This window comes from Hyperolius riggenbachi, chromosome 5, assembly GCF_040937935.1.
Source record: "Hyperolius riggenbachi isolate aHypRig1 chromosome 5, aHypRig1.pri, whole genome shotgun sequence".
NCBI classification, from domain to species: Eukaryota; Metazoa; Chordata; class Amphibia; order Anura; family Hyperoliidae; genus Hyperolius; species Hyperolius riggenbachi.
Genome location: NC_090650.1, coordinates 202,893,219 through 203,148,196, shown reverse-complemented (window position 1 = coordinate 203,148,196; position 254,978 = coordinate 202,893,219). Strand labels below are relative to the sequence as shown.

Below are 254,978 nucleotides of genomic sequence, written 5' to 3'. Positions count from 1 at the left end.
ATATAGATTGCCGCCCAGCCTTTTTTGGGGCATTCTGGAGATCCTGCCTTCGCCTTCAAGTGCTCAGCCACACTATAAGCGCTTTTCTGAGCACTTGTGATTGATTAGCGCTTTTTAAAAATCACTCCCATTCAGTTTCATTAAAATTGCGTAAAATTGCAGCGATTTTCCGCATACACAATCGTGCAAGCGCTGCGATTTTAATGAAAGTGAATGGGATCGATTTTTAAAAAGCACTCAGAAAACCGCTTATACTGTGGCTGAGCCCTAAAACCTCAACCCTTCACTTTGAACATGAGATTACATTTTGCAGTTACTTTGTTTTTTTTAAAAGTGTAATACAAATTTTGCACTTCCATTTATTTGTGTGGAATAGCATTAGTAGTGTTTAATGGCATGGGATAATATCAATGTGAAAGAGAGTATAAGGTGGCAAGAGTTTGAAGCCCTTGCAGACGACATGGAGAAAAATTAGTAAATTGGTAGTTTGTAGTGGCCATGTGTCTGAGTGAGAACTTTTTTTTTTCTAACCACTTTTTGTCCTGGATCTATAAATAAACAAATGTCTTGTTGCGGCAGACCTGTATATACCAACTGTTATTTCACAAACCCTTATGGAGGGTCCACACTTTCAGAGTTTGTGTGCGATTTCCCTCCATGTGAATCTGAATTAGATCTGACAGCCCATGTTAATTAATAAGCTGATGCCCATGTGCTTCAAGTGTGAACCCTCAAATGGTGTTTTGTGATATAATACAGCAGGAAAGTGATGTGCACGTTGGCAACACGCTGCAATTGTGAACCCTCTATTGCTGTTTTGTGACTTAATCCAGCAAGGTTTTGGAAATCCCTGCCTCTTAACAGCATACATTTTATACTAACTGCTGGACAGTTTTGCAGGATCACTTATGATCTCTAATGATCTCCAGCCTCAAAATACATTAGTAAATCAAACCCGAAATGTTCCAGACGCATATTACTAGGTGTGCATTTACCATACAAGATAGATTATCTGGCACTGACATAGAATACAACTGCAGTGTAATCAACAGGCTCTAGAGAAATAATTTAATCAGCACTTTTGCCCTTTGTATCATATTGGTGTCATACACCTATCAGTAATTTGTAGTTTACATTGGCCTTTGGTAATATCTATGAAGCACAGCACATGGAAACTTTGAGGAGCACAAGTCATTCCGCATTGTAGGTGGACCTTGTAAATGTTACAGCAAAAATAAGGTTTGTAAATGGTGATCCAGACCTCTGTATAAATGTAGCGACACACGATACAATTTTATATATTTCTTTCCAATTTGAGAAGTACAATCTATTTTTCAGGTTGCCTTTAACATTTTAAAAAATTGGACCAATGTATCATATACCTATGTTAAAATTTTCCCCCAATTATGAAAAAAAAGATTGAAAAATGAAAAATTTGATTGGGTCTATAAATAAAGAAATTGACTATATCTTAAAACATTCAGGGCCCTTTCACACTGTTGCGGTGCAGTGGGTCTTTTTACCGCACCTGCGGCAGACCAGAAGTTGTGTAAGTCTATGGTGACTCAGGGATTTTAAAAAGGCAGCGGCAGTGCGGCACACATGCGCAGAAGGGTATTTTTTACAATACGCTTCTGTGCACTTCTGTATTTCTGAAACAGGAAGTGACTGCAAGCGAGTCTCACTTCCTGTTTGGATCTGAGCCAGAAGGGGATTACTGCATACTAACGCAGTGATCCCCGATGGCCTGATTTTTGTGTTCCCACCTTACATGATTGCTTGCAGTTAGTGCCCTTTCACACTGTGGCCATTGTGTTGCGTCACTACAGTCAATATATTGCTATGGGGCACCTGCGGCAGACCAGAAGTTGTGTAAGTCTATGGTGACTCAGGGATTTTAAAAAGGCAGCGGCAGTGCGGCACACATGCGCAGAAGGGTATTTTTTACAATACGCTTCTGTGCACTTCTGTATTTCTGAAACAGGAAGTGACTGCAAGCGAGTCTCACTTCCTGTTTGGATCTGAGCCAGAAGGGGATTACTGCATACTAACGCAGTGATCCCCGATGGCCTGATTTTTGTGTTCCCACCTTACATGATTGCTTGCAGTTAGTGCCCTTTCACACTGTGGCCATTGTGTTGCGTCACTACAGTCAATATATTGCTATGGGGATTTCACACTGATTGCAGTGCAGTAAGAAGTTGACCAGGTAACTTGTGCCTTTACAGTGAGTCACACTTTCATAGTATGATATGCTTCACTGTATAGTCTCACCGCAACGTTACCACATGGTGTTATTTTTTTGGCTGTGTTGCGTTGCTATCAGATCACAACACATCCTGCTCACTGTGAAAGGGCCCTTTGAGTTTATTACCGCTCAGAAGCATATCTATGATGTGGCACAGCATGGCATTTGCACTTATTATGGGAAGGTGCAGATTAGCTGCTGCTGTGCAGACCATCATTGAGAGTAGAAGGTGTAATGAAATTCTCCTCACACAGCTCTAGATTCCCTGTTCTGTAGGCTCCCAGACACTGTCACTAGCTGGTTTATCTTGGCCATTTGACAAATCTTATCTTCCCCCTACCCACTCTCCAATCACTAAAAAGACATGAGTGGGGGATTGGAGACTGGGAGATAGTGAGTGATGTAGATGAATTCTGGCTGGGCTGAAGAGTATTGGGACACATGAGTGCAGTCACCCTACCCCAGCCAGTGATTTTTTTTTTAAAAGCTGTCTGCTAGTAAGTGTTTGTAGAATATTATAATTAGGAATGCTGAAAGACTAATGCTGGGAATACACGGTTCGTTTTTGCCTTCGTTTAAACCTTCGTTTCGATTGTGCCTTTTGTCCTTTTCGATCCCGAAATAATCGGTCATACGGTTAATATCACCACCCACGGTTTCGTTTTTTTTTTCGATTCTGATGGTTTCGTTTTTCCAATGATCGAAGGCTGCAAAGAAACGAAACGAAAATCCCTTTTTACAGGGACGGACTAGCATAAACGAATATATAATCGATCTGAACAGCCATCAAGCCTACCAATGGCTCGATTAGATGGATAAAGAGAGATAATATCAAACATGTTCGATCACTAGTCGTTCGTTTTTGGGGTCTATTAATCGAAACTATAATGAGATTATGACTATTTTCACATACGTTTTCAACACTCGATTCGTTTACCGAACGAATCGAAGGTTTAAACGAAGGCAAAAACGAACCGTGTATTCCCAGCATTAGGCTCGGTTCACATTTATGCAGTTGCAGATCGGATCCATTTCAAGCGGTTCGTTTTTTTTTAAAAACTGATCCGTTATTCAAAATGTTATACTTTTCAGTACAGAAAACATCTGCCAAAACCGTGTCCTTCCAGGTATCCAGGGCTGGCATGGGGGCCCTGGGGCAAAGGTAAATTGGGGACCCGCTACATCCACCCCAAAAAGTCAGCCCTCTGGGCCCCTGAGCTAGCATCGTTGGTGGAGGTGAGATCAGGGATGCGGCCATGATCTGCCCTGATTTCACCTCCACCAAGGATGCCGCTGGCTGAAATGGGGGTGGGGGGGAGGGCATAAGCTCAGCAGGTAGCTCGGGCCCAGGGGGCTGACTTTTCGGGGTGGGTGTAGCGGACCCCCAATTTACCTTTGCCCCAGGGCAGCATTTTTTGGCCAACAGGATGCAAGCAGGCAATCCGTTTTGGCATCCGTGTCCTGTGCAAAGTTCTGTGTGTGAAAGGAGATCAGTTTTTGTATTGGCTTTCATTGCCTCCGTGGGGATCTGTGCTCCGGTAAAAAGTGCAAAATCCGGACGTTCACTTTTCATGCACGGAGCCCACAGATCCATTTTTCTGTACTAGTAAAGATGGCCAATTCATGTCAGACTCGTTCGCCAGCCTTATTAGCTTAGTTCCTTTGGTTTGATTAAGGTAGAAGAACATAGGTGTGTGTGATCCAGTAAACCTAGACTGGATTTTTTACAAGTGTCTGCAAAATCTCTAAAACACAAACAGCATTAAAAACCTCAGAGGTGTTCACCCTTCTACACCCTCTTGCCAGCTCTTCTTGTTCCCGTGTCCACATACAGAGAACCACCCATTTATTGCCATGGTGAAACACTTCTCAGAAAGGACAGCAATATCAATTTTACAGTAGTTCTAACACCTTTTTCACTCTCTCAAAAACTAGGCAGCTATTTAGCCCAGTACAATTAATATAGGTTTATCCACTAATAACTGGGAAAGTGATTGGTGTACTATCATTCCAGAGTCTGACAAAATCTCTGTGGCCAATGATGACCTGGTATCCAGACACTAGAATGTGAGCTGGGTTTGACCTCACTCTAGCCAGGGGTGGGGTGGCTGAGGATCCACATTACCTTACCATCATTTCATGCAGGTTACCTGTAATGTCAACTGCACTGTTTCCCTACTATCAGAATCAGAATCATTTATTTCGCCAAGCACGACTAGGTCGAACCCAGAATTGGTTTTGGCATGTACAGGGCTATGTGTGGAATAAAACATACAATATAGTACAGTACAAAAAACAATACAGTAAACAATACAAATACAGCGATTAACCATACATGTTAACACAAGTTAGAGCTCAAGTATGTAAGGTGTAAGATGTGCGGCAGTGCAGTCATGTGCTACCGAATGCTACTTGAATGGGTCAGGTAAGAAGTTCATAGAGTTCAAAGAGTTTACAGCTGAGGGAAAGAAGCTATTCCTGTGTCTATCAGTCTTGGTGTAGATGGACCGGAATCTCCGGCCCAGGGGGAGCCGCTGGAAGAAGCGGAAGCCTGGGTGAGACGGGTCATTGACGATCCTCAGAGCTCTGGAGCAAAGTCTGGAGTTGTAGAGTTGGTCTAGTGAGGGGAGTGATTTCCCGATGACTTTTTCAGCTGCTCTTATGACCCTCTGTAGTTTGTGCCTGTCGCTGGCGGAGGCGCCAGCGTACCAGACAAGGATGGAGGAGCAGAGGACAGATATAGCAGTATAATGAGTTAGATTTTCTCCTCCTGTCTGCTGAATGAAAAAAAATATCCCTCTCTAGTTGTTTTGGAGGTCAATGGGCAAATAAACAAAAGGAAGGCAATATTTGCATTTTAGATTATACCTATCAGCCACATTATAACGATTTGTATAAACACTGCAATTCAGTTTTTTTTTCCTGTGTCCATTGTCAACTGGATCAGTTCTTTTTTCCTGTGTCCATTGTCAACTGGATCAGTTCTTTTTTCCTGTGTCCATTGTCAACTGGATCAGTTCTTAACTAAAGACCTTATGAAATTGTATGAATGCTGTAAGAACAGTTTTGATAAATAAAATGTTGATAAACTCATTCCTGTTTTCATTTATTTGTATTTATAAATATTGGTGTTTAAATATACAGTATTTAGTAATGCCATTTTACTGTTAACCACTTCCCGACCGCCTAACGCACAGAGGTGGCCGGAAAGTGGAGGCCGCGAGGACCAGCTCATGCCCAAAGGCGGCGGTCCTTGTAGGGGCATGGGTGGAGCGATCGCGTCATCTGTGACGCGATCCTCCGCCGGGGATCGATGGCCGGGCATTTAGCCTCTGCTCGCCGGCCACTTAGCAGCGGCGGCGAGCGGAGGAATATCTGAAACCGGCCAATCACGGAGTATAAGGCACTTTGTTAGGTAAACAAAGTGCCTTATACATGCTTCCTCCTCGCCTCGTGGTCTCATTGTTGCAGAGACCACCAGAGAGGAGGAAGCATATTGTAAGTTACAATCCACACTGCTTTTTTTTTTGCCCACAGCCCCCCTGATCTCCCACCCCAGCCTTCATACCCCCCCCCCCCCGATCACCCCAGCAGACCCCTGCCAGCACCCTTGCACCCCTACAAACCCCACCACCTGCCACTAACTATTGACGCTATCCTTTAGTTTAGGTCCCTAACTGCCTCCTAGTCACCCCTGATCCCCCCCCCCCCTACCTTTAGATCACCCCCAGACCCCATCCCAGACTACCCCCTGTATACTGTATACAGCTACCTGATCCCCCTCTGATCACCTGTCTATCACCTGTCCATCACCCCTCAGCACCCCCACCCATCATAGCAGACCCTAGCTGCCCCGCGGGGGCAACCGATCACCTGCCCAGACCCTCGATTGCCCTCATACCCCCCTCCTGATTACATCCCCTGCGCATTGTTTACATCTGTCCTCCCCAGCAATCACTAACTGATCTATGATCAGTAACCCCCTGTGTCTGCCTCTCATCAGATCAGGACTCAGTCTGCCCCGTGCGGGCTCCTGATCAACCCCCCACCCCCTCAAATCGCCCTCAGACCCCCCCCCCCCCTAATCACTGTCCGAGTGCATTGTATTTGACTGTGCTGTGATTGTATTTGATTGTGCTGCGATTGTATTTGATTGTGCTGCGATTGGATTTGATTGTCCCGTGATCTGCTTCGATTGTCCCGTGATTGTTTGATTGCCTCTGAGACCCCACTTCCCAACAACCCCCACCCCACCACCACCCCCCATCACCTTCCGAGTGCATCAGATTTGATTGTGCGGTGATTGGATTCGATTGTGCTGTAATTGTATTTGATTGTCCCGTGATCTGCTTCGATTGTCTCGTGATTCTTTGATTGCCTCTGAGACCCCACTTCCCGCCACACCCAGCCACACCCAACCCCACCCTCCCCGCCACCACCTCCAACCACCACCTTCCGAGTGCATCAGATTTGCTTGTACTGTGATTGGATTCGATTGTGCTGTAATTGTATTTGATTGTCCCGTGATTGTTTGATTGCCTCTGAGACCCCACTTCCCACTAACCCCAATACCTCTCAAATACTCCCTTTTGCTAGGTAGGTGCTCTTTTTTTCTGGGTAGTCTCGGAGGAAAACCCCCATAAATTTAGCAATACACAACGGCAAGAAGGGGGATTTCCGATGAGGAGGTATACAGGTACATGGACCAGTCGGATGAGAGCTTTTGGGAAGACTCATCCGACAAATCATCCGGGTCCGAATTTGAACCTGTGGAAAGCAGTGGTTCTCTGACCGAAAGTGATGACGAGGCTTTGGTCCCGGCTAGAGCCAGGCGTACCAGACCCCATGTCGTTAGACCGCAGGTGGCGCAGGATCCGCCTCAAGGGCAGCAGGGTGGTGCTAGCGCTGATGATGGTTTTCTTGGCGAGGCAGGCACCAGCAGTGCAGCATCTCCTGGACTTAGTACCAGTACTTATGTAGACCCTGGTGAAGTGGTGAGCGCCAGCATGGAAGTAGAAACTGGTACGGTGGCAAGTGCAGTAGTACCCCCATCGCAGCCACCAAGAAGAAGACGGGCCCGTAGTACCCATAGACTCCCAGAGGTGCTGGCACATCCATATTGGCAATCTCCTGATTCCGCCGCTCCAGTAGCGCCCCCTTTCACCGCCCAGTCTGGAGTCCAGGTGGCGACAGCTCATCTAGGAACGGCCCTAGACTTTTTGCAGCTGTTCATCACCCAGGTTCTCTTGGACTTAATTGTGGTTGAGACCAACCATAAAGCCACACAATTCATCACCGAGCACCCGGAGAGCAGCTATGCCAAGCCTTTCCGGTGGAAACCAGTCCAAGTTTCCGACATTAAAATCTTTTTGGCCCTTATCCTTCACTTGGGACTAATGAAACAGAATGTATTGCGGTCGTATTGGTCTACGAACCCAGTACATCATGTTCCCTTGTACCCTGCTGCCATGTCCAGGACACGATTTGAGTCCATCCTGCGCTTCCTGCACTTCAACGACGACAAAACCTGTCATGAAAAGGGCCACCCTGCTTATGACCGGCTCCACAAAATTTGGCCCCTCATAGACCACCTGTCATCAACATTTGCAGATGCTTATACCCCTGAACAGAACATCTGCGTAGACGAGTCCCTCTTACGCTTTACCGGGCGCCTTGACATCAAACAGTACATCCCAAGCAAGCGCGCCCGGTATGGGGTGAAACTGTATAAGCTCTGTGAAAGGGCCACAGGCTATACATGTCGTTTTAGGGTCTATGAGGGAAAAGACTCAAAATTGGAGCCGGTCGGATGCCCTGACTACCTGGGGAGCAGTGGAAAGGTTGTGTGGGACTTGGTGTCACCCTTGTTCCAGAAGGGGTACCATCTTTATGTGGACAACTATTACACAAGTGTGGCCCTCTATCAGCACTTAAAGTTAGAAGGAATCCGATGCTGTGGCACTGCGCGGCCTAGTCGCCAGGGCTTCCCCCAATGGCTCGTTACCACCAGACTTGAACGGGGGCAGAGGACCGCCTTGCGTACTGAAGACCTGCTCACGGTGAAATGGAGGGACAAGAGGGACGTTTACTTTCTGTCCACCATTCACACAGACACGACAGTCCAAATTCAACGGGCAACTGCGGTCATTGAAAAGCCCCTTGTCGTCCATGAATATAATGTCAACATGGGAGGGGTGGACTTCAATGACCAGAGGTTAGCGCCCTATTTAGTTTCCCGGAAAACAAGACGCTGGTATAAGAAAGTGTCTTTTTATCTGATTCAATTGGCAGTTTACAACAGCTTTGTTCTCTACAGTAAGGCTGGGAGAACTGGATCTTTCCTTCAATTTCAGGAACATCATTCTGGACATCCTGTATCCAGGAGGTGCCAGGCCTCCCTCCCCCCCCCCCCCCCCCCCAGATGCAACTAGCCGACTGCATGGAAGGCATTACGCCTATCAGATTCCGAGTACCCCAGGTCAACGCATCCGAAGAAAACGTTGTGTCTGCAGCAGTGCTAGAAGAAGGACTGACACCGTTTTTTATTGTCCCAAATGTCCTGACCAGCCTGGCCTATGCGTAGGGGAGTGCTTTGATAGGTACCACGAGCAGGTACACTATTAGAACCTAGGGAACTCCAGACACAGGAGTAGGCACACACTCAGTGGTCTTTTGCACAATGGCCTCAGTTCACTAAGATTATCTCCTGTCTTTAATAACTCTTCTAGAGTTGTTACCATGGTGATAAGGCATGTAGTATTCAGGAAACATTTTACCTCAGGCAAACCTAAAGTTAACTCTTCTGTCTTTAAGTTAACTCTCCAATCCTTAAAATAACTCCAGAGTTAAAGACAGGCTGTTAATTAACTGCATGTGAAAATAACTACAGAGGAGGTAAATTAACTACAGAGGAGGTAACTTAACTACAGAGGAGGTAAATTAACTACAGAGGAGGTAACTTAACTACAGAGGGGGTAAATTAACTACAGAGGAGGTAACTTAAGGAATGAAGAGATAAGATAACTCTCTCACTGTGTGGAGGTAAGTTTTCTCTTGCCTTATTATCTCCAGCATGATCTTAGTGAATTGATGCCATTGTCCCAGGGGGAGGAGAGGTAAGCTTGAAAACCAAAAAAACAGGTAAGCATAAAAGTCGGAAAAAGGATCGGTTTCCATGCTTGATATTGCTGATCTGTCCTGGTTTGGCGATATAAGACGGCATGTTTGAATTTCCCTTGAGTGTGGACACCCCCGGTTTATATGTGATTTACTTTGGGCCTATGATGATGCTTTAATGCCACACAGAGTCATCTCTATCGGCAGGCATATTGCTGTTTCCTACAGGCATAATGCTGTATACTAAAGTTCTGAGGCCCAGTCACATAAGTTGGTGGCTCACCCTGAGTGCAGGGTGGCACGGGGTGTCTCTCTCCTGAGGTTATCACTGCCATTGATGTGGAGGAAGATCTGCCATTGATGTGGAGCAAGATATGTTTGCCGTTCATTTTTCCTTTCAGCCCAGAGTGCATTACCCGTATACCCAATATAAGGAGTATAGCAGAAACTCCTAATACTGGCCATACATGTAATGATTGCAGAGACCCTAAAATGCCAGGACAGACTCCACAAATGACCCCATTTTGGAAAGAGGACACCCTAAAGTATTCTGTGAGGTGCATGGTGAGTTCATAGAAGATTTAAGTTTTTGTCACAAGTTAGCAGAATTTTTTTTTTTTGTTACAAAGTGTCATTTTCCGTTAACTTGTGACAAAAAAATAACATTTTCAATGACCTCACCATTCCCCTCATGGAATACCTTGTTGTGTATTCTTTCCAAAATGGGGTCATTTGTGGGGTTTGTTAACTGTCCTGGCAAGTGGGCGGGGTGCTAAATTTTGAGCACCCCTGTAAAGCCTAAAGGTACTCATTGGACTCTGGGCCCCTTAGCGCAGTTAGGGTGCAAAAAAGTGCCACATGTGTGGTATCGCCGTACTCAGGAGAAGTAGTATAATGTATTTTGATTTGTATTTTTACATATACCCATGCTGGGTGGGAGAAATACCTCTGTAAATGACAATCTTTTGATTTTTTTACACACAATTGTCCATTTATAGAGGTATTTCTCCCACCCAGCATGGGTATGTGTACAAATACACACCAAAACACATTATACTACTTCTCCCGAGTACGGCGATACCACATGTGTGGCACTTTTTTGCACCCTAACTGCGCCAAGGGGCCCAAAGTCCAATGAGTACCTTTAGGATTGCACAGGTAATTTTGAGAAATTTTGTTTCAAGACTACTCCTCACGGTTTAGGGCCCCTAAAATGCCAGGACAGTATAGGAACCCCACAAATGACTCCATTTTAGAAAGAAGACACCCCAAGGTATTCCGTTAGTAGTACAGTGAGTTCATAGAAGATTTTTTTTTGTCACAAGTTATCGGAAATTGATTTTTATTGTTTTTTTTCACAAAGTGTCATTTTCCGCTAACTTGTGACAAAAAATAAAATCTTTATGAACTCCCCATACTACTAACGGAATACTTTGGGGTGTTTCTTTCTAAAATGGGGTCATTTGTGGGGTTCCTATACTGTCCTGGCATTTTAGGGGCCCTAAACCGTGAGGAGTAGTCTTAAAACAATATTTCTCAAAATGACCTGTGAAATCCTAAAGGTACTCATTGGACTTTGGGCCCCTTACCGCAGTTAGGGTGAAAAAAAGTGCCACACATGTGGTATCGCTGTACTCAGGAGAAGTAGTATAATGTGTTTTGGGGTGTATTTTTACACATACCCATGCTGGGTGGGAGAAATACCTCTGTAAATGGACAATTGTGTGTAAAAAAAAAAATGAAAAAATTGTCATTTACAGAGATATTTCTCCCACCCAGCATCGGTATGTGTAAAAATGCACCCTAAAACACATTATACTACTTCTACTGAGTACGGCAATACCACATGTTTTCTGCAGCCTAACTGCGCTAAGGGGTCCAAAGTCCAATGAGCACCTTTAGGCTTTACAGGGGTGCTTACAATTTAGCACCCCCCAAAATGACAGGACAGTAAACGCACCCCACAAATGACCCCATTTTGGAAAGTAGACACTTCAAGGTATTCAGAGAGGGGCATGGTGAGTCCGTGGCAGATTTCATTTTTTTTTTGTCGCAAGTTAGAAGATATGGAAACTTTTTTTTTTTTTGTCACAAAGTGTCATTTTCCGCTTACTTGTGACAAAAATAATATCTTCTATGAACTCACTATGCCTCTCAGTGAATACTTTGGGATGTCTTCTTTCCAAAATGGGGTCATTTGGGGGGTATTTATACTATCCTGGAATTCTAGCCCCTCATGAAACATGACAGGGGGTCAGAAAAGTCAGAGATGCTTGAAAATGGGAAAATTCACTTTTTGTACCATAGTTTGTAAACGCTATAACTTTTACCCAAACAAATAAATATAGGCTGAATGGGTTTTTTTTTAATCAAAAACATGTTTGTCCACATTTTTCGCGCTGCATGTATACAGAAATTTTACTTTATTTGAAAAATGTCAGCACAGAAAGTAAAAAAAAAAATCATTTTTTTGCCAAAATTCATGTCTTTTCAAATAGCACCAAAAAAAAAACTTTATTAGTGACAAGAAAAGGAGCCAAAATTCATTTAGGTGGTAGGTTGTATGAGCGAGCAATAAACCGTGAAAGCTGCAGTGGTCTGAATGGAAAAAAAAGTGCCTGGTCCTTAAGGGGGGTAAAGCCCACGGTCCTCAAGTGGTTAAACTGTGCAGCAGTAAGCAATTGTAAAGGTGCCTATTAACGATACACTCTACCAGATGATCTATCGTCCGATTTGGGCCCACTATTGGAAGGAAAACTTTTAACCAATTTGATCGGATTAATGGAATCAATCCGATTTTCAGATCATTTCCATCAATCTGATCTGAAGTGTACTTTATTAATTTATATATCATTTAGTCAATGTTTGCCTATTGTAAAACCCTTTCTCTCCCTGAGTTGCATTCTTAAGTTTATCACAGGTGGCAAGGAGCATCACTGTGGAATATTTGTGTTTTTTTGTGTGTTCCAAATTGAGCAGAGGCAACATTTGGGCCCCTATGCAATTAACTTGTTCTCCTGACTTTTCTTCTAGGAGATAAATCTTCTCTTTAAAATAACTTCTTAGCACTTTGCAGTTGAAAAGGTTGCAAAAAGTAGGTGAAAAGGTAATGCCAAAAATATTTTGAGTATTTTCTTGCTTGCTGGTGGTTTAAAAGGCATTTTATCGGCAAGTTGTAAAAACTCAGGAGAAAAAGTTAATTGCATATGGGCTACGGGTCCTTATTCAATTCCCTTTTGCTCCCAGGAGATAATTTTTCATCTTCTGCTTAAAATAACTTTTTAGCACTATGCACATGGAAAAGTAAGTGCAAAAGTGCTGTCAGAATTATTCTGAGTATCTTCTTGCTTGTTGGTGGCTTAACCAGTTCACCCCCAAGGGTTTTTACCCTAACGGACCAGAGCAAATTTCACCTGTCAGTGCTCCTCCCTTTTATTCCCTAATAACTTTATTACAACTTCTCACAAGAAAATGATCTATACCTCGTTTTTTTCGCCACCAATTAAACTTTCTGTGGGTAGTACATTTTGCTAAGATTTTTTTTATTCTAAATGCGTTTTAATGGGAAAAATACAAAAATAATGGAAAAAAATCATTATTTCTCAGATTTCAGCCATTATAGTTTTAAAATTAAACATTCTCTAGTGGATAAAAACAACTTATTTTATTTGCCCAGTTGTCCTGATTATTAAACTGTTTAAATTATGTCCCTATCACAATGTATGGCGACAATATTTTATTTTGAAATATAGGTGTTATTTTTCTGTTTGTTTTTTTTGTTGTTCTGGCCATAATTACAAGCCCCTATGTAATAAAGTAAAATAAATTTTCCCACATAAAATATAGATTCAAAAAAAGCTGAGTCCCTAAGGCAAATATTTATTTATTTATTTGAAGCTGATTTTTTTTACAAGTGTTTTTTTTTTTTTTTGGGGGGGGGGGGGGGGGTTGGAAGTGTAATATATTAATTTATTAATACTGTGTATGTTCATATTATGTATGTGCATGTATGTGTAATATACTTTTTGGCCACAAGATGGTGCTAGTGAACACTCTCCCTAATAGGAAGTGACCACTTTTTTTTTTTTTTACACTTTATTAAACCTGTAACAATTTCCTGTTTTTGTGAATGGACGTAGCCGCAGTTCGCGGTTACGTTCATTCACTCCAGGCACTGCGATTGGGTAGAGGACCGCTCGGTCCTCTTCCCCAATCACATAGCACAGAAACCCGACGGTAATGGCGGCGGTAGCAGCGCGGACACGTGCGGAGCGGCGGCGGGAACGCGCGACGTATTAAAACGTCATGTTGCCGTTAATAGGCTAAAGCATGACGTTTTAATACGTATGCTTGCCATTAAATGGTTAAAAGGCGTTTTATTGATAAGTTGTGAAAATATCAACTGGGAGAAAACTCAGGAGAAAAAGTGAATTGCATATAGTCCAAGGTCTTCTGGCATGGTCTGGGGCAGAAAGCCGCAAAACTAAATAGCCTAGGCTAAACATCACTGGGAGGACAGGGTTACACATCGATATATATGGGAGAAAATGTTATTGTATTGTATTATATAACGTACATAGGAAGTGTTTCTGATGCTGAAACCAGGATAACAAGGATCTACTATGTTGTTGCAGTGCCTCTTTAAAAAATAAATCTAACTGAATCCTTGGCAGCAAAACATTTTTAACTATCCTGATGTTTATACTTACTTATGAAAATGTTATTTTCCTGTCTGTGGTGATGATCTTTTGATTTGTGGTGTCTAATGCTGGGCATACACGGCTGAATTTTGCCGCTCGATTCTTCCGCTCGATCATTTTTGCCGTTCGATTCCACAGGCGATTCTCTTATCTTCCGCTGGTTTTTCTTCTCTTTTTCCATTCACTTCTATCCGGAATCGAGTGGCAAAACGATTGGGCGGGAGATTGGACATGTCGGAAATTATCTATCAAGCCATCTTAATGGCTCAAAATCGAGCCGTGTATTCCCAGCATAAGACACACACCAGGAATAGGCATGCAAAAGGGAAATCAGACTTCAGTTAGATCACCGGATTTGCATACTGTTTCTTAATCAGATTGTGCTGGAAACGAAGGGCATTAACTAGAAATGTGACATTTAAAAAAATAAAGATGGCAACATCTGCATCCCTCTAACCACAAACATATTTCATGATAATCAGTCTCTTAGCTACTGAAGGTGCACTCCCTAAATATGTGTAAAGGAGGGGAGCAAGAAGGAGGGGCCTGAATTTCTTTCCCTCTCTCTGAATACAGGGCACTCCAGAAGCATTCTCCTGGGTGCTGCTCTCCTCTCCTACATGCAAAATAGCCTGGAGGTGGGGTCAAAAAATATTTGACCTCCTCCAGCAGTGGGTCTGGGCCATCTCCTTCTCTGCTGCACATCACATCTATTCTGCTCCCAAATTTTCCCACCTGTCCTTTGACAAAGTGAGCAGACAAGACAGAAGCGAATCACAGCAGGCAGCTGAAGCAATGGGGCAGGGTAGTGGGCAAACAGATGGCAACACAATTTGGGGGGAATGGTGGCCATACATATTATGGGGTAAGGTGTATTTGTATATTATGGTGGCCAGTTCTTGATGGACTGGGCAAAGAAATTACTATAAGGTGGGGAAAGGGGATGTAGATAGGCCCATGATTGTAAATCTTTTACCAATTCATGTGCAGGATATCTTCAAAGCTCATAACCCTTATGTCCTTCTAAGCCCTAAAGAAAAATCCCCAAGGCTCCAAAAAAATCCTCTAATGAAGTCTAGCACAGAAATTCAAATTGCCAAAATCACCCAAAGACTGTGCTAAGCTACCTGGCAGTGAGACAGGCCAATAATTACGCAATAACTGCTGTGTAATCTTGGTGCTTGATGTTTTGGAAAGGTGGGAGGGGGGAACATCAGGGCCGGATTACCGACCAGGCAACAAAAGCAGTCGCTTGGGGCCCCATTCAGAGTCAAAGGGGCCCCATCAGCACATAAACCAGCCCTCGCCATCCTGTCAGCGGTGGCTGGATGGTATAATGGTTAAAGGGACTCTGAGCAGTGCAGTAACTATGGAAAGATGCATATCATTTTAAAGCTCTCTTTCTCCTCTTTCCAATGATATATAAACCGCCCCCCCTATGCCTTTTAGTTTTCGCTATTTTCGTGATCGAAATCACGGCCACTGCAATTTTGCGAAAATAGCGAAAACTAAAAGGCGTAGGGTGGCAGTTTATCTATCATTGGAAAGAGGAGAAAGAGAGCTTCAAAATGATATGCATCTTTCCATAGTTACATTGTATTACACAGGACGACTTTTCTCCAAAGTCGGCAGCTCGATTCAGCACAATGCAATGAAATATAAGGAACCCAGGGGGATATAATTACAAACATCATGCTGGTAGGTGTGAGGATGTAATTAATTAGTTGTGGGTATGCTTAAAGGCATACCCACAGGCACTGCTCGGAGTCCCTTTAAGGGCTCTGCCTCTGACACAGGAGACCAGGGTTCGAATCTCAGCTCTGCTTGTTCAGTAAGCCAGCACCTATTCAGTAGGGGACCTTAGGCAAGTCTCCCTAACACTGCTACTGCCTATAGGGCGCGTCCTAGTGGCTGCAGCTCTGGCGCTTTGAGTCCGCCAGGAGAAAAGCGCGATATAAATGTTATTTGTCTTGTCAAATGATGCCGTGCGCTGCTGATTGTCTTCAGAGCCAGGCTCTCCTCCTAGGTCCCCCTCCTGCTACTGTGCGCTCTGCCGCTGCCCACTCCTCCCTCCCTTCCCGCAAAGAACCACAGTTGCAGCAAGAATGATAGCAGCAGATGGCAAACGCTCACTCACCTATCCATGATCCAAGCGATAGAGATCCCCTCATCTGAAACCCATCTGTCTCTTCTACAGTGCAGCCGCTCGCTCTGAACTTCCTGATTCTCAGATCAGACAGGAAGTAGGAAGTAGTAATAGTAGTAGTAACAGAGCGACAGCACTCTAGAGGAGACAGATGGGCTCCGGATGACGGGACCTCTATTGCAATAGGTAAATGTGAGTCATTTGGTGCGGTCATTCTCCCCCGCTGTGGCTGCCTTCTCTGCTGGACTATCGTATTCACTGGGATGGAGGCTGCATGGTGGCTGTCTAGTTTGGGAGGAAATCGGTTGTTCGGTGGTGGGGGTGGTTATGTAATTCTGTCTGGGGAACGGCTTCCGGTTTGGCGGTGTCCAGAGCTTTCTGCTATTGCCAGGCTGGAGATGCAGGGGGAAAGTGCTGCTGCTGTGATATCTGGCGCCCTCTTCACAGGGGTGCCCCAGCCCCTGACTGCAAATGTCCCAGCCATTCATCTCTCACTCTGCATTCTGCTGCTGCTATTCCCTGCATTGTGCACCCACAGAGGAAAGCGGGCTGTTGCCCATAGCAACCAGTAGCTCGGCTGCCCCGGTTTGTGCGGAATTTTGCTGTGCAGCTGCATCTTCTGATTCTATTACGACATGATGGGGGGCCCCAAATCAGTTACTTTGCTTAGGGCCCCATTTAGCCTTAATCCGGCTCTGGGGAACATACAGTAGTTGTCAAGGACTTGACTCTTACAAATGGAGCATTTGTGGTCAAACACTGAGCAGCAATGAATCTAACAAATCTGGGGTAGTGGACCCTGTGACTGAATTGGAGCACCTGTGACTCTTGGCAGAGTGGGGTTGGCTGCTTGGCTGGCAGCCTTTGTGATTACTAGTAAGGCAGTGGTCACCACTGCGTGTGATGGCAGATTGAAAGGCGACAATAGTCCGATTGCAGTTGAGAAGTCCCTTGTGACTCCTGTTAGTATGGAGATGACCAAGCCCTTGTGACATGGTAATGGGGTCCCTGTGAGCATGGACAGAGAAAGGGTGGCTTCTGGACTTACTGACGGGGAGATAGGGAGGTTGTCTGTGACCACTAGCACCGTGGCCACTCTTTGATGATTGAAAGGAGCCACACAAACATTCACATGACTCACTGTTTCAGTACTGGTCCCCTGGTCAGCCACATTATAATCTGCCACAAACCATCTCATGTTCTCCACATCAAACCACCTTTACTCCTTAGAAATGTAACAGCAAAATATGTGGAGATTTAGATGCTGTGCAGGAAAAATTAATGATGGGAATGATGTAGGAGCTGCAGGTTTTGATAGTCAGCGTGGCCTTACCTTAATTTGCCAGCTAGCAGACAGAGGAGTACCCCCTCCCAACCCTCACAGTGCCCCACCCCACCCGTCACAGGCACCTTTTCCACCCTGCCAGAAGTTATAGGTGTCCCCACTTCTGGCAAGAGTCACAGCATACCTCCTTCACCAGAACATCCAGTGGTCACTTATACCAAATTCTTAGGCCTACTACAGGAATACATCATGCAGCACACTGTTGGAAGCCCCAAACTAAACTCAGTTTCAATATTACACTTTCATGGGGAAGGCCTCGTTTCAGCTACGGCCAAACTCAGCCCGGATCTACAGCAGTTCCCAGTAGGGGAGCTGCACGGGGAAACGCTGCCTAGGCGGCCCTTAAAGGAAACCTAAAGTAATAAAGAAAAAAAAAAGTTTAACTTACCTGGGGCTTCTACTAGCCCTCTGCAAACGCCCTGTGTCCGCGCTGTGACAAACCGATCCTCCGGTCCCCCGCAGTGACTCAGTTTCGTTTCGGCAACTGAGACAGTCTATGGCCACTGTGACTTCGTGGCCCAGTCAGCGATGTCACCAAAAACGACGGCGAAACCGTCTGTGTGATGTGGCCCCCAAGGTGAAAAACTAGTTGATTTTAATTGCCGAGTGCCTATCAGAGCTGATCACTCAGAATAGGATGGAGCAGTTCTAAATAGGTATGACCAATACTGGGTATTGAGAAAGTCACAAAAGTGCAGTTTTCATTTTACTAAATGTTATTAAACCTTTTGAAGTTCATTTTTAGCATGATTTTACATTACTCAAGGTCTTGAAAGACTTTATGCAATAATTATTTTCACACAACTCTGCACTTATGCTGGATGATTACGGTATGTGATGAATATGAGCTGTACTTGCAGCTATGTTTACTTTATGTCATGCTGTTTACTTGGTAGCCATATGTTTTTCAGCTGCTATGTTATTTTGAACAGAATGCATGCAATAGAGAGCTTTTAATTACTTCAAAGTGGTGCTGACCTTTCCAGCATGAGTTTCATGTGCCCCTGATGGCAAAGAGAGCTTATGGTCTTGGCACGTGAAGTCATTGGCCATATTAGTGCTTAGTACTGCTATTACCGGTATCTACTATGTTGAGATTAGGTTTGGCAATAGTACCTAATGACTTGAGCATTGATCATCCGTAACAGCAGTAGTGGGACACATCTCATTCATGTTTTTTTTTTTCCAAAACATAGTTTGTTATTGGCTGGTGAAGTTAGCTTTAGCAGGAGAAGTTTGCCCTCTACGTATCTCTCCAGCAGTTGCTGGACAGATACGCAAACAGCGCACTTCTCCTGCATAGTCTGGCCTCGACTGACGTGACGGGACCCGGTTCCCGAAGCTGTGGGCAGCGGAGGACGGCGGCGTGGGAGCGATACAAGCGGATGGGGCTGGAGGAAGCCCCAGGTATATATAAATCTTGTTACTATTTTGAGCTCTGGTACACTTTAAGTAGCTTAACCTCATCTGCAGAGTAATTGAGGGTTTCAAAGGACAGCAAGTTGGCGCGGCTCCAGACACCACCCACAGGACAAGTAGAGAGCAACCACTGTGCACAGGTTGGAGGAAGCCACCTCATGGTGGGCAGTAGAAGTCCAGTCAAGACTCATAGGCTCACTGCCACCACTGTTCAATGAATATTGGTCCCATAATAGCACCATATAAAAAAAGAAAATAAAGTGCTTAACCACATAAGGACCACAGTCTTTACACCCCTTAAGGACCAGAGCCTTTTTTCCATTCAGACCACTGCAGCTTTCACGGTTTATTGCTCGGTCATACAACCTACCACCTAAATGAATTTTACCTCCTTTTCTTGTCACTAATACAGCTTTCTTTTGGTGTTATTTGATTGCTGCTGTGATTTTTAGTTTTTATTATATTCATCAAAAAAGACATAAATTTTGTCAAACAAATGATTTTTTTTTTAACTTTCTGTGCTGACATTTTTCAAATAAAGTAAATTTTCTATATACATTTTTGTCCAAATTTATTGTGCTACATGTCTTTGATAAAAAAAAATCCAATTAGTGTATATTTATTGGTTTGGGTAAAAGTCATAGTGTTTACAAACTATGGTGCAAAAAGTGAATTTTCCCATTTTGAAGCATCTCTGACTTTTCTGAGCAACTGTCATGTTTCATGAGGTGCTAGGATTCCAGGATTGCATAAATACCCCCCAAATGACCCCATTTTGGAAAAAAGACATCCCAAAGTATTCACTAAGAGGCATGGTGAGTTCATAGAAGATTTTATTTTTTGCCACAAGTTAGCGGAAAATGACACTTTGTGACAAAAAATATAAAATAAATCTGCCACGGACTCACCATGCCCCTCTCTGAATACTTTGGAGTGTCTACTTTCCAAAATGGGGTCATTTGTGGGGTGTGTTTACTGTCCTGGCATTTTGGGGGGTGCTAAATTGTAAGCACCCCTGTAAAGCCCAAAGGTGCTCATAGGGACTTTGGGCCCCTTCGCGCACCTAGGCTGCAAAAAAGTGTCACACATGTGGTATCGCCGTACTCAGGAGAAATAGTATAATTGTGTTTTGAGGTGTATTTTTACACATCCCCATGCTGGGTGAGAGAAATATCTCTGTAAATGAGATTTTTTTGATTTTTTTTTTAAACACAATTGTCCATTTATAGAGATATTTCTCCCACCCAGCATGGGTATGTGTAAAAATACACCCCAAAACACATTATACTACTTCTCCTGAGTACGGCGATACCACATGTGTGACACTTTTTTGCAGCCTAGGTGCGCTAAGGGGCCCAACGTCCTATGAGTACCTTTAGGATTTCACAGGTCATTTTGAGGCATTTGGTTTCTAGACTACTCCTCACGGTTTAGGGCCCCTAAAATGCCAGGGCAGTATAGGAACCCCACAAGTGACACCATTTTAGAAAGAAGACACCCCAAGGTATTCCGCTACGAGTATTGTGAGTTCATAGAAGATTTTATATTTTGTCACAAGTTAGCGGAAATTGATTTTTATTGTTTTTTTTTCACAAAGAGTCATTTTCCACTAACTTGTGACAAAAAATAAAATCTTCTATGAACTCATCATACACCTAACGGAATACCTTGGGGTGTCTTCTTTCTAAAATGGGGTCACTTGTGGGGTTCCTATACTGCCCTGGCATTTTAGGGGCCCAACACCATGAGGCGTAGTCTAGAAACCAAATGCCTCAAAATGACTGTTCAGGGGTATAAGCATCTGCAAATTTTGATGACAGGTGGTCTATGAGGGGCCAAATTTTTTGGAACCAGTCATAAGCAGGGTGGCCTCTTAGATGAAGGTTGTATTGGCACTGAAGTGCAGGAAGCGCAGGATGTTCTCAAATCGTGACCTGGACATGGCAGCAGAGAACATGGGCATGTGACGTATTGGGTGCGTAGACCAATAAGACCGCAATACATTATTTTTGACTAGACCCATGTTAAGGAGAGGGCCCCAAAAAATGTTACGTTCGGAAACCTGGAGTGGTTTCCACCAAAAAGGCTGGGCATGGTAGCTTCTTGGATTGGCGGTTGCGTATTGTGTGGCATAATGGTTGGTCTCAGCCACAATTAAGTCATAGAGACCAGCAGTGATCAGAAAAAAAAAATTCTGTCACGGCGGTGGGGCGGGTGAGGGTTTGGCCGGGTGATCAGAAGCCCGTAGGGGGCAGATTAGGGACTGATCTGATGGATAGGAGTGCTAGGGGGTGACAGGAGGTGATTGATGGGTGTCTCAGGGGGTGATTAGAGGGGAGAATAGATGCAATCAATGCACTGGGGAGGTGATCGGAAGGGGGTCTGAGGGGGATCTGAGGGTTTGGCCAAGTGATCAGGAGCCCACACGGGGCAAATTAGGGCCTGATATGATGGGTAGGTGTGCAAGGGCTGACAGGTGGTGACAGGAGGTGATTGATGGGTGTCTCAGGGTGTGATTAGAGAGGGGAATAGATGCAAGCAATGCACTGAGGAGGTGATCCGGGGGGGGGGGGGGGGTGCCTGCGGGGGCGATCTGAGGGTGTGAGCGGGTAATTGGGTGCATGCAAGGGGCAGATTAGGGTCTGATCTGATGGGTAGCAGTGACAGGGGGTGATTGATGGGTGATTGGTGGTTGATCAGTGGGTGATTAGAGGGGAGAACAGATGTAAATAATGCACTGGGGAGGTGATAGGGGGGGGCTGAGGGCGATCTGAGGGTTTGGGCGGGTGTTTGGGTGCCCGCAAGGGGCGGATTATGGTCTGATCTGATGGGTAGCAGTGACAGGTGGTGACAGGGGGCGACGGGTGATTGATAGGTGATCAGGGTGTGATTAGAGGGGAGAATAGATGCAAGCAATGCACTGACAATCTGAGGGAGTGGGCGGGTGATTGGGTGCCCGCAAGGGGCAGATGAGGGTCTGATCTGATGGGTGGCAGTGACAGGTGGTGACGGGGTGATTGATAGGTGATCAGGGTGTGATAAGAGGGGAGAATAGATGCAAGCAATGCACTGGTGAGGTGATCAGGGGGGTGTCTGAGGGCGATCTGAAGGTGTGGGCGGTGATTGGGTGCCCGATGAGGGTCTGATCTGATGGGTAGCAGTGACAGATGGTGACAGGGGGTGTTTGATGGGTGATCAGTGGGTGATTAGAGGGGAGAACAGATGTAAATATTGCACTGGGGAGGTGATAAGGGGTGGTCTGACGGCAATCTGATGGTGTGGGCGGGTGTTTGGGTGCCCGCAAGGGGTAGATTCGGGTCTGATCTGATGGGTAGCAGTGACAGGTGGTGACAGGGGGTGACTGTGTGATTGATAGGTGATCAGGGTGTGATTAGAGGGGAGAATAAATGCAAGCAATGCACTAGCGAGGTGATCAGGGGGGGGTCTGAGGGTGTGGGCGGGTAATTGGGTGCCCACAAGGTGATTGATGGGTGATTAGGGGGGTGATTGGGTGCAAACTGTGGTCTGAGGGGGTGATCAGGGAGGGGGGGTCTGAGGGGTGTTGTGGGCAATCAGGGGGGGGGGGGCAAGATCAGTGTGTTTGGGTGCTTACTAGGGGGGCTGCCTCCTGCCCTGGTGGTCCCTCGATCACTGGGACCACCAGGGCAGGAGGCAGCCTGTATAATACACTTTGTATACATTACAAAGTGTATTATACACTTTGTATGCGGCAGATCGGGGGTTTTGAATGGCCAGCGGGCGGAGCCTATTGCCGGCGGATGCGCGCGCATCCCAGCGCGCGATCCCCGGCCAGCTAGTCCCACAGGAGCCGCCGCCGATGGGCGTATTGCGGTCCTTGCGGGGTCCACCTTCACCTCCTTCTTAAATGTACCATGTTTCCCTGAAAAAAAGAAAATATTTTCCCATGAACATCAATCTACATTTATTCTTGAACAAACAAATCAACATGTATTCAAATATAGTCATGTTATCATATTCTGGAACATCATCATAACTCTCCAAACTCTGAATTCCATTATGAATTTCTTGTGACTCTATTTCCTTTTTCCATGTACAACAATCTACATTTACAGAGAGCCTGGCACTTGCCAACTCTTATTGTTTTAGGTCTTGTAGGGTCTTTTGAGTGATATTTTTTGGTCTGCTTTTTTCGGTGAGGGGTCTATCTATTCTGCTGTATTCTATTGCCAACTGATTTTACTTTTTTACATGTATAACTACCTGGACACTATTTAAATTGACTTTTTTATGAATTGCAACAAGGACTTATTTTTGGAGCAGGACTTATATTTTGCACATCGTCAAAAATTCTGAAAAAAAGATGCTAGGGCTTATTTCCAGATTAGGTCTTGTTTTTGGGGAAACTGTATATTTCATTGCAAGGAACATTTCTATGGTGCCTCCAGGTTCAGATTTTTGGGGGCATGAAGAGGGAACAATTGCTAGCTGGTGGGTCCCACTGAAGCACATGACAGGTAAAAAAAATTACATTGCAAAATTTTGATTGCCCAATTCTCCCCCCCCCCTTTTTTTTTTGTAGAGTACCTATGTGCCACTTAGCCTCCAGTATAGGAAACTAGATACACATCCCAGTATTAGATTGCCCCAAGTGTAGGTAGGGACATTATTAGTAACTACATATGACAAGTGTGGGTGTAGGGAAAGGGAGAGGTCATTTAGGGTGCTGATACAGGTAAGTAAGGGTGCTGGGAGAGGGATAGGTCAGTGTGGGTACTGGGAGAAGGATGGGACAGTGAGGGTACTGGGGGAGAGAGAGGTCCTTGAGGGTGCTGGGGAAGGGAGAGGTCATTTAGGGTGCTGATACAGGTAAGTGAGGGTGCTGGGGGAGGGATAGGTCAGTGTGGGTACTGGGAGAGGGATGGGACAGTGAGGGTACTGGGGGAGAGAGAGGTCCTTGAGGGTGCTGGGGAAGGGAGAGGTCCTTTAGGGTGCTGATACAGGTAAGTGAGGGTGCTGGGGGAGGGATAGGTCAGTGAGGGTGCTGGGAGAGGGATGGGACAGTGAGGGTACTGGGGGAGGGAGAGGTCCTTGAGGGTGCTGGGGAAGGGAGAGGTCAGTGAAGGTGCTAGGACAGGGATAGATCAGTGTGAGGGGGGCGGGGGGAAGTCAGTGAGGGTACTGGGGGATGGAGAGATCAGTGTGGATGCAGGGGGAGGCAAAGGTCAGAGAGGGTGCTGGGGAAGGGAAAGGTCAGTAAGGGTACTGGGGGAGTGAGTGGTCAATTTGAGTGCTAGAGGAGGGAGGTCAGTGAGGGTGCTGGAGGAGGGAGAGGTCCGTAAGGGTGCTGGGGGAGGAAGAGGTCAGTGATAGTGCTGGAGAAGAGAGGGGTCATTGAAGGTGCTGGGAGGGAGAGATCAGTGATGCTGCTGGGGGAGGGAGAGGTCAGTGAGGTTGCAGGGGAAGGGAGAGGTCTGTGTGGGTGCAGGGGAAGGGAGAAGTCAGTGGAGAATTTTGAGACAGTGAGCCGCCTCTTCACTCCAAATTGTCCTGGACACTGAACCTACCAAGAGTAGTGGGCAAAGCTTCACGGGGTAGTGGGCGGAGCTTCCTTTCTGCACAGAATGGGCTCCTTTCTTGAAACCCACCCAGGGGGGGAGGGAACAAAGGTGACAGAGGTTGCACCAGCATAATGACAACACTATATCCTACCTGGTTGTCACTAGTGATGGACAAGTTTTAAGTAGATGCAAATAACTTTGAGTTGATGCAAATTGATGCAATTTTTAATGCAAATTCATGCAGCTTGAAAATGAACCAATCGAATTTTACCTCAGCAGGATTTGATTTGTTCATTTTCAAGCTGCAGACATTTGCATAAAAATTGCATAGATTTGCATCAACTCAAAGTTATTTGCATCTACTTGACCATCACTAGTTGCCACACAGCTTCTCTCTCTGTTCCTTAGTTATGGTGCTTTAGCCGGGTGTGTTGGTGGAGCAGAGGGGGCGGAACCTAGCGCACTACTACTCTGTTCCTGACCGGCCAGAACTATGAAGTAATTGTCAGGAACACAGATCTTCATGTCAATGTAATGTGAGGCGGCAGGTACAAAAATAGTTCCCTTTCACCTGGCTGCCTCCAGCTTCAATGAGCCTCAGTGGGGAGGGGATGAGGGGGGGGGGGGGGGGGGTTGGGGTAGCGACCAGGGGATCAGTTGGATATAAAAAAAAAGCACAGGCAGCCAGGAGCAGTGGGCCCCTTGGTGGCTAAGGGCCCCACATCAGCTGCTATGGTGGTTCCTACGCCACTGCATGAAATTCACCATGCAGCCTTGAACAACTTTATATGGGCAAGAATTAAGTAGCCATGTAATAACGTAAAAATTAAAGAAACCAAGGGGGTTGAGGGGTATGTGCAACAGATGCAAATGCACTCATAAGTGAAAAAATATAAATATAATCTTTATTAATCATAAATAAATTTTACTTAAAAAAACACAGCCTCGTATCAAGTAGAGAAAACACACTCTCAACCAGCCTCAAACATTCATACAACCATACACCTAACGATCACCTAATGTGATCAGGGATCCCAAAGATGATCATGTAGTCCGGCCTAGAAGTTCATAGGTAAAACACCCTCAAAATATAGCATCCCAGCAAAGCGAGCTGAAAAAGTTCATAGCAGGCATCACAGGGTCATGTAATTGGCATGTATGCTTGGACAGCCAGCTCAAAAGTCCAAATTACAAAGTATGCATAGCTAAAGCAGGTGAGCTTAAAGCCAAACACAGCGAATAGTAGCGGGCCATGCAGAGCACAGTGAATGTAGATGCGTAGCTGTAGCAGTTGTAAAGCATACTGTACCGGTTCCAGACATTGCCAGTAAGGTGCCGACAGGGCCGACGCTACAATAAAGGTAGGGAAAGCAGCTGCCCTAGGGCCCCGGCCCCCGCTGGCAGCAAACCTAAAAATTCTGCGCATCCTGGGACACTGTCTGTGCTGCTGCTGGCTGCAGTGCTGCCTGTGTGTCCTGGGCTGCTGACTCTGCCCTGACTGTGTGTGGGTGCCGGCCGGGTGCGGTGCGGAGACTCACCGCGAGTTACAAAATTTGAGCCTGGCCGGAGCGGGGACGGGGAGGAACTGAAGAGATACATACCGCTACCGCCGGTTCCAGCGTCAGGTCTCCATGGAAACCACCCGGCGTCCTCTCTTCCACTCAGCGCTGCCGAGCCTGGCTCCACCTCCTGGACGCACATCAGACTGACATCACGCAGGCATGGACGTCAGTGCGTGGACGTCCATGCCTGCGAGGAAAGGGGAGAGGACGTTGTCACGTGACGTCATCACTGGAGCGCAGTGATGGGGGGGGGGGACTTTGGTGGTGATGCTAAAAGGCCGCTATCCCGCGGCTGAACGGGGGTCCCTTACTTCCCAAATCCCCTCCGTTCTTAGCATGGATCTCTTCCTGGTGAGGCAGGGCTAATGGCCGCAGCCCTGCCTCACACGCGTCTGTCAGCGCATATCTCCCGCCTCTCGCCCACGCCTCTCAGTCTTAGTTCACTGAGAGGGGCGGGGGAGAGGCGGAGATCCGACGCTGATAGACTCGTTGAGAGGCAGGGCCCCCTATTTTTTTTCTGCCCCAGGGCCCCCTTTCACCTAGAACCGGCCCTGGGTGCCGACCTGATTCCTGTATGAATATTTCGGTGGTCCCTCGACCCACTGCCTGAGCTCACGGCTAGGGGAGTGACCAGCTAACAGGGTCTGGGCAGGGCCGGATTTCTGGCAAGGCCACATAGGTCATGGCCTAGGGCACCAGAAATTTAGGGGCGGCTCAGTGAGGTGCAGTAAAGCTGTTTTATGTAGCCATCTCTATCTACAAAGACAGCTTTATCCTTTGAACTCTCTGTCCTGTACTTGTGTCGTCCCTGCAAGACCTGTAAGCTCTATCCTGCAGGTACACATCAGTCTAACTCTCATGGTCACACAATGGGTCCATCATTAATGAGATGGCAAACATAACATAAAAGTTCTTAAAGAGACTCCGTAACAAAAATTGCATCCTGTTTTTTATCAACCTACAAGTTCCAAAAGCTATTCTAATGTGTTCTGGCTTACTGCAGCACGTTCTACTATAACCATCTCTGTAATAAATCAACTTATCTCTCTCTTGTCAGACTTGTCAGCCTGTGTCTGGAAGGCTGCCAAGTTCTTCAGTGTTGTGGTTCTGTGATGCATCTCCCCCCTCCAGGGCCCTCTCTGCACACTGCCTGTGTATTATTTAGATAAGGGCAGCTTCTCTCTTCTCTCTTATCTTTTACAAGCTGGATAAATCCTCCTCTGAGCTGGCTGGGCTTTCACATACTGAGGAATTACATACAGGCACAGCTGTCTGCACTCTGCAGGAAGAAACAGCCTGACACTTCAGTGGAAGATAGCTGCAGGGGGAAAGAAACACACAAATGATCTCTTGAGATTCAAAAGGAAGGCTGTATACAGCCTGCTTGTGTATGGATGTATTTTCTATGTGTGGACATACTGTACATCAACCTACTTCCTGTTTTGGTGGCCATTTTGTTTGTTTATAAACAAACTTTTTAAAACTGTTTTTAACCACTTTTAATGCGGCGAGGAGCGGCGAAATTGTGACAGAGGGTAATAGGAGATGTCCCCTAACACACTGGTATGTTTACTTTTGTACGATTTTAACAATACAGATTCTCTTTAAGGAAAACATAACTAATAATCTATACACGTATTACTAAAATATTTATTGTCTGTGACACCAATGATGGACAGTAAGGAGAATTCTCATTGGGGCACACAGAGATAGCAACCATAAAGACGGTATAGTTGGCCTTGGGCGGTAAAAAGTACAAATCCGGCCGTGGGTCTGGGTAGAAAAGTAGTTCACATGTGCTAGGCAGTCGGAGGACTGCACCATCAAGTCCAAACAGCGGTGGATGGTGGACCCGGACTTGCGCTGTGTAACAAGAAGCTTGCTGCAGTTCAGTAGGTAGGAGAGATCTGTGCAGCTGCCGATAGTCCAATACAGGTGAAGATAAGGAGGGTGCAGCTGAGGGGCCGAGCCTCAAAGGGATTCAGAGGCGAGGTTGGGCAGGGAGAGGTCTCCACGGCGAGGTCAGTGTCCACAACACGCCAGCAGCCCTGACATGTTTCGCCGGGTCTACCGGCTTTTACGAAGGGAGGCGTGGTGCAAGACGCTAGTCACGCTCAGCCCTATATCCATGACGCGGGCCAGACAACGAGCATGTCCGTGCGCGTCACGTGACCCCGCCAATCAGTGCCCCCGGAAGACGGGAGCATAAAGTAGCCATGTAACTCAAGATAAAATAATTACGGTAAGTAGCTTGGTGCCCCTTATATACAAAAATTAAGTAGCCATGTGCCTCCACATTAAAAACAATGTGTCCCTAGATGTTTATCCCCCCGGATCCTTAGGTAAACAGGTGTATACTTAGATATTGTTATCCCCCAAATAATATTAGGTAGTCAGATGTGCCCCCAATAGTATTAGATGTGCCCACTAGCATTAGGTAGTCACAGGTAGCCTCCTCAGTATTAGGAAACCAAAGGTGTCCCCAAGTATATGGTAGCCAGCGGTACCACAAGTATTAGGTAGTTATGGGGTAGCACCTCAGTATTAGATAGTTAAGGTGCCCCTAATAATTATGTAGCCAGAGGTGCACCTCAGTTTTAGGTAGCCAACCCCAATTAGGTATTTAAACTTAGACCTTAAGTATTAGGTAACCAGTGGTGTACCCCAGTATTATATAGTCAATGGTGTACCCAAGTATAAAGTAGCCAGAGGTGACCAACAGTATTAGGTAATCAGAACTTAGTGTCCCATGTATTCAGTTACCAGAGGTAATCCCCAGGTTTATACAGCCAGAGGCTGCCGCTATAGGACATTAATGATAATTTGGTTGCCGCTATAGGACATTATGTAATTAGAGGCTATAGGGGCGCGCATATATGCTTTGAAGTCCCAGGAGTGGTCATTTGGGTGCCTGACAGGGAGGGCAGTCTAGGTTGCTTCCAGCTGGAGGGCAGGGAGCCAGAGCACAGGGCTGCAGTTGCTTGTCTTCCTGGCTGCTTCCACCTTGTGAGAGTTACGGCTGGAGCTGCTTGAATCCCTGAAGGTGCTTGCAGTCAGAGCAGGGGGGAGGGGGGGGGGGGGCGTTGGCAAGGGGATTTAGTTTCCCTGCCCCCTTTTAATGGGCACCTTAATCACATGTACTGGAGTTTCTCCCAGTATTATGTAGCCATAGATGCCCTCTAGTGTTAGGCAGTCAGAGGTACCCCACAGCTTAGGTATATAGAGGTAGCCCCACCCAGTGTAGAAAGTGCCCTCCAGGAATAGATCGCCAGGGGTATGTTACCCCCCCCCCCCCCCCAGTATAGTTGAGAGCAGAGTGTACTGGAGAGGTTAATTCACCTCTCTGCACTCCAGCAATGCAATACCCCTTGGTGCCTGAGCCCACTAACGCAGTTGTGTGCAGTTGTGTCCGCTTTTCAGCATCTGTAACATTGATGTGTTGCTGAAAAGCGGACAGAACTGCGCACAACTGCGTTAGTGGGCTCAGGACCTGAGGCTTAGTCTAGTGTCCCGTTTGAATGGCTTCATCAGAGTCTTTCATCATATGACCTACCAATACCTAGTGGTTCCCGTGATGGGAAAAGCTGCAAGAACCATGGAGAAAGGATGCTGGACAAGGTTGAAGAGCCACTGCATTACTGGAGCGAAGATGGGTGAGTTAACCTCTCCATTACACCCTCTCAAAATTCTGAAGTACATGGTGGCCTGCTGGATTGCTGCAACTGGGCACTCGGTGGCAGGAATGGGGGTCTGATGCACACGGATTGCCAGCTGGAGCCCTTGCCCCATCCAGCCCCCATGTGGCACTGCCACTGAACTCAAGGGTTTTCACACATTAACCAGACAGGCACTGTAGAGCATGCAATAGGATCATGTGATCCGTTCAAACACAGGGATGTTGTTAACCTGCCCATACAATTAGGCATCTTTGAAATTGTCGGCTGAATTGTCTGTCCGTCCGGCTGACTGTTGGGTGCAATTAAAATGCAGCCAAATGACACACGTGGGGTTTGAAACCCCACGTGTGTCATTGTTTGACATGTAGTGGTGTTACCTGTTAGAAAAAAAATGCAACGTCACCTCTGTACCCAGATGTGACTTCATGAAGGAGGGCACACCTCTTTGCCACTGGCAGGATTGCCAAATCCGCCCTTTAACCACTTGAGGACCACAGTCCTCAGCTGAGCTCGTCCATCACCGCCGATGGCTGCCGCTCAGGCCCTGCTGGGCCGATTTTGTTCAAATAAAAAGCAGCACACGCAGCCGGCACTTTGCCAGCCGCGTGTGCTGCCCGATCGCCGCCGCTCTGCGGCGATCCGCCGCGAGCTGCGGCGAAAGAGGGTCCCCCCAGCCGCCTGAGCCCTGCGCAGCCGGAACAAATAGTTCCGGCCAGCGCTAAGGGCTGGATCGGAGGCGGCTGACGTCAGGACGTCGGATGACGTCACTCCGCTCGTCGCCATGGCGACAGGAGAAGCCAAACACGGAAGGCTGCTCATTGCGGCCTTCCGTGTTACTTTTGGCCGCCGGAGGCGATCAGAAGAACGCCTCCGGAGCGCCATCTAGTGGGCTTTCATGCAGCCAACTTTCAGTTGGCTGCATGAAATAGTTTTTTTTTTATTTAAAAAAAACCCTCCCGCAGCCGCCCTGGCGATCTTAATAGAACGCCAGGGTGGTTAAGGACCAGAGCCTTTTTCTCCATTCAGACCACTGCAGCTTTCACGGTTTATTGCTCGGTCATACAACCTACCAAATGAATTTTACCTCCTTTTCTTGTCACTAATACAGCTTTCTTTTGGTGCTATTTGATTGCTGCTGCGAGTTTTACTTTTTATTATATTCATCAAAAAAGACATGAATTTTGTCAAAAAAAATGACTTTTTTAACTTTCTGTGCTGACATTTTTCAAATAAAGTAAAATTTCCTATACATTTGAGCGCGAAAGTTATTCTGCTACATGTCTTTGATAAAAAAAAACATTCTGTGTATATTTATTGGATTTGGTAAAAGTTATAGCGTTTACAAACTATGGTGCCAAAAGTGAATTTTCCCATTTTCAAGCATCTCTGACTTTTCTGCGCACCTGTCAGGTTTCATGAGGGGCTAAAATTCCAGGATAGTACAAATACCCCCCAAATGACCCCATTTTGGAAAGAAGACATCCCAAAGTATTCAGTGAGAGGCATGGTGAGTTCATAGAAGATTTTATTTTTTGTCACAAGTTAGCGGAAAATGACACTTTGTGACAAAAAAAAAAAAAGAAATCTGCCACGGACTCACCATGCCCCTCTCTGAATACTTTGGGGTGTCTACTTTCCAAAATGGGGTCATTTGTGGGGTGTGTATACTGGCATTTTGGGGGGTGCTAAATTGTAAGCACCCCTGTAAAGCCTAAAGGTGCTCATAGGACTTTGGGCCCCTTAGTGCACCTAGGCTGCAAAAAAGTGTCACACGTGGTATCGCCGTACTATAATGTGTTTTGGGGTGTATTTTTACACATACCCATGCTGGGTGGGAGAAATATCTCTGTAAATGACAATTTGTTAATTTTTTTTACACACAATTGTCCATTTACAGAGATCTTTCTCCCACTCAGCATGGGTATGTGTAAAAATACACCCCAAAACACATTATACTACTACTCCTGAGTACGGCGATACCACATGTGTGGCACTTTTTTGCACCCTAACTGCGCTAAAGGGCCCAAAGTCCAATGAGTACCTTTAGGATTTCACAGGTCATTTTGAGAAATTTCGTTTCAAGACTACTCCTCACGGTTTAGGGCCCCTAAAATGCCAGGGCAGTATAGGAACCCCACAAATGACAAAAAAAAAATAAAAAAAAAGTTTCCATTTCTTCTAACTTGCGTCAAAAAAAAAATGAAATCTGCCACGGACTCACTATGCTCCTCTCTGAATACCTTGAAGTGTCTACTTTCCAAAATGGGGTAATTTGTGGGGTGTGTTCACTGTCCTGGCATTTTGGGGGGTGCCTAATTGTAAGCACCCCTGTAAAGCCTTAAAGATGCTCTTTGGACTTTGGGCCCCTTAGCGCAGTTAGGCTGCAAAAAAGTGCCACACATGTGGTATTGCCGTACTCAGGAGAAGTAGTATAATGTGTTTCGGGGTGTATTTTTACACATACCCATGCTGGATGGGAGAAATATCTCCGTAAATGATAATTTTTTTATTTTTTTTACACACAATTGTCTATTTATAGAGATATTTCTCCCACCCAGCATGGGTATGTGGAAAAATACACCCCAAAACACATTATACTACTTCTCCTGAGTACGGCGATACCACATGTGTGGCACTTTTTTGCACCCTAACTGCGCTAAGGGGCCCAAAGTCCAATGAGTACCTTTAGGATTTCACAGGTCATTTTGAGAAATTTGGTTTCAAGACTACTCCTCACGGTTTAGGGCCCCTAAAATGCCAGGGCAGTATAGGAACCCCACAAATTACCCCATTTTAGAAAGAAGACACCCCAAGGTATTCTGTTAGGAGTATGGTGAGTTCATAGAAGATTTTTTTTGTCACAAGTTAGCGGAAAATGACACTTTGTGAAAAAAAAACAATTAAAATCAATTTCCGCTAACTTGTGACAAAAAAAAAATCTTCTATGAACTCACCGTACTCCTAACGGAATACTTTGGGGTGTCTTCTTTCTAAAATGGGGTCATTTGTGGGGTTCCTATACTGCCCTGGCATTTTAGGGGCCCTAAACCGCGAGGAGTATGAGGTATTCTGTTAGGAGTATGGTGAGTTCATAGAAGATTTTTTTTTTGTCACAAGTTGGCGGAAAATGACACTTTGTGAAAAAACAACAACAATACATATCAATTTCCGCTAACTTGTGACAAAAAATAAAATCTTCTATGAACTCATCATACACCTAACAGAATACCTTGGGGTGTCTTCTTTCTAAAATGGGGTCACTTGTGGGGTTCCTATACTGCCCTGGCATTTTAGGGGCCCAACACCATGAGGCGTAGTCTAGAAACCAAATGCCTCAAAATGACTGTTCAGGGGTATAAGCATCTGCAAATTTTGATGACAGGTGGTCTATGAGGGGCCAAATTTTTTGGAACCAGTCATAAGCAGGGTGGCCTCTTAGATGAAGGTTGTATTGGCACTGAAGTGCAGGAAGCGCAGGATGTTCTCAAATCGTGACCTGGACATGGCAGCAGAGAACATGGGCATGTGACGTATTGGGTGCGTAGACCAATAAGACCGCAATACATTATTTTTGACTAGACCCATGTTAAGGAGAGGGCCCCAAAAAATTTTAGGGGCCCTAAACCGTGAGGAGTAGTCTTGAACCCAAATGTCTCAAAATGACCTGTGAAATCCTAAAGGTACTAAGGGGACTTTGGGCCCCTTAGCAGAGTTAGGCTGCAAAAAAGTGTCACACATGTGGTATCGCCGTACTCAGAAGAAGTAGTATAATGTGTTTTGTGGTGTATTTTTACATATAACCATGCTGGGTGGGAGAAATATCTCTGTAAATGACACATTTTTGATTTTTTTTACACACAATTGTCCATTTACAGAGAGATTTCTCCCACCCAGCATGGGTATGTGTAAAAATACACCACAAAACACATTATACTACTTCTCCTGAGTATGGCGATACCACGTGTGACACTTTTTTGCAGCCTAGGTGCGCTAAGGGGCCCAACGTCCTATTCACAGGTCATTTTGAGGCATTTGTTTTCTAGACTACTCCTCACGGTTTAGGGCCCCTAAAATGCCAGGGCAGTATAGGAACCCCACAAGTGACCCCATTTTAGAAAGAAGACACCCCAAGGTATTCCGTTAGGGGTATGGTGTGATTAGAGGGGGGAAATAGATGCAAGCAATGCACTGGCGAGGTGATCAGGGCTGGGGTCTGAGGGCGTTCTGAGGTGTGGGCGGGTGATTGGGTGCCCTAGGGGCAGATTAGGGTCTAATCTGATGGGTAACAGTGACAGGTGGTGATAGGGGGTGATTGATGGGTAATTAGTGGGTGTTTAGAGGAGAGAAGAGATGTAAATACTGCACTTGGGAGGTGATCTGATGTCGAACCTGCGGGCGATCTGTTGGTGTGGGTGGGTGATCAGATTGCCCGCAAGGGGCAGGTTAGGGGCTGATTGATGGGTGGCAGTGACAGGGGGTGATTGATGGGTGGCAGTGACAGGGGGTGATTGATGGGTGATTGACAGGTGATCAGTGGGTTATTACAGGGAATAACAGATGTAAATATTGCACTGGCGAATTGATAAGGGGGGGTCTGAGGGCAATCTGAGCGTGTGGGCGGGTGATTGGGTGCCCGCAAGGGGCAGATTAGGGTCTAATCTGATGGGTAACAGTGACAGGTGGTGATAGGGGGTGATTGATGGGTGATTGATGGGTAATTAGTGGGTGTTTAGAGATGAGAAGAGATGTAAACACTGCACTTGGGAGGTGATCTGATGTCGGACCTGCGGGCGATCTATTGGTGTGGGTGGGTGATCAGATTGCCCGCAAGGGGCAGGTTAGGGGCTGATTGATGGGTGGCAGTGACAGGGGGTGATTGATGGGTGGCAGTGACAGGGGGTGATTGATGGGTGATTGACAGGTGATCAGTGGGTTATTACAGGGAATAACAGATGTAAATATTGCACTGGCGAATTGATAAGGGGGGGTCTGAGGGCAATCTGAGCGTGTGGGCGGGTGATTGGGTGCCCGCAAGGGGCAGATTAGGGTCTAATCTGATGGGTAACAGTGACAGGTGGTGATAGGGGGTGATTGATGGGTGATTGATGGGTAATTAGTGGGTGTTTAGAGGAGAGAAGAGATGAAAACACTGCACTTGGGAGGTGATCTGATGTCGGATCTGCGGGCGATCTATTGGTGTGGGTGGGTGATCAGATTGCCCGCAAGGGGCAGGTTAGGGGCTGATTGATGGGTGGCAGTGACAGGGGGTGATTGACGGGTGATTGACGGGTGATTGACAGGTGATTGACAGGTGATCAGGGGGGATAGATGCATACAGTACACAGGGGGTGGTGGTCTGGGGGAGGGGGGTCTGGGGACAATCTGAGGGGTGGGGGGGGGGTGATCAGGAGGGAGTAGGGGGCAGATTAGGGACTAAAAAAAAAATAGCGTTGACAGATAGTGACAGGGAGTGATTGATGGGTGATTAGGGGGGTGACTAGGTGCAAACAGTGGTCTGGGGGGTGGGGTCTGAGGGGTGCTGTGGGCGATCAGGGGGCAGGGGGGGGGGAAATCAGTGTGCTTGGGTGCAGACTAGGGTGGCTGCAGCCTGCCCTGGTGGTCCCTCGGACACTGGGACCACCAGGGCAGGAGGCAGCCAGTATAATAGGCTTTGTATACATTACAAAGCCTATTATACCTTGTTTCAGCGGCGATCCGGGTGCTAGTAACCCGCCGGCGCTTCCGAACGGCCGGCGGGTTACAGCGAACGGTGGGCGGAGCCAGTCCCCGGCGGCTGATCGCGTCACGAATGACGCGATCGCCGCATAGCCACTCCCGCAGCCGCCCCCGCTGATGGGCGTATTGCGGTCGTTTGGGCCCGGACTTTGCCGCCACCCATCGGCTGGGGGCGGTCCTTAAGTGGTTAAATACTGACACATCTAAATCTCTGCAGCCCATGTTGGGTTTGTAGTGGTTGTACAACTCGTCTTATGAAAAATTGACACTATGGGACATATTCTATTCCAGATGATAAGTAGCTTGCACCTATCACCTTGCCACCGCATGAGGATTACCAGCAAATCCTATTGCCAGTTTCACTCGTGCGATGACCAATCATTAGGGAGCATTACTCAATTGAAAGCCTGGGCAATGCTCCCATATCCTGGGCGATGGGGAGCAAGGTTTTACACTGTGATGCTATCCTTCGGCACCATGACACTGCTGCCTCGCTCCCCCAGGACATGTGCCCGACTCGCCGAACATCAGCCGGCATCTTCTGCTGCTGCATATGGGGGGACTCCTTTAATAAGGAGACCCCCAGAGCTCTGTGATGGTCCTTCCATACAGCTCCAAATTCACCGCAGCTCAGCCTGACACCCCCTGCAGTCTGTCTGAAAATCCTCATTGTTCCAGACAGTGAACCAATGTGCCACTTTGCCACTGTAGAGAGACTATTAAAGCTGGAGTTGCGGTGAGAGGCGGCGGATGTTCGTCGGCACTGAGGGGTTAGTTGCTCAGCTGTTGGGGGTTCACCGCTGCACGGACGGACCAATGAGGAGCTCTGGGGGTCTCCTTAATAAAGGCGACCCTAGATTCCGCGGCAATGACGTGCATTAGCATGTTTAGACCTGTTTTTAGCTAATACTCATGTCTAAAGGGAGCATAGCTTGCCGGCAACATGAAAAGTTTAATAGGATAGGGTGTAAAAAAACTTGCTGGGTGATAATAACCTACCTAGAGCTAAGCCTAAGTGCAATTGGATCATTATTGGACTCACCAGTGGTTTACGCTGGCAAGTCTAACAATAGCATCAGGCAATTTGTGTCTAATAAAACTTATTGAAACTAAATACTGACACATCTAAATGATGCAGATTCTGGGGCTACTTACACATAATCAGAGCATAAACGGCATCTAACTATCCACAAGACCTGTATATGATAAAGTTCCTAGTATCTGGCACTGGTGGGGATTGCCTAATGTTGAACTGAGGTCACTAGGGGCAAACCCAGGATTTTCAAGGGGGAGATTCCTGAAAGGTCTCCCTCAACCACGCACAATACAGTGTAATAATATGGTAGGGCATCATGCTGGGTACACATAATGCAATTTCCCGCCCGACTGATAGGATCTGACAATTATTTCCTAAATGTCCGATCTCCCCCCGATCGACAACAGGATCGATCAGGAGCAGTTTGGATACAGATAATAATGAGGACAGCCGACACTGCTAATGAAGGGTAAAGTGGAGCGTTCACACAGCAGGACACAGGGCTGTGTTCATACCTGGCTCTGTGCTCTGTTAAGTTCCCCAGAGCTGCTCCATGCTCTGTACACACACTGCTGCTCCATGCTCTGTACACACGCTGCTGTTCCATGCTCTGTACACAGACTGTTGCTCTGTGCTCTGTACACTAGCTTCTACTCCATGCTTTGTACACACACCGCTGCTTCATGCTTTGTACACAAGCTGCTGCTCCATCCAAAGTCAACTGTAGCAGGGAAAGAAAGGGGTCAGTGTTGTAAGCTGCAGGATGCCTGCAGATATTCTGGTGTCTCATCTTGTGCCTGTCCCCAGACACTGCACCGGCCCTAGTCTGAGGGGGAATACTGGGCAGCTGTAATCCCCCCCTGCATTTTCCTATGGTCACTACTTACACAACCATCAGCACCGGCTCTCTTAACTTCCTGCAGCTACCAGCAGGTTTTGCTGCACCGGCTCTGTATGGTTTCTGATGCATCACATGACCCAATGCGGGTTAGGTGACACATTGGGAACAATACAAGGATGCAGCAGGCAGCTGCAGGAGTGAAGAGGACCTGAGCTTTAGTAAGTAGTTTTCATTTTGCACTAATATACAAACTTCTCATATTGCGCATACATACATACATACAGTGGTGTGAAAAACTATTTGCCCCCTTCCTGATTTCTTATTCTTTTGCATGTTTGTCACACTTAAATGTTTCTGCTCATGAAAAACCGTTAACTATTAGTCAAAGATAACATAATTGAACACAAAATGCAGTTTTAAAAGATGGTTTTTATTATTTAGTGAGAAAAAAAACTCAAAATCTACATGGCCCTGTGTGAAAAAGTGATTGCCCCCCTTGTTAAAAAATAACTTAACTGTGGTTTATCACACCTGAGTTCAATTTCTGTAGTCACCCCCAGGCCTGATTACTGCCACACCTGTTTCAATCAAGAAATCACTTAAATAGGACCTATTTGACAAAGAGAAGTAGACCAAAAGCACCTCAAAAGCTAGACATCATGCCAAGATCCAAAGAAATCCAGGAACAAATGAGAACAAAAGTACTGTAATTGAGATCTATCAGTCTGGTAAAGGTTATAAAGCCATTTCTAAAGCTTTGGGACTCCAGCGAACCACAGTGAGAGCCATTATCACAAATGGCAAAAACATGGAACAGTGATGAACCTTCCCAGGAGTGGCCGGCCAACCAATATTACCCCAAGAGCGCAGAGAAAACTCATCCGAGAGGCCACAAAAGACCCCAGGACAGCATCTAAAGAACTGCAGGCCTCACTTGCCTCAATTAAGGTCAGTGTTCACGACTCCACCATAAGAAAGAGACTGGGCCAAAACGGCCTGCATGGCAGATATCCAAGGTGCAAAATACTTTTAAGCAAAAAGAACATTAAAGCTCGTCTCAGTTTTGCTAAAAAACATCTCAATGATTGCCAAGACTTTTAGGAAAATACCTTATGGACCGACGAGACAAAAGTTGAACTTTTTGGAAGGTGCGTGTCCCGTTACATCTGGCGTAGAAGTAACATAGCATTTCAGCAAAAGAACATCATACCAACAGTAAAATATGGTGATGGTAGTGTGATGGTCTGGGGTTGTTTTGCTGCTTCAGGACCTGGAAGGCTTGCTGTGATAGATGGAACCATGAATTCTACTATCTACCAAAAAATCCTGAAGGAGACTGTCCGGCCATCTGTTCGTCAACTCAAGCTGAAGCGATCTTGGGTGCTGCAGCAGGACAATGACCCAAAACACACCAGCAAATCCACCTCTGAATGGCTGAAGAAAAACAAAATAAAGACTTTGGAGTGGCCTAGTCAAAGTCCTGACCTGAATCCTATTGAGATGTTGTGGCATGACCTTAAAAAAGGCAGTTCATGCTAGAAAACCCTCAAATAAAGCTGAATTACAACAATTCTGCAAAGATGAGTGGGCCAAAATTCCTCCAGAGCGCTGTAAAAGACTCATTGCAAGTTATCGCAAACGCTTGATTGCAGTTATTGCTGCTAAGGGTGGCCCAACCAGTTATTAGGTTCAGGGGGCAATTTCTTTTTCACACAGCTCCATGCAGGTTTTGAGTTTTTTTTCTCACTAAATAATAAAAACCATCATTTAAAACTGCATTTTGTGTTCAATTATGTTATCTTTGACTAATAGTTAATGGTTTTTGATGAGCAGAAACATTTAGGGCCCGTTTCCACTATCGCGAATCTGCATGCGTTTCCTGCATGCAGATTCGCACAGCCAATACAAGTGGATGGGCCTGTTTCCACTTGTCAGTTTTCCTGAGCGTTTTTCTGTGCAGGATTTTTCTGCACGGCAGAGCCCTCAGAATTCGCCTGCGTGTGGAATGCATGCGAATCGCCGCTAATGTATTTAATAGGGAAATCGCCTGTGGCTTTGGTATGCGAATTTTCATGCGAATTCGCATGCAAATTCGCATGGAAACCAATGGAAAAGCACACCGGCACTGCCATGGTTAAATTCGCATACAGCGTCACCCATGGGAATTTTCATGCGAATTCGCACAAAAATTAGCATACAACCGCATGCGAAATTCGCATCCGCATGCGAATTTTTACCGCGGCGATTCGCACCGCACAAGTGGAAACGGGCCCTCAAGTGTGACAAACATGCAAAAGAATAAGAAATCAGGAAGAGGGAAAATAGTTTTTCACACCACTGTACATACATACATACATACACACATACTCCGGCGGTGGGAGCGTGATTGAGGGCGTGCTCGGGCAGGGGCCACACAGGCGCATTGACCAGCGACAGGCTCAGTCACTGAAAATGAAACTGAGTTGTGGCAGGGTATTGAAAGATCGTTTTGACCTGGGGCAGGCACAGGATGTCTGTAGGGGCTTGGTACAAGCCCCAGTTAAACTTTTTTTTCCATTTCAGTTAAAGTTCACTTTACCACCTTCAGCCTCCTGTGTCAGAGGCATGGGCGTCCACACATAGGAGCAAAATGGGGCGGATGCCCGGGCCCTCAGCCAACCCCCCCCTGGCCGTCCCTGCTGCCTATCATGTAATAAGCAGAGTGCCAGCATCCAGCGTCAGACCTCCGATCAGCCAGCGACCAGTGAGCAGCGGGCGTTAGGACCTCGTGGACCCCGCACTGATATGTGGAAGTGATGTCACTTCCGCATATGCAGCGCGGTGTCCACAGGGGTACCATGCGCCCGCTTCACACTGGTCTCCAGCTGATCAGAGGTCTGACGCTGGCTGCTGGCACTCTGCCTATTACATGATAGGCAGCGGGGACGGCCAGGGGGAGGTGCCTGACAGTTAGTGGGGGTCCCTGTCACTACCTAAAACTGGGGGCACCTGTCACTAGGGGGGTGAGTGGTCCCTGTCACTACCTAAAATGGTGGGACGTGGGACTTGTCACTAGGAGGGTGAAGGGTCCCTGTTACTTCCTAAATCCTGGGGGGCACCTGTCACTAGAGGGTGAGGGGTCCCTGTCACTACCTAAAACTGGGGGCACTTGTCACTAGGGGGGTGAGGAGTCCCTGTCACTACATAAACCTGAGGGGCACCTGTTACTAAACATGGGGGGGGCCCTGTCACTACCTAAACTGGGGGGCACCTGTGTCAGAGGTGCTCACAATACCTACCACAGTCCTAGTCTAATGTCCCACCATTGCTAAGTTCATGTAAATTTGCCTCCAGATGACTCACATGGGCAGACTGCATAGGGCTATATTCACAACCATGGTCAGAGGCCTCTCATGGGCAGACTGCATAGGGGTATATTCACAAAACCTCAATAAAACTTACTTTGGAATGCCATATTTTGCAAAATGCACTCTGTAGATTGCAGAAAGCCTAGTAAAACTATACGTCTGCTATCTGCGCAGGGACATTTGGAAATTGCATTGCGTTTATAATCTTTGTGTGAACGTAATCTAAAGACAGGTGTAGAAAGAAACACTTTGTTATCTATATACCGCACATGGCCACCAGGGGCAACATTTTCTTTACTTGGCTTTAGGAAAGAGCTCACACTAGAGATGGGAAGTTCGGATCTTTTCAATGATCCGGATGATTCGAATCGGATCATTGAAGAGATCCGGATCTTTGATCCGAATCTCGGATCATTTTACTACCGGAAGCATTCGGGGGTGAAATGAACAGCAGGACAGGTCTGTGGACAGGAGAAGGGGAGGGAGTGGACACACAGAGAAGGGGAGAAGATGGACAGAGGGCAGGGAGTGGACAGAGATGGGAGGAGGGACGAGCAGAGAGCAGAAATGTTTGCACGTAATACCCACATGCTGCAATCATATGCTTTACATATATTTCACCTATATGTTCATCTGTACACTTTGAAAGAAAAGGTCGCACAGTGAAAGAAAGCATTCCCAGAAGTGAAGTGCAGCTGTTTAGTGCCGAGTGCAGGAGGATCATATTGCCTTTCAATCACACTGTCTGCAAAGTTACTGAGCTGTGCTGAGCCAAAAGTTTCCAATGTGATCACTGTGCAGCACTACGGAACAGACAGCCTGTAATGAGCAGCACGTTATAGCCAGTATGTGTGCTCTGCACATATCTGGGAGTGGCACCCATGTCCCCTCTCTCTCATCTACCTGTGGCTGCAAGGCTGGTCCCCTCCAACTCAGCGATCCAATCCATCCCTGCTCTGCTTCCAGGACCCCGCTGCCCGCTGAGAGGGGGCGTGTCGCTCATGGCCCCGCCCCTTTTGCGATCCGAATCACTCATTTTGATGATTCGGATGATCGACTCATAAAATAGATTCGGATCAAAGATCCGAATCGTTCACACACTGTGCACAGTTCGTCGCATGAAGAGATGTTTCTTCGCCATATCAAGTTGATAACTGTATTTCCTGGCAGCGTTTCCAGCATCTAGAGAGGGAACTTCTCCATTCAAGCTTATGCGGAGTTCCATGACTTTCCCCGGGATATAACGAGGCGCGCAGCAGACATGTGAGCAGCAGAGCACACAGTATGAACAAGTCCTGTGCAGTGAGAGCCGGGGCCGTGGCCAGTGTCAGTATGTTTGCTGTGGTAACCGCAGTGCTGCTGGCACAATACGTTTTCACCATGAAGAAGAAGAACGGAAGAAAAACAAAAATAATAGAGATGGTAAGAAAGCGCTGTAGCCATAGAGAGTGATTATGCTGGACTGGTCGGCACACAACTCACATGAACTTATTCGCAAAAACAAAGCATCTGCTGTTTAGATTCCCTGGTACTTTCCACGTCATCTTTTATATTATTTGACCTCTGTGACGATGCTTTGAAGTAGTTGTAGGTTGAATCACTACTTGTGAATCTCTACTAGTTGCGCATTACTGGTATTGCGCATGCGTACGTACGCTCAATGAAGATAGAGCGTCCATAGTAACCTAAAAGTTCACTGGTGAAAGCAGTAATGAGCTGTTGTAAAGTAAACATGGGTGGAGCGTTGCGTTGTCAGCACGGATGCTGGAGCCAGTGGCTCCAACATGAAAATGAAGTGCTGCAGCGGCAGTTAAGCGTGGTCCACACATGCAATTTTAATTGGCCTTTTTTACCCCTTTTATGTAGTTTGAGAACTTACCTACATAATCTGTTAAAGGGAACCCAAGGTGAGAGCGATATGGAGGCTGCTATATTTATTTCCTTGTGAACAATGTCAGTTGCTGTCCAGCTGATCTTCTGGCATAAATAGTGTCAGAGTCAAAACCCAGGAACAAGCATATGGCTAATCCAGTAAAAGCTGAGTCAGAGTACCCGATCTGCTGCATGCTTGTTCAGGGTCTATGGCTACAAGTATTAAAGGCAGAGGATCAAGAGGACTGTCAGGCAACTGGTATTGTTTGAAAGGAAATAAATATGGCAGCCTCCATATCCCTCTCACCCCGGGTTCCCTTTAGTAGTATCCTGTATCTGTTGGCCCTCTTACTACTTGAAGATGGTAAGATTGATCAGTGATTGGCCAATCGAAATTGGATGTGTGGATGCACCGTTAACTCAAAGTTGCTCAATCACCATAAATAAATAAAATAGAACAAAGGGAGAAAAGCTAGCGTTGCCAAATGTACTTGAACACTAGGGAAAAGATCATTTAAATTACATTTTCATGTTGCTGTACATTGCTTGCTTTATTATGACCAGCAAAGAAAGCTTTCAATGCAAAGTCTTGTACACACGTCATATATTCCTTGCCTAAGACGATCATTTGGGGCTATCTCAGCCAGGTACCCAGCGCAAGTACAGCTGTCTACCAGGGCAGATTAAGAGACACCATCCTCTGGTCGAAGAGCCCTTAGGGTGAGCCTGTGCCACCCCATTGCAGAGTATTTGTGAGTGGAGCAGGCTGGAACAGTTACTCACCTGTAGACTAGAACTGTTCCAACACGCTCCACTTGTGAATACTTTTGCATGGTGGAGGGGCTCCCTAATGCTGGGAGCACATCTGGTTACCTATATTATGGAGGAGGGGCTACCTAATACCCGGGGCACATCTGGCTATATATACTGAGGAGGATTGGCTACCTAATACTGGAAACACATCTGGTTACTTATATTGTGGAGGGGGCTACCTAATACTGGGTTCTCATCTGGCTATATATGCAGTGGGATGCGAAAGTTTGGGCAACGTTGTTAATGGTCATGATTTTCCTGTATAAATCGCTGGTCGTTACAATAAAAAATGTCAGTTAAATATATCCTATAGGAGACACACACAGTGATATTTGAGAAGTGAAATAAAGTTTATTGGATTTACAGATAATGTGTACAATAATTGTTTAAAAAAAATTAGGCAGGTGCATACATTTGGGCACCACTAAAAAAAATAAATGAAATCAGTATTTAGTAGATCCTCCTTTTGCAGAAATTACAGCCGCTAAATGCTTCCTGTAGAGTCTGGATTCGGGTTGAAGGTATTTTGGACCATTCCTTTTTACAAAACATCTCTAGTTCATTCAGGTTTGATGGCTTCCAAGCATGGACAGCGCTCTTTAACTCACACCACAGATTTTCAATTATATTCAGGTCTGGGGACTGCGATCCGCCCCTAAGCTACATCATTAGGGCCAACTTTGACCCTCTACATCACAGTCACCAGGCACATTGTAGCCAGTCAGGCTACACTCCCCCCCCCCCCCCCCCTTACAAAAGGCAGGCAGCGTCAGGCATTTCACTCACTCGTGTGCCTGCAGTAATTAGAGAAGGGAGAGCTGCTGCAGAGAGAGATATAGGGAAAGCTTAGTTAGGCTCTTGTAGGCTTGTTAGCTTGCTCCTTGCTAATTCTTATTGCTAAAGCACCCCTCAACAGAGGGCTAATCTTGTTCTTGTAATCTATTTTTTTTTTGTGGCCCACTTGCAATATATACAGCCCTGTCAGTCTGTCGCAGCTGGCCTTTGGCCCCTTGGTGGTAATTCCTACTGTGCCACTGACATTCAGTGACTACCTGTGTGTGTGTGACAGACAGCTGCACATTTGTAATCCCAATCACTGTACCTGTTCACTGTGCAGTGCACCTACCTACCTACCTACGTACGTACGTGAGCGCACGCATTGTTACTACCACCAGTCATTGCACCTGTTCACAGTACCTATGTGTGTGTGAAAGCTGCACATTTGAAATACCCATCACTGCAGTGCATACCTGTAACCTGTTCAGTGCACCTACGTGACCGCAAGCAGTGTAATATACCACCAGTCACTGCACCTGTTCACCGTACCTGTGTGACAGCTGCACATTTGTAATACCAATCACTGCAGTGCATACCTGTAACTTGTTCAGTACACCTACGTGACCGCCAGCAGTGTAATATACCACCAGTCACTGCTCCTGTTCACGGTACCTGTGTGCGACAGCTGCACATTTGTAATACCGATCCCTGCATACCTGTTCACTGCACCTGTGTGACCGCACGCTGTTTAGTATACCAGTCCGTGCATACCTGTTAACAGCTGCACATTGTATTGTAATACCAGTCACTGCATACCTTTCACTGCACATGTGTGACTGCACATTGTATTAGTCAAGTCAGTGCATACCTCTTCACTTCATTCCCCCCGATATGGACAAAACGGGCAGAGGCAGACCCAGAGGCAGGCCACCCGGCAGGTCTTTTCGAGGTCGTGCTGACGTGATTTCGTGCGGCCCTAGACCAAAGTACAGTGCTCAGAAGAAGGCACGTCCAATCAACTCCCAAGATTGTCAGAACGATCTCCCTCCTCCCCTTCGCCTCAAAACTCCTTGAGCGTCTGGTTCACAAACGCCTGACCCAGTACCTCAATGCCAACTCACTACTAGACCCACTGCAATCTGGATTTCGGCCTGCCCACTCAACCGAAACGGCTCTCACCAAAGTGGTCAATGACCTTGCCTTAGCTAAAGCTGAAGGTAAATACACCATTCTCCTCCTCCTTGACCTTTCAGCAGCTTTTGATACAGTAGATCATCCCCTACTCCTCCAGTCTCTCCAATCCATGGGCATTCACGATCTCGCCCTGACCTGGCTTTCATCCTACCTCTCCAACCGCTCCTTCACGACCTCCTTCAATGAGTCCTCGTCCACCCCCAACCACCTCTCAGTGGGAGTCCCCCAAGGCTCGGTCCTTGGCCCCCTACTGTTCTCCCTATACACATCCTCCATTGGCAAGGTTATCTCCTCCATGGGTTTTAACTATCATCTGTATGCAGATGACACCCAAATCTATCTCCACACCCCTGACATATCCACCACTACCATGGACAAGGTCTCCTCCTGCCTATCTGCCATCTCCTCCTGGATGTCCGCTAGGTTCCTAAAACTAAATCTAGACAAAACGGAATTTATGATCTTCCCACCCCGGTCATCCCTGGACCTCCCAGATGTGCAGGTCACTGTTAACCACACTACTATTCACCCTACCTCTCAAGCCCGCTGTCTGGGTGTCACCCTGGACTCCGCACTCTCCTTCACTCCCCACATCCAAAACCTCACAAAGTCCTGCAACTTCCACCTTCGTAACATCTGTAAGATTCGCCCTTTCCTGACCCCTGCCACCACCAAACTCCTCATCCATGCCCTCATAATTTCCCGCCTCGACTACTGCAATGCCCTTCTGTCTGGACTCCCTAAGACCCGAATAGCCCCACTGCAGTCCATCATGAATGCGGCTGCCAGAATTATCCACTCCTCCCATCGCTCCACCAGGGCGGCTCCCCTCCGTGAATCCCTCCACTGGCTTCCTATCCAGTCCAGAATCAGATTCAAGATATTGTGTCTGACCTACAAATCCATCCACAAAACCTGTCCAACCTACATTTCTGATCTTACTCAGAGATACACACCAAGCCGCTCACTCCGCTCCTCCAATGAACTTCGCCTGACCGTCCCTCGCATCACCCAGTCCCATGCACGCCTCCAAGACTTCTCAAGAGCCGCTCCGACACTATGGAACTCCCTGCCTCCACCCATTAGGGCAGCCCCCTCCTTCAACACCTTCAAGAAGGCCCTCAAAACTCACCTTTTCACTCTTACCTACCACCCCTCACAATTGCTCTAAACCCACAGCCGAACTCTGGTCCCCTACCTCTCGTGTCCCTACCTCTCCCTCTAGATTGTAAGCCTTTGGGCAGGGTCCTCACTTCTTTTGTGTCCTACCTGATCATGCACCTCTATTACTGTGCACCCATGCTATGCATTTGAGTGAACCTAACTTGCCTAATCTTCATGCTCCCATCCAGTGACTAAGCATTACCTTGCACTCATACTGTGCTGTGTGATCTGGTTTTCTTGTATTCCTGTATTGTCATATTGCTGTTTGTCACCCCTAAATATTGTCTGTAACCTAAATTAATGTCCAGCGCTGCGTAATATGTTGGCGCTTTATAAATACAACAAATAAATAAATAAATAAATAAATAATAAATAACGTGGTTGACTATTTAACACAGAACACCTCATCTTCCACAGCCACCAGCGCTAATCCAAGTACCACATCCGCTACATTTGACACTTCGCAGGAGTTATTTGGTGGGTAAATCACTGATTCACAGCCATTGTTACAACAAGAAGAAGGCGATAAGCAAGTTACACCACCTCATATGTCTGAGTTAGGCAACACTATGGACGTAAGGTGTGAGGAGGAGGATGATGAAGTACCTCTGACATCTGACCACGGATGCCTGGTCTGCCAAGCACGATCAGGGCAGGTACATTACTTACACAGCCCATTGGGTCAACCTGGTGACCGCTGGCAAGCAGGTAGTACGTGGCTGTGCAGCGGACCTAGTTGTGACACCTCCATGGCTTGCAGGCAGGCCTGCTGCCACTCCTCTCCTTCTCCTCCTACTCCTCCTGCTACATCCTCTTCGCTGTCGTCCTCCTCCTCCTTGGCTGAGTGGCAGCGCAACTCTACTGGTGCTGCAATCTCCTCTCCAGCTACACAGCCCCAGCTCCCCAGGGCCTATACTGCATGCCAGGTATAACGGTGTCACGCCATCTTAGACATGTCTTGCCTCAAAGCGGAGAGTCACACTGGAGCAGCTCTCCTGGCTGCTCTGAATAAACAGGTGGATCAGTGGCTGACCCTGCACCAACTGGAGATCGGCAACGTGGTGTGTGTGACAACGGCAGCAATCTCATTTCGGCTTTGAATTTGGGATAGTTGACACATGTACCCTGCTTGGCACATGTGCTCAATCTCGTAATCCAGAGATTTGTGTGCAAGTCCCCAAGGCTTACAAGACGAGGCCAGGAAGCTGTGTGGGTATTTCAGGCGGTCTTACACGGCCATGGCACGCTTGGCCGATATTTAGCGGAGAAACAACTTGCCAGAGAGGCGTTTGATTTGCGATAGCTCGATTCACTGGAATTCGACCCTCCTGATGTTCGACCGCCTGCTACAACAGGAGAAAGCCGTCACCCAGTATCTCTACAACTACAGTAAAAGGACATGCCCTGGGGAGATGGGGATGTTCTGGCCGAAGAACTGGACACTCATGCGAAATGCCTGCAGGCTCATGCAGCCGGTTGAAGAGGTGACAAACATGGTGAATGCTGACAAAACTGAGGTTCTGTTTGTCCAAAGCCAGCACTCGCCATCAAAACAGCTCTATCCTAAAGCAACACCAATCAGGATTGAGACTTCAGACAAAAATAGCTCCAACCTTGTGCGCAGCCTTGGCGTACTAATCGATGGGTAATTAAGTTTCAGAATCCAAATTTCATCTGTAGTTAAATCTTCCTACTTTCATCTGAAGAACATTGCAAAGATTAAACATCTGATTCCCCCAGAGGATCTTCCAATCCTAGTCCACGCCTTCATCACATCACGGCTGGACTACTGCAATGCCCTTTATGCTGGCCTCCGCAAAAAGGACCTGCGTCGCCTGCAATTAGTGCAGAATGCTGCTGCCAGATTGCTAACAAACCAGCCTCGCCACTGTCACATTACACCGATCCTTCGCTCACTGCACTGGCTACCAGTAGAATGGAGAATACTCTTCAAGATTGGACTGCTGACATTCAAATCCCTGCACAATCTGGGCCCTGGATACATGAAGGACTTGTTGAAGCTGCACCACACCTCTCACAACCTCAGATCAGCAAGTTCTATAAACTTGGTCACTCCCAGAGTGCACCTCAAAAAATCTGGAGATAGAGCCTTCTGTCATGCTGGCCCCAACTCTTTGGAACTCCCTGCCACACCCAGTAAAGACAGCACCATCCCTGGAGCTATTCAAATCCAGACTGAAAAGCCACCTGTTTAGCCTGGCATTTCCAGACTTATAAAATTCTTCCTCTGTACTACAATGGTCGGAGCCATGCTTATGCGCTTTGAGTCCCATGGGAGAAAAGCGCTTTACAAATGTTATTTGTTGTTGTTGAGTCGCAGTGAAGGTGCCATCAGCGGCTTGATCCCATATGCCTTCTTCCTGGAGCGTGCCGTGCGTAGAGTGGTGGATCAAGCTGTGGATGAGCGTGAACAGGAACAGTTACAGGATGAAGAGTTGTGGGATCAATTCTCATCAGAACCAAATGTTTCCTCAACACCTGCGGCAGCACAGAGGGAGGAAGAGTCGTGTGGGGAAGAGGAAGGAGGAGGAGAACTTACCTGACATCACTGAGGTAGAGCAAAAGGAGTTGGATAGTACGTCTGGATCCAACTTTGTGCAGATGGCGTCTTTCATGCTGTCCAGCCTGTTGAGGGACCCCCGTATGAAAAAAATTCAAGGGGAATGAGCTGTACTGGGTGGCCACGCTACTAGACCCTCGGTGTAGGCACAAAGTGGCGGACATGTTACCAACTCACCTGAAGGCAGAAAGGATGCTGCACATGCAGAACAAGCTGGCAACTATGCTTTACAGTGCGTTTAAGGGTGATCTCACAGCACAACGCAATAAAGGTACCACTGCCAGTAATCCTTCTCCCATGTCCACACAGGCAAGGACAGGATGCTCCAGCAATCTCATGGTGATGTCGGACATGCGGACATTCTTTAGTCCAACGTCTCGCCTTAGCGCTTCCGGATCCACCCTCCACCAACGCCTGGACCGGCAGGTAGCCGACTACCTGACCTTTAAGTGTGGATGTAGACACTGTGAGCAGCGATGAACCCCTGGACTACTGGGTGCGCAGGCTTGACCTGTGGCCAGAGCTGTCCCGATTTGCCATACAACTTCTGTCTTGCCCTGCCTCAAGCGTCCTGTCAGAAAGGACCTTCAGCGCAGCTGGAGGCATTGTCACTGAGACGAGAAGTTGCCTAGGTCACAAAAGTGTTCAGTACCTCACCTTTATCAAAATGAATGAGGCATGGATTCCGGAGGGTTACTGCTTGCCCGAAGACTAAGTCGGTCCCCACACAGCATCTCTGCTTGCAGGCCGCTTGACTGCCACCACCAACAGGGTCCACCAGGACTCCAGGCGTCCTATAATAATTTTTCTGGTGCGTGTACATGCCTGCCTAATTTTTCTGGCTGCACTGCAGCTGCAACAATAAAACAAATGGCATGTACATGTGTCAATTCCCCTTCATGATCGTTACCTTGCCACGGTGAAGGGGCTTGCATATCACAATGAAGCAATGACCGCCGGTTATATGAGTGTGTTGGGGTTGGGGGGCACACCTGATCCAAGAAGATAGATAATAAGGTTGTTGCTTCATTGTGGAAAGACCAAATTCGATCAGCTGGACACTCTGTCACTGTTGTACTGTCATTCAGCTACCCCAGCCCGACCATATGGGCTTGAAAACCGCCATTGCCTGCACTTTGGCCATGGTGCGCACCAGTCCAGCATGGCCATCACTGCACAAACAGCTGTTTGCAGTGCGTTACTGTAAGGCCACATACAGACATCAGACCATAGTCTTTGGAAAATGAAAGATCACAGACCAATCTTACCACCCTTCATGTAGTATGAGAGCCATACTCTACACAGTCGTTTCTATGGAGCTGAACTTCCCATCAGACAGAAATCTTTGCAAGATGCTGCACACACAGATGCTGTACAGACACAAAAGATCAGTATCTGCAAAAGATCTGTTCCTGCCAAAGATCCGTTCCTGCAAATTGCAATGATAGTCTATGAGATCTGCAGATCATCATACACACATGATTTAACTGACATTCATCTGCAGATCTGCAGATCTGAAAATCCATCCTGGTGGATCTGATCTGCAGATGAATGTCAGTTAAATCATGTGTGTATGATGATCTGCAGATCTCATAGACTATCATTGCAATTTGCAGGAATGGATTTTTGGCAGGAACAGATCTTTTGCAGATACTGATCTTTTGTGTCTGTACAGCATCTGTGTGTGCAGCATCTTGCAAAGATTTCTGTCTGATGGGGAGTTCAGCTCCATAGAAAAGACTGTGTAGAGTATGGCTCTTATACTACAGGAAGGGTGGTAAGATTGGTCTGTGATCTTTCATTTTCCAAAGACTATGGTCTGATGTCTGTATGTGGCCTAAGGATCTCCTCTGCGGGGTCTGTTCTGTCTTCAGATGCTACTGCAGCCAGACTATGCTGACTGCTGTTTGCAGAGTTTTTCTGACATTCACAATGAATGATCTGTCCATTTGCATTTCATTCGCTTTCCATTATGGTATGGCGTGCTATTCTGAATCCAAGTGCTATGCTGTTTGCATGGGTATGCATGAACTTATGAGATGCAGGCTAAGGGCCTGATTCACAAAGCGGTGATAACTCAGTTATCACTCCTAAAAGACTTTAGGCGTGGTAACCTTTGCACCGCTGAGTTAGCACCGCTTTGTGCTCTTTAACGCGCGCAAAGCCCATAGGGTTTAATGGGCGCATCGCGCGCACTGCACCGTGCGCCACGCGATTGCGCACGAGTTTCATTTTATCACGCCTAAACTGAGTTTAGGTGTGATAAAGGGCTTTTCACAGGCGTGCAAACACTTTGCACCGCTTTGTGAATCAGGCCCTTAGTGAATGCAGATTGCTGCCTTGTCCTTTTGCAGGCTTGTCTCTGATTGGTGCGTTCATCCATAAATGTCACTTCCTGAGTCTGCTTCCCCGCCCGACATATTGCTAGTCTATAGGACTGCAGTCCTGGGTCTATGTTCATGCGAACACTTCTCTGTGATAGCTCTCAGACCTTAGTCAGATCCTGGTGTGTTTGAGCTGGCAGGACCCCGGGGATTCACACATAGCTTAGGTTCATTATTGTAATTATTATATTGATTATTTCCTGTGTATGACCTCTTGCCTGTACCTCTGATTACTCTCTGCCTCCTGATTCTGTACTTTACCTATCTGATCAGTTGCCGACCCACAGCCTGAATTACCGACTCTGTTTCTGCCTTACGATTTTGTACTGTATCTCCTGATCTGTTGCCGACTCCTGATTGTTTGACTACTCTGCCACCAGTGGGTTCCTCCCACTGGGGCTCACCGCCTTGGTGGCGTTCGCCACTTTACTGTGCACCAAACACGTGTACTTCTCACAATACTAAAGTATACTGATTTGTTATGTTCTGTACTTTTTGTATTGCTTATTGCTGCTCCGCATTGTGAAATTTCTGTCTGGCATGTATGGATGCTCTGTCAATGAATGCCTGTTTCCTCAAAGTTTACTATCAGTTTGACAGACATTCATCTGATCTGTTGCAGATCTGTTCCTGTTCCTGTCCTGTTTTTGTATTGCTCATTGCTGCTTCCGCATTGTGCATTTTCTGTCTGGCATCTGTGGATGCTCTGTGAATGAATGCCTGGTTTCCTCAAAGTCTGCTATCAGTTTGACAGATATTCATCTGATCTGCTGCAGATCTGTTTCTGTCCTGTTAATATATTGCTCATCGCTGCATTCGCTTTGTGCAATTTCTGTCTGTTGTCTGTGGACTGCTCAGAGGATTTCTCTCTCTGTGCTCCACCTGCTGGCTGGTTTTGTTCCTCCATAGGTGTGTTCCACCATTACTGGGCTCCTCTGTCTGAACGCTTGTGGGAGATCTCCTCAGAGTCAGCGTACACGCTGTGCGCTGACCGTGGAGATCATTCCCCAATTGTTAGGCCGGTTACACACTGAAAGCGTGCAGGAGAACGGCTACTGCACGCGTTGCAGCGTGTCATTGGGAATCTGCGGTGCGACGCTGAGTAGCGGCGGTAGTAGTTAATTAACCTTCCTGGCGGTAACCCCGAACGTAGTTCGGGGTAAGCCGCGCAGGAGATTTTCTCAGGCCCTGCTGGGCCGATTTGAATAATTTTTTTTTTTTGCTGAACGCAGCTAGCACTTTGCTAGCTGCGTCAGCACTTCGATCGCCGCCGCCCTGCGCTCGATCGCCGCTATCCGCGTCGCAACACAGCCCCCCCCCCTGGACCCCTGCGCTGCCTGGCCTATCAGCGCCAGGCAGCGGCAAGGGGTGGATCGGGACTCCCTTAGATGTCGCGACGTCCATGACGTCGGTGACATCATCCCGCCCCGTCGCCATGGCGATGGGGGAAGCCCTCCAGGAAATCCCGTTCTTTGAACGGGATTTCCTGATCGCCTATCGCCGGAGGCGATCGGCGGGGCTGGGGGGATGCCGCTGAGCAGCGGCTATCATGTAGCGAGCCCTAGGCTCGCTACATGATTTAAAAAAAAATAAATAAAAAAAACGGCTGCGCTGCCCCCTGGCGGTTTTTAATATACCGCCAGGAGGGTTAACCCGAAGGGGAAACGCCGATTCCCGACGATAAAATGCGCCGGGATGCATCGTACCGCAACGCATCGAGACGCAGCATTGGGTGTGAAAGGTAAAATGAAAGTCCATGGACTTTCCTTTTACCTTGGTTAACGCAAAGTATAGACTTTGCGTTAAAACTCCCAAAAAGGTCTCTGGTGTGAAAGAGCCCTAAGGGCTGGAACCCACAGGAGCGCTTTTGGCAGCGTTTTGGCAGCACTGCGATACGCTAGCAGTTTGCCAAAACGCTGGGCTAATGTTAATGGAGGGGGCAACTTCCACAGGAGCGTTTGCGTTTCCCAGAAACGCAAACGCAGGACCTGCAGCATTTTGGGAGCGTTAGCGCTTCAATGTAAAGTATTGAAACGCTAGCAGAAACGCTCAGCAAAACCTAAACTGAGCGGTTTTGCTAGCGTTTTGCGGTTAAGCACACTGTAACAAAATGAAAAATAATTCACAGGACCAATCAGGATAAAAACGCAAAACGCAAAACACTAGGCACCCGCTGGGGAAAAAAATACAATGTTGCAAAACACGACCAAAAACCCGCCCTGGGCTCGCTACATGATAAAAGGAAAAAAAAAACGCTGTGCTCCCTCCTGGCGGAATTTTTTATACCGCCAGGGGGGTTAAAGCACTTTAGGCCTCCAATTTAGCAATAAAATGTGATTTCTGCCCTTAAAACACTGCTGTGCGTCAAATCCTGATTTTTTTCCCGGGGAGTTTTGGCGTGTATCCCACTCGCCCATGCACCCCTCCAGGTGTTAGACCCCCTGAATCATCTTTTCCATCACTTTTGTGGCCAGCATAAATGTTTCTAGTTTCTAGTTCGCCTCCCCATTGAAGTCTATTGCGGTTCGCGGAAGTTCGCATGTTCTCAAACTTTTGCGGAAGTCGAAAATTGGAGGTTCGGGCCATCTCTATTTGAGTTGTTTTGAGACCCCCCATGTTGCTACTCTTCAGAGAAATTTAAAAGAGGAGGTAAACTTACAAATGACCCCCTTAAATACTCTTTCTTATAATTGGATTCACCTGTGTATATAGGTCAGGGGTTGTTGAGCTTACCAAGCCAATTTGAGTTCCAATAATTAGTTCTACAGGTTTTGGAATCAATAAAATGACAACAGTGCCCAAATTTATGCAGGCGGAGAAAAAGATGAGAAATGCCGGCACTGCTGTAAACTGCTTGTTTATTCATAACACATGGTGCAACAACGTGGATTCAAATTTCATGCATATTGAGAGCTAACATACCAAATTTATGCACCTGCCTAATTTTATTTAAACAATTATTACACACTTTATGTAAATCCAATAAACTTCATATTACTGTGAGTGTCTCCTATATGATATATTTAACTGACATTTTTTTAGCGTAACAACCAACGATTTATACAGGAAAATAATGATGATTAACAACGTTGCCCATCCCACTGTACTTGGGAGATTTGGCTACCTAATGGGGGGCATTCTGTCATCAATACTGGTGAGGGGGCTACCTAATACTGGAGGCACATCTGGCTATCTATACTAAGAGGTGGGGGAGAGCTAACTAATACTGAGGGCACATTTTGACAATCTATACTGGGGAGGGGGACTACTTAATACTGGGGGCAAGCCTGGCCATCTATACTGGGGAGGGTAGGCAACATAATGCTGTGCACACATATGGCTATCTATACTGGGGAGGAGAGATGCCTAAAGGCTCATACACACATCAGACTATAGTCTTTGTAAAATGAAAGATCACAGACAAATTTTACCACCCTTCATGTAGTATGAGAGCCATACCTTCACAGTCTTTTCTATGGAGCTGAACTCCCCATCAGAAAAAAATCTTTGCAAGATGCTGCACACACAGATGCTGTTCAGACACAAAAGATCAGTATCTGCAAAAGATCTGTTCCTGCCAAAGATCCGTTTCTGCAAATTGCATTCATAGTCTGAGATCTGCAGATCATCATACACACCTTGTTTAACTGACATTCATCTGCAGATCAGACAATCATCTGCAGATCTGAAAATCCATCCTGGTGGATCTGATCTGCAGATGAATGTCTGTTAAACAAGGTGTGTATGATGATCTGCAGATATCATAGACTATGAATGCATTTTGCAGGAACTGATCTTTTGCAGGAACAGATCTTTTGCAGATACTGATCTTTTGAATGTCTACAGCATCTTTGTGTGCAGCATCTTGCAAAGATTTCTGTCTGATGGGGAGTTCAGCTCCATAGAATAGACTGTGTAGGTATGGCTCTCATACTACATAGAAGGGGGTAAAATTGGTCTGTGATCTTTCATTTTCCAAAGACTATGGTCTGATGTGTGTATGAGCCTTTATACTGGCTATGTATATTAGGGAGAGGGGCTACTTAATACTAGAAGGACATCCAGCTATCTATACTGAGGTGGGGGGGGGGGGCTACCTAATACTGAGTGCACATCTGGCTATCTATACTAGGTTGGGGGTGCTACCTAGTACTGGAGGAACATCTGGCTACCCATGATGGAGTGGATATTCTGTTAACCATACTAGGGTGGGCGGGCACTTTGGAATCTCTGCCTCTGTTACTGGAGAACCTTGTCCCGGCCCTGCCACCTTGTTTAACGATCTGTGATGGATTGCTAAAAGACAAGTGACAAATGAAGGGACGTTTCCTTTTGTTTACTGTGCCATGACACTGCTCACTTGTTTGCTGCAACTCCTCCTTCCCCCATACTCCATAGAATACATTCTGCTATGCAGAGCCGGATTAAGGCTAAATGGGGCCCTAAGCAAAGTAACTGATTTGGGGCCCCCCATCATGTCGTAATAGAATCAGAAGATGCAGCTGCACAGCAAAATTCCGCACAAACCGGGGCAGCCGAGCTACTGGTTGCTATGGGCAACAGCCCGCTTTCCTCTGTGGGTGCACAATGCAGGGAATAGCAGCAGCAGAATGCAGAGTGAGAGATGAATGGCTGGGACATTTGCAGTCAGGGGCTGGGGCACCCCTGTGAAGAGGGCGCCAGATATCACAGCAGCAGCACTTTCCCCCTGCATCTCCAGCCTGGCAATAGCAGAAAGCTCTGGACACCGCCAAACCGGAAGCCGTTCCCCAGACAGAATTACATAACCACCCCCACCACCGAACAACCGATTTCCTCCCAAACTAGACAGCCACCATGCAGCCTCCATCCCAGTGAATACGATAGTCCAGCAGAGAAGGCAGCCACAGCGGGGGAGAATGACCGCACCAAATGACTCACATTCACCTATTGCAATAGAGGTCCCGTCATCCGGAGCCCATCTGTCTCCTCTAGAGTGCTGTCGCTCTGTTACTACTACTATTACTACTTCCTACTTCCTGTCTGATCTGAGAATCAGGAAGTTCAGAGCGAGCGGCTGCACTGTAGAAGAGACAGATGGGTTTCAGATGAGGGGATCTCTATCGCTTGGATCATGGATAGGTGAGTGAGCGTTTGCCATCTGCTGCTATCATTCTTGCTGCAACTGTGGTTCTTTGCGGGAAGGGAGGGAGGAGTGGGCAGCGGCAGAGCGCACAGTAGCAGGAGGGGGACCTAGGAGGAGAGCCTGGCTCTGAAGACAATCAGCAGCGCACGGCATCATTTGACAAGACAAATAACATTTATATCGCGCTTTTCTCCTGGCGGACTCAAAGCGCCAGAGCTGCAGCCACTAGGACGCGCCCTATAGGCAGTAGCAGTGTTAGGGAGACTTGCCTAAGGTCCCCTACTGAATAGGTGCTGGCTTACTGAACAAGCAGAGCTGAGATTCGAACCCTGGTCTCCTGTGTCAGAGGCAGAGCCCTTAAAGGGACTCCGAGCAGTGCCTGTGGGTATGCCTTTAAGCATACCCACAACTAATTAATTACATCCTCACACCTACCAGCATGATGTTTGTAATTATATCCCCCTGGGTTCCTTATATTTCATTGCATTGTGCTGAATCGAGCTGCCGACTTTGGAGAAAAGTCGTCCTGTGTAATACAATGTAACTATGGAAAGATGCATATCATTTTGAAGCTCTCTTTCTCCTCTTTCCAATGATAGATAAACTGCCACCCTACGCCTTTTAGTTTTCGCTATTTTCGCAAAATTGCAGTGGCCGTGATTTCGATCACGAAAATAGCGAAAACTAAAAGGCATAGGGGGGGCGGTTTATATATCATTGGAAAGAGGAGAAAGAGAGCTTTAAAATGATATGCATCTTTCCATAGTTACTGCACTGCTCAGAGTCCCTTTAACCATTATACCATCCAGCCACCGCTGACAGGATGGCGAGGGCTGGTTTATGTGCTGATGGGGCCCCTTTGACTCTGAATGGGGCCCCAAGCGACTGCTTTTGTTGCCTGGTCGGTAATCCGGCCCTGCTGCTATGTTGTAGCCAAGCAGCTTGTCTGCATAGTACTTTTTTCCCTAAATTGTCACTCTAGTGATTAGTGAATGTTAGGGTGACAGAAATTAAAGAGGAACTTCAGCCTAAACAAACATACTGTCATTAAGTTACATTAGTTATGTTAATTAAAATAGATCGGTAATATAATTCTCTTACTCACCCTGAATAGGATATAAACCCGACGAAGGCTGCAAGGCCGAAAGCTTGCTTATTTTTATACATTTTTAGTTAGCCAATAAATGGTATCATCCTGATTTATACCTTCTTGCTTTCACCCGGTTTTAAAAGAACAGGCAAATGTTCGATTTCATAAGGGCAGCCATCTTTTTGGTTGAAAGGAGGTGACAGGGAGCATGAGACACCGTTCCAACTGTCCTGTGTGCTGACCACCCCTCCCAGTTGCTAGGCAACATGAATAACAACATAGGAAATCCCATCATGCTTTGCACAGCATCAGGGAAAAAAGGCCTGGGCATTTTTCTTTGATGGGTGGAGCTTAGCTAAAAATGCAGCTAAAAATGATGCTTTGGTAAGAAAAACAAAGTTCTGATGCTGTGAAACTGTTAAAGAGGAACTCCAGTGAAAATAATGTAGTTAAAAAAGTGCTTAATTTTTTACCATAATTATGTATAAATGATTTAGTCAGTGTTTGCTCATTGTAAAATCTTTCCTTTCCCCGATTTACATTCTGACATTTATTACATGGTGACATTTTTACTGTGGGCAGGTTATGTAGCTGCTCCTAGCTGTTTTGGCTGTTAGAGACAGCTGTAAGCAGCTATTTCCTGTCTGTGAACATTGTTACATTGTAACAAACTGCCAAAAGTACCGCGGTACTCAGAGCTTCTTGTGGGAGGGGTTTCAGCACAAAATCAGTCATACAGCACCCCCTGATGGTCTGTTTGTGAAAAGCATTATATTTCTCATGTAAAAGGTGGTATCAGCTACTGATTGGGATAAAGTTCAATTCTAGGTTGGAGTTTCTCTTTAAAGAAACACCAAGTCTTTTCAGTTCTGCTGAGTAGATTTAGTCCGGAGGTTCTTTGAATGAAACTTAAGCTACATACACATTTGCAATTACCAACACCCAGAAAGGATTGGTGCTTTATCCCTTGGGCGACAGATTGTGGCAGAGTTCTATACAAATGTGTCACTAGCCTACAGGTTAGCAAATGGTCTCTTGCTATGGAATGAGGCAAAGGGACAACGATCATTGCCAAATGGATTGGCTTCCCATGGGGGTAGTGGTTAGAACAGTGCAATTGGGGCTGCTCTAAAGGCAGGCATGCCTGATCTTCTGGTGATGTTGGGCGACACAAACTAGATGCACATCGCCGTCTTTATTGGCCGCCTTGGCCATGTGTAATCTAGCATGTGTATGTAGTTTAAAAGTGCAGCCAGAAATGGTAAAATGTAGTTAGATAAAAAATAATATGACTGAGCCAATTAATGAGATTCTGTCAGTAGCCAAACAGTGTTACTAATTACGTTATTTGAGTATGTGCCTCAGTGGACAAGTTATCAGGACACCTAATATTTGTGTCAGGAGTGTTTGTGTTAATGGTTACAGTAACGTTATGATGATTGATTACAGATAATTAACCTCCATGGCGATAGCCCCAAGTCAGGCTCGGGGTGCAAAAAAGAAGTGGTTGATCCCAGGGAGATGAGTAAGTGCAGGGCTGCTGCAGATCTCACTGTAGTATGATTTTTATTTTTTTACTGCTTTTAGGATTTGAAAGGATGTGAAAAAAATTGTACCACTTTTATGCTGGGAATACACGGCTCGATTTTGACGCTCGATTCTCTGGCCCTATCGATTCCCCGCTTGATTCCACAGGTGATTCTCTTATCTTCCGCTCGTTTTTCTTATCTTTTTCCATTTTGTTCAATGCAGAATCAAGCGGCGAAAAGATCGGGTGGGAGATTGGATGTGTCGGAAATTATCTATCGAGCCATCTAAATGGCTCAAAAACGAACCGTGTATTTCCAGCATTAGACCCTAAAATCCTTAAATAATCATATAGCCAGAGAGGTTAAGGGTACCTGAGCTGACATGTGAAACGATGAGATTTTGTACAACATGTGTATGTACTGTCCCGAGCACACGTATAACTAGTCTGTTTTTTTCTTTTTATGCCTGAAGAGTTGAAACATTAAGGTATTTAAGTGACAGTTTCTATCTAGTTGGACCACATTGTAAAGCTGGCCACATACGCATTAATTTTCTCCAGCAGATACGATTACCCCAATCAAATCTGCCAGATTTCTATAGCACAACAGCCTACATTGATCGTAATTGAGCTCCAGGCAGATTTTTATGGCATCGTCGGTGAACCTGTTTGCTCTGAATGCGAACTGGAACGGGTTTAGTTGGGCCACTGTTGAGAGCTTAAAGAGTAACTGTTAGGCATAAAATCTAAAATCAATCCTCTATAAGTAGCTGTTCTACAAGTAAAATGGATGCTAAAGAGGCAATATAAAAGTCTAAAATCAATCTCACCTTTTTGCTAATTGGTATTCATTCCTCATCATGCCCCCTGGCTCTAATGTGGTACACAGAGTAGCAGCCGCAAAAGAGAAGTGACGTCGCATGCAAGCCTTCAGTTTCCTTTGTGAAAGGGGTTGGTTGATTGGGCATACTGGGGGCAATAGATTTATAGTAGACTCATTCAAACTTAAGAATTGGTCATAGAAATATGATGTCCAAGTTAAGGATGCTGGCATATTTACAGTAGAAGCCATACATAGAACTGCCACTCACTGTCATAGTGTGCTGTATAGGAAAATACTGACGACCTCAAGTTTTTAACACAAACTGTGTCATAAGCAGCTGGCAGGTAATTCATCAGCAATTGCTGAATCTGACTAGCCCAGTGCAAAGTTCTGATTCCACAATTTGCATGTCTGGATTATTTTGAGTTTGTCATTTTTCTAACTGCATCACCTTTGTGTGGCTGGGCACACAGATGAAAAGGGGAAGCTCTGCCAGCAGTTGTCCACTACTAATTGCACTTATATTGCACAATGTGACCTATCAATAACGTTGTGATCTCATCCTAACGTGCATAGTCTGGAAGGAGCCTTAAAGTAAAGTTTTGAGCTGCACAATGAAACAAAGCGCTTCTGAACGAGTGCTTGCTTTATGCTTTGTGGTTTGGAACTTGCACAGTTCCAATTCACCTGCTGTCACTAGGTGGAGCTGCATAGTTTTCATTTTCACCTGGAGGATTCCCTCGAATATGAAGACGGGGAACAGGGGGTACACCAAGGACTATGAGCAGCGCTGGGACACTGTTACCAAGGTAATCTAGCGCATCATGGGCTTCAGTCATTATTATTTATTTATTTTTTTGTCCCTAGGTCAGGGGTACTTAACCACTTGCCAACCGCCCACTACCAATAGGCGGCAGCAAAGTGGCACCCCCAGGACCGCGTAACGTCGATCTGCGGCGGCACCTGGGGGGCTAATTAGCCGGGGATCATGCGCAGGAATGCGTGCACATCCGCCTGCATTAGGCTCCACCCACCCACAGGGCTGTGGAGTCGGTCCAAAAATCCACCGACTCCTCAGTTTAGGATTCCACCGACTCCGACTCCTCGACTCCGACTCCTCTAATTTGCATATTACAATTTTGTTGATTAAAAGTAGGTAACATGAAATTCGTCTCTTAACTGCCAACGCTTAGGAATTTTACAAGACAACTGAAGTGAGAAGGATATGTAGACTACTATATTTATTCCCTTTAGGGCCCTTTCACACCAGAGGGATTTTTTGGCGTTTTAACGCCACGGCCGAAGTTGGCGTTTTGCTAGGTAAAAAAAACTCCATAGACTTTCATTTTACCTTTCACATCTAACTCGGCGTTTTGGAGCGTTGCGTTTCAACGCTCCCAGGAGCTTTTTCAGGGCTGTTTACAGCCGAAGTTGGCTGTTGGCGTTTCAATGATAGTCAATGGAAAACGCCAACTTCAGCGTTTTCAAAGCCTTTTCAAAGCGTTTTACAGCTGACTTGTTCACTTATTTTTATAGAAGAAAAAAAAAAGGACGTTTTCATATGGGCTGTAAAACTCTTTCAAAACGCTTTGAAAACGCTATGTATTGGCGTTAAGCAAAAGGCTGACTTTCAGCCTTTTCTACCGCAGCCTCAAGTGTGAAAGAGCCCCTAGACTAAAACTAGTCCTTGGCAAGAGTACTTGTAAAAGGTACAAACCGGAACAAAGAACATCTATCAGGCCCTAGACAATGTAAGTGTGGGTACATGTAAGAATGATGTGCAGGTACTCTGCAGGGGAATGAGGAGATTGTAAACAGACAACACCTCTGTGTTCAATGTGCACAGCATTCTCAGTGGATTCCCTGCAGCTCTGTGGGGAGTGCATATGTAGAGTATAGTACTACTGTGTAACAAAGTAAACCTGAAACAGATGAAATTAAAGTTTTATACATACCTGGGGCTTCCTCCAGCCGCCTTCAGGATAATCAGTCCCTCGTTTGTCCTTCTCCACCACCTTGATCTTCTGCTATGAGTCCAGGTACTTGAGCCAGTCGGGCGTAGTGCGCATGCACACACTCCGCCGCCAGGAGCATACTACACCTGTGCAGCACTATTGCGCAGGTGCAGAATGTTCCTGGCTGTGGGAGCGGCATGCGGCCGGACATCGCTGACTGGCTGAATTACCAGGACTCATAGCAGAAGATCCATGTGGTGGAGGACAGCGAGGGACTGATTAGCCTGAAGGGGGCTGGAGGAAGCTCCAGGTATGTATAAAACTTTACTTTTCATCCGTCTCAGTTACCCTTTAATTTGTAGTCACCAAACCAAATTTTAACAACATATCAAATTATTTGATTTCTTTAGCAAAGGGAGTGCATACATTTGCATAAATCGGCATCAATGCAGAATTATTTCCATCTCGTTGACCATCTCTATTAGTGACACAGCTACACATCAGGCTTTATTCTTGCAGCATAGATGTTATTTCGTATATATAAGAGATTCCTGTGTACACATCATATAAACAGTCACAATCAGATATGTATATCTGACCTTAAAAATACGGGGACTGCTTTATTGAAGCAGCACAAGTAACTAATTTTGATTGGTTTATTTCATTTTTGTGGACTAAGCACAGCTATTACTGTATATATACTGTATATATACATTATTTTTAATGACTATTATCTGAGAAATAGAACATTTTATCATATTTTCTATTTTAATTACAGTTACAAATTCATTAGGAGTCGGAGTCGGTGCATTTTTCTCGACTCCGACTCCAGGCACCCAAAATTGCCCGACTCCACGACTCCGATTCCACGACTCCGACTCCACAGCCCTGCCACGACGTCAACCTGCCAGCCATTTAGCAGCACCGGCGGATTGTAAACAGCCTGATCTCCCCTGCAAAAGTGAATAATACACTTTGTAATGTATTATACAGGCTGCCTTCTCCCCTGGTAGTCCCAGTGATTGAGGGACCACCAGGGGAGGAGGCAGCTGTGTATGTACACACACACACACACACACACACACACACACACACACACACATACACACACACACTGATCCTGCCCTCTGATCGCCCACAGCACTCCTCAGACCCCCCCCCCCCCCCCCGATCACCCCCTCAGACCACTGTTTGCACCCACTCACCCCCCTAATCACCCATCAATCACCCCCTGTCACTATCTGTCAAGGCTATATTTTAGATTAGGTCCTGAACTGCCCCCTGGGGGCTCCTGATCACCCCTCAGATCCTCCCCAGACACCCCCCCCCCGCTGTGTACTGTATACATCTATTCTCCCCTGTAATCACCCACTGATCACCTGTCAATCACCTGTCACTGCCACCCATCAGATCAGACCCTAACCTGCCCCTTGCGGGCACCTGATCAACGCCCACACCCTCAGATCGCCCGCAGGCCCGCCCTCAGATCACCTCTCAAGTGCATTATTTACATCTGTTCTCCCCTCTATTCACCCACTGATCACCCATCAATCACCCCCTGTCACCACCTGTCACTGCTACCCATCATACCCATCAGATCAGACCCTCATCTGCCCCTTGCGGGCACCCAATCACCTGCCCACACACTCAGATCACCCTCAGACCCCCCTAATCACCTCCCCAGTGCATTGATTGAATCTATTCTCCCCTCTAATCACACCCTGAGCACCCATCAATCACCTCCTGTCACCACCTGTCACCCCCTAGCACACTTACCCACCAGATCAGGCCCTAATTTGCCCCGTGTGGGTTCCTGATCACTCGGCCAAATCCTCAGATCCCCTCAGACCCCTTCTGCTCACCTCCCCAGTGCATTGATTGCATCTATTCTCCCCTCTAATCACCCCCTGAGACACCCATCAATCACCTCCTGTCACCAGCTTTCAACCCCTAGCACTCCTACCCATCAGATCAGGTCCTAATCTGCCCCCTGCGGGCTTCTGATCACCCGGCCAAACCCTCATCCGCCCCACCGCAGTGACAGAATTTTTTCTTCCTGATCACTGCAAAAAAAAAAAACACTGTTCAATAACTGTAGCGCTGTAAAGATCAGTTTTTTTTTTTTTAATCAAAACTCAGTTTCTACTTCACAATTACTCCCTTTTGCTAGGTAGGTGCTCTTTTTCCTGGGTAGTCTCAGAGGAATACCCCCCTAAATTTAGCAGGCCACCCTGGCAAAAAAGGGGTATTCCGCTGAAGAGGCCGCCGAGATTCTGGCCCAGTGGGGTGAGTGCGATTGGGAAGCCTCATCCGACGAATCAACCGGGTCAGAATATGAACTGGTGAACAGCAGTGGCTCTCTGACCGATAGCAATGACGAGGTTGAGGTCCCGGCTAGAGCCAGGCGTACCACACCCCATGTCACTGGACCGCAGGATCAGACTTGAGGGCAGCAGAGTGGTGCTACCGCTGATCCGAGTTTTCTTGGTGAGGCATGCACCAGCAGCGTAGCATCTCCTGGACCTAACCCCAGTATTACCGTAGACCCTGGTGAAGTGGCGAGCACCAGCATGGTAGTAGAAACTGGTCCGGTGGCACGTGCATTAAGACCCGAGTCGCAGCCACAAGCAAAACGGGCCCGTACTACCCTTAGTCTCCCAGAGGTGCTGGCAAATCCCAATTTGCAATCCCCTGGTTCCGCCGCACCCGTACTGCCCCCTTTCATCGCCCAGTCTGGAGTCCAGGTGGAGACTGGAGTCCAGGTGGCCCTAGACTTTTTTTCATCTGTTCTGCACCCTGGATCTCACCGACTTAATTGTGGCTGAGACCAACTGTTATGCCACACAATACGCAACCGCCAATCCGAGAAGCTACCATGCCCAGCCTTTTCGGTGGAAACCACTCCAAGTTTCCAAATTTTTTTTGGGCCTTCTCCTTAACATGGGTCTAGTCAAAAAGAATGTACTGCGGTCTTATTGGTCTACGCACCCAATACATCAAATGCCCATGCTCTCTGCTGCCATGTCCAGGTCACGATTTGAGAACATCCTGCGCTTCCGGCACTTCAGTGCCAATGCAACCTGTTATCTAAGAGGCCACCCTGCTTATGACCGGTTCCACAAAATTCGGCCCCTCATAGACTACCCCTGAACAGTCATTTTGAGGTATTTGGTTTCCAGACTACGCCTCACGGTTTAGGACCCCTAAAATGCCAGGGCAGTATAGGAACCCCACAAGTGACCCCATTTAGAAAGAAGACACCCCAAGGTATTCCATTAGGTGTATGATGAGTTCATAGAAGATTTTATTTCCCAGAGCGTCCCTGGGACAGCACCCCTCCTCTGAGACTTGTCTCCCCTCCCAATTCTGGACAGGAAGCTATTAAACAAACAAATTTGCATAATGGACAGCAGTACATGTATAAATACAAGCCACTTACAATGATCCTCAGTTGTTTTTCCTGTCCCGGACAGGAGCGGATGGAGGGGTCTCTGTGCTCCCATGTCAGGTGGCAGGTGCAGCGTGTGGGGCAGGCAATGACGGGCTGAGCAGGGGACTCAGTGTGCTATGCGCCCAGCGTGGTGGAGGCTTCTCCTTGGAGTGCGGAAGTTTTATGGACGGCAGAGCGCTAACCGGAAGTTCCGATTGACGTCATGTGCAGGCGTCCCACATGACTGGTCACATGATCAGGCCTGATTGCAGGCCCGCAGCGGTGATCATTACGGCGATTGGCTGCTGGACACAGAGGCAGCTGCTGGCAATTAAGGAGGAGGAGGGTAAGATTTAAAAAAGATCTGTTGTTTGTCCATGACTCAATGCTGTTTGGTGGATCATGGAGGATGCCGCAGGCCTTTCCTCACTGCAATCTGCAGGGACTGGCTCTGAACCCTCTCTGGTGAGACATTGTTTGTGTTTTTTCTGCGGAATATGCTGTTTAAGTTACACTGAGGGGACTGATAGTTTTTTTCTTATCTATATATTTCAGCCTAAACTTCCAAAAGCTGACAAAGATAAGGAAAAGGATAAATCATCTCAGTCCACTCTGAGTAAACACTCATCATCCTCCAAAGAAAGACGATGTGCTATCTGCAATAATCGCATATCCTCATCTGCTCCTTCATCTAAGAAATTATGTCAGTATTGTACAGATAAAATTGTCAAGGATGAATCCCCAGTAGTTTTCAAAGACTTAATGGGATGGATGCGCTCGGAGATGTCTTCAGCCATAAAAGAAATTAAGGATTCTGCTATAGCATCATCCTCATCAGCTGTAGCAGATCCTATGGAAGACATCCCCCCTTTGGAGGGCACTTCCCCTATGGAGGGCACTTCGGCTATTCCTGATGTCACTGTCCCTATACCTTCCCTATCTGTTCCTAAGAGAAAGAGGGGAGAGGATTCAGAGGAGTCAGAAAATTCTGGGGAGGAGGGTGAAATATCTTCCTTTGAAGAGATTTCCGCTGAGGATACATCTGATAGACCAGACAAAGGGCAGAAATTTGCTTTTTCTCCGGACCTAATGAAGAATCTGTTATCTGATATGCATACGGCTATGGGTATTACAGTTGAACAGAGGACTTTGACACCCTTGGATCAGATGTACGAAGGTTTGTCAGATCCCCAGTCCAGTTTTATCCCAGTTCATTCTTCTCTAAAAAATATGATTAAGAAGGAGTGGGATGAACCTGAAAAGAGAGCCTTTTGGCCTCGGTCATTAAATCGTAGATACCCGTTTTGTGCGGAGGACCAGAAATTCTGGGGTACATCTCCCAAGCTTGACCCATCTTTTTCCAGGGTGTCAAAGAAAACAGATTTGCAGTTCGAAAATTTTGGAAACTTAAAGGATCCAATTGACAAAAAAGCGGATAATCTCCTCAGAAGAGCATGGGAGTCCTCATCACTAACTTTTAAACCTGCAGTAGCTTCAACAGCAGTGGGTAGGTCCCTGAAATACTGGTTGATGGAAACACAGGACAAGATTGCTTCTGGTGTTCCTAGGGAGGAGATATTAAAGGACTTTCCAAAACTATTCAATTCCACCAATTATCTCACTGATGCAGCAGATGATACGGTGAAGTTGACAGCCAGGACCACTGCTTTAGTAAATTCTGCTAGACGTGGTATATGGGTAAAGACGTGGCAGGGAGATAACTCTTCCCGCTCTAAATTATGTAGTCTACCTTGTGAGGGGGAATTTCTTTTTGGCTCTAAGTTAGAGCAGACTTTGGAAAGAACTGCTGATGCTAAAAAGAATTTTCCTGTTAAAAGGAGGACCTTTCCACCCAAACGCTCCTTTCGTTCCTCTAAACCTGAACAAGACCCCAAGACTTCATCGAGAAAGAGATGGGGTCCAAGGAGGCCTCAGAAAGCCAAATCAAATTTTGCCCATACCTCCCAGCAAAATAAACAATGACGTCAGGATCCCGGTGGGGGGAAGACTGGCCCATTTTTACGAGCAGTGGCTCCTTCTTCCTCAAAATCTCTGGTTACAGAGAATTGTGTTAGAAGGGTATGCCATAGAATTTCAGTATCCCCCCCCTCGAAGGTTCTGGGTAAATCAAAGGCCAAAGACAGAGATTCAAACAATGGCATTACAAAACGAAGTGACTATGTTACTACAAAAAAGAGTGATCAGAGAGGTCCCATCATGCCAGAGGGGTCAGGGATATTATTCACCGGTCTTTCTTGTAAAAAAGCCTCAGGGGGAGTTCCGCTTCATCCTCAATCTGAAAGGGTTGAACAAGGCCGTAAAATATCGAAGATTCAGGATGGACAATATCACCTCTGTTATAAGTCTGTTACAGAAGGATTGCTTCCTGGCATCATTGGATCTCAAGGACGCCTATCTACACATCCCGATAGAGCTACAGTCTCAGCAGTTCCTAAGGTTTGCCAACAGCATTCAGGAAGAGGTAAGGCACTTCCAGTTTAACGCTTTACCTTTTGGATTAGCCTCGGCTCCTTGGTTGTTCACGAAGGTTATGTCCGAGGTCTTAGCTGTTTTGAGGAAAAGATCTATTAATGTTTTGGCCTACTTGGATGATCTTTTGTTTTGGGGTGACTCAGTAAATTCCTTGAAAATCCAGATTAATTCAGCTCTGGAATTGCTCCAATCTCTAGGATGGCTTATTAATTGATCTAAATCATCTATTCAACCTAAACAGACTATGGAATATTTAGGTTTTGTTATTTCTACTTGTGATGAGAAAGTGTTTTTGCCTCAGAGAAAGATAACTGCTATTCTTAATACTGTTCTTTCTTTTCAGACCACAGGTGCCATTACGCTAAGAAGGGCTATGTCGGTTCTAGGCCTTCTAACCTCCTCCTTCCCTGCAGTCCAGTGGGGACAACTCCATTCAAGAATACTGCAAAATTGGATCCTAAAGAATTGGAACAGAAAGGTGACGTCCTTAGAAAGAAGATTGCTAATTCCTTTCAGAGTAAAGGCAGCTCTCAGCTGGTGGCAGAATCCAGTTCGTCTGTCCGAAGGTCGACCGTGGTTTTCTCCAGTCGAAAAAATCATAACAACAGACGCCAGCTCCTGGGGTTGGGGGGCTCATATAGACTCACTACCAGCACAGGGTCAGTGGTCCACTTTGATGAAAGGAAGATCGTCAAACAGCAGAGAGTTACAGGCAGTATGGATGGGCCTACTTCACTTTTGCAATTACATCAGCCACTGTCATGTTCTAGTACGTTCAGACAACGCCAGTGTAGTGGCGTACATCAACAGGCAAGGAGGAACGAAAAGTCATCTTTTATGGTTTCAGACCTCAAAAATCCTATTGTGGGCGGAGAAAAATCTAAAATCCATCAGAGCAGTGCATCTGAGGGGTGTAAACAATTATCTTGCGGATTACCTAAGCAGATCGGCTCTAAAGCAGGACGAGTGGACCCTGAACTCGGAGGTTTTCCAGGAGATCTGCATGACATGGGCACATCCAGAAGTGGATCTATTTGCAAGGAGGAGCAACGCAAGGTGTCAACTCTTTTGTTCCCTATGGCCCCAGGACAGGCCATGGGCGATAGATGCCTTTTCGATAGATTGGAGCATCAGACTAATGTATGCTTTTCCCCCTCTATCCCAGATCCCGAAGGTTCTCAGCAAGATTTGTCGAGACAGGGCTCGATTAATTCTGATAGTTCCATTTTGGCCGAAAAGACCGTGGTTCAGTCTATTACAGAGGTTATCGATCAGTCCTCCGTTGCTTTTACCTCAACGTCCGGATCTATTGCAGCAGGGGCCAGTTTTTCATCCAAATCTTCAGCAGATGCGTCTCTCTGCATGGAACCTGAGTGGAACATTTTGAAGTCTAAGGGGTTTTCAGATGGTCTTTCGGAAACCTTGATTCAAAGTCGAAAGAAAGTGACAAGAGTAATTTATCAGAAGGCCTGGCGAGTCTATAATAGCTGGTGTTTGGAGAGATCTATGAATGTTCATTCATCGACATCAGTTTTAGAATTCCTGCAGGCAGGGTTTGAAAAAGGACTGAGTATTAGTACATTAAAAGTTCAGACAGCGGCAATCAGTGTTTTCCTACAAAGAAGACTAGCCCAGGAGGCGTTCATTCTTCGTTTTTTTCAGGCAATTAAGAGGTTACGTCCAGTGTTGGTTCCGAGAACCCCGTCTTGGGATTTAAACATAGTCTTACAGGCTATGTGTGGTCCTCCCTTTGAACCAATTGACCAAGTTTCGGAAAAATTGTTATCCTTGAAGATGGCATTTCTTCTTGCGATTACTTCGGCAAGAAGGGTAGGAGAGTTACAGGCTTTGTCAATTAAGCCTCCCTACTGTATTATTTCAGAAGACAAGGTTACTTTGAGGCCAGATATTGCCTTCCTTCCAAAAGTAGTTTCAACTTTTCACAGAACTCAGGAGATATTTCTTCCTTCATTTTGTGAGAAACAGTCTAATGAAAAAGAGAAACAGCTTCATTGTCTGGATGTCAGAAGGTGTCTACTTCAATACTTGGAGAGGTCTAAATCATGGAGGAAGACAGATGCTTTGTTCATCCTGTTTGCTGGAAAGAATAGGGGGCTCCGTGCATCAAAGCCAACTATTGCTAGATGGATAAGACAGGCTATTCTAATGGCATATCAATCACAGGGTAGGGTCCTTCCAACATCTGTCAAAGCTCATTCTACAAGAAGTGTCGCAACCTCATGGGCAGAGAGGGCTGGAGCTTCCATCGAGCAGATTTGTAGAGCGGCTACCTGGTCCAGCCAGAACACATTTGTAAAACATTACAGACTAAATTTATTATCAAGTGGTGATCTAGCCTTTGGTAGAAAAGTTCTACAGGCAGTAGTCCCACCCTAATGAGAATCTTGTTTATCGTCTCAGAGGAGGGGTGCTGTCCCAGGGACGCTCTGGGAAAGACCACACTTACCTTCGGTAAGGTCTTTTCCAGTAGTCCAGGGGACAGCACCCCTACTTCCCACCCTATGTGGGAAACTATTAAGAAGAAATTTTGCAAGCATCGTATGGTGAGTCCGGGTCATCTTTGTTATTACTGAGGATCATTGTAAGTGGCTTGTATTTATACATGTACTGCTGTCCATTATGCAAATTTGTTTGTTTAATAGCTTCCTGTCCAGAATTGGGAGGGGAGACAAGTCTCAGAGGAGGGGTGCTGTCCCCTGGACTACTGGAAAAGACCTTACCGAAGGTAAGTGTGGTCTTTTTTGTCACAAGTTAGTGGAAAATGACACTTTGTGAAAAAAAAAAAACTATAGAAATCAATTTCCGCTAACTTGTGACAATAAATAAAATCTTCTATGAACTCACCTACTGCTAACAGAATACATTGGGGTGTTGTCTTTCTAAAATGGGGTCACTTGTGGGGTTCCTATACTGTCCTGGCATTTTAGGGGCCCTAAACCGTGAGGAGTAGTCTGGAAACCAAATACCTCAAAATGACCTGTGAAATCCTAAAGGTACTCATAGGACTTTGAGCCCCTAAGCGCACCTAGGCTGCAAAAAAGTGTCACACATTTGGTATCACTGTACTCAGGAGAAGTAGTATAATGTGTTTTGGGGTGTATTTTTACACATACCCATGCTGGGTGGGAGAAATATCTCTGTAAATGGAAAATTGTGTGTAAAAAAAAAAAATCAAAAAAAAAAATCATAAAATTCTCATTTACAGAGCTATTTCTCCCACCCAGCATGGGCATGTGTAAAAATACACCCCAAAACACATTATAGTATTTCTCCCGAGTACGACGATACCACGTGTGACACTTTTTTGCAGCCTAGGTGCACTAAGGGGCCCAAAGTCCAATGAGTACCTTTAGGATTTCACAGGTCATTTTGAGAAATTTCATTTCAAGACTACTCCTCACGGTTTAGGGCCCCTAAAATGCCAGGGCAGTATAGGAACCCCACAAATGACTCCATTTTAGAAAGAAGACACCCCAAGGTATTCCGATAGTAGTATGGCGAGTTCATAGAAGATTTTATTTTTTGTCACAAGTTAGCGGAAATTGATTTTAATAGTTTTTTTTCACAAAGTGTCATTTTCCGCTAACTTGTGACAAAAAATAAAATCTTCTATGAACTCACCATACTTCTAACGGAATACCTTGGGGTGTCTTCTTTCTAAAATGTGGTCATTTGTCGGTTCCTATACTGCCCTGGCATTTTAGGGGCCCTAAACCGTGAGGAGTAGTCTAGAAACCAAATGCCTCAAAATGACCTGTGAAATCCTAAAGGTACTCATAGGACGTTGGGCCCCTTAGCGCACCTAGGCTGCAAAAAAGTGTCACACATGTGGTATCGCCGTACTCAGGAGAAGTAGTATAATGTGTTTTGGGGTGTATTTTTACACATACCCATGCTGAGTGGGAGAAAGATCTCTGTAAATGGACAATTGTGTGTAAAAAAAATTAACAAATTGTCATTTACAGAGATATTTCTCCCACCCAGCATGGGTATGTGTAAAAATACACCCCAAAACACATTATAGTATTTCTCCCGAGTACGGCGATACCACGTGTGACACTTTTTTGCAGCCTAGGTGCACTTAGGGGCCCAAAGTCCTATGAGCACCTTTAGGCTTTACAGGGGTGCTTACAATTTAGCACCCCCCAAAATGCCAGTAAACACACCCCACAAATGACCCCATTTTGGAAAGTAGACACCCCAAAGTATTCAGAGAGGGGCATGGTGAGTCCGTGGCAGATTTCTTTTTTTTTTTGTCACAAAGTGTCATTTTCCGCTAACTTGTGGCAAAACATAAAATCTTCTATGAACTCACCATGCCTCTTAGTGAATACTTTGGGATGTCTTCTTTCCAAAATGGGGTAATTTGGGGGGTATTTATACTATCCTGGATTTCTAGCACCTCATGAAACATGACAGGGGGTCAGAAAAGTCAGAGATGCTTCAAACTGGGGAAATTCACTTTTTGCACCATAGTTTGTAAACGCTATAAACTTTTACCCAAACAAAAAAAAATCCAATAAGTGTCTATTTATTCATCAGACATGCACCACAATAAATGTAGACAAAAATGTATGTAGAAATTTTACTTTATTTGAAAAATGTCAGCACAGAAAGTTAAAAAAAAACTTTTTTTTTAAAATAAAATTCATGTCTTTTTTTTGATGAATATAATAAAAACTAAAAATCACAGAAGCAATCAAATGGCACTAAAAAAAAGCTGTATTAGTGACAAGAAAAGGAGGTAAAATTCATTTAGATAGTAGATTGTATGACCGAGCAATAAACCGTTAAAGCTGCAGTGGTCTGAATGGAAAAAAAAGTGTCTTGTCCTTAAAGCTAATGGGTACCGTTTTAAAAATAAAAAAGTCAGATACTCACCTAAGGAGAGTGAAGGCTTGGTCCTAATGAGCCTTCCCTCTCCTCTCCGGGTGCCCGGTGGATCCTCTGTTCAAATCCGCCACCGCGGGGACTTCGGAAGTCTTCGGAAGGCTCAGGCTCCCGAAGACGGGCCGCTCCATACCACGCACGCGAGCGTCATAGAGGGCGCTCGCGCATGTGTACTATGGAGCGGCCCGTCTTCGAGAGCCCGAGTGCTCCCGAAGACTCGGAAACCTCCCTTCGGCGGCGGAAGTGGCAGTATTTGACCGAACTTGTTGGAATACTGCTACGGGGGATCCTGCGCGGGACCGGGCATCGGGAGAGGAGATGGAAGGCTCATTAGGACCAAGCCTTACCTCTCTTTAGGTGAGTATCTGACTTTTTTATTTTTAAAACGGTACCCATTAGCTGTAAGGGGTTTTAAGACTGCAGTCCTTAAGTGGTTAAAGACTATTATTGGGCAGAGTAGAGTATGAAGATCTGAGCACAAGGTTGAGGTTAGCTTACAATTTATTTATTTTTTAGCTCACATGACAAGGAATGATACAAAACATATTTATTTTGTTATTGCTGTCTGTGTGCCAATTGGGGGACTTACATTATGTTCCACATGTGCAACTGTTGTTACCCCAAGGGAATTAAGACTCGATCTTTTAATTCAGGCCGAGCTCTCTACAGACAACATTGCAGAGTGGTGTGTCTGTTGCTGTGGAGGGGGAACATCACGCAGTGAAAGGTAGAGCAGCTTCTGTCATTTACAGATCTGGTATTCTGGATCTTTATATGTGCAATGGGGATGTCTGTAGCGCGTATGTACATACTTGGCAGAAGTCCTAACCTTTTTCCAGTATAATAATAATAATAATCCGAACATTTATATAGCGCTTTTCTCCTGTCTGACTCAAAGCGCTCAAGAGCTGCAGCCACTGGGACACACTCAACAGGACACCCTGCAGTGTTAGGGAGTCTTGGCTTGAACTCATTACTGAATAGGTGCTGACCCTAGCCAGGATTCGAACCCTGGTCTTCCATGTCAAAGGCAGTGCCCTTAAAGGAATACTATCGATTCACATATTTTTTTCAATTGACACAGGAATTGTTTGGGAAGTGCTGCTAAGTACTGGTGTATACATTTTAGTAGCAACTTCTTTGTTTACTGTTAGCAAAATACATTCAAAGTTTACTGATGCCAAAACTGACGGCTGACTGAGCCATGAGGAGAAGGGAAATTCCCCTCACACTTGATCAGTTAACTCTATGTGTAGTTCTGTGTGTGACAGAGAGAGACAGGACACAGGAGCTGCAGCTGTTGGGAGCTCTGTTTCTGACTGAAGTGTCTGAAGAGAGCAGAGGAAATGTAACTAATTGTCACAGCTTTTCATACTGTTTTTGCTTTCAGAGTTTGATATGTTTGATATTTGCTTTCTGTAGTCTGATATGCAACTCTGGCTGTGCATTGAAGCAGACACTCCTTCTGCAATGGATTTGTCCCAATATAGCTAAATCCTACCCTCAATAAATTACAGCTTTTGCCTCTGATATTTACCATGAAAAGTAGGAAAATGTTTACACAGCTACTTAGACATTATTTGTACATTGTCATTTTAGAACACTTGGGTATCGATAGTATTCCTTTAACCAGTACGCTATTCAGCCACTTATACATTTTTTTGTAATGTGTTTCTGTTATGAAGATTCTCCCATCGTTATTGTTCTTTGTGATATAAATATCCCCAATGTGGATACAGAGCAATGAAAATCCTGGCAGACTTTCCTCCTGGCCAAAACAGAGGGATCCTGGAGGGATGGATTACTCCATCTTCTTGAGCTTGCTGTATGCTGTCTCTGTGGACATAGGCCCGTGCAAGCCGTGCAGCTGCACAGGGGCCCCATGCCCTCTAGGACCCATGCACCTGCACAACAGTTATTCCGTAGGCTCTTCTCTGTGTATTTCTCTCTGAAACCCAGGAGGAACAGTGATATTTGCTTTTGGCCCAGTGATACACAAGTATGAAATGTGTGCTACATTAACACAGTGCCTACTGAATGTAACCTAGATTCATGTACTTTTATGTCATTGATATTATTTGGATCCAACTATAATCTGATATGATTATGGCCACTCACATGGGGCCCCTTTATTTATTCTGCACAGGGGCCCACTGTTGGCTTTGTCCACCACTGCTCTGATATTATGTTATGAGTATGGATATTTATAATGTCATTCAATTATTGGAGTAATCATCCACCCTCATCTGATATTTGTCCTATGTAATAATACCTTTTTTTTTAATAATACCTTTAGATTGTATAGCGCTTTTCTCCTGTCGGACTCAAAGCGCTTGCGAAGCAGCCACTAGAGCGCACTCAGTAGGCAGTAGCAGTGTTAGGGAGTCTCGCCCAAAGAGCTCCTTACTGAATTACTGGCTTACTGAACAGGAAGAGCCGAGATTTGAACCCAGGTCTCCTGTGTCAGAGGCAAAGCCCTTAACCAGTACACCATCCAGCCACTACTGTACTGTATAGCTGTGTTTTTTGCTCGTGGGAAAGGTTGGAAAGTATATGTGTTCTTCGATGCTAAGGCTGTATGCTGTGTATCTTTTCAGTTTACCCTTAGGCTGCTTACACACTAAGACGTTACAGGCGCGCGTTAGTGCGCCTGTAACGCTCCCCCAACGCACAGCAATGTAACACAAGTGGGCTGTTCACACAGCCCACGTTGCGTTACATGTAATGCTGCACGTTCTGCCGAAAGTGCAGCATGCTACGGCGTTAGAGCGGCTATAGCCGCGTTAGACTGTTTGCACATGCACAGTGGGGGGAGAGAGGAGGCGGGGAGATGCTGCTACAGTAGCCGCGCACATGGCTACTTAATATTCACTGCACTGGCGGCCGCTGATTGGCCGGCGGGACCACGTGATGCGGAGTGTCTCGCTCCGCATCACGTGGTCCCGCCGGCCAATCAGCGCCACTCTGGGAGACCTTATACGGATAGAGCCGCCTAACGCAGCTCACTCTACCGTCCTCTCCGCACCACCATGCGTTGCATTAGGTGCACGTTATCCGACCTTAACGTGGCACCTAACGCAACGTCTTCGTGTGCAAGTAGCCTAAAGCTATGCTCTTGCATTTTTTTTTTGTCAATCTATTGAAACAAAAAATCCTGGCAGATTTGAAATTTTCCCTGCTATGCTCAGACCTCAAATGGGGTGGGATTAGTTCAAAACATTTTTATTTCCCATTTTATAGAGGGAAACTTTGAGGACAGGAAGGCACCGAATATAAAAAAAAAAGATCTTTTTGGACCATATGCAATTAACTTTGGCCTCGATTCATCATTGTCTTTGCATTAACTTTTTCCAGTTCGTTAAATTACCGAATTCAAAGTTTATCGATTTTCTAGTTGTATTCATCAAGGTTTTTCCACATTCAGTGTGAAATCGATAACAATGCAGTAACCATTCGGTAGCGTGTCGATATTTCCATTTTACAGCGGTAATTTAACACAAGGCTGTAAGATTCCCGTGTAATTGTGGGTAAAAAGGCAGTCCTTTGAACACCACGTAGCAACATTACGAATAGGGCTTAACACCTGGACCGGGATTCTGGAAGTGGCTTGCGACAATCCCACAATTTGATAGGAGTCATTTCTGAAAAAATGTTGTGCAGCTAGCAATTTAGTTAACCTTGGCACTGCCTGTGTTCTCTTTCAAGATGATTCAAGAGAAATGCAGATGTCCTGTTATAGCAAATAAATCCATTCTCTTGCAAATTGATATGGTTCTAGACCTATTTCTTGACCTTCTGCGCCTTTGAATCACTCTCAGCTGATACATAACCACTTCAAATGGCTCCATCTTCTCTGTCAGCAATGATCTGACAGGAATAATGACAGAGCAGTGAAGGAGATAACTAATTCTATATTTAACGCTAAACCACGCCCACTTTCATTTTCATGATTTGCACTTTCTTCCTTTTTATCGCATCATTACCGAATGATTACCGAATGCTCGCTAACAGCTGTAGATAGCTTTGATGAATCCTGAAATCAACTTATCGAGTTCGGTATTTTACTGAGCTGTCGGTAATTGAGTCGATAAGTCTTGATGAATTAAGGTCTTTTTCTCCTGAGTTTTCTCCTTGGTGATATTTTCACATCTTGCCAATAAAATGCCTTTAAAGAGACTCTGTAACAAAATTTTCATCCTTATTTCTTCTATCCTATAAGTTCCTATAGCTGTTCTAATGTGCTCTAACTGCAGCCTTTCCTATTTGCACAGTGGCTGTATTATCTCTGTTATATGATCTAATCTTCTCTCCTCTGTTGGGCTGAGACAGTCAGGCTGGAATGTGCTGTGCTGCTTGTGATTGACTAGAAGTTATACACACCCTCTCAAGGCCCCCTGCACACTCTGTATGACTCACACTTGTAAGAACTCTCAACGTATCACTTGCTATATCTTTTGTTTGTAAACACTGGATAAAAATGGCAATTACAAGCCAGGATTGCAGCAGGGAGAAGCAGAAACAGCACAGAGGGGCCCAGGAGAACATAATGAATAGAATGGTATGCTTTTTATTGTAAGACTTTTAGGGCTTGATTCACAAAGCAGTGCTAACCTACTTAGCACGTCTAAAGTCTTTAGACGTGCTAACCAGGGTGCTAAGTAGGTTAGCACCGGATTTCTCAATCAGATAACGCGCTAAGTTTACACGCGCAAAGTCCCATAGGCTTTAATGGGCACTTCACGCGGAGTGCCCTGCGCTCTGTGCAGTGCGAGTGTAAAGTTTTACGTGCATAAAGTTCTGCGCGAGTAAAGTTTTGTGCGCGATAAGCTTGTTTAGACGTGCTAAGGGGGTTTTCACGGGCGTGCTAACAGTTAGCACCGCTTTGTGAATCAAGCCCTTAGAGTACAGATTCTCTTTAAGCCACTAGCCAACAAGAGCTGCAATAACAAAATGCTGAAAAGTTTCAATAACAAAATGCTGAAAAATTATTTGGGAGCCTAGTGGTCCAACCCTCCCCTATAGCTTTTCCTTGTAGTCTAGTGTTCGGCCTCTGTAATATGTTGGCATTCTACAAATCCAATTCATAATGATAATAATACAGCTCTCGCTGGTAGTTTAGTGGTCCCTCACTGAACATTGTTAAAGTAAAATGAATAGTCCCTTATTATCCATAAGAAAGCAAAGCTTTTAGGCCTCTTTCTGATGGTAAGCTGACAGGCGTTAGTTGCTCTTCTGGATCCACTGGGCGCTAGCAAGAACAGGGGCGGCTCCAGGATTTTTGTTTTATCGAGGGTGCTATGCCGGCACTAGATCCAGTGGTAGGGTAGCTGCCGATACGCACTGCAGCAAAAAAAAAAAGGGTGTGTCCATGCACTGGAAAGCGGGCATGATAATTGCGGGTCATGGGCAGAGCCAAATGAACTTAGCAGCTGTGTAATTCATAGACAGTGCACATCACCAGCAATATATAGCCAGATGTAGCCGCCCCCTGCTCCCAGTATAGGTAGCCAGATGTCCCATAAGTATAAGCCCCTTCCCTAGGATTAGTGGCCAGATGTGCCACCAGTATAGGTAGCCTGGTATAGGTGCCCCCAGTATAGATAGCCAGGGATAGCCGCTCCCAGTATAGGTAGCCAGCTATAGGTGCCAGGATGGGCAGGGTGCCGGTGCTAATAAGATTTTAGGAGGTGCTACAGCACTGGCAAGACCCTGTTCTGGGGAAACATTTGCCAGATAGACACCGGTTTATATATTCCAGGGCTCGTAATTTAAAGAACTATTTGGCCCCAAGTTGTGTTAATCCTCCCACATCTAGTCCATGGCAAAATCCAGGCTTCTACTAGTGTTGGGCGAACAGTGTTCGCCACTGTTCGGGTTCTGCAGAACATCACCCTGTTCGGGTGATGTTCGCGTTCGGCCGAACACCTGATGGTGTTCGGCCTTTTAAGTTCGGGTTCGCCCCGAACTTCTAATGGCCGCCGAACAGGGCCGAACAGGGCCCCTGTTCGGCCGAACAGGGCCCTGTTCGGCCGAATACGGCCCCCCTATGGGGTCGCAGGCATAAGGGGGGAGCATGCCCCGATCGCGGGGGGGGGTCGGAAATTCCCCCCACCCCCTCCGCTAGCGCTCCCCCCTCTGCCCGCTTCCCCATAACAAAGTTTCAAGAAGTACCTGCTGTGTCCGGTGGTAGTGTGGGTGGCTGGCAGTGGGCGGCACTATGCAGTGACTGAATGAGGAGGAGGAGTCCGGAGAGTGACGCGTTGAGGGAGGCCGGGCAGCGGGCGGTTCACTGCTGAACCGCCCGCTGCCCGGCCTCCCTCAACGCGTCACTCTCCGGACTCCTCCTCCTCATTCAGTCACTGCATAGTGCCGCCCACTGCCAGCCACCCACACTACCACCGGACACAGCAGGTACTTCTTGAAACTTTGTTATGGGGAAGCGGGCAGAGGGGGGAGCGCTAGCGGAGGGGGTGGGGGGAATTTCTGACCCCCCCCCCCGCGATCGGGGCATGCTCCCCCCTTATGCCTGCGACCCCATAGGGCCCCCAAAAGCTGGATGTTCGGAAAGTTCGGGGTTCGGCCCGAACATGCCGAACATCTCGGCCATGTTCGGCGAACTTTCCCGAACCCGAACATCCAGGTGTTCGCCCATCACTAGCTTCTACCCATGTCGATCATGTAGAGCATGCAAAGGACTGACTGTCAAAGTCCAGTCAGTTAGCTCCTTTTCTAACAATAGGACCTTTAAAATTAAGCAGTTTATTACTTGCCGGTCCACCCATGTAGTATATCTACTGTGGTGTAAGTGTGGACTTCAATATATCGGTAGGACCACTAGGGCTCTATATGAACGCCTAGGAGAACATATATATATATATAAAATTAACAAAAGCTTCCAACAGCACAGTGTGCCTAGGCACTTCTCTCTTCAGCATAGCTCTTGTGCAGCTGATGCTAGGATGTGTGGCATAGAGAAACTGGTTCCGGGATGGAGAGGTTGTAATAAAACTCGTGAGGTGTCTAAACTTGAGACTAAATGAATATATAACATGGGTACATTGCAGCCTAATGGGTTAAACATAGATATAGACCTGAATTGTTTTATTAGTACTGATTAAAGCTTATGTGGGTAGCCAATGTGCCCCTTTGGGTGATCTGATGGTAGTTTATTAATGGGTTTAGGGGTTTGTGAATCTTATGAGGGGAGAGGGAGGGTATGGAAACTGATTTTGGGTTTGTTTAATACAAATTTATTGGTGCAGTTTGATTGCTAGCCTCTGGGTGGCGCATTAGCACCCATGTGTAAATTGTTCAAATAAAATTAATGTTTGCGTGAAGATTATGGAGCAAACTGTAGATATGAAAACTATGCCTTATATATTCTAGTAATTTTCTATGGATTATACAATGGCGTCAATTCACCAGAGGTTACCAACCTATTTATCTCTTGGGAGGTAATTTACCTCCTGTGATATCTCCAAATAGCAATTCTCCAGAAGTATAGGGGAAAATATCAACAGAGAGAAATGCAAGAGATAAATGTGAGATAAGTATGAGATAAATAAGTGATAGTTAGTAGTTAGTTTTTCTCCAAATCACAATTCACCAGGGAAGAAAGGGGGTGTGGCCATTCGTTATTTTTTCATCTCTTTATCCCCTGAATGAACCTGGAGATATCGTGGTTTTCACACAGCAGCTGCTGCTGTGGAAGATGGAGCCTTTTGAGCTTACTCTGTTAGGCCTGGTGCACACCAAAAAACGCTAGCAGATCCGCAAAATGCTAGCAGATTTTGAAACGCTTTTTCTTCTTTTTCTGTAGCGTTTCAGCTAGCATTTTGCAGTTTTGTGAAGCGTTTTTGGTGTAGTAGATTTCATGTATTGTTACAGTAAAGCTGTTACTGAACAGCTACTGTAACAAAAACCGCCTGGAAAACCGCTATGAAGTGCCGTTTTTCAGAGCGGTTTGCGTTTTTCCTATACTTAACATTGAGGCAGAAACGCATCCGCAATCCAAAATCTCCAGCAGTCCGGGAGTATGCGTTTCTGCAAAACGCCTCCCGCTCTGGTGTGCACCAGCCCATTGAAATACATTACCCAAGCGTATCCGCAGCCGCAAGCGGATCGCAAAACGCAGCCGAACCGCTCTGGTGTGCACTAGGCCTTAGAGCTTGCTTCTATTATGAGGAGACGAAGGCGCAGGAGGAGGGTCTGTTTAATCGCCCCTCGTATTTTTCGTGAGAGAACAGTTCTTGATAATTTTACTGAGACAGAGGTGGTGAAGAAGTTCAGACTCACTCGTGATATGATTTATGATATGATCCGACAGTAAAAGGCGGGAATACTCTGGTCACGTGGTGGTAAAACTCCGCCTCCTACCCACAATGCTTCACTTTCAAGCTTACAGAGAGGAAAAGTATCCCATGTAAATCATTAATACCGATTACCTAACTCTCTGCTTTCTCACACTTTCCTCATGCATATCTCTCCATTATTCCCTGCTATCCAACACTTTTCTCTCTGTCCTCTCACACTGGTGAATTGACTCCAGAGTGTTAAAATACCTCATGAGATAAACTACCTACCTTTTTTCTCTTAGTAAATCCTCTCTGGTGAATTGACGCCAATGATTGTACTTCTTGGCCGCAGCTGGAACTGACAGGCAGCTATAAGTAACGTCGTGCCGTTAGCTCCGTAGACCCTGATGAGTTGCTTAGCAACGAAACGCGCTGGGCGGAGCTACGGAGCGACGTGCTGAGCATGTGACGTCATCGGACGCGGAACGTCGATACACGCGGATTTTCTGAGCGATCCCGGCGGGGTATACGAGCAGTAAGGCTGACATTTTTGCGGGGAGGCAGTAGATACTGGTGGGCGCTAACGACATCGGCGCAGCCGCCTGTCATACCCAGCATAGGGCCATTTTTGCACACCACTGTTTAAAATCTGACACTTCTAAAAGATTTTCTGTACTTGGAGATGGAATTTTATTGTCATATATGACATTTTTATAAATAAATCTAGATATTTTTACGCTATGTAAGCGTTTTTGTCTCTCCTTTGGTGATATCACTGGCACTGGAGCAAATTGGAACTGGGGAAACTCTACCTCCACACGTGAGAGCCACATCAGATCGATAGACTGTGAGGTGGCCAATACCTCAGATGCTGTGACAGGCCCACATAGGCCGCTGCATCCGGTGAGTGGGGACCTGAAGGGGGGTTTGAACCCTAGCAGCCATTGTTTTATAAGAACTGTATCTGTGTCCAAGATATCTGGATGGACTGTGTCTACTGATGAACTTTTATTCTGATGCTGATTTGTTTTTTATAAAGTTGTATGCAGCGCTTTTGTCCCAATTGTTCTACATGATTTTATAGCTTACACAAAGCCGGACAGCGCTCTACTTTCCAATTTCTATATTTTAGTTGTTCTAAACTGTCTTTTTGACATTTGTTGGCTGAAGCGCTAATCTAATTGTTTAGCTATTGTAGATATTTCACTTAGGAGTGTCCTTGAAGGATTTGTTTTTTTAGTTGACTGCAAAAGTATTTATTGAATGAAACAGAGCTTGTTCTGTTAATGTGTCTGATGAATTGTTTTCCTCATTTCAAGTCCCGAGGTGATGATGAATAGCAATAGAGTTACTAACGTGTTTTGCTTTGCATTCTCCCAGCTAGGTACATTAACAATCAGTTTTTATTGTAGTCTTTTGTGACATCTTAATTAGGATGACAACATCCCTATAGAAAAATCGTGATGACAGCATAATTTAGTGTGACATGTTGGGAATACTGCATTTTGCAACATTACTTTTTAATTTACACCGTTTCAAATTATTATTCAAATGATATGTTTCTAATTTACCTAAATAATTGATGTAAATAAGTCAGCATAATTCTCATGTTATCAACAACTAAGAGTACAATTCAAATTTTATTTAACAAGCCTCCTAATGATAACAGTATTTTTTCTAACTTCTAGAGGACCACCTAATGCCAATTGGCGTAAAGTCCTGGGGGCGTTTTGCGCGCACATCTCCACTTGATTGATAGAGCTCTGCGGGGGGGAGGGAAAAAAATAGGCAAATTTATTTAAAAAAAATAAACAAATACACAAATATTCATTGGAGGAGCGATCAGAGCCCACCAAAAGAAAGCTCTGGTGGTGGGCAGAAAAGGGGAGAGGGGTTCATTTGTGTGCTGCGTGGTATGGCTCTGCAGCAAGCTTTTAAAGCTGCAGAGCCCGAAATTGTAAAAAATAGCCTGGTCACTAGGGGAGTGTAAGCCTATGGTCCTGAAGTGGTTAAAAAATGAAAAAAACGTACAATGCACTGTTCCAAATTATTACGCACAGTAGGTTTTCAAAACACTTTATAGGCTGTAAAGAACTAAAAATGGTCATTTGTTGAATTTGCAGCATTAGTTCTTATGTATTGAAATGAAAAGCTATTTCAATTAATAAAATCTGAACAAGTCAAGTTTCATATGAACATAGGACCCCTTATTTCATAGTAGATTTTTAATTCTTTCTTCCATTAAACATGTGAGTTTTTGGAGAGTTTCTGTTTGACTTTCTTTGCAGGATATCAGAATAGCCTCCCAGAGCTGCTGTTTCTGATGTATACCGCCTTCCACCCTCATTGATATTTTGCTTGTGGTTGCTCCAAAGGTTCTCAATAGGATTGAGATCAGGGGAGGATGGGGTCATACCTTGATTTTTTTTTTTCTCCTTTTATGCCAATAGTAGCCAATGACTGCCAATTTCTGCAATGGTTTTGAGGATGGAATAAACATAGTTTTATGCTTTGCAATCTGTTGCCCAGATTCTTTCTGATCAACTTGGATTTAATGGATGTGCAACTGTCCGGAGGCAGGATAGATCACTGTAAATACCCTCATTAGTCTGCTGCAGTCAGCATATAGTGCCAACCTACAAACTGTCCTTTTTGTAGGTAAATCTTCTTTCAATCAGAAACTCCACATACTTTTCAGAGGTAATTTTCACACTTTGAGTGACCCTAAAGGGTGCTAAACAGCTCTCTTCCCATGATTCCAGCCCAAAACATTACTCCGCCACCTTCTTGCTGACATTGCAGCCTTGTTGGGATGTGGAGGCTGTAAACCAACTATCAACCACTCCATCCATCTGGACCATGAAGAGTTGCACGGCACTTATCAGTAAACAAGACTGAAAATTATTCTTCATAGTTCTGGGCCCACTGCAGCTGTTTCTGCTTGTGAGCTTAGGTTACTGGTGATTGAATGCACTGAAATTCTCTGGAGAATCCTGCACTTGGATGTTTGTGAGACTCCGTAGGCCCCAGTAGCTTCAAATATGTGTTTGCTACTTTGCAGTGGCATTTTGAGAGCTGTTCTTGCTTTTATCTGCACAAACCCGTATGTGCTCTGAGTCAGCCACAAATCTTTTAACAGTACGATAATCCTGCTTAAAGAGACACTGAAACGAAAAAAAATTATGATATAATTAATTGTGTGTAATATGGATAATTACTAGAACATTATTAGCAAAGAAAATATTCTCATATTTTTATTTTCAGTTATATAGTTTTGTTTATAACATTGCATCATTCTCTAATATTTGCAGTTTAACCCTCCTGGCGGTATAAAAAATTCCGCCAGGAGGCAGCGCAGCAGTTTTTTTTATTTTTTATTTTTTATTATATCATGTAGCGAGCCCAGGGCTCGCTACATGATAGCCGCTGCTCAGCGGCATCCCCCCCGCCCTCTTCGATCGCCTTCGGCGATCTCCGATCAGGAAATCTTGTTCAAAGAACGGGATTTCCTGGAGGGCTTCCCCGGTCGCCATGGCGACGGGGCGGGATGACGTCACCGACGTCGGGACGTCATTGGGAGTCCCGGACCACCCCTCAGCGCTGCCTGGCACTGATTGGCCAGGCAGCGCACGGGGTCTGGGGGGGGCGCGGCGCGACGGATAGCGGCGATCAAGCGCGGGGCGGCGGCGATTGGTGTGCTGACGCAGCTAGCAAAGTGCTAGCTGCGTGCAGCAAAAAAAAAAAATTAGACAAATCGGCCCAGCAGGGCCGGAGAAAACCTCCTGCGTGGCTTACGTAGTTCGGGGTTACCGCCAAGGAGGTTAGACACTATTCAGCATTCTAAATGATTTTACAGAGCAGGCTAGTGAACTTTTGAATTGTAGCTCTGCAGCTCTGTACCTCTGCAGAGAAATCGAAAATACTGCGTGAGACAGTTGAAATAACAAGCTTCAGAAGACAGAGCTCTCTGCAACTTTGAAAGTCTTGGAGCTCAATGGCTCTTTTGCATAGATAACTGGAGTTTCTTAAAGGGAACCTGAAGCGAGTAAAATTTTTTAAAATAAACACGTGGCGTAGCTGCAAATGAATATTACATACTAACCTCACCATCAGTTCCTCTCAGACGCTCACCATTTTCTTCTTACAGTGATCCCTTCCAGTTCTGACAAGATTTTGTCAGAACTGAAATATACCAGTTGCTGTCAGTTATATACCAGCAGCTGTCAGTTACAACTGAATGTGCAAAGTAATGGCCATGTTTCCCTATAGCTGAAGTGGGTGATATTACAGTTTAACAGTGTGCTGACCAGGAAGCTGTTATAGGGTAATGGCCATTTTTAAAATGGAGGACGGGGAATTCCATTGATCACAGTGTACAAATGGGACGCAGGAGAGGAGAAAGAGATTGAGGAGTAGACTACACAGAAGGTAAGTATCACCTATGTATGGTTATTTTGACTTTTTATTTTCAGTTCAGGTTCTCTTTAACGCTTCCTGTACTGGAAACCATATTAGACTTATGTCTCTGCTCCTAATGTTTTATTTCTTAGCTCTACTACCAGGGGCGTTTCTAGGTTCCTGGGAGATGCTATGCTTGCATTGCTGGCAGTGATGCTGGGCCGGCCTGGCTGGTGGTGATGTTGAGCCGACCTGGCTTTGCTAGGTGACTTGCTGGGGGCTTTGCTGGGCTGGGTGATTTGCTGGGGGCATTTTGGGGGGTTTTGCTGGGCTGGAGGCTTTACTTGGCTGTACGCTTTGCTGGGCTGAGACCAGGAGGCTTTGCTAGGCTGGGGGGTTTGCTTTGCTGGTGGCTGTGCTTTGTTGGGCTGGGGCCCTGGAGCTTTGCTTGGCTGTAGATGGGTAGGTGCGCCCAGTATAGGTTAGATAGAAAGGTTCCCCCAATATAGGTTAGATAGGTAGGTGCCACGGTATAGGTTAGATAGGTAGGTGCCTCCAGTGTAGGCTAAATTGGTAAGTTACCCTAGTATAGGTTAGATAGGTAGGTGCCTCCAGTTTAGGTTAGATAAGTAGGTTCCCCCCATAGGTATGTGCCTCCAGTGTAGGTTAGATAGGTAGGTTCCCCCAGTATATGTTAGATAGGTAGGTGCCTCCAGTGTAGGTTAGATAGGTAGGTTCCCCCAGTATAAGTAAGATAGGTAGGTGCCCCAAGTAAGGCACTGGGCAGAGCGGCGGGGGAGCGGGCATTGTGTAGTTAAAAACTCACCTTCCGATGACTGACTACTGTCATCACAGCCTCCATCTTCTTCCTACTTCCTGTCCTGGCGTCTTGCGCATTGGTAACAGCGCCCCCTGTGATGACATCGGTCACGTCATCGCAGGAAGCGCTGTATCCAAGGCGACGGACGCTAGGACAGGAAGTAGGAAGAAGATGGACTGTGCCTGCGGGATCAGAGGGTGAGTTTTTAACTACGCTATGGCCGCTCCGCCCAGTGCCCCCTCCTGCCACTCAGTCTGATCCGGGGCACCATGGCAAGAGGCGACATTGGGGATAAAACCGTTTAAAAAAAAAAAAAAGTTTAAAAGGGGGAAGTTTGGTGGACGTGCCTCCCTCTTAGAGAAAACGGACTATGAGACGTTGCTATAATTCACAGTGACATTTATTAGGTACGCCAAACGTGCAACACGTTTTGTAGGTCACAATCCTGCTTCATCAGGCAATAAATTGTAGAATGCAGAGTCGGGTCTGTCGCAAGGCCAAGCGCCTCTTATTTTAAAAGCTCTTGCTAATGTAGTGCTATGTGTATGTTCTCACTTGAGAGATGTAGTTTTATAACCCCCCCACCTCCCATAGCATTGAATCGCTTGAAGAGCTTTTCACATCACAAATGCTTAAAAAGCTCTTGCAGTGTGAACCGCGTTGCACGTATGGAGTACCTAATAAATGTTACTGTGAATTATAGTTACGTCTCATAGTCTGTTTTCTCTACGAGGGAGGTAAGTCCACCAAACTTCCCCCTTTTAAACTTTTTTTTTAAACGGTGTTATCCTTACTGGCACCTCTGTTTACCTACCTACAATTAGTCTAGTCCACCCTTGGTGGAGGGGTGTATCCCCTTATCTTTCCTATCTACAGAGAGCGACTTCTTAAACCTGAGTGGGGTCAGGTTCCAATTCACCCCACCTGCCTTTCCAGTGGTTGCCTTTGTGGCGACCTCTGTTTGTGAGTACAACCATTGCTTTCTTTATATTCACCTACTACTGATCGAAATACTACACTATATTAGGCTCTCGTTGTTTTTTTTTCTCTGTTCTTTATTTCAAACCATGGCAACAGGTTTGGGGGCGGTGCCCCGTATCAAAGCCCCTAGTGACGCCCCTGTGTACTACACATACAAATCATTATATCATAATTTTTTTTTTCACTTTAGTGAAAGCCCAATCTACACGATACGTTTCTTTGTACGATTCAATTACGATTCTATTTACGATCCAATTAAATCCAACATGTCCGATAGGGATTAGATTTGCTTCAATTCGATTTGCCATTGCAAAACAATCGCAAATCAAATTGAATCGAATCCCGATCGGACATGTCAGATTTAATCGAATCGTAAATAGAATTGTAATCGAATCGTACAAAGAATCGTATTGTGTAGATTGGGCTTAAAGGTTTTTATACCTTGTCCAAGGCATTCAACTATTTCACACTTTTCAGCAGCAGAGAGATCATTTTTCTTTCTTATATTATCTTATATCTGCTTAATTAGTAGGTTTTTTTTTTGTAGTTTTTCCTTTAATCTGGCAAACTAATTAAAAGAGCCCTGAGACACAATACATCCATGAGTTTAATTAAAAAACAAAATATTTAATCTTTGACATTTAAGTACAATTTGCATAATAATTTGGAATGCAGTATACATTCTGAAATTGCATGTTGTAAACGCTGCTCTGAGTTTTATCATAAGACATTGTCAGAACTAAAAGCATAAGAATATTTTATCTATGGAATGCCATTCCGATCTATAGCAACATATGATATGCTAAAAACATTGAGTTACTTATGGCAAGCTTCCTGATTACTTGTGTGTGTGTGTGTGATGCTGGGTGCACACAATACATTTTTTCAGCTCGATTTTCCACCTGATCGTTTTTTTCCGCTCGATTCTGTGCTCGATTCTCTTATTGTCCGCTCGTTTTTCTTATCTTTTTCCATTTATTTTTATGAGAAATCGAGCCGAAAAACAATCGGAAGGAATATCGGACATGTCGGAAATTATCTATCAAACCCATCTTTCGGGAGTAAAAACGCATGGTGTATTCCCAGCATGAGAGAGATTGTATCAAAGATGCAGCATTAGTGCTGAACTTCTTTTCTATAGCCATATACTGGTTTAGTGATTTGCGAAATCAATTTATCACCTGCCACCTCTCAATGTCAACCAGATTCATCAGAATTATAGTATATGGCCATTGTTTCCACAATGCTCTTCCTCTCCTCCCATTACGCTTGATCACGCTTTCAATCCTTACGTTGTCTAGATCATTGAACTTGCTATAGTAAGTTTATCTCTGGTCATTGAGTCTGGAAAACTTGTATATGGGCAGCCTAAATCAAACCCAAGACCAAATCGTCCTTGACTCCACCCCGTTATACGGGATTCTTTTAGTTTGTGGCCGCGCTCACTTCCACGTACTGCACTTGTGCGAGTACGGCCACAACAGATGCAGTAGATGGTCATGGACGGTCAGGTGCTGCCATATTCGAGCAGACGCAGTAAGGCTATCCTCGTACATGACGGGGAACGTGGCCACCAGATCATGTCCGACAAACTCTAGTTGGATATGTTTAAAAGGTCTGTGCACGGCAACGGTGGTGTTGAGTCAGACACGCAAAGCCTCTGAACTATCCAGAGGCTTCCTTCTACTTAGGTAAACATTTAACTTTTTTTCACCATCTCGGTTTTACTTTAAGAGGTGTTTAAAATTTTGATGGGACAGATTTCTGAATAATACTGCATGATTAGGTTCCTGGCAGAAGCTGCTTACCCACTGCCAAGTGAAGATGACACTAGATTAAACTCTGTAGAGGCTGCAGTTGGGGTAATCTCTGGCGAGCATTTAGAGTAAAGCTGCCCCATACTTCTCTGAAAGATCCTGAGGGTGTACCAGATAACCCTTGGCAAGACATAGTTCCATTCATTCCCCCGCCCACTGGAAGCCTCTTGATCATGCACCTCTTCCTCCATAATGAATGACATGTTTGTACAGGACTCTACCCCAAATTGCTACCAGAGGGAACAAGCCCCAATCTCTATGGGCAGCAGTCATTTTGTGTGTGTGCACCTTTTATTATGGGTAATATCATAGGGGTCATAAATAGCTGTAAAACTAAGTACACATGCATGATCACAGTCGTCTGAGGCTGCCGATAACGATCGTCTCAGCTGACAATCATATGTATGTAAAGTGCCCCCTGACTGTTGCCCTGCAAGTAATTCGCCTGGCGGTTCAACCTGGCCATGGCTGCCGCATGACGCTATTGTACACCCAACAGCACATTGTCAGCAACACAGCTGACACGCATGCGTCCCAGTGATGGTTGCCCAAGGGGTTCGGGTCTCGATCCCTGACTGGTGACACCCATCACATGTGTGTATGAACCTTAAAGGCCAGCTTTGCACAGCTTCCTGTGTTATTGTTGGCACTGATTCATTTCAATTATCAGGATGCAAGAATGGATTGCATAGATCTGAAGTACAAAAATGCATGTATAGTTACAACTAACAACTTTACTTCCTCTACTTAATTATAGAACCTGGAAAAGATGTTTGTATTCCCTTGCTATTTAAAGTAATTACCGTACATGTGATTCATAATTCTTTGAACGCCTATCATTTTTCTTCCTCATTAGCAGGCAATGAATAAGTGATGATGCTGAGTAATTTATGTGTCGTCTAACAGATTATAATAACCTTCCTCATCAAGACATATATGAGTATAGTAAGCCTAGTCTATGTGGTAAGAAAACAGGAATGAAAATAACTGTGAATGTGAATGTACAAATGTACACGGAAGTGACTTGTACTCAACAATATGGAGATGAATTTATAATATATACACACAGTTGAGTATTTACATGATCAGCATCATCAGTTCACTGAAGAAGACATACACAACATATTTGTACTGACAATCCATCCGAGAGCAGTATGTAAAAACACTTTTGATGCAATAACAAATGTATTAAACAGGAGAATAGAATTTAGATCTGGTTCACACTGTAGGAGCATTTTTTAAGCACGTGTTATTTTAAAAGCTCTTGCTAATGTAATGCTATGTGTATGTTCTCACTTGAGGGATGTGGTTTTATAACACCGCTCCCCCCTCCCCATAGCATTGAATCAGCAAGAGCTTTTCAAATCACAAGTGCTTAAAAAAGCTCTTGCAGTGTGAACCAGGTCTTAGGAATGATTGCAGTGACTAAAACCTGGTACCCATAAACAATCAAATTATAAACCAATTTAGACAAAGTACAGCAGAGAACCTTGTTTTGTATATGACTGTTAAAGAGAAACCGTAACCAAGAATTGAACTTCATCCCAATCAGTAGCTGATGCCCCCTTTTCCACGAGAAATATATTCCTTTTCGCAAACCAAGATCCTGACATCACACTGTGCTAGCTTTGTTGCATTGTGGGAAATAACAGCTGTTTACAGCTGTTTCCAACTGCCAAAAAAGCAAGCCGCTTCTTCCACTGACATCACCTGCCAGCAGTATAAATGTCACCATGTGATAAATGTCAATGTATATCAGGGAGAGGAAAGATTTTTCAATGGGCAAATAATGACTGAATCATTTATACATAATTATTGTAAAAATGAAGCACTTTTTTATTACATTATTTTCACTGGAGTTCCTCTTTAAAGGCAAAGACTTTAACCAATGGTCACTTTTAAAGAGTCTTTCTTTTACATAAATGGTTAAGGGCAGGTAGCACATAGGGTTAGAATCAGGCTGTCCAAAATGTGTACCCAATCAATGCAAATCTTGAAATGGTAGGGTATTTCTCATTGAACATGCATGTTATTTAGCCATAACATTGTATAAAAATACAGAAAAGATGAAAAATAGCATCGTCACACAGTAAAGGCCTTCGTACATGGTGCTTTGAGTTGGGAATGAAGAGCAGGACCCAGAGTGAGGCTGGGGACACAATATCTACAGACATGGTGGAATATAGGGGATACAGACAATGGCAGACAGAGGACGAAAGGGAGGCATCAGCTGCAGAGAGGAGCCAGATGCTTAGAATGCAGTAAAGGTAGCTATACGCTACCTCACCAGCATGCTCTGCTGATCATAGGCTCATCAATAATGGGAACACCAAGGGAGAATCCTTGGTTTAACTGGTGGGGTTGGGGAGGAGAGGAAGAAAAAGTTGCTTTTTGCATTCAGTGATGATGACACAGAAGGCAGGATCATCATAATTCATCATACTGGTGACTTGGACAACACTAGCAATGTGAAGGAAAAAGGCCTCCTCTGGTTATATAGTCAATCACTTTATCTGTTCTTTTGCCACTCAACTCTTCCTATCATGTCAATTTGCTGCGGAGGCGGAGATCCAGCTCCCACTCTCCTGTCAATATGCTGTGGAGTAGAAATCCAGTTTCTCCTATCCTGTCAATCTGCTGTGGAGGTGAAGATCACAATATAGGGTTAGATTGTAGGTAATAAGGACGCAATTGCCTATGGCCTTCTGTTGGCATGTCCAGTGATCAGGGAGCAGCAGAGTGTGCTGGGGAGGTAGCTCACTTGTCCGGTTAGTACATTTCTCCTTTCTCAGTTCAGCGCACCCTGTCTCCATGTCTTTCTATTGCAGCCATGTCTCTGCTCTCATGACGTCAGTTTACACAGTGTTAGCTAATCAGTCCCAAGTGGACTGATTAGCTGGAGGAGTGAGCGCAATGGAAAGACAGGTTATTGAATTCCACTATGCTCTGCTGCTGCTTACTCAATATGGAGATGAAAAATGGTCTTTCTGCCCAGGCTATTATATTACATTAGGGCCTTGCCGATACATTTGTCCAAATCCCTTTTACTCTCCTTTCAGGGGCAGCTCTCAACGTTTGTTTTGAATAAGCACCCTCCTAGGATTCGAATGAAGGTTCTTCAAAGGCCCACCTCTTTTTGTGGGGTGGGACTACCAGATGTGTGGCATTATTTTGGCATTCCTCGGTTTGCTCCTTTAGTGGGATTGTATGCCATGGACGATGTTCCTTTGTGGGTTGAATTTCAGAGGAGTTCGGTCTTGCCCTATAACTTACAGGCTTTATTACCTTCCATAAAGGATGTGGGGCGGGAACTAAGTTCTTGAAATAAGGCGGTTGGTTTAGGATTAACTCTATGGCAGAGGGCATTTGATTCTCAGAGGCCTGTCCTTCCTAAAACCCCAATAGTTAGTAACCCAGACTTCCTTCTAGGCGTTGACAGTCATGATGCTTTTCACTGGTGGACGTTTAATAAGCTGGATACAGTAAATAGATTTTGGATTTAGTTATTGGACTTTGAGGTATTTAAATTTAGTTGGAGTTCCCCTGAAAGTGAAAGATACAGGTATATGCAGATTTACCATTTTTTGAGTTCTGGTGGCCTGGGCAGGGAGTCTGATTCCCCATCAGTGTTTAAGAGGTTATGTGGTGAGATGGCCCAGAGTAAGTGGGTAATTTAAGAATTGTATCAGGATTTGGTGGTCTCGGGTTCTGATTTTAAATTGGATTATATGAAGAAATCAGAGACTTGAGCTGGGAATTGAGCTTTCTGAACAGCAATGGAGTATTATTTTTGACCATGTTAGAAGGTCTTCCCAAGAAACAGCTGGAAAGCTTCTACTTCAATGGTATAATACCCCGGTAAAACTACACAAGTTTTTTTCTAAACCACTCCCCTGGTTGTTTTAGGGGTTATGAAGCTGACGGCTCTTTCTCTAGTATTTTTTTGGGATGTGCTGTTGCTAAAATCTTTTAGTCCTCCATTTGGGACAAATGTAAATAATTTACTTCCATCTCAGTGTCTTGCTTTCCAGCTCAGGACTTATTATATGCTGCTGCCTAACAAGTTCCTACAGCATTTAAACCCATGTATTTTACTTCATCTGACTTCCCATTGAGTGATAGCATCACAACAACCCCCCATCGAACTGCACCACAAGTGTGCTGGCTGGCCCAGCTGTGACTTCTCTCTTACTTCCTTTGCCCATCATAGGTAGCTACAGGTGCCCCTTAAGACTACTGAGGGTACCTCTGGCTACCTGTTGCTAAGTGACGCCCGATAGAAGGGAGATCTTGTCAGTGGAATGCAGAGAGCTGGGTGAGTAACCTCTCATTTACACTCACATCAGGACTCTGCATAGGGAAGGAGGGAGGAAGGCACAGAAGGAGCAGAGTGAGCCGTCTTTCCATCATCAGGCGCCTGTAGGCACGTGCCTACAGTGCCTTATGGTAAATCCGGCCCTGCCTGCTAATTATCTGCTTCTAATATTTTTAGCCATAGACCCTGAACAAACAGGCGCATCAGATTTTTCTGAATTAAAGAGAGTCTGAAGCCAGATAAAAAAAAGGTTTTTTTATTTTATAATCAGCAGGGGCATGTTTGCCCCTGCTAAAACGCAGCTATCCCACGGCGTAACTCTTTACCCCCCAAATCCCCCCTTCAAAATCCACGACCAACTTGGTAGTGGATTTTGCTGCCCCTGTGCGCTTCCGTGTGAGGCAGGGCTATGAGCTGCAGCCCTGCCTCACACGCGTCTGTCAGCGTCGGATCTCCGCCTCTTCTCCGCCCCTCTCAGCGAGGGAAGACTGAGAGGGGCGGGGGAGAGGCGAAGATCCACCGCTGATAGACGCGGGTGAGGCAGGGCTGCAGCTCATAGCCCTGCCTCACACGGAAGCGCTCCCCGGAGGTATCAGGGGGGATGTGGAGACTAAAGACCCCTCGTTATGCCGCGGGATAGCGGCGTTTTAGAATATAAGCTGAATATAAGTGAATATAAGCTAAAAAGCCATTTTTTTATCTGGCTTCAGACTCTCTTTAAGTCATATTAGATTAGCTGCATGCTTGTTTCAGGCGTGTGGTGCAGATACTACTGCAGACAAAAGGATCAGGATAGCCAAGCAACTGGTATTGTTTAAATGGAAATAAATATGGCAGCCTCCATATTGCTCTCTGTTCAGGTGTCCTTTAATTTTGGAACATACCAATATTCAAAGTTGTAACAGGTCAAAAAACAGGTAGGGGTCCTATTTGCCCATAACCAGCTTTTTTTTATCCCCTAAACGCTGTAAGGGCTCATTCACACTATGGGCCCAATCCAATTCACTTTTCCTTCTAAGTTTTTTACTATTCATCAAAAAAATGCCTTTGATGCCACCAGCAAGCAAGAAAATACCTACTTTTTGGAACTTTTTCAAGTGCTGAAAAGTTATTTTAAAAAGATGAAAAATGTATCTTTTAGGAGCAAAACTTTGGCGCAGCATGAAAGCATGAAAATCGATGTTGCAGTGTGAACTGAGCCTCGAAGGATAACTGAAGTGAGAGGGAGGCTACCATATTTATTGCCTTTTAAATTATGCAAATTGTCTGGCTGTTTTCTTGATCCTCTGCCTCTAAAGGTGGCCATAAATTAGAAGATTATGGGCAGATTCGACCAAGAGACAAATTTATCTCTAATCGAATCTGATTAGAGATACATTTGTCTCTTGTCGAATCTGCCCATACACCACTGGCCGATTCCTGTCCAATTTCAGCATGAAATCAGGGAATCGGCTGAGCCCGCAGCGTCCACCCGCCCGCTGCCCCCAAAATGTATAAATGTATGTAGTGTGTTTGCATTTATACATTACTTGTCCTGTAGCAGCTTCCCCTTGGTGTCCGTCCATCTCACTGGGTAACAGCTGCATACACGCTTGCGGCGCATAGCGTCTGACACCGGACAGGTAATGCATTAATGCACACACTACATACATTTATACATTGCGGCGGCAGGGGTTTCGTTGCGGCCACCGTACCGACGCACACCCGGCCAACCAACTTCGGCCCGACATCTTCCAGCATGCATGATCCACTGTGTGGCCAATTTCTGTCCCGAAATTGGTCGCCTTGTCGGTCGGGCATGCACTTGGCAGCACCAATTTTCATCCAATTCGATTATAATAATCTAATTGGATGGTCGATTGGTTGGTTGGTCAGCTAATGTATGGCCACCTTTACTCTTCTAGTCATCGACACTGAACAGACATGCAAATCATATGTTTAACTTAGGCAGTGCTCACACTTAGAAGTGTGAAAAAGCAGTGTGTTTTTTTCTTACCAAAAAGAGGTGGGTTTTTGTTAGTTTGATTTTTATGTGCAAAATAGCATGCATTTTTAATTAATACATAATAGTGGAAATTGCGTGTGATTTTCATCTGTGGTGCGAAAAAGAAAGCAACACAACCTGTTTTTTGATTTTGTTTTTTTTGTCACATGTGGAAAATTGCACACATGGGGCTTGATTCACAAAGCGGTGCTAACTGTTAGCACGCCTGTGAAAACCCCCTTAGCACGTCTAAAGAAGCTTTTCGCGCGCAAAACTTTGTGCGCGTAAAACTTTACGCAAGCATTGCGCAGAGCGCTCCTCGCGAAGTGCCCATTAAAGCCTATGGGACTTAGCGCGCGCATAGGACTTTGCGCGCGATCTGATTGAGCAAACCGGTGCTAACCTACTTGGCACCCTGGTTAGCGCGCCTAAAGACTTTAGACGTGCTAAGTAGGTTAGCACCGCATAGTGAATCAAGCCCCTTGTGTGTTTTCGCTTGCATTTCCCCTATACGGAAAAACTCACGCAATTTTAGCAAGTGTGACCCCTTCCTCAAGTTTAACTGCATATGCAGCCTGCTTGTTTCAGGTGTGATTCAGACATTACTGATACATGGAAGATCAACGGAAAACCAAGCAACTGGTATTGTTTAACAGGCAATAAATATGGCAACCTCCATATCCCTCTCAGTTCTGTTGTCCTTTAACCTTCTGGGGATCGCCTAACGCCAATGGCCGTAATCAAGGCGGCAGCCCCAGGACTGCCTAACGCCCACTAGCGTCAAGTCCTGGGGCGGAGATTTGCAGGAGATTGTGCGCGATTCTCTGCATGGATGACGGAGCTCCGCTTCGACATCAGTCTCCCAGCAGTGATTGCTGTCTTTTAACAGGGTACAGCGATGCAAACTATGGCAGCGCTGTACAGAGGACAGTCATGTGACACGGCTGTCCCCCTGGGTGGCACAAAAGTGATCGGCTGTCATAGGCTGAAGCCTATGACAGCCTGATTGGCTGGCTGAGGGAGGGGGGGAATTACAAAATAAATGAAAAAAATAGTTACTGCAACACGGGGGGGGCAGTTGGGGGCAGAGACACAAGGGGGGCCATAGTGCAGGCTAGCGGTGGGAGCACGAAGGTCTGTAATCATGACGGGGGCATGGCGAAGGTGAGTTGCGGCTATTCACACTACGCGGGGCGGGGGGCAGGAGATGCAAGTTGGAGGAAGGGAGGAAGGCACGCGGAGAAGGGGAACAGAAAGAAGGGGACACTGGAGGACCCATGGGATACACAGGAAGACATATAGGGGATACATGAGGACACATGGAAAGACATGGGAGGCACAGGAGGACACATAGGAGACACAGGAGGACGTCTGGGAGACACAGGGAGACATATAGTGGAGACATGGGGGCACAGGAGGACACATGGAATACACAGGAAGAAATATGGGGGACACATGGGATACACAGGAGGGCACCATCTGGGAGAGGACATGTACAAGACTCTCCTGGATCATGGACGCACCATGTTTAGTATATATATTTTTTTCCCCTGTTTTTTGCCCACTAAACGTGGGTGCGTCTTATATTCCGGAGCATCTTCTACGGCGGCAAATACGGTGCTTACTATAAATTACAGAAATAAGGGGTTACAAATTTTGTTTCTGTTTTGGATAGAGCAGGAAGGAAACAAGTGTCCTGGCTGGGTGCTGATCTATCCTAACTCACTTGAATGTACTGAAAGTAACCAGTTACTGTACTTTAAAATTATTACTTTTTGAAATAACCTTTTGTCTTTGAATAAGGCACAACATTCATAAACCATTTCCCAGAGATCCTCTTTCAGAATTTTCATGTGAATGTTTTAGGAGCATTCCAAGGTCTGAAAAGTTTGTGGTGGTACCTTCTGACAAGTGGATAAGTACGACTATTTATTCCTTGTTAGTTTCTGTTTAATATTTTTTCTATTTCAAGAATTTCATTGAAACATTTAACTTGAGTAACTAGGTGGAGATCGTATGACTTTGTTACAGATACAGTTTGTCACAAGTACTTGTATTTGTGAGATTATCAGTAAAGTACCCATTGTTCTGCACAAAGAGAGGGCTGGAATTGGGAAAGAATGGTGTGTCACAAATGTAAACACTTCTTCCATGCTTGTCATTGCAGGATAAAGGTGACTAATGGTGATGACATACACATTGCTCGTGCCATGTCTATGCTGGATGAGCACACCAAACCTGTCACCTGCAACGTGTAGGAATATTTGCTTATTGGACAAACCATTCACTGTTCTCATAATGATGTTCTGAAGGATTAATAGACAGTAACAAATGAATCATTAAAGTGGCAGTGCAGCCATAACTTGTAGTTTGGACAGTGTGTATATGGGTTAGAAGTTTTGTCGGGTTTTTATTGCTGTCTGCTTCCTGGCTGAGATTCCTTCCATTCCCTGTCTCAGTTACAATGCCACAGAGAGCAAAGTATCACAGCGAATGAAAACACTTATGGCTTTTCTCCACTTTCCAGTGTCTCCACGCATGTGAATTCAGACGGGGAAACACTTCCTATTAAAATCAGTAGGATGCTGTCTGATTCGCATGTGTGGAAAAAATCCACTTCCACATTCCTATAGTCATGTTCAGAGTCAGGGATTCAAATGCGTCTCACAACACAGCTGTGCCAGCTCCATGTCTCGCAAAATGCATGCCATGCACAATGGAAACAGCCCTTTGTTTAAAGCAGGGGTCTCAAACTCAATTTACCTGGGGGGCCGCAGGAGGCAAAGTCAGGTTGAGGCTGGGCCGTATAAGGAATTTCACAATCGCGGCGCATCGCCGCCTCTGCCCGCCCCTCTCACTCTTCCTTCACAGAGAGGGGCGGGGAGAGGCAGCGATCCGTGCGGCGATTGACGTCAGGAGGGGCAGAGCTGAAGCTGAAAGCTCTGCCCCTTTCAGGAAATGCCGGCGGATTGCCCCCCCCCCCCCCCCGGGCGATTTGGGGGCTCTGCAGCCCTCATTTAGCGGCGGGGATGCGGCGGATTACTTGGGAGCACTGAAGCGAACTATAAAGAAGCTTTTGCTGGCGAGGGCCACAAAATATTGTATCGAGGGGCGAAAATGGCCCGCGGGCCGTGAGTTTGAGACCCCTGGTTTAAAGGGACACTTAAGCCAGGAATAAAAAATCAGTTTTACTTTCCTGGGGCTTCTACCAGCCCCCTCCAGCCGTCCCGTGCCCCCGCAGTCACTCACGGATGTCTTCGGTCCCCTGTCACCAGCTAGTTTGATTTTCTCTGACAGGCCTGGCCACAAATATTTTTCTTCATGTTCCCGTCCACAATAGCATCCTGTGCCTGTGCAGGACGCTATTGAGGACGGGAACATGAAGAAGGATACGCATGGCCAGGTCTGTGCAGGTGCAGAAAGTCCACAGACTCCCTGTCAGCGAAAACGAAACTAGCTGGCGGCGGGGAACCGAAGGCTCCGTGAGTGACTGTAAGGCCACGGGATGGCTGCAGGGGGCTGGTAGAAGCCCCTGGAAAGTTAAAGGAATTCTATCAAATTTTCTCCATTTCTGTAAGCATTATAAATCAATTTGCCAACAAAAGTAAGAATAAGCACAGCATATATTTTTGCTGTGCAGCCTGTCTTTGTCTTTATTTAACTTACTGTAGGTGTCCCCTGAGAACTGAGGGCGACAGGGAATTGGGGCAGTTCATTTTTGCAAGAGGGGAATCCTCTTGCTGAGTATAGCTATAGTTTACTCTATTCTGATCGATGCTCCCCACACAGCAGTGAGTTATGAAGCACACAATCGGCTCATAAAGTTACTGAGAGGAGCCATCTCTCACTCCTAGTCTGAAGTTAGACTGTGCTGAGCTGCGTGATTGTTTCTACACAACGTAAACATATGAGCTGGAGGAGGGCGCCGTCATTGTTCTGAAGAGAAGCCGTAGAGGAAGATTTATTATGATAATAAATCTTCCTCTACGGCTTCTCTTCAGAGCAATGACGGCGCCCTCCTCCAGCTCATGTTTACGTTGTGTAGAAACAATCACGCAGCTCAGCACAGTCTCCTTCAGACTAGGAGTGAGAGAGGGCTCCTCTCAGTAACTTTATGAGCCGATCGTGTGCTTCATAACTCACTGCTGTGTGGGGAGCATCAGAATAGAGTAAACTACAGCTATACTCAGCAAGAGGATTCCCCTCTTGCAAAAATGAACTGCTCCAATTCCCCGTCGCCGTCAGTTCTCAGGGGACACCTACAGTAAGTTAAATAAAAACAAAGACACACTGCACAGCAAAAATATATGCTGTGCTTATTCTTACTTTTGTTGGCAAATTGATTTATAATGCTTACAGAAATAGAGAAAGTTTGATAGAATTCCTTTAAACTGATTTTTTATGTGTCCCTTTAAGTGTGGGAAAAATATGTCTCTGAACTTCATATTGCACTGTGTGTTCTATTTGGTCCAATTCACCCTCCTGATCTACTGAAAAAGGAACATCACTCTAATGGAGAAGGAAAGCATAAATGTGAAATCTGGTAGATGTCTCCCATTCACTTTGGCCTCAAAATCGCATATGAATTTGCATATGTATACGTCCGTTTTTTACATGCCAATTTGCATGTGCAATCACTATTTTTTTCCTGTGTTTTGTTTCTATTGAAACGTGCAAAAATGCATGCAAAAATCGCATGCGGCATCTGAAAAGTTATAGCTGTCCGCCGTGTTGTAGCTGGATGGCTGTCCGGAGTTTTTTTCCTTTTTTTTTTTTTTTTTCTGAATGCGATGTCGCCGTCTAATGGAAACAGGCCAATAGGAAAGTGTTACTGTGCAAATTTGTTGTGCTGAAAAACCAGACGAATTTGCACCTAGGGGAAATGAACCCTGAGGGCTCATTCACACTAGAAGTGCTTTTCTGAGCATTTTGCGATTGATTATCGGTTTTTAAAATCGCTCCCACTCACTTTCATTAAAATCGCGGAAAAATGACCGTGATTTTGCGAAATCCCACAATTTTTCTGTGATTTTTACAGCAATTTTAACCACCTAAGGACCGGGCTTGTTTTTAGAAATCTGTGCTGCGTGGGCTCTCCAGCCCACAGCACAGATCAGCAGGCACGCAGGGCGATCAGACTCCCTCCCCCCCCCTCCTCAAAGCCCCCCTCCGCAGCGATTCCCAGCCTCCCTCTCTTTCCCTCCCTCCCCTCCTCTCTCTGGGCGGCACAGGATGGTGATCCGTCCTGCACCGCCTCTGATAGGCTTCAGCCTATCAGATGCCGGCGATCCCCGGGCAATCGGAGGCCGGGGATCGCCGATCTCCTTTACGGCGCTGCTGCGCAGCAGCGCCGTATGATGTAAACACAGGGGATTTCTTCCCCGCGAGGGAAGACACCCTCCGTGAACTGACACGTTTCCATGTAAAACCACTTACGACCTGCTGCCGCCTGTCGGCGCTAGGCGGTCGTTAAGTGGTTAATGAAAATGAATGGGAGCGATTTTAAAAACCGCTAATCAATCGCAAAATGCTCAGGAAAGCGCTTCTAGTGTGAATAGGCCCTAAAAGTTTGTGACCGTTTTCTGACAGCTTGCCATGTTTGTACTCCTGTGTCATGAGATAAAACATATATTTGTTGCAGGATATTTGATCCTGGTTCATAACTCCAGTACAGAGCCGGGACAAGGTCCTCCAGCACCCAATGCTGAGACACCAAAGTGCGCCCTTCCATCCCTCCCACCCCAGCCATCACACACTGATTGCTATTAGACTACCTTCATCTCTAGTTATCTGGCTTGCAGTCACTGCCATGTATCCTCGTTTTCTTATTTCTCTCTGCTTCAAACACAATAGGGGAATGATAGCTGAGAGATCATTCCTATACTGCGTTCTGAGGCTGAAGCCTCTTTTGCCTCTGCCTCGGCCCGGCCCTGCTCCAGTATGACTTGTGTGTTCTAAATACAGTATGTACACACAATAGTAACTTCTTTCCCTGGAGAATTCCAGCCTGTGTCACTTTTATGGATGCCACAGAGGAAAGTTTCCCTGTCTGAGTGCACAACAGTAATATCTTGTCAAACTGGCATTTCAGTATCCCACTGTAAACAACTGTGTAATATTATGTGTTGGAACTGAATACAATTCCTTGGTTATATGAGTAAGTCGCCATATGTTTTCTGTAGGCCTGTAAACACTTTCCATTCTATGTATAACCTCTCTTGCCACATCCTATAGTCATTTGACGTAGTAAATTAACACGTCTCTAGCACCTGCTACCAGTCAGTATATGAGATGGTATCAAGCTCTCTGTTTATGCATACAGAAAAAAAGGGCATGCGGTCATGTGGTTGCTGGGGATAGCAGTTAGTAGAAAAACAGTGTTACCAAAATTCTACTATTGGGCTCTATGTACCGTATATATCCTTGAGTATAAGTCGATTCCAATATTTGACCCTCCTAAGCTGGAATTTTTTATTGACCCAAGTAGACGTCTATCCAGCAAAGTTAATTGCTGCACTTGAAGAACAGGAAGAGCGAACAGCTGCACTTTGGGATCAGAAGAAGTTAATGACTGCACTGCATAAAGTATTGCAGCCATTAACTCCTACTGCCCCTAAAATGCAGCCAGTAACTCCTCCATGCCCCCAAGTGCAGCAATTACTCACTCCCCCTCCTGCAGCCCGGTATTTCCCCCCTGCCCCTTTCCTTGTTAATTGTTGTGGCCAGGAGGACTTTTAGACGTGTTTTCTTGGCATTTCCTTTATAAAGGAAGTGTCACTTACCACTGGGTAAATTGCAGCAAATAGGAATAATACACACACTACTCAGTGTGCTCAGTGTTGCTCATGACTCGTGTATAAGTCGACCCCTATACTTTTATTTAAAGGAGTACTATCGATTCACATATTTTTTTCAATTGACACAGGAATTGTTTGGGAAGTGCTGCTAAGTACTGGTGTATACATTTTAGTAGCAACCTCTTTCTTAACTGTTATCAAAATACTTTCAAACCTTACTGACGCCAACAGACTGAGCCATGAGGAGAGGGGAAATTCCCCTCACACTTGATCAGTTAACTCTATGTGTAACTCTGTGTGTGACAGAGAGAAAGCTCCTGACTGAAATGTCTGAAGAGAGCAGAGGAAATGTAACTACCGGTAATTGTCACAGCTTTTCATACTGTTTTTGCTTTCAGAGTTTGATATGTTTGACATTTGCTTTCTGTAGTCTGATATGCAACTCTGTGCATTGAAGCAGACACCCCTTCTGCAATGGATTTGTCCCAATATAGCTAAATCCTACCCTCAATAAATTACAGCTTTTGCCTCTGATATTTAACATGAAAAGTAGGAAAATGTTTACACAGCTACTTAAACATTATTTGTACATTGTCATTTGGTATTGATCGTGTTCCTTTAATGAGTCAGACCTAAATTTCTAGGCTTAGTAAAATGCGGGTAAAAATTATCAATATTATATACTCAACCAACGTCTAACCTGACCCCATTCTCACAAACATCCCTTTATGCCCTTACTTCCTTACATCCACTGCTGGCAAGAAATGTGGCCTTAAATTTCTGGATATTCCTTTGTAAATTTCCATTGTACCTGAGATAAATGTAAAGCAAAAATGTATACAAACCTGGGGCTTCTTTCAGGTCCCTTCAAACTGATCCCTCCCTTGGCGCTGTCCTCCGCCTCCCGGATCCTCCGCAATCCTCCCGGTAACTTTGGCCAGTCTGGGCCAGTTGGCACTGTGCGGCTGCGAGCGCTCCCCCATCATGTTCCCACTCCCAGGAGCGTCCTGCGCCTGAGCAGTACTACTGCGTAGGCGCAGAACATTCCCAGCACCGGAAGAGTGATGGGACGCGTGTGTGGCCAGGTCACGCATGCGTGGTAAGCCTCGACTCCCATAGTTACCGGGAGGGATTGTGGAGGACGGCGCAGAGGGTGCGATCAGGCTGAAGGGGGCTGGAGGAAGCCCCAGGTATGTATAAATGTTTGCTCTGCAGCCATCTCAGGGTTACTTTAAGGGTACCAAACTAACACCAATCATTATACTTATATAATGATTATAACAAAGCAGTCATTTAGAACTGCACATCTGCATATTTCATTTCTTCATCAATTAATTTGATAAACTTGAGAGACCAGTCCATAAGGATTTCATTGCATCCTACAACACACTGTTCAAAGTATAACTTAATGGAAATGTTAAAAATTTCTGCAGCCACCAGGGATCAAACATCTGCTTCATACCGTCTCAGGCAAGTGAAATCCCACCACACTTTAGTTTCCTGACCCATTACATCCTCTAAATCATGGAATAAATTCTCAGGGTCTCTTTAAGTAATAACATGTTTATCATAAATAACAGGTGGAGAAAATACTGCTACAAACTTGGTCACATAGTCAGACCATTGTGCATTTTTTCTCATACAGTATTTGCATCAGAGTTTGCATTGCTGGCATAAGTATACAGGCCAGGATCAGCAGAAGAATGTAAATGAGGGGAAACAACATGTTGATGTCACAGCCGTCTGCTTGTGGGATAACTACAGCCATTGCCAGTGGTAATATAACACTCCTATTTGTTAATATTCAATGTTGCTGGTTGTCAGTCTGGGGGCTAAGTACTGCATGCAACCCCTGAGTTGTTAAATAGAGCCCGACGTGGGCTCATAAAACGTGGGCTGAGTGGATCAGGTAGCCACCAAAACCGCTGCTCCTGTGGACCGCACCGGCCCACCTCTGGATCATGATGCTGGAAGGAGAGAGATCTCTCCCTCCCCCAGCGTGCAGGGAGGCAGGGGGCAAAGCCAGGGAGAGAGAGCTGCCCAATGGCAGCTCTGGAACCCTGCAAGAATGCCCCTAGCAGGTGTTTTGAACAGGGAATCCCTCTCCTCTATTTACCCTCCAAGATAGCGATAAATGTTGTTGCTAATTTCAGGGGGGCTATAGCGGGGGCAGAGAGTAGAGGTGTTAGACACAGAGGCATGTCATGAGGCAGAGAACGTGCCTCTGTGTCCCATCTGCCCCCTAAGGAGCTGCCTTGGGCTCTCTTTAAAGCGTGAGTTCCAAGATGAATTCTGTATGGCTCATAAGAATATCTGCATTTTTATAGCACATTCTTTTTTTTTAGAAATTATGCATTTACCCCTCAGCACTTTGACATTCAGCTGTCATAGCCCCCTGTTTCCTAACATGCTGCAGGCATAAACATTGATCACTCTTCAATTAGGATAAGCTCAAGGTGTAGAATACAGTCAAATGAATATAATTTCATTAAAGAGAATCTGCACTCTAAAATTCTTACAATAAAAAGCATACCATTCTATTCATTATGTTCTCCTGGGCCCCTCTGTGCTGTTTCTGCCACTCCCTGCTGCAATCGTGGCTTGTAATTGCCAGTTTTAGGCAGTGTTTACAAACGACATGGCATCTAACCAGCTTGTGATAGGCTGAGAGTAGCTCAGTCTGTGACTCACACAGAGCCTGCAGGGGGCATGGAGAGGGTGTGTATAGCTTCTATCCTATCACAAGTAGAGCAGCACATCCCTGCCTGAGTGCCTGAGCCCGACAAAGCTGTCAGAGGAAAAAAGATTAGATCATATAACAGAGATAATACAGTCACTGTGTAACTAGGAAAGGCTGCAGTAAGACAGACCACATTAGAACATGTATAGGAACTTATAGGATAGAGATAAGGCTGAAAATTGTGTTACAGTCTCTTTAAATTGCTTACATAAGTCAGCTGTTCACAAGGCACTTGGATCCAGAGTTGCTACATACGTTCATCGTTTGGCTCAGCCAAACATTCTGTTGAACTCCATAGAAGTGGAGGGGAGCTGTGTGCCTCACAAGGACAGTACCTGTGGTGGTGAATCCTTAATAAGCCAATCCCATTGGTGAGATTGGAGGCTGCAATTGAGGCCTTCTGTATGTAGCAAGTTGTCATCACTTTTCTTTGCAAAGTTCTCAGAAGCAGTGGGTCCAGTTGAGCAGAACACTCAACTACAATCTCCCTTAGTTACATATTCTTTTATGCCTCTCTTGTTATAGGACACTGGCCCTTATTCAATTCACTTTTTCTCCTAGGTGATGTTTTCACTACTTATCGATTAAAATGCCTTTTAATTCACCAGCAAGCAAGAAAATTCTCTTTTTAGCCTACTTTTTTGTACTTCTTCAGTTGCAGAGTGCTGAAAAGTTATTTAAACCACTTGCCACAATACATTGAGAGGTTAAACCTAGCGTGTGCAGAATGGACCCTTATTAAAAGGCATATTTGGAAATAATTACTGCACAAATAGGAAGTTTATAAACATCCATTTTGCATCATAAACAGAATATTAAAAATGATTTCCTAGGAGAAAAAGTGAATTGAATAAGGGCCACTGAGACTAAAGACATTTGACAACTTTCTGTTAACGTGATTACCCTTGTTTACTTCTTTAACAAATATGCTTGGTGAAAGGTTTTAAGTTGTGCCTAAATATAGAAATGATATGTACAGCCAAGGTGATAACCTCTAATGGATGCCGGTCTGCTTACACGTATTATGTTTTTGAAGGGACTGACATTTACACTTGAAAAAGGTTGTCAAAACTGTTTAATGTATCTGTTCTATAAACAATTTCCATTTAACACTGAATATACACTTAAAGTCAAAATATTAAAACCACATGCCCAATTTTGTGTAGGTCCCCCTTATACCTTCAAAAAAGCTTTGATCCATGGAGGTGTGGACTCCACAAGTGAAACAGGAAAAAAGGGCGCCAGAGCTTCGGCAGAACAATAGGAGCCCATTATAAAAGACACAATTAGCTGCAAAGAAGGGAAATTTGAGTGCCAGAAGCCGCTGCTATTTGCAGCAATGAAGTGAAGTTTGGGCACCCAGAGGCACCCGATAAAATCGCAGCTAGGGAGGCTTCCCACAACGAAAATTGCGTCATTACTTCTGTTTTATTACTAGATTGTTTATATGGACATTTTGGACTTTTAAGCACATGTGAAACTTATTTGTCCTTTGTCTTCATTGTTAAAGAAAATTGCGGCTTTGCTTTGGAGGGTTGGGTTAGGCAATGGGGTCCCAGCGGGACATTGTTAAGAGTTAGAGGATACCAGAGAGGGGTTAGAGTTAGCTGATAAAAGCCGCAATTTGCAGCAATGAGAGTAAAGTTGGGCACAGGGAGGTGCCCAATAAAATACTAGGTGCTGAGACTTCCTGCTATGCAAATTGCTGCTTTGAATAGCGGCGCTCCAAGTTTGCACACGCTATTTTATCGGGCATGTCCCTGCGCCCAACTTTACTCTATTTGCTGCAAATCACCACAGGGGAGGTTTGGGCAGTCACCCCAAGGGGGGCTTAGGGTTAGGCGACACCAGGGGTGGTTAAGATTTAGGCATAGGTAAAGGGATGTTTCTGTGTTAGGCATCAGTAGAGGGAGTGTTCTGTGTTAAGGAGGGTTCTTTGTGAGAGTAGGGTTAGGTTAAGTCATAGTAAAATAGTAAATGATCGGAAATTAGTAGTAGAATATCACTAATTTTAACAATATTCTACTAGCGGCAATCCCCTGCGCCCTTTTTTCCACGCGTCTTTTTTCATATATGCCTCCTCAAGACCTCTAAGCATGTCCAGTGTTATCTAACAGCAAAACAATGGCATCAGATTCAGGAATACTCTTGCCGTAGACTGGTGTATGTGAGACAACAAAATCTGCACCAGTGAATAAATACGCACAGGTTTAATATTCCCAATCAAACTGATTTTTCTAGGATGTATCCTTTTTTTTTCTTCCTAAAGTCACTGTTCAAGCAACCTTCACATTATTGTACTAATAATGTAACTTCAAATCACAGGAGGATGGAGCGATGTGAGAAACTAAATGTATACAGTGGTTAAAAACCGTAGACCGTGGATTGGACAGGGATTATCATTTTTGTGGTTGTATGATTTTCACTGAATTTATTTGGTTTATGTATCTTTCAGCCTAAAACAGATATTTTGTCAGTTCTGTTTACCTAGTTCCCAAGAAAAGCAGCACATCTTTTCTCCTCATAACTGACTTTCCTCTCATAAGCTTCACCCTCACCACACTGATAATTAAAAATACTTACCAAATCCTATGACCATACCAAATAATTATATGCATGTGTGTTAAATCCTGACCACGTCTGTTCACACTGGGGTTCTCTCTTCTGCACATGATGAAATATTCACCGGGCAGGCATATAAAAAACTCAGAATATTGTGATACCGTTTTCTAAAATGTATTCCTCCATAAAATGTTCTGTAAATACTCCACTGTAGATGGGTCTCTCAATATGACCTCTGTGATATATGGAGATGGAAGTTCCCGGACTGTAGAGAATAGTTACTCGGACACTTATAAAACCATGTCTCGTATTAACTTGTGCCTTGGCTCGAAAGCATTACTACCCATGGTTGAATCAGTAAAATATCTGGCGCGCGGTATATCTGATCATTCCCCAGTAGTTTGTGTATTACAATTCCCAGACAGTAGATCATCCTCACTTTGGAGGATGGGGCCTTGTTGGTTGGAGGATGATCTTGTACTCAAGGAATAAGGGGGGGGGGGGGGACACACCAAGAGCCCGATATGGTGTAGTATGTACTGGAAGATTAGGGTGAAGGGGAAAGTTGTAAGATTTATACTCACAAATGCGGGTTACCTTTCAGGTAATCACTATGTAGGCAAGTGGGGAGATTAGACCTGTCTCCACTCTGGATTAAGAAGTCACTCTCTGTAGATCGGAAAAAAGGGGCCAAATCCTCTCCACCAGGGGTGGACACAATTTGTAAACAAAGTTACAGAGGCGCCAGTAGTATAAAAGATTGGTAAAAGGTTTAAAACAGGGAGGTAGTGGGTGGACCTACCTCCCTAATGTAGACACAAGATGTCGATTTTTCAACACAAAAATAGTTTATTAATGTATATCAAATATTTACACCAACTTTTTCATAATGGGGACTTTAAAGATTTTCTACAATTTCGTACAGAGTTCGGCCTTCCTAGACACACTCTATTCAGGTATTAGACACACTCTATTCAGGTATTTCCAACTCCGACATGCTGTGCAGGCCCAAATTGGATTACATAACATAGATTTAACACCATCAGAACTGGAACGTTTACTTCTACATAAGGATAGAACCAAACAAATATCTAGATACTATAATTTTTATTGACGTCCCATTTATTACCTAAATTTACACAAATAAGGGAGAGGTGGACAGGTGGGGGAATTGAATATACTGAACATGATTGGGTGGACTTCAAGGACCACTACCATAAAATGGTTATTGCAGTTTACGATAAACTAATAAACCTGAAATGGTTTCACCAGGCCTAACTTTCTCCCCTTCGCCTTCAGAAATAGAGCCCCCTACAGGATGGGTGCTGTTTTAATTGCGGACAGGAACGTGCTGTTTTTTCTCATTGTGTTTGGTTCTGTCCCAGGTTAATAAATATTGGAAATCAGTAACTCATTTTTTGAGAGATATTCTGGGATTACCCCCGTTTTTTTCATTTAAAGGGATACTGTAGGGGGGTCGGGGGAAAATGAGCTGAACTTACCCGGGGCTTCTAATGGTCCCCGGCAGACATCCTGTGTTGGCGCAGCCACTCCCCAATGCTCCGGCCCGCCTCCGGTTCACTTCTGGAATCTCTGACTTTAAAGTCAGAAAACCACTGCGCCTGCGTTGCCGTGTCCTCGCTCCCGCTGATGTCACCAGGAGTGTACTGCGCAGACACAGACCATACTGGGCCTGCGCTGTGTGTTCTTGATGACATCAGCGGGATCGAGGACACGGCAACGCAGGCGCAGTAGTTTTCTGACTTTAAAGTCAGATATTCCAGAAGTGAACCGGAGGCGGGGCCGGAGCATCGGTGAGCGGCTGTGTGGGCACAGGATGCCTGCGGGGGACCATTAGAAGCCCCGGGTAAGTTCAGCTCATTTTCCCCCGACCCCCCTTACAGTATCCCTTTAAGTCATGTATGCTAGGCATGTTAACAGATCATGTATGTGGCCGATGGAAAATAATGCTCATCCGAATTCTACTGATTTAATGTAGCAATAGGTAGAAGGATAGTCGGCACATGCAGGCTAAGCAGCATAAAAAAGCTTTATTCTTTAGGCTTCATGCAAATTGCAAAACAGTTTAAAATAAGATTGATCCTACCCGATACTTCAAATGGCTGTGGGGTGAGGTGGGGGCCGCCTTACGACCGTTTCGCTCTCCTGAGCGTCTTCAGAGGCAATGCGCACGCTGTCTCGCCGTCTCTCGCCGCATTTAAAGGAAGGGAAACTTCCCATAGTGCAAAGCGTGCGTGTCCTCGCCGTACGTCCATTCTTCCGGGGGGTCTGTCGTCATTCGGTTCTTCTTTTTCTATTGTTTATATTGTACTGATTTATGCTAGAAAGTCGCTTATTATCAAATGGAAACTGAACACCATCCCTACAATTGTGGACTTGAAAAGGCTGGTAAATTCAGCCCTTCCACTCTACAAGCTAACCTATCAAACCCGAAATCAACCAAACAAGTTTAATAAAGTCTGGTCAACGTGGATGGACTCTTTGGACACTGTTATACCTAATTTAGATATCACTATTTCAGTTCAGGACACTATGTAATAAGTGACATTGTTTTTCCCCTCATCTCCTCTATATTTAACTATGATATGAACATTTTGATCCTTAATGTGATATAAATGGATATACACTGTATTGAAGATGTTTTAGACCTACTGTAGCCTTATATGGTTTGTTTTTTTTTGTTGTTGTTTCCTTTTTATTAGCTCCAATGTTGGGGCGTGTGCTTTGTTTGCTTAAAAATGTTCAATAAAAAGTCTCTTATAAAAAAAATACTCCACTGTATGTCTATTACAGGCATTGTTACTTTTTAGAAAACAGTATCACACTATTGTGAGTTTTTTATATGCTTGCCTGGAGAGTATTTGATGGCCTGCAGACAAGAGAAGACCCAGTGACACCACATGGGCTCAAGATTTAACATGCACGCGTATGACCATTTGGTATGGTCATTACGGATGGTCTGAAATGCCAATTTCCAAGGAAATGCTGAGCGTCTTCAGAGGCAATGCGCACGCTGTCTCGCCGTCTCTCGCCGCATTTAAAGGAAGGGAAACTTCCCATAGTGCAAAGCGTGCGTGTCCCCGCCGTACGTCCATTCTTCCGGGGGGTCTGTCGTCATTCGGTTCTTTTTTTTCTATTGTGTATATTGTACTGATTTATGCTAGAAAGTCGCTTATTATCAAATGGAAACTGAACACCATCCCTACAATTGTGGACTTGAAAAGGCTGGTAAATTCAGCCCTTCCACTCTACAAGCTAACCTATCAAACCCGAAATCAACCAAACAAGTTTAATAAAGTCTGGTCAACGTGGATGGACTCTTTGGACACTGTTATACCTAATTTAGATATCACTATTTCAGTTCAGGACACTATGTAATAAGTGACATTGTTTTTCCCCTCATCTCCTCAATATTTAACTATGATATGAACATTTTGATCCTTAATGTGATATAAATGGATATACACTGTATTGAAGATGTTTTAGACCTACTGTAGCCTTATATGGTTTGTTTTTTTTGTTGTTGTTTCCTTTTTATTAGCTCCAATGTTGGGGCTTGTGCTTTGTTTGCTTAAAAATTTTCAATAAAAAGTCTCTTATAAAAAAAATACTCCACTGTATGTCTATTACAGGCATTGTTACTTTTTAGAAAACAGTATCACACTATTGTGAGTTTTTTATATGCTTGCCTGGAGAGTATTTGATGGCCTGCAGACAAGAGAAGACCCAGTGACACCACATGGGCTCAAGATTTAACATGCACGCGTATGACCATTTGGTATGGTCATTACGGATGGTCTGAAATGCCAATTTCCAAGGAAATGCTGAGCGTCTTCAGAGGCAATGCGCACGCTGTCTCGCCGTCTCTCGCCGCATTTAAAGGAAGGGAAACTTCCCATAGTGCAAAGCGTGCGTGTCCCCGCCGTACGTCCATTCTTCCGGGGGGTCTGTCGTCATTCGGTTCTTCTTTTTCTATTGTGTATATTCTACTGATTTATGCTAGAAAGTCGCTTTTTATCAAATGGAAACTGAACACCATCCCTACAATTGTGGACTTGAAAAGGCTGGTAAATTCAGCCCTTCCACTCTACAAGCTAACCTATCAAACCCGAAATCAACCAAACAAGTTTAATAAAGTCTGGTCAACGTGGATGGACTCTTTGGACACTGTTATACCTAATTTAGATATCACTATTTCAGTTCAGGACACTATGTAATAAGTGACATTGTTTTTCCCCTCATCTCCTCTATATTTAACTATGATATGAACATTTTGATCCTTAATGTGATATAAATGGATATACACTGTATTGAAGATGTTTTAGACCTACTGTAGCCTTATATGGTTTTGTGTTTTTTTTGTTGTTTCCTTTTTGGTGGCTGGATAGTGTAATGGTTAAGGGCTCTGCCTCTGACACAGGAGACCTGGGTTCAAATCTCAGCTCTGCCTGTTCAGTAAGCCAGCACCTATTTCAGTAGGAGACCTTGGGCAAGTCTCCTTAACGCTGCTACTGCCTATAGAGCGCGTCCTAGTGGCTGCAGCTCTGGCGCTTTGAGTCCGCCAGGAGAAAAGCGCGATATAAATGTTCTGTGTTGTTTGTTTGTTTGTGTTTGTGTTTTATTAGCTCCAATGTTGGGGCTTGTGCTTTGTTTGCTTAAAAATTTTCAATAAAAAGTCTCTTATAAAAAAATACTCCACTGTATGTCTATTACAGGCATTGTTACTTTTTAGAAAACAGTATCACACTATTGTGAGTTTTTTATATGCTTGCCTGGAGAGTATTTGATGGCCTGCAGACAAGAGAAGACCCAGTGACACCACATGGGCTCAAGATTTAACATGCACGCGTATGACCATTTGGTATGGTCATTACGGATGGTCTGAAATGCCAATTTCCAAGGAAATGCCGCGTTTTGAGAAATGTCTTTCCGATTTCCACCTTTTCTTCTGCTATGTTTATCAATAAAGTTAATGTACTTTTTTTTTTGTGGAATCCGATATATTTTGCAGATGTGCGCTATTATGCGTAATCCGCATTTCCAATTGGCCTTGGTAAACATCTGAATTCACTTATTGGCCCAATATTTCCGAGTCTTATGATTGTCTCGGTAATGTGGTATTCCTCAGAATTCCAATCTCCACTGTGGAAAGACAATTTCCGATTGGAAACTCAGGAATCAGAATTCCGCGAAATTCGGAGGCTGATCCCTAATGGTCAAAGGATTTAGTAGGAAAGTCTTTTTAATTATCACAGTGGTGACAGTAAAGCTTATGAGAGGAAAGCCAGTGTTCTGAGGAAAGAAGAAGCACCACTCTTTGTGCATGGACTGTTGTTTGAGCAACACACAAGCTGGCAGCTGAAGAGTGTCTGGAATGGATTGGTTTGTGATTTGCACACTATTTGAGTATTGTACTAGTTCTATTTACGTAACTTATCTGAGTAAATTTAGGATTTGCTATCTTTCCAGGCCAGGTCACACACACGTGTATGCATGTGAGAAATACACAAACTGTCTTATCTATGTGTTACAAATAACGTCACAGCATTTTAGCGATTAGCACACATGCTCTATGCACCCTTTTGATGTCCAGTTGTAATGAGTACAACTTAATGGCATTTATTTATATTAGCAAAAACAATCAGTGTGTTTCCTGTTAGTGCTTCAATTGATTTTATTCAGAAGACAAGGATGTACAGTCTGAAGAAGCCATATTGGTTGAAAGTTTACTCTTTAAGGCTCCCTGCACAATGCAAATCAGTTTTCCGATTCCGATTTTCAATTCCGATTTTCCCTGAATACATTCAGCAGAAAAACGGATCAAAAAACGCAGCATGCAGTAAACATTAAAAATCGGAATCAAATGTAAAAACCGAGTAAAAAGCGGAATCGGAATCGCATGCAGTGTGCAGGGAGCCTTAATCTTTTAAAGTTGGTCAACAAGTGATATCATCTTGATTCAAATATTCCTGCCTTAACTGATGGCTAACCTGGTACAATACTCTACTAACTAGACCTGTAGTAAAAAAAGGGTACTTAGCTAAGTAGAGGGAAGCTTCTGGATAATTCAGAATCTTCCCCAGTCCTGGTTGACCTCACAGTTCCTCTGCTGAGACCCCCACAAGCCAGTCGAGAAGGGCTTGTCAATGGAGTTTGGCCACACAGCGCAGACGGCTTGCACCTGCACACTAGCATGGTGCCGAACTTTGTGCTACTGCACAGGCATGAGCCATCCTGTACCTGTGCAGTGCGCCGCATTCCTTCTCGTACGGGAGCATGGCAAAGAACTTCAGGGGTCCTGCCGCTGGAACAGCAAGGCGAAGGTAGACGATGGATACCTCTACTGAGGTATCTGCCTCTCCTTTTTTCCTCACAGGTTTTCTTTTGATCATGGTGAGTCAGAACCACTAGGATTTTGTAAGGGACTAAAAGGCAAGCCAGGCAAAAACGGCGCAGAAAATTTGGGCGCAGCTGGTGCTGCCATAGGCCGTAATGTGAGTTACAGTTATAGTGGCAATCTGTCAGTAATTTGGATGACATCAAAAGCTGAAACCCAAATTAAAATAAAAACAGTGTAATTTGGCTGCCAGCAATAGTGTCTTACCCCAGTGCCAATGGCTGCCTGCAGGGGGAATAGTAATGAATACCGCTGGGACTTTTACAGGAGCAGGGTGAGCCGTTTTTTGGCTTTAACCTGCACCAAAATTCCCCCGGTGCCTTAATTACATGTATGCCTAAAAGGAACTTAAAACCCTCTACTAAAGAAAAAAAAAGTATAACCATTTTCTTTTAAACATAGACTCTCACATGTGGATAGATAAAGGGGTTAATTATCTCGGGCAACTCTTTCATGGTACTATGGTTAAGCCATTTGCACAAGTGGCCACAGAAATTAATCTACATAATATGGCCTTATATTACAGCCTGTAAGCATTTACAGCTGACACAAACACTATACAGTCAATTTGAGGTCCTCCCTACAGGTTTGACAGACTAGTACATCTTTGAAACTATCACAGGCTCGTCATCTAATCAGTTAATTTCAGTTCTTTATAGTATGATTATTTGATTATTATGCCCCCGGCCAGTGTGCAGGCTACCTTCCTCAGACCTGGGAGGGTAAGGTCAGCTCCGTAGACACTGAGGAATGGGATGAGACCTTTGATAGAATGCTTAAAATTTCAACACACGCACCTCATCGACTCCTGTACATACATGTAATCCATAGAATGTTTCTCACCCCAGTTCGGCTGGCAAAATTTAAAACCTGTAGGTCACCTAGCTGCCCTAAGTGCTCGTTGTAACAGGGTACCTTTCGCCACATGATTTGGGCCTGTCCAGAGGTTAATGCATACTGAATGCAAGTAATTACATTTTTTTTTTACCATTGAGGTACTACACCTTGCCCATAAACTTCTCACTAAGTGCTGGATTCTGGCTACAATTCCTGCGTGCACTGAGTGGATTAGGTCAGTTAACCGGATATTCTTCCTCAGGAAAGTAATTTATGTGAAAAGAGGCACTCTGACAAAGTTCAGTAAAATAATACCTGGGTGAGTTTTCCTTAAACTAAACTGTAGGCTAAGTTTGGTCTTCATGCATATACTGTATATTGTTTTGTATAACTCTTGTGCTAACCTCCTCCCTGCTGGTGTTGGATCCCACTATACCTTGGACTTCCTAAATGTAGATGTACCTATGGAAATGTGATTTTTTTTTTGTGTGTGTGTGTGTGTTTGTGGTTTTTTTTTTGTGTGCAATTATTTAGCTGTATGTGAGCTGGAAAGATGTCTCATTGTGCATCACTTGTGCTCAGTGGTCTGGGCTCTTTTCCAACGAAAATCGCAGTGAGTCGAATCGCACCACAGTGTAACACGTTATTCATGATGCCCTTGAGAGCGCCACAACACGAGTGCTCCGATTATTAAATCGGAGCGCAGCCAGTGGTAAAGGGCCCTTAGAGTGGCCCTACAAAATTAATAAGCTATAAATACACTATAAAAAAATTGCATACTCGCTCACTGAGCTCAGATGAAAACTGTGTGTGTTTGTGAAAACACCCTTAACCCTCCTGGCGGTTATTTTTTTTTGCCAAATTGGCAAAAATCCTTTTTTTTTTATTTTTTTTTTTTGTGTTTCATGTAAAGCTACCAGAGTGGTAGCTACATGAAACACCACTAGAGGGCGCATGTGTCCCTCTAGTGCGATCGTCGCCGGCATCAATAGCAAACAGGGGAACGCGTATATAACGCGCTCCCCTGTTTGGCTTCTCCTGTCGCCATGGCGACGATCGGAATGACGTCATGGACGTCAGCCGACGTCCTGACGTCAGACACCTCCGATCCAGCCCATAGCGCTGCCCGGAACTCATTGGTCCGGGCAGCGCAGGGCTCTGGCGGGGGCCCTCTTGCGCCGCTGCGTACGGGCGATCGCCGCAGAGCGGCGGCGATTGAGCTGTACGCGCGGCTAGCAGAGTGCTAGCTGCGCGTACAGCATTTTAAATGGAGCAAATCGCTCCACCAGGGGCTGAGATATCTTCCTGCGCGGCATAGCCCGAGCTCAGCTCGGGCTTACCGCCAGGAAGGTTAAGGTGGCCACTAACTGTCCAATTTCTAGCGAAAAATCGTTCGCGCGATCAGAAATTCTGATCGGATTGGTTGTAAATAACCTCCATTGATGGACACAATCAATTATGAACGAGTGAAAAAAATGTCGTCCGAATGAATTTTCGTCTAACCAAAATTTGGATTTTCTTGTTGGTTGCGATAGATAGGAAGGAAGGATTGGTTCGTTGATGGTGTAGTGAACGATGTATTACAATATTTCACTTCCGATCAGAATTTGATTGCTCGAATGATTTTTCGCTAGAAATTGGATCATTAGTGGCCACCTGTAGGAAAGTTTGGTTTTATGTTCCAGCAAAAGAACTATGTTCTAGAATAGTTCTCCTTTTTACATAACCATTAACGTGGAGCTCCTGCCAAGGACAGCTGCAGTGAAGTTTAAGCAGGGGAGGTGAACAGTTTGATAATGTTTATCACTATTCAAAGCACATAAGGAGGTGATTGTTACTTGCATAGCACCAATGAAGAGCTAATGCAGTAGCCGAAGGTGGGCCCTTCTGGTCCAGGGGTCCTAGTGCAGTCTGCATCCCAAATTGATACGCCACTGGGCTGCTCTGCGAAGTCTGCATGTCTTTGTGTCCACTGCCTCCCGCTAAAGGAAAAAAACAAAAACAGTATAAGCAATGGATCTAGTGTGAATAGACCCTTTGGGCCAGGACCCACTAGTCATCGCGGATAGCAATTGGATTATTTACTAAAAAAACAATGTGATTTTCAGGACGATTGAAAGGGATGTGATTTTGCCCCTGCATTAAATTGCTCCTAAAATACTGCAGGCTAATTGTAGCACATTCCTTGCCAGCGATCTACAAGCGCAGGAAAAGTGCTACTAGTAAGTCCCAACCTTTTTGTAATCTGCTGATAGCAGCTTTTGCAGTTTGTAAAAAAGCAAAAAGCCTGTTTGCCACTGAAATGTTTCCCTTTAACTTTATCATCCTGGACGTGGCATGAACATTGCAAGTCAGTAGTGGAAAATCAGCCTTTTGTGTTTCAGCCTCTGCTAAATATAATGAAAACAAGCAGTGATGTACAGAAACGCAAAAGGATGTTTTTTTTTCTTTTTTTTTTACAGTGTTATTTGTCACCACTTTAAACAGAAAGCCTGCTAAATGTTGAAGAAATGGAAACTCACAATGTGGTGTATTATCTTATATAGAAACCCTGTTTCCTGCCTCAGCAACATCACAGTTTCTCCTGGCAGAACTGCAGGTACTTTAGAAATTACACCCTTTGACCTCTGTGTGAGGATTCCAGTCATGGCACTAGGCCCAGTTATGTCTCTGAACGTCAGAGCAGCCGGCTGGGTTGGATTAGTTGGTCTATTTATGGAGACGCCCTCATCTACACCTTCAACTATATAAGCACTTTGCAGACAAGCAGAATTTTCTTTTCTCTGATCAGCTGCTACAGCAAGGCCCGTGGTAAGGTTACTCTGCACATGTAAACAAGCAAGCTGCTTATCCTCACAGAGCAATAACAAGTCTGGTTGGCTTGATATAGTGAAAAGCAAACTCACAGACTAGCTGTATTTCTAAAATTAATGTAAGACAGCTGGACTGGTCCCTAAAGAGCCATGTGGTTGCTATTCATGACCTGTTTATGTATGTATATATACAGTTATTACAAATGTATTTTTGGAAGTAATATGGAATCATCAGTTTTGTGTTTTGATCTTGCTTACCTGTTTGCTACAGCATATATTCAAGGTACTGTATAATCAATTGCTTTATTTACAGGCAAATATATGATTTAGTGTGCATTTTGTAAGGTGTTTTTTTGTTTGTGCATTTTTAAGGTGTTTTTTTGTGTGTGCTCATTGGTGCTGTTGATAGAAATGTAATGTACTAATCCCTTATTTTCTGTCTGGATATACGTGTTTATATATATAGATATATACACACACGCACACTGGTTGCTAGGCAAATTTGGAAATTGCAAAGTGTAAAGTCATGGTTTGGCAGCTGTAACTTCTCCTGCCTTATCAAATTTTGCAGGCATCTCAATCTTTAACCTTCACCTATCTCTGCAGTGCTAAATCTTTAAAAAGAAAGCTATATAGTGACTTGAAGCTTTTTTTATAAACTAGAAGGCATTTTTGTGTGGAGGAGTCAAGGGTGAAAACAAAAAGAGAGCAGTTGGGTGATTAGCCAGACCTATAAGCTTAAAATGTCAGCTCACGTGTATCATCTACACATCGTGAGTAATAATGACTGTTTATTGTTCTGCTGCTGAGTAAGATTGCATAATTTGTGTACTAATCATGTTATGGTAAAACAAACCTAACATGACATGTTGGTCACTTGAATAACTGTGTACATTTGTTGATGGGAAGAAATACTTCAGGTGATTTAATCAAAGTTCACAATTTATCCTGGTTTTGCTTCTATGCAATGTCTTTATACGTTTTCAAAGTAGCTGGAAATGTCAGGTATGTTTATAGAACTATAATAATATGAAGAAGTACTGTCAGTCTTTACTAGGGTTGCTTACATGTAGAAGAAGTCAGGGAGAACCATGTGACTCATTTACTTTTGTGGTGATCAATTCCTGCATTGGCTGAGAGAGTGGAGAAAGGTGATGAAGGAGAGAAAAAGCATGGCATAGAGAGCTTGTCAGTGGAGGCACACAAAGTGTGAGAAATAGAGAGGGTGGTAAGAGAATGGTGTGGGACAAAAAGTGTGGCCTGCAAGAGTGTAGCTAAACAGTGGTTGTTGACAGTGGGCAACAAGAGAGGTTTCACTGGCTGATAGTAGTATCCCTTCCACAAAACAGCCCCAGTACATATCCTACCAGATAGCACTAACCCCTTGCTTCACACCACCTCCTTGAACTCAGTCTTGCCTTCAGGACCACGGACTGCCTTTTGCCTCAGCACTGCCCCCTAACCACACACACTCACTCACTCACTCACTCACTCACTCACATATACTCACACACTATGTAACTACCTTGTGCACTGCAACTAAATGTTTGTGGTGACTGTCCTGTACTTTGGAGGAATTTTAGCCTATTGGTGGGTTTCCTTATGTGAGGCCTTTCCACAACATTTCAGTTAAATTAAGATCAGGGTTTGACCATTCCAGAAATTTCACTTTATTTAACCATGCTTTGGTAGAACGGCGTATGTGTTTAGAATCATGGTGGTTGATACACTTAGAGAAATATAACTTCCTGTTACTTGCGCTATTTCAGTAACGTTATGCCTGCTCCACTCCTCCCACCCTAGCATATGCTCTTGTCACTGGGGTTGATTACACGTGCTATGCGGCCAATAGCGCGCATAGTGTGCTAACACTGACAATTAAGGCACGCTGATGAAATAGCGCGAGTAACAGGAGGTTACTCGCACTATTTCTCTTAGTGAATCCACCCCATTGTCTTTTTAAATGGCCCATTATATCTTGAGATTCAGTTAATGGGCAGATGTGACATTTTCCTTTAGAATTTTCGGGTATAGTTCAGAATTAATTATATCAGCAGTGATAACAAGCCATTGACCCAGGCACACATGCAGCCCAATGGACCCAATCCAGAACAGTCCCACCACCGTTTTTTTTGTAGATGGGACAAAGTTTTTCTGCTGGAATGCAAGGTTTTTATTTCCAAAATGTTATGTTATTTTATCTTTATCCACCTACAAAAAACATTTTCAGTATCCATCTGCTTTGTCCACATGATCTTTAGCAAACCGTAGATCAGCAATATCCTTGGGTATGAGTAGTGTCTTTCTCCTTTCTACCCTGCTATACACATTATTGCATTACACTGTCTCACGATGGTAAACTTTTAAACCTCTGCATTCACGAATCTGAGATGTGCCTTCATGTGCTCAGAAGACATCATGAGTTCAGTTGCTTAGAAGAAGATACTCTAGGTTTAGTTGCTTAGATACCCTGGGTACCCTTTAGAGATCGCTTTGTAACCTTTTTTCCTCCTTTATGGGCATCAACAACTCACTTTGCTGAGGTCCTCGGACATCTCCATTTCTTGAGCCATGATACAGATCCATAAATGGATAATATATGTGTGATCAGGCTTTACTGGATCCTTTACTGTTCTTTAAAGGATAACCAAGGTGACGTGGTTGAATACATTTTTTTTTAACCTTATTTGCTGCAAAAAGTACCTGGGACATGGAGTGTGTCCTCCTTTACCCCCCCCCCCCCCGCCTAATTGTTTCCAACTGCTGCGAAAAGTGTCCAGACCAAGCCCGACCCTCCCCGTGTCGCCATCCTTGCCCCAGAAGCAGTAGTCCATAATAGCCTCCGCCCCTGCGCAGTTTGTATTGTTGCATGTGCATCGGTGCAGTTTAGAAGCCCTCTGCCGCAAGGATGGTAACCCAAGGGGGGGGGGGAGTGGTGGAAGGTGGGAATGGAAGGAGGATGCAGTCCGTGTTCCAGATACTTTTTGCAGCAAATAAGGTAAAAACTTTTATCCTTTAAGGGTCCTTTTACACTTGCAAGTAAGTCATGTGTTGCATTACCCTATTTTACCGCAAGGGTCCGTAAAAGACCTAAAAGTTTATGGAGAGTTCTACACTTATTGTGGTCCGTTGCAGTGTGCTGGAAGTATCTGAGCCGACACAAGGGCAGCAGCGCATTACACTGAACACTGAACAAAGGGCAATGCTATGCATTTGACCCTGTGTGCAATCTGCTCCAGGATCATATAATTGTAAATGATTAGTTTTGTTTTACTCATATCAAGTTTTAAGATGTCATGAGAGAGGATATAGCAGACAAGCAGTCGGGTACCTGTGTGAGGAGGGAGTTAAGGTCTGGGGCCAAGAGGTACAGTTGTGTATGATCTGCATATAAGTGGTATTGAAACCAAATTAGTTGATTAAGTTGCCAAGACAGTACTTGTAGATGGAAAAGAGGAGGGAGTCAAGGACAGGGCCTTGAAGTACCCCCACAATTTATGGGGAGATGAGATCTGATCTGAGTAAGAGACTATGAAAGACTTACCAGAGAGATAGCTAGATAGCCAGGAGAGAGCAAGGCCCTTTATACTTATACATAAAAATATCTGTAGGCGTAAGGTGTGGTCAACAGTACCAAACGCTGATGACAGATTGGGAAGGATGAGAATGGTGGCCTTTGGATTTTGCATGGAGAAGATCATTGGCCACTTTAGTAAGGGCTGTTTCTGTAAAGTGGTTAAAGTGAAAGCCAGATTGGTACTGATCAAGCAGGGAGTTAGATGAGTAATGGCTTAGTTCAGCATGTATATGTCATTCAAGTAATTTGGATGCCAATGGGAGAAGTGACACAGGGCGGTAGTTAGTGAGTTTGGTGGGATCTTACATTTGACATACAGGGCTATCACTGCTTCATTAACCCATTCGCGTTCCGTCGTTTTCACGTGAGAAATGTTCACCTCCCATTCATTAGCCTATAACTTTATCACTACTTATCACAATGCACTGATCTATATCTTGTTTTTTCCGCCACCAATTAGGCTTTCTTTGGGGTGTACATTTTGCTAAGAGACACTTTACTGTAAATGCATTTTAACAGGAAGAATAAGAAAAAAATGGAAAAATTCATTATTTCTCAGGTTTCAGCCATTATAGTTTTAAAATAATACATGCCTCCATAATTAAAACTCACGTATTGTATTTGCCCATATGTCCCGGTTATTACACCGTTAAAATTATGTCCCTATCACAATGTATGGCGACAATATTTTATTTGGAAATAAAGGTGCATTTTTTCCGTTTTGCATCTATCACTGTTTACAAGTTTAAAATAAAAAAAATATAGAAATATTTCATCTTTACATTGATATTTAAAAAGTTTAGACCCTTAGGTAAATATTTACATGTTTTTTTTTTAATTGTAATGTTTTTTTTTATAGTAAACATTTTATTTGGGTAGTTTTGGGAGGGTGGGAGGTAAACAATAGATTTATAATGTAAATGTGTGTTATTTTTATTTTATTTTTTCTTACAGGTGTAGTATTACTTTTTGGCCACAAGATGGCGGCCATGAGTTTGTTTACATGACGTCACTCTAAGCATAGCACACGCTTAGAGTGACGCATCGGGAAGGGAACAGCCAGAAAAAGCACAGCTTCCGAGAGAAGCTGTCGCTTTTTCAGCGGGGGAGAGGAATCAGTGATCGGGCACCATAGCCCGATACATTGATTCCGTGGCTACCGAATCCGCGGCCGGGAGTGCGTGTGCACGCGCGCGATCGGCCGCGGGAGCGCGCGGTAGCGCGCATGGTTCCTGGACATAGAAACTACGTCCAGGAACCAAAATAGGTTAAATCGGACTCAAAATTCATATTCTGAACTTAAAGGACACCTGAAGTGAGAATAACATGGGGTCTGCTATATTTATTTTCTTTTAAACAATACCAGTTTCCTGGAAGGCCCTGCTGATTTATTTGGTTTATTTTGGCCGCAGTAGTGTCTGAATAACGCCAGAAACAAGCAAGCAGCTAATCTTGTCAGATCTGACAATAATGTCAGAAACACCTGATCCGATGCATGCTTGTTCAGGATCTATGCCTAGAAGTTTTAAAGGCAGATGATCAGCAGAACAGCTAGGCAACTGGTTTTGCTTAAAAGGAAATGACTAGGGCAGCCTCCATATCCCTCTCGCTTCAGTTGTCCTTGAAGATATGTCCAAAGTGCTTCAGAAATGCAGATAAAACTTAAAATTGAGCCACATGTACAGATGCTATGAAGTAGTTGGATTTGTGAGCCAAGTAAATCATTTATATTTATTGGAACAGAAAGTGATGAACTTAAAGTTCTAATGGAGAAAATTACCAGCTTATATTGGTCTCTATGCTGAATCAAAAAGAACATGGATTACATTTTAACAGACGTGGAGGGGAAAAAAACAACTTTGTAATTCCCAGAAAACTGCATTGCATGATTACATGCAACCAAAATGTTAATCTTCCATTACGGCCAGCTTATAAATGAGTTCTGGTGTTTCTCAATAATTCGTGGAAAGTCTTTCAAGGACACCAGTTGGAAGTGGGAATGGAGGCAGCAGTATAATAGTGCACTTTACTTGGCTCCGGTCTTAGTACTTCCCACATACCGGTAAATTAGAACATGCAAAAACAATTATGAAAATAATCACTGACTGCTACAGCAGTGCTGCTTTTTACAGAGCTGAGATAGTCTTTCATAGTAACATTTGTGCTTTTGATTACAGAACTGTGCTGTTGAACTATTCTGCCTTCACCACACCACACCCTGCCAGGGAGCAGTAATAACAAACTGAGACAAGATTAAAGGGATTCTGCTATGAAAGAAATGTGGGCAGTGCTGCTTTTTGTTTTATAAGCTGAAAGTTTCATGACATCTATGCCCATTCTTTGCTTCTTGGAATTACACATACACAAAACCAGATTTAGCAAGTGATCTATCCAATCCCAATACCCATTTTGTTTCAGGTTTACATCATGGAAACTTAAATTGTAAAGCATTCAGACGAAACATAAGCTTACTTCCTTTTTAAAGAACTGCTGCAGCAAAGAATTTGAGATTCTGCTTCCAGCAGGCAATCATGTAACAGCAGTCAAGATTCTCAACCCACATTTCAAAACATGAATGTCACTTTCGATGCCCCGAACGGTTCGCCAGCGAACTGGAACGGGCGAACTTCTGGAGTTTGCGATCGCGGAGAACCGCAAACTTTTCCAGAAGTTCGATTCGCCCTCATAGTGCATCATTAGGGTCAACTTTGACCCTCTACATCACAGTAAGCAGGCACATTGTACACTCCCTACTGGAGCCACTCCCCCCCCCTTATAAAAGGCAGGCATCGCCGGCCATTATACTTACTCGTGTGTCTGCAGTAATTGCAGAAGGCAGAGCTGCTGCTGCAGAGAGAGCTTAGTTAGGCTCTTGTAGGCTTGTTAGCTTGCTCCTTGCTGATTCTTATTGCTAAAAAAGCACCCCTCAACAGCTCTTTTAAGAGCTAATCTCGTTCTTGTGATCTATTTTGTGTGTGTGTGTGTGTGTGTGTGTCCCACAGACACTTGTGTTGCATAGACAGCCTTGGTAATTCCTACTGTGCCACTGCCAGGCCCAGCCCATTCAGTGACTACCTGTGTGTGTGACAGGCAGCTGCACATTTGTAATCCCAATCACTGCACCTGTTTACTGTTCAGTGCACCTACCTACCTATACCTACGTGATCACACACATTGTTAATACCACCAGTCATTGCACCTGTTCCGGGTACCTGTGTGTGTGACAGGCAGCTGCACATTTGTAATTCCAATCACTGCACCTGTTCAGTGCACCTACCTACCTACCTACGTGAGCGCACGCATTGTTAATACCACCAGTCATTGCACCTGTTCATGGTACCTGTGTGTGACAGGTACACGTTTGTAATTCCTATCACTGCACTTGTTCACTTTCAGTGCACCTACCTACGTGAGCGCACGCATTGTTAATACCACCAGTCATTGCATCTGTTCACGGTGCCTGTGTGTGTGACAGGTGCACATTTGTAATTCCAATCACTGCAGTGCATACCTGTAACCTGTTCAGTGCACCTACGTGAGCGCAAGCAGTGTAATATACCACCAGTCATTGCACCTGTTTATGGTACCTGTGTGTGACAGGTGCACATTTGTAATTCCAATCACTGCACCTGTTCACTTTCAGTGCACCTACCTACCTACCTACGTGAGTGCACGCATTGTTAATACCACCAGTCATTGCATCTGTTCATGGTGTGTGTGTGTGTGTGTGTGTGTGTGTGCGTGTGTGTGTGTGTGACAGGTGCACATTTGTTATTCCAATCGCTGCAGTGCATACCTGTAACCTGTTCAGTGCACCTACGTGAGCGCAAGCAGTGTAATATACCACCAGTCATTGCACCTGTTCATGGTACCTGTGTGTGACAGGTGCACATTTGTAATTCCAATCACTGCACTTGTTCACTGTTGAGTGCACCTACCTTCCTACCTACATGAGCGCACACATTGTTAATACCACCAGTCATTGCACCTGTTCACAGTACCTATGTGTGACAGCTGCTCATTTGTAATACCAATCCCTGCATACCTGTTTACTGCACCTGTGTGACCGCACGCTGTTTAGTATACCAGTCCGTGCATACCTGTTAACTGCACCTGTGTGACAGCTGCACATTGTATTGTAATACCAGTCACTGCTACCTTTCACTGCACCTGTGTGACTGCACATTGTATTAGTCAAGTCAGTGCATACCTTCCACTTCATCCCCCCCGCCCCGATATGGACAAAACAGGCAGAGGCAGACCTAGAGGCAGGCCACCCGGCAGGTCTGTTCGAGGTCGTGCTGACGTGATTTCGTGTGGCCCTGGCCCAAAGTACGGTGCTCAGAAGAAAGCACATCCCATCAACTCCCAAGATTGTCCGGACGTGGTTGACTATTTAACACAGAACACCTCATCTTCCGCATCCACCAGCGCTACTCCAAGTACCACATCTGCTACATTTGACACTTCGCAGGAGTTATTTTCGTGGGGAAATCACTGATTCACAGCCATTATTGTTACAACAAGATGAAGGCGCTAAGCAAGTTACACCACCTTATTTGTCTGAGTTAGGCGACACTATGGACGAAAGGTGTGAGGAGGAGGAGGAGGAGGATGAAGTACCTGCTGTTGGTGCAGTTTTGGAGGTGTCTGATACAAGCGAAGCTTTGGAGGATGATTATGATGATGATACTGCCATGGATGCCACGTGGGATCCTAAGAGACATGATGACTGTTCAGAGGGGGAGTCAGAGAGGAGTAGGAGGCGACGAGTTGCTGAAAGAAGCAGGGGGAGCTCGTCGTCAGAAACAGCTGGTGGCAGTGTCCGGCACCATGTATCGCCACCTATGGACAGCCAGCCAACATGCCCTTCAACGTCAGCTGCTGACACCACCATAGTGCCCACACCCCAGGGTGGCTCAGCGGTGTGGAATTTTTTTTGTGTGTATGCCAAAGATCAGAGCAATGCCATCTGTACTCTATGCCATCAAAAATTGAGTCGTGGAAAGGCCAACACCCACGTAGGGACAACTGCCTTATGAAGGCACATGCAGAAAAGGCACAAACTGCAATGGGAAGACCACCTGAGAAAAAGCAGCAAACAAAAGCAAAGCCACCCTCCTTCTCCTCTTCCTCCTTCAGGTGCATCATCTTCAGCCGCTTTTTCCCTTGCACCTTCACAATCACAGCCTCCCTCCTCCACTCCGCCTCTCACCTTGAGCAGTTCCTGCTCCTCTGCCCACAGCAGTAGCCAGGTGTCTGTGAGGGAAATCTTTGAGCGGAAGAAGCCAATGTCTGCCAGTCACCCCCTTGCCCGGCGTCTCACAGCTGGCTTGGCGGAACTGTTATCCCGCCAGCTGTTACCATACCAGCTGGTGGGAGATACCAGGCCGCAATTATTTCTCCAAAAAGGCGATACCCAAACTGTACTATGAAGTTGAGAGCCAAGTGGTGTCATCTCTGGCACACAGCGTTGGGTCAAGGGTCCATCTGACCACGGATGCCTTGTCTGTCAAGCACGGTCAGGGCAGGTACATTACTTACACAGCCCATTGGGTCAACCTGGTGACCACTTTCAAGCAGGGATTACGTGGCTGTGCAGCGGACCTAGTGACACCTCCACGGCTTGCAGGCAGGCCTGCTGCCACCTGCTCTTCTCCTGCTACATCCTCTTCGCTGTCATCCTCCTCCTCCTCCTTGGCTGAGTGGCAGTTCAACTCTACTGGTGCTGCGATCTCCTCTCCAGCTACACTGCCCCATCTCCCCAGGGCCTATGCTGCATGCCAGGTACGACGGTGTCACCCCATCTTAGACATGTCTTGCCTCAAAGTGGAGAGTCACACTGGAACAGCTCTCCTGGCTGCTCTGAACAAACCGGTGCATCAGTGGCTGACCCCGCACCAACTGGAGATCTGCAACGTGGTGTGTGACAATGGCAGCAATCTCATTTCGGCTTTGAATTTCGGAAAGTTGACACGTGTACCCTGCATGGCACATGTGCTCAATCTCGTAATTCATAGATTTGTGTCTAAGTACCCAGACTTACAGGATGTCCTAAAGCAGTCCAGGAAGGTGTGTGGGCATTTCAGGCGGTCATACACGGCCATGGCACACTTTGTCGATATTCAGCGGAGAAACAACTTGCCGGTGAGACTTTTGATTTGCGATAGCCCGACTTGCTGGGATTCAACGCTCCTGATGTTCGACCGCCTGCTACAACAGGAGAAAGCCGTCAAACAGTAGCTCTAAAACTACAGTCAAAGGACACAGTATGGGGAGATGAGGATGTTCTGGCCGAAGTACTGGACACTCGTGCTAAATGCCTGCAGGCTTATGCGGCCGTTTGAGGAGGTGACAAACCTGGTGAGTCGCAGTGAATGCGCCATCAGCGACTTGATCCCATATGCCTTCTTCCTGGAGCGTGCCGTGCGTAGAGTAGTGGATCAAGCTGTGGAGGAACGTGAACAGGAGGAAGAGTTGTGGGATCAATTCTCAGCAGAAGCAGATGATTCCTCAACACCTGCGGCAGCACAGAGGGGGGAGGAGGAGGAAGAGTTGTGTGGGGAAGAGGAGTCAGATGATGAGTAAGGTGTTGTTTTGGAGGAGGAGGATGAGGCGGAAGAACAACTGCAGCAGGTGTCGCAGGGGGCTTGTGCTGCTCAACTTTCCTGTGGTATTGTTTGTGGCTGGGGGGAGGAGGAGAACTTAGCTGACATCACTGAGGAAGAGCAAGAGGAGATGGATAGTACGTCTGCATTCAACTTTGTACAGATGGCATCTTTCATGCTGTCCAGCCTGTTGAGGGACCCCTGTATAAAAAAACTCAAGGGGAATGAGCTGTACTGGGTGGCCACGCTTCTAGACCCTCGGTATAGGCACAAAGTGGTGGAGATGTTTCCAAATCACCAGAAGGCAGAAAGGATGCAGCACTTGCAGAACAAGCTGGCAACTATGCTTTACAATGCGTTTAAGGGTGATGTCACAGCACAACGGAATAAAGGTACCACTGCCAGTAATCCTTCTCCCATGTCCACGCAGGCAAGGACAGGACACTCCAGCGATCTCATGGTGATGTCGGACATGCGGACATTCTTTAGTCCAACGCCTCACCTTAGCCCTTCCGGATCCACCGTCCACCAATGCCTGGACCGGCTGGGAGCCGACTACCTGGCCTTAAGTGTGGATGTAGACACTGTGAGGAGCGATGAACCCTTGGACTACTGTCCCAATTTGCTATCCAACTTCTGTCTTGCCCTGCCTCAAGCGTCCTGTCAGAAAGGACCTTTAGCGCAGCTCGAGGCATTGTCACTGAGAAGAGAAGTCGCCTAAGTCAAAAAAGTGTTCAGTACCTCACCTTTATCAAAATTAATGAGGCATGGATCCCGGAGGGCTACTGCCCGCCCGAAGACTAATGGTGTGTACACACTTAAAAGATAAATGAAAGATCTTAGACCAATTTTACCCCATTCCATGTAGTATGAGAGCCATACTCTACACAGTCTATTCTATTGAGCTGAACTCCCCGTCAGATAGAAATCTTTGCAAGATGATGTGCACAAAGATGCTGTACACATGCAACAGATCAGTATCTGCAAAAGATCTGTTCCTGCAAAAGATCCGTTCCTGCAAAATGCATTTATAGTCTGATATCTGCAGATCCTCATACACATCTTGTTTAACAGACATTCATCTGCAGATCAGATCCACCAGGATGGATTTTTAGATCTGCAGAGGATTGTCAGATATGCAGATGAAGTCTGTTAAACAAGGTGTGTATGAGGATCTGCTGATATCCTAGACTATGAATGCATTTTGCAGGTACGGATCTTTTGCAGGAACAGATCTTTTGCAGATACTGATCTTTTGAATGTGTACAGCATCTTTGTGTACAGCATCTTGCAAAGAGTTTTATCTGATGGGGAGTTCAGCTCCATAGAAAAGACTGTGTAGAGTATGGCTCTCATACTACATGGAAGGGGGTAAAATTGGTCTGATATCTTTCATTTATCTTTCAAGTGTGTACACACCATAAGTCAGACAGCATCTCTGCCTGCACGCGGTGTGACTGCCTGCCCCATGATTAACTCGCTCCCCACACAGCATCTCTGCCTGCAGGCCGCTTGACTGCATTCTCCGCCACCACCAACAGGGTCCACCAGGACTCCAGGCGGATTCCTGAATTTTTAAGGCGCTATAATAATTTTTCTGGTGTGTGTACATGCCTGTCTAATTTTTCTGGCTGCACTGCAGCTGCAACAACAAAACAAAAGGCATGTACATGTGTCAATTCCCCTTCGTGATAGTTACCTTGCCGTGGTGAAGGGGCTTGTGTATCACAATGAAGCAATAACCGACGGCTATATGAGTGTCTCGGGGGGTGGCACACCAAAGATAATAAGCTCGTTGCATTATTGGGGACGAACCAAATTCGATCAGCTGAACAGTCACTGTTGTTCTGTCATTGAGCTACCTCAGCCTGACCATATGGGCTTGAAAACCGCTATCGCCTGCACTCTCGCCATAGTGCGCACCAGTCCAGCATGGCCGTCACTACGCAAACAGCTGTTTGCGGTGCGTCACACAGTGAGTTTGGTCTGTCAGTGTGCAGCAGTACTCTAATTACACTCCCTGATTGATGTATACACATGCAAGATGTTTTAAAGCACTTTAGGCCTCCAATTTAGCATGCAATCTGATTTCTGCCCTTAAAACGCTGCTTTGCGTCAAATCCAGATTTTTTTCCCCGGGACTTTTGGCATCTATCCCACTCCCCCATGCAAAAACTCAGATGTTAGACCTCTTGAAACATCGTTTCCATCACTTTTGTGGCCAGCATAAATGTTTCTAGTTTTCAAGGTTCGCCTCCCCATTGAAATCTATTGTGGTTCGCAAACGTTTGCATGTTTGCGGAGGTTCGCGAACGTTTGCGGAGGTTTGCGAACCGAAAATCGGAGGTTCGGGCCATCTCTATAATATGTGACAGCTCCTCATTTGCTTTTGATATCTTTCACGTTACAAGACAAATGATATTCTTTCTCTGCACACTGCTGCTGACCTGTCCATTACTACAGTGAAGTACTGGCTGCTGGAAATCATGTCTGGTAAAAAGGAGTGTTCTCATCAGCAGCTCTAGTAGCAGCCGAGGAGGAGGTGGATATTGTACAGTTGCATGTCTGAGCATGTTCTGACACGTCATGTCTCCATGTTATGGCCCATATTCATGGGCTACAATTGTCGCCCGTGAGTATGAGGCGCAACACGGGCACGCACCCCGAACCGTCACTCGTCGCTGCTGTCGCCAGGCGATTGACCCGGTCAATCGCCTAGCGACAGTTGCCGCCGCAACTGTTGCTAGTCCGCGTGTGTATGCGGACTAGTGACAGCAACCCCATAGCCGGCTCACTGAGTTTCCGGCGGGGAGGAGGAACGTCGGCGACAGCTTCCGTCGCGCCACTAGTCCCTCTTCCGCAGTGTGTATGCGGAGGGACGTGGCGACGAGCTGTTGCCGAACTGTCGTGCACACGCTCCCGTGTGCTAGAGACATGCAGTTTTGGTTGCCCGTGAGTATGGGCCATAACAGACAGGTTGTGGTTGGCTCATAAAGAATCCTTAGTCATTTGTACACATTTGAAGTCTAGATCTTGTATATACTTCAACTTAACTGGTGTCTTAACTGGTGTCTATTTGACTTGCATTTTTAATGATGTTTTTGCAACTTTTAAAACAGAATATTTTGGCATTTTTTGTTGCTTAATATGTCATATATTTCTATTTTTTAACAGATGCCAGAGTTTCAGAAGAAAACCGTCCACATAAAGGACCCAGCAAGAGTAGAAGCAATAATATGTGGACTAATAAAAGGGGGTGCTGCCAGACTTCAGGTGTGTGTTTTGTTTTTCTGGATCTCTGTGACACTGAGCATTTCTGTAACTGTACCCTGTTCTGTTGTAGAAAAGATCTGTGGTTATATGCATGCTGCAGTTCCTTTTAGCATCTGTGGAGCCTCTTTTGCTTTGTTAGACCAGCCAGATCGATCGAAATCGGCCGCAAATCGGTCGATTGGTCAATTGATTTGCAATCGACCAATCGATCGAACGATTTTGATCGATCGGCCAAAAATCGTCTGAGTGTATGGGCCCCTTTAGAGTGAATTCCTTATCTCTAGTGAGACTCCCACTATGGAGCAGCAACACATAAGTGCTTCCAGCTTTTTGATGTCACCTGGATACTACTAGATTTTTCTACAAGTGTATCTTGAAGACACATTTTCAGAATGAGGCTTCAGGAATCCCTGTTTTCAGTCAACCTTTTAATGGTTATACCTGGATTGAGATTGGGGAACATGATCTGCCAGCATCATAGATGCCAGTACAGACCCAGCAGAGCATCACTCTGTCCATTTATATCTAAAACAAAACCTGTTTCTAAAAGAACTATACTGGATATAATTTAATGAATACAATAATTTTTATAATATTAATTTGCAAATAATTTACTCAGTGTTTGCCCATTGTAAAATCTTATCTCACCCTGATGTATATTTATCCATGAAGCTGTCATCTTAACTGCTGGCAAGGTGAATGTTTATTTTTGCCTCTGTGTAGTGAGCAGGGACGTCAACTGATCTCCCAGAGTGCTCTGGGGCAGAAAGCATACATTCTACTACAACCACCATAACATAGAAAAGTTACACCAGGTCTCACTTGCCAGTATCAAAAATTGCTTTATTGTGAACAATATTCAAGAATGTGCATCGAACCACTGTATTTAAAAACATTAAAAACACCGATAACAAAGAAAACAAAAACCGCTGTTTAAACGCAGAGCTCTGCTAAGTTGCCACAGAGTGTTTACCTGTTCCCTTATCGAGTGAATGGCGTGCATGGGTGCATGAAGTGGGCTGTTTGAGAGTGGGGGAATGCTGAGACATCTATGAAGCTCCTATGGTGTTTTTAATGTTTTTAAATATAGTGGTTCGATGCACATTCTTGAATATTGTTCACAATAAAGCAATTTTTGATACCAACAAGTGAGGCCTGGTGTAACTTTTCTATGTTATGGTGGTTGTAGTAGATTGAATATATGAGTTGAAGGCCCACACATATTTGGAACTGCTGTCCAGAGGGTGCAATTGCACACAGCACGGTCAGTTCCTAGTTATTTTGCCTATATGTGACCAAGTCATTTTTTGTACTGAAAGCATACATTTACATGTTTGTTTTTTTTACACAAGTACATTTTATGCAAGCGCTTCTCAAAATGTAATGCCCATTAATTACATATATAAAACAAAAATTTACAGGCAAGCAAGCGGGTAATGTGCAGGCACAAATGTTGCACATGTTATCTGCTTTCTAGATTACTATTTTATGTGATACATACTTAACGGGTTGTGTTTCGAAATGGAAAGACTTGCGTGGTTAAAATAAACCACTGCGGGAGGCGCCCTTACGGATCAGAATATACAGCACAATAGAAATAAGGATATATCAAGGGTAAGCGTAATACGTCTTACCTGGTGCGAAGACTCAAACACATAAGGTAGTAAATTCGTATTTATTTATTGCACTAAGGACAACGCGTTTCGCGACCGCAAGTCGCTTCTTCAGGTCAAATAACGTGCTGTGTACAAGGGATGCTCAGCGTGGGCGCCCACGCTGAGCATCCCTTGTACACAGCACGTTATTTGACCTGAAGAAGCGACTTGCGGTCGCGAAACGCGTTGTCCTTAGTGCAATAAATAAATACGAATTTACTACCTTATGTGTTTGAGTCTTCGCACCAGGTAAGACGTATTACGCTTACCCTTGATATATCCTTATTTCTATTGTGCTGTATATTCTGATCCGTAAGGGCGCCTCCCGCAGTGGTTTATACTAAATTACCTCACGGTGTGGGGACATATCATTATAGGCTTATAGTGATATTTTTTGCTTCCGGGAACGGCGACCGACAAGGCCGAGTGGAGACGGTACTTCTCCACATGCTCTGATAGTGGTTGCCGAAAAAGCAACCCAGAATTGTAAGTATAACTTCACTACAATAGACCAATTTGTACAACGATAATACTCGATATCGGGCTCCCGGTGTCCTTGTGTTTTTCTGTTTCTACTAGTTTGCGTGGTTAAAAGTTTACTCAAATTTTACTGAAATCAGAAAAAAGGACATGAAGCGTTGTGTTGATGTTGCTTTGTGAATCAACTCCAATTCTTTACTGCATGCTTACCACCCATCAGCGTTTATTGCAGTTGTGTCCAGTAGTTGACTAAACTCAGTGTAGTCTGATCTAACTTTGAGTTAACGTATTGGATATGTGCCTGCTGTGTTGCTATGATTTAGATTTTCTCAGTGGTCAATAAGGAGGTCTCAGCATTTCAGCATTCACTACTGGGCTTAAAGAGGCACAGTAGTGAATGTAGAAAGTTATTCAGGATAACCACTTTTAGGTTAATTATCCTTGTTTCAGCATCAGAAATGCTTCCTTTATCTATATATTGGTATGTAGCCCTGCCCTATCAGTGATGTCACATCATAGGGCTCTTAAGCTATGTGAATCCTCCTCCCAGAGCATTCTGGGAAACCAGGTATTTTTTCTACTGACTTAACACTGAGTATACAAACAGCAGAGCTGCACCTGACGGGACTAAATGTGTTGCCACCCATGATAAATTTCAGAATATAAATCAGGTAGAGGAAAAGGTAAGTAAAGATTTTACAATGGCTAAACAATAAGTCATTTATAAAGTAATGTTAAAAAAATGAAGCAATTTTTATTAAAGTGGACCTGAACTCAGAACTTTCTCTCTGCTCTAAAATATAAGCAACAACATACTAACCTTCAAATTTATAAAATGGATTTATTACAGCTGATACAATTCCTGCAATAAATCTGCAGTGTGTCTTCTTCCTGCTTTCATGGAAGCTGACATATTGTTAACATCCTGTGTTTACCAGTTAACTGCTTTTCTGTGGCAGCCAGCTCACTCCGCTGAGATCAAATTACAACTTGTGATTAGTCACAGATGAGGGGGAATTACAGAGGCTAAACTCTCTCATACAATGTGCATTTCTCAATGCTTTCCTTCTCTCCTGTGCAAGACTTCAGGTCCACTTTAATGTTTTCATTAGAGTTTTTCTTTAGCAACTATACACATTAATTGAGAAAACTTCATGAAGACTTATAATATTTTTCTTTTGGCTTCTCATTTAAGATCATAACAGATTTTGATATGACGTTAAGTCGATTTTCCCACAATGGAAAGAGATGCCCAACTTGCCACAGTAAGTATTATATTTCTACCCTCTTACATTATTTTAAATGCATAATTGCGGCAAAATAAACTATTCCTGGTTACAGCAGTTAGTTCAAAGCTGTAATAATCTAATTAGAAGTCTGTCTCTTCCCTTGCACTTCATTACATCTGACTGATTGTGCTCCAGGATGAAATTTCATCAGTCTTCAAATTTAAATCTAAAATGTATCCAGAAAAACTGGAAGTCTTTGGGAAGTGACAGCCCTCTTTATCTTGTGTAATCATTGTAGGTGGCATTTCTTTCAGTTCCATTGAAAACTCATTTACAGTTCCAGAAGCGATATGTACCCAGTTGCTACCAGGATTTTTGTTTAAAGAACTAAAACTCAGCAAGCCTCCTACTAAGAACACTGCAGAATACAGCATTGTTTTCTTAAAGTGTACCTGAGGTGGCGCAGGGGAGGGGAGGCAAATCGGACACAGAGGTCCTCTTTGTCCCCACCACACTGCTTTCTGCAACCCCCAAAATTGCTGACAAGCAGCTTGTTGGCAGCTAACAGGGTGAAGGGGTGTCCCTTGTAGGAAAAGTACTCCTCCAAAACTCTCCCCCTGGCATTAGGTATGCCCAATCCCCTGCTCTCAGTGGCCCAGCTATGCCTCTCCTCTGCCTATTCCCAGCCTCTCCCCGCCCTTCTGCACTCTGTGGTCTCATCGTGACCCTGAGGTTGTGGCCATTTTTTTTTCAACAAATCGAAACTGAGGGATTGCAAAACGTAGGAGCACCATGGAGTGGTGGAAAATGGCTCTACCTGATCCGGCTTGCCACCTTGATCAAGTAGTATGCTTTTTATAAATGTATGGCACAGGTTCTGATTCTTTAAGTAGAAATTAAAGCTCTAGTTCACTCTCCCTTGTTAAAGGTGAATAGGTATTATGCCATCACCCACATAATTGTCACATGACCAAGAGATTTGTGCACAAAGCAAAAAGCTGCCATCAATTGTCGACTCTCCTCCCCACCCCCCACTTCCTCTGCTCACTTCAGTGGAGCTTAGGGAGAAGGTGGGTGGGGTCAGCTCTGTGGCTCCTCCCTAGCTATTTCATGTGGGTGTTGATTGGAATTGGAAAAGGCTGGACAGAATACAGGTTGCCATTTAGTCCAGCTGAGCAACACCTAACATTCACGCAGAAAATCAGCATTTTGTGCGCATTAAATCTGACAGTAAGAAACATAATGGCCTCAATTCACTAAGCTTAACTCCTGTCTTTAATAACTCTTCTGAGCTGTTTTACAGTTATCACAATCATATCACCATGGTGATAACTGTAAAACAGCTCAGAAGAGTTAATAAAGACAGGAGTTAAGGTTAGTGAATTGAGGCCAATGTGGACATGGCCATCTCCTTTTTGTTTTTATGTGATTCAAAGACTAGTTAATTACTTCTTATAATATTGTATTTGCAGTAGCTTGTTTTTCTTCTCAGTTGCAATTGTGGAAATGGATAAAATACTGTGGATCCACAGAAAAATAATACATTAAAAAGAACCTTATCTGAACCTTAAAAAAAAGTTTAACTAACCGGGGGCTTCCACCAGCACCCTGCAGCCATTCTGTTCCCGCACCATCACACACCGATCATCCAGTCGCCCACCGTGGCTCAGTTTCGTTTGATACACTTGTAGCAGTGAGCCTACACAGTCCTGGCCGCACGCATCCTCAATTGCGCTACTGTCCCTGTGGCATCTTGTGGTAGCTCAGTACGCGGACTACATTTGTATGTATGCGTACTATGCAGACACAAGATGGCCACAGGGAACGGGAACATGATTGAGGACGTGCGGCCAGGGCCACGCAGGCACAATGCCGAAAACGCCACGAAGTACTTCTGTCAGTTTCCTGTCTGTGAACCCTGTTACATTGTGGGAAATAGCTGTTTACAGCTGTTTCCAACTGCCAAAATAGCATGCAGCAGCTACATCACTTGCCAGCAATAACAATGTCACCATGTAATAAATGTCAGAATATAAATCGGGGATTTAAAATATTTTACAATGGGCAAACACTGACTAAATCTATGAATAACTATTTTAAAAATGAAGCACTTTTTTTATTACATTATTTTCACTGGAGTTCCTCTTTAAGGTTCCTGCGGCCGGGAGCGCTCTGCACGTGCGTGCAATGTCACAATGACTTCACAAGCATGCGCAAAACGCTCCTGCCTGCGGTTGCATACTGTAGTACGCATGCATTGGGGCCAGCGCAGGCACACTGATGCCTGACCACCACGGGGCCAGTGGGCAATTACAGGTACAGGAGGGGGGCAGAAGGAAGAACGGGGGGGGGGCGCGGTGAGCATCCGGACAGCTCACCATACATGCCTGCCCCCCCTGTTTCTCATCTTTATTTGGGCTCTGGTATCCTTTAAGCTGTATTGTTTCAAAACCCCACAACTTGCTTATGCCTTATAGAAAAACTGTACAAGTCAGATGTTGATCCTTTGACTTGTATAAATTGAACAAGTATTATTTCTATGGTTTGGCAGTTTCCAAACCTGAATGGTCTTATTTCATGTAGAAAAGTATTCTTTAATATGTTTATTTTTTTAACCCATAGACGTTATTGATAACTGCAAATATGTTTCTGATGAATGTCGGAAAAAGGTACGTACACACCCTGCTCTTCATAGAAATATTGTGTGAAAAAGCCAAGCTAGCAATCAATGTTATGATACATTTGTTGCATTCTTGTCCTGTTTTGAATGTTGAATTGTTAAAGGAAAGCAGAATTTGCATCATTGGTTTTCATCATTCAGTCTTGACTGCTGAGGCCAAATAAAACGTCTTGTGCTGAAGAGAGAAATGTTCACCTTGCCTGTTCTCGCTTAAAACAAAGAATCATTTAATTTTTTCTTATCAAATTAAAGACTACTTCCAGTAAAAAAAAGACAGAGCCTGTCATGCAAGGCTCGCCTTAATGCTGTCAAGATTGGGCAGTCTCTGGGTTTATAATTTACCTGCTCGGCCGTAATTAATTAGACAGGTGATTGCCCCAGCCCCCCCTCCCCCCCAAAAAACCCAAACAAACAGAAACAAACTAAAAATAAACAGCCGTGTTTTGTTTTTCCATAGTCTTCTGGAGCTCTGGCCACTCCCACCTGCAATGACCCGGACCATGGCAACACAGGTAGTAGTTGGCCACTGAACTTAGGGAGACTTCGGAAATATGGCCACAGCTGCTTGATGGAAAGCGAAGCTCCACCTGGAAGTACTCTTAGCACAGCCCACTTTAGTTCTCTATAGCCATTTATCAGGTTCAGATTTGTCTTGGCTTTGCAGCGCACTGACAAATGGCCTAGGAATCTGCAAAACCGAAATCAGACGTTATTATTAATCCGTAACTCCTCTCCACCCAATACATTTTCTTGGCAAGCAGTGAGGCAATATTTAGTCCCTGGTGCACTTTATTTTCCTGCACATTTTAAATGGCAAACTATCAATTTCTAGATGACAGCTGGAAGTCAGCAGACTTGGTTGTATAGAGCAACAGAGAGTCACTGCACTTGAGAAAAACAATTCTGCCCCAGGGTGAAAATAAGTGTGGCTATAGAGAATATGGAGCATTCTGTGCACACAGCAGTGGAGAATGAGCATGGTGATCACAACCCACTGTTGGGTCGGGTAAAATAACATTATAGTACTGGAACCTAGGTTGCAAGCTGTACTCACTGTTGTAATGCAGAACACTTCCTTTACCCATATTTATGCTCCTCGTGCCCACAGCAACAGACATCTTCTTAATGAAGAATTGTGAAAATCTAAAAAGAAAAAGAACACATTGCTATGCACCACACATTGATCAACCAAGATATTCAAACATCCTGCCTACTATTGTGTAGGTCCCCCTGTGCCTCCAAAACAGCTCTGCCCCATCAATATACTCTGCAAGACCTCTAAAGGTGCCCTGTGGTGTCTAACACCAAAACATTGACAGCAGATTCTTTAAGCTAAAGCTCAGGTACAAAAGATACTTACCTAAAGAGAGGGAGCCTCAGGATTTATTGAGGCTTCCCTCCCTGCTCTGATGTCTCCCATGTAGAGGGGGCCATGCTCAGCAATGGGGGACAATGGAGTAGCGAGGGAAGTCTCAGTAGGATCCTAATTGGATGTCTAATTGGATGTCTAATTTTGATCCTGAGCTTTGGCTCTGGATCACTTCAAAGATATGTAAGTTGTGAGGTCGGGCTTCCTCTGAGTGAGCCTGTTTTTCCAGTACAACCCACAGATACTCAGAGGGAGATCTTGGGAATTAAAAGGCAAAACATGATAAATCAGACCAGACCACATTCTTCTATGGTCCAGTTCTAATGCTTATGTGCCCATTGTAGTTACTGTGGACAGGAGAAAGCATGGGCTGTATGATTTGTGGCAATGCAGCCACATTCACAGCAAGTTGTGATGTACTTTGTGTTCTGAGACCTTTCTGTAATGACAGCATGAAGTGTTTCAACCATTTGTGCTTTTACTAGCTTTGTGGGATCAGACAGCTAGCTACTGCTCCCAACACTGAGCCGAGGATGTTCTTTGTCAGTTCACTAGTGGTCCTTCCTTGGATGACTTTTGCTTACCAGGGGGCACTTTACAAGACCTGCCATTTTAGAGACACTGTGACCTAGTGTAGCCATTACAATTACAGTTTGGTCCTTGTCAAAGTCATCCAGATCCTCACGCTTACCCTTCTAACACTTCACCTTTAAGATTGGACTGTTCCCTTGCTACTTAATTATTCCCACTCATTACAGGTGTTATTGTAATGATCATTTTTTTCATCGTAACCAGTTGTTTTAATATTGTTGCGTTTAGTGCCTATTCAGTGTTTTAAAAATCTCATACACCAATTTGCCCACAATAATATATTAAGGACCAGAATAAAACACAAACCGGTTATATCAATAATAACTGTAGCTCATATAACATATAAAGTTTTTATATCCCCATAGTCCCTTCCATTAATACCCCCCAGTTATATTGCATCCCTATTGCAACGGCCATCATAGTATGCCCCCATCTTGGTGTCTTCTATTATGGGGCTCCCAGTTATAATGACACTGTGTTAAAGTAGCCAGTTATAGTGTACTCAATCAGTACTCCTGTTAGTTCTCTCCATGAGTGCACCTCACCCCCTTCTACCATAATATCGCTAGTTCTAGCGTTCTCCATTTTAATACCCTCATACTCTCTGTTTATAGTACCCTCCATTATAATGCTTTCCTTTGTGGTGCCCCCTTTATAGTTCCATCCACTATTCTGCTATATTTTCCTGTTTTTTAGTGCCTTCTGGTATAGTACAGTCCAATTAGTGTCCTCTTTTTAAAGTGTCCCCCTTTGGTACTTCCTCTTGCTATCACCCAATAGTGCACCACTTTTAGTTTCCCTGTTGCAATGGACCTCTCATAGCCCCCCATCCTTTCCTTTCCCTTTTATAGCTCCCTTTTTTAAGGGCTTTCATAATACCACCTTTCCTGCAGGCGTGTAATAGACCACAATGTTAAATTATCGTCTTGCGGGTTCAAACTTGTGATTTGGCAACCCCATAATAGCCAAATGGCTATCGGTAGCTGATCTGCTACTATTAATACCAACTGCCTGGCTATCACTAGCTGTTTGGCTAGAACGTCCAATATCACTTTTAGGCAAAATTAGCCAGCCGGCTAATAATTGGCTAGTAGTTCAGCTGTGAGTAGCTGATTGGTTACTATAGCACTAGAGGGGAAGGTGGTTTTAGGCATTAGGAGGGAGGTTAGTGTTTGACATTAGGAGAGGGGTTAGTGTTAGGTATTAGAAGAAGTGGTTGTTAGTAGTGTTAAGCATTATGAGGGAGGGTTAGTATTAAAATAGGGGACCAGGTAAGTCTATAGTAAAATATCAGTAACATTATATTGCCTATCTGCATGAAGCAGCATACACCTCACCCAATGCCTTTGCAATACATACTCAAGCTGGATGGTTTTGTGCTTAGCAATAGGAGCGGCTCTCAACCTGTAGAATATCTACTTTCTTGCTAGCACCATACTTTCTGGATGGTCTCTGGGCCACATGACTAATTTCCCCAAAAGTATATTATCTGCATCCAATATTAAAATTGTGTGACTAATATATATATATATATATATATATATATATATATATATATATATATATATATAATTATATCATTCCCCATTCACCTTTACTAAAAATGAACACTGTAGGAGAGTGAACTAAGGTTTTAAATGCTTCAGTTTTATGATGTAACAGTGCATTCATACGAATAGATTTGCTACAGAGTAACTTAAAGCTATATTTTCGGTACCTATAAAAAAGTTACTAACCTCAGTTATTTAGTAATGTACTTCTTAATGATTGTCTCTTTGCAGTAGTTAACCCATATATACATATATATGTGCTTACTTAAATGTTTTTTTTCTTTCAGTTGTATGAACTAAAAGACAAGTACTATGCTATCGAAATTGACCCACACCTCACAACTAAAGAGAAATATCCATACATGGTTGAATGGTAAATCTTGTTTTATCCAATACCAAATAGTTTCAAAGCAGGTTTTACTAAAAACTATCAATGTCATTGGGTTGAAAACATTGTAAAAAATCTTACTGAGAAACCTTAGACTGTAGCTGAGATGAGGGGAACAAGAGGATTTTTACTCACCTGGGGCTTCTTCCAGCCACCTGTAGGCTGTCATGCCACTCACCGGAAAACTCACCCCCTAAAGTCCAGGACTGACTGAGTTGTAGGCTACCGCGCGTGGTAAGTTCCGTTTGCATGCCTCCTTGATTGGGAGTTCATACAGACTTGTAACTGCACATCTGTTGTAGCCCCTGGGTCATGGACTTTGGCTGAATCAGCACAATGGATTGGACCAGGGGGACGAGGGAGCTGACAGACTACAGGGGCCTGGAAAAAGCCTCTGATACGTAAAAATTCCCTCGTCTCAGGTTCACTTTAAAAAAAACTGTTTTTATCTTCTAAAGTTATCAGCTGAAAATCGAATTCCCTAGGCTGGCTGTTTATACAGATCCAACAATTTCCAACAGTATACAGCTTATATTTAAGAGTTTTTAATTCAGATTCATGACTGAAAGCTTCAGTGACAATAGACAATAGAAATGTTAGATTATAACTGGATATTTCATTTGTATCTATGCACATTTATTAACAGGCCAGATATGCTGTTTTTTTTCTAATCTTTCAAAGTACATTACAGCAATGGTAAAAAAAAAATAGGATTTAAAAATAAATTTTAGTAGTTCCGGTAATTTGATACAATTTGTGAAATATTTTTGAATTTCAAAGCTTCATAGTTCTCTTTAGCAGAGCACATGTAGTCACATCTAGATACCTGCATGTCATATATTAATAATAATGTATTATTTTTGCTTTAGCCTAATTGTGAACTGGTAAAGGAATCTAAAGTGCTGCAGACCTGTTGCTGAAAAATTGCTTATGTGGAAAACGTATGCATTTTGCATTAATGGGAATTGTTTTTTCACATGACATGGCCTTATTAGCCCAAGGATTTACTTTAATTGTGCAAAAATAACACTTTTTTATATGTATTTTTCTTTCTTGGGTGTTTTTACAGGTATACAAAGTCACATGCTTTATTAATTGAACAGCGGATTCAGAAGGAAAAACTAGCGGAAATTGTAAGGGATTCCGATATTATGCTGAAGTAAGACCCTTTTTATGTAATGTAAAAGTAGAAAACATGGCTGCATATACATTTTAACTTTTGTATTACTTGAAATCAGTATGAAAAGTTTTGTATGTCTGTAGTATTCAGGTACCCGGGTCATTTTAAAGCAGGAGTGACCACTGCATTGATCACGTTCTACCAGTAGATCACAAAGGACTACTAGGTACATTGTAGTCCAGGAAGTGCAGCAAAAATGATCTGTGGCCCTACCAGCATACACGCAGCAATAGCCATTGAAGGCGGTGATTGAGTGCGTGGCCCCGCCCCCTCCAGCAATTCCCGTCAGCTTGTTAGTCAGAGGAGCCGCTCTGAAGTTTTGTCGACATTTTAGTAGCAGCAATGCAGTCTGGACTGCACTGGACTAAATAGTCCGAGGGAAGAGGTGAAGAGAGGATGGAAGCGACGCAGCAGGTGAGTATCTGTCTTCGTTTTACAGGTGCCTACCACTGACTGCATAACAATGGGGGCTAATTCTTTTTATGGGGGAGACTGTCTGTATTATTATGTTTATCTTTGGTATTGAGGATGTGTTTAGAGTTTGGGGGAGGAAAGGCTGTAGATTCTGAAGTAGCTTGCGAGCCAAAAAAGTGTGGACACCTCTGCTTTAAAGGTACCCTTACACTATGCAACTGTTTCAATAGATTAGACAAATTTGATAAAGAAATCAATATACTATATCAATGTACATGGAATGCTGGATTTGAACCAGTCAGCTGCAGTAAATGGTAATTTTGATTGGTCCGATTCCAAGCTGTATATATTTGCATAAAATTAAGATAACATTTGCATCAATTTAAATAATTAGCATCTCATGCTAAATCAGTAAAATTTTGCATTGGTTGCAGTCTTGTAAAAAAAAAATTGCTGTAATTTAATTTGTCACTCTAGAGTGTTCTTTTGTGGGAACAGAACATAAAGAACTGTATGTTAAACGGTCAGTAAAAACAAACAACCAAAAAAAAAATCACATAACGTATTTTTTGGAATATAAGACGCACCTAGGTTTAGAGTGCAAAAATCAGGATTTGGTAAATGCTCTCCAATTTACATTCCTGGATGTAAATACTGTATGTGTGATGGAACTGCATAGCAAAAAGACCTATTGAATAGACTCCAGGAATGTAAATGAATATACTTTTCATCACAGCAGATCCATTTTTGATGGCAGAAGGGGCGGTGGGGGCAGGGCCGGATTTCTGGCAAGGCCACAGAGGCCATGGCCTAGGGCGCCAGAAATTAAGCTCTGCTTGGGGCGGCTGAGGAGTAGAAAAGTGTGTGCAGGCAGGGAGTGTTGACAACGATGACTGCCCGCCGCTGTTTATTTATGTCCGCCCATGGCACTCCTGGCCGCCAGTTTCAGCCTGCTCTCTCTCCCCCTGATTCCTGTCTGCTCCACTGAGTCACCTCTCCCCCTCCCTCCTCTCACACACACTTCCTGCAAAGTCCGTTCAGTCTGCGGCCGCCCTGCATTAAAAGTTTGCATAAGGTATTAGCTAGCAGCGGGCAGCCACGGGCAGGCATGTGCTAATCCTAGTCCGTCCTATTATGTATGCACTATTGCACTAACAGCAGCTCTCCTCCGGCATTGCAAGTGGTAGAGAAGATGCTGAGAGGCGTCCGGGCAACCAATAGCGCAGCTCGGGGGGACTGGCTTGGGCAGCACTATGATTTTTATTGGCTGGTGGTGGCTAGTGACTTACGGCAGCAAGAGGGAAAGTTTGTTGTGTTTACAAGCATGATGAAAGATCCCAGCGAGGTGGGCTGAGGAGTGGGGAGACTACCGTGCACGGAGAGGCCAGACTCAGGGGCAGCTTATCAGCTATCATTGCTGGTAAGCAATTAACATTGATTAGGACATGGGCGCCCATTGTTCAGTGGCAGGGAGCTGTGTGAGGTTTCACACGTTAAGGTGCATACACGCGCACTACCGCCGGCAACGACGGGTCCACCGGACCCTCCCACTGGGCGGACGTTCGACCGACAGTAGCACGTGTGTACGCGCTGTCAGTGAACTGATAAGTCTGTTTCTGAACAATCCGTTGCCGGCGGTAGTGCGTGTGTACGCACCTTTACAATCAGACAAGTAAACAAACAGTTGCAATACACTGTCCATAGCTAACTTGAAAGCTGCAGCTGAATGCTTTTATCTCAGCCTGGCTGATTTATTGCATATTCCTGGTCACTGTCACCTTTCCTCCTCCACTTTTCTTCACACTCTCCCTCTCTTTTCCTATCCTATCTTGTGCTCTCCATCTCCCTTTCCTTCCTCCTAATCTCTATCATGTGCTTCTCTTTTGCTCCTCTTCCTTCCTCTGTGTCTCCTTTCTTCTCATTTTTTTTTGTTTGGGGTAGAAGGAAACATTGAAGCAAAGGCTGGGAAACTGTCCTGATATCTCCTTCCACTCTGTCTTTCGTCCCCCACCCCCCTCCTCTCTAAGGCCTGGTGCACACCAAAAACCGCTAGCAGATCCGCAAAATGCTAGCGGATTTTGAAACGCTTTTTCTTATTTTTCTGCAGAGTTTCAGCTAGCGTTTTGCGGTTTTGTGTAGCGGTTTTGGTATAGTAGATTTCATGTATTGTTACAGTAAAGCTGTTACTGAACAGCTACTGTAACAAAAAACGCCTGGCAAACCGCTCTGAAGTGCCGTTTTTCAGAGCGGTTTGCGTTTTTCCTATACTTAACATTGAGGCAGAAACGCATCCGCAATCCAAAATCTGCAGCAGCCCGGGAGTATGCGTTTCTGCAAAACGCCTCCCGCTCTGGTGTGCTCCAGCCCATTGAAATACATTACCCTAGCGGATCCGCACCCGCAAGCGGATCGCAAACCGCAGCGGAAACGCTCCGGTGTGCACTAGGCCTAGCACTGTGTCTCTCTCTCTCTCTCTCTCTCTCTCTCTCTCTCCTCATTCTTTCCCTCTCTCGCTCTCCCTTTGCTACCCTTTTTCATTATAATTGTCTCCTCTCTTGTTCTTTTCCTAATCCTACTTTATCGTGTTCTCTTTTCCCGGTCTTCCCCTATATTGCCCTTCACCACCTTTTCTCCACTCTTTCGTTCTCCCCTTATCTCTCACCCCTGCTGTCTTACCCGCTTGCTCTCTCTTAAGTATTTAGAGGGAACCTATGTGGCTTGTGAGGGGCACATTGGGATACTTACATCGGGAGGAGGAAGCCTAAAGAGGCTTTCCTTGTCCTCCATTGCCAGACCGACGCAGCGCTGAGACCCTCGAAGTGCAGCCACAGTGCATCTGCGCGGTAGCAAAACCACTCGGGCACCGGAAGAAAAAGCTGAGCCTAACCGTGTTTGTGCTACTGCACAGGTGCAGATGGCTCGCCCTGACATGTAATATAGAATAATGCCATTGATTGTCCTCAGAGGAGATCACAATCTAATCCTACCATAGTCATAGTCAAATGTCCTACCATGTTAACATTATGTATTTATATAGCACTGATATCTCCTGCAGCACTTTACAGATCACATAGTCATGTCACTGACTATCCTCAGAGGAGCTCACAATCTAATCCCTACCATAGTCATAGCCTAATTTCCTACCATATTATTTTATGTATTTATATAGCACTGACATCTTCTGCAGCACTTTACAGAGTACATAGTTCTCATGTCACTGACTGGCCTCAGGAGTAGTGTTGGGCGAACAGTGTTCGCCACTGTTCGGGTTCTGCAGAACATCACCCTGTTCGGGTGATGTTCGGGTTCGGCCGAACACCTGATGGTGTTCGGCCAAACTGTTCGGCCATATGGCCGAACTAAGAGCGCATGGCCGAACGTTACCCGAACGTTCGGCTAGCGCTGTGATTGGCCGAACGGGTCACGTGTAGTGTTGGGCGAACATCTAGATGTTCGGGTTCGGGCCGAACATGGCCGAACTCCGAACATAATGGAAGTCAATGGGGACCCGAACTTTCGTGCTTTGTAAAGCCTCCTTATATGCTACATACCCCAAATTTACAGGGTATGTGCACCTTGGGAGTGGGTACAAGAGGAAAAATTTTTTTAGCAAAAAGAGCTTATAGTTTTTGAGAAAATCAATTTTAAAGTTTCAAAGGGAAAACTGTCTTTTAAATGCGGGAAATGTCTGTTTTCTTTGCACAGGTAACATGCTTTTTGTCGGCATGCAGTCATAAATGTAATACATATAAGAGGTTCCAGGAAAAGGGACCGGTAACGCTAACCCAGCAGCAGCACACGTGATGGAACAGGAGGAGGGTGGCGCAGGAGGAGAAGGCCACGCTTTGAGACACAACAACCCAGGCCTTGCATGAGGACAAGAAGCGTGCGGATAGCAATTTGCATTTTGTCGCCATGCAGTCATAAATGTAATACAGATGAGAGGTTCAATAAACAGGGACCGGAAACGCTAACCCATCACAGATGTTCATTGTTCATGTTACTTGGTTGGGGTCCGGGAGTGTTGCGTAGTCATTTCCAATCCAGGATTGATTCATTTTAATTTGAGTCAGACGGTCTGCATTTTCTGTGGAGAGGTGGATACGCCGCCGATCTGTGACGATGCCTCCGGCAGCACTGAAACAGCGTTCCGACATAACGCTGGCTGCCGGGCAAGCCAGCACCTCTATTGCGTACATTGCCAGTTTGTGCCAGGTGTCTAGCTTCGATACCCAATAGTTGAAGGGTGCAGATGGATTGTTCAACACAGCTACGCCATCTGACATGTAGTCCTTGACCATCTTCTCCAGGCGATCGGTGTTGGAGGTGGATCTGCACGCTTGCTGTTCTGTGTGCTGCTGCATGGGTGTCAGAAAATTTTCCCACTCCAAGGACACTGCCGATACCATTCCCTTTTGGGCACTAGCTGCGGCTTGTGTTGTTTGCTGCCCTCCTGGTCGTCCTGGGTTTGCGGAAGTCAGTCTGTCGGTGTACAACTGGCTAGAGGAGGGGGAGGATGTCAATCTCCTCTCTAAAGTCTCCACAAGGGCCTGCTGGTATTCTTCCATTTTGACCTGTCTGGCTCTTTCTTCAAGCAGTTTTGGAACATTGTGTTTGTACCGTGGATCCAGAAGGGTATAAACCCAGTAATTGGTGTTGTCCAGAATGCGCACAATGCGTGGGTCGCGTTCAATGCAGTCCTAGGCCGAAGAGGTCATAGCCTAGGGTCACAAAACCTGTTTATTTGGGCAATTTCAATGGTGGCGAGTCTGACGTACATAAATCGCAGCAATGGCCGTTAGCAACGTCTGAATCTCACGAAATGTCTCATGCAGGTAGAAGACATATTGTTAGACTTGGGCTCCAAAGATGGGTTCCCTACATCTCTGCAAACCAGAGTTACAGGGCTCCAAATTTGGTAAAATCCCCCATAGGCTTTCATTGGGCCTCCTATTTACAGTTCCAAAATCTCACATCTTTTCAAAGGGCAATTACTCAGCAGTGGCAAATTTTCTAGCATTGTAGGGACCCTTAGGGGGAACATGACTGGTGAGTTTCGGGCCCCTAGGCCAAAGAGGTCATAGCCTAGGGTCACAAAAACCTGTTTATTTGGGCTATTTCAATGGTAGTGATGGTGACGTACATAAATCGCAACAATGGCCGTTAGCAAAGTCTGAATCTCACGAAATGTCTCATGCAGGTAGAAGACATATTGTTAGACTTGGATTCCAAAGATGGGGTCCCTACATCTCTGCAAACCAGAGTTACAGGGGTCCAAAATTGGTAAAATCCCCCATAGGATTTCATTGCCTCCCTATTTCACTTTCCAAAATCTCACATCTTTTCAAAGGGCAATGGCTCAGCAGTACCAAATTTTCTAGCATTGTAGGGACCCTTAGGGGGAACATGACTGGTGAGTTTCGGGCCCCTAGGCCGAAGAGGTCATAGCCTAGGGTCACAAAAACCTGTTTATTTGGGCTATTTCAATGGTAGTGATGGTGGCGTACATAAATCGCAGCAATGGCCGTTAGCAAAGTCTGAATCTCACGAAATCTCTCATGCAGGTAGAAGACATATTGTTAGACTTGGATTCCAAAGATGGGGTTCCTACATCTCTGCAAACCAGAGTTACAGGGGTCCAAAATTGGTAAAATCCCCCATAGGATTTCATTGCCTCCCTATTTCACTTTCCAAAATCTCACATCTTTTCAAAGGGCAATGGCTCAGCAGTACCAAATTTTCTAGCATTGTAGGGACCCTTAGGGGGAACATGACTGGTGAGTTTCGGGCCCCTAGGCCGAAGAGGTCATAGCCTAGGGTCACAAAAACCTGTTTATTTGGGCTATTTCAATGGCAGTGATGGTGACGTACATAAATCGCAGCAATGGCCGTTAGCAAAGTCTGAATCTCACGAAATGTCTCATGCAGGTAGAAGACATATTGTTAGACTTGGATTCCAAAGATGGGGTCCCTACATCTCTGCAAACCAGAGTTACAGGGGTCCAAAATTGGTAAAATCCCCCATAGGATTTTATTGCCTCCCTATTTCACTTTCCAAAATCTCACATCTTTTCAAAGGGCAATGGCTCAGCAGTACCAAATTTTCTAGCATTGTAGGGACCCTTAGGGGGAACATGACTGGTGAGTTTCGGGCCCCTAGGCCAAAGAGGTCATAGCCTAGGGTCACAAAAACCTGTTTATTTGGGCTATTTCAATGGTAGTGATGGTGACGTACATAAATCGCAGCAATGGCCGTTAGCAAAGTCTGAATCTCACGAAATGTCTCATGCAGGTAGAAGACATATTGTTAGACTTGGATTCCAAAGATGGGGTCCCTACATCTCTGCAAACCAGAGTTACAGGGGTCCAAAATTGGTAAAATCCCCCATAGGATTTCATTGCCTCCCTATTTCACTTTCCAAAATCTCACATCTTTTCAAAGGGCAATGGCTCAGCAGTACCAAATTTTCTAGCATTGTAGGGACCCTTAGGGGGATCATGACTGGTGAGTTTTGCCACTGCTGAGCCATTGCCCTTTGAAATGGTGTGAGATTTTGGAACGGTAAATAGGAGGCCCAATGAAAGCCTATGGGGGATTTTACCAATTTTGGACCCCTGTAACTCTGGTTTGCAGAGATGTAGGGACCCCATCTTTGGAATCCAAGTCTAACAATATGTCTTCTACCTGCATGAGACATTTCGTGAGATTCAGACGTTGCTAACGGCCATGGCTGAGATTTATGTACGCCACCATCACTACCATTGAAATAGCCCAAATAAACAGGTTTTTGTGACCCTAGGCTATGACCTCTTCGGCCTAGGGGCCCGAAACTCACCAGTCATGTTCCCCCTAAGGGTCCCTACAATGCTAGAAAATTTGGTACTGCTGAGCCATTGCCCTTTGAAAAGATGTGAGATTTTGGAAAGTGAAATGGGGAGGCAATGAAATCCTATGGGGGATTTTACCAATTTTGGACCCCTGTAACTCTGGTTTGCAGAGATGTAGGGACCCCATCTTTGGAATCCAAGTCTAACAATATGTCTTCTACCTGCATGAGACATTTCGTGAGATTCAGACTTTGCTAACGGCCATTGCTGCGATTTATGTACGTCACCATCACTACCATTGAAATAGCCCAAATAAACAGGTTTTTGTGACCCTAGGCTATGACCTCTTTGGCCTAGGGGCCCGAAACTCACCAGTCATGTTCCCCCTAAGGGTCCCTACAATGCTAGAAAATTTGCCACTGCTGAGTAATTGCCCTTTGAAAAGATGTGAGATTTTGGAACTGTAAATAGGAGGCCCAATGAAAGCCTATGGGGGATTTTACCAAATTTGGAGCCCTGTAACTCTGGTTTGCAGAGATGTAGGGAACCCATCTTTGGAGCCCAAGTCTAACAATATGTCTTCTACCTGCATGAGACATTTCGTGAGATTCAGACGTTGCTAACGGCCATTGCTGCGATTTATGTACGTCAGACTCGCCACCATTGAAATTGCCCAAATAAAAAGGTTTTGTGACCCTAGGCTATGACCTCTTCGGCCTAGGACTGCATTGAACGCGACCCACGCATTGTGCGCATTCTGGACAACGCCAATTACTGGGTTTATACCCTTCTGGATCCACGGTACAAACACAATGTTCCAAAACTGCTTGAAGAAAGAGCCAGACAGGTCAAAATGGAAGAATACCAGCAGGCCCTTGTGGAGACTTTAGAGAGGAGATTGACATCCTCCCCCTCCTCTAGCCAGTTGTACGCCGACAGACTGACTTCCGCAAACCCAGGACGACCAGGAGGGCAGCAAACAACACAAGCTGCAGCTAGTGCCCAAAAGGGAATGGTATCGGCAGTGTCCTTGGAGTGGGAAAATTTTCTGACACCCATGCAGCAGCACACAGAACAGCAAGCGTGCAGATCCACCTCCAACACCGATCGCCTGGAGAAGATGGTCAAGAACTACATGTCAGATGGCGTAGCTGTGTTGAACAATCCATCTGCACCCTTCAACTATTGGGTATCGAAGCTAGACACCTGGCACAAACTGGCAATGTACGCAATAGAGGTGCTGGCTTGCCCGGCAGCCAGCGTTATGTCGGAACGCTGTTTCAGTGCTGCCGGAGGCATCGTCACAGATCGGCGGCGTATCCGCCTCTCCACAGAAAATGCAGACCGTCTGACTCAAATTAAAATGAATCAATCCTGGATTGGAAACGACTACGCAACACTCCCGGACCCCAACCAAGTAACATGAACAATGAACATCTGTGATGGGTTAGCGTTTCCGGTCCCTGTTTATTGAACCTCTCATCTGTATTACATTTATGACTGCATGGCGACAAAATGCAAATTGCTATCCGCACGCTTCTTGTCCTCATGCAAGGCCTGGGTTGTTGTGTCTCAAAGCGTGGCCTTCTCCTCCTGCGCCACCCTCCTCCTGTTCCATCACGTGTGCTGCTGCTGGGTTAGCGTTACCGGTCCCTTTTCCTGGAACCTCTTATATGTATTACATTTATGACTGCATGCCGACAAAAAGCATGTTACCTGTGCAAAGAAAACAGACATTTCCCGCATTTAAAAGACAGTTTTCCCTTTGAAACTTTAAAATCGATTTTCTCAAAAACTATAAGCTCTTTTTGCTGAATTTTTTTTTCCTCTTGTACCCACTCCCAAGGTGCACATACCCTGTAAATTTGGGGCATGTAGCATGTAAGGAGGCTTTACAAAGCACAAAAGTTCGGGTCCCCATTGACTTCCATTATGTTCGGAGTTCGGGTCGAACACCCGAACATCGCGGCCATGTTCGGCCTGTTCGGCCCGAACCCGAACATCTAGATGTTCGCCCAACACTACTCAGGAGGTCACAATCTACCCCTACCATAGTCATAGTCTAATGTCCTACCATATTATTACTATGTATTTATATAGCACTGACATCTCCTGCAGCACATGACAGAGCATAGTCATGTAACTGTCCTCAGAGGAGCTCACAATCTAATCCCTACCCATAGTCATAGTTTGTCATACCATATTATTATTATTATTATATATTTACATAGCACTGACATCTTCTGCAGCACATTACAGAGTACACAGTCATGTCACTGACTGTCTTTAGAGGAACTTACAATCTAATCCTACCATAGCCATAGTCTATGTCCTACCATATTATTATTATTATTATAATATATTTACATAGCACTGACATCTTCTGCAGCACATTACAGAGTACATAGTCATGTCACTGACTGTCCTCAGAGAAACTCACAGTCCAATCCTTACCACAGTCTAATGGTTGGTTCACAGGATGCAACTCCCTGTCAGATCAATGGGTTGAATCAATTATTTCTGAAACGATCTGCTCCCTATTGATAACGGGATTGATTTTGTGCAGTAATGATCTAAAAAATGTATTCCAATATCAGTCTGGCGCAGATCAGATGTGTTGGAAATTATCGGTTTCGACCCATCGATATGATGGGAAGTTGCATTGTGTGTACCAGCCATAATGTCCTTGCCATCAGGCAGCAGCCATGCAGTTTGAAGCCCACCCTGCTGTCACTCCAAAAGGTTAATTCTTTCCCCCTATGGTCAATCTAGCTACATGCAGAGTGGGAGGACCAGTCTGAAGGCCAGGAGAGCTCCAAAGATGCCTGGGGGGCAAGTATGGGGGGTATAATATTTTGTGTGCATATGTATGGGGGGGGTGGGGCAGTTATTGATAGTTGGCCTAGGGCAATAAAAGATACAAATCCGGCCCTGGGTTGGGGGTAAGAGCTCCTGGAATCTATCATCTCCGTATTCTTAAGAACATTAAGTTCCAAATAGTTGCTGCTGCACTATGAAGAAAGCTGTCCCACTACAGGCCTATATACAGACTCATCGCCATTTCATATGATTTTAACTACTGTTGTTTCATCTGCGAACTTCAGAACCTTTACAGATGGATCTGTGAAGATGCAGTCATTGGTGTACAATGAATAAAGCAGTGGGGAGAGCACACAGCCCTGGGGTGCTCCAGAAGTGACACAATAAATAAGGAGGCGGCACTCACTTGGCTCAATAAACTTGCGTTTTGTCAAATTTTCAGCAGTAACACAACATGCTTCAGGGTGACCCCCTTCATCAGGTGTATAGGGGGGGGGGGGGTCGTTTTACTGCTGAAAATTTGATAAATGCAAGTTTCTTGAACCAATTGAGTGCCTCCTTTGTATTTATTGTTGTGTTACGCCTGTGCGGATTGGTGACCCACAGCATTGAGCAACGGCTGCCTAGGCTGAACCAGGCCTAAGGAAGGTGGGGTCCACAGCACTCCCTTATGCTTTGAGTGCTCCAGAAGTGCTGGCTGTCAGAAGTCTGAAACGTGTTCCAGGAACAAATGAAAGGTCACATGCTGAAATACCCAAGATAACCTGTTTAGGCAATATAGTCTAGTTTTTTTTATCTGTCATTTGATGAGGATGACAGACTTATTATAATTTTAGAATGCCATGTCTGCAGAATTGATCTGTGCCTGATTGACCGTTTTACTTTTATCTTGCAGGGAAGGTTATGAAATGTTCTTTGATAAGCTGCATGAACACAGCACACCAGTGTTTATATTTTCAGCAGGACTTGGAGATGTGCTAGAAGAAGCAATACGTCAGGCTGGTGTCTACTATCCAAATGTTAAAGTGGTTTCTAACTTTATGGACTTTGATGCAAATGTAGGTTACAATTTTCAGCTGTATAATATGCATTTGTGTTATTCATTCACCTTTTGAGGCGTTCTACATGTGTACACAAAGTTTCTGGCTCATTAAGGATTAATGCTGGACAAAAATATATAAACACTAGTGACCTAAGCCCGTTTAAAAATGGGCTGTAGGTCTGTCACTGCCGCCACAGCGCGCACCCGCCTGCCGAGCGCACCTGCACACATGCGCGCCCCCCCTGGCCCTGTCGTCGTCTTCCTTCCCCGCTTCATCCTCCAAGCTCTGCGCTGTGCGTCCCTGTTGCCCTAGCAAATACAGGGACAGTGCAGAGGGATTATTATATAGGATGAAGCAATTTTTTTAATAGTATACCTAACTAATATACATGCATCAGGGGGTACCTGAGATTATGTTACCCACAACAGGGGGTGTTTGGCCATTACAGTCATTCATAAAGGGTACATGATGTAATAATGTTGAGGAACACGGCTCCACAGCATTTCTTTAAGTGCATGTTCACTCTTGTCATCTAAAGTGAATTCATGTACACTCATATGTATTTTGCCACATTAACATGCAGTTTAGATCAGTCCAACTTGTTTCTAAGCAAAATGTACATGCGCACACAGGGCACATGAAGTTTACTGGCGTTTATACAAACTATGTGAGGCCTGGAACCCACTAGGAACACTTTTCTGAGTGCTTTGTGATTTGAAAAGCTCTTGCTAATGTAATGCTGTGGGTATGATCCCACATGAGCAATGTAATTTTATAAAAATCCCCCATAGCATTGCATTAGCCAGAGCTTTTTCAAATCACTAGCGCTTAGAAATGGCTGCTAGTGGGTTTAAGCCCTAACAGTGGTTGCATAAATAGCATAACTCATGTTATGTGCCCGTTTCTTGTATCACATGCATTACAATATTTACACAATCAACACAATAAAAATATGTATCCAGTTTTACAGTGGATGTAAAGTTGTATTCAGACCTATAAAGTAAGTAAGCCATGCATGCACAACTCTGCCAGGTAGTATGTATAGAAAAAGGGAAAGGGGAGAGGAATAGGCATAATCCGGGATAGCACAATGTTAATTACCTGATAAACTGTACAGCTCTCTTCCTGAGCTGGACTGCAGAGAATAGGGGATACCAGTATAGACATTAGACTGTCATCCAGAACTATTACAAACAATTGTTTAGGGCAAATGAAGGCCAATGTCTGTTCAAGGTTTAAACGGTTACTCTACTTTAAAAACTTTAACTAGTATTATAGATGTTATAAAATTTTCTACCATGCCTGTTCAGGCGTTTATTCAATTTTTATTCAATTTTGTACAACATTTCTCGAGATTCCTCAATTGAAGGAAAAGTTCATTCAAATTTTCTATGCAATCAATCATGTTTATCAGATAAGCATAAAAAAAAAACAAATGATTTGGTTGTCATCCACCTCCCCGTAACACATGTCAAAACTATGCCAGTTGTTTTACAGTTCAATGCAATTATTATCTCCCAACTTCAGTTTGCAGCTATACAAATATTTAGCAAAAACACCTGGAAGGTTCCTCTGTTTGTCTCATTGGCTCTTAAAGAGACCCAGAGATAAAACCATAAGGAGAATCAATACTTCCCCAGGGCTTCCTCCCACCCCATAAACAAGTCCTATACCGTCCTCCCGCAGTCTGCTGTTCAGCCGCGGTGAGCCCCATTCACAAGCTCAGGCTATGTCAGTCAGGGTCTACAGTGCATGTACAGACCTCCCGCGCATGCGCATTAGACCCGGACTGACGTCACTGAGCCTGTTACCGGGGCTCACCGCGGCTGAACGGCAGACCGCGGGAGGATGGCGTGGGACGTGTTTATGGGGCAGGAGGAAGACCCGGGTAAGTATCGATTCTTCTTTTTTATGAATCTCTGAGTCTCTTTAAAGAGGCACTTAAAGGGACACTTAAGTCAAACAAAAAAAATGAGTTTTACTCACCTAGGGCTTCCAATAGCCCCCTGCAGCTGTCCGGTGCCCTCGCCGTCTCCCTCCGATCCTCCTGGCCCCGCCGGCAGCCACTTCCTGTTTCGGTGACAGGAGCTGACAGGCTGGGGACGCGAGTGATTCTTTGCGTTCCTAGACACATTAGCACCCTCTATGCTGCTATGTGGTATATGATATATGCTATAGCAGCATAGATGGCGCTATTGTGGCCAGGAACGCGAAGAATCACTCGCGTCCCCAGCCTGTCAGCGCCTGTCACCGAAACAGGAAGTGGCTGCCGGCGGGGCCAGTAGGATCGGAGGGAGACGGCGAGGACACCGGACAGCTGCAGGGGGCTATTGGAAGCCCCAGGTGAGTAAAACTCATTTTTTTTGTCTGACTTAAGTGTCCCTTTAAGTGAAAAAAAACCTAGTTCTACTCACCTGGGGCTTTCCTCAGCCCCCTGCAGCTGATCGGTGCCCTCGGCGTGTCTCTCCGATCCTCCTGGTCCCACCGGCGACCACTTCTGGTTTCGCTGTCAGGACCCGACAGGCTGGGAACGCGAGTGATTCTTCGCATCCCCAGCAATAATAGCTCCCTCTATGTTACTATAGCAGCTCTCTATGCGAAGAATCACTCGCGTTCCCAGCCTGTCGAGTCCTGACGGCGAAACCAGAAGTGGTCGCCGGCGGGACCAGGAGGATCGGAGAGACACGCCGAGGGCACCGATCAGCTGCAGGGGGCTGAGGAAAGCCCCAGGTGAGTAGAACTCGTTTTTTTGTTCACTTAAGGTTCACTTTAAGTCTAAAAATAAGAGGGAGTAAAGAATCTATTATCCATACACCTTTGGGGCTTGATTCACAAAGCGGTGCTAACTGTTAGCATGCTTGTAATAAGGCCCTTATCACGTCTAAACAAACTTTGCGCACGCTAATTAGCAAAGCCCGGTGTGCGCAAAACGTTGCACCAGGTGCGACGAGTACGGCGCACCCCATGCGCCTATAAGGGTGCGTTGGATGCTGTCAAATACGGTTGCGGGGCCGCAGGCGCGTCCTGGAACCGCCCGTGAAGAAAAGAACGATCGCACTCGATTCCCTGCATCGATTGCGCTTCAGATCAATAGAACCAAGATTTGATGTGTAGTATCCCTCTGCCTAGGAACAGCTGGGGGATCTGTCTTAGCTGAGTGGAAGCCTGGGGGGGGGGGGGGGGGAGGTGTTAATTAGCTTGAACATCTTCCCTATGGAAGGCACAATTTCCCTTTCTGTTCTGGGAACCAGGTGACACCTAGCTGATCTCATGTAGATGTTAATTAACCAAAGGGTGATCAGGATGCCTAGGTGCAGCCAGGCAGGCTACGAATCTCCGGGAGGTGTTGACACCTTGCTCACTGGTAAAGATCAAAGGGAAGTCAGCTGTTAGCAGCTAGAACACATCCTGAATAAACCTGAGTCTCATAGCCTAATCCATAACTTCCCAGATCTGTCATATTTCTGGGGTTCCTGAGATGGCAGCTTCGCCAAACGTGGGGGAAGTGTAGCATGAGTCCCGATGCTGGTTCTGAGGAAGTTTCAGAACATTCTGAGGTAAGGACTGCCAGTTAGGCAGTTTAAATGTGCCCTGATGATACCACAGGGGTCCCACCCCTCATGTCTGGTATCAGGGCGCTGGGTAAATCGAGACCGACCTGAAAATATTAGTAAATCTGCCCTGACCTGTACGGTTCTGTGAGATAGAGCCCATATATGGTTAAGGCATGATTTCTGGTCTCCAGGACAAGGGGAGGACTCATCTCATGTTCTAAGGGGGTGTGTGGCCCCGCCCTCACTCCCTCCTACTGAATCAGGGGCATAAGAATGGCAGAGGAGCCAAACTCAGTGTCCTCCACCCTGAAAACATCTTGAACTCATCGGTGCCAGCTTGAGGATATGCTGGCATCCACCTGGTCTGAACTCTGAACATTGATTGAAACCCAGAACTCTGATTTTTCCCACAAAAAAGGACATCTTTCCAGGAACTAAGTATTTTTCTCCCTTCTTTTATTTTTTATACTGACTATTACTGTTTTAATAATTGTTGATTTTAATAATTGTCTGTATATATTAATTATTTATATTGCGTGAATAAACGACTTTCTCCAAGTCATTCACTGTCCGCTACCCTGCTTATCAGCACACACAGAACTGATCCCAGGTCTCTGAAGATACGCTACTGTTTGTTTGTTGTTGGCTAGACAGAATACCGTGTGTTTAACCGTTTTATTCGCAGGACTAGTCAGTCAGTTAGTGGGCTCCACGGTCCCATGGTAACCGCGGTGGTGGCAGTTTACTCTGAACCAGTGGGTGAAGTTGTAATCACCCGTGTCTCACAGGCTCCCTTCTGAGTTGTCTGCGGCTAATTCTTAATGGTTCCTGCGCATTGACTGCGACCAGAGTTCGCACGATCTGTGCGCTGGCACCGTTTAGAAGGCTAAGTGCGGTCAGCCACTAGGGCTCCTGTGACAGATGCGCGCCCTAAATGTTGCATGGGTGCGCCGTTTTCGCGCGCATCAGGCTTTGTTTTGGGCGCGATCTGATTTTACTTGGTGCGTGCTAACTACTTAGCACCCTAGTTAGCACACACAAAGCCTTTAGGCGTGCTGACTAGGTTAGCACCAACTAGTGAATCAGGCCCTTGGAGTGTTTATGCACAACATAGATTTATCCTACTGGGAGTAGGTAGAGGCATCCTGCACCTGCACATGAGCAGGGATGCTGGCTCTCAGCATGTATAGTGCAATGACTCCCAGCTGAGAGCTATACAAAGCAACATTCAGTGCGACACCCACAGTGTTCCAGAGCCATTGGCTGAGAAAACATCTGAGTAACAACCAGGGCCGGATTTGTATCTTTTAGTGCCCTAGGCCAACTATCAATAACTGCCCCCCCGCCCCCGTATATATGCACGCAAAATATTATACCCCCATACTTGCCCCCCAGGCATCTTTGGAGCTCTCCTGGCCTTCAGACTGGTCCTCCCACTCTGCATGTAGCTAGATTGACCATAGGGGGAAAGAATTAACCTTTTGGAGTGGAAGCAGGGTGGGCTTCAAACTGCATGGCTGCTGCCTGATGGCAAGGATATTATGGCTGGTACACACAATGCAACTTCCCATCATATCGATGGGTTGAAACCGATAATTTCCAACACATCTGATCTGCGCCAGACTGATATTGGAATACATTTTTTAGATCATTACTGCACAAAATCAATCCCGTTATCAATAGGGAGCAGATCGTTTCAGAAATAATTGATTCAACCCATTGATCTGACAGGGAGTTGCATCCTGTGAACCAACCATTAGACTGTGGTAAGGATTGGACTGTGAGTTCCTCTGAGGACAGTCAGTGACATGACTATATACTCTGTAATGTGCTGCAGAAGATGTCAGTGCTATGTAAATATATAATAATAATAATAATATGGTAGGACATAGACTATGACTATGGTAGGATTAGATTGTGAGTTCCTCTAAAGACAGTCAGTGACATGACTGTGTACTCTGTAATGTGCTGCAGAAGATGTCAGTGCTATGTAAATATATAATAATAATATGGTATGACAAACTATGACTATGGGTAGGGATTAGATTGTGAGCTCCTCTGAGGACAGTCAGTGACATGACTGTGTACTCTGCAAAAATCTGCAGAAGATAGTGCTATATAAATACATAATAATAATAATATAGTAGGACATTACACTATGACTGTGGTAGGGACTAGATTGTGAGCTCCTCTGAGGACAGTTACATGACTATGCTCTGTCATGTGCTGCAGGAGATGTCAGTGCTATATAAATACATAATAATAATATGGTAGGACATTAGACTATGACTATGGTAGGGGTAGATTGTGACCTCCTGAGGCCAGTCAGTGACATGAGGACTATGTACTCTGTAAAGTGCTGCAGAAGATGTCAGTGCTATATAAATACATAAAATAATATGGTAGGAAATTAGGCTATGACTATGGTAGGGATTAGATTGTGAGCTCCTCTGAGGATAGTCAGTGACATGACTATGTGATCTGTAAAGTGCTGCAGGAGATATCAGTGCTATATAAATACATAATAATAACATGGTAGGACATTTGACTATGACTATGGTATAATTAGATTGTGATCTCCTCTGAGGACAATCAATGGCATTATTCTATATTACATGTCAGGGCGAGCCATCTGCACCTGTGCAGTAGCACAAACACGGTTAGGCTCAGCTTTTTCTTCCGGTGCCCGAGTGGTTTTGCTACCGCGCAGATGCACTGTGGCTGCACTTCGAGGGTCTCAGCGCTGCGTCGGTCTGGCAATGGAGGACAAGGAAAGCCTCTTTAGGCTTCCTCCTCCCGATGTAAGTATCCCAATGTGCCCCTCACAAGCCACATAGGTTCCCTCTAAATACTTAAGAGAGAGCAAGCGGGTAAGACAGCAGGGGTGAGAGATAAGGGGAGAACGAAAGAGTGGAGAAAAGGTGGTGAAGGGCAATATAGGGGAAGACCGGGAAAAGAGAACACGATAAAGTAGGATTAGGAAAAGAACAAGAGAGGAGACAATTATAATGAAAAAGGGTAGCAAAGGGAGAGCGAGAGAGGGAAAGAATGAGGAGAGCGAGAGAGAGAGAGACAGTGTTAGAGAGGAGGGGGGTGGGGGACGAAAGACAGAGTGGAAGGAGATATCAGGACAGTTTCCCAGCCTTTGCTTCAATGTTTCCTTCTACCCCAAACAAAAAAAAATGAGAAGAAAGGAGACACAGAGGAAGGAAGAGGAGCAAAAGAGAAGCACATGATAGAGATTAGGAGGAAGGAAAGGGAGATGGAGAGCACAAGATAGGATAGGAAAAGAGAGGGAGAGTGTGAAGAAAAGTGGAGGAGGAAAGGTGACAGTGACCAGGAATATGCAATAAATCAGCCAGGCTGAGATAAAAGCATTCAGCTGCAGCTTCCAAGTTAGCTATGGACAGTGTATTGCAACTGTTTGTTTACTTGTCTGATTGTAAAGGTGCGTACACACGCACTACCGCCGGCAACGGATTGTTCAGAAACAGACTTATCAGTTCACTGACAGCGCGTACACACGTGCTACTGTCGGTCGAACGTCCGCCCAGTGGGAGGGTCCGGTGGACCCGTCGTTGCCGGCGGTAGTGCGCGTGTACGCACCTTAACGTGTGAAACCTCACACAGCTCCCTGCCACTGAACAATGGGCGCCCATGTCCTAATCAATGTTAATTGCTTACCAGCAATGATAGCTGATAAGCTGCCCCTGAGTCTGGCCTCTCCGTGCACGGTAGTCTCCCCCCTCCTCAGCCCACCTCGCTGGGATCTTTCATCATGCTTGTAAACACAACAAACTTTCCCTCTTGCTGCCGTAAGTCACTAGCCACCACCAGCTAATAAAAATCATAGTGCTGCCCAAGCCAGTCCCCCCGAGCTGCGCTATTGGTTGCCCGGACGCCTCTCAGCATCTTCTCTACCACTTGCAATGCCGGAGGAGAGCTGCTGTTAGTGCAATAGTGCATACATAATAGGACGGACTAGGATTAGCACATGCCTGCCCGTGGCTGCCCGCTGCTAGCTAATACCTTATGCAAACTTTTAATGCAGGGCAGCCGCAGACTAAACGGACTTTGCAGGAAGTGTGTGTGAGAGGAGGGAGGGGGAGAGGTGACTCAGTGGAGCAGACAGGAATCAGGGGGAGAGAGAGCAGGCTGAAACTGGTGGCCAGGAGTGCCGTGGGCGGACATAAATAAACAGCGGCGGGCAGTCATCGTTGTCAACACTCCCTGCCTGCACACACTTTTCTACCCCTCAGCCGCCCCAAGCAGAGCTTAATTTCTGGCGCCCTAGGCCATGGCCTCTGTGGCCTTGCCAGAAATCCGGCCCTGGTAACAACAGGTACATTTGTGTATATAGTGATTTAATAAGAACTGTATTCTCTTTTTAGGGAGAGTAGTGATACATTTGAAGAGTACATGTAAATAATGGTCATTTATCCAAATGGAAAACATGTATGCGGTCAGAGCTGCCTGCCTCTCAGGCTTAGGGGATGGACAGGGCTAGTGCAGAGCAAACTTGTTGATTTTATTATATGTGATCAAACCTCCAAGGGCGAGGTGCTCCTAAATTGTACATGAAGCAGAATTGCTAGTAGCATTGAACTGAAGAGTAATGTGTAAGAAAATATCCCTTTTCTTAGATAACAGATAAAAACTATTTATATAGTCCGATCAACTGCGCTAATTGGGGCTGGATTTTCCTATACACGCTCTAAATAGCTCCACCTCACCCCATGCATGTAAACTCACCAGACCAACAGACCATACAAAATGGTCGTATGTGTGTTAAGCTGAATACTCGCCTAAGAGATGGATCGGGGAACCTGATAGCGACGCCTCCGGATGAATGAGGTTCCCTGATCCATCTTCTTATCGGTGGGAACACGGGACGTCATGCGACTGCATACGACGGGCGTGAACGGTAAGTCAAACGGTACTTTGCATGAGAATCATCGGGGATTTTAAAAGATTTGATCCTTCTTGTCTGTCTTCATTGCCGTGCATTGCCAAAGGTCATTTGTGTAATCGAGTGCCTGCACTCAGGTTGTGAGATCACGGAAACAGTAACTCAAAAAAGTGTCAGTCCGAACAATTGCCGTAAAATTAGCATAGTGGGTACGGGCTATAAGCTAACCACAAGATAATGGTCTGTTGATCTGGTGAGTTCACATGCTTGGGGTATGGTGTGAGATGGAGCTATTTAGAGCTTGTGAAGAAGAATATCCAGTTGCAATTAGCACGGAAGATCAGAGACTATATACAGTATTTATACTTTCAATCTAATGTACTAGAGCAGCATATTACTTGGCTGCTGTATTTTATCGGACTCGTCATTTAAGAACACTGAAGTTTGTTACTTAGAGAAGACTATTTACAACACCACTGTTTTATGTTTCCATTTACAGGGCGTTATAAAGGGATTCAAAGGAGAGTTAATACATGTTTACAACAAACATGATGGTGCCTTGAGACGCACAGAGTACTTCAATCATTTGAAGGATAACAGCAACATTATTCTTCTGGGGGATTCTCTAGGAGATTTGACAATGGCTGATGGAGTACCAAATGTGGAAAATATCCTCAAAATTGGATACCTTAATGATAAGGTAAGAAAATCTCCATAAACACACTTCCCCTTTTTGCTGTGGTGGTGGGAAAGGGCAAATTTAGTTTAGAGCTGCAAGATGTCAGCCAGCTAGGGAATCATAGCATTTCTCCTAATTGATCCAATAATCTACAGATGGCATATAATCACTGAATTGAAAAATGATTCTGGATGAATGCAAATTGGACTCCTAATTAATTAAGAAGTGTTGCTGATTTGGATTGAACCAGTTTTTGTCTGCATTCAAATTGCAACACAGTTTGCATCAAAAATAGAAACATTAATGTCCCTCTGATCATCTCTTGTACACATGGGCAAGAGAGGAATGGAAAAACAATTAGAAAGTATTATTATTGATTTATAAGTACCAACTGGAGTGCGGTTAGTCTGTTAGAAGGTAGTCCACAAAGTAGTATGTTACAGTAGTCCAGACGAGAATTTATAACAGCATGTATTAACATTTTCGTTGTGTCTTGAGTGAGAAAAGGACGGATGCGAGATATGTTTTTGAGTTGGAGATGGCAGGAGCTGGTTAAGGAGTGAACATGAGGAATAAAAGAGAGAGTTGAGTCGAATATTACCCCCAAGCACCGAGCTTTGGGAACTGAAGTTATGGGAGTGTTAGTAACATTTATTGTTACTTCAGGCAGAGAGGTGGACAGAGACGGTGGAAAAATTATTAGTTCTGTTTTACTCATATTAAGTTTTAGGAAGCGAGAGGACATGAAGGAGGATATAGCAGACAAGCAGTCAGGTACACGTTTGAGGAGGGAGTTAAGGTCTGAGACAGAGAGGTACAGTTGTGTATCGTCTGCATACAGGTGGTATTGAAACCCGAATGAGTTGATTAAGTCACCAAGACCGTACATGTAGATGGAAAAGAGGAGGGGGCCAAGTACAGAGCCTTGGGGAACCCTGACAGACAAAGCATGAGGAGAAGAGATCTGATCTGAGTAGGAGACTGTGGAGGACCTTCCAGAGAGGTAGAAAGATAACCATGTGAGAGCAAGGCCCTTTAGTCCTACATTTGAAAGTATTTGTAAGAGTAAGGTGTGGTCGACAGAATCAAATGTTGACGACAGGTCAAGAAGGATGAATATGGAAAATTGACCTTTTGGATTTGGCTGTAAGGTCATTGGCCACTTTGGTAAGGGCTGTTTACGTGGAGTGGTTAGAGCGAAAGCCAGACTGGAACTGATCAAGTAGGGAATTAGCAGATAAATAATGGCTTAATTCTGCATGTATATGGCATTCAAGTATTTTGGATGCAAATGGGAGAAGTGACACTGGGCGGTAGTTGGCAAGTGTGGTAGGATCTAGAGATGTTTTTTTAAGTAGTGGTGTCACAACAGCTTTTTTGAGTGGGGACGGAAAGAGGCCAGTGGAGAGGGACAGGTTAAATAGCGTTGTTAGTGCAGGCATGAGAGATGCGGATAGCTGCGGAATGAAATGGGAGGGAATAGGATCCAAAGAACAGGTGGTTAGTTTTGCTTTGGAAATTATAGAGGAGAGAGAATGTTCAGAGAGTGGAGAGAAGGCAGTTAGAGAGCAGTCAATGAGAGGTGTGGAGGTGGGATTTGAGGGCTGCATGGAGAATTCACTTCAGATTTTGTCAATTTTATCAGTGAAGTATGTTGCACATTCTTCAGCTGATAAGCAAGATGAAGGAGGGGGATGGAGAACGGAGTTGAAGGTGCTGAACAAGCGTTTTGGATTGTGTAAATGGGTGGATATTAGGGAAGAAAAATAGGACTGTTTTGCCACAGAGAGTGCGTTTCTGAAATTGTTCAGGGCAATTTTATAAGAGATGAAGTCCTCACTTGTGTTACTTTTCCTCCAATGCCGTTCAGCTGAATAATGGTTAATAATACTGCAAGCTATGCAGGAACTTTCAGTGCCTAGCTGCCTAGCATCATCAGCCATAGAGAATAAAATCTGGGGCCACAAAGAAACAAACACACAAGAAATACACAAATATCATATTGCCACCTTTACAAGTGATTTGTAAAGTAAGCAGTTGAAATCTGGCAGAACCAACAGATTTTGCACTAGTCCATCGCCTCGTGAGGGATTATCTGAGTTTTCTTTGATATCAAAAGCATTTCCTGAACAGCAGTTGCAAAGTTTACCTGCCAAAATGGTGTGCACGTGAGTAGGGAGGCCTATAAAAACTTGTATGTGACCAAGCATCCCGAGAGGAAGCAAAATGGCCCTCATTTAGTCCCATCTGCGCCCTAGCACCCACCTGTTGCATCTGTCAGATTTTAACTGCTTTCTTTTTTGCTATAGTGGTCCTTCAAATAGTAGCCACTGAAGACTAATATTTACGGCCCTGGGATTTCAAGTGAAGTTTTCCCAGGCCATGATTATACTCCACCTGGTGCAGTAAGTGTTTAAAGAGTACAGATCTAGTCATTCATATTACTTCAAGAAAGATACTGGGCAGCACAGTGGCGTGGTGGATAGCGCTCTCGCCTTGCAGAACTGGGTCCCTGGATTGAATCTCAGTCAGGACACTATCTGCATGAAGTTTGTATGTTCTTCCAGTGTCTGTGTGGGTTCCCTCTGGGCACTCTGGTCTCCCAGATCCCCAAAACATACAGATAAGTTAATTGGCTTCCCCCTACCTTGGCCCTAGACTATTGTGAGCTCCTTTGAGGGACAGGTAGTACCATGACTATACGCTGTACAGCACTGCGTAAGATGTCCGCTCTATATAAAGACTAAATAATTATACTGGACATCAAAGGTTACAAAAACTTGTTTGCTTGTTTTTAAATTGAAACTCTGAGGTGATTTGATTAACTACTTTAAGACCTTAATGATTGAAATCTACTCCCTGTTTTGATGGCTACCTGGCTGCCAGGGCGTAGAGTTCAATCAACAGACACCGTGCGGTCACTGCTTTCGTCGCTCCCGACGATCTCGCCGCTGTCTTCTCCGCCTCAGTTCACTTGCTCTGCCAGCTCTATAACGGCAGAGCCCTGTGAGCGGGTCAGGAGCCAATGAAATATCTATTAACGTAAGCAGCTCCCATTGGCTTACATTGATAGGCGGGTCAGGAGCCAATGAAAGTGGCTCCTGACCGGCTCACAAGAACTCTGCCGTCATAGAGACCGCAGTGTGGGTGGCCCAGGTTCCCGACGTGCGGCGAGTCGTTGGTGTTCCGCCATTTCTGGTACCAGCGGTCTCTGCCCCCTTAAGGACCAAAGTGGTTAATATATATCAGAGGTCAACATAAAGATTTGTGAAATGTACATTTAATTTCAGTACATAGGACAAAGGGAATTTCGGCTATTTATGGAGGAGAGGAGATTTTACCATAATAGATGGAAAGGGCTCTTTATAGGTTTTTACAATAATGAACTTCACAGGTATGAACACTAAAGGATAGTATATTAAGCTTTTTATAAACCATTCATCAGGCTGCCATGTGGGGACATAGAGGAATATTTTCTAGTTAGAGGTAGTATTGGCTACATCTACATAGGGGTTTGTTTAGTTTTCATCCTCTGTATAAACTAAAGGTATGATAGAACGCTTGATGAGGAGTATCTCTTTCCAAGCTTATGTAACTAAATCCAAAATCTGAAAACCTGGAAGATAAACTGTAACTTTTTTTTCTTTCATAGGTAGAAGAGTCACTAGAGAAATACATGGACTTGTATGATATTGTTTTAGTGAAGGATGAGACTCTGGATGTGGCAAACTCTATCCTGCAAAAGATTATGTAAGCTCTACTGGATCTAAGAACTCTAATTTCCAACAAAAGCACACTAACTCTTTTCTGAGGAACAGATTCTCTTTTCAATTATTATTTTAAGTTAAACTACATAAAGAACATTTTGGAGACATGAAAGCACCTTAACTTTCATAATTTTATGGTTTTTTTTATCCATGCCGTCTGTTGCCTTTGGCCTTTATGTGAAGCCTGCCAGCAAGTAAGAGTCACGCCTCATACAGAATGGGATTTATTCTACCTATGGAAAGAATTTCTTCATGTGGTTATGTTTTTTCATGTGCACCTTTAACTGTATTTTTGTACAAACATGTTTGCCAAAAGGCCAAACTACATGCACGTTTAAGTTGTGTTTGTACAGTTTTGTACACAGTAAAATATTTCACGATCAATTATTTTTTTGCTTACAAATGTGTTGGAGTTTGCTACTTTTGTAATATGTCATATTTCATCTTGTACTGTGTGTGATTAAAATATCTTACATGTGCCACTGATCAACAATGTAGTAAACTTGCATTACTGATTTTTAGCTTTGTTAAGGTGCATATAGAGTCTCAAATTCTATTGGGACTCAATCCTTAACTAAACAGTTCTGCGCCCAATGCTGTAAAGATGCGTTGCTAGTCTCCAGTTTAACAATGTGTTCTATTGCTATGGGGGGGGGGGGGGGCAATGACAAGCCACACAAATGGAGCAGGCTAGGTAAGTAGGAGAACAATGCCTGCACTAAGCCAAGACAATCTGCCAGTGGATCACTTCATGACACATCAAGGGGCTGCTGTACACATGCTGGATTCTCGACTAAGGGGGGTCCCCACCTTTCTAAAATACCAGTGTGATACTTCAATATAAAGTACAGAGGTGACTCATTACTACACCAAATTCAAAGCCTTCGGGGAAGCAGCTGCCCAGGTATTCAGTGTCCTGGGGTTTGCCAATGCCAGGCCGTGACCCAATTGCTCCCACGGTCTTGGATACAACCAAAGATTGAAAAAGAGGCAGCACACCACTGGCTGCAAAGATGCGTGTATTGTAGAATAGAAGCACTACATGTTACAGACCACGCAGGTCCTTCATCAGGGGGCATGAAACCTGATGAAGTACCTGCGTGTCTGTAACATGTAGTACTTCTGTTCTACAACACAGGCATCTTTGCAGCCAGTGGTGTGCCACCTTTTTAAAATTTTGGGTGACTTATCTGTATGTGGAGGCAGTGTGACAGTACCTTTCCTGGGTCTATGCTTCACATTTCCTGTTTGGGTGGGGCAGGCCTCACTCCACCACACTGATGCTTTTGCAACTATCAGGCTTGCTATGGTTACTTAAGAGGGATATACATGCATTTGTTAATTTGATATTCTCAGCTTTCAAAACTAGGCATAAGAGTTGGGGTTTGAAACATTGGTAAGCGGTGCATTAAGAAAGTGATTTTCATAAAGTGCAGTACAGCTCCATTCAGTGACTGTGATATGGGATTGCTCTCAGGGAAGAGTCAAATGTTAAATCATAAGTATTACCTTTCAATATGAAACTGAACTTTAGGTAAAAAAAAAAAAAAATTGTGCTTGTCCATAACGGTTCACACAAGCTTAATACCTGGTACACACTATGCAATTTCCTGTCAGATGGACGGGTCAAATTGATTATTTCTAGCAGATCTGATTTCCAATCATTGTACTGATCAATTTTCAGATCACTTTTATACAAAATCAGAAAAATGATTGAACATTAAATTTGACTTGTCTGACAGGAAATTGCATGGTGTGTACCAGGCATAAAATCTCTCCACCCTGCTAGTTTGATAGCACAATTGAGGTCTTATAGTTGCTGAAAGTTCTGATTCCTCATTCGTATGGATGATTGAGATTACCAGTACATTTTTTTTCTGCATTGGTGCTGGATTTCAAATTTTCCATGCAATTGTTTGCAGCTTGGAGCTGGACCAATAAAATAAAACTTCTGTTTACTTGTAATTCTGTATCTGGCGGAGTGGAAACATATTGTACCATCAGAGCCGTAGCTAGGGTTTTCAGTATCTGGGAGCATAGACTGTTGCACTCAATTTTTTTAAAATGGTTATAAGAGGGGGAAATTGGTTTATTTGCCCTTAGTTAACATCTGATTTGTTAAACCTGTAGAGCAGTGGTCCTCAAACTATGCTCCCCTGAGGCTTTTTCACTAGCCCCCAAACACAAAATGTACAATTTATAGATGTGCCCCACTACACCTTTACATATAGAATAGCAGTGCTGGCAGCACTCATCCACATACTGTAGAAGCCAGTAAGGAGTCATTCGCTAGCTTCCAATTCTGCATCAGGAGACACTGCTATCCAATTGGAGGGTTGTCACCTGGGCATGCTTCACTGTCTGCAGACACCGCATGACTGAATGGCTACTGTGAGTTCTCTGGGCATGATTGTGGAAAATCAATACATAGATTCAATGTAACATTTTTCAAGATCATTTTATGCATATTCCAGCATGCATAAAAGTACAGTGAAGTATTTAGACCCATCCCTTGACTGAAAAAGTTTGGGGACCCCTGCCGTAGAGTTAACCTCCTTAGCAGTAATCCAGTCAGGCTCAGGACAAAAATCCGTAATCAAGTGCCAGCACACACACCAAAAACCTCTAGTAGATCTGCAAAACGCTAGGGGTTTTTTTAAACAGATTTTCAGAGAAATTTTAGGCAGGTTTAAAGATTTTCTAAACATGCCTAGCATTTTTCAGAGCAGTTTGAGCTTTTCCTATACCTTGCAGATGCGTTTCTGCCTCAATGTAAACTGCAACAATGCTGCAAGAGCCACGTTTGCTAAAAACCTCAAACCGCTGGTGTGCACCATCCCATTGAGATACATTAGCCAAGCATTTTCACAGGTGGCAGCGGTTTTGAGAACACTACCAAAACACTTGGTGTGCACCAGCCCTTAGAGCAGTAACCCTGTGCCTGAATAAGTGATATGCAGAAGCTCACTGCAATAGTTTTTTTTTTACTAAAATCTTGTATATGTAAATGTAACAGCTTTTAGACAAATCTGAAAATCATCATGCCAAGGAGGTTAAACTACAAATTTAACAAGAGGAATATGGAGGCTGCCATATTTCCTTTTAAACCATACTATTTGCATGGCAACAGTGCTGATCCTCTAGCCATAGACCCCGAACAAGCATGCAGCAGATCAGGTGTTTAACAGATCTGACAAGATTAGCTGCATGCTTGTTTCTTGTGCAATTGACACTACTGCAGCCAAATAAACCAGGATTGCCAGGCAACTGGTTTGGTTTTATCCTGTAAGCATAAATGTATGATTAAAAAAAAGTTGGGGTAGTCAAACCATTACACACAGATCTCTCCTCTCCCCTCAAAAAAGCTGAAGGGTATGTGTGGTTGTGTAAAGGTGGCCACTAATAGTCCCTTTTTCTATTACAAAGAAATTGTAAAATTGGACTGTCTGAATTGTCCATTCAATATATTCACTCAATTTACCATTACTACATAGATATGGTAAAATTGGATGAAAAAAGATTGGATCATTAGTGGCCACTTAATACAGAAAGTCAGTGTTGCAACCTACATTATGCAGGACCATGGAGTAAACTAGTTCACACCCATATCCACTAAGCATGTGACTTCAAGCAAAAGAAACCGGAAAGACAAAGTTTTTTTTTTTTACATGGATTTCCACCAGTTGGCCAATTTATTAAAAGTGTCATCGTATAAACCTCCACATTTTGACTTGTATGGTCTTTAATTAAAAAAAAATAAAAAAAAATAAAAAAGGGAACCTAAACAAAGAATAGGGATTTTTCCTTTTAAAATACCAGTTGCCTGTCTCTCCTGCTGATCCTGTGTCTCCAATACCTTTAGCCACAGCCCCTCAACAAGCATGCAGATCAGGTGCTCTGACTGAAGTCAGAATAGATCAGCTGCATGCTTGAATCACACACCTGAAACAACCAGTACTTCAGCCAAAGAGATCAACAGGTCTGACAAGCAATTGGTATTGTTTAAAAGGAAACATCCATATTCATCTGAGTTAAGGTTCCCTTTAAGTGCTAGCCAAAATCCAGGTCAAGCACCAGTTGTGTGTAGTTGTGGTAATGACAGGATGTGGTCAAATGTGACTTTAGAAAGGGGTCAAATCCCAGCAAGAGCTCAAAGCCCCACTCCTCAACCATTGGTACATCCACCTGCTTTATATCCCTCATGACTTGCATCCTGCAGCCTCATTTTGTTAAACATTTTCATTATGACTACTTAGAGGTGGTAAGTTCCACCACTGCCTCTAAAGGACACCAGAGGCAAAACTAATGAAACTGCATCCATCTTGCTTCTCCTAAAAATGATTAAGATATTCCAGTTTTATTTTATGTTAAAAGGAAATCTATATGGCAGCCTCTATATACCTCACTAGTTTTCCTTTAAAGTAATACCAGTTGCCTGGCAAACCTGCTGATCCTTTGCCTCTAATGCTTTTAGCCACCTAGAACCTGAACAAGCATGCAGCAGATCAGGTGTTTGATATGTCAGATCTGACAAAATTAGCTGCATGCTCATTTCCGGTGCGATTCTGCAGGCAGATAAAAAGTTCAAAGATGTTGCGCTCTACCCACTCCAATAACTCTTCCACCTAATTGCTACCGGTTCGCCACACCAGGAAAAGTCACGAATATATAAGTCCAGGGGTGTAAGCACCTCCATGGTATCCCGGGGTGATGTTTCACACTACTCTGGAGTGTGCATGGCAGGCAGATAGCTCAGCAGGGCTGCCAGATAACTGGTATTGCTTAACCTCCTTGCCAGTCTAATTCCTGCCGGCAAGGAGGCAGCGCTGCACTTTTTTTTTCAAATCATGTAGCGAGCCCAGCTCAGTGCGGCGAATCAGCAGCAACCGCGTACTACACGCAGCTAGCAAAGTGCTAGCTGCGTGTAGGAAAAAAAAATTATGCAAATCGGCCCAGCGGGGCCTGAGAAATCCTCCTGCACAGGTTACCCCGAGCTGAGCTCGGGATAACCGGCAAGGAGGTTAAAAAGGAAATAAATATGGCATCCTCCATATAAATCTCACTACAGTTCTCCTTGAAATCTACTTTTAAGATGTATCTGTATTGTTTTTGCTCAATGACACATTCATTGAAGTATACCAGAGCTAAAATCTATGAACTGGTGACCCTTTTTCCTGCTCTCAGAAGGAACACCGCATAGTTCTGTGCGCCAGGTATTGTACATACCCCTGTCTGTCTATCATGTCACCTTGGATATCAACATTTTTAGCAAATTGCATCTTTTTGGCACCTCCGAGCTTGTACACAGCTACAGCACCGATCACTCAGGACTGTCATTAACCGTCTCATTGCAGAGTATTACTGCTGCCTCCTGCCTTACTGTACATGGGAATCCCAATGCAACAACTGAATTTGCTTCTCATTGATCAACTGCATTAAGTGCCAGGGCTTCCAGTCAAAGGACCAACAAAGTTTGGGGCAAGGGTTGGAATTTGCTTCATATGCAGCCAATATATTTTATCTGAAATGAAGAGACGCGGACTCCGGCACTCCAATGCAGAGGTAGTTTATTCAAGCACGGTAGATCGAAGCAACAGGTTACAGAACGCCTATGTCAACAGCCGTTTCGCGTGTAGTCATGCCTCCTCAGGACACCAAGGCTTCCAAGCCAATATATTTGAGTTTGCTAGGTTTGACGCATTTAACATGTGATCCATATAACCTGAAGGACAAAGCTGCAGGACAAAGTTAAGCTTGTTCCAAACTCAGCAGGAATTTTTTGGTTGATGGTAACAATTACATTAATATCTGTTGTGTCAAATTAGACTCTTCTCTGTAAACCATTATAATTTTCACCCATGAAGTAAAAGGGTTAACACAAGCAGCCACTAGTTGCAGTATCTAGCATGCTTGTAAGTAAATTGACTAGCATATGATAACGTTCCACAGACAGCCATCCACTAGTTAATACAGAAGGGAAGATGGATGTGGGATGGTCAGCGAGGTGCAAATTTATGCAGTTTTACAATTGACCAAATACAGTACTTCACATGCCATTTTTTTTCTGGTTCCATTAGGAAGAATGTACAATTTTCCCACAACTACTTCCAGAATGTAAAATCTTAGAGTACCACCAGATGCAAGATTAAGCAGAATGAATCAAACCTAAGGGCTCGTTTCCACTATAGCGAATAGATTCGCATAGGCAATACAAGTGGATGGGATTGTTTCCACTTGTGCGTCGTGCGGGTGCGTTTTGGTGTACGGGGGAAATCTACACGGCAGAGCCGTCAGATTTCACGTGCGGCTGGAATGTGGGCGAATCGCCCGCAATGCTTTTAATAGGAAAATCGCATGTGGTTTTGTCATGTGGTTTTCCCTGCGATTTCGCATGTAATGTTATGGCAATTTGCACAGGCAGTGACATGGTTAAATTCGCCTGCTTCTTAGCCATGCAAAAATCGCATGTGAAATCACAGGGAACACAGCATGCGGAAACGCATCCGCATGCGATTTCGTCCGGTGGAATCCAGGCGATTCCGCACCGCAACAGTGGAAACGAGACCCAAGTGTGTACCCCAATACCTCCCACCATGCCAAAGGGGGAACAGTTGCATGCAGAGTCATGTGCAGCAACATTAACACCTCTCCAGGGATCCATGCACAGACCACATCCTGTTTAAACTTCCTGCTGGGACAGGAAGTTCAATGCAGCCTGCCAGACTGAGCCGAGCGCGGATAAGAGGAAAGCGGAGCGAGCGGGGACTCGCGCCGGTGGAGCAGGTAATTTATTGCCTCGGTCTTGGGGCATTCGAACACCGCTATAGACGCACTCCCGACACACCAGTGATAGAGTAAAATCTTCTGCGCGGACAGGTATGATTGATTTCGGACAGAAAGCGAGCATTCTGTCAGCATTTGCGCAAAGATTTCACAGCAGATCCGATCAGTGATCGAATCTGCTGTATATCGGTGAGAATAGTTAGGTGTACACAAACATAGAACATTTATATCACGCTTTTCTCCTGGCGGACTCAAAGCGCCAGAGCTGCAGCCACTAGGACGCACTCTATAGGCAGTAGCCGTGTTAGGGAGACTTGCCCAAGGTCTCCTACTGAATAGGTGCTGGCTTACTGACCAGGCAGAGTCGAGATGTATGGGCCCCTTTAATGTCTCTTCAGTTTAATAGTGACCTAGTAAGACAAAGCAGGGGTAAATCTTAAGGTGGCCACACATGATACAATAAAATGATCAGATTTTACAGCAATTCAATAAAACCGATCGGAAATCCTGAAAAAATATCGAAAACGCTTTGTGACTGAAAAATCAATTGGATCCCCCATTTTCTTCGACTTTTATCGATCCGGAATGCCAGATATTTTTCTTCAATCTTTCTAAAGATTGTATGGTGTGTTAGATTGGGAAAATTGCTAGGGTGTGTATTAATTGACAAATCATAATTGGGGAAAAATTGCCATTGATTGTAAAATTTCAAATTTTTTTTGAAATTTTACAATCAGAAAAATTGATTGCAATTCTTAAATTGAACAGCTATTTTAAAAAATTGTATGCTGTGTGGCCACCTTCACATCAGGGAATGGTTAAGTGTTTCTAATGGTGGCCATACATGGTACAATTTTTTTCATACAATCTTACCATTTCTATGTAATATAAAGGGAACTGCCTAATTTATCCTTTCAGTATATTCCCTTAATTTACCCTTATACTACATAGAAATGGTAAGATTGTATGAAAAAATTTGTACCATGTATGGCCACCAGATCTCCCATTGAAGACAAACACACATTTCACCAAAATTTCCTGGAAAATCTGGATTTTTGCTTTTAACTTAAAGCAGAACGAACACTTTGCAAGTCTATTATCCTTTATTTAATGCCATTACATTTGTGATTTAAGTGCTATTTACATTTAAAGTGCATTTTTTTAAAGATGTGTCAGTCTGTTTATTTATGTATTTAGTGTCTTCTCATTCATATGGTTATAATCATTATTCAATACTTGTGCCTGTTCCTTCAGATTGGTAGCCTCAATTTCCCTTTCCAGTGCATAACAAAGTACTAGATTATACAAAAATTAGTGGGTAGGTAGGACTCCTTTTGTAAGGAGTAAAAAAACACTGCTCCATGCAACACTCACACAAATAAATATACATGTTTAAATACACAAAATCAAGCAGCCACACTACTTCTTCCTGGTGCCACCCTTCTTTAGGCCATGACCTGAAAGAAATAAAAAAAAATTAGGGTGAATGAGAAATAGCATTCTTTTTGCTTGTCTTGATTAATGAGCCTAGTATGAGTAATGACCACAGTGAAAAGTGGCCTGTGTAAGGGACCTCACATCATTCAGTTATATGAAAAACGGATCTGTGGAGAATCACCATAGAAGTGTTGCAGACTGCAACATTTACAACATGGAGCACAGGCTCCACACCTTGGACTTTTCATGTACTGCAGCAACCCTGTGATCCCACCTCTGCTTCCATTTAACACTATATCAGCCATTAACACCATATATCCATGGAGTTCAGCCAGAAAATGGTATTTGTAGAAGAAGTGTTAATTTGCTATAAATACAGTATAATCTCAGGTAACTTGGGTATAGTAAACTACCTCTACAGGTCCCGGCTAATCTCCATTATAATTCTATGGGAGCAATGCCTGGTATAGTAAACTGATGTACTAAAAATGTGGGTATAGTAAACTAGTTTTTTGGCCCCTATACAACACGGACACCGGCTATAGTGAAAAGTGAGCAGCGCATGCTTCAGTGTGAAACCAATGGTCCCGCATGCTCTTTTCACACTGGCAGGTGGAATAGCGCTGCTGTTACTCTTTAGCAAGGATGCACATTTGGTGGATTACTACAATGTCTAGAAATACCTTATGGCTGCATAGCCACACAACACAAATTGCAACAAGTGTTAACTTCCTGTTAACACTTAGGCCAATAGTGCAGCCTCTTGCCAAAATGCAGCCAATCATGCAGTGCAACCTACCTGTGCCAAGTCCCACCCATGGAGGTATCAGAGCCTGGGATTTGTGTTGCATGGCTATGCAACCCTAAGGTATTCTAGACCTTAAGTGTTGCCGTTTTTGAATTGGTCTCCAAGGACCAGGAAAATGTGTGTATATAATTTTTATTTTTTTTAAAGTATTGAAACACTTCATTGTAGGCAGCACCCAGGAGTAAATCTAAGTACACACACAATAACAATCTTTAGAAAAATAAAAGATCAGCCACTTTTACTCCCTTCCATGTAGTTCATGTTTTTCATGTAAAAATAATGTTTAATGATTTATAATTTTTTAAACAACGCGTAATCATGAGAAGCAGTTATAAAACATGTCTCCGGGCACCGCTTGCAATAAAAAACGTTATTTTTCTCCGGCGCCCTTTTTCCCTGTTGGGCGCCCATTAAACGATATTTATCATGGGAGTGAATGACGGCGCCCTTTTTGTCCACCTGCCTCATGTGCCCAAATTTCCTGCCTCCGTATCTACTATGGGATGACTAAAACATGAAATTCACAGAAGAGGTCCTTTAAGTGGAGTAAACCCATCAGAAAATCTTTTGCAAACCGTCATAGGTTTGTCACATAGGTTTGTCAGGGAGGTTTGAAAGGCTGATCTTTCTAAAGATGCTCTACACATGCAAAATATCAGTATATGAAGAACTAATACAAACATTGTTTAACTACTCTGACAGCTCCACGTCAATGGGCGTGGCCACGGCGGCAGCCCCAGGACCACCTAATGCCAATTGGCATCAGGTCCTGGAGCTGGCTGATGCAGGAGATCGCGCACAGGCTGCACGCACATCTCCTGCTTGGGAGGCGGAGCTCCACCCTGCTTTCTGGCTCAGCCGCTCTGGAGACTGTTAGACAGCGTAATCGCTGTCTATTTACATGTACAGCGCTGCGATCGGCAGCAGCGATGTACTGGGGACAGCCGTGTGACATGACTGTCCCCTCCATAGGCTAGGCAGTGATTGGCTGAAGCCTATGACAGCTGATCACCCTGATTGGCAAGGGGGGGGGCGGCGGGACAAGGGAATACAAATAAAGGCATTTTTATTAAAAAAAAAAAAAAAATTAACCAGGAGCGATCAGACCCCACCAACAGAGCTCTGTCACTCATGTGCTTTGTTGTGCAGCCCTGCAGCTTGGCCTTAAAGCTGCAGTGGCCAATTAAGTAAAAAGTAGCCTGGTCTTTAGGGGGTTTAACACTGTGGTCCTCAAGTGGTTAACAGATCCAGCCAGCTGGATATTATCTGCAGATGAATGCCCATCAAACAAGGTGAGAGAGATCTCCAGCTATATATAGACTAGGAATGCATTTTGCAGGAAATTTTGCTTGTGTACAGCATCTTTAGAAAGACCAGCCTAACAAACTTTTGAGACAAATTCCTCGATTTGCAAAGATTACCATATTACTGCTTGCGTTTTTGCTGTACCATCATCAACCCTGTATGTGCCAAAAATAATTCCGGATACAACCCCTGTTGTACTTGGCGAAATAAAGGATTCTGATCTGATGTGGGGGTATTAAGCTTAACCACTTAACGACCACCCACTGCACATGGGCGGCCGGAAAGTGGATCCTGCAAGGACCGCCGCATGTATGAGGCGGCGGTCCTTGTACGGGCATGGGCGGAGCGATCGCGTCATTCGTGACGCAATCCTCCGCCGGGGACTGGCTCCGCCCCCTTCACGCTGTAACCCGCCGGCCGTTCGGAAGCACCGGCGGGTTACTAGCACCCGGATCGCCGCATACAAAGTGTATACTACACTTTGTTATTTATACATAGGCTTCAATTCATCAAAGGGTGTTCGATAACAAAATCCCAGTCCTTAAAATACCGCATTCGGTATTTTACACTTCACTGTGCTAATTCATCAATATTTTCCCATGTGTGGTAGAGGTTCGTTAAGTTACCGAAGTAGGCTGTTAGATAACGGCAGAGTGGTGCAGAGCAGCTTGGAATGTCTCTGTGTTGTTACAAGCTGATAACAATAGAAGGCATCCAGACATCCCTTTACATGTAAACGTGTGTTATATTTACTGTTACTTATACTGCCTCTGCTGCTCTGAATCTGTCCATCAGTGTTTCTTAACATTTTACTTCTTTGCCACAACGTAGATAAACTTCCTGGAGACTTTACAAATGTCATGCTTGGTGATTTCACCACATGCATCTTTGTATATTCAAACAGGGACTCAAAGGGTTAAACCACCGAAGGACATCTGGGGATATCTTTTGTCCCGTTATCTCTGCTCACTGCTTGGGGGGTCTGAAAGCTTGTGTGGAGAAGCCTGTGTGACCTATCAGCGGCACTTGCAGGAGAACAGGGGCTGTTTCTATTGGCTGCCTGCTCCTGTTAATCATGAAAACATTCACACAGAAGGCTTTCGAAGCCTGTAACGACAGGGGAGAGCTTGAGATAAACACCGAATGTGCTAGCGAATGTGGTAACCTTGATGAATTAACATTTACTGACATTTGCTGACATATGTTGAGCACAAGTCGGTAATTTATCTCATTGCTCTGTGATTTCAGCTTCTCATTCGGTAACAGCTTTGATGAATTAACATTTTCTTAAGTGCCCTGTTAACTCAGCTGTTTTCAGCATTACCGAATGCGGTAATGCTTGATGAATTGAAGCCATAGTGTATTATATAGGCTGCCTCCTGCCCTGGTGGTCCCAGTGTCCGAGGAACCACCAGGGCAGGCTGCAGCCACCCTAGTCTGCACCCAAGCACACCGATTTCCCCCCCCCTGCCCCCTGATCGCCCACAGCACCCCTCAGACCCCCCCTGCCCACCTCCCAGACCACTGTTTGCACCCAATCACCCCCCTTATCACCTATCACTCCCTGTCACTATCTGTAAATGCTATTGTTTTTTTTGTGCCCTAAACTGCCCCCTGCTCCCTCCTGATCACCCCCCCCCCCCCCTCAGATTCTCCCCAGACCCCCCCCCCCCCCCCGTGTACTGTATGCATCTATCCCCCTGATCACCTGTCAATCACCCATCACCCCCTGTCACTGCCACCCATCAATCAGCCCCTAACCTGCCCCTTGCGGGCAATCTGATCACCCACCCACACCAATAGATCGCCTGCAGATCCGACGTCAGATCACCTCCCAAGTGCAGTGTTTACATCTGTTCTCTACCCTAAACATCCACTAATTACCCATCAATCACCTCCTGTCACTGCTACCCAGCAGATTAGACCCCTATCTGCCCCTAGGGCACTCAATCACCCGCCCATACCCTCAGAACGCCCTCAGACCCCAGCCTTATTACCTCGGCAGTGCATTGCTTGCATCTATTCCCCCCTCTAATCACACCTTGAGACACCCATCAATCACCTCCTGTCACCCCCTAGCACACCTAGCACACCTACCAATCAGATCAGGCCCTAATTTGCCCCTGATCACTCGGCCAAACCCTCAGATCCCCCTCAGACCCCCTTCCGATCACCTCCCCAGTGCATTGATTGCATCTATTTTCCCCTCTAACCACCCCCTGAGAGACCCATCAATCACCTCCTGTCACCCCCCTAGCACTCCTATCCATCAGATCAGGCCCAATACAACCTGTCATCTAAAAGGCTATCCTGCTTATGACCAGTTCCACAAAATTCGCCCCCTCATAGACCACCTGTCATCAAAATTTGCAGATGCTTATACCCCTGAACAGTCATTTGAGACATTTGGTTTCCAGACTACTCACAGTTTTGGGCCTGTAAAATGCCAGGGCGGTATAGGAACCCCACAAGTGACTCCATTTTAGAAAAAAAAAAAAGACACCCCAAAGTATTCTGTTAGGTGTATGACGAGTTCGAAGATTTTATTTTTTGTCAAAAGTTAGCGGAAATTGATTTTTTTTTTTTTCACAAAGTGTCATTTTTCACTAACTTGTGACAAAAATTCTATGAACTCGCCATACACCTAACGGAATACCTTGGGGTGTCTTTCTAAAATGGGGTCATTAGTGGGGTTCCTATACTGCCCTGGCATTTTAGGGGCCCTAAACCGTGAGGAGTAGTCTAGAAAACCAATTCCTCAAAATGACCTGTGAATAGGACGTTGGGCCCCTTAGCGCACCTAGGCTGCAAAATAGTATAATGTGTTTTGGGGCGTATTTTTACACATACCCATGCTGAGTGGGAGAAATCTCTGTAAATGACAATTGTTTGATTTTTAATTTTTTTATTTTTACACACACACACACACACTTGTCCATTTACAAACAATTGTCATTTACAGAGATATTTCTCCCACCCAGCATGGGTATGTGTAAAAATACACCCCAAAACATATACTACTGAGTACGGCAATACCACGTGTGGAACTTTTTTGCAGCCTAACTGCACTAAGGGGCCAAAAGTCCAATGAGCACCTTTAGGCTTTACAGGGGTGCTTACAATTAGGCACCCCCAAAATGCCAGGACAGTAAACACCCCACAAATTGCCCCATTTTGGAAAGTAGACACTTCAAGGTATTCAGAGAGGAGCATAGTGAGTCCGTGGCAGATTTCATTTTTTTTTTGTCGCAAGTTAGCAGAAATGGAAACTTTTTTTTCCTCTTTATCACAAAGTGTCAATAAAATCTTCTATGAACTCACCATGCCTCTCAGTGAATACTTTGGGATGTCTTCTTTCCAAAATGGGGTCATTTGGGGGGTATTTATACTATCCTGGAATTCTAGCCCCTCATGAAACATGACAGGTGGTCAGAAAAGTCATAAATGCTTCAAAACTGGGGGGAGAAGAAAAAAAATAAAATAAAAAAAATGTGCACCATAGTTTGTAAACGCTATAACTTACCCAAACCAATCAATATAGGCTGAATGGTTTTTTTTTTATTAAAAACATGTTTGTCCTCATTTTTTTGTGCTGCATGTATACAGAAATTTTACTTTATTTGAAAAATGTTAGCACAGAAAGTTAAAAAAAAAAAAAAAAAGTCTTGACAAAATTCATGTCTTTTTTGATGAATATAATAAGTAAAAATCGCAGCAGCAATCAAATAGCACCAAAAGAAAGCTTTATTAGTGACAAGAAAAGGAGCCAAAATTCTTTTAGGCGGTAGGTTGTATGAGCGAGCAATAAACCGTGAAAGCAGCAGTGGTCTGAATGGGAAAAAAAAGGGTCTGGTCCTTAAGGGGGGGGGTAAAGCCCACGGTCCTCAAGTGGTTAAAGGGGAACTTCAGCCTAAACAAACATCCTGTTAAGTTACGTTATGTTAATTAGAATAGATAGGAAATATAATATTTTACCCACCCTGTTTCAAAAGAACAGGCAAATGTTTGATTCATGGAGGCTGCCATCTTTGTTATGGGCAGCCATCTTTTTGGTTGAAAGGAGGTGACAGGGAGCATGAGACAGTTCCAACTGTCCTGTGTCCTGATAACCCCTCCCAGCTGCACACACTAGGCTTCAAATGTCAAATACAAAAAGGTAAAAAACAAACAAACAAAAAAAAACCCTGCACCAAAAACAGCAGAACGAGATCAGAAATCCCATCATGCTTTGCACAGCATAAGGGAAAAACTGCCTGGGAAGTTTTCTTCTGTGCAGCTAAAAATGAGGCTTGTATAAGAGAAACAAAGTTCTGATGCTGTGAAACTTAAAGAAACACCAGGCCTTTTCAGTGCTGCTGAGTCGATATAGTCTGGAGGTTCACTTTAAGCATTTCACTGCACCAAGCTGACCCTTACCAGAGAAATGCTGGGTTCATTTGTTAGAGATAAACAATTTGGACCTGCACCAATGTCAAAGATATACAATATGTCTATTAATTCCCAGATTAGAACGTGCTAAGGGCAAGACAATCAATTAAGTATGCAAGAAAAAAAAATTCCCTTTTGAAAAAGCACCAGACTAATCTATTTTTAAAGGTCATGAACTCTTTATTGTACATGACCACAAAAAGCAATAATTAAAAAGTCACCAAGGGGGTGACAATGTCTCAAGTTACATGAATGAGAATGGATAATTATATAATGTCAACCGGCCAAGCTGGGACGCTCGCAAAGGATTATAATAGCAGCCTTACGAAAAGTATAAATAGCAACCACTGGTATAATAATATTACAAAATTTGTGCGATAGTGAACAATAGGAAACAGTTTCAATAAAGTGCAAAGGGTTTGGTTTTGGAATAAAAGCGCAAAATTGCATCAAAACACACATAATTATGATCCTCTAAGAGGCAATGGAGAATCAATGCATGGAAGACAGAGAAAACCGCAATGGCAAGAAAAATAGGTTGAAGACAATGTGCACAAAGGTATGGGTAAGAAAGTTTCCGCAAAGAGGTTCATGGAGAAATCCAGAAGGCCGAGGAGAGAGACACCAGACAGCCTAATGCATCGCGCAGGCTCAACCCGCTTCATTGGTTAGAGATACAGTGTAGCATCTTTGGCTTTTAAATTTTAACATTTAAATGCAGCTGAATTACAGCGGTTGTAACACCACACGAGTCAATCGATGACAGTGATGTTACCCAGCAGCAGAGGATCATGACATGTTGAGTCTAGGCACAGCTGTGCTCAAATCTGACTATGGGGGAAGTGCTTTTCCAGCGCAGATACTGAGTGCTAACGAGCACCCTCCTAGTGCTAGAGAGCAGCCAACAGGCTGTGAATCCACTGCCTGTCCCCTGCCCACCTGAAAGGCTTACATGTATAGTCTAACATTCAGTAAAACACTTGGCTAATGTATGAATGGGATGGATCACACCTGTCATCGCCAAGTGTTTTGAACGACTGGTAGCCACACCCCCCAAGGCCTCCATCCCAGCAAATCTAGAACACCAGTTTGCTTACCGAACAAATAGATCGACTGAGGATGCCATCTATGTAGTTCTCCATGCTGCCCTCACACCTAGAAAAGCCCAACTCCTATGTTCGGATGCTCTTTGTTGACTACAGCTCAGCATTTAACACCATTGTACCTAGCCAGCTGACCAACAAACTCCATGCACTAGGTCTCGCTCCCTCCATTTGTACCTGGTTATTAGACTTCCTTACTAAATCACCCTCAAACTGTCAGACTAGAAAAATAGACATCCTCCACCCTGAGCACTGGCGTGCCACAGGGCTGTGCATTAAGCCCTCTTCTCTATGCACTTTTCACCCATGACTGCCAGCCTACCCATACCTCAAACAATTGTTAAGTTTGCAGATAATACGACTGTCATTGGGCTTATATCAGACAATGAGGAAGCTGCATATAGAGAAGTTAGGAACCTGACTGCATGGCGTGGCATTCACAACCCGTTAATACAAAGGCTACCAAAGAAAATATTCTGGACTTTAGGACCACCAAAAAGACCACTCACCTACCACTAATGATCAATGCAGGGGAGGGAGAGGGAGGGAGAGGGAGAGGGAGAGGGATTCCAGCTTTACATTTTTTGGGAGTCACCATCGCAGAGAACCTGTCCTGGGCTGACAATGCTTTAGCTCTAACTGGCAAAGCACAAAGCCTCTACATTGAGAAAACTAGCGCTAACCTCCCACAGAAGCTGCTAGTTAGTTAATTTCTACAGATGCACTATGGAAAGTGTTTTGACCAATTATATGATGGCCTTTTACAATAGCTGTACCAAGGCTACTAGAGAAGCCCTGCAGAGAGTTGTTAAAGAGAACCTGAGGTGGGATTTAATGATGTTAGTGGGGCACAGAGGCTGGTTGTGCACACCACCACCAGCCTCTGTTGCCCTATGGTGTGCCCCCAGGACCCCCCTGCTATCCCCAGCGCCGTGCTAGCGACACAGCGTGTCACCAGCAGGGTGTTTACCTGTGACTGTCAGCGCCGCTCCCCCGCCTCCTCTGTATCGGCGCTACCCGCCCACATCTCTTCCGCTGATTGGAGGAAAGGGACGTGGGCGGGTAGCGCCGATACAGAGGAGGCAGGGGAGCGGCGCTGACAGTCACAGGTAAACAGCCTGCTGGCGACACGCTTTGTGTCGCTAGCACGGCGCTGGGGATAGCAGAGTGCAGGTGGGTCCTGGGGCACACCATAGGGCAACAGAGGCTGGTGATAGTGTGCACACCCAGCCTCTGTGCCCCACTAACATGGCGCTGACAGTCACAGGTAAACAGCCTGCTGGCGACACGCTTTGTGTCGCTAGCACGGCGCTGGGGATAGCAGAGTGCAGGTGGGTCCTGGGGCACACCATAGGGCAACAGAGGCTGGTGATAGTGTGCACACCCAGCCTCTGTGCCCCACTAACATTAAATCCCACCTCGGGTTCCCCCCCCCTAAGACCAGGCCGTTATTTGTAGTACTTTTCAGCCTCCTGCACAGCCCAGCTTGGGAGCCCAGCGATCGGACTCTCCTTTTTTGTCCCTAAAGGTTCGTATACACGTCCGATAAAGATCGTTCGTTACGAATGATTTTTGACGTTTAAACGATATTCAAATTAGACCGAAAAGATCGTTCGTAACGAACGATTGTGTACACACGTGAACGATATAAGTATAAAGCACTGAACGACGAACGATAAAAAAAATGCGTGCGCAAACGGAAGTGACGTTATGACAATAAGAACATGCGTACACTGCAAAGATTGAACGATTATCTTTCGAAAAAAATCCACCGGGTTGGATCGGTCGGATTGAATGATAACGGTTGTGTCCTGGCATGAGAGAGAGTTCTTTAGGTCATTTTCGTTTTCAAACCCCTCCTGACCACACAACGCTGATTGGCAATGGGAGGGTGGCAGGCCCCCCCCCCCCCCCCAAAAAAAAGAGGGAAGATAATTGATAGTCTACATTTACTGAGCGATTCTTCAAAATGTTATTATAAAACCCAACTTTTAGATTGATTATATCCCATTAAGCAATCAACCAAAGAATCGGCCCTTATTGATTGCCTTCATAAACTGAATTTTCTACACAATTCGATCATTGAAATTGCATTGAAAGATCACTTTTGGTAAAAAAAAAGTCAAGAGTTTCAGTCAAGAGCCAGAACATACTTAAGACTGTGTGTGTGTGTGTGTGTGTGTGTGTGTGTGTGTGTGTGTGTGTGTGTGTGTGTGTGTGTGTGTGTGTGTGTGTGTGTGTGTGTGGGGGGGGGGGGGGGGGCGAAACATACATAAAATGATGTTGAAAAACACTACATTTAAGCTAGGCATTTATCCCTCTAATCATGCCCGGAGAAGAGCTCCAAGCAGCAGACATTGTCATGCAGCGCACGAAGGAATGTCTGTCACCTGGGTATGCTTCATTGTCTGGTGCACAACCTGCTATCCAGTTGGACAGCAGTGTCACCTGATGCAGAATTGGAAGCCAGCAAATTACTGCTAGCATTATTTAAAAGTGTAGTGAGCAGCATCAATAAGTTACACATTGTGTTGGGGGGCATGTAAAATGCCTCGGCAGGCCTCATTGGGCCCGCGGGCCTTAGTTTGAGGACCACTGGATTAGATAAAGATGGAAACCATTTACTGTAGCTCATTAAGATTCTCCTACCTCTATACAAAAGGGATTTCGGAATCTCCCATACTTCTATTTCTTCTTTATCAGTTCTGCCTTGTTTTCTTTTAGACGAGTTGCGCGCTCCTTTCTTTTTTGGATGCTTTTCTAAAAGGAAGGAAAAAACAAAAAGTTTAAAAAAACTCAACCATGAGATCTAGATATATATGGAAAGCATCAAAGACCACCCTTCAAAACAGTTTCTGCAGGAATTTGAAAATTAACATAATTTTAACTGCTTCAACCCCAAACCCTCCCCCCTTTCACACCACATTTAAAGTCAAACCTAGGTTAGGCAACACTGACTATGGGTTTAAATGAAAAGCATGAGAAATATTAATTGCAGGTATAAAGTGCTAAAAAGCTCCATCAAAAAGCAAAGCCAAATGTAGTTTTGCTGTGGCACAAGTGGATTTGCATATCCAGGAGTGATGCATTGTGGGTAGCCACAGGTTCTCACTTAAAACTGAATGAATGGTTTCAAATATTAAGGCGGCAACATTTCCTCACTGGAGTCTTTTACTAAACATTTTCATATGGATAGGCAGGGCCGGTTTAAGCAACAATGATGCCCCAGGGCAAAATAAACCTGGGGGCCCCCCCCCCCCCCCCAACATATACCCCGGAACAAAAAATCGGCATTAGAGGACCTTTTTTGCAGCTGGTATAGTCAGGGTGTGAAGTCCCAATCGGTCAGAGCTCCACATTCTGGCTATCCCAGCCTGCATGGGGGACAAGGGGTTTAAAAGTGTCAGGAGGGGGGACCCCACATAATTTTTTTTTTTTAAATTCCCACACGCTAAACATAAAAAATTTGGAAAATAGGAAAAAATGCCAGGGATCTTCATACAGCCATATTGCGGCTGTATAGCGATCCCTGGCCAAAGCGCTGCGGCTGCGTATAGACCCCCTGGAAACCCCGTCAGAAAATTTATTGCGCTTTTGTTTGATGCCTGTAAAATGACACTACCGTTAGGTTTGCTACTTAAAGTGACATTTACCGCATTTAAAAGTATACTTTTTTCCTTCTAAACTTTAAAATCGATTTTCTCAAAAACTATAAAGTCTTTTTGAAAAAAAAATTTCCTCTTATTCCTAACAATCTCCTTAACATATCCTGCAAATTTAGGGTTTCTAGCATTTAAGGTGGATTTGCTATTAACCATTAAAGTCGACAGGTTTTTAAATGTGTTTTGTTTTCTTCCTTTGAAACTTTAAAATCGATTTTCTCAAAAACTATAAGGCCGATTTGCAAAAAAATTTTTCCTCTTGTAGCCACTGGGGGCCCCTACAAGCTCTGGGGCCCTGGGGCAGCTGCCTCCTTTGCCTTAATGGTAGCGCCGGCCCTGTGGATAGGCAAGGCAATTTTTGATCCGCTACTTAAAGGGAGTTGAGAGGTATATGGAGGCTGCCATATTAGATTCTTTTTGAATAAGGACAGTTGCTTGGCAGCCCTGCTGGTTTATTTAGCTGCAGTAGCATCTGAACACCACCAGAAACAAGCATGCAGCTGATCTTGTCAGTTCTGACAATGTCAGAAACACCTGATCTGCAGCATGCTTGCTCAGGGTCTATGGCTGAACGTATTAGAGGCAGAGGATCAGCAGGACAGCCAGGCAACCGGTATTGCTTAAAAGGAAATATGGTATCCTCCATATCCCTCTCACTTCAAGTTTCCTTTCATCTCGCAAGTTTAAATTCACATGTGCTAGCTAGCATAAGAAGCAATCCTGATAAAGGCACTGTATTGAACTGAAGAATAGGGAAAGCACCCGTGAAATGCATTTTCCTTTTACGTGTTTAAAGAGGAACTCCAGTGAAAATGTAATAAAAAGTGCTTTATTTTTACAATAATTATGTATAAATGATTTAGTCAGTGTTTGCCCATTGTAAAATCTTTCCTCTCCCCGATTTACATTCTGACATTACATGGTGACATTTTTACTGTGGGCAGGTTATGTAGCTGCTGCTAGCTGTTTTGGCTGTTAGGAATTAGCTGTTTACAGCTGTCTGTCTGTGAACCTTGTTACATTGTAACAAACTGCCAAAAGTACAGCAGTCCCAGAGCTTCTTGTGGGAGGGGTTTCAGCACAAAATCAGTCATACAGCGCCCCCTGATGGTCTGTGAAAAACAATATATTTCTCATGTAAAAAGGGGGTATCAGCTACTGATTGTGATAAAGTTCAATTCTTGGTTGGAGTTTCTCTTTAAATATTTTTTCCAATAATACCGGTTTATCCTTTAAGAGGCAAGATTCACACTGCATCTCATAAGCGTATGTGGCTGTTCATTTTTTTGTATTTCAGCAATATAAGCTGCGAGGTTACATATTGATTGCGAGGTGGTGCAATGTGAGTATGCGGTGGGTGTGAGTGCTGTGTTCAAAAAAACTGAGCAACATTTTACAACCAGTGAACAGGAGAAACCACCCCACCAATGACCAAAGGGCATTTTAATACAAGTGAAGCATATTAATGAATTAATATGTACGTTATTCCTTAGCTTCAGAGAATTGATAGTCACTTTATGCACTGCAGATTTTCATGGAGTCAGATACACTCCTGAGCTTTCAAGCTTTGGGACACTTTCCATAGGCTTTAAGTTGTATCCCAAATCAAAAATTGCCATCAGCTGAAATTTAAGTGCCAACATTTAGGAAAACCAATAGGCTAATTTATGTAATGCTCTGTAACAGCAGGAACAGAACAGGGAAGCAGCGCCACACATCCACTTGTTGCGTCGCATACAGTCAATGAAAAGTGTGCTTCGCTGTCAACACCTGTTTTTGTAGTAACGCACTGTGCGGCATTGAACCACACCCACTGACTGTTAAAATAGGCGGTACATTGCAGCACAGGGAAGCAGTGTTACAAAGCGGTCGTTGTACCACACCACTGAACGTAGTCCAAGACATCTGTTAAAAATACCCTTGTATTGAAACATGAAGCAGACTGCCAAATATGAACAGCACCAAAATGTAATGCATTTGGAAGTTCCTGGCACTCAGGAGGTGGATCTTAAGTCATCTCCTGGGCCCCTTTGTTTCAAGATCACTCCCTTCCCTACAGACAGTCTTGCTGATTTTCTGCCCATTACAGATAGCATTCTGCCTTCCCCCAGGCTGTAGCTGCTTACCAGCAACTTTTCAATCTTACTAGCAAATATGTCCATTGAGCACAGGTCAACATTGGGAATTGGTAGGACAGATACTTAAAATTGTAGAAGGAGTGGATGGGCAAACAATGGGGTAAAGGGCTGGGGTATGCTGAGTATAGGATAGGTGGGGCGGCATAGAATATGGGTGGGAAAGTCAAGTGAATGTAATGGGAGTAAATTAAAGATTAGGGAGTAGGTTCTGGGGATGTGCAGGACTGGTGTGGATGGAGCTCAGTGGGGTGGTAGGATAGATGGATAAACTATGGGGGCCACTAAAGGTGGGGTGGGCAGTGGAACACTAGGAAATAGTGTGTGATTGGGTCAAGATAGGCATTGGTTTGGGAGAGCTAAGAAGGAACACCAGACAGTGAAAGTAGTCTGGAGATGGACAAGCATCTGTGCATGAGGCCAGTTGCACACTAGCAACCTGTGTTTTGGTTGTGGTGTGATCCGATGATCACATTGCACCGCTTAAAATATTCCCATGGGAATTGGTGTAATCTCACTGCTGGCAGCAAGCCAAAGTTTAAGGCTCTCTGGCTCACTTCCTGTGGCTGAAACCGGGCCAGATTTGTACAGTTTACCGCCCAAGGCCACTGTCACCAGTCTCCCCCCCCCCCCCTTCAGTATAGGTAATGAGATGACCCCTCCCACTTCTCTCTAGTATAGGTAGCCAGATAACTCCCTTAATCCCGCCCCCCACCCCTTCAGTATAGGTAACCCAGCTCACTTTCACACTGCAGTAGCCATCAGCACATCTCCAGTGTAGAAGCTTCCTCTTTCTTTCCATCTCCAATGTTGCCCAAGTCCATAGCCGCGGGCCACAATGCAAACGAGCACAGAGAGCAAGGGAGCTTCTACACATTGCAAACAATTTTAATATGTGAGTCACCACTGACTTACATAGCTTCTGGTCGCTGTGGATATTGAACGGTAACATGCAGATGCTTTCATGTCAGATTGGATGCTCCCAGCGCATCCAATCTGAAAAGTTCCATTCCCATTGACTCATTGCTTTAGCATTACCCAGCGGTAAAAAAAAAAAAAAAAAAAAAAAAAAGGCAATGCAACACAATGTAAAACATCCTAGTGTAAAAGGGGCCTGAGGGTCAGGAGAGGATATATGGACAGACAAAAGTTAATATGGCTACACAAAAACCCCATGAAAAGATGGAATTGTTTGCCATTGTAGGGAGCTATTTCACAGGACACAAGAGGTGTGTTGGGCCAAGATAAACTGGCTGGTGGAAGAGAGGAAGCATCCCATTTTTCCTTCGATGCCACAAAGCTCATTGTGACTCCAAAAACACTAGAGGTTCACACGGAGGTAGGAGTTTTGGTGCCAGCTACCAATAAGCAGATTGCTACTACTGCACATCTGTTAGGTTTGGACTTAACTGGCAAAGACCCAGGAGTGTCAAAACGCAATATCTACTCAGAGCCAACTCAGAAGGAGGGACCCCTCATGCCTGACTGTCCTGCTCAACTCCCACTTGAGTTAAGTGGCCAATTTTCATTTTGTATCGATTGGTGCATTTACCATATAAAAAAAAAAAAAAAAAAAAAAAAAAAAAAAAAAAAAAGGCCAACACTATAAAAGCACTACCACATAACTAATACCTTGCTCTTTGTTTTTGGATGGATCTTGCAGATAATATGCAGGTTCGGTGAATTTGGGCTTGGCACCTCTTCCAACCCAGTACTCTTCAACAGCTGGCCCAAAGGTTTTCTTTTGGGGCTTTCCTAATTGATGCAGATACAAAATGTTATACATATCTTATATTGACCTGTCAAATTATAGCAAAATCTGAAAAACACAATTCCTCTTGCTGGGCTCACCATAAGTTATGAAATGCCTTTGGATGGAGCCATGTTATTTGAGCTGCATGGATACATTTTCTCTTCTACAGTTTATGCAAATCTGTAGATAGCATGTATCAGACTGAGTACCACCAGCACCAATCAGGTTCTACTGCATTGCCAGTTTAACACCATGAATGGTGTCCAATCAGCAGGGTGTAGGAGAATTTCAACTACATGGGTGGAAATCAGCATGACTATGCTATATCACTTGGTTGTCTAAACTGCTCAAGTGGGTGGACAGTATTTAAGTAGAGTTAAAGTCCAACATAAAGGTGTACTCATTGCATTATTCCATTTGCAATCGTCCTACAGTAATGTCATCCCTGTGGAAAAATACATGTACACATGCTGGTTGGGAAATGTAAAGGAGTGGACACCACCCAACCCCTCCTGAATGCCAGATATTTGGTTTCAGCCAAGCATTCACCCACTCAACCCACAAAAAGAGCCTCGTTATGCACTGCACATTGCGCCCCCCCCCCAGCATAGTAATACATGCCACTCCCCTCTAGGCTACTTACATGACCTATACAGAACTTCCCCTGAACAGTCACCCAAGGGAATCAAGCCCGGATTCCTGTGGGCAACACTAACTGGAAAGGTGTACATAGCTTAAGGCATAATCTTTGTGGGAAGCAGGGATAAGAAGCATCCCTGTGGGATCCATTGAGATATACCCATTTTCCTGAGGGAAACTCCCTCTTTTGCGAGCATTCTTCTTATGATCATTGAAGATATCAAACAGCATCTCTCTGCTGCATTAAGGCTCATCTTTGGCAAAATGTGATCAAAACCAATGCTGCAGTTACACGATGAAAGAGGCCTTTATCTATTGGTCGAGGCAGGTTTCACACATTTTTTGACTTTGACCATATTTGACAGTTAAGTTTGTCCAAGTTAGAAACCAACCTATGCCACCATAAACACCCCATAGTGGAAATGTCTGCAAGTATTCTCTTAACTTTATAAAACAAGCTTGTAACCAAGCAGGCTGAAAGTTAACTTTGTAATACTTTATTCAAATTTTGCATCAAGGACTGAAATTTAAGAATACGGTATACAGATGACAAGGTTTTTTTGGGAAAGAAAAAAAATTATGGAGTGCAAAATTCCAAACGATTTTCTGAAGAATATGGAGAGCTGTCCTTTTCACAGAGAGCATATTAAGTGTGCTGCATATCAGTACTACATGAAGACTCCTCTTTGACTTACCACCTACTTTCTGCAGAGACTTCTTCATCTCAGTCACCTCTTTGACTCCATCAGGCTTCTTGTAATTTGTATAGTCACCTGGTTTAAGCCTATGCACCTGCTCAAGGGCTTCTGATAAACCCTTTTTCTTAACTCGTATCTTTTCTCTGACAGGCCACCCGATAAGTTGGGCTGGGAATGCCCCTTCTGGAGGCTTCCATAAAATCCTTTGCTGAGCGATCTGCTTAAAGAAGTTAGTTTTAGCAAAATCCAGCTGCTCATGTGGTCGGTCTTCTTGGAAATAATATTCTTCTTCATCAGTCTCCTCTTCCTCAAAGCTGTGCAAGTTTTCTTCCTCCAGTACCCAATATTCCTCAGAATCTTCAGGTTCAGACAAAGACTGGCTTTTTCTAAGTTTCTTCTTTGCAGAGTAAATCTTCCTCTTGCTTAATCCTCTTATTGGTACCCCAATTCTGTGGCTTTTGCTTGGAGCATTTTTACCTTTTTGTCCAGAAGGGCCACAGATTCTCTCATACTGACTGCTAGCATGTTTTACTGGAAAGTCATCTTCTTTCAAGGAGCCACTGCTCTGAATTCTCTCCTTATCCAAGCCCTCGGCATTTCTTCTGAATGTGTACAAGCCTTTTCGGAGCATATAATCTGGAACAAAATATGAAACAGAAGCATTATCCATGGAAGATCCCTCATCCCGTGAAGAAAGTTCCTCGGATGTCACACTTAATATGCTCTGGCGCTTTTGCTTCCTCTGAGACATATATACATCATAGTCATAGTTCGCTTCATAATTTGCTTCTTGATTTTCCATCCAAGCCAGCCATGTTGGCGAAGGAAGAATCTTTTGTACAGATTCATCCTCCACCCATATACTTGTATTAGCCACCTTCAATTCTCCATTACACACAGACTGGCTTCGAGTTACATCTGCTGGGCATACATCTGGTTCGTTTAAAACTTCAGAGTCTCCTTGTTCAGATGCATCAACTAGTTGGACATCATAAGCTGGGCAGAGAACTTCAACACGCACAGACTGGGGTTCTTCCTCTAAGATAGGCTTTGGCTTTAGATTTTGTTTGGGTTGCTTAGTTTCAGGTTTTGGATCTATACTTTGCCCCTGTGGCTTGTGTGAATCTGTTTCTTGTATACCATTCAAGCTGTGTTTTGAAGGAGTCAACTGCTTACATTCTTCAGTGTTTGAAAAGGATAGGCTCTGCACTGCAATCTCTTCTTCAGGATGAGGACCATACAACACACCTTCACAAAACAAATCACGCTGCACTACATTTTCTGGTATTTCTTTTACTACTGCCACATCATATATTGGTATAGTTTCTTTATAAGATTTCCACATCTGTATAGCAGCAGGAGAACCACTTCCATACTCTATTCTTACCTCCTCTTTCTCATACGCATAGCTTCCTGGAGGCATGTTTCGATATTGTGTTGAATTGCAAGTATTTTTGTGAAATTCTCTTTCCGGCATGGTCACTGGAGACATGGCCATTTCTACAGTCTCCAAATTGTGTTCATTTTCTGTGTTAATGCCAGAAGAATGGGAAGTCACATTTCCTTGATCACAGTCTTTGCTTTCTGTACTAATTTGTTTTTTGGCTGTATATTCTGGCTGCCTTGGGTCAGTCTGGGTTTCCTTTGTTTCAGTTCTCCTTCCTGGATTGCTGTAGTGTCTGAATCGTGTGGCATGGTAAAACATGGGGGATGGCGGATGGGCATTAAAATGAGGCCTCCGGTTCATTCTTAAATTCATCTGATGCTGGGGGACATAAAAGCCAGGATATTCATGGAGGGGAACAGAATAGCAAGGCAAGTATGGATTTGCCCCTCTGAACCCTGGAAAGAGAAGAAAAAAAAAAAAAAAAAAAAAAAAGGCTGAAGGTGAATACATCATAAGCCGTTCTATTATTCAAAATTTTTTATACAGCAGTTAGTGCAATTACTTTTTATAGGAATATGCATTGTGTAATAGGGTTAATAGAACATTAGTAGCAAGGGTGGAAAATTTTAGTTAACCTTTTTTTAACATTGCATCATTCTGTCATATTTGCAATTTAAAAAGTATACCAGAGCCGATTATAAATTTTTTTTTTTTTTATTATACATACCTGGGGCTTCCACCAGTCCCATCCGCTCGGATTGCTCCCAGCACGCCATCCTCTGCAGCTCCGATACCAGGTCCCGTCACTTCTACCAGTCGGAGCCAGTCTATGCAGGAGAAGTGCGCCCTCTGTTACTCTCCAGCGGCTGCTGGAGAGATACGCAAACAGAACACCTTACGTCAGACTGGCCCCAACTGACAGAAGTGATGGGACCCGTATCGAAGCTGCAGACAGCAGAGGGTGGCAGCGTGGGACTGATCCAAGTGGATGGGGCTGGCAGAAGCCCCAGGTATGTATAAAACCTTTTAATCAGCTCTGGTTTCCTTTAAAAAAAAAAACCACACTATTTTCAACAGAGCAGACATGACCCGTCGAATTTTCCTGCCATATAAAAAACAAAAACCAAACAGTGAGACAAGTTGAAATAAGTGCTTCAGTGAACAGGACAGTCTGACCCAAAGAGGGTACAGAAAAGCTCTTTTGCATAGACACAGGTTTCTCAACCCTGTCTGTAATGGAAACTGAGACCCTTGTCTTTGCTACTTAATGTTCTATTACTTAGCTGTTCTACATATACAATTCATGTCATAAGTTTTTTTGCTTCAGGTTTGCTGAATTTGCCATTTCATTGTGGTTTTGTCTGTACATTATAAATAGGGCCCAAACTGTAGCTAGCATCTGTTTTTAATTACTTTAAGTGCAGTAATTCTCACTGGTAAATCTACAAAATACAAGTTAGAAAACAGTTTCTTTTTATAATACAGAAAAGTGCAAAGCACATACTAGATACAATAGTAAATAAAAGTATATAGAGCTCTGTATACCTCAGTGGTCAGGATTAAAGCCATAGCTTGCCCTCTGCACATTGGGTATGATTCATGAAGCTTATTCACCTTATCTAGGTTACTTTAAGCTCCCAAAGAGCAATAGAATATGATTAAGGTAAGGAAATATTGAAATGAAGTTATTCAGGAATAACCAAGTAATTTTTCTTGTAAATGTGCTGAATGTTTATCAATTCGGTAATCAGAAATTTATGAGAAGTTTTGTAAATAGAGCCCAAAATAGTAAATTTGCATTCGGTTGTAAAGCAAAGGTATGCAGACATGGGGAGTGTGTAGAAAGGGTTAAACGCTTTATATAGCCATTTCTCAGATGACAGGACCACAGATCCAGGCACTAGTTGAACTTCAATTAAACGTCACCCATTTCAACCTCAGACAAATGCAAGTCCAGAGTCCCTCAATCCTGCCTAAAGTATTGTATGCCCAGACCCGCAACCTTGTACCTCAGCGTCACAGTACAAGTTGCTATCATGCTTAACTGCTTGCCGACCGCTAGATGCCAATTGGGGTGAACGTGGCGGCAGCCCCAGGACCACGCCGATTGGCGTGAATGGCCTGGAATGGGGATTGCAGGAGAGCATGCGCGCCAATATGCGCGCATCTGCTTGGAAGGCGGAGCTCTGCCTTCAGTCTCCCAGCAGCAATCGCCGCTCGAAGACTGTTAGATGGATAGAAACCGCCATGGTTACTAACCAGGCAAACAGTCACATGTCTGCATCCCTTCAATTTATGATCAATCCAAAACATTTAGTGCCCACAAAGCAGTCTTTTTATATGTTGCTTTAAAAAGTTAGACATACACATTGAGTTTTGATTGACTTATTTTTTTATCAAGACCCAGCCATTTAGGTACTTTTAATATGTATTGCAAAAAGTGCAGGCATAAAATGCAAAAGAATGGTGCAAATGAACCATATGATAAAAGGCTGAACTAGGGCTAAAAGCTGGTTGAATGTACTAGTAATAAAGTCTTAACAGTCTAAACAGAGGTTCTAACTCTTCTCCATAGAACATAATTAACCACCTGCTACATGACTTCCAGAAATAAATATGAGGCCTGGTGCACACCAGAGGAGTTTTTCTGAGCATTTTGAGTTTTTACATCTGCTGCTAATGTTATCCCATTTGTCTGTGCACACTGGAGCAATGAGGCTTTGTAAAAACCCCATAGCATGGGGATCAGTGAATAATGGCACACAGCGCCTATGCATAAAAATGGCGCCGCATTAAAAAAGGTACGCTTATCGCTATTTATCGTTAGTACTGGCGCACAGGGAAAAAAAAGAAAAAAAAGGCACACGCTAACGTTATCAATAGTGGCACACACTAACGTCATCTATCAATAATAATGGCAGTATTTGTATAGCGCCTTTCTCCTGTCGGACTCAAAGCGCTTGCGAGGCAGCCACTAGAGCGCACTCAGTAGCAGTGTTAGGGAGACTTGCCCAAGAAACTCCTTACTGAAATAGATGCTGGCTTACTGAACAGGCAGAGCCGAGATTTGAACCCAGGTCTCCTGTGTCAGAGGCAGAGCCCTTAACCATTACACTATCCAGGCACTGCAATAGCGCCCTACATAAGCCAAACTGCAGACGTTATTTCACTGCAAAACGGTGAATGGATTTAATGTAACACTGTCAAGGCTAGAGTTAGGCACCACTGGGGGGGGGGGGGGGGGGGGGGTCTTAGGGTTAGGCACCACCAAGGGGGTCTTAGGGTTAGGTACAGGGAGGGTTCTGTGTGAGAGTAGGGTTAGGTATAGTTACAGTACAATATACACCACCAGGGGGGTGGTTAGGGTTAGGGATAGGTACAGAGAGGGTTCTGTGCGTTAACGCTAAACAACGATAAGGCTTTAACGTTAAATCGCGATAAGCGGCAAACGGATTAGCGGCAACATTGTGCGCCATTATTAGATGGACGCCCATAGCATTACATTGGGAAGAGCTTTTGAAACCTCTAAAAGCTCTTCCCAATGTAATGCTATGGTTTTTTTTTTTTTTTTTTTACAAAACCTCATTGCTCCAGTGTGCACAGACACATAAGATAACATTAGCAGCAGATTTAAAAACTCAAAACGCTCAGAAAAAAAAAAAAAAAAAAAAAACTCCTCTGGTGTGCACCAGGCCTGAAAGTTACTTTTTTGGGTGCTATATGGGATCTTCAGGCTATAACCCCAGGAAACAAATTTATTAAAAAAAAAAAAATCAATCAGTGATACCAATATAGGAGCTGCTAGTGTATGCAAACGATATAACAAGACCAGATATGTAAAAGCCCCTGCAGTAAAGGCCATCTACACTTTGCAAACCAAATGATTGTGACGCGAAGAGCTGGGTTTTGACAGCATGATTGCCATTTCCAAGAAAAAAAAAGCGCACTACGTTTGGGTGAAAATAAATTGCAGCAGTTTGAAAAGGACCCTTGCGATAAACGTATGTGCTTGCTTTCTTAATCTAATCGAAGCCAATGCAATGTGCATGGGCCCGAAATACACTTGATAACATATCACAGTCCAGCATACAAAGTTTAGAAAGCTGAACCAAAGCCGAGCTCTACTGTACATACAGTAAGAAAATGTGATAGTCTATTGTGACTAAGGTGAAGATCAGATCACATTTTATGATCAATTTGTGCAGAAATCCATATAGTTCCAAAGGGTTCACATACTTTTTCTTGCAACTGTAGATCTAACCCATATACTAGAGTTTAATCAAATGCTATGTCCGGTTTCAGCACACACCCACAAACAAACAAAACAAAGCACTTCATATTAAAATCACAACCACCAGTCATATAGGGTTCTAAGCATTACAATATACATATAGGCTAAACAATTAGGGCAAGCATGTAGCATTGCATTGTAAGGGTAAACTGACCTGGTCCAGGGATGCAGTATGGATTGTAGAGCTGGGTAAGGTACCAAGGATTTGGGAAAGGCAGTTGTGCTGTGGGTTGTGCATAAAAGAAGGGTCTCTGTTGAGATGTGGAATACTGCCCACTTTCAGGTGGTGGTGCTGCAGTGTTCATTTTTGAGCTGTTGAAAGAACAGTTGAGTTAAGGGTGTGACATTTTTAGTAGCCAGTGGGGAGAAGTCAAGCATTTGGGACTTTACATTTTTGCATCCTAGGGCATGTTTATGTGTTAGCACTTTCCACAGCAGTTGACAAGTCACCAACATTTATGTAACATCTGCACACTCTGAAGTGGTTTAAAAAAAAAAAAATGATATAATAAATTGGTTGTGTAGTACGGATAATTAAAAACATTAGTAGCAAAGAAAATAGTCTCAATTTTCAGTTATATAGTTTTTGTATAACATTGCATCATTCTCTAATATTTGCAGCTTACACAACTCAGCATTCTAAATGATTTCACAGAGCAGGCTAATGTCCTTTTGAATTTTCATCTACAGTGGGAAGGGGTGGCAAGGAGAAAAAAAAAAAAAAAAAGGAACACTTAGAAAATGAGTTTTGTCTGCAATGGTAGTCAATGGGCTGCATCAAAAAACTCATACAAGCTTCTTAAAATGCTGGTTTTGGAACATAATTTTCAAACACAATGGACGTCAATGGCAACGCAATGTAATGCGTTTTGTATGATTTTTCATGGGTTTATGCGTTAAAATTGGTTTTCTGATGCATTTCCTCTTCCTAGGGATTTGCATAAACTGCAATAGAAAAATGCATGGAAAACGTATACAAAACATGAGTTTTTTGATGCTGCCCATTGACTACCATTGCAGGCAAAATGTACATGTACATGTTTTGTATATGCGAACTGCAAATGCGCAAAACGTGGAAAAGAAACGCAACCAAAAATGCACGACAAACCACCACCTTTCATGCACAGCCACGTGTGCACCCAGCCACAGATAAAAGCTTCAAAAGACAGCTCTGCGACTTTTAGGAGAAATCAGTGAAACGCTTTTGCATAGGTAACTGGAGTTTAACTCTTCCTGTACTGGAAATAAAAGACTCATGTGCTACTAATGTAGTTCTTACTACACATACAAAATCATACAAGTTCTCACTTCAGATTCCCATTAAAGTGGTCTGAAACTCAGCATTTGCTCTAAAAGATACCTTACAGCTTTAGGCCTCTCACAGTAGGATGTTGCTATTTGATGCGACTGAGCATGTGGAAACAGACCAACGCATCTAAAAATGTGTATAACGCACAGCATGCAGCACTTTCTAATAACGCTACACACAAACGCAACTTGTGCACTGAATGTTGCACAGACTTAATATTGCTATGAGTTGAAACATTTTCTAACTTGCTACTTTAACATCGCACTGTGAAAGAGCCCTTAAGCCCAATCTACACGATACGATTCTTTGCACGATTAGATTAAGATTCTATTTACGATCCGATTAAATCCAACATGTCCGATTGGGATTCGATTCGCCATTGTTTTGCAATGGCAAATCAAATCCCAATCGGACGTGTTGGATTTAAATCGGATCGTAAATAGAATCGTAATTGAATCATACAAAGAAACGTATCGTGTAGATTGGGCTTTAAAGCTACTGTCATGGAAAAGCCCCTTCAGGCAAACCTAAAGTTAACTTCTGTCTAAAGAAAACCTGAACTGAAAATTAAAAGTCAAAATAAACACAGGTCAAACTTAACTCCCGTGTAGTCTATTCCTCAATCGCTTTCTCCTCTCCTGCGTCCTGTTTGTCCACTGATCAATTGAATTCTCTGTCCTCATTTTGAAAATGGCCATTACCCCATAACCGCTTCCTGGTCAGCACACTTAAACTGTAACATCGCCCACTTGAGCCATAGGGAAACATGATTACCTTGCACATCAGTTGTCCTCCGCTATAACTGACAGCAACTGATATATTTCAGATCTGACAAAATCTTGTCAGAACTGTAAGGAATGATTGTAAGAAGCAAATGGTGAGCTTCTGAGAGGAACTGATGGCAAGGTAACTATGTAATATTTGAAGTTACCTAGTTTTTATTTTAAATATTTACTCAGTTCCCTTTAAGTTAACTCTTCAATCCTAAAATAACTCCAGAATTCTAAAGTTAAAGACAGGCTGTTAATTAACCTCCCTGGCGTTCTGATTACACGTGGCCACGGGTGTTTTTTTTTTTAACCTAATTTTCTTTTTTAATCATGTAGCTAGCCTAGCGCTAGCTACATGATTCCACCCTCCCTGCTTCCTCCCTCCCACCCTTCCGATTGCCGCCGATCATGCCCATCAGGAAATCCCGTTCTAAACGGGGATTTCCTTCAGGACTTCCCCCATCGCCATGACGATGAACGGAATGAAGTCATCGACGTCACGGAGTCCCGATCCACCTCAGCGCTGCCTGGCACTGATTGGCCAGGCTGCGCACTGGGTCTGTGGGGGTCCCCTATAACGCGGCGGATTGGGGGCAAATCAAAGAAACTCGTAGCTACCAAAGTGCTAGCTGCAAGTTTAAGAAAAAAAAAAAAAAATTCAAAAACGGTGCCCTCTGGCGTTACTGGACGAGCTCAGCTCGTCCATAACGCTAAGGAGGTTAACTGCATGTGAAAATAACTATAGAGGTGGTAACTTAAGGAATGAAGAGATAAGATAACTCACTGTGGTGGCAAGTTCTCTTGCCTTATCTCCAGCATGATCTTAGTGAATTGAGGCCATTGTAACAACTGAAAACAAGCTCTCTCTGCTGCCTTCAAGCATTAACAGTTTAGAACGGCTCAGTAGAAGATTTTAATATATAATAAAAAGCAGCTTGAATGAACTGCAACAGCAGCTTTCAGAGCAAATGAGCCGTACTTTGGGAACTTGTAATTTGTAAACGAAAATATTGTGCACAAGAGCAAAAATGTTAACTGTATGGGTAATAACATCCAATAAAAAAATGTTTTCCTACTTCTGTCAGAGTTTCAGACCATGCAGCAGCAGCACTACATTAATTTACTTATGGGAATTGCTCCATACTCAGTCTACAAGGGCATCTGTCAATGCTGCAGTTCAAAGTGCTCAAAATGTCCAGCACATCCCCAGCCACTGGTACATGCCAGGAGATGTATTTATTGGGCTCTATCCACAATGACATGTGCAGTGAAGTGTTTATTTGCACAAAATTACCGCTAGTGTTCATTTCCAATTTTTTTTACATTCACAAAATTATTAACGAATGCAAGTAGAAGTAAAATAGCATGGTATCATGTAAAATAGTGCTAATGCCCATGGGTGTCAAGTCCTGGGGCTCTAATTTGCATGAGATCGCACGTGCATCTCAGGCTCGGAGGGCGGAGCTCCGCCCCTCTTCAGTCTGCGGAGACTGTTAGACGGCGTGATCGCCGTCTATTTACTTTTACAGCGCTGCGATCAGCAGCAGCGCTGTACTGGGGACACGGCTGTCCCCCTGGGGGACAAGAGAGCGATCGGCTCTCATAGGCAGAAGCCTATGACAGCCGATCGCGTGATTCCTACAATCAGCTCAAAAAGGCTCTAGACAATTTGATGGGAAGCGAGTACCACCACCAGGTACTTTCAGGTGATTTTTTTTTTTATTTTATTTTTTTAACAAAAAAAAAAAAAAAAAACAAACAAACAAAAAAAAAAACACCCTAAGGCATAAACACCTTTTTTTCATCCTGAATTTAATCCCTTGCAGAAAATTAGTCTAAAGTATGTTTTACTAATATTTTTCTGCAATTGTATCACTTTTTTCTGCAATTCATTCTGAAAACATTGTGAATGTCAACAAGGTCTTAATTCAGTCAGAAATTCTGACAATTGGTTATTGCATGCAGTAAACCAACGTCTTTACATCTGAGGCTCTGTTAACTTAAAAATTTTTTTTTTTTTTTTTTTTTGCTTTTCTCCTCTCCAGGCACTGCACGGTACGATTTTGTGCAAAGCGCTTTTGCAGAGAGATTCAGTTTTTTTCACTTCCACAGTCAGGAGGTGAACTCTTTGACCGGAAAAGAATAAAAATGTATTTATTCTTAATACCGCATAAAGCCTTACATGCACTGCTTTGCCGAGCGCAAAGCAAACAAAACACGCAAATATGAACCTGCTCAGAGAATCATTGCACAAGCATTGTGGGTGATTTAGAGGGGAGGGAGGGAAAAAAAAAAAAAAAAAAAAAAAAGCCCACGCTTTAAAAAAGCCTGAAGACACCCTAGATGTGAACAAGCCCTTAGCATGCACCAGCAGCTGCACTGGACATCATAGGCACTTTTAACCGCAGCATTGACAGCTGAAAGATGGTATGTTAACGCAACGGCAAATAACCAGAAACTTGCAATTAAGCTTTAACTGAACATGTTACCCACAATGCACCACTACTGAATATGCAAATGATCTCTATGCCCTTGTAAGCCAGACTAGCATCCAGAACTGGTATATAGCAAGCCTATAGCTTTAAAATTTTACACAGCCACATCAACCCCACATGTAGACAGCCTGTTCCAGACTTTTGGTCCTCATCAGTACATGGCAGGGATTGATATGGCTGTATGGGATAGGGCTGAAAGGTTATTTTTATCAGTTAGATAATTTATGAGAAGTTGTGAATGTGGGGGAAAAAAAAAAACAAAAAAAAAAAAACTGATTTTACCACACACACTGAAAATTAAGAGTCAGACTAATGAGGTAAATTACCGATTTGTGTGGTAATTGCATCAAGAAATTGCAATTCAAAGGTTTTTGAATTAGGGTCTCCCCTTCCAACATTTTCAAGAAGGCCTTCAAAACTCCTTTTCACTCTGGCCTAAAACCCCCCCCCCCCCCCCCCTTCAATAGTGCTCTAACCCCACAGCTGAACTCTGGTCCCCTAGATTTCATGTCCCTTCATCTCGCGCCATGTGTTTTCAGCAACAGTTGTAGCCTGTGTATGGGCCTTTACCGTACACCCATCCTATGGATCTGAGTGAACTCAGCTTGCCTAATCTCCATGCTCCCATCCAGTGACTAAGCATTACCTTGTACTCATACTGTGCTGTGTGATCTGGTTTGCATGTATTCCTGTATTGTCTTATTGCTGCATGTCACCCCTAAATATGGTCTGTAACCCTAACTAATGTCCAGCGCTGCGTAATATGTTGGCGCTTTAATACAAAATAAATAAGCCAGAGAGGACTGAGCCAGAGAGACCCAACAGGGGAAAGAAGTAAGCTCAGTCACATTGATCTGTAGGTCTGAGTAGAGGCAGTGACTGGGCTTACCCATTCCCCAGTCAGGTCTCTGGAGATCCCGTTGAAGCTGCCACTCTACCCAAATTTTCTGCATGTCACGTAACGTGCATCAGACCGAGAGGACAGAGTCAGAGAGACCCATTGGGAGTAGGTCAGCACCATTATTGCTGTCATGCTGATCTGTAGGTCCTAGTGGCAGAGCCAGGGAAGCATGGAAGATGAGAGCGTGGGAAGACACCCCTAGGCATGCTAGTCTGAAAGTTTGATACAATAAGTTCCAATTTTACAGCAATTTCATAAAAATGATCAGTTGTACAGAAAAACCCAAAAGTTTTCCCCCAACTGGAGAAAAATCTGATCAGATTCTATATAAAAAAAAAATAAAATAAAAATAAATAAATAAATAAATTGATCTTGAGTATTGGAAATTTCTGTACAATTTTTCATAGTGAATGGTGCAGGCTAGATTGAAAAAAAATTGCTTGGGTCTATCAAGAAAAGGATACTTTCTTTTTTTAATTGGGGAGAATCCAAGGTGTGCATACATCGGTCACATTTTTTCAACTGTTACAATAAGAAACATTGATTGGGCTGTCCAGAAAAATGCATACTGCTTAACCTGCACAGGACCACAGAAGTTACAATCTAAGTCACATCTGTGGCTCTAGTTCTGATGTGGCATACATTTCATGCCATGGCCATCTGCAGTCCTGAGCCGATCACTGCTAGCCGCTGCTGCAGATTGGTCTGTCATTTCAGAGGAGCCTCCTATCAGTAAGGGACCAGTTTAATTGGCTCCTTAACAGGTGATCCCTGTGAGCCAATCACACTGATCACTGAACAGCTGCATGAAAAACACTGGTCTTTAAGAGGCCAGAGCCTTACAGTCCAGAAAGAGTTAAATGACAATTAGAGGTATATAGGGGATGCCATTTTGTAACAAACGCTGGAGAGGCAGCCGCAGTGAACAGCGCTACCACCGCAACTGCCTCCAGCTCCCTGTTCAGCAATGTATCCGTGCCTCAGGAGTCTAGCACGCCGAGGACAGGTCTGTCAGTTGCACATAGGGTTGCTTTGTCGCGTGCACAGACAGGACCTTTATGCGGGGAGGACGCGCGTCAGCTGATGTCAGAAGAGACGCTCGCCACTCCTTGGTTGATAGGAGGGGGCGTGCCTGAAGGGTCTCCTCTACTTCAAAAGCCTAGCTGAATCACTCGCAACTTGTCTGCTGTTGCGAATACTCTGTTATCGCTCAGACCCTTAGATAGTTCCAGTGTGCTTTGATCTGGGAGGAAACCGGGGATTTCACACAAGATAGGAATTGTTTGATAGCCTTAAAGATTTACATTACTGTATTCTTATTTGTGCATGACTGGCTCGTTCTGACTATTCTGCTGTTCAGTGACTTTGTACCTCTGCTTGCTTAAACCTATCTGTCTCTGCCTCCTGATTTTGTACTGCCTCTGTCTGTCTGTTGCCGAACCCAGTCTGTCTGACCACTCTACTCTCACCAGAGGGCCCTTGACTCTGGTGAGGGACACTGTACTGTTAGTACCCACCAGCTCCTCTGGTGAGGTATTGCCAAAGCTATCAGTACTACTGTTGCACCAGTCACTCATTACTATTTGTTGTCACATCAGCTTCTTATATACCAGTATTATAGGTGATTCTGCAGACCACCATATATCCTAAGACAAGTATATGCAGATCAGGCATTTCTGACATTTACCAAATCTAACACCATTAGCTGCATGCTTGTTTCTGGTGTGATTCAGACACTACTGCAGCCAGGGCTGCCAGGCAACTGGTATTGCTTAAAAGGAAATTTTTTTTAAATATGACAGCCTCCATAGAACTCCCTCCAATTGTCCTTTAATCAGCACTAACCCAACAGGAAACCTCAGAACAGCTCACCAATCACAGCAACTTCTACAGCATGAAGTGTTGCGATTGGCCTAGTAGTGTGGGAGTACTTTACTACAACCCATTCGAAACCTAGCAATTCGGAAGGGTTCTGTTCACCCCCTCAGGAATTTCCCTAAGGTTTACTGCTGGTCACACGTTTCCCGGATGTCCCTGGTCTCCTTGGGCGGCATCGCTGGTCTGGCTGCACACACGCCGTGTAGCAGACGACGCGCTATGCGGGGGCACAACAATGAGCATTGCATATGTGATATCACACGGCTGGCGGGGGAGCAGCTCAAACAATGGGTCCAGTAGATCTGCCCAGCAGATCTCTTGCATGTTGGGGGCCACAGGCATGTACATGTGCCTGATTGTCAACTGAGGCAGACATTATCGGCCACCTCAGCTGACTTAAGTCAGGCGCGGTAGCAGATAAAATATATTTGAAAGGTCAGAAAGAAGCATGCAGGCATTTTGCAAGTCCATTGCATATATTATAACGAAAAAACAAAAAAAACCACCACAACAGTGTGAGAGACTCAACATTGTTTAGGTGCAGCCAAGCCCCTCTTCAGGCCTTGTGCACATAAATACCCAGCGCTATTGCTGAACAATTTATAGGGCTATTTTTGAAGTGCTTTTCAAATCGCTTTCTGAGTGATTTTTGCTTAGAAAAGCACTTGTAAAAGTGCTTTTGTGCAGCAATGATTTTTTTCACTTCCTGATGTCAGTCAGGAAGTGAACTCATCGACCCAGAAATGAACACATACATTGGGCTCGATCCACAATCCTTTTCCGCATGCGGTAAACTACTTGCAGGAAATGTGAAACCAAAATAAGGCCATGTTGACATTCACAAAATTTTCTGCATGTTTTTTCCACATGTGGTAAGTTACCGCAAAATATCCAAATTCACAATAAAATAAGGCGCATAATTTCTGTGTTAAGTACCGATTTTTTACCACCTACATGTAGCAGGCAGTGCTGCTCAGATACCCCTTTTCAAAATCCGGATTGGATCCAGATCCCCAGATATCAGATCCGGGTCGGATATAAGAGTTCAAAATTTCCCAAACCGAATAGGATATCCGACTGCAGTATCTAGGGTATCCGTGCAAATTCGGATATCTAGATAAAAAAAAACAAAAAAAAAACCTGGAAGTGGCCTTTAAATTGCTTTAAAAACATTTTTTATGGTAAATGAGGCATGTAGCATTATTTTTTTTAAAGGGAAACACTAATTGATGTGGGGACTTAAAATCCCCAGCCCCCCCCCCCCACCCCCTCTCAGAAAGACCCTTGTTCCTCAACATCACCCTTTCAGGATCCAGGCCGCCAGTTTGAATAACAGTGGCCTGGGATGAGTTAGAGGGTCCTGGATCAGCCGATCTGGCAGTGGAAAAGGCAGTTCCACTGACAACTTTACTAAAGTTGCATACCATGGCCTTTTTGGCCATAGAGGAGCTATCAGAATCCGGTTTTCTTTTTTAAATGTCACCAAAAACTTGTGGGAGATGAACTGTTGGCGGAAAAGCGTAACAAAGGTTACGCTTTGTGATTTAGGGCAGGTCTGGTGTATTTGGGTTTGTTGTAAGGCAATGTAAAACTTGAAGCTAGCTGATAAAAGTGCAATCAGAGGACAGGCAAGCTAGTAAATATACACAGCATGATGCAGAGCTTGCCTGAAGGATCCGTGGGCAAACATCTGTCTGGTCGCTCCCCATTGTTATTATGACTGCATGTGTGGATACGGTGTTATACAAGTTGAAAAGTTTTTGACAGTCCCTAGACTCCAGGAGGGCTACTTTCTGACTTGTGTGAGACTGGCAGAGACAGGAGTCCTATTACAGGCAAGTAGCCTCTGTGTGATGTGCAATACAGCTAAGCTCTCTACTCCATCTCAGGCTATTCTCAATGTTTGCCCAAGGACCCTCCAGGCAAGCTCTGCATCATGCTGTGTATATTTACTAGCTTGCCTGTCCTCTGATTGCACTTTTATCAGCTAGCTTCAAGTTTTACATTGCCTTACAACAAACCCGAATACACCAGACCTGCCCTAAATCACTGAATGAAAGGCGGCCTGGGGGGAGATTGCCCCCCTTCACCCTGGCCAGTCCGCCCCTGAACTATACTGGATACCTATACTGGAGGCACCTACCTGGCTAATCTATACTGGGGGCAATTATACTGGGGCACCTATGCCTGGCTACCTATACTGGGGGGACCTATAGCCCATTACCTATACTGAGTGCAACTAGACCTAGCTAACCTGTACTGCAGGCACCTATACCTGGCTCCGGCATGGGGGGGGGGGCACAATTTTTACACTCTCGCACTGGGTGCATTTTAGCCTAGAATCTGCCCTGTACTGGAACAATAACTTCTCTAAAAGTTTCTGAATCTCCAATTCCAGACCTCTGGCCTTTTCCAGATCTTTTGGAATGGGATTCACAAACCTCTGAACGAAAATAAATTCCCCACTGGTAAACCGTCATTTACTGGATTTGGGAGGGTTCGGTCTTGCCAAGAGTGAACCCTCCCTTACCCTTTCCTTTAGTAAAAGGACCATTTTCTCTGCACATTCCTATTTTTTTGGCTGATTAGAGTCCTGTTTCTTAGGAACAAAGGGTCTTTTTCCCTTAAAGTTTTTCTTCTTATCTGGGAACAGATTCCCAAGCTTTTTTAAGACGGCCATCAACCTTTTTATCCATTACATCCTTGGACGCCAGCATCCTCAAAGGATAAATCTGAGTCCTTTGAAGGGCGAGTCTAGTTTTGGACATTTAGTCCATTTATCGATCTCGTATTGAGCAAAAGGATACTTCCTTTTTGCTGATTTGGAAATAACGGTCTTTTAGGATTTTGCCATTGGGAAGTACTAATATCCTGTAAATCTTTGTGTATAGGAATACTCAAACCCAAATACACTTGATCAGTAATATCTGGAACAGATTCCTTGATCTGTTCCGTGGTATACACAGCCTTAAGGCCCAGTGCACACCAAAACCGCTAGCAGATCCACAAAACGCTAGCGGTTTTTGGAGCGGATTTCAGAGTGATTCTAGGCATGTTTAGAGTCGTTTTGTAAACATGCCTAGCGGTTTTGGGAGGGTTTTTTGGGTAGCAGATTACTTATACTGTTACAGTAAAAGCTGTTACTGAACAGCTTCTGTAACAAAAACGCCTGGCAAACCACTCTGATGTAGCGTTTTTCAGAGCGGTTTGCGTTTCCCTATTCTTTACATTGAGGCAGAAACGCTTCTGCAAACCACAGACGTGCAGCAGGAGGCACGTTTGCGGTTTACTACAAACCTCAAACCGCCGGTGTGCACCATCCCATTGAAATACATTAGCCACTCAGTTTTACAGGCGGATGCGGCCGGCGGATCACATCCAAAACTGCTTGGTGTGCACTGGGCCTAACTCAGAAGATTCAGGCGTAAATAAAAATCTGGGAGTATTAACCGCCTCTTCCTTTCCCGAACCCTCAGACTGAGGCTGCTTCCCCTCTTGAGATACTGAAACCTCCTCCCCCTCTGCCTCAGCCCAACACATCGGAAAAACTAGAGTGCTGAAAAAAGGCACTAGAAGAGGGCCCTGGAAGGGATTTGGTAGGTGGAGGCACATAAGACTAAATTTGTCTAGTGTCTCCAGCATATTCTTGTTAACAGCAGGGCTGTGGAGTCGGTCCAAAAATCCACCGACTCCGACTCCTCAGTTTAGGATTCCACCGACTCCGACGCCTCTAATTTGCATATTACAAATTTGTTGATTAACCACTTCCCGACCGCCGTATGTACAATTGGCGGCCGGGAAGTGCACCCCGCAAGGACCGCCGTATTGACAATTGGCGGCGGTCCTTGTAGGGGCATGGGCGGAGCGATCGAGTCATCAGTGACGCGATCCTCCGCCTGGCGCCGCTCACCCGCCGCACCATCCCGCCGGCCATACGGAAGCGCCGGCGGGATGTTAACCCGACGATCGCCGCATACAAAGTGTATAATACACTTTGTAATGTTTACAAAGTGCATTATACAGGCTGCCTCCTGCCCTGGTGGTCCCACTGTCCGAGGGACCACCAGGGCAGGCTGCAGCCACCCTAGTCTGCACCAAGCACACTGATTTTTCCCCCCCCCCTGCCCCAGATCGCCCACAGCACCCATCAGACCCCCCCCCCTGCCCACCCCCCAGACCCCTGTTTGCACCCTATCACCCCCCTAATCACCCATCAATCACTCCCTGTCACTATCTGTCAATGCTATTTTTTTTTTATCCCCCCCCCTGCCCCCCGCTCCCTCCTGATCACCCCCCCACCCCTCAGATTCTCCCCAGACCCCCCCCCATGTACTGTATGCATCTATCCCCCCTGATCACCTGTCCATCACCCGTCAATCACCCCCTGTCACTGCCACCCATCAATCAGCCCCTAACCTGCCCCTTGCGGGCAATCTGATCACCCCCCCACACCAATAGATCGCCCGCAGATCCGACATCAGATCACCTCCAAAATCCATTGTTTACATCTATTCTCTCCTCTAAACACCCACTAATTACCCATCAATCACCCATCAATCACCCCCTATCACCACCTGTCACTTTTACCTATCAGATCAGACCCTAATCTGCCCCTTGCGGGCACCCAATCACCCGCCCACACGCTCAGATTGCCCTCAGACCCCCCCCCCCCCCCTTATAAATTCGCCAGTGCATTAATTACATCTGGCCTTCCCTGTAATAACCCACTGATCACCTGTCAATCACCTGCCAATCACCTATCACCCATCAATCACCCCCTGTCACTGCCACCCAACAATCAGCCCCTAACCTGCCCCTTGCGGGCAAACTGATCACCCACCCACACCAATAGATCGCCCGCAGATCCGACATCAGATCACCACCCAAGCGCAGTGTTTCCATCTATTCTCTCCTCTAAACACCCACTAATTACCCATCAATCACCCATCAATCACCCCCTATCACTGTTACCCATCAGATCAGACCCTAATCTGCCCCTTGCGGGCACCCAATCGCCCGCCTACACGCTCAGATTGCCCTCAGACCCCCCCTTATCAATTCGCCAGTGCAATATTTACATCTGTTCTCCCCTGTAATAACCCACTGATTACCTGTCAATCACCCATCAATCACCCATCAATCACCCATCAATCACCCATCAATCACCCCCTGTCACTGCCACCCATCAATCACCCCCTGTCACTGCCACCCATCAATCACCCCCTGTCACTGCCACCCATCAATCACCCCCTGTCACTGCCGCCCATCAATCACCCCCTGTCACTGCCGCCCATCAATCACCCCCTGTCACTGCCGCCCATCAATCACCCCCTGTCACTGCCGCCCATCAATCACCCGCTGTCACTGCCACCCATCAATAAGCCCCTAACCTGACCCTTGCAGGCAATCTGATCACCCACACCAATAGATTGCCCGCAGATCCGACGTCCGATCACCTCCCAAGTGCAGTGTTTACATCTGTTCTCTACCCTAAACACCCACTAATTACCCATCAATCACCCCCTGTCACTGCTACCTATCAGATTAGACCCCTATCTGCCCCTAGGGCACTTAATCACCCGCCCACACCCTCAGAATGCCCTCAGGCCCCAGCCCTGATCACCTCGCCAATGCATCGCTTGCATCTATTCCCCCCTCTAATCACACCTTGAGACACCCATCAATCACCTCCTGTCACCCCCTAGCACACCTACCCATCAGATCAGGCCCCAATTTGCCCCATGTGGGCTCCTGATCACTCGGCCAAACCCTCAGATCCCCCTCCGACCCCCTTCCGATCACCTCCCCAGTGCATTGATTGCATCTATTTTCCCCTCTAACCACCCCCTGAGACACCCATCAATCACCTCCTGTCACCCCCCTAGCACTCCGATCCATCAGATCAGGCCCAATACAACCTGTCATCTAAAAGGCCACCCTGCTTATGACCAGTTCCACAAAATTCGCCCCCTCATAGACCACCTGTCATCAAAATTTGCAGATGCTTATACCCCTGAACAGTCATTTTGAGACATTTGGTTTCCAGACTACTCCCGGTTTTGGGCCTGTAAAATGCCAGGGCGGTATAGGAACCCCACAAGTGACCCCATTTTAGAAAAAAAAGACACCCCAAGGTATTCTGTTAGGTGTATGACGAGTTCATAGAAGATTTTATTTTTTGTCAAAAGTTAGCGGAAATTGATTTTTATTGGTTTTTTTTCACAAAGTGTCATTTTTCACTAACTTGTGACAAAAAAAATAAATTCTATGAACTCGCCATACACCTAACGGAATACCTTGGGGTGTCTTTCTAAAATGGGGTCACTTGTGGGGTTCCTATACTGCCCTTGCATTTTAGGGGCCCTAAACCGCGAGGAGTAGTCTAGAAAACAAATGCCTCAAAATGACCTGTGAATAGGACGTTGGGCCCCTTAGCGCACCTAGGCTGCAAAAAAGTGTCACACATGTGGTACCGCCGTACTCAGGAAAAGTAGTATAATGTGTTTTGGGGTGTATTTTTACACATACCCATGCTGGGTGGGAGAAATTTCTATGTAAATGGACAATTGTGTGTAAAAAAAAAAATCAAACAATTGTCATTTACAGAGATATTTCTCCCACTTAGCATGGGTATGTGTAAAAATACACCCCAAAACACATACTACTTCTCCTGAGTACGGCAATACCACGTGTGGCACTTTTTTGCACCCTAACTGCGCTAAAGGGCCCAAAGTCCAATGAGCCCCTTTAGGCTTTACAGGGGTGCTTACAATTTAGCACCCCCCAAAATGTCAGGACAGTAAACACCCCACAAATGACCCCATTTTGGAAAGTAGACCCTTCAAGGTATTCAGAGAGGGGCATGGTGAGTCCGTGGCAGATTTCATTTTTTTTTTTTGTCGCAAGTTAAAAGAAATGGAAACTTTTTTTTTTTCCTCACAAAGTGTCATTTTCCGCTTACTTGTGACAAAAAAATAATATCTTCTATGAACTCACTATGCCTCTCAGTGAATACTTTGGGATGTCTTCTTTCCAAAATGGGGTAATTTGGGGGGTATTTATACTATCCTGGAATTCTAGCCCCTCATGAAACATGACAGGGGGTCAGAAAAGTCATAGATGCTTGAAAATGAGAAAATTCACTTTTTGCACCATAGTTTGTAAACGCTATAACTTTTACCCAAACCAATAAATATACACTGAATGGGTTTTTTTTTTAATCAAAAACATGTTTGTCCACATTTTTCGCGCTGCATGTATACAGAAATTTTACTTTATTTGAAAAATGTCAGCACAGAAAGTTAAAAATCATTTTTTTGCCAAAATTTATGTCTTTTTTGATGAATATAATAAAAAGTAAAAATCGCAGGAGCAATCAAATAGCACCAAAAGAAAGCTTTATTAGTGACAAGAAAAGGAGCCAAAATTCATTTAGGTGGTAGGTTGTATGAGCGAGCAATAAACCGTGAAAGCTGCAGTGGTCTGAATGGAAAAAAAGTGGCCGGTCCTTAAGGGGTAGAAAGCCCTAGGTCCTCAAGTGGTTAAAAGTATGTAACATGAAATTCGTCTTTTAACTGCCAACGCTTAGGAATTTTAAAAGACAACTGAAGTGAGAAGGATATGGAGACTGCTATATTTATTCCCTTTAGTCATAGACTAAAACTAGTCCTTGGTAAGAGTACTTGTAAAAAGGTACAAACCGGAGCAAAGAACATCTATCAGGCCCTAGGCAATGTAAGTGTGGGTACATGTAAGAATGATGTGCAGGTACTCTGCAGGGGAATGAGGAGATTCTTCCTCTATTACACATTCTTCATGCACAATCTGAACCAGGTTTATGGGTGACAGACAACACCTCTGTGTTCAATGTGCACAGCATTCTCAGTGGATTCTCTGCAGCTCTGTGGGGAGTGCATATGTAGAGTATAGTACTACTGTGTAACAAAGTAAACCTGAGACAGATGAAATTAAAGTTTTATACATACCTGGGATTTCCTCCAGCCGTCTTCAGGATAATCAGTCCCTCGTTGTCCTCCTCCACCACCTGGATCCTCTGCTATGAGTCCAGGTACTTGAGCCAGTCGGGCTTAGTGCGCATGCACACTCTGCCGCCAGGAGCATACTACACCTGTGCAGCACTATTGCGCAGGTGCAGAATGTTCCTGGCTGTGGGAGCGGCATGCGGCCGGACAGCGCTGACTGGCTGAATTACCAGGACTCATAGCAGAAGATCCGGGTGGTGGAGGACAGCGAGGGACTGATTAGCCTGAAGGGGGCTGGAGGAAGCCCCAGGTATGTATAAAACTTTACATTTCATCCGTCTCAGGTACCCTTTAATTTGTAGTCGCCAAACCAAATTTTAACAACATATCAAATTATTTGATTTCATCAGCAAAGGGAGTGCATATATTTGCATATATCAGCATCAATGCAGAATTATTTCCATCTCGTTGACCATCTCTATTAGTGACACAGCTACACATCAGGCTTTATTCTTACAGCATAGAGGTTATTTAGTATATATAAGAGATTCCTGTGTACACATCATATATACAGTCACAATCTGATATGCATATCTGACCTTAAAAATTCAGGGACTGCTTTATTGAAGCAGCACAAGTAACTAATTTTGATTGGTTTATTTCTTTTTTGTGAACTAAGCACAGCTATTACTGTATATATACATTATTTTTAATGACTATTATCTGAGAAACAGAACATTTTATCATATTTTCTATTTTAATTACAGTTACAAATTCATTAGGAGTCGGAGCAGGTGCATTTTTTCCCCGACTCCAGGCACCCAAAATTGCCCGACTCCACGACTCCGAAGCCCTGGTTAACAGTATCCATAACCTCTTTCAGAATATTAGAAGTCTGGGAAGCTACAACATCTGTACAAGCCTGACATTTCTTGGGGCTTCTAAAGCCATTTTACTGTTACATAAACTGCATCTCTTATATCTGGGTTGATTAGAAGCTGTAGTAGATTTAGGCTCAGTTTATGTCTGCAAGAAACGAGAGACAAAGTACTGAGATGCCAAAGTCAATAAACAGTAGTAAGTAAGCTTATCCTCCAGCTGGAGGGCTTACCCCACTAGAACCAGATGGCTGCGCCCATGAAGAAGACTTGGGAGTGGAGCTTGCCGCCTCTGAATCACACTGCTGCAGAGGCTGCTCACCCCTTTGTGCCTGAGACATTCTCCCCATCTGACTGCTTGAGGGTACGCCGGAGACGCCAGGAGCACGCTGTAACACTTCCTGGCCTTTCGGATCCTTCCCCCTGTAATGCCGTCTGACATAACCCGCTCTCACTTGCGTCTGATGTCATGAACGGCAATCAGCTGCGCCTTACAGAGCCGGCATCTGATGGGGAAGCGCGGTGTGACAGCCACACACTTCAGAGGCCGAGTCCCGCTCACTTAGGTCTGTAGTCAGCGTTGCCTCTGCTATCCGCCCAAACCACCTTCTACCTCCTTACCTCCTTGGACATACACTCACCCTCTGGTGAGTCATAAAAAACAGGAGCTTGCTTCTTAGGAGTTTCCGTGACGGAAACAGATGAACTGAGGATTGAGGGAGGGCGGGGGCTTTTAAACTTCTTGGGATTATGTTTCCACAGATCCGGGGCGGGACCGGATCTCTCAGGTTGTCCCGGACAACAATGAGAGAAATCAAGCTAATTAAAACAATATAGTTTAGTGATAGTGAAGGGGTTAATCACTGAACAGCTTTAGGTTTATCACTGTGTACAGCACTTGCTAGGCCAGCAGCACTGGAGCATGTCTCAGTGAGCATTCACAAGCAAGGATGATATTTCTCATGGCAGCCCTCATACAGGGGGGCCTGGCCAGGGTTCCTGTCTGTGATTGGGCACCAGGGCTTAGGCTGGGAGCCCTCTGATTGGCTCAATGAGGTCAGGTGGGGCTGGCCAGGGTTCCCCTCTGATTGGTTGCTAAGGCTTCTGCTGGGAGCCCTCTGATTGGCTCAATAACATCCTGGACGTCATACAGTATCTCAATAGTCGGATTTTTGCAGATATCCGCATTGCCAGCCAACTATCCGCAGATAGCTATCCGGATTTCTACAGACATCCGGTATCTGAATCCGAATTGGATAGCTGAAAAAAGGTCGGATATCTGGGTTACCTGGATATCCAGAATCTGGATGAGCAGCACTGGTAGGTGATATTTTGCTTCCCATTGATTTAAATGGAGTCTGAGGGCTTAAGTGCTGTTTGCTGGACTTAAAATTTGGGGGGGGGGGGGGGGGGGGGCAATGCAACTTTTCCATGTTTATCGCAAGTTTACACAATATACCCACATGCAGAAAGTTTTGGTGAATGTGGGAAAATGCGGAAAATACCGTTGGCGGTAATTTAGCGGTAAAAAACCCAATTTCCACATGACCGATTGTGAATAGAGCCCAATGTATTCATGAAAGCGCTCAGGAAATCGCAATTCAAATCACTTTTTCAAGCACTTTGCGATTTTTCTATACTTTCTATTTAATCACAAATGCTCAGGAAAAGGAGCCACGATTGGATAGAAAGCTCATCGCTTTTGTGAGTACACTCAAATAAGCGACCAGGGATGCTCTGACGAGTAATCACTCGTGTGTAAACACTCAAATTCATGATTCAAAAGAGTATTAATTAGCTCAGGTGTGCAGCGGGGACATAAGGGGTTACCCATAATTCCGCATCCTCACTGCACTACAAATAGTTTGCACACGTCCTATTGGACAAGTTACAAGCCTCATGACCATGCACTTCATCCTTCCGGCTTGGAGGAAGTGCCCGCATTGAGGCTTGCAATGCATCCAATGGGACTCATGCAAGCTATTTGGAACATGCGGAATTATGGGTAACTAACCCCCTTATGTCCTTGCAGCACACTTGAGCTAATTAATGCTCATATAAATCACAAATTAAAGAGTTTACACACTCGTGATTACTTGTGAGAGCATCCCTGTAAGCAACCGTTGCACTGTCACTTTTAAGGCGATTTTTAAAAATAACCAGCACTTTAAAAATAAATAAATAAATAAAAACTACTAAGTGTAAACAAGCCCTTAGAGCTGGTCAAAGAAATACACAGAATTCTGACTTGCATGCAAATTCACCAGGCAGGGAACCTGGTCTACTTCCAAACAACTTGCATAAAATGTACTGTACACAAGCCAGACTTATTTGCAGCTCACTGACCAGCTCTATTTAATGCTAGGTACACACAGATTTCCTGGTCGAGTTACTGTCAGATCGATTTCCATTCACTTCAACAGGAAATCGATCGGAAAGCAGAGCAGACATGTTGGAAATCAAAAAGTAAATCGGCCAGAAAAATCTCAGTGTAAAGGACAACTGAAGTGAGTGTGATATGGAGGCTGCCATGTTTATTTCCTTTTAAGCAACATTAGCCTGGCTGTCCTGCCAATCCTCTGTCTAATACTTTAAGCCACAGTCCCTGAAAAAGCATGCAGAAGATAAGGCATTTGACATGGTCAGCTCTGACAAGATTAGCTGCATGTTTGTTTCTGGTGTGATTCAGACACTGCTGTAGCCAAATAGACCGGCAGGGCTGCCAGGCAACTGGTTTTAGTTCAAAGGAAATACATATGGCAGCTTCCATATTCCACTCACTTCAGTTCCCCTTGAAAATACAACATTTATCAAAATGTTTGTGTTTAAATTCCAATTCTAGCCAAAGCCACCCAAATATTTTATTCATCACTAATCTCAAAAAGACAATCCTATATAGCTATTAGCACACCAATCAAATGAGCAGTGATAGTGGAAGTACATGGAGTGATCAAGAGCATTAAGCATATTCAAATCATTTACAGAATAGCTTCGTTTACAAACCTACTTGCCAGAGGTCTCAAAAAAACAAAACAACAAACAAACAAACAAAAAACTACACCAAAACCCCCCCCCCCCCCCCCCCATGTCCATTTACGCATCTTGCAGATGTATCACAAATTTGACTAGCAGCCATTAAATATAGAGCTAGCAGAACACATTCATTGCATGGTGAGAACTCAGCTAATACAAATGCAGAGGATCAGCAGGGCAGTGAGGCAACTGGTATTAGTAGAAAGAGCAGCACCTGGAGCCTCCACCATCCCATCTGAACAGATCAGTACAGCTAGCATAAAGTAAAGGCACATTTACAGACAAGGGAGGCTATACTGAAAATATTCAAATAAACTACAGATACAATTATATCTTTAAACAGAAAAAAAGGCCCATAATGTTCATATTTCCATTTAAGAAAAGCAACAAGCTCATGAAGCTCTAGCCCATTCCCTCCACTTACCTTTTAACATTCCAAAGCACAACTAAACTTTCCACCACAACCTCATCACCTGCTACACATTTATAAAATGATCTACCATTTCCTGCCAATTAGTTAACTCATGAGAGTTTCCTGGGCTGAGCTCTAATGATCAGAAGGAAAACTTGGATCTGGAGTTTCGTGTGGAAAGTTTACTATTTACTGGGCATAGTGGCAGCTCAAGGTAAAAATGTACAGTAAAGATATGGTTTTTTTTTTTTGGGGGGGGGGGAGAGGCATGCAGAGTTGTGTTCATTTAGATAGCACAGAACTCTCATGAAGGTCTGGTTTATGAAAAATGAATACAGAGACAGTGAGCAAGAAGAGTGCAGCACTTCCCATCTGTTACAAATTAGATTACCTTTCCCTGAAAATTATAATAGTAACCTGGTGATTAGTTGCTGTAGACAAGTTTCAGTTTTTCCCCACTGTTCTTTGCTTCCTGAGGCTAGGTGCACACATAGCAGAAATGCTAGCATTGTGGAAATACGCTGCGTTTTTGCCGCTAATGGAAGTCTATGGGCCATAGGAAAAAATGCATATCAAAAGCGCTTTTAATGCATGCATTTTGGAAAATGCTGGCTTTGTTGCATAATCTTCAAAAACGTGTGAAAAACGCACATAATGAAAGTCAATGGAAACGCAATGGTATGCGTTTTTCATGAGTTTTTAATTTAAAAAATAGTTTTGTGATGTATTTCCACTTCCTGTTGTCTTCCTACTGATTTGCATAAAATGCAAAATGAAAACGCATGAAAAACGCATGTGCGTTTTTTATATGCGAATCGCAAACAAATTAAAATGCATTCAAAACGCTTGAAAAACGCATTGGCGGTAAAAAAACGCTAATGCAAATGCAGCAAAAACGCACAAAAAAATGCACATAACATTAGCATAAAACATGACATAAAACGCAGCTTTTCATGTTATGTCATGTGTGGTGCTAGCCTGAATCTGCAACATGCATCAATTAGGTCCACTTTTCTTCTGGTAGCACTTCTATTATGCAATGCAACACTATGCATGTTGCATTCCGTTATAACCATGCATTACAATTGTATGGGCATTTTCACAACCCTGTGTTTTAACATGGATCAAGTTATCCTAACTCACTTTTTTAGGGACCATTCACACTAGAAGTGTTTTTCTGAACGTTTTGCGATTGATTAGCGGTTTTTAAAAATCACTTTCATTAAAATCGAGGTAAAAATAACTGAAAAGTCACTGTGATTTCGCATACAGTGCTTTGTTGGATAACATGTGAAAACAAGAATGTTAAATGTCAACTAATCAATGCTATAAACATGACAAGCAGGTTTTAACTGCTTGCTGACCGCGTGACGCCGATGGGCGTGGCCGCGGCAGTGGCCCTAGGACCACCTTATGCCAATCGGCGTAAAGTCCTGGGGCTTCAGTTTGCAGAGATCGCTGCTCGGAGACTGTTAGACGGCGAAACCGCTGTCTTTTTTACTTAGTACAGCGCTGCGATCTGCAGCAGCGCTGTACTGGGGACAGCCGTGTGACATAGTTGTCCCCCTGGGGCACAAGAGCGCGATCGGCTCTCATAGGCTGAAGCCTATGACCGCTGATTGCTATGATTGGCTGGTGGGAGGGGGTCAGAGGGGGGAAAAAATATGTATATTTAATAGAAAAAAAATGTAATAAATATTTGTAAAAAGAAAAATAAACAACTGGGGGGCGATCAGACCACACCAACAGAAAGCTCTGTTGGTGAGGAGAAAAGGTAGGAGGGGGTTCACTAGTGTGCTGTGTTGTGCGGCTTGGTCTTAAAGCTGCAGTGGCCTATTTTGAAAAAAAATAGCCTGGTCTTTAGGGTGGTTTAGCACTGTGGTCCTCAAGAGGTTAACGTGACCCAGTATGCACAACATGCGTTATTTATGTGTTATGACATGTGCATTACACAACGCACACAGTGTAAACTTAGCTTAAAGGAAACCTGTAATGTGCAAAAAAAAAAAGCTCCCTGCAGCCTCCCTGTTCTTGTGCCATCTCTGAATGATCCTCCAGTCCCCCGCTGTGGCGCAGTTTCATTACTGCCGACTTGCAAGTCGACGGCCACTGCGCTTGCACGGCCCTGGTCACGCGTGTCCTCGTTGCACTCCTGCGCAGGCGCATTATGGGAATACTTCATACTGCACCTGCACAGAACGCTCTCGGTGAGGGGAACAAGGACGCGTGCGGCCAGGGCCGAGCAGGCGCAGTGGATGGCAACATGCGGTAACGAAACTGAGCCGTGGTGGGGGACCAGAGGATCGTTAATAGATGGCACTGGAAAGCTGCAGGGGGCTGGCATAAGACCCAGGTAAGCGAAACTCTTTTATTTTGGCACATTACAGGTTTCCCTTAAAGTTGGCTTCACAGTGTGCGTTGCGTTCCCTGTAAAAGCAGGAGCACGACAGAATGTAAAAGTCAATTTGCATGTTATCTATGCGTTGTGTCGCATACAGTGAAGCATACAGTAAAGTGAATTATGCTTCACTGCAACTGTTAATGTGCAGGATTTGTGGTAACACATTGCATGCAGTGCATTGGGGTACCAGCACTGTGAACATCGCATTAATGTTGCAATGCAGTACAATGTTCTGTGTTATAATGTGGCCATTTACATTGCAACACACCACTGTGAGCGTAGGACTGTGTATCAGATTCATTGCTAATTAAGTTGGAGCTGTCACTTCCTGTTAGTTCACACTATGGCCTTGATTCACTAAGGCCTCTTTCCCACCAAGACGTTGTGTTTCAGGGGACGTTAAGGTCGCATAACGTGCCCCTAACGCAACGCCTGGTGGTGTTGGAGGAGGACTCCAAAGTGACCTGCGTTATGCAGCTCTTTGTGCGCACTGCGCAGTACAGACTGCGGAGACCACATGATCGTTCCGATCACGTGGTCTCCGTGGCGCTGATTGGCTGACGGGACCACATGATGCAGTGTTCCACTCCGCATCACGTGGTCCGCCAGCCAATCAGCCGGCCGCTCCAGGAAGACAACACTGCAAGTGCAGTGAATATTAAGTAGCCATGTGCCTGGCTACATTAGCGGACCCTCCCCACCTCCTCTCCGCCAGCATATATATATAAAAAAAACATTACTGAGCATGTGCACACAGTCTAACGCGGCTAAAGCCGCATATAATGTACTGCATGCTGCACTTTCCCAGAACGGAACGTGGGCACTGTGAACAGCCCATTGATTTTACATTACTGTGCGTTGGGCTGCGTTACAGGCTGCACTAACGTGCGCCTGTAACGTCTTACTGTGAAAGCAGCCTAAAGCGTGATAACTGCTATCACAGCAGTTATCACACGAGCTGCCGTGCGCAAAGCTTTGCGTACGAACAGCGTTACTTCGCGTGATAAGCGAAGGTTAGCACGCGATCACAGGTGCTAAGCAACGCTGTTCGCACGCAAAGCTTTGTGCACGGCAGCTCGAGTGATAACTGCTGTGAATCACTTTAGTGAATCAAGCCCCATGTGCGTTGTGTAATGCCCATGCTACAATGTGGGCACAACGCAACTCACACTCTACATGTTATAACAGTTACATGATTTTTAATTGCATGAACAATTACTTAAGCAATGTAATATTAGGCATGTACTTTATCCTGAAATCCATCGTAGAAAGTACATTTGGATAACCTGGTCTGTTACAAAGACTAGATGTAAATATGCCCATACAATTAAGAGTCCTTTCACGATGGGCGCTTTTCATAATAAGTTACTGCATGGAGTAACCAAATGTTGGAAAATGACCGACTGAATTAAGACCGCTTTCACATTAACATTGTTTTCCCGCCTGAAATTACCGTTTGCGGAAAATGTGCGGTAAAAAAGTGTTAAACGTGTAGTAACATGTGGGTAAATAATCAATATTTTAGACTTAAAATTCCACAAAAAAATGACATTCATAATGAATAAAATAGTGTATGCGGGGGGGGGGGGGGGGGGGGGAGGGGCAGATGGGACACAGAGGCATATTCCCTGCCTCATGATGACATGCCTCTGTGTCCCCCCACCGCTGCTCTCTGCCCCACCACCGCCGCGCTATAGCCCCCCGAAATTGGCGACAATATTTGTCGCCATCTCGGAGGGTAATGGGAGGAGATGGAGTCACCTTTATTTCCAAATAAAATATTGGTGCCATACATTGTACTATGGAAAAATGTTAAATGTTGCAATAACTGGGACAGATGAACACCTTCCACAGGGAAGGTGTCAGACCTTCCATTGCTCAGGCTCCTGGTTGCTGCCATTGTCTGAGCTCTTGCTACTGTATTCCTGACTTGGAACTTGTGCTCAGTTCCTGACCTTCTTCTGTTTTGGCCCATTCACACATCGCCGGCAAAACGCTCAAGCTCTAGCGCTTTTTAAAGCGCTAGTGCTATAATACCCTATGGGCCCGTTCTTACTTGGGTGATTTGCATTAATCGCCGGCGATTAACGCAAATCGCCAAACGCAAACGTGTAGCCTGCACCATTTTCAGGCGATTTCCCGGCGATCGCGTTTCAGTGCTATGGAAGCACTAAACGCGATCGCAGGAAAATCTCTGCAGTGTCCAGTGATTTTTCTGCGTTAAATTGCGGAAAAATCACTCCCGCAAAGACGTTTTGCGCTTTTAAGTAGAGATGGCCCGAGCGGTTCGCCGGCGAACGGTTCCCGGTGCACTTCCGGGGTTTGCGATCGCAGAAAACCGCAAACTTTTCCAGAAGTTCGCCCCCATAGTGCATCATGAGGGTCAACTTTGACCCTCTACATCACAGTCAGCAGGCACATTGTAGCCAATCAGGCTACACTGCCTCCTGGAGCCACTCCGTCCCTTATAAAAAGCAGGCAGCGTCAGGCTTTTCACCTACTCGTGTGCCTGCATTAATTATAGAAGGGAGAGCTGTTGTGTACTTGTGACACCTCCACTGCTTGCAGGCAGGCCTCCTGCCACCTCCTCCCCTCTTGCTACATCTTCTTCGCTGTCGTCATCCTCCTTGGCTGAGTGGCAGTTCAACTCTACTGGTGCTGCGATCTCCTCTCCAGCTACACAGCCCCAGCTCCCCAGGGCCTATGGTGCATGCCAGGTACGACGGTGTCACGCCATCTTAGACATGTCTTGCCTCAAAGCGGAGAGTCACACTGGAGCAGCTCTCCTGGCTGCTCTTAACAAACAGGTGAATCAGTGGCAGACCCCGCACCAGCTGGAGATCGGCAACGTGGTGTGTGACAACGGCAGCAATCTCCTTTCCACTTTGAATTTGGGAAAGCTGACACATTTACCCTGCATGGCACATGTGCTGAATCTAGTCATTCAAAGATTTGTGTCAAAGTACCCAGGCTTAGAGGACATCCTGAAGCAGGCCAGGAAGTTGTGTGGGCATTTCAGGCAGTCTCACACGGCCATGGCACACTTTGCCGAGATTCAGCGGAGAAACAAGTTGCCGGTGAGACGCCTCATTTGTGATAGCCTGACTCGCTGAAATCCGACCCTCCTTATGTTCTCTCGCCTGCTAGAACAGGAGAAAGCTGTCACCGAGTACCTCTACAATTACAGTTAAAGGACACAATCGGGGGAGATGGGGATGTTCTGGCCCAACAACTGGACACTGAAGCGAAATGCATGCAGGCTTCAGGGCCGGCGCTACCATAGAGGCAAAGGAGGCAATTGCCCCAGGGCCCCAGAGCCTGTAGGGGCCCCCAGTGGCTACAAGAGGAAAAAAAATCTTTCAAAAAGACCTTATAGTTTTTGAGAAAATCGATTTTAAAGTTTCAAAGGGAAAAAAATACACATTTAAAAACCCGCCCACTTTAATGGTTAATAGCAAATCCACCTTAAATGCTAGAAACCTTAAATTGGCAGGATGTGTTAAGGAGATCATTGGGGATAAGAGGAAAAAAACAATTTTTCAAAAAGACCTTATAGTATTTGAGAAAATTGATTTTAACGTTTCAAAGGAAAAAAGTATACTTTTAAATGCGGTAAATGTCACTTTTAGTAGCAAACGGTAGTGTAATTTTACATGTATCAAAAGGAAGAGCAATACATTTCCTGGTGGGGTTTCCAGGGGGTCCATACGGACCTCCTGGAAACCCCTCCGCAGCCGCAGTGCTTTTGGCCAGGGATCGCTATACAGCCGCAATATGGCTGTATGAAGATCCCTGGCATTTTTTCCTATTTGCCCAATTTTTTTATGTTTAGAGTGTGGGAATTAATTTTTTTTTAATTATGTGGGGTCCCTCCTCCTGAAACTTTTTAACCCCTTGTCCCCCATGCAGGATGGGATAGCCAAAATGTGAAGCTCCGACCGATTGGAGCTTCACACCCTGACTATACCTGCTGCAAAAAAAGGTCCCTTAATACCGATTTTTGTTCCGGGGTATATGTTGGGGGGCCCCCCAGGTTTATTTTGCCCTGGGGCCACATTGTTCCTTAAACCGGCCCTGGCAGGCTTATGCGGCCGTTTCAGGAAGTGACCAACCTGGTGAGTTGCAGTGAAGGCACCATCAGCGACTTGATCCCGTACACTTACTTCCTGGAGCGTGCCGTGTGTGGAGTGGTTGATCAAGCTGTGGAGGAGCGTGAACAGTTACAGGAGGAAACATTGTGGGATCAATTCTTATCAGAACCAGATGTTTCCTCAACACCTGCGGCAGCACAGAGGGGGGAGGAGGAGGAAGAGTCGTGTGGGGAAGAGGAGTCAGACTCGGATGATGAGGAAGGTGTTTCTTTGGAGGAGGAGGAGGAGGCGGCAGCAGAAGAACAACCGCAGCAGGCGTCGCAGGGGGCTTGTACTGCTCAACGTTCCCGTGGTATTGTTCGTGGCTGGGGGGAGGAGGAGGTCTTACCTGACGTCACTAAAGAAGAGCAAGAGGAGATGGATAGTACGCCTGGATCCAACTTTGTGCAGATGGCGTCTTTCATGCTGTCCAGACTGTTGAGGGACCCCAGTATAAAAAAATTCAAGGGGAATGAGCTGTACTGGGTGGCCACGCTACTAGACCCTCGGTATAGGCACAAAGTGGCGGACATGTTATCAACTCACCTGAAGGCAGAAAGGATGTAGCACTTGCAGAACAAGCTGGCAACTATGCTTTACAATGCGTTTAAGGGTGATGTCACAGCACAACGCAATAAAGGTACCACTGCGCAGCTGGAGGCATTGTCACTGAGAAGAGAAATTGTCTAAGTCACAAAAGTGTTCAGTACCTGACCTTTATCAAAATGAATGAGGCATGGATCCTGGAGGGCTACTGCCCGCCTGAAGACTAAGTCAGTCCCCACACACAGCATCTCTGCCTGCACGCCGTGTGACTGCCTGCTACAAGACTAAGTCGCTCCCCACACAGCACCTCTGCCTGCAGGCCGCTTGACTGCCTTCTCCGCCACCACCAACAGGGTCCAGGACTCCAGGTGGATTCCTGAATTTTTAAGGGCGCTGCTAGCAGCGGCCGCTATACTAATTTTTCTGGTGCGTGCATATGCCTGCCTAATTTTTCTGGCTGCACTGCAGCTGCAACAACAAAACAAAAGGCATGTACATGTGCCAATTCCCCATCGTGATCATTACCTTGCCACGATGAAGGGGCTTGCGTATCACAATGAAGCAATGACCGACGGCTATATGAGTGTCTCGGGGGGGGGGGGGGGGTACATCGAAGATAATAAGGTCATTGCTTCATTGTGGACAGACCAAATTTGATCAGCTGGACAGTCACTGTTGTTCTATCATTGAGCTACCACAGCCCGGCGACCATATGAGCTTGAAAACTGCCACGGCCTGCACTCTTGCCATGGTGCGCACCAGTCCAGCACAGCTGTCACTACACAAACAGCTGTTTGCGGTGCGTTACACAGTGAGTTTGGTGTGTCAGTGTGAAGCAGTACTCTACTTACACTCCCTGATTGATGTATACACATGCACGATGTTTTAAAGCACTTTAGGCCTGCAATTTAGCATTCAATGTGATTTCTGCCCTTAAAACGCTGCTTTGCGTCCAATCCAGATTTTCCCCCGGGACTTTTGCCGTGTATCCCACTCCGCCATGCATCCCTCCAGGTGTCAGACCCCTTGAAACATCTTTTCCATCACTTTTGTGGCCAGTATAAATGTTTCTAGTTTTCAAAGTTCGCCTCCCCACTGAAGTCTATTGCGGTTCGCGAAAGTTCGGTTTGCGAACCCGGTTCGGGAACCAAAAATCGGAGGTTCGGGCCATCTCTACTTTTAAGTGTGAATGGGGCCTTATACTGATTTTGCACTGTTATACATGGATGTTTTTCTATTGTATACTTTGGCCTCGATTCATAAAGCATTACCTCATGTGGTAATGCTGAAAACAGCAGACTTTCCCGAGCACTTAGCAATGTGTCAATTCATAAAGGCTGTTACCGCATGAAAAGCTGACATTACCGACCAGTGAGATAAATTACCGACTTGGCTGTAGTTACCTCCAACACATGTCAGTAAATTGTCAGCAAATGTCAATTCATAAAGCCTGCAACAAGCGGTAAGCCTGACAATAGTTACCGACATCTCTGGTGAATGCAAAGTGCAGAGAGCCGAAGTCTGTTTGAGTCACCTGTGGAGAGAGCCAGAGAGCCATCTGTGTGAGTCATTTGAGCAGGCAGGGAAAGTCTGTGCGAGTCATCTTTCTGAGTCATCTGAATGAGTCATTTGTGCAGGCAGGGAAAGTCTGTGCGAGTCATCTGTCTGAGTCATTTGTGCCAGTCATTTGTGCAGGCAGGAAAAGTCTGTGCAAGTCATCTGTCTGAGTAATTTGTGGAGTAATTTGTGCAGGGCAAAAGAGAGAATCGCCACACTGCTCTACTCTACCGCTCAATGGGCTGCGGTAATTTACCGACCTTCAAAGGCAGCTGGGGAAATCTTTATGAATTAGCACACAGACCGGGAGAATACCGAGTGCGATATTTTCCCGACAAGATTTGTTTTATCGCACTGCTTTTTATCAATCGAGGCCATTGTGTGTTCTGTGTGTATCACAAAGCAGAAAAGAAGTGTGAGGAAACGCGGAAAAGCCGCCGTCTCTCGAGGTGAGGCGGCTGTTTCCGCGTCCAGCATGGCGTCACAACGCGGAAAAAACGCCGCATGCCGCATGGGCAGTGCGGCGGAATCCGCATTGGTAACGGCGGAATCCGCATCAGAGGCGGCCCCCGCACTAGATACATTGCATGACAGTACTGGTGTGGCTGGGACTGATAGTCCACCAGGATTCAGACTTACACGCGCGCGAGCACAGAGGCAGAGTTTAAATAGCAGTTAGAAGGGTGTCGGCTGACCAGCTGGGTCAGCTGACAAATTCCACTGCTCTCATTGGACCAGCAATTAGGGAGGTCCTGGAAAGGTCCTAGAGTATATATACTGCTGGTTGTTCACTTGCTCTTTGTCTGGCGTGCGATCACATATGTGGGAGCACTCAGACCTGTAGTCAGATCCTTAAGTGTGCCGGGACCAGCTGGAGCTGTAATCCTACACTTAGCTAGATTCTGTTGATAGCTAAAGTACTAGTTTGATTGTGATTATATGTTATGACTTTTGCCTGCTTTGACTATCCTCCTGAACTCTGATCTTGTACCTCGATATTTCTGATACTCTGTTGCCGAACCCCGGCTCGTTCCTTGACTCTGTTTCTGCCTCCTGATTTTGTACCCCGATATATCTGATACCTCGTTGCTGAACCCTGCCTGTACTTTGACTCCGCCTTTGCCTCCTGATCTTGTACTTTATCTGTCCGTGTGTGTACGACCTGGCTTGTCCGACCTCGAGAACCGACCTTACCGTTAGAGGTGGTTCCTCGCTCTGTTAGCGATCCTTCCTCCTGAGGGTCACTTTCAGATATACCTTCCTACTATCAGTCTGACTCCTCCCGTCTTGGAGAGCTCAGGTCTGCGGAAGGAATCTGTGCAGTACTCCTTGCTGCATTGAGGCCTTGTCCTCTAAGTGTTACTGTTACACCAAACACTACACTCTACTCAGGTGAACAGAGGTTAGTTTGTATATCGGATTATCGGTGAGACTGCAGATCACTTATAATCTGGTATATATCTGTATTTCCGGTGATACTGCAGATCACCGGTAATTAGATACTCTCTGCGCCCACCGATCGTTACAGAACGCCAGACCAAAATACAAAATGGACGCAAACACTGATTGTCTGGGTGTACTTGCCGCTTCGGTGGACAACATCAATCAAGTACTGGGCACTCACATAACTCTTATTGATGCCCTATCAGGGTCTGTACAAACCCTCCAGACATCAGTGGATCATGTGCGATCCTCTCCTAGCTCTGACATACGTATGCCTGTACCTGAAAGCTTTTCCGACCACAGATCTGACTTCCGGAATTTTAGGAGTAGGGTGTTGTCCTATTTTGAGTTGAGACCCCAATCTTCGGGTACTGAGACCCAGAGGGTCACGTTTATTAAAACTTTGTTGTCCGGCGACTCCCAGTCTTGGGCGTATAGCCTGCCCGCCGGAGACAAAGCTCTTACCTCTGTAGAGGAATTTTTTAAAGCTATGGCGGTAATTTACGACGATCCGGACCTTGCCTCGACTTCTGAGCGGAAGCTCAAGCTTTTGCGTCAAGGCGAAGGTCCGGTCGAAGATTACGCGGCCGAGTTTAGGAGGTGGTCAGTTACGGCCAGGTGGGAGACCTATGCCCTATTAGATCATTTCTTGTCAGGGCTGTCCGATGAGGTCTCTGATTTGATGTTAAGCCAGCCCGAGCCCAGAACAGTCGATGAGGCCATCTCAGCGGCCATCCGAATCGACCGCAGGCTGCGCTACCAAAAACAGACCAGGGGTAGTTCCCGTCTCAGAGGGGTATCTTACACCACGGTCCCAGTGACTCCACCTACTACTATTTCACCTTCTCCTGTCGTGCCTCCTTCCGAGCCGATGCAGATTGCTCGGTCAAAATTAACCCAGGTAGAGCGAAGACGGAGAATGACCGAACAGCTGTGTTTGTACTGCGGTGAAGGGGGGCATATAGTACAGAACTGCCCCAATAAGCCGGGAAAACGCTGCCGCTTAGGAGTGGTGGGGGGTAACACCCTGGGCATCCGACTTTTACCCCTAGAAGAAAAACGATTGCTTCTTCCCTGTACCGTTACATGGGAAGATAAGACTGAGGTCACGGAAGCCTTTATCGATTCAGGCTCCGCGGCAAATTTTATGGATTCGGAGTTTGCTAAGAGATTGTGTATTCCGCTCACACCAGTACAACCACCCATCCAGGTTACGGCAGTGGATGACTCTCCTCTGCAAGGGAATCACCCACTGTCTCAGACACCAGAGGTGGGGGTCACCATAGGGGTACTGCACTGGGAAAAGTTACAGTTCTTTGTGTTGCATATGACAACCTCCACCATTATACTCGGCATGCCATGGTTGCACCTTCATTCTCCACACATTGATTGGGCCACCGGCCAACTAATTTCTTGGTCAGCACACTGCTTTCAGCGATGTTTAGGGAAGGTGACATTGGGCCAAACCAGGGTTCATGTTCAGGGGGTACCTGAGCAATATGTGGAATATTCTGATGTATTCTGTCCCAAGGCTGCAGACAAGTTACCCCCACATCGCTCTTTCGATTGCCCCATTGATATACGTTCAGGTTGTATGCCCCCTCGGGGTCATTTGTACAATTTATCTGGGCCAGAGAAATTGGCTATGAAGGAATATATCCGTGACAATTTAGCCAAAGGCTTCATCCGGCCGTCCCGATCGCCTGCTGGAGCAGGTTTCTTTTTCGTTAAAAAGAAAGACGGGGGCCTGCGGCCCTGTATTGATTACCGGGGACTAAATAAGATCACGGTAAAGAATCGCTATCCGTTACCCCTGATAGACGATTTATTTACGCAGGTCACCGATGCTAAGATCTTCTCAAAGCTGGATTTACGGGGCGCGTACAACCTGGTGCGCATTAGAAAGGGCGATGAGTGGAAAACGGCCTTTAACACGCCAGACGGGCATTACGAGTATCTGGTGATGCCCTTTGGGTTATGTAATGCCCCGGCCGTTTTCCAGGAACTCATCAACGAGGTCTTCAGAGAGGTGTTGGGGAGATTTGTGCTGGTCTATCTAGACGATATACTTGTTTTCTCCAACAACCTCTCTGAGCACAGAATACATGTGAAATTTGTACTCAACAAATTAAGACAAAACTCACTTTATGCTAAGATTGAGAAGTGTATTTTTGAAGTCACATCTGTCGCCTTTCTGGGGTACATAATTTCCACCACGGGCCTGTCTATGGACCCCGCCAAAGTCTCCGCTGTTTTGGAATGGCCTCAGCCGGTTGGGTTGAAGTCTTTACAGCGGTTTTTAGGCTTTGCGAATTATTATAGAAGGTTCATAAAGGGGTATTCCACGGTTATCGCACCCCTCACCTGTCTTACGAAAAAAGGGGCAGATACCACCCACTGGTCTCCTGATGCATTAAGTGCTTTCTCCACTTTAAAAGATTTGTTTTGTTCCGCACCCATCCTGAGACATGTAGACACCTCTTATCCTTTTATTGTTGAGGTAGACGCCTCGGAGGTTGGGGTAGGGGCTGTGCTGTCTCAGCGGTCAGGCTTGCAGGGAAGGCTACACCCTTGTGCGTATTTCTCTCGTAGGTTCTCTCCGGCAGAGAGAAACTACGATATAGGCAACAGAGAGCTCTTAGCCATTAAACTTGCCTTTGAGGAGTGGCGTCACTGGCTGGAAGGAGCAGAACATACAATTACTGTATACACGGATCACAAGAATCTAGAATACATCGAGGGGGCAAAGAGATTAAGTCCCCGTCAGGCTCGATGGTCTTTGTTTTTTTCGAGGTTCAGGTTCATAATTACGTATACCCCGGGTAGCAAGAACATTAAGGCAGATGCCCTGTCCAGATGCTTTGAGTTGGAGACAGCACAGCCTTCTGCCCCAGAGACCATTGTCCCACAAAATTTGGTGCTGGCCGTAACAGAGACTTGGGAAGACTGGACAGAGACCTTGAGTCCTTTTCAGCAGGATGTCCCTGAGGGGAAGCCTGAGGGGGTTTTATTTGTGCCTCTGCCATTCCGTCTCCGGGTGCTACAGATATTCCATTCACACAAGAATGCGGGACATCCTGGGGCATCTAGAACGCAGGATCTTGTGGCCAGGTGCGCTTGGTGGCCGTCTCTGGCAGCCGACTGCAAAGAATTTGTTAAGGATTGTGCGGTATGTGCTAAAAGCAAACCCTCCCGGCTGGCACCTGTAGGGAGGTTGCAGCCTTTACCCACCCCGAATGAACCATGGACCCACTTGTCCATGGATTTTGTGGGTGAGCTTCCCAGATCAGAGGGCATGTCGGTCATTTGGGTGGTAGTCGACCGCTTCAGCAAGATGGCCCATTTTGTGCCCTTGAAAGGACTCCCCTCGGCCCAGGAATTGGCCGACTTGTTTATCAAACACGTGTTCCGGTTACACGGCATTCCGGAAAACATAGTGTCCGTTCGGGGAGTCCAATTCGTATCTAAATTCTGGAGGGCATTCTGTCATCAAATGGGCATGAAGCTGTCGTTTTCATCGGGCTACCACCCACAGACCAACGGTCAGACGGAGAGGGTCAACCAGTCGTTAGAGCAGTTTTTGAGATGCTACGTTGCAGAGGCGCAGAATGACTGGGTCAAATTTCTGCCCTTTGCAGAATTTGCACAAAACAATTTGAAAAGTTCTTCCACTGGATTTTCTCCGTTCCAGGTTGTGTCTGGAAGATTGCCCAAATTTTCACCGTTACCAGTGGCCTCCACTCCGTTTCCAGCTCTGGAGGCTTGGCAAAGGTCTTTTAAAGACATTTGGCGGACGGTGAGAGACAGTTTGGAAAAGGCGAGTCAGAAGGGTCAAGCTGACAAGAAACGGTCTTTGGAGTGGAGATTCCAACCAGGAGACTTGGTTTGGGTATCCACACGTCACTTGGCCCTGAAACAGCCCTCAGACAAGTTGGGTCCCAGGTTTGTCGGGCCTTTCCCGATAGCCAGAAGGATCAACAACGTCACTTACGCTGTTGATCTTCCCGCTAGCATGCGTGGGGTAAGGTCCTTCCACGTATCCCTGCTTAAGCCAGCAGTCCATGTGGGTCCCACTCCTCCTCCTCCTGTGTTGGTGGATGACCAACCTGAGTACGAGGTAGAAAAGATTTTAGATTCACGCGTTGTACAAAACTCGGTACAATATCTCGTACATTGGAAAGGGTACGGCATTGAGGAGAGACAATGGGTACCGGGGAGTCGCATGCATGCGGACGAATTAAGGAGGGAATTTCACGCCTTACATCCCGAGAAACCTGGTAGGAGTTGTCCGGAGTCCACTCCTCGGGAGGGGGGTACTGTGAGGAAACGCGGAAAAGCCGCCGTCTCTCGAGGTGAGGCGGCTGTTTCCGCGTCCAGCATGGCGTCACAACGCGGAAAAAACGCCGCATGCCGCATGGGCAGTGCGGCGGAATCCGCATTGGTAACGGCGGAATCCGCATCAGAGGCGGCCCCCGCACTAGATACATTGCATGACAGTACTGGTGTGGCTGGGACTGATAGTCCACCAGGATTCAGACTTACACGCGCGCGAGCACAGAGGCAGAGTTTAAATAGCAGTTAGAAGGGTGTCGGCTGACCAGCTGGGTCAGCTGACAAATTCCACTGCTCTCATTGGACCAGCAATTAGGGAGGTCCTGGAAAGGTCCTAGAGTATATATACTGCTGGTTGTTCACTTGCTCTTTGTCTGGCGTGCGATCACATATGTGGGAGCACTCAGACCTGTAGTCAGATCCTTAAGTGTGCCGGGACCAGCTGGAGCTGTAATCCTACACTTAGCTAGATTCTGTTGATAGCTAAAGTACTAGTTTGATTGTGATTATATGTTATGACTTTTGCCTGCTTTGACTATCCTCCTGAACTCTGATCTTGTACCCCGATATTTCTGATACTCTGTTGCCGAACCCCGGCTCGTTCCTTGACTCTGTTTCTGCCTCCTGATTTTGTACCCCGATATATCTGATACCTCGTTGCTGAACCCTGCCTGTACTTTGACTCCGCCTTTGCCTCCTGATCTTGTACTTTATCTGTCCGTGTGTGTACGACCTGGCTTGTCCGACCTCGAGAACCGACCTTACCGTTAGAGGCGGTTCCTCGCTCTGTTAGCGATCCTTCCTCCTGAGGGTCACTTTCAGATATACCTTCCTACTATCAGTCTGACTCCTCCCGTCTTGGAGAGCTCAGGTCTGCGGAAGGAATCTGTGCAGTACTCCTTGCTGCATTGAGGCCTTGTCCTCTAAGTGTTACTGTTACACCAAACACTACACTCTACTCAGGTGAACAGAGGTTAGTTTGTATATCGGATTATCGGTGAGACTGCAGATCACTTATAATCTGGTATATATCTGTATTTCCGGTGATACTGCAGATCACCGGTAATCAGATACTCTCTGCGCCCACCGATCGTTACAAGAAGCCAGAGAAGTTGCACCGAGGTATGTATAAATAAAAATCCTTTATTTATAATCAATTGATCAATGGGACCAGGGCAGGATCATCACCAGGCAACCTAGACAGGTGCCTTGTGCATAGTGGGTGTCAAGGGGCCCACCAGCCACCATAAGATGGGCCCCAATACTACTACCTTGCTTAGGGCTCCATTACATCTCAATCCATCTCTGAATAGGACATTTTAAAACATCTAAATGGGGGTATGTAAAAAAGAGGTGGAGGGGAGGAGAGGCTTGTCTTAATCAGTGATACATCAAAATTAATGTATGGTAACGATAGGTAGACCAAGAGGAAAAATAGTTATATGATACTGATTGGACCATAAATGTATTATGCTGTGCCACTTCATACAAGGGAAAAAGGGAAAGGAAGGAGGATGGCAGGAAAACCCCAAGATTCCAGTGCCAGTACTCACAACAGGCCTGGAACAGTAATTGCAATAGAGGAATGGACAAGAGCAGGTGATGACTCAAGAATATGGGATATGTTGGACATGTGCAAAAATTTGCATGAATCACACATGCACCCTTTCCCATGCCTATTTACCAATCAGGAGAGGGAGAAAAACAAAATGTAAAGGATAGCGGAGATGCCGCCGCATGGGCAAGCAGCATGGCGGACATCTCCGCGTTCCAGCCGGCGGCTTCTGCCGCGCAGCTACATGCTGCTGGTCCGCCTGGTCCTTCTAGTGCACACAGATTAAGAGCTACGCGTGAGCGCCAGGCGACAGGACCTTTATGCAAGTAGAAGGGGAGTCAGCTGATCAGGCCGATCAGCTGACTCCAGCTATGCTCCGGATTGGCTGAGTGACTGGGGCGGCGCTGTGGAGCGCTCTGGGTATTTATAGGGCTTGCCTGTCAGTTGCAAGTTGTCTGCTGTTGCGAATGCTTACGTGTGAGCGCTCAGACCCTAGTCAGATCTTACAGTGTGTTAGAACCAGCCGGAGCTGGGAATTCACACTTAGTCAGATTCCGTTGATAGCTTTTTGTACTATTGTATTATAGTCTTGTGTACCATTCTTTAGTCTAGTTCCCAGGTGTTGAAACCAAGGACTTCACACCTAGACTAGGATATTGCTATATCACTACTGCACATCTGTTAGTCTAGTTTCCAGGTGTTGAAACCAAGGACTTCACGCCTAGACTAGGAGATTGCTATATTACTACTGTTTATCTGTTATGATCTCTTGCTTTCCTGACTACTCTCTCACTACTGATTCGGTACTTCTGCCTATCTGATTACTGTTGCCGACACTGCCTGTACCTTGATACCGAATCAGTCTTCCGTCTCTGTACTGTATCTGTCAGTTTGTTGCTGACCTTGCTTGTCTGACCTTTCTATCCTCACTTGTGGCTCTTGCCACTACTGAGGGAAATCTCAAGGGCTGTCACCAAACCCTTAGGTGATCAGCCTTGCTGTACTGTCTGTGACACTTGTTCCCCAGGTGTCTGTTGGCTGCAAGCAGTGTCTGTTGACCACCTGCTCCTCAGGAGATCATCTTGCAGCACAGTCAGTGATCCCTGCCCCTCGGGGTCCACTGGCTGCAGTACAGTCTGATTCCCTGCTTCTCAGGGAATCCTTGGCTGTAGTACAGTCATAATCACTCATTCCACCTGTGATCACCCTTGCAGGACAGTCAGTGGTCCCTGCCCCTCAGGTGTCCACTGGCTGCAGTACTATCTGAATTCCCTGCTCCTCAGGGAATTCTTGGCTGCAGTACAGTCTGTATTCCCTGCTGCTCAGGGGATCCCAGGCTATAGCTTAGTCTTGATCACCTGCCCTTCAGGTGATCATTCTCTCTTACTCCGCCAGTGGTCCCTGCTTCTCAGGCGTCCACTGGCTGCAGTGCAGTCTGAATCCCCTGCCCCTCAGGGGATCCTTGGCTGCAATATTGTCTGTATCTCCCGCTCCTCGGGAGATAACTTCTCTTATTACTGTTGCACCAAACACTATACCACATAAGGTGTCCTGTGTCCAGCTATACTAGTATTATTGGTGATTCTGCAGATCATCACATAATCAGGTATAGCATCTGTATTATTGGTGATACTGCAGATCACCAATAATCAGAACAAAAGTGCAAAGTTGCTATCGTAAAAAACTCAAAAAGGAAAAATTCTTACCATATTGAAAGGTACCAGGATTTCCAAATTGTACATACATTGGGGTTGATTCACAACGGTTACTTATTTTTCACCTTAAATGTCAGGCGTGCTAATGCAGGAGATAAACAAATAAGGAGAGATAATTAACCACTTCACCACTGAGGGGTTTTACCCCTTGAGCACCAGAGCAATTTTCACCTTTCAGCGCTCTTTCCATTCATTCGTCTATAACTTTATCATTACTTATCACAATTAAATGAACTATATCTTGTTTTTTCCGCCACCAATTAACCACTTCCCGACCGCCTAACGCACAGCGGCGGCCGGGAAGTGGAGTCCGCAAGGACCAGCTCACCCACAGAGGCGGCGGTCCTTGTAAGGGCATGGGCAGAGCGATCGCGTCATCTGTGACGCGATCCTCTGCCGCCGCCTGGCTCCGCTCACCCGCCGCAACATCCCGCCGGCCATACGGAAGCGCCGGCGGGATGTTAACCCGACGATCGCCGCATACAAAGTGTATAATACACTTTGTAATGTTTACAAAGTGTATTATACAGGCTGCCTCCTGCCCTGGTGGTCCCAGTGTCCGAGGGACCACCAGGGCAGGCTGCAGCCACCCTAGTCTGCACCAAGCACACTGATTTCCCCCCCCCCCTGACCCCTGATCGCCCACAGCACCCCTCAGACCCCCCCTGCCCACCCCCCAGACCCATGTTTACACCCAATCATCCCCCTAATCACCCATCAATCACTCCCTGTCACTATCTGTCAATGCTATTTTTTTTAATCCCCCCCTGCCCCCTGCTCCCTCCTGATCACCCGCCCATCCCTCAGATTCTCCCCAGACCCCCCCCCAGACCCCCCCCTATGTACTGTATGCATCTATCCCCCCTGATCACCTGTCAATCACCCGTCAATCACCCCCTGTCACTGCCACCCATCAATCAGCCCCTAACCTGCCCCTTGCGGGCAATCTGATCACCCACCCACACCAATAGATCGCCCGCAGATCCGACATCAGATCACCACCCAAGCGCAGTGTTTACATCTATTCTCTCCTCTAAACACCCACTAATTACCCATCAATCACCCATCAATCACCCCCTATCACCACCTGTCACTGTTACCCCTCAGATCAGACCCTAATCTGCCCCTTGCGGGCACCCAATCACCCGCCTACACGCTCAGATTGCCCTCAGACCCCCCCTTATCAATTCGCCAGGGCATTATTTACATCTGTCCTTCCCTGTAATAACCCACTGATCACCTGTCAATCACCCATCAATCACCCCCTGTCACTGCCACCCATCAATCACCCCCTGTCACTGCCGCCCATCAATCAGCCCCTAACCTGCCCCTTGCGGGCAATCTGATCACCCACCTACACCAATAGATCGCCCGCAGATCCGACATCAGATCACCTCCCAAGTGCAGTGTTTACATCTGTTCTCTCCTCCAAACACCCACTAATTACCCATCAATCACCCCCTGTCACTGCTACCCATCAGATTAGACCCCTATCTGCCCCTAGGGCACTCAATCACCCGCCCATACCCTCAGAACGCCCTCAGACCCCAGCCCTGATCAGCTCGCCAGTGCATTGTTTGCATCTATTCCCCCCTCTAATCACACCTTGAGACACCCATCAATCACCTCCTGTCACCCCCTAGCACACCTACCCATCAGATCAGGCCCTAATTTTCCCCGTGTGGGCTCCTGATCACTCGGCCAAACCCTCAGATCCCCCTCAGACCCCCTTCCGATTACCTCCCCAGTGCATTGATTGCATCTATTTTCCCCTCTAACCACCCCCTGAGACACCCATCAATCACCTCCTGTCACCCTCTCGCACTCCTATCCATCAGATCAGGCCCAATACAACCTGTCATCTAAAAGGCCACCCTGCTTATGACCGGTTCCACAAAATTCGCCCCCTCATAGACCACCCGTCATCAAAATTTTCAGATGCTTATACCCCTGAACAGTCATTTTGAGACATTTGGTTTCCAGACTACTCACAGTTTTGGGCCCGTAAAATGCCAGGGCGGTATAGGAACCCCACAAGTGACCCCATTTTAGAAAAAAAGACACCCCAAGGTATTCTGTTAGGTGTATGACGAGTTCATAGAAGATTTTATTTTTTGTCAAAAGTTAGCGGAAATTGATTTTTATTGTTTTTTGTCACAAAGTGTCATTTTTCACTAACTTGTGACAAAAAATAAAATCTTCTATGAACTCACCATACTCCTAACGGAATACCTTGGGGTGTCTTCTTTCTAAAATGGGGTCATTTGTGGGGTTCCTATACTGCCCTGGCATTTTAGGGGCCCTAAACCGTGAGGAGTAGTCTACAAAACAAATGCCTCAAAATGACCTGTGAATAGGACGTTGGGCCCCTTAGCGCACCTAGGCTGCAAAAAAGTGTCACACATGTGGTATCGCCATACTCAGGAGAAGTAGTATAATGTGTTTTGGGGTGTATTTTTACACATACCCATGCTGGGTGGGAGAAATCTCTCTGTAAATGGACAATTGTGTGTAAAAAAAAATCAAAAGATTGTCATTTACAGAGATATTTCTCCCACCCAGCATGAGTATGTGTAAAAATACTCCCCAAAACACATTATACTACTTCTCCTGAGTACGGCGATACCACATGTGTGGCACTTTTTTACACCCTAAGTGCGCTAAGGGGCCCAAAGTCCAATGAGTACCTTTAGGATTTCACAGGTCATTTTGCGACATTGTTGGTTTCAAGACTACTCCTCACGGTTTAGGGCCCCTAAAATGCCAGGGCAGTATAGGAACCCCACAAATGACCCCATTCTAGAAAAAAGACACCCAAGGGTATTCCGTTAGGAGTATGGTGAGTTCATAGAAGATTTTATTTTTTGTCACAAGTTAGCGGAAAATGACACTTTGTGAAAAAAAACAATTAAAATCAATTTCCGCTAACTTGTGACAAAAATAAAATCTTCTATGAACTCACCATACTCCTAACAGAATACCTTGGGGTATCTTCTTTCTAAAATGGGGTCATTAGTGGGGTTCCTATACTGTTCTGGCATTTTAGGGGCCCTAAACCGTGAGGAGTAGTCTTGAAACAAAAATGACCTGTGAAATCCTAAAGGTACTCATTGGACTTTGGGCCCCTTAGCGCAGTTAGGGTGCAAAAAAGTGCCACACATGTGGTACCGCCGTACTCAGGAAAAGTAGTATAATGTGTTTTGGGGTGTATTTTTACACATACCCATGCTGGGTGGGAGAAATATCTCTGTAAATGGACAATTGTGTGTAAAAAAAAAAATCAAAAGATTGTCATTTACCGAGATATTTCTCCCACCCAGCATGGGTATGTGTAAAAATACACCCCAAAACACATTATACTACTTCTCCCGAGTACGGCGATACCACATGTTTGGTACTTTTTTGCACCCTAACTGTGCTAAGGGGCCCAAAGTCCAATGAGTACCTTTAGGATTTCACAGGTCATTTTGCGGCATTTGATTTCCAGACTACTCCTCATGGTTTAGGGCCCCTAAAATGCCAGGGCAGTATAGGAACCCCACAAATGACCCCATTTTAGAAAGAAGACACCCCAAGGTATTCTGTTAGGACTATGGTGAGTTCATAGAAGATTTTATTTTTTGTCACAAGTTAGCGGAAAGTGACACTTTGTGAAAAAAAAAAACAATACAAATCAATTTCCGCTAACTTTTGACAAAAAATAAAATCTTCTATGAACTTGATTTTTTTTACACACAATTGTCCATTTACAGAGATATTTCTCCCACCCAGCATGGGTATGTGTAAAAATACACCTCAAAACACATTGTACTACTTCTCCTGAGTACGGCAATACCACATGTGTGGCACTTTTTTGCAGCCTAACTGCGCTAAGGGGTCCAAAGTCCAATGAGCACCTTTAGGCTTTACAGGGGTGCTTACAATTAGGCACCCCCCAAAATGCCAGGACAGTAAACACACACCACAAATGACCCCATTTTGGAAAGTAGACACTTCAAGGTATTCAGAGAGGGGCATAGTGAGTCCGTGGTAGACTTCATTTTTTTTTGTCGCATGTTAAAAGAAATGGAAACTTTTTTTTTTTTGTCACAAAGTGTCATTTTCCGCTTACTTGTGACAAAAAATAATATCTTCTATGAACTCACTATGCTTCTCAGTGAATACTTTGGGATGTCTTCTTTCCAAAATGGGGTCATTTGGGGGGTATTTATACTATCCTGGAATTCTAGCCCCTCATGAAACATGACAGGGGGTCAGAAAAGTCATAGATGCTTGAAAATGGGAAAATTCACTTTTTGCACCATAGTTTGTAAATGCTATAACTTTTACCCAAACCAGTAAATACAGGATCTCGTCAAAAAATTAGCATATTGTAATAAAGTTCATTATTTTCTGTAATGTACTGATAAACATTAGACTTTCATATATTCTAGATTCAAATACACACAACTGAAGTAGTTCAAGCCTTTTATTGTTTTAATATTGATGATTTTGGCATACAGCTCATGAAAACCCAAATTTCCTATCTCAAAAAATTAGCATATGTCATCCGACCAATAAAAGAAAAGTGTTTTTAAAACAAAAAAAAGTCAACCTTCAAATAATTATGTTCAGTTATGCACTCAATACTTGGTCAGGAATCCTTTTGCAGAAATTACTGCTTCAATGCGGCGTGGCATGGAGGCAATCAGCCTGTGGCACTGCTCAGGTGTTATGGAGGCCCAGGATGCTTCGATAGTGGCCTTAAGCTCATCCAGAGTGTTGGGTCTTGCGTCTCTCAACTTTCTCTTCACAATATCCCACAGATTCTCTATGGGGTTCAGGTCAGGAGAGTTGGCAGGCCAATTGAGCACAGTAATACCATGGTCAGTAAACCATTAACCAGTGGTTTTGGCACTGTGAGCAGGTGCCAGGTCGTGCTGAAAAATGAAAACTTCATCTCCATAAAGCTTTTCAGCAGATGGAAGCATGAAGTGCTCCAAATTCTCCTGATAGCTAGCTGCATTGACCCTGCCCTTGATAAAACACAGTGGACCAACACCAGCAGCTGACATGGCACCCCAGACCGTCACTGACTGTGGGTACTTGACACTGGACTTCAGGCATTTTGGAATTTCACTCTCCCCAGTCTTCCTCCAGACTCTGGCACCTTGATTACTGAATGACATGTAAAAGTTGCTTTCATCCGAAAAAAGTACTTTGGACCACTGAGCAACAGTCCAGTGCTGCTTCTCTGTAGCCCAGGTCAGGCGCTTCTGCCACTGTTTCTGGTTCAAAAGTGGGTTCATGCTTCCATCTGCTGAAAAGCTTTATGGAGATGAAGATTTCATTTTTCAGCATGACCTGGCACCTGCTCACAGTGCCAAAACCACTGGTAAATGGTTTACTGACCATGGTATTACTGTGCTCAATTGGCCTGCCAACTCTCCTGACCTGAACCCCATAGAGAATCTGTGGGATATTGTAAAGAGAAAGTTGAGAGACGCAAGACCCAACACTCTGGATGAGCTTAAGGCCGCCATAGAAGCATCCTGGGCGTCCATAACACCTGAACAGTGCCGCAGGCTGATTGCCTCCATGCCACGCGGCATTGAAGCAGTAATTTCTGCAAAAGGATTTCCAACCAAGTATTGAGTGCATAACTGAACATAATTATTTGAAGGTTGACTTTTTTTTGTTTTAAAAACACTTTTTTTTATTGGTCGGATGAAATATGCTAATTTTTTGAGATAGGAAATTTGGGTTTTCATGAGCTGTATGCCAAAATCATCAATATTAAAACAATAAAAGGCTTGAACTACTTCAGTTGTGCGTATTTGAATCTAAAATATATGAAAGTCTAATGTTTATTAGTACATTACAGAAAATAATGAACTTTATTACAATATGCTAATTTTTTGACGAGATCCTGTATAGGCTGAATGGGTTTTTTTTTCATCAAAAACATGTTTGTCCACCTTTTTCGCGCTGCATGTATACAGAAATGTTACTTTATTTGAAAAATGTCAGCACAGAAAGTTAAAAAAATCATTTTTTTGCCAAAATTCATGTCTTTTTTGATGAATATAATAAAAAGTAAAAATCGCAGCAGCAATCAAATAGCACCAAAAGAAAGCTTTATTAGTGACAAGAAAAGGAGCCAAAATTCATTTAGGTGGTAGGTTGTATGAGCGAGCAATAAACCGTGAAAGCTGCAGTGGTCTGAATGGAAAAAAAGTGCCTGGTCCTTGCCCAGGGTCCTCAAGTGGTTAAGCTTTCTTTAGGTGGGACATTATGCCAAGAATTATTTTATTCTAATTATGTTTTAATGGGAAAATAGGAAAAATGGGGGAAAAAATTCATTGTTTTTCAGTTTTCGGCCATTATAGTTTCTAAATAATGCATGCTACTGTAATTAAAACCCATGAAATGTATTTGCCCATTTGTCCCGGTTATAAAACCGTTTAAATTATGTCCCTATCACAATGTTTGGCGCCAATATTTTATTTGGAAAGAAAAGTGCATTTTTTTCAGTTTTGCGTCCATCCCTAATTACAAGCCCATAGTTTATAAAGTAACAGTGTTGTACCCTCCTGACATAAATATTTAAAACGTTCAGTCCCTAAGGTAACTATTTATGTATTTTTTTTAATTGTAATTTTTGTAATTTTTTTTTAATTACAAAAAAAAATAAAAAATGGGGAGTGTGGGAGGTAATGAGTTAATTTTTTGTGTATAAGTAATGTATTTGTATGTGAAAAATGCTTTAGGGTGTAGTTCTACTATTTGGCCACAAGATGGCAACAGTAACTTTTTGTTTAATGCGACCTCCAAGCGTCCTTCCGGACGCTTGGAGGAAGTACTAGGAGGCTGGGAAAGTGTTTTTTTTTTTCCACAATGATCGCGCTGCTTATCGGAGAAGCAGCGGATCATTGCGGGGCTTAGATCAACGAACGGGAATGGATTTTCCCGTTCATTGATCTCCGGGCGAGCGGCCGGCGGCGTGTTCACGAGCGGGAGTGCGCGCTAGAGCGAGCGGGAGCGCGGGCAGCGGCGGGAGCGCGGAAAGTACGGATTTCTTGGGGGTGAAAGGATGGAAAAAGGGACGGAGAAATTCATACGGGCGGGGGTAAAGTGGTTAAACCATGATTTAAATCAGTTAAGGAGAGCTAAACTATGATTTAAGTCAGTTAAGGAGAGTTATACAATGAATTAAGTCTGTTAAGGAGAGCTAATCCATGAGTTAAGTTACTTAAGGAGAGATACATTTTGAGTAAATAAGTAAGGTGAGAAAATTTAACAGAAAAGCTTTGTAAATCAGGCCCATTATGCCTTATTCCTCAGTATTGGTGACGTTACCACCTGGTGGCGGATGGTTTCTGGAAAGTCTGCATACCTTCCAATCTGAAATGTTGGAGTTGTGAGCAAATAGTTCATTGGCCACCACTGGAGGTAAAGTTTTGCCAGTGCTGTGGTCTCTCTGGACTAGTTTAATGGTAGAAAGGTGTTTTTCTATTCTGGCCCTTAGTTTATTCTGTGTTTCTCCCACATAAGGGCAATCTATTAGAATTAGATAAACCACTGAACTCTGGTTCTTAAGTCGATAAAGTCCTTGATATAGAATTCCTTTGTCTTGATTGGGTTCTGTACTTATTTGGTTGGTTTCATCAGGGAGCATATACTGCATTTCCCACATGGGTAGCTTCCCCTGTATTTGTAATTTTGTTTGCCTTTCTCAGGAGAAATTACTGACCCAAACTCTGTTGTGCATGGTTGGTGCTTTTCCAGTGGCGTAGCTAAATAGCTGTGGGCCCCGATGCAATTTTTACAATTGGGCCCCCAAGCACTCTATACATAACAATTGATACGGCGCACCAAAACCTGCCAATGGCAACTACAGTGTCAGAGGTGCAAGAAAGGGATGGGAAACAGTTTATTAATGATTACCTCAATTCCAAGTATCTATAGAAGTGATTATTATGAGCACAGGACAAATAGAGAGCTAACAGGTGCATAGCAATAGGGGGTGCGGAGGTTGCAACCGCATCGGGCCCTTGGGCCAGAGGGGTCCCTCCCTCAACTGCAGTATTAGCTCTCTATTGGTCCTGTGCTCATAATAATAACTTCTATAGATACTTTGAATAGTGGTAATCATTAACAAGCTGCTCCCCAACCCCTTCTAGCACCTCTGACACTGTAGTTGTCATTGGCAGGTTTTGGTGCGCCATATCAATTGTTATGTATAGAGTGCTTTGGGGGGGAGGGGCAATGTAAAACTTGCATCGGGGCCCATGGATCATTAGCTACGCCACTGAGAGCGAATACTGTAGTTGAGGGAGGGCCCTTCGGGGCCCCTCTGGCCCAAGTACCCCAATGCGGTCACAACCTCTGCAACCCCTATTGCTACGCCACTGTGCTCATGTTCACGTCAATTATTGTATGAAGTGGCACAGCATATATGAATTTATGATCTGATCAGTATTGTTTAACTATTTTCTAGATTTACTTATCGTTATCTTACATTAATTTTGACGTGGCTCTAATTATTGCTCCTACGGTTCCTTCCCAGGCACTCTTCCCTTCTTTTTTTACCCTTCCAATTTTACAAGTTTTAAAATGTCCCATTGATTGATTATAAATAGAAGACTATTATTCATAATTACCTTGGTGCAACTTCTCTGGCTTGTTTTCTTGTTTGTGGTTTAGCATTTAATTGTCATTTGTACAAGGCTATTATTTATACATATTTATTCATATGGTGATTTTGCCCACAGCTCTTGTTGTTGTATGGTCACTTGTATATATCTGCATGTTTATTTCAATAAATATTACCGTATGTGTATACACTGCAAAAGTGGTATCTAGTTCCTTTTCTAGTTAGGCTTGTAGCAGTTAGTTACTACTGAAGAAATAATCCCTAGATCCGATATTTTGAGCAGCTACAGACCTGTAGGGATGCTCATTCGGATTCCGCGGAAATGCAATTTCCGAAATTCCGATCGGAAACTGCATTTCCGCATCGGAATGCGTAAATCGGTAATGCAAGTGCGTTAGGCGGATTTCCGCCGGAAATCGCGGAAATTTCAGCCGGAAATCGCGGAAATTCCGCCCGACTTTAACATCGTTTTTCTCAAAAACTATAAGGTCTTTTGGAAACTTTTTTTGCATCGTGTTCAGAAGATTCTGTTTAATAAACCCTGAAAATTTGGTGTTTTTAGGACGTACGGGGGCTTTGCTATTAACTGCTAAAGTCGGCGGATTTTTACTGTAATGTAAAATGCAGAAAATCTGCTTCTGCCTATTTTCTGCATTTACATTACAGTAAAAATACGCCGACTTTAACGGTTAATAGCAAAGCCCCCGTATGTCCTAGAAACACCAAATTTTCAGGGTTTATTAAAACAGAATCTTCTGAACAAGGTGCAAAAAAGTTTTCAAAAAGACCTTATAGTTTTTGAGAAAATCGATGTTAAAGTTGGTCGGAATTTCCGCGATTTCCGGTGGAAATTCCGCATCGGAATGCGGAAATTGGTAGCAGAAAGCGGAATCGGTATTTGGCAATGGCGGAATGCGGAATTACCGCGGAATCGGAAATTGGCATTTCCGACCATCCCTACAGACCTGTCTCCAACCTCCCCTTTCTGGGAAAAGTTATTGAGAAGGCTGCACATCTCCAACTTGAAGCCAGGCTTTCAATGAACAACATCTTTGACCCCCTACAATCTGGCTTCAAGAAGCACCACAGCTGTGAAACAGCCCTTGTCCAGATTTGCAATGACCTGCTCATGGCCAGAGACAGAGGCGAGTGTTCCATCCTGATAATGTTTGATCTCTAAGCAGCTTTTGATACAGTTGATCATGAAATCTTGTTTAACAGGCTGCAAGAGTACTGTGGCATTGATGGTTTAGTTCTCCAATAGTTCTACTCCTTTCTGTCTGGCAGCACACAAAGGGTAGCCTTGGGGCCTTTTCCAGTCCAACCCTGCACCACTAAAATATGGCGTGCCCTAGGGCTCAATACTTTCCCCTTTGTTGTTTACCATTTACATGCTGCCACTTGGAGAAATCATACAAAAACATGGTCTGACATACCACTGCTATGCTGATGACACCCAGCTATATTTGTCATTCAAACCCGACATGACAGAACCCCATTCCAAAAATAAACACATACTTAGCTGAGCTTCAAGAGTGGATGAATGAAAACTGGCTTTAACTAAATGCTGACAAAATTGAGGTTCTTGTCATCGGAGGTCAGCATCTAGCAGCAAAACAGCTTCAGACACAGTTGACACCACTGAGGGTAGTGAACTCAGATCTTACTAGCTCCAACATTGTGCTCAGCTTGGGTTAACTGACTGATGTGGAATTAAGGTTCAGGTTAAATTTCAGCTGTTGTGAAATATTCCTTCTTTCACCTAAGAAATATTGCAAAAATTAAGCGTCTCATTCCTTCAAAGGATCTTCCGATCCTAGTTCACACCTTCATCACATCACGGCTGGACTACTGCAATGCCCTCTATGCAGGCCTTCCAAATAAAGATCTAGACCGGCTGGAGGTAGTACAGAATATTGCCACAAGACTGCTAACAAGCCAACCGCACCATTGCCACATAACACCAATCATTTGCTCACTACACTGGCTACCCATAAAATGCAGAATGAGTTTCAAAATTGGCATGCTAACATTCAAATCCCTACACCACCTAGGCCCTGGATGCCTGAAGAATTTGTTGCAACTGTGTCACACCACCACAACCACAGATCAAAAGGATCCACTTGACCATCTGCAAAGGCCAAATAAAAACCTTTGGAGCTCCTGCTCCTTTTTAGTCAGACCAAACAGAATATTCTACTTCATGCCATAGGTTGAAGGGTTAAAATGTACATGTTGAGTTATTTTGATGGGACAGCAAATTTCCAAGCTGTACATTGATTACTTTACATTGTATCAATGTGTCATATCAGTGTTGTCCCATGGAAAGATATAATAAAATATTTACAAAAATGTGAAAGGTGTACTTACTTTTGTGAGAGATGTATAATTTGTTGTAACTACTTCATGTGGTAAGATATACCACATTTTAACCACTCTTACATTTTGTAACCAATCTTGCTTTAAAGTAAATATGTAATAAAAAAAACCCTGCCCCTGAGGGGTACTTACCTCGGGAGGGGGAAGCCTCCGGATTCTAATGAGGCTTCCCATGTCCTCATCACCCTCCGGGATCCACTACGTGCGGCAATATTTACAATCTGCGCTCCTGCGCAGCCGCAGTATCAGCTTTCTGATTGGGCTCAGGTGGAAATGGCCAAGCCTGATCAAGTTTGCTCTACTACGCAAATGCAGGCGACTCGCCTGCGCAGAAGAGAATACCCAATCAGGCTCAGCTATTTCTGCCTCAGCCCGATCAGAAAGCTGATACTGCAGCTGCACAGGAGTGCAGATTGTATATATTGCCGCATGTGGTGTTTGGGGGCTGCCAGCGCTGGATCCCAGAGGGTGAAGACTGTACCTGTGCACAGCTTGTCGGCGATTGTTGTGGGATTTTCGTGGGAGCCAACACTGGATCCCCAAGCCTCAAGAGGACAAGGAAAGTCTAATCAGGATCCTGAAGCTTCCCCCTCCCAAGGTAAGGACCCTATGGAGCACTTTGTTTTTCTTACAGATTCACTTTAAGTGCCTTTCCAAATTGCGCTAGGATCATATTGCAACGCAACATGTGCTGTTGCATTGCAGTGTGACCATGCAGTGAGGCATACAGAGCAATGAACGTATACCTTACTTTCACTGTAAATGCGTGCGTTGCCCGATTGGTGTTGGAACCTGCCACACCGTGCCACATTGCACTAGATGTATAAAGCCTTATAAGAATATAATTGCATCGCGTTGTGATGATATCGCCAATTGCAATGCAACAGACTCGATGTGGAAGGGTTCTAAAAAAAAACCTTTGTAAAATGCAAAACCTTTTTCCTCCATATGCAGATCATGTCCCCTTGTCTTTTGTACAAACCTTGGGACAAAAAGCTAATATGTCTAGCATTTGTATTGCCTTCTGCTCTGACATATTTTTAATATATGTTAATCAGGTCACCTCTCAGTCGTCTTTTTTTCTGAATAATCCCAAATTGTCTGATCTTCTTTAATTTGTAAAGCCTTCCATCTTTCTGATTAGTCAACCCATTCTGATGCACCGAAAACAGGATAATTATGTGTTATGTAATTTTGTATAGCATCCTTCAGGATACCTTGAGGCCTCATTCACAGTGGGACGTTGAGGAGCTACGTTATAAACTCTTATAACATAGCTTAGCACTACAATGCTAATCCTATGGGACGTTCACAGTGCGACGTTAGCGTCGCATTGTAACGTGTAGCGTTAGGGTAATGGCTGCAGTGCATTACCTCAAAACGCGCACATTACCAGGTACAGGAAAGAATACTTTTCATTGTCTGTATGCTTTACTGTACCTACTGTATGTGACGTTAACGCAGTGTTAATGTGCGTTACCACCTTTTTTTTTTTGCATTGCGTTGTAATGCTGCGTTGTGACTTTAACTTTGCATTACAACGCAATGTCCCACTGTGAATGAGGCCTCAAACAGTTTATAAATAACTAATGTTAAGCTTACAGGTCTATAGTTTCCTGGTTTAGATTTTTTTCCTTCTTCAATAAGAGCATCTGTTTTGTTTTTTTATACATTTTATTAAGTTTTTCAAAATAGTCACAGAATAACATGAACACCAATGCTTTAGGAACATATCATACTTTCCATTACAAATTGGCATTTGTGGGTAACATAAGTATGTAAGTAACCATTTTACTTTTCTACCCTTGATAAACTACCCACCACCAGTCCCTCCCCCCAAACCTCTTATACCCCCTCCCTGTTGTTTCTCTCTTATAAAGTTGTCGCCCCACTCCGAACCCCTCCACCAGATTAAAAACATAAGAAAACCAGCGGTTGCAGACAAACGTTTATCTGATCTAGTACTCGTATTTTATCACTGGCGATCAGATTGTCCAATTTCTAATCTTCCCAGAGTACCCATAATATCTTCTGTACAGTACCAAGTTGTTAGTTAGAAGAAAAAGTGCTGGGCACTCAAGCTGATGCTTAAAGAGAATCTGTACTCTAACATTTTTACAGCAAAAAGCATACCATTCTATTCATTATGTTCTCCTGGGCCCCTCTGTGCTGTTTCTGCCACTCTCTGCTGCAAACTTGGCTTGTAATTAACAGTTTTAGGCAGTGTTTACAAACAAACTAACCAGCTTCTGATAGGCTCACATAAGTAGAGTGTGTGAGTCATACAGAGCCTGCAGGGGGCCTGGAGGGGGTGTGTATAGCTTCTACCAATCACAAGCAGCCCTGCACATTCCACACATTCCAGCTTTAGCCCGACTGTGCCGACAGAAGAAAACAGATTAGATCATATAACAGAGATAACACAGCCACTGTGCAATTAGGAAAAGCTGCAGTAAGCCAGAGCACATTAGAACAGGCAAAGGAACTTATAGGATAGAAGAACTAAGGCTGAAAAGTTTGTTACAGAGTCTCTTTAAGGTTTATTTACTACAGGTACAATCTCTGAGGAAGCGAGCTATAGGCTCGTGAAACGTCTGTTAGACTCTTTTTTTCTCGCTATGCCTGCAATGTCTGCTTGTACCTGTGGTAAATAAACCTTAAGCATCAGCTTTAGTGCCCAGAGCTGTTTTTTCTTCTAACTACCAGTGTTGATGTTTATGCTGTGAGCACCAAGACAGCTTCGGGAATCCAGGTACTGCGCAGCAGCCTGTTGGGTGCCGGCTTTTCTTGGAACTTTTCTTTTTGTTAATACAGTACCAAGTTGTAAATCTGAATGGAGTCATGAACTTTTGAATATCATGTGCAGGTAATGTTTTTTCAATAAAAGATCTCCGCTTCTTGAAATAAGATTTAATTTTTAATTCTTTATGCAATAGAGCGTCCAGCCTTTCCAATGTCAGGATATGCGAAAGTTCCTCCTTAAGATCCCATATAGTAGGAGTTGTTGAATAAATCCAGCGATTAAATATAGTTTTACGCGCCGCTATTATGATCAGATGGGCAAGATCTGTTAACTTAGGGTTTGAAGTAGCTTGGGTGGTTTGAATTTCTTCATAATTGAAGAGACATAGTAAAGGATTCTTCTAAAGGTTGTCTTCTGCACAGATAGTTAACATATGAGATAGCATCATCCCAGTATTTCATTATACTGGGACAGAACCATAAACAGTGTACCATGTCTGCATTCTGCAACCCACATTTAGGACATGCTCCAACATACCCCACTGGAGGAGTTTTATATTTAATGTTAAACGCATATTTAGCGTGATATAACATCATGATGTGTGACCCCCTCCATGTTTCACTAACAATGCGCTTACGTAATTTGTTGTTCCCTTCTAATATCTTGTCTTCCAGTTGGGGAAGATCAAAATATTTACGGCATGCCTTCATGCTCTGAGGAAATAGACCCCGGGATCCCATATGCAAGAGATCTAGTTGAATCATTGAAAGAGATTTTTTCTTAGGGCCTGGCTTGACAAAGGTATCAAAATCCGTTATTTTAGCTATGGATTAAAGGTCACACAGGTTACTGTGCACATAGGATTTGATTTGGGCTACAGCGAGGAAATGGTTGTCCGGTATACCATATTTGTTTTTAATTTCTCGAGTAGAGTACCATCTATGATTCTTTATATCAAAAAGGTTTCCCAGCCTTAGAACTCCCTTCTCCTCCCATTCTGCAAAGGTATCATGGAGTCGCGAGGGACGAAAACTAGGGTTACCGTCCATAGCCATACATATTTTGATATACGCCAGGGGAGTTAAAATATTTTTCGAATCTCTTTCCAAGAGACCACTGTGTCCCTAAACAGAACATGATGGCGAAGGCGTGTTGGCATAGAGCCCAGTTTAAATGTAATAAACCTGTGAGGGCCCATGGGGCTGCAATACTTTTTTCCAATGCTAGGTTAGAGTAGTGACTGGTATCAGATAACCAATCATGTACATGGCGGAACAGGCATGCTAGATTGTATCTTCTGATATCTGGTACCCCCATATCACCCTGATCCTTAGGAAGTTGCAGTCGTGTGAGTTTTATCCTGGTTTTCCAAGCTTTCCATATCAAATTTGAGAAGGCTTTATTTATTAATTTAATATCAGCGTGCTTGATGAGTAGGGGCAATGTCTGAAGAGGGTACAGTAACTGTTCGAAGCTCACCATTTTCAAAAGGGCTGCTCTGCCCATGATCCCTAATGGAAGGCTGTTCCATCTATTTAGCTGGCCCAGTATTGATTTGATTAAAGGAAGGTAGTTTAATTCATATAGGGAAGTTGGATTTTTACCTATATGTATACCTAGATATGCAATTTTATGATGTGCTATTTTAAATGACAGTGAATGATTACCCGGAATCTCTGCTTTATGAGATAAATCGATTAGCTCGCTTTTGGACTCATTGACCCTAAAGCCCGACTCTTGTCCTATCTCCGAGATGGCCTGATTGAAGGATAGTCTGAAGTTGAGTTGTGGGATCGTGGAGAAAGATTAGAATATCGTCTGCAAATAAAAGGTGAGTTAATTTGTGCCCAGCCACTTCTATGCCAGGATTCATGCTATCTAATAATCTAGCCAAGGGCTCCAACGCTAAATTAAATAAAAGGGGGGAGAGAGGGCAACCCTGTCGGGTACCTCTTGCTAGATGGATCAGTGAGGATAGAAACCCTGGAGTACATACTCTAGCTATTGGGGCTCTATAGATCATTTTATAAAGATATAGGAAGGATCCCCCAAATCCCATTTTCACCAGCACCCTTTCCAACCAGGACCACTTAACTGCATTGAATGCTTTTTCAGCATCTAAAGAAAGCAAAGCACAATTTTTATATGTTGAGGGGTAAGCTTTTACCTGTTCCAAAACTGCCAATATTTTTCTGATATTGGTAACTGCTGACCTCCCTCTTACAAATCCAGCTCGGGTTTGTCTGATTAATTTTGGGAGAAAATTGGCCAGCCTGTCTGCCATGATTTTTGTAAGCAGTTGCATGTCCTGATTGATGAGGGAAATAGGTCTGTATCATCCTGGGTCTAGGGGATCCTTCCCTTTCTTGTGTATCAGCTTGATATAAGCTTCATTAAAGGAAGGAGGTTTTATTTTCCCTTGAAGGACGTCATTAAAGATTTCTACTAATCCAAGTGCTACTTCCTTCTGTAAGATCTTAAAAAAACTCTGAGGAGTAACCGTCTGGCCCAGGAGATTTGTTGTTGGCAAGAGACTTGATGGTATTAATAATTTCTAAATTACGGTAGTACTCGGGTTATTTAATTGAGCAAGCTCTTCCTCTGATAGGGCATCTAGTTGTATGTCATTCAGTCTGGTCTGGTCTAAAGATACAGGGGACGGTCTTTCAGCATATAGGTTTGAGTAGTTGTAACGATTGGTGTCAGCACCCAGAGAGAATCTGATTATTGGTGATCTGCAGTATCCTCAACAATACAGATATATACCTGATTATTGATGATCTGCAGAATCACCAATAATACAAGTATGACTAACCTCTGGACACCTAGTAATGTGTAAGTGTTTTGGTGCGACAGTAGGCGTGGGGTGGGTGACGCCGAAACTATGAGCATGGACTACCTGAGGAGCAGGTGGCCCTTGAATGTGTAGAATCTATCTCCTAGGAGAGGGGATAGAGATAACCTGGGAGCCAATGATTCCCTGTATACTGGGAATCAGACTATACTGCAGCCAAAGGACTCCTAAGGGATAGAGCCCTTGGCTGTACTGCAGAGAGGACTCCCTGAGGAGCAGGAGGTCCCAGCAGCTATCTGACACTTGGTGGAGTAGTGCCACAAATAGTACATAGAGACTGTATAGGTAGAAAAAAAAAACAATGTTTTGTAAGAAATAATACCTTTTAATGGCTAACTAATAGAGTTAAATGATGCAAGCTTTCTGGGATCTAGTCCCCTTCTTCAGGCATATTTCCAGATGTAAGCTGAAGTAAAACACTGATGCAGATAAATGGTAAACACGAAGATGACAGTTGTGTTGGTTACTGTTTATCCGTTAGGTGTCAGGTGATCAGCAGGCTGGAGCCAGTGAGTTAGTGCAACCATACATGAAATCCAGCAGGTTTCTGAAGATCATGAAGCAAAATCAATCATGTTACATAAGGTGTCATGAATCCTGTTCCACAATTTAAACCTTCTGTTAATGTCTTGAACATTTTCATAAATTTGTACTCAGAAACTTTTCTTGATTGATCATTTTTGAAGTTACCCTTAAGAACAAGTACTTTTAGATCTTGCATGCTGTGTCCTGGTTCACAGAAGTGTTGGCCCACTGGTGTGTCCATTTTACCCTCATTAATTTTAAAGCGGTGATGGTTAATTCTTGTGCGCAGTTTTTGTCCTGTTTCTCCTATATAGATTCCTCTTGAGGGGCATTTCATGCAGCGTATCATGTATACAACATTGGATGACTCGCAGGAAAATTGGTCTTGTATTTGATGATATTTCTGTGAGTTTGGTATTTGTATTTGGTCTGTGCTCAAGATATAAGGGCAGGTCTCACACCTTGTGTTATTGCAGGGTAATGTGCCTGGAGTATCTGGTGTAGATAATGCACTTCTGATAATCATTTGTCTCAAATTGGGAGGTTGTCTGAAAGCAAGCAGTGGTAAATCAGGAAAAACATTCTTCAGGCGTTTGTCTTTATGGAGTATTGGTTGTAGGGCTTTTGATATCTTCCTCAGTGTCTTTAATTTTGGGTTGTAGGTTACCACAATTGGGATTCTGTTGTTTTCAGTCTTTGGGGTGTACTTCAACAGTTCCTCTCTTGATTTTAAAGTTGCTCTGTGTATTTGATCATCAACGATTTGTGGATGATATCCCTGATCTATGAATATTTTACGTAGTGACATAAGTTGTCTGTCTCTGTCCTCTGATTTAGAACATATTCGGTTATACCTCAGAGCCTGGCTGTAGTGATGCTCGGATACCCCTTTTTATTATTCGAATTTGATCGAATTCCAATAGTAAATTATTCGAATTCAGTCGAATATTCGAGTCGAATATTTTTTACTATTCGATTCGACCTCGGACTTCGAGCTCACTATTCGAGTCGGTATTCGAGCTCATTATTCGAGCTGACTATTCGAATTGGCCTTAAATAGCTTCCAACACTTGTTTTGAGGGTGAATGATGCAAGAAACATCTTTTTTTCCAAGTAACAACAGCAAGTGATTATGTGGGGATGTTCCTTTAAAAAAAAAAAGGTGGAAAGAGAAGTTGTGTCCAGAATTTTACTTCTTCTTCTTCTTCTTTTTTATCTTCTATATCTTCTTTTTCTTCTTCTATATCTTCTTCTTCTATATCTTCTTCTTCTATATCTTCTTCTTCTTCTTCTTCTTCTTCTATATTGTCTTCTTCTTCTTCTTCTTCTTCTTCTTCTTCTTCTTCTTCATCTTCATCTTCTTTTTCTTCATCTTCATCTTCTTTTTCTTCTTCTTCATCTTCTTCATCTTCTTCCTCTTCATCTTCTTCATCTTCTTCATCTTCTTCATCTTCTTCTTCATCTTCTTCTTCTACATCTTCTTCATCTTCTTCTTCTTCATCTTCTTCATCTTCTTCATCTTCTTCTTCTTCAACTTCTTCTCCTTCTTCATCTTCTTCTTCTTCTTCTCCTTCTTTTTCTATATCGTCTTCTTCTTCTTCACTTATTTCTCTTTTATATTTTTTTTTTTAAAGAAATGCAGCTATTTTTGAGCGTAATAAATAGCTGGTGGCGCACGCATGTTGGAAGCGCCATTGTATGTGCTACCTGGCAGTGGAAACACACAGACAGCAGGAGGTAAATTCAGCAGCAGCAGCAGGAGGAGGTGGATGATTGTGTGGCAGCAGGCAGTCAATGAGGCAGGCAGCGAGACATAATAGGCTGTGTGGTACCTAGCGGTGGTACCAGGCCGTAAATACACAGCATGAGGTTCCAGACAGCGGTCGTGAAGCCCACATCATGTCCAATACACAACTGGGACAACACAGTTTTCAACCCGGACACCTCTAAAAATAATATCACACAGTATTAATAAAAAGTATATATAATTTTTTTGTTTTTTTAAAGAAATGCAGCTATTTTTGAGCGTAACAAATAGCTGGTGGCGCACGCATGTTGGAAGCGCCATTGTATGTGCTCCCTGGCAGTGGAAACACACAGACAGCAGGAGGTAAATTCAGCAGCAGGAGGAGGAGGAGGATGAGTGTGTGGCAGCAGGCAGTCAATGAGGCAGGCAGCGTGACATAATAGCCCTGGTACCTAGCGGTGATACCAGGGCGTAAATAAACACAACAGGAGGTCCCAGACAGCGGTCGTGCAGCCCACATTGTGTCCAATACACAACTGGGACAACACAGTTTTCAACCCGGGCACCTCAGAAAAATTAAACCTTTTTTTTTTTTATGGTTTTTTGGTTTTGTTTGTAAAACAAATTACACAGATATATAGCTATTGTTTGACGTAATAGCTGGTGGCATAGTGGCAGCAGAAGGTAAATCTGTGTACCCTGGTGTTGGGAAACACAGACAGACAGCAGCAGCAGCAGGAGGAATGGAGGAGTAATTATGTGAGCAGCTATTGTTTGACGTAATAGCTGGTGGCAGAGTGGCAGCAGAAGGTAATTCTGTGTACCCTGGCAGTGGGAAAAACAGACAGACAGCAGCAGCAGCAGGAGGAATGGAGGAGTATTGTGAGTGTGGCAGCAGGCAGGCAGCGTGACATAATAGCCCTGGTACCTAGCGGTGATACCAGGGCGTAAATAAACACAACAGGAGGTCCCAGACAGCGGTCGTGCAGCCCACATTGTGTCCAATACACAACTGGGACAACACAGTTTTCAACCCGGGCACCTCAGAAAAATTAAACCTTTTTTTTTTATGGTTTTTTGGTTTTGTTTGTAAAACAAATTACACAGATATATAGCTATTGTTTGACGTAATAGCTGGTGGCAGAGTGGCAGCAGAAGGTAAATCTGTGTACCCTGACAGTGGGAAACACAGACAGACCGCAGAAAGGCAGTACACAGCAGCCCACTGTAGGTGTAAAATGTGTGGCTGCAGGCGACGTAATAGTCAAAGTGAACCAGGCTGGCTTAGTGAGCAGAAGCCAGGAGGTGGTAAAGGGTGGTAAGGCACATTAACGATGGTTCTTCAGTTCATGTCCCCCTCTCGCCGACAACAGGGGCCAGGAACTCGCCTTCCACCCACGCCTGGTTCATCTTGAGAAACGTCAGTCTGTCCACAGACTTGTGAGACAGATGTGAGCGTTTCTCGGTGACCACGCCACCAGCTGCACTGAAGCAGCGCTCGGACAGCACGCTGGAAGGGGGACAGGACAGCACTTCCAGGGCGTACTGCGCCAGCTCGCTCCAGATCTCCAGGCGCTTGACCCAATACTCCATGGGATCAACAGGGGCATCGCTGTCAAGCCCGCTGTAGGACCCCATGTAGTCAGCCACCATTCGGGTCAGGCGCTGGCTGTGACCGGAGGAGGATGCTGCTGCATGCACCTCCTCTCTAGTCACTGCTGCCGGAGCCTCTACAGTCCTGTAGAGCTCGTTGCTGAGAGACAGCAGGTCTGTGGGGCGCTTGCTGCTGGATGCAGGCACCTGCTGCTGCCTCTGTGCTGGCTGGACAGTGGGGGTGGAAGGCTGGGGGAAGGCTTCCTCCAAGCGCTCAACAAGGGCCTGCTGCAAGCTCCTTATTTGTTGCGCTGGGTCTCCTCCTGCAGGCGGCAGGAACTGGCTCAACTTCCCCTTGAGGCGTGGGTCCAACATAATGCTGATCCAGATCTCCTCCCTCTGCTTCATCTGGATCACTCTGGGGTCCCTGCGCAGGCACGCCAGCATGTGCGCTGCCATTGGGAAGAGGCGGGCCACGTGTGCTGGCACATCGATGGCAGTGCTGCTGTCCTC

The 254,978-nt window shown here is 44.7% G+C and overlaps 2 protein-coding genes across 5 annotated transcripts; one reads left to right on the top strand and one right to left on the bottom strand.

The window, feature by feature from the left end:
- The first annotated feature begins 41,774 nt into the window (after nt 1–41,774).
- Nucleotides 41,775–166,710, top strand: NT5C3A (5'-nucleotidase, cytosolic IIIA). Of its 4 annotated transcripts, XM_068236582.1 has the most exons (10): nt 41,775–42,135; nt 81,895–82,050; nt 130,989–131,087; nt 134,418–134,487; nt 137,074–137,120; nt 140,929–141,014; nt 142,099–142,188; nt 153,167–153,329; nt 162,277–162,477; nt 166,109–166,710. In XM_068236582.1, exons 1-10 carry the CDS (start codon nt 41,998–42,000, stop codon nt 166,208–166,210), a joined length of 1,152 nt encoding a protein of 383 aa, XP_068092683.1. In that variant the 5' UTR covers nt 41,775–41,997; the 3' UTR covers nt 166,211–166,710. The 4 variants fall into 4 exon arrangements, with proteins under 4 accessions (XP_068092683.1, XP_068092684.1, XP_068092685.1 ...); XM_068236583.1 differs by lacking the exon at nt 81,895–82,050 and having other exon boundaries at nt 41,776–42,135; XM_068236584.1 differs by lacking the exons at nt 41,775–42,135; nt 81,895–82,050 and adding an exon at nt 117,525–117,627.
- Nucleotides 166,711–174,153: 7,443 nt separating this feature from the next.
- Nucleotides 174,154–234,053, bottom strand: LOC137517556 (uncharacterized). Its single transcript, XM_068234556.1, has 6 exons — nt 233,981–234,053; nt 196,807–196,964; nt 190,972–192,816; nt 189,517–189,639; nt 184,737–184,847; nt 174,154–174,463 (listed from the first exon to the last, which is right to left on the bottom strand). Exons 2-6 carry the CDS (start codon nt 196,955–196,957, stop codon nt 174,426–174,428), a joined length of 2,268 nt encoding a protein of 755 aa, XP_068090657.1. The 5' UTR covers nt 196,958–196,964; nt 233,981–234,053; the 3' UTR covers nt 174,154–174,425.
- Between the last annotated feature and the right edge of the window lie 20,925 nt (nt 234,054–254,978).

Excerpts from the sequence above, each read along its gene's own strand:
- LOC137517556 (XM_068234556.1), bottom strand. The coding sequence starts at position 196,957 with ATGAACACTGCAGCACCACCACCTGAAAGTGGGCAGTATTCCACATCT. Across the intron at positions 192,817-196,806 it reads ATACTGCATCCCTGGACCAG|GGTTCAGAGGGGCAAATCCA; the intron begins GTCAGTTTACCC and ends TTCTCTTTCCAG. Across the intron at positions 184,848-189,516 it reads ATCCAAAAACAAAGAGCAAG|AAAAGCATCCAAAAAAGAAA; the intron begins GTATTAGTTATG and ends CCTTCCTTTTAG.
- NT5C3A (XM_068236582.1), top strand. The coding sequence starts at position 41,998 with ATGAACAAGTCCTGTGCAGTGAGAGCCGGGGCCGTGGCCAGTGTCAGT. Across the intron at positions 137,121-140,928 it reads CTGATGAATGTCGGAAAAAG|TTGTATGAACTAAAAGACAA; the intron begins GTACGTACACAC and ends TTTTTCTTTCAG. Across the intron at positions 153,330-162,276 it reads TTATGGACTTTGATGCAAAT|GGCGTTATAAAGGGATTCAA; the intron begins GTAGGTTACAAT and ends TTCCATTTACAG.